This window comes from Callorhinchus milii, unplaced genomic scaffold (assembly GCF_018977255.1).
Source record: "Callorhinchus milii isolate IMCB2004 unplaced genomic scaffold, IMCB_Cmil_1.0 Scaffold22, whole genome shotgun sequence".
Classification (NCBI taxonomy): Eukaryota; Metazoa; Chordata; class Chondrichthyes; order Chimaeriformes; family Callorhinchidae; genus Callorhinchus; species Callorhinchus milii.
This window is the reverse complement of record NW_024704763.1, coordinates 1,129,353-1,360,685: the sequence shown is the minus strand read 5'-3', so window position 1 is coordinate 1,360,685 and position 231,333 is coordinate 1,129,353. Positions and strand designations below refer to the sequence as shown.

Here is a 231,333-nt window from a genome sequence, read left to right as displayed (position 1 = left end):
TCCCTCAAAAAATAGTCATTCAATCCACGACTGTTTGTGGGACACTTCTGTGTGCAATTGGCTGCCATGTGTCATCCATAAACTACAGTCAATCTACTTTACAATATATTCTGTGAAATGCTTTGAAACATCTCACTGACATTATAAGGCACTATATCAACTGCAAGAATTATTATTATTGTTTTCACTGGAGAGAAGATTGAGGAAAGAGGGGCATGTAACCCTGCTCTTCACTTGTCGAGAGGCTTAGACAGTACAAGTGGCAGAAGGTCACTTGACACAAGACCATAAGAAGACAGTGAGATGATTCAAATTCATATTGAATAACCCTCGAGCACAAGTAGAGACGGGAGTAAAACACGGAAAGCATTTGTCACACGGAGAATAACACATCAAATTCCTAATACAAATTAAAATCAGGAAAAACAACGTACTTTGGAGGGTGTGTCAGCTAGTGTTGTCACAGAAGGAGTGAGATGACTATTCAATAAAAAGATAGGCTCTGTGGTTGCCATGGATAAGAAGATTATTCCAAATGGATATTTTACGTATCTCATTCATTGATGGCACTGGGTTGCTAGGGTAACAATTTTAAAGCGACTGATTTTCAACAGGTCATAGTTAAAGACAACAATGAATGTTAAGAGTGCTACGCAAATGTAATTTTGTTGTTGTTAACAGTGAACATCCTCAGCTATGGCTATAAACAGTACAACAGCAACCATTTGCATTTATATAGTAGTTAGAAAGTAGTCTATCTTCCCCTTTATGGATCAGCTGGTAATGGCATGGAATTGAAACTTACAGGGTAGGAAAATCCTAGGTTCAATTGTGTTCGGTTAGCTAATCTCAGGGACGATTGTGGTAGTACAGGGATATGACAACTGGTTTCAGTGAGGGAAAACGAGTTAGGGTTTCTGTACTTCATTATCAACAGTGGAAATAGGATGTTCAATACAGATAGAACCAGATTTGTCTTTTTTAGCCAATTAGCCCACTCAAATAGCCCGATGGGTGAATCAGTGCTTTAAAGAGAGGGGGAAAAACACTGATACAGCACCTAAAATGTTGAAACATCTCAAAGCATTTTACAGGTCATATGTAGTGACCATGTCTTTGCAAGCATATTAGAGGGAAGGCGAGAGGAAACAAAAGACCAGTAGAAACTTTAGCTTGTGCTATCTTGTGGTCATGGCTTTGGAGCGTAATAATCTTGTAAATAATATTTGCTTTTGATCCAGGACCTTTCACAAGAGGTGGACATCTCTAAGCGCTTTGCAGGACTTTGCTGTGAAGTGTAGTGACTGTGTATTTTATAGGTGAACACCTAACCCAGTGCATAAATCCTAATATTTCTTTGTAAGCTTATGAATTGTGCTGCCACCAGGATAGATTTTTCCTTGCCAGTTCAGGATGCTACCTGCCAAGTCAGGCCAAAGGGATCACCTTTGCATACCAAGTGATGATCCTGGAAGGCTTTTTTTTTCATCTCTCTTGAGCTTTTTCCTCTTCCTCTCCAAAAATTTTCCAGCTAATTTTTCCTTTCACTATTTTCCTTTCAACGCTATTTAAACTCAGAGTGGAGGGTTGCAGTTAGATTCACTCCTGTCCTTAGCCAATGCACACACACCCACACCTCAAATTTGCTAGATGAGGAGTGGGAGTCCTTGCTTTCCTAACCTCGAGCACACTGAGGCCAATGTTAGTCTCCCTACCAACTTCCTGTCTGACATTAATTAACTCAGCACAAACTGGGCATCAAACCTGGCACCTTGTTGATTGGTGTAAATCAGGAATTGTGATACACATTTAGAGAATGCTAAACACACGTCGGAAAGGAACTCAATTTTTAAAAGTTCCATTTAAAATAATTGATAACAATAAGCATAAAAATCCTTGCATTTGATATAGCGTCTTATCACATTCTCAAAACGTCTCAAAGCGCTTCACAGAATATACTGTAAAGTGAATTGTCTGCATATTTTGTGGGCAAAATCATATTATTCCCAATTCACGTGCACCTGTAAGTAGAATATTGTTTCGTGAATAACAGAAGAAGATTTTCATAAAGGTGACCACTATAATTCAGTCACAATGTGATATAGGTGACCATCTCTGGTGTAATAAAAACCCAACTGTTCAGTGTTATTGTTGAATGCTTGGTTGCTGATCGCAGGGGAGGATTGCGATGATTCTGAAACTCATTTTCAATGAAAATAACTAGGACACCTGGTAACCAATAACAACGCAATAATCATAGAAAGAGATGTGCTGATCAGTTCCTATTCAAGACTTGATGGAAGTCCAAATTCCTTAATCATAGAGATTGCATCTTTCGCCATGTTAAAATTAAATTAAGGCTGATTCAATAGGTAGCATACTCACCTCTGAATCAGAAGGTTCTGGGTTCAAGCCTCCTGACTTTGAACTTGTGTCGTCCAGGCTGACACTCCAGTGCAGTGGTGGGGGAGCACTGCATTGTCAGAGGGGTCATCCTTTGGATGAGATGTTAAACTGAGGTCCCAACTGTGCCTGTTGGGTGCATGTTAAAGACATCAGTACATCACTAGGTCATACACAACCAGAAGGTAAGAATCCCTGGCTGTGCTAAGTTAGCTGATCTCAGCCAGTGTAGCAGTTGGGGCTACAATTAGCCTCATTGCCTCTGGGTAAAGGAGAAGAGATTCAGCCGGGGTTCCTGCCCTAATCACTAACAGAGTGAGAACAAGATTGGTCTCAGCTCTGATCCTTCTTCCAATCAAACAGTTTTCTTGGCTCTCAATGCTCACACATTAATGATGGCCACTTGGAGCAATGTAACAGAGGCCAAACAGTGCTTGTGGAACCGTACTCCAGTCCAAGGAGAAAAAAAGGCTTTCAGAGGCTGACAATCCTCAGGCTTACAGTTGCAAGAGTCTTAAGATTCTGTGAATATTTTGTCTCAATTGCGAAATCCGGTATCTTGAAAAGAACTGTGTGACCAGTGACTTCCAAATCAAAACTGAATGCAAGACATTTCTCATTATCTTAAATTTTGAGACCACAACAACAAATTACATTTAGATAGAGTCTTTCATGTTGGGAGGACGTCCCAAGGCGCTGGGCATCCAGGAATTTGAACTCGAGCAGGGGGTTGGAGGGTTGAAGTGCATGGAGGGTAGGGGTAGGAGGGTGACCTAACGCACCCTCCTAGGTAAGGAAGGGGGCGAGGCAAAGGACTGTGGGATGGAATTCCAAAGGGTGGGGGCAGAGAGGCTGAAGGCCCAACCACCAATGGTGGGGCAGGCAGAGCAGACAATTGTCTGAAGGCTAAGACTGTGAGGAAATTTTGTTCCTCAGAACTTGAGGGGAGAAGATTGGCAGAACAAAAAGCTACTCACACGAGGTCACTCTGAATAAATCATCTGAAAGTGTTTATTGTTTGACATTCAGGAAACTGAGTTTGTGTTTCTTTCTTCCCGCCCCCCACACACACACACAAAGATAACACAGCTGATGGCTTTGACCATCTCAATATCTTATTTTGTGAGTATCAGTTTCATGTTGTGTCTGAACCAGATTGCTGAAAGAGTTGCAGAAATGTGACACCGTAACGAGCCAGTTGGAATAATGTTTGTGTCTCAGGTCAGCAACTTGTGCATGTTTCTTTCCATGTGTGTCTCTGTTTCCAAAGGAGAGAACGTCAGGTTTTTTTGGGCTGTTTGAAGAATGCCAGATATCTATTTGCCAGGTGTCGTTACCATGAGGAACATTTAATGAGACAGTCAACCAATCCCTCTCCTCAGGCTCTGTCCCACTCCCCCTCAAAACCGCTGTCATCACTCCCCTCCGCAAAAAAACACAATACTTCAAGATCCTCACGCTCGTCTACTAATCCCTTCCTGCCCTGGCACCTTCCTACCTTTCCAACCTGCTTCCTCCCCATTCCACCATCTACCGCTTTCGCTAAGCTGGCTCAGGCCTCCTACTTGTCCCTCGTCCTCTCCGTTCTACCATTGGTGGCCACAATTTCAGCCACTACCTTTCCAAAACTTTGGAACTCTTTCCCTCAATCCCGTCGCCTTGTCTCGCCTTGAATTAAAGCAAAATAATTCAAGGTTTTTGGAGCATCACAAAGCGCAATGTAGAGTCAGCAGCGTCATGTACTGTAATGTCAAGTGCATGAGAGAGGATGGGATCCTTGGAATAATAAAGAATGAAAGAATACTGAGAGGATCAAATCGATGGATGTTTATAGAGATGAATGCAGTCAATGGTGCTCACCGACAATAGGAAGCTTATAACGGACAATCAATTACACTTTGCTACTTACCCCTCGCTTCTAATAAATCAATGTGATTTTAGGTGAGTCAATGTGGGATGCGTCTGAATAGAATCATAAACTAGGCTTTTCATTTGTTTCTAGTATCATTGCTCGCACGTCACCCATTGGAATTGGGTGACGCTCTCTCTATTCCAGCAAGGCGTTCTTATTAAGCGCTTCGAGATGCTGCCCCGCATGAAGGTGCTATATAAATGCAAGTAGTTGTTATTCTGCACTTAAACACCAAAACACAGCCTCTTCTCTACTACCTCCTCTCCTGTGTCACTTTTCTGTTTCCAACAGCAGCTGTTATTACCTCCTTGGAGAGATGGACAGTTCCAATTTTAATCTTAATTGTCAGTATCGTTTGGAAAGGAGAGGCTAGCAGGGTTTTCACTGTGTGTGACCAATGCTATAGCTAACCTCCACATTCCTCATTCTAACAATGAGTCCCCTTGAGGGCGGACAATTTTTTTTCCCAGAACTAATGTCTTTCACTCGATGAACCAAAATTTTTTCCCTTGCCGCCCCCAAAAAATACCCAGAATGTTTACTATCAAAATGATAATCTTTTTAAACAAGGCTAAGAAAAGTGTTGACTCCCAACTATTAAAATGAAGTTCTACGTCAATACATTGACATAGCTGTGCGTGCAGAGCCACAACTAAGAGATACTCAGAAGGCGCCCAGGCCAGTTAGCTTATGTAACAAGTGAGACATGGGTCACGTACTTAAAAGCTTATACAAATATTAACCTTTGAGAGGATTACAGGTCAGGAAAGCTTAGGATCCAATTCCTGAGCAAGCTATCTATCTCAGCTGGGATGCCATTGGGAATGTCAGAATGGCCTTAATGTCATTAGGTTAAGGAGAAAGAAGGAGAAATTTAGACAGGGTTCACACATCTGATCATTTTCCAGTAGCTCAGTGGTTAGAGCGCTCCCCTCGCAAGCCAGAGGAACAGGGTTTGATTCCCAGGCCGGCAAAACCTTAGGCAAGTTTCCTTACTGCTACTCTGTTTACCTAGCAGTAAATAGGAACACCGTTGTTAGTCGATTGGCAGATCGCTTTTCCAGAGGGAACAACCCCTTACAAAAAAATAATAATTTGGTAATTCAATCCATGACTGTTTGTGGGACGCTGCTGTATGCAATTGGCTGTCGCGTTTCACCCACAAAATACAGTCAATTCACTTTACAGTATATCCTGTGTTGCGCTTTGAGACGTCTCAAAGACGTGATAAGGCGCTGTATCAAATGCAAGGATTATTATTATACTTCCAAGAAGTTTAGATGGAACCTGCAGAGTTAGTTTAAATTGAGGTAAATGCCAAAATAGCTCAATAGGTTGGGCAGGTTGAGGCATGTGGTGATGACCTCTACACAAAAGCAAATGACCTACAATTGAAAGCTATCGAGCGAGTTACAGCCCAAACCAAGTGACTTTGCTGAGTTGTGGAGGCATGGGGGTGGGAGGAATGGTTGACTTAAAGAGGAGAGGAGAAGACAGGAATTTAAGCACTACATTGATATAATTTGCGGGACTGATTCACAACACAGTCGGGAATGTGACAAAGCTACCTCGTATTTACTCAGAGATAAGGATAATGAACAATTCTGAGACAGCGATAGAGTGTAACTCAGACACATCCAGTGCTTTGGGACATCCTCCTGGCGTGAAAGGCGCTATACAAATGTAATTTGTTGTGGTTGTTGTAGACATTGACCTAAATTTACTCTGAGACAACACACACAGAAATATTCACTGTTATCTTCCGTTCCATTACGCATAGGTTTTAAGAGAGCATTTGAGAGCATTTTCCTCCCTCTTTGCTATTTTCCCCTCAGTTTCACAGCAATACAGTGTTCCTGACTGTTAAGCCTACAATGCTAACATTTTAATAAATTACTTCACCTTTTAAGCTTAACAAGAATCCTGGATTCTAGCCCAGTCAGATGCAGATAGACACATACTCCTGATCCAAACATAGCTCTGAGCCAACACTAGAATTCCAATGTCTCAATTCACTTCCTACTCATTCTGATTACATAAGGCTCTTGATCCAAACATAACATTTTGAGATCGAATTCCAAGTATAGAATTTCTCCTTCAATTATTCATATTTCATCGCTTGATATAGTGTCCACCCATCACACACAAATATTCATGTGTCAGTGATGATTTCTCCTGTTGTTTAACACAATGAATGGATAACATGTTTGGTTGAGATTATGCTGTCGGAGGAACAAACAACTAGGCTGAGGAGCTAACACGGCGTAAATTAATCTCACGTGCACTCTGTGGCAAGCTGTTGACTTGTAAGAACTGCAGAAATCTGGGCATCCAAATTGAGGCTGAATTTTAAGAATTTTCCACCATTCTACAATGATCTTAATGTTTTTTTAAAAAAACACAAAAGAGTCTTACAGGCCAAGTCTGAGTGGAATTCCAGGCCTGAGATTCTGGGCACAATGAGGCAATTTAGGAAAATAATTACCCAGAACTTTTCTTCAGAAGATGAGATGGTTGAGATGTTGTACAAGAGGGTAGATAGTACATAGTGACATTTGTTCACTCAAATGCTGCTTCTGTTCTTGACTTCCCATTACCAACAATTGGGTAACATTTCCGTTCAGGTTCATCGCCTTGAGTGATAATAATGATGATATTAGTAATAATGATAATTATAATAATACTTGCGTTTGATTCAGTGCCTTATCACATCAATGAGATGTCTCAAAGCACTTCACAGAACATACTGTAAAGTGGATTAACTGTGTATTTTTTGAGCAATGTTACCCACTAATGGGATTTCCCATGATAGTCATGATTCCCACGGGCTTTTTTTTTACCCAAATAGCTGCAGTCCAAGGCTACAGAGCCAAGCTATTCCACCACAGACAATCTCCCTGTGATGCCTTGTGATACTCACTCCTATCCACCTTCCCTCACTGGGCACAAGTCCTACTCATCCTCATTCAGCAGTATTCATTCCAATAGCACCCAACCCTTCGCGTGGGTAATTCCAATTAGGTACAGGAGTGCCCAAGGCCTGAGAATACAAAGAAAAAGCATGCAAATTCAAGGTTGGTGACTAGGTGTTTGGCATCCTGCCAAGTGCCACCCTCCAGGTTTGCCTGCTTGTTTGCAGAGCTTTCAAATAGCTAACACTAGTGATGCATTACAAACCTAATTGGATGTGAACAGCACAATAGTGGCCCACGTTCCGAGTCTGCTCATTTACACACGAGCAAGTGCACTGTAAACACCAGCCTTGATACAGCGCATTCTCCTGAACGCTTTGAAGCAATGGAATGCAATAACAGAGAGATAAACCTCTGTACTCTCCCTTTAGCTCCTTCCTTCCGCCACTCAGTGATATTGCATTCATTGTAATAATCATAATCATAATCCTTGCATTTGATACGGTACCTACAACGTCTTAAAGTGCTTCATAAGTAACTGCTGTCAATTGTGGTGACTGTATTTATTGACAAGCCTACAGGCCAACATATCCTCAGCATGAAGGAGCCGTTATTTGTCAGCGGATTTGCTAGCATTCAGCACCATGGGGGCGAGATCGGCGGAAACACTATTTCAGCGAGCGAGTGGGAACAGGCTCCCTTGGGAGACGGTGGAAGCAGAAAGTGTTGTTTGTTTCAAGAACAAATGGGATAGATTTCTATCAGGAAATAATATCTTGGGATATAGTATATAGTTTGGAACACAACATATCAAGTGACTGCCAGGATGGTAGAAGGCAAATTGGATGGACCTTGGTCTTCTTTCGCCCAGTAAATTCTTATATTCTTAAGGAGGGAGAATTAATATTTTTCGAAGAGTCCTTTGTGACTCTCCAAGCCCCGACAATGAGAGGCGCTCTGTTCCTCCCTGTGCACAGTTTACAAGCCTCAACTTCAGTCGTTGTCACTTTATAGTCAAACTGAAGTATTCCCGGATGTCGAACAATCTCTGGGAATTTTCCATTAGGCTGATGAGTGGGAGGATTTATTAGTACATTCCTGTTTCAGTGTTTACTCTGATACACTGTTAAATTAAAGTTGATTGAATATCAAGCACTTTGATTCCATGACCTATTCAGAGCGCAACACAGAATTGGGTTGGAGTTGACTCATAGCTCCACTCCCCTGCAGGAGATACACCCCACTTCCCAGCCCGGCGAATTCCTATGTCTCCTCCTAACTCAGGAGTTTATTACTGGTTTTATTGCCAGCGTTGCTATTCATCATCTGCCATTTCAGCATTTGCCAAGTCAAGCCGACTAGATTAATGTTTAGCTAACTATTACCACTCCGCGCGCTCCTGGACTCCACACTGCTTGTCTGCCTCTACCCTCTCAGTACCTGCAGATGGGCCTGTGCCTGAAATTGCTGGCAACTGTGGAGTCCTGTAACATAGTGGTTAGAGCACTGACCTCACAGGTGAGCGGACCCAGGTTCAATTCCCAGGCGAGGCAGAACCTTACTCCAAGTTTCCTTACTCCACAGACCTCTGTTTTCTTAGCTGTAAGTCAGAACGCAGTTGTTAGTCGATTAGCGGATCACTTTCCGGTGGTAATAATCCATCAAAAAAAAATTGGTCATTCACTCAATCCACAACAGTTCGCAGGACACTGCTGTGTGTAATTGGCTGCTGTATTTTGCCCACAAAATACACAGTCACTACACTTTACACTATATTCTGGGAAGTGCTTTGAGACACTTCAATGATGTGATAAGTCACTGTATCAAGTGCTAGGATTATAATAATAATCCTTGCATTTGATGTAGCGCTTTTCACGTCTTCTCGACATCTCAAAGTGCTTCACAGAATATACTGTAAAGTGAATTGAAAGTGAATTAAAGTATATTTGTGGGCGAAACGCGGCAGCAATTGCGCACAGTAGCGTCCCACAAACAGTCGTGGATTGAAATAACCAATTTATTATTGTTTTGTTTTTTGGAGGGATTATTATTAGGCTCTGTGTGGAGTAAGGAAACTTGCCCAAGGTTTCGCCCTCTGCCTGGAATTGAACTCAGGTCTCTCACTTGCGAGGCGAGTGCTCTAACCACTGAGCTACAGGACTCCACAATTATTATTATTATTAATTATAACTTGAAATCTATATTGCTCTTCATATAGTGCAACATCTCAGAACATTTTAATCAATTGACTGGTTTAGTATCTGCCCCTCACCAGATATTTTGCCCTCAAATCAACAGTCAAATAAACTGGACTTGACAGAAAAACTCAGTGGAGCTTTGTATGATGTTATATGGCCCTGTATCAAATGCAACCATTATAATTATTGTTAGCATTATTATTATTTTGATAAGAATACTTTTATTTGATTTAGTGCCTTATCACATCATTGAGACTTCTCAAAGAACTTCATAGGATATATTGCAATGTAAATATACCAATCTCTTCAATGAGATAAAACAAAAGAACACACCATTTTTACAGGGCCTATATTTAGAAGAGATCAATAAATCTCTGGCCTGTTATCCTGAGGGTCTGCGTAAATAAATACTTCAATCAGCTAAAGCTGCGCATCAAAGCCAGTGGTTTGCCTAGTGGCTGGGAACGAGATTATTTCAGGTGTCCCATTGGGAAGTCGGGAGGTGAGTCATAGAAGAGTTTCAAAAGAAACTCTAGAGGTTGAATTACACCATCTTCCACCTCACTCAAACCCAAATATTGCTCTAGGAACCAGCAGTGTTGGTATTGGTCTATTTTAGCTGCCAACTTTCTCCTTAAGAAAATATTTTCGCTCTTCAGTTTATGAACAAAAAAAATGTTGGAATCTGTCTTAGTGACATTGGCAGCTGCCTCCACCCGGAGTCCAGGAACAGAGAAATATTACACCACTTGAAAAGGAGCTCTGTGCCTTATTTATTTCTTTTAAAATTCCTCCAGAGATATTTTTAAAAAGGTACTCTCCTCCCCCCCACCCCCTCCCCCACCATCATCACCACCATATTGAGTCAAACACTGCTCAGAAAGTCGATCTACTCAAGGCACAGGTTGGCGCAACACTTGTGTTGTGCCACGAGATGGCATCAGTTGGTTATCAAATGTAAAACCTTTCAGGTCACAGTGAAGGTTTAAAGATCCCACAAAAAAACTAATGGAAAAGAGAAGGGATTTTCTGTCTCTCTCTCCCGGTGTCCTGGTCGACAATCACCCCCCACCCCACCACCGCTAAACATTGGTCACTTACTTTATGGCTATTTGTGGGATGTTGCTGTGCTCAAATTGGTTATCCCAAATATTCCCTTCAAATAAAAATAAATAATAATTTGGTCACTTGTTCCATGTCTGATTGTGGGACACTGTTGTGTACAATTGGCTGCCGCGTTTCTCCCAAAAAATGCAGTCAATTCACTTTACAATATATTCTGTGAAGCGCTTTGAGACGTTTTGAAAACGTGATAAGGCGCTGTTTCAAACGCAAGGACTATTATTATTATTATCCCTCCCTCACCTCTCTACCTCTCTTGCTAGAATGTCTGAATATTGCTGAACCCCTCGTACACCATTAATGACAGCATCACTTCCTCCAGCCCCAAAGCCGAATCCAGGAGCCACACTCCACCACGGAGTGCTCAGAGGCAGGAATGATTCCCGGTTTCCCACTGTTCCCGTTTCATAGAGCGCACAGGTTTCCAGGTGGCAGATTTTGATTAATGGATATTTCAGACAGTGTGACTGTGACGGATGAGTCACGCAGCCAGTAGACATCTTTGACACATCGTCACCGAGTGACGCTTCATCTTGTTTCATGAATAAATTCACACGGTTACAAAAGGAAACTGACTGGAGTGAGTTAACAGGCAGATTGCAGAGGTTTCAATGCGGTGCTGGAGGGAGTTGCATTGTCTGCTTTCTCAGATAATGTGGATGTCAAAGATGCCGTGGCGCTATTCAAAAAAGAGGGAGTTTCCCACCTGACGACCTGGCCGATAGTCCCCCCGGATAATACTGGTTATTCACGTTATGGCTGCTTGTGGGGCGTGGCTGTGGGCAAAATGACTGCCCACAAGAAACACAAGTCACAAGTCACTTCACTTCACAGTCACTAAACAGTGACATTCAACGTTCCAAAGTGATGTATCAAACACAAGGATTATTATTAATTTTGGCTTAAATTGTCTTGCAAATAAATCGTCTCCCTCCAATTTATGTAAGTGATTTACAGCGAGATTACCTTGTAATTCAGATTGCTACCTGAAGCCACTTACCATTCTGTTTAATTACCAGCCACACGCTGTATCTAGGAGAGCTGCTAAACCAATCCATTTTTATGCTAATCTGTGCCGTAAATGTGGGAAATAAGTTTAAGAGTTATAGATCCCAGCGTCGCAGGCCAAGTGTTTCTATTTCTGAGCAAGGCTAGTTGATGTAAATTTATGAATGTTATAAATTGCACTGCTAAAAATACCACAGGTGTCATGCCACTGGTTTATGATAATAATAATAATCCTTGCATTTGATATAGTACCTTTAGTATAGTATCACGTTATTGAGTGGTCTCAAAGCGCTTCACAGAATATACTATGAATTGACTGTGTATTTGGTGGGAGGATCACGACAGCCAATTGCGCACAGCAGGGTTCCATGAACAGTCGTGGATTGAGTGACCAAATTATTATTATTTTTTATGAGGTTATTACCCCCGAAAAGCAATTTTACTAAACCATCTCAAATCACTTTACTCCCAGTTCTTAACCAGATGGACTCAGCTTCAAACCACTGTTTTGATGGGATTTGCTGTGCGCTAATCACCAGTTTCTATTTGTTGGGGGGTCAGACGGGTGTCTCGGCCTGGTTTGGATATTCCTAGGCACGGAGTGATGGGCTTCCCAGGGCTCAGACACCTGGTTTACCCTCAAAAAATTGGGTAACGGCTGAAGGCTTCCACTTCCTGCACTGGCCACCGGGTGGTGGTATTGGACTGGAGGATTCTTCTCTCACTGAGTCTATTGAAAGATAATAATAAATAATAATAATCCTTGCATTTGATACAGGACTTTGTCTTTAACCTTCCTGTCAGGCTGCACAATGAACTTTTGCACTAATTAACCAGTTAAATATTTACCTATTGCTGGAAGGTATGGGAGGGTGGGGGTTAACATTTGAACTTCAGAGGAAGTATATACAATTATTGTTATATAACATTTTAAATGGGATTCAGAAAGAAAACCCAGAAAAGTACTTTTGAAATCACCCAGACAGTATACAACAACTGCTCAGCATGTTTATAACCTGCAAGTTAACTATACATATATATGTATATAAAAAAACTCATTAACAACTATAATAATAATCCTTGCATTTGATATAGCGCCTCAGCACGTCTTGGAGACGTCTCAAAGCGATTCACATAATATAGTGTACAGTGAATTGACTGTATATTTTGTGGGTGAAACTATATCTCATATACCTATATAAGTATATCTATATTAACTATACCTCAGCAGTCTGTGACTGTAGTAGTCTTGTGTTCCGCAGCCTCAATGAAATCTCCCCCAGTCAAGGTCAGCCAAGAAGCAATGGACTATGAGGACTGTAAGGGTTAATTCTATTCTCTTTGAGGTTGTTACTCTTGCTGCCCACAGAGTGGCCATAAATCAGAGAGAGAGACGTTTGTAAAATTACTGGAACTCTCGGTTAAGGGCTGTGGACGAGGGCAAGTGGGAAAAGAGCAAAGGAGCCAGTTCTGGGGATGAGACGTTTGCTCCCAGTCAATACAAATAGATAACGCTTTGTGTTCCGAGAGGAACGGGGTGAACACACAGCCTCACTCACACCAGACAGCAGTGAGCTCTGCCACACTCACACTGTGAGCTAAAGCGGTCCAATCTTTAGGCTCTCAATACCTCAACTAATATTGGAAACTATTCAGGGCTTGAGTTTGCTTCAAAGAATATAACAGCCCAATTATAGTGCAACTGACGTCCTCACTCAGATCAGCATAGTCTCAAGATCCTCCTCTTCGACCACACCCTTGGCCACTCTCCTACCTCCATCCTCCCTACCCTTCACACCTCCTGATCCCCAACCCCCTGCTTGGATCCAAATCCCTGACTGTCCAGCACCTTGGGATGTCCTCCTGACATGAAAGGTGCTGTGTAAATGTCACTCGTTGTAGTTGTGTTAGAGGCCATCTCCTACACGGCTGTTGGTGAGACGAATTGTGTGCGCAAATCGGCTGCTGCATTTGGCTTCCAATACACAGTCACCACACTTGACAGCAATTCTTGTGAAGCACTGCAAGACATTTCAACATTATAGGCCCCATGTCAAATGCAAGGATTATTATTCCTATTAATAATAACTCAATGAGCCAGCAAGGAATCTTCTCTTACAATTGCAAATCCTGTGGCAGGCCCAGGAACATGGCGTAACATCTCTTTGCAACTCTGCCCGATCGCAAGAAGCGCAGACGCGCTCTGCCTGTCATTACACAGTAATTGGGACTCAAGGTTTATTCATTTCATTGATCGGTTTATTTCAGCTGTGGAACAAGAGCTCAGCAAAGACAGTCAGTCTGGGCGATGGGTGATTCGGGTTGTGCGGCAAGTTGAAATTCCAGAGATACTGGCCTGATGCTCGGTGTAATAAATATTACATATCTTACACTAATTGTTCTTGTGCTCGCTCTGAACTATTGCTGCAAATTGCATCGTCTTGATATTTTTTTACTTGACCCGTTGGGTCAAGTGCCTTTAGAAATGCTTATAAAATTAATGACATTTAACAATTAATGACATTGCTCGAGAGCTTAAGGGTACCAGGTTTGATCCCCGGGTCTGTGCTGAGCCAGCTGATCTCAGTTGGGGCTGAAACTGTCCTAAACGCTTGGGATGGTCAGGGGGTGGGGGTGGGGGGTGGAAACAGTAGGTACAAAAAAAAGGCTTAAACTCCTGCTTCGGAGATTCTAGACTTTACAGTATATTCTGTGAAGCGCTTTGAAACGTCTCAAAGACGTGATAAGATGCTGTATCAAATGCAAGGATTATTATTATTATGATTATTATTATTATAGTGTCAACCTCCAAATAACATCTTGTCTTAAAATTCTACATCTTGGTGGGATTGCAGAAAAGTCAATTCCAACACTGGTCTTTTTGATGAAGTGTGGAAACCCGTCTTGCAAACAAACCGGTTTGTGAGTTGACGGTTCATTGAAGGTTTTCCCACAAATCTGTCCAATCTTAAATTTTGAGGCAAAAAAGTCTGACTGGCTGAGACTAGGGGGAATTTCAGGACCTTTGGATTGCTCGTACATGAGCAATAGTCATCTAGGCAAGGTTTTGTCCACCAACAATGTGGTAAAGTCAGAGATTGTGTGGTCCACATTGACACTGTGCTGGGGATCTTCACTGAACTGCTTATCAGAGCCAGATTAACCAATAAACCAGGTGTGAGGGGCCCCGGATATGATTGACACTTAAACCTCTTGGCTCTGCCTCTCTATCTAGTTCTCAAAGATGAATCTTATCAAAAACTCACTCAGATCTGCAATGATCCAGGATAGAGTTCAGTCTTAGATCACATCCCTGATTCCCTTAATCTGGCCCTAATTGGTCAGTGTCTGTTATTTTGTGACAGTGGATGTTCAGATGCTTCTAACTCAACAGAGCGTGTGACCACGCGGGCAGAAAATAAATATAATTATTTCTTTGGAAAAAAACAGAGCAAAATTCTTGTTAAAATGTCAATCGGTGTTTTACTGGCTCGTTCAATAGCAGCTTGTGTTCAATCAAATTCCACTCTGTGTCCAGATTAGTTTTTTTCTAAAGGGAAGGGAGGTGGGGGGTGGTAGGGAGTGATCAATACACTGGCTGCTTTATTCCACGTCGCCACAGAATCTCCTGACTACAAACCATTGCTGAGCCAAGTGCTGATACATCCAAGTCCTGGACCTTCAGACTTAGCAGCCTTCCCCGGCCCCCCCCCACCCACCCTCACATACACATAATACTTAAACATGGCTGAACTCCAGCCCCCGCCATCTGATGGGTTATTAACCTAAGTGCCGTTTCATTTTCCAAGCTCCACTGACAAGAGTCCTTGAGCGAGAGCAAGTGTGTACATCAACGTCCCATTTTCTCCGGCCTCTCACGGGCACTGACTCAGGAATCAATCCTCTTGTGGGAAATACTGTCCCTTCACCTCTGGGGCCCTGGGTTTCAATGCAGCCTGAACTAAACAGATCTGAATAGCTCAGCTCAGAGCTGCCTCTCTAACATTGTTTGGAAAATCCTATGTGAAATGGGGTGAATCTCAAACTAGTTCCGCAAAGCCATTAAACCAAAGGACAAACAATTGCCTCTCCAGTCACAATTTACAACCATCACACAGAGACATCTTTTTTTTATATATAAAAATAGATCAACAACTGTTTGTGGGACTCTGCTGTGCGCAATTGGCTATCATGTTTCACCCCAAAAATATACAGGCAATTCACTTTACTATATATTCTGTGAAGCGCTTTGAGACGTCTCAATGATGTGCAAAGGTGCTATATCAAATGCAATGAATATTATTATTATTATAATTTCCTGGTTATTCATCACTGGTTACTGCCCTTTGCCTTGGCACAGCAACACAAACAGTGGACGGCTTACATGAGAACTCTGAATCTCTGGTACTAACCCATCCTGCCTGGGTCTCTTCCCATTTCTGGGTCACACAGTTGCAGTTTAAGCCCTGTGTCGGGGATTTGAGCTGCAGGCTGACATTTACAGTAGAGCGCTGGGAGGAGCTCTACACTATAGTAGATCCTGTGCTTTGAAGAAGACATTATACCGAGGTCTCGTTTGCCTGTCCAGGTGGACATTAAAGATCCTGTGGCATTAATGGGGGAAAAAAAGGAGAAGGGAGCTTCTCCTGGTGTCCTGGCCAAAAATAACCTAATTTAGAGTTCTTTGTGGGTCCTTGTTGATGCAGACTAGTTTGTTAGTTGCATTTCCCTACAGTTCCAGTCCCTTCTGAAAGGTTTACAATGTTTTGATGGGATAAGGTGCTGTAAAAATGGACATTTTTATTCAAATCTCTAAACTTTTTGTTATTTTAGCTCTGGATGGGATGTCTGAATGAATTTGTTGTCGTCGTCGTTCTTAGCAATCCCCCGGATAAAATCCGCAACTGTTTGTGGGACGCTGCTGTGCGCAAACTGTCTGCCGCGTTTCACCCACAAAATACACAAACACTCCACTTTACATTGTATCCTATGAAGTGCTTTGAGACATCTCAACGATGTGATAAGTCTCTTTATGAAATGCTAGGATGATGATTATTATTATTATTGGATCCATGGGGTGGGGAAAGAGAGAGGAGAAGGGGAAGAGAGAGGGGGTGGGTGGGGGTGAGACAGAGAGTGTGGGGGTGGGCGAAGAGAGGAGATTCAAATCAGTAATTCCTTGAAGTGGAGTTCTCTATTCCTTAGAGTGAGAAGATAGTTCAGGGATCTAGGATTTGTCCAGGATTTGTCAACTAAACTGACATGTTTAGTTGTTTCCCTCTGCCTTTACCTGATCTTCTCCTGAAAGTCTGTCTGATTGTGTGTACAGAGGAGTGAGATCATTTCTGTGTGAATGTTAAGTCTCACGTTGCCACAAATGTAACGTGACTGAAATCGATATTTTTAAAAAAAATACAGAGAAAACGATTGGTAATAAAAAGACAAATAATCAATATTCCAGATAAAGAAGAGAGAAACATCCCGGGCTGAAGGATGGCTCGATAATTATTTTACAATAGTATTGGGATCCGGTTTTTCATTGCTTGAAACTGACCACATCTGCGGTCCATAATAGCCTCAATACTCTTTAGTTTTCTATCAACTCTTCCAATACAGTCTCCTCTCCCTCAGTCTCTTTACATTTCAGTTTAGCACATTTCTACCTCTTTTACCGATATTTCGTTTGGCGTTATCCTCCGAAATGTCCGGGTGATCCTTTGCAAAAAGATTATTACTGAAGTTGCAATTTAAGGATTATTGGTATTATTCTTTAAATGCAAGTATTGTTAGCAATGGAAGGATTAATAGTATTAAAATGTTTAATATTGAGAGAGAGAGAGACCAGACGAGGCTGAAATGAGAAGAATTCACTGTTGTCAGTCTGACTTTTCATTCTCTCCTCGTGTTTGTTAATATCCCAGCTCCCTTTTCCCAAGGAAATTCCTGGCTGTTACTTCATCTCCTATTGATTTCGACATCCTATCTCTCTCTCTCTCCCCCCCTCCCAAATCCATCCCCATCCAACCCAACCTCAGTCACTCGATACCTAGAAAAAAAAGGGGCAAAACATCGAAGAAAATCATTAAACAGGTAATTAATAACAGAGGCATCTGCAGCTGCAAATATCGTAACCGTTATCCCATTTTCATTGCAAAAAACCCAACTCTGGAAAGATTTTCTTCGCTTCTTTTTTGGGTGGTGGGGGGGGGGGGGGGGTGAGAAAAATCCAGCAATAAAGAATAAAACTACATACCAACAACGGTGGGTTAGATTAGTCAGCGAATGTCCCTCCAGTGCCACAATCCACACATTTGTTTAATTTAACACAATTAGCAAACCTCGTGCAAATAAATTACACAAATAACTGACGACCCCCCACCCGATCCACACACACTTCCCCTAATTAAACCCATTATCGGAGGGAGGAGGAGGGGGGGGTTATTCTTAAATGTTTGCAGTAATGGTGATTACACTTAATAAAGCAATATCAAGTCAGTCTGGGCAAATTAATGGGATTGTAATAACAAATAATAATTATTATTATTATTATGGGATTATACTTGTTATAGAGCGGTTCACCTGTTCTCTCTCTCTGTCTCATTCAATCCAGATTTATTTGACCTCGTGTTTCCCAACTGGATCCCAAGACCCAGAGTCCGAGATCAGAGCCACGGAATGTTTAGAAACCATCTCTGTGCTTCGGATGGGACGATGGCGGTGGTTTTGGTGTTGTGTAAGAGAGGGAACCAATCTGTACCTCATTCTAATTCTCAGTAAAATCACCATTTCATTGAGAAGCAGCGTTAGTTTTTTTTTTTGGGGGGGGGGGGCGATAAAAATAAGGTTGGCATCAGTGAACAATTAATTATTCCCCAATTTTCTCTTCCTCGAATTCCATTGCTTGTTCCATCCACAACCCAACTTACATCACCACCTCCCAGCCATGTCCTGGTGACCAATACATACACTCTCCAGCAGGGGGCAGGAAAGGGGCGGATGCACCCCTGGCTGTGTCTCTCTCTGTAGCCCAGTGACACTGATAGGGCAATTATCATGATCTCACCGCACTGTCTGTTCAGTCTTGCGAAGACCAGTTGTGCGAGAAGGAGCCCCTCCTGGTCTCTATAACTGATGGCCTTCACCAGGTTTATGTTGGGTTATTATTAACTGCCCCCTCACTTTGTCTCATATTTCTTAATACCCCTAAACTGGTGCCTCCAGTGACATAGAATCTATAGCACCCAACTGGACTATTGGGACCAATGTCCTTACCAGCGCTTATAATGCCCATCACACCACTTACACCCATCTTCCATAAGTGTTTCACCCACAAGATACACAGCCAACCCAAGTTACGGTGTATTCTGTGAAGAGTATTGAGCTATTTCACCGACTGATAAGACCCTATATCAAATGCCAGGATTATTAATATCATTAAGTGGGCATTGCGAAGGACATCTTAAACACTGATGTTTTCTGCTTCAACCACAGCTTCTTTGGGAGCGAGTTAACAGCAATCAAAGACCCAATTGTCTTCGAATCCACATCGAAACGTGTCACTGTGATTTAAATCACCCTCCACCCACCCTCTCCCCCCAAACCAGTGAATTCTCCCCCAAGTCAATAAAACGGTTTAAGGCCGATTTTATTTTAAGAACAAAAAATTCACTGAACATTGTTTTTCCAAACGGAACCTTTATACACTGAATCGCCCTTTAAAGTGCTTTTTTTTTAAATAACATCGATAATATACAAAGGTATTTTGTTTTTTTGTTTTTAGTTTCTTAGATTCGGATGAGAAAAAAAGGCAAATAAATAAATTGAAATAAATAAAAAACCCAATAAATTACAACCATTTAAATACTCCACGAAAGAACCAAAAAAGAGAGAAAAAATTCACATTACATGAAGATAAATTGCACATAGCCACTTACTTAATCTTATGGACAATATTTTTTTAAATAAGTGGACATTAAATTCAGACAGGTAGATCCGTAATACTGAAACTCAAGTCAGCGATTTTATCTTTGTTTTTCCCATATAGAAAATCCGGTGATTAGTCCATCCAATGGATATTCACAACCTCCATGTGTTGGTGAGGGCACATTTGACCCATTGCATGTGGTCAATTCGCTCGCTGCTATCTGTGTCTCTCCAGCTTGGGTGTTGGCTGATGTGTGTAGGCGAGGTGTTTGTATTTACAGTTCTGTAGTTTGTCTGTCTGTCCGTCTGTCTGTCCGTCTGTCTGTCCGTCAGTCTGGCCCCTGTCTGGCTCTGGTCACTGAGGCAGGAGAGGTGGCTTGAAGGAACAGTTGCCAGTGCAGTGGCGAGGAGTCAACATCTTACACGAGAAATGGTGTAGAGCATCGTGTGCTTCTGAGGTGCAAAACACACACAGGGGACAATTACACAACTTGCTTGTTCATCTGTCCCCAACACTAGCGCCCATTCCCTCCTCCTCTCTCCCTCCCTCGTGACTCACCCATTACTCTAATAAAGCTATTATTAGTATTAGTATTATTAACTGATTAATCTAGTCCTCCTCCTCTCACTCACTCGCTCATTGACACCAATAAAGCTATTATTATTATTATTAATACAGATATTACTTGCGGGTTTTATGCCTCTACGTTCAATCAATCGATAAGTTGAATTTTTCATCGTTTTAAAATCTGCCCCATGACTGCCCTTTATATCATATATATATCTATTTTTGTTTTTTTATATATAAATATACACCCAGTTCCTTTCTCATCTTTAAATGACTCGTTCTATCACACACAGAGTCACCTACATCTCAAGATTGCAATTAATTAATTAACTGGATCCAGGATTTCAATTACTTTTTGTTGGCTTCAACCTTAGTCCATTTAACTTACCTTAATTTAACGCCCCCCCTCCGCCCCCTTTTCTCTCAAATTAACACGGTGTCTTTTCTCCCCAAACACTCAATCTATATTTTTCCTGTTCCTTCAAGTCTGATCTGACTTGAAGTCACTTCTTTGTAACAGCCTGAGCTTTAATCTATGTCCACGTTCGCTATGAAGAGTTAAACTGCATCCCTCTCTCTCACCCACCCACCCCCTTTCCCCCCTCAAAATAGATTATTATAACGGGAATAAACTGTACCTTTTAACTTCTGTTGGATGGCGTAACGCGCCTTTCTCTCTTGGTCCAACTCGTTGCATAATGTGTCTGTCCAATAAAAACATACCCAAATCGTTAAGTGTGGCTGTTAGTAGTCAGGACATCTTAGCAGCAAAAAGTTGGTGAACTTTAATATTTTAACAAAAATACATCTGTAAAAGTCTCTCACCTCCCAACCCCAAACACAAGTCAGCTCTGGGTGGGCAGATCAAATAAGGTCCTTATAATAAAACAAATGATTAGACTATTATTTAGGCTCAAGGTTCTGTGCTTGTGCAAGCTACAAATTGTGCTGAATTTCCAGTTGAAAATTAAAGCAAAGTTAAGCACTACTTCGCAGGTAATTTTACGCCTCGATTTTTAATTTAGACAACACGGAATTGCAGTGGTGGGGAGAGAGAGAGAGAGAGCGGTTCAATCAACTCTCTGTAATGATGCCTTCAAGCCGTTTTGTACATGGGATTGAGAGGCGAAAGCTAATCAGCCCCTCGTCTGCCCAGAGAGAGATACACACACTCACACACACACAGACCAAGGCAGGGGTTTGCAATAACAAAAAGGTCAGCGCGATTACAAGGGGAAATATTAAACAAATAATTTAACTGTAAGTTGCTTAATGCTTGGTTGAGGCACTCAATGAAGGGTGTTCAGATCAGGCCAGTAAACAGGAACATGTGATTTCATTTTTTTTACCTCTAACGATTTGGAGTTGTTGAACCATTTCTTCTCTGTAAGCCAATTCCCTCTTCATTTGATCCTGAAAACTGTCTGCAATAAGAAGTAGGACAGATTTCCTAGTGAATATTTATTGACACATTTTCCCTACTTTCATCCAGAATAGACTCGATGGGCCGAATGGCCTCCTTCTGTGCTTGTCATTTCTCTATGATCCTATTCTAATAGATTTTTTTTTAAACATACAGTTTTTAAAAAAAGGTTTCCTCTTAACCTTGACTGTTAGATTTAATCTCAATTAATGAAAACATCCCTCTCCCTCTCTCTCTCTCTTGCTCCCTCTCTCTCTCATGACTTGTAATTCCGTTTTCTTTTCCCTTTTTTCAAAGATAGCGGTTAATTGCTTTTTTAAGTATTAAAAGTTAATATAAAAATTAATTTATAAACCCTGAATTGGATTAGTAAAGCGGAAGTGTATGAGCACATTTTTAAAAATGTAATTGTGGCCAATTACAAAAAGACTTTTTCATACTAAGTTACAAATAAATATAACTATGGTCATCTATACATATAAATAAATATAAATAACCTATAAATAAATATGGTAATTGTAAAATTGTGCTAATTTGGTAAGTGTACATTAAAAGTGCAACAGATTTAATCTGGTGTAGCATTGGTTGTACCAATGACTGGGCTGTTCCTAATGCAAATCTTCCTGAAAGTCTTCAAGCATAAAATATACCAGAATCGGGGTGGCTAGAACCTACCTTTCAGACTTTGAAATTCCCTCTCCAGTTTCTTCCTCAGGTCCATTTGTTCCAGAAGTAATTTTTGTAATTCTTCTGAAATGGGAATGTGGGAGCGACAAAGAGGGGGAGAGAGAAATGGTGGGTGTTATATACAGTATATATAGTGATTAGGTTAACACTGAGACAAACCCTAACCCATACGTTGAATGGATTATAATCAAATTATATATTTTAATAATTATAATAACAATCTTTGCATTTGATACAGCGCCTTATGACATCTTCAAGACGTCTCAAAGGGCTTCACAGAATATACTGTAAAGTAAATTGACTGTATATTTTGTGGGCGAGTGTGTACACGTGTTTAGTTTGGTAATTGGGGTCCTGACTTTTTTTTAATATCACTCTCTTAAATTTTGTATAATTTTAAAGCCCATTTTAGATGCAGGGAAGCGACGATCACATTCAAGTGACGTGTGTTCTTCGCAATGGTCCTGTTCATTGTCTGGTATACTGTATATTATATATTTATTACATATATAATTAAGGCAACTTCAGTAGTTTATTCAACTATAATGCATACTGCAGTCTCATTAGCTTCCCGACCTCCCCACAGCGCGTCTCCTCACTCCACCAATAGCGCACATCTCTCTCTCTCTCTCTCTCTCTCTCCCACATGTTCGCTATTGACAGCGAATGCGCTGCACACAATTATACAACCTTAGGGATCTGCGATTCCCCGGTGGCGCTTAAGTAAACGCCAGTTTGTAATTATATACAACAGACCCGAGGTGTTCCAGGCAAATAATAATAATAATAAAAAAGCAACCTCGATTCACAAAATCCCAACTCGACAAGTCACCCAATGGACATTGATTTATAAAGCAAAACTCCCACTGTACTATATCGCCAAGTCTCTCTCTCTCACACAAAATATTTTTACACTTGACCTGGATGTTTGGAGTGTTAAACGTGCTCACCGGGTTAGCAATAATAATAACAATGCTTGTATTTGATATTATTCAATATTATTTAAAATATTATTAAATGCAAGTATTATGATTATTGTTATTATCATCATCTAGTTTATTTGCAATTCTAACCAAACCAGACAATTGGGATTTTCATCCAGAAACAAACCCGTTGCCATAATCACACACTGACCTGTGAATGTGGGCACTTTAGTAAGTACAGCATTCCCTCATGTAAATGACTGCTTGTTATTTCTGATCTGAAATGTAGGTTACCATTTCTTATCGCTCCCTCGATAATAGTTATGTAAGTGTTTTTGGTTTTCTGGGTTTAAAAGTTATCTAAAAATATATTTAATAAAAAAATAAAAACAACTCAAATAATTTTACCTTTTAATTAATTAATTCGTTCAATTTCAATTCAACTTAATCCGAATTGACATCTTTTTGGGGGGAAGGTGGTGGGAGACGCCTCTCTCCATCACTTTGTGCCTGGATACATTAACGACTATATCATGTAGTATTATCCGTGTTATATATTATTTTACTTTAAATAAATACACTCGCGCCTCTTGGATTCTGCTAAACAGCGTTTGGAGAGATCTGTGACTCAATTAATCAATATTTTTTTAAAAAAAGCTTAAAACAGCGTCTGCACCGGTGATGAGAAACCGTTTTCAAATCCATCTTCAGTCACTTACGCAGTTGTGTTTGTTCAACAAAAAAAAATCAAGAAAAATGAACGATTTACGAATAATTGCTTCAAGTAAAAAAAACATACAACTAAATTAGCCATGCAAAATTGCAAAAAAAAACTATCCTAGGAATTCTAATTGTGCACAAAATACAGTCAATTTACTTTGCAGTGTATTTTGTGAAGCGCTTTGAGACATCTCGGAGATGCGATAAGGCACTATACCAAATGCAAGGATTATTATTAATATTATAAATATCAGGCAGACACTGGCACTCCCAAGTCTCCCATGTTGCTGGGTTCCATTGCTGAGATGATAAATGAACACCATACAGTCATATATAAATACATATAGATATATATATACACACATACACACCTTTTGTCATGTTCTCTATGTCTTTTTCCACCAGTTGGGTCCTGGGGGTATCCAGTCTTAGAACATCTTCACCTACGGGAAGAGCACAGCAATATAATAATAATAATCCTTGCAATTAATACAGCACTTAATCACGTCTTCGAGACGTCTCAAAGCGCAACACAGAATATACTGTAAAGTGAATTGACTGTGTATTTTGTGGGCGAAACGCAGCAGCCAATTGCGCACAGCAGCGGCCCCGCAAACAGTCGTGGATTGAGTGAACAATTTTTTTAATTTATTTTTTATTTTCGATGGATTAAATATAAATGGATCACTTATTATTCCGTAGGTCGGGTATATAAACAGTTGAATCAAGAGTATGACAACTCTATCATAAAAATCACACACACACACACACACACGTGGCGGATCAGAAAGTCTGTGAGAGCTAATTCCTCAAGACGGGAGGGGGATATGTATCGTTGGGATAGACCTTACTGTTAGTGCTGTCATGACTTGGCTTAGCTGGCACCTGACCTGCCCAGAACACACTAAATAAAATAAGTTCGGAAAAATACTGTCTGTAAAGTTTATGATCGAGAGCGTCAGATATAGCAAGTGGCAAGTTACGGCTTTTAAAAAAAGAATTGTGTGAAATAAATGTTTGTTGGAGTGTTGTGCAACACTGCCCGCAGCTTCTCAGAGAAAACTGATGTAGAAAATAAAAATAAAAATGGACATTTAGTCATCGTCAACCGTTTGAAGGTGGTGGAAAATGGTACATGCAATGCAAAGGCTCAGACACACACACACACACATATATATATACACACACACAGACATAAACACAAACACACACACATATATATAATCCTTACCCATTTGAGATGCATGTATATATATTAATAATAATAATTCTTGCATTTGATATAGCATATATGTGTATATATATATGAAACGAGTAAGGATTAAACATATATCTAAAATCCTATACATATATTATATATGTGCACATGTGTAAGGATTATGTGTGTATATGTGGATCATCCAGTGATGGCTGTATTGTAATGATACTGATGGTTGGTTGGGGTTGGGCTCAGACCCTCACCACGCTCAGTGCTTCCCGAGCCCTCCTGCCCCGGGTTGCTCTGCTCCTGATAGGATTTCCTGGTTTCCAAATCTTCCGCCGCCGCCACCACCACCGGATTGTCATCTTTACCTAAATCTGAAATACAATAAATACAGGAAACCCGCGTTTGAGAAGAAGCGAAATAAAGAGTGGCCCCAACTCACTCCCCTCTAATAGTACGGGGAAGATGCATGTGTATTATATACAAATGATATATATTCTTACCCATTTGATATATACAAACACATTACACACACACATGTAGATATATATATATATATTATATTTCTATACGTGTGTGTGTGTGTGTATATAAGTCACATTAGCGGTTGGGGGAATTGTCCTGATCTGTCAAAGCAGCTCGTTTATAAAACTATTTATAAAAAATCTCAGGTCACCTCAACCAACACAGACACAAACAACATTCAAAACATCCAGGTGAAGTCGCTCAACCGCAAAGGGTAATTCCCTGAAACCTCTCTTCCGCACAATAAATGGTGGCAATTGTTCGTCAGCTTTATCAAGTCCAAATTGTTTCGTGACTATTAATTGCAACCAGCTCTAAATCCGTTGGCATATCTTTATTTTAAAAGCAAAGTTTCCCTTATTTCTCAAATTATTTCCTGGCAGCGTTGTTACTCTCCACCTGAAACACACTCTTTCCTTCTCAAGTTTGGAACTCTATTAAAACAGTGATCATTTTCTCCCCCTCCCCTTCTCCCCCTCCCCTCACACACACACACACACAAAGGGGGTTCATCTACCAACACCCAGAAAAGTTCCCTGTCTTGTGTAAAAATTAGACGAGCTATGCTTTGGGGTAGGATAGCCAGATGTTAGTTACCGTTTGTATCTGTGTCACACAGGTAAGTGGGAGCCAGAATCAGAGTAGAAGGAGTTTTCAATGTGTGTAGATGCCCTTCATTCTCATGTGAAAATACCTGCAGGTAAATAAATAACGAGAGGGAAATGAGATGGCTTTTTAAAATCATTTATTATTAACATTATTATTATTATTATTATATTATTCAGATTAATAATGCTGACATTTGATATAGCGATTTTTTTCACAGCGGTTGGGACGTCTCAAAGCGCTTCACAAGATTTTCCTGTCAAGTGTAGTGACTGTATTTCGTAAAGGGGGGGGGAAGGGAGGCAGCAGTCACTCATAAGGTAGCCATCGGGAATTAACAATTTTATCGCGGGGGGGGGGGGGGGGGGGGGGGGGCTGGATCCCGGATCCCGAGAGAAACTCCCTTCTCTTTAATGTTTAATATCCACTTGAACTCATAGAGTTTCACCTCTTCTGATTCTGGAAGGGTCGACACCTTGGACGATGCAGTAAACCCCCCCCACACACACACACACCACTGCACGAGAGTGTCAGCCTGGACTATATAAGATCAAAGTCCCAACATGGGGGGGTGGGGGGGGGTTGAACCCACATAACCTTCTGCCTCAAAAGGCGGAGAGAGAGTGCTACCAATTGGAGACAGGCTGACAATTTTACCCAACGATAACCCTTAAGACACGTCAACAAGAGATGACCCCCCCCCCCCCCCACCACCACCACCTCCCACCACCCAAACAAAAAACATCCACAGCGACCCAATCCCAACCCTCTTTAATTTATTTGCAATACAAACATGTCATGTCCAGGAGAGGCAATGAGGGTTTTCTTTTAAACTGAAAATAAATTGACAAATGTTTTTGACCCAGTAACAAGGAGTGGGTGTGTGGGTGTGTGTGTGTTTTACACCAGCACTGACCTGAAGTCCCCAGCCGCTATTAAAAATCTATTTGCGCCCCTCGGATTTAATAAATGCAATTATGGGCATTTGAAGGAAAAAAAAATCACTCAAATTAAAAAAAAAGAGAGCAAGGCAGACATCACAAGAGCACAGAGCCGCTCACTCACTCACTCACTCACTCGCTCACTCACCCTCTCACCCCCACACGCTCTCTCTTTCTCTCTCTCTCTGTCTCTCACACATTTTCTCTCTCACACTCTCTGTCTCATTCTATCTCTCTCTCTCTCGCACACACACGCACACACAGTTTCTCTCTCTCTCACTCACTCTCTCAGTTACATTTCAGCTGCGTTCAAGGAGCGCTCCCCTACAATTTAGTTAATTACACGGATTTCAATGCGCCTTTGGGTGATTTTTTTTTGTGGAATTGTTCACTTTGTTGCTCGTAAAATGCGCCATGTGATAAACTCCTCTCTCCGCATTCTGGGCTCAGCCGTTTCTCTTTCCCCCCTTTTAAAATAATTAAAACAAAACAACCACAATATAATTTTTCAATGCAAATAAGAAGTATTCAGCATCCCTCCCTCCCTCCCCCCCCCTCCCTCCCCCCCCCCTCCCTCCCCCCCCCCCCCCCCCTCCCTCCCTCCGTCCCCCCTCCTCTCTCTTTCTCCCAACCAAATAAATATTGGGCGGTAATTTCGTTTCGGAACGGGTTTAGAAATTGGTCCACAGTCTATTCACTTTACAGTATATTCTGTGAAGCGTTTTGAGACGTCTCGAAGACGCGATAAGGCGCCATATCATCAAATGCCAGAATTATTATGATTGTTATTATTGATGGATGGATCTACCTCATGGCTTTTGCTTTCCTCTAAAGCCTTCTCGCTCTCCCTCACATCGCCCACCGCCTTCTCGACATATGTTGCTGCTCTTGGGGTGTCGGCCCGGTTTGTGGGTGACTCGTGTGTGGGTTCCGGATTAACGGGGGGATCTTGATGTGGGGTTTCGGGCTCTTGAAGGTTCTCAACGGCCTGTGGAGAAGCCTCATCTTCTGGGCATCTGTTGGATTCCACGTCCACCTCAGGCTCTTCCCCATCGCTCTCCGCCTCGGGAGACACGGACCTAAAACTGGAACTCTCGCTCATAAAATCAGGGGACACATACCCGGGCCTCGCCCCATTATACACCTCTCGGTTGCCGTACAGTTTAGCGATGCTCTCGGCATCTTTGACCACAGGTCGGAAGGCCGAGATGTAGTTGAGCTTGCGAGGAGTCAAGGATATGCCCTCGATGGACCTGGCCTCATCTCCAGACCTGTCCTCCTCGTTTCTGGAGTGAGTACTCGAGCATCTCTCACTGTCCACCAAGCTATCTTTGGGTGTGTTGGTGCTCCGGTCACTTTGCTCTGAGACATCCATCTCACTCTGCCTGGCGTTCAGGGCTTCACCCACTTTGGCTTGGGTCGCCTGTGGGTAGGGAGGCACCGGCAGGTTGCCCGCCGTTGGCCAGAACATTGGGAAGGATGGATAGACCGCGTCCTTGCCTCCCGGCCAGAACACGCCAGGCAGGTTCCCCTGTTTCTGTTCCACCACTGAGTTGTTGTCATCCTTCTTCTGACACAGCCCGAAGGCCGGGAATCCGTAGGGATGTGGGAATATGGGGGGAGGGATCTTCTGGAGCATCCCAAAGCCCTTACTGGGCACCGGGATGACCGGATAGCTCCTCAAACCGGCGCCCAAGTTCAAGCTGCGACCTTCCTCCTCGCAGCGGAGGGCTTTGTGAGGGATATCTGGGTTCCTGTGAGGGATGTTGCTGGTTCCTTGGGGTTTCAGGTTAGAGGAGTCCCTGGAGCTGTGGTGGTGGTGGTGGTGAGGGAGAGTCCTTTTGCGGCTCCCCCCATTGAACATGGCCTTCACATCTTCCCAAGCATGAGCCAAATAGTCACTGGGACTCTTGTCAGACAGCTTGAGGTGTCTTCGCCAGGAATTGAAGTTAGCCGCGTCTGGTTGGGTATACTTAGCCTCGGCGACTCTGTGAGAATGGAAGATGAATTTATTGGGAGAAAAATACATATTACAATAGGTACATTTGATGCACTTGGCTCGAGAGCTGTTGTACCTGGCGGGGATGAAGTTGCCACGGCAACCCCAGGCGCACTCGTGGGACACATCGAATGCAAAATTCTCGGGCAGTTTGGGGGGCGAGTGCTCGCCCAGAAATGACTTGCAAAGCCTCTCGGCTTCCCGCTTGGTGATCATGCCACATCTTCGGGAGGAGATAGGCATGGCTCCCGCCCTGCGTAAGATCTCCAGTTGGACCGGGGTGCACTGCACACAGGTGATGCCTAAGGCTACCCTCCTGTTGTGGATCTCGTTGTAGCTGTAGTGTTTGAGCAGGGTGTTGGATATCTGAGCCAGGCACAGTCTCTCTTGGCCGTCTATCACTAAGGAGACAATGGGCAGCCCGTACAGGATGGCTTCGCCCACCGTGTTGGGTTTGAGGTTGCTAGAGCCGGGGGCCAAGTGGTGTTGGTGTTGTTGTTGTTGTGGTGGTTGGCTGTAAGGTTGGAGTTCTTGCTTGGAATTTGTGGAGGACACCGCGTCGTTCACTACTCCCAGCTGACTGGAAATTTTCTCCATTCCGAGTCTTTGATGCAAGTCTTTAAGGGAGAGTGAGGGGGGGGGGGGTGGGGGTGGGGGTGGGGGGAGGAGGGAGGGAAATATATAGAGAGATTTTTTTGAATGCATTACAATATTTGCAGAAAGAAATTATTTTGACAACTATTTTTCTTCCCCCCACCCTCCCCCAAAAACGTCTTTGGTCAATAGAAAGTATGGGGGGGGGGGGGAGAGAAATACATATAGCGGGAGCTTTTTTTTTAATGCATTACAATATCTGCAGCAAAAATTACTTGGTGAACTTTTTTTTGCAAAATAAAAAGTCTTTGATCAATGGAAAGCAGGGAGGGGGAATATAGACAGAGCGTTTCTTTAAAAAAATTGTAAATGCATTAAAATATTTGCAGAAAGAGATGACTTTGAAAACTATTTTTTGGCAATTAAATGAGGAAAAGGCAAGACAACGCACAGAAATCAACTGCAAAATGATTAACGAATAATGCCATGTTTTCTTAGTTTATTAGTAAAAATGATAATAAATAGTAATCCTTGCATTTGATATGATATTCACCGCGTTAACAGCGTGAATCCGGTAATTAACACAGCGAATCGGGCCCTTTTGCGGAAATAGAGACAGACAGAGAGAGAGAGAGAGAGAGAGAGAGAGAGAGGCGGAAAAAAAGAGACTTTTGCAATTTTGCAACGGATTAGAGAAAGAAACGCGATTTTATTTTAAACTGGGTATTAATTTTTTTAAAACCGAAAAAATACATATATTTACCCAATTACCCAATTCCTCTCGTTCCCCCAACAACCAAAATGAAACACGTCGTGTTTTACCTTTTATCAGCTGACTTTGGATACTCTAGTTTTAAATTTACAATATTTCCACACAAACACAAACACACACACACAAAATAAATAACAATCGTTGTTTTTTTCCTTGAAAAAGCAAGTGGAGTTTTTTTTTAAAAAAAACCAAATGACACCTTTTCCCCCTCTTTATTATCTATCTCCTGTTACAGCTCAATTCAAGCTAAAACACACACAGACTGGGGATTTGGAATGATTGTATTTAATGCAAACACTTTCCCCTCAATTTAGCAAGGAACCGTCCCATTTTTGCATTGATTTATCGCCATTAATAACAAAAATTAAAAAAAATTAAGTTGTAATTTAAATGTAGATTTCAGAGTCGCAGTCAGGTGAAGGATTTCTCCTCTGTCCCAGCGCTTTGGGCTGAGGATATCACAGTCCTACTTACCTGTATGGTTTGGTTTCAGAGCGCGAGAAGACCTTGTTTTCTGATCCAAGTTCTAGTCTACGTTAAAAGGGAGGAAATAAGAAAAGAGGGTGGATTTTAGGCTCAGATGCCTTTCATCGCAATTGTAACAATCAAAATCGCAGTTTTAACTTCAATTAATTTCAACTCAGAACATTTTCATCTTAAACTGCAATCCTTACCCCGATTCGCTAAATGTATTTAATGCAAACACACACACACACCCAGAGAGGAGAGACAGGGAGTGTGCGTGAAGCATTCACTGATGTTACTGTAAGGATTATTACGATCAATTAGTAATTTACATTTCAGTGCTGTTTGTTAAAAATCAGAATTTAATCCAAACAGAGAGAGAGAGAGAGAGGGAGAGAGGGAAGGAGAGGAGAGAGAAAGAGAGAGGAGAGAGATAAAGTATTCACCGATGTTACTATCAGGTTTTTTATAGCCAATTAGTATTTAACACCTCACCGCTAGTTTTTATATATATATATCAGATAAATTAATCGGTTTAAAAAATCTGAAATTTATGAAAGCTGTTTATAACCTTTTTCAAATTTAAGGATTTTTTTAAAAAAAGTACGGTATGTATATACACATATATATTTAATAAAATAAAATACGTTTACGCCTCTACCTCTAAACGGCACAGAGGTAATATCCGCACTGATACCTATCCTGACGGGGATTAGCGGGAAGGTTATTTGAGTAAACAGTAAATAGGTAAATAATTAACTCGTAAACAGCACAAGAATACTGGGAAGCGGCGGAATGAGTTTATCGAAGCATCAGAGAGATTTAAATATAATTACACTAAATATCACAGTAAGGCACGATATCAGAATGGTAATACAAGTGCAGTACAGTGTCCCATACTTAAACTCAGGCGAAACACGTTAGCACCTGAGAGAGAGAGAGAGAGAGAGAGAGAGAGAGAGAGAGAGAGAGAGGAGAGAGAGACAGAGAGTGCTAACGAGAGAGAAAGAGAGAGAGAAGGTAATATATAAACGTACCTTTTTTTTAAATAAAATGATTTTAAAAAATCAGCCAACAACGTTCACCAAACAAAGTTGAGGCGAGAACTGAAATAATTTTCCTCCGATCAATTTTTTTATATAATATATATATATATTATATATATATATAAAAACCCTATTCCGCCGAGTTGCAAATTGTAATTCTATCTCGTCCTTTGAAAAGCTTCCCCCCTTGTATTATTTTGGGGAGGGATGGAGTGAAGGAGGGAGGGAGGGAAGGAGGGGTTTGGTTTGGTGGGGGTGGGTGGAGGATGGAGAGAGAGAGAGGGGGTGGGTGGGTGGGTGGGGGGTTGGGGGAGGGGAGAGGTTAAGAGGGGTAAAACACACAGAGAGACAGAAATATGGAGGGAATAATTTTAGGGTCGTTGTGTGGAAGCCATACCCCAAGACTGACGCCTGCTCCTGGTGTGGAGATGGACTGACCACATGGCGGGAGCCTGGCACCTTACTTCCCAGCTGATCCTTACTTGAATACGTTCACATCGATCGGGTGACAGCTAAAATAAAAGGAGAGACACACCCACTTAGCACAAGCCATATTTACATTAACTGTTTGCCTACGGGACGCTCTCTCACGTCAATCACTGTGTTTCTCTCCCCCCCCCCACTCCCCTCCCCTCCCTCTGGAGTCAAATCCAAAACGTTTCTCTTTTTTTCGTCCAAGTTGTATCTCGAGAAAAAAAAACAGAGAGAGAGAGAGTGTGTGTGTGTGTGTGTGTTTGTGAGGGGCGAAGGGAGAGAGAGAGAGAGAGAGAATTGTGTAAGAGAGAGACTGTCACTGAAGGTAAGCCGAATTGCTCTGCGTTTGTCATCATTACCAATCTTCCTGCACCATCAAAACGGTTCAGGTCACACTCTTCTTGTATCCATTTCGTTGAATTACCGGGAGACATAGAGATATACTACATAGAGAGAAATACACACACACACATACATATATATAATCTCTCTCTCTCTATATATCGCATATAGTATGTGTGTATATATATATATATATATAGAGAGAGAGAGAGAGAGAAAGTGGGGTTAAACTAAAACAAAATAACACCGAGGGGGAAACCCCCATTTATTTCACGGCTGTTTATTTTGCTTCACACACACTCACACACTCACAAGTTACAAGTTTAAAATGTTTCTGAATGGAGTTGTCAATCATTTTGAAATGCAAGATACTGGCGTTGAGGGGACACTGGACCAGTCAATGCCAAACACACAACAACAACACCGTTTATTTCCTTTTAACCTTTTAATGTAACTGCACTGAATGGAGAGGGACAGAGAGAGAGAAAGAGAGAAAGGCAGGTGAGAGGGGGGCAGAAAGAGAAGGAAATGGAGAGAAAGAGGTAGGGGGAGAGACAGAGGGAAGGGGAGAGACAGAGGGATGGGGAGAGACAGAGGGATGGGGAGAGACAGAGGGAAGGGGAGAGACAGAGGGATGGGGAGAGACAGAGAGACTTCAGTATGTATTAGGCTCTCAGACTATCGTGCATTCGTGAGGACATTAATATCAATTGACTTATTTTAAACAGGAAAAGGCGCCATGAAATTCGGTAAAGTAAAGTAATTGCAAATACTGTATCAGTTATTAATGGCCGGGTGTATTATATTAGCAATAATAGCCATACCAGATTGCGGGGAGAAGATTTATTTATTGTTATATAAACACTTGGCGTTTAGGATGTGGCCTTGGGGCAACACTGAAGCCTCTCCTCATTGAATTGGGGGAAAGGAGAGGAGAGAGCCGCAGGGCTAACTTTTTAAAGGGATAGCGATCGTTCTGGTTGTGTGTCTGTCTGTCTGTGTGTCTGTCTGTCTGTCTGTCTGTCTGTCCACACACAGCAGCTTTTAGGGAAAGCAATGGGAAAACTACAATACAATAATCCCCGTTTGCATAACATTCCCTTCAATTACAATCTACTCCGACACAAATTACAGACTCCCCAAGGCAGCAGATAAACGCAGTCACATTAGAAAGACAATACCTTTTAAACAAATATATATATACACACACACAATATATATAGTCTTTATTAATAATATATAATATACTGTATATAAACAAAATAAATTCTATCTCTGAAATGTAAGTAAATACCACACAGAAGGTTATTATTATTTGTTTGGCTGTTTTTTTTGGTACGCTGCGATTTATTTCTTTTTAGAAACCTGCAATATATATATATATTATATAATTGCGATCCTTTTAAAATAACAGTTCTGTAGCGAGATCTCCATCTCTCTTTCCCTAACGTGTCTTTAGACGTGTGTATGTGAGTGTGTGTGAGTCTCTGTGTGTATATGTGTGTGTGCTCTGGGGCTGAGGCTGATTTTTTTCTGTGTACATAAACACTCTGATATATTTGCCCAATACTCTGTGGTAAGTGGTGTAACGCGATGCTGCCTCGATTAACTATTTATACTCTGATCAATAACTATCATTTAGCCCCTACCGGGCAAACACACGGCTGCGCTCAATTGTCAATATGACTCCATGTCCTAAACTGGGAATAAATACAAACCAGAAAACGACCAGAAAAATTGTCCTGGTTTGAAATTCCTCCCAACTTCAGGGACAATTGTGAGCGCCTTTTCCCCCCTATATAAAACAGTTAGGTTAATATGAAGTGGTGTAAATTAAGGCGTAGATCAATGCAGCCAGAATGCTATCTATTTATTTTTAAAACCAGCGAAAGATATTGGACATGGCCTGTTTCTTTTTGAATACTGGATTTCTTACTGTAGTTTACACATAAAAGTGCAGAGATACCTGACACACACACACACACAAACACACACTGAGGAGTGATATCGGTGTAAAGCACAAACATACTACATTAGGAGATAATTATGTGTGTGTGTGTGGGGTGGGGGGGGGGACATGTTGTGGGAAGAGAGAGAGAGAAACGCATGATATCAAATGACAAAAAATAAACAAGTCGAAATAGTCAAAATAGTTTTATCTTAAAAGACGGGGTAGGGGATCATTTTCCAGTGAGACCGAGTCTGGTGTAAGCGGTTCACTATGTGGACAGATCTAACCTACACTCCCAGTTTGATATTTTTAATGTAAACTCTCACTAGAATTGTATGTGTGAGTTTTTGTGTGTGTGTGTGTGTGTGTGAGTTTGTGTGTGTGTGTTTGCAAACACGAGGGCCGTTTTAATGGACACGTTAATTAAACTGTAATTAATCATTCTGTCTGGCTCCCAAATTTGAACAATTACACTTAATCAAATAGAAGTTAATAATAAGGTCCACCGGTACTCGCCCTCGAGCTATGACTTTTGTGTGAAGCAGACAACTGCAGAAAGCTTTGGCATCGCTAACACCACGACCCTGTACCACAGACACATGTGTTTCCAACAAGAAGAAGTAATATCCACAGAAACAAAACCTCAACCTAAACCCTTTACTTTATTTACTCACACACAGGACGTTTCACAATCACTGACACTCCAGTGATGACATGAAATGACTCTCTCATTTTTTTAAAAAAAACATTTTTTTTTATTAAAAACGATTAATTGTCATCAAACAAAACGGAAACAATTCGCAAACTGAAATTTAAAACGTTATTTTAAGCAGCGAATGTTTTTCTTCAAATGAAAAAAAACGACCGTCCGGTGTATAGAAACATATATATAATGTATATAATATATCTCCTTTCAGGAAGTAAAGGCTAAATTAATCGTGAGATTTATTGAGTTTTTAAAAAAGGGGCAATCGACCTAAATGTGATATTGCATTTCGTTTCAGCTTGTTACAAGGCGACGTATTCTCCCCCCACCCCCCCCCCCCCTCCCTCATAATTACAAGCACATACTGTAATTATTCCGTTCCTTTTAATTATTCAGAGGCCGGAGTGAGTGTATCATTGCGGCCAATTATTGCCAGACTCTGGTCATATGAGCTGCTGTGGTCTTAGAGATGATGAAGCCTTGAGTCTCTCTTGGTCTCTGATCAGCCTTAAAAACAGAGAGAGGGGGAGAGAGAGTAACAACACCTGGTTACCTCTCATTACACATCCCGCTGTAACTGTAGAAGATTTATTTATTTATTTGTTTGTTTGTGTTGTTCGTTCTGTGCACATTACGATCTCGGTACAATACCAGACTACAAAGCTAACGATTAAAGGTTTGGGTTGCAATGACGTTATATTAAGTGTATGTATATATGCGTATATATTGGTTTAAATGCAATATTAATAGCCGTGTCAAAAACTAACCAAACTTCGTCTGAATTTGGCGATGCAACTAAGCTGGAATCTGCGCGCCTTCTTTCCACCTGTGTAACAACACACTCACACATTGCCATCTCTCACTTTAGAGATTAATAAGAAAAACAATCTTAATTATCGCAGTTTTTTTATTTTAAAGTTTTCTTTAAATGAACGTTTATGTGCGCTGATCGCGTGGATACAGTTCAGAAAGGTTCTCCCAATCGCTAACTCTTTCATTTTTTTTGTCATAACACTTACACACACACACTACACACATACAGACACTACACACATACAGACACACACACACACAGACACTACACACATACAGATACTACACACATACAGACACACACACACTACACACATACAGACACAAACACACACAGACACTACACACATACAGACACTACACACACAGATACTACACACAGACACACACACACAGACACTACACACATACGGACATCACACACACAACATATGAAAGCATTAGAGACGTCGCTCTTGTACAAGACGCTGTTTTGTAAACAAAATAAAATACTGCATTGATAACTTTTAAATGCAAAGGGAACAGAAGTCCTTACCTCGAGGCCCTGTTGAATCCACCCCCTTAGCCCAGAACATCAGATAATAACGTGAACACACGCGCGGACTGTGAGGGCGAATGTAAGGACCCATCTGTCACTGACCTGATCTGATGGCGCTCAGTGAGTGTCGCTCCCTGTGTGGCCGCCTGGGCTCCTGTCAGCCTCACACCGCACTGCAAGTTAGTTCAGAGCGAGTACTGAAAACAACTTGTTTTGTTGCGAAACTGCGGCGATTGATGATGATGGGAAGGCCGAATGCATTCACTCTCAGACCTCATTTGGAGGTTTTTTTTGGCCAAGGCTGACATTAACGTGTCCTGTGCAACACACACACACACATACACACGTATATTTACTCACATATACATATAGATACACACACACCTATGTGCATATATACACATACACATATATTCACACATACATCTAGACACACATATATACACATATATACATACACACATATACATACACACACTACACACACATACATATATATTCATATACATGTAGACACACACGTACATACAAACATATATACATATAAGCACATATATACACATATACACACATATATTGCCCCGTTTAGAAGCGGGGAGAGAATATAGCGTTGCCTCTGCCCACAGACATCACATCCCAACCCGTGCGTTTTCGCCCCCTTTTCTTAAAAAGCGACCCCGAATCCCCAATGCCTCCCCCTCACTCGCCCCTTCTCTCTCTCTCCCTCTCTCTGTGTTGTTCACTCACTGAGCTCAGACGGCGATCAGGAGGAATCGTTCAGCATTAATCAATTGCCCATTAATCACCGTTAATTGCAAAATGTGCTCCCGTTTGTCGCGCCCATTGCATAACACTCAGTCACTCACACAGTCTAACAAGTGGATTAACACACACATACATACATACATACAGACATACATACACACACACACACACATATATATATATACACACACACGCGGGTGATTGCAGGGTTTTTAACAACCGCGTTCTCTCAGCCTCTTAGTTATTAAGTTAAAATTGACGCACACTCGGTTGCACACCTGCTCACTGTAAGTGTGACACAAGTTTATACTGGTCCAGTTCAAACACACACACAAACAAAGTCTGTGGCAGAGCTTTGAGATGGCTTTGGGGAGTCTGATGAGGCGCTATATTAAATGCAAGGATTATATTATTATTATATCTGTATTATTGACTCGTGCTGGCGAAAACACGCATTAACCAAAATGTTATTTAACCTGCCATGTATTCATTTATTTGTTTAGTTTGTTTGTTTGTTTGTTTAAGGATAACAATTCGTAAAATATCCCCTTTCTTTGCAAATGTCACTTTTTTTATTTTATAATTTAAAAAANTCTTCTCCTTCTGAATGAACCCAGAATTTCGCCCACAAGACATACAGTCAATTCACTTGACAGTAAATTCTGTGAAGCGCTTTGAGACGTCTCGAAGGACGTGATAAGGCTCTATGTCAAATGCAAGGATTATTATAATTATTATTATGGGGGGGGGGGGGGGGGGGAATCAGAGTGTGAGTGAGAGACGCCTCAGTGTCTATGAGAACATCAAAGTTCCAACGAGATCAGAAATCACAGCCACAAGATGTGTTTTAATGACTGATTGTAAGTCGCATAGAAATTGATTTTTCTGGGGGTAAACAGCACATTGTGGTGAACAGTAACAAACCACAATTGACTACTAATAGCGGATCTTAATGAAGATTCTTATAATTAGTTCAACTCAATGGATTGCATATCTGAAATCAGATGCCCATTAGATTTTCTGTACAGGGGTTGGGGGGGATTGGGGGGATTGGGGGGTGGGAATTGGGGGGTGGGGGCAGGTTATGCACCATTCCTTCCCATGTCTCTCCTACCCGCCAAAGAACACACCTTTATATCATTTATTTCACTATAAAAAAGTGGCCACTCAGTCCCCGCGGGGACACTGCTGTGCGCAATTGGCGGCCGCGTTTCGCCCACAAAATACAGTCAATTCACTTTACTGTATATTCTGTGAAGTGCATTGAAACGTCTCGAAGACGTAATACGGCGCTGTATCAAATGCAATTATTACTATTATATTATTATTATTATTATACTTGCACCATTTGAACTATGTATAAGTAAAATAACCTTTCCCGTGGTTTGTCCATTAAGAATCGTTCCCTTTTGCCAATCCATCTCATTCATTGACTTAACAAAATGTGTGTTAGCTGCAAGAGCATCCAAAAAAAAAGGTCAACTGGAAGGTTAACACCTGAAGCAGATGTAGGGTCACACCTGCCTTTAGCTGATCATCCTGTCAGTGCTGTGAGGTGATCAGACCAGAATGTATTTATGAAATAAAAGATACCAAATTGTATCTCGCCATGATAGAGAGTGAGCATATACTGTATATATGGGGGGAGATAGAGAAACTGTATATGTATATATATGTATACAAAAATATCAGAATAAAAGGGTGCAGTGTGCGCGTTCTGTAACCAACACCTTATGTCAGGGGTAGCGGCGCCGAGGTCAGGTATTTAAATCTTAGAATAAGTTTGGAGTGTGTCGGGTTGCACTCTCCACTCAATCCACCGTTACCCTTTTACCACCGCACTCCTGTCCCCCACCTCACAAATTCCTGCAAACACAAGTCAGGTCACTGCTGCAGTATCACACCACACAGCAGACAAACACACCTACAGTACACCCAAGACGTATTGTGGACACCTTTAAGGAGATCGACACTGGGGGATTGTATCTCGGGTGAGACTGGTATAAAAATCATCCTTTACCTCCACAAATGTCCCATGTCCCATACATTCAAACCCCACGAGGCTCGAGGCAGGTTCACTATCTCAAATCTTTTGTTATTTTTGCAAATCGCTGTGAATAAACATCTCTTAAGAGGCGATTCTAACCCGGGATTAAGATTTTGGTTACTTTTTGGGAAACTACGTTTCAGACCAGACTCCCTCTGTTTCCAGGTTGGATTGGATTTGAACCTGACATTGATGTCCTGCCACAGTTCCCATTCACTGTTTTTTTTCCAGCCTCTGCTTCTCACCTCCTTTTTTTCATTCCCAACCCACTGACATTAAAACATTTCCAGGAATGTGAACAAATGCGCACATTTTATCATATCGAATCGCTTTACAGCCGAGTCCCCGCGTAAAGGCGTCTATTCAGTTTTGCCTCTTTTCCACTTGTGCGTTACATAAAAAAAATTACTCCTTAATCCATTATTTCATCGTTTCTTACTATATATGTGGGAGGGGCAGTTGACTGCTCTTTCCCCACACTAAGACATCCTCACACGAAGTGACAATAAACACAAACTCCTTTGCATATATAACAAAAAAGCAGGTAAAAGAGGGGGGGGGGGGGGGGTCTCATAATACAGTATTGAAACAATATCATCTATGATTTAATAACACAACAGAAGCTTTCATTGCCCCCCCCCCCCCCCCCCCACCCCCACACACACACCAGCTTATTTGGCCCCAGATAAAGATATTAATAACATGCTGCACATGAACTATTGTCGTTACTGTCTGTCTGTGGGTTTGGGCGTTTTAATTACTCTCTCTCACACGCACACACCATATCTCTCTCACACACACATATCACTCTCTCACACACATTCCCTCTCTCATTGTCACACACATTCATACATATACAAATTCTTAAATTCTTTCACACAAACTTTCTCGCGTACCCACAAAGTCTGACACACACGAGCTCTATCCCACACACGCACACATACACAGGCAGACAGCCTCTCTCTCTCTCTCTCTCCCTCACACACACTGTAACTCAATTTCCAATGTTCTGGCGAATTTTAGGCTGATTTCACATGTTCGGAAACAACCAATGAGCTGTTGGTATTGGTGTTTTAAGAAAAAAATTAAGACATTTAAATGGTTATTAAGTGGATCCAGGAGTGAATTAAAACAATAACATGGTATGGGGGGGGGGGGGGGGGGGGGTCGTGTGATACCGTGTATATGTGATTGTAGAGGCTATAATGTGTGCAAGTTTAGAAGTGTGTGTGTGCAGGTATGAAGAGTGAGAGGAGTGTGTGTATACACAATATATACATATATATATATATCAATATAAACATACACACACACAATAAGTAAGTGTTTGTTTGTTTGTTTGTTTGTTTGTGTGTGCATCGTATGTAGTAAATATATGTTTATTTGCCTGTGTACACTGTAAACTGGTACATCTGTTTATTTGGGCGTGTGTGTGTGTCTTTATTTATCTCATATATTTCAGTTCAAAGTGAAGGAACGAGGTGGAGAGAGAGAGAGAGTCCTGTCTCCTATCAGGGATTAGCTGTGTGTGTGTGTGTGTGGGGGGGGGGCGATTAAAATCCACATTCACTTGAAACACTCATCCCCCCCCCCCCCCCCCACCAGCAATATTCAGCAGTTTACTTTGAGAACAGACGGGACGAATTATTTTCCGGTTAAAACTTACCAAGCCGTGTCATATAAAACCACAACCCCCCCCCCCCCCCCACCCCCCACCCCCCCCTCTCTCTCTCTCTCTCTCTCTCTCTCTCTCTCTCCTGGAGGGATGGGAGTTAGATTGCAACATAAATCACCCCGGTCTAATTCAGTGGAAGTTTAATAAACGCTACTATTGAAAATGAATGTTCTCCATTTAACAGTTGTATCAGGCACCAAATAAAAGCATGACCCCAATAAATTTAATTTTAGAGGCAGATCAATTCACGCCAAGTATCGATCACAAGTCCCACACATTAGGTTCAGCCCATTCTCTCTCTCTCTCTCTCTCTGTGTGTTCCATCCCCTACATTTCTCTATCCCCTCTCTCTCTCTCTCATTCTCTCTCTACTTCATCCCTATCTTTTTCTATCCCCTCTCTCTTTCTCTCTCCCCCCACCCCACCCTCCCCCACCCCCACTCTCTGTTCTATCCCATATATCTCTCACTCTCTTTCTCTGTTCCACCACCCAGTCTTCTCCCTACTCTCCCCTCTCTTTCCTCTCTCTCTCTCTCTCTCTCTCTTCCTTGCACTGAAGATAACATTTCCATTACATTCTGATTAAGGGAGAGATTGCTTGAAGGGAATGGGGAGTCCACTGAAAATTAAACGGTGACATTTTAATTACTGGCTATTGATAAAGGAATCTTTATAATGGCTGTTTACATGGCTGACACGGTTGAGATGACCCGAATCGCTAATCAAGTTGGATACGTTAGAAAAGGTTAAGGTCTGTAATAGAGAGTGCAGCCGCGTTATAACCGGATCGGGCAGTAGAAGGGCGTCTGGAGTCACTACTTTGTTGGGGCTGTTTTTGCAGTTGGTGTTTCAAAGGCTTCGTACTGAAATGTATGGAAGAAAGAAATGCACTCGCACACGTTTTCCGAGGGTACAGTCTCGTCTCACGCGCAAATAAACGCGTGTTGAGTACACAGCGCACAGAGAAATAGGCATTTTTTAAAAAAAAANTAGGATCAAATACTGTAATGCATTCGGTAACAAGGAGATAAGGTTCTGGACAAAGTAATGCATTATTTTCTGTTTTGTGCCGAGGCGCAGGCATGTGTGTGTGTGTGTGTGTGTGAGAGAGTTGTAATCTACAAGTTGTGTCTATATAAAACATATAGAAGGACAGAGGCACATAATAATAATAATTTAGGTTGTGAGTGAAATACTCCAACGTGAATATTAAATGTATATTTCTTACAATAAACATATAAAGTGATGGAGTGTGTATTATATATTTATAAATATATAAAGTGATGGAAACTGTGTGTGTGTAACTATGTTTAGAAACCATGTACTGTATATTGGATTGGCTGCGTTTTTCTCCCTCCCCCCAAAAAAAACTCTCACGGGATAGACCCCCCCTTCGTGTCGTGCTGTGATAAATAAAACCACGACTTTGTATAGGAACAGAGCTCTCTGGAAAGATCCCTCACGTTCCTGTCTTTTTGTGATTTTCTTTAATGAATAAAGAAAAAGGACAATTGTCCCTCTCAAAGTTATTTTTATTTCGGAATAAAACGTTTTAGATGAAATAACTTTTGGGGTAAACGCTTCTTGTGTGTCTGTGTGTGTGTCTGTGTGTGTCTGTGTGTGGGTCTGTGTGTGTGTGTGTAATGATCTGTTGTGTGTGTGTGGTGTGTGTTGCTGTGTGTGTAACGCTCTGCTGTGTGTGCGGTGAGTGTGTAAAACTCCCAAGTCTCTGGATGTACAGTACAATATACACAAATGCCCAATGCAGTCAGTGTTCAGGTCTATATCTCATTACTAAGACTCCGACTAAAGCGACCACAGCCCTCGGCAACAACAACAAAAAAACTGCCTTTTTGTTGAAATCAATCGCTCCGCTGTTCGGGTTAACAGGGCTTTGCTGCACTGGAATTTAAGCGATCGATAGACACAGGTTTATCGATTAAGTTAAACAGCGCCTCTTCAGGGCCAACATACCCCAGGAATGTGAGGCTGGAGAGAGAGAGAGGGGGTGATGGAGGCGACAGAAGGTCAAAAAGTGAACTCCCCTCCAAAAAAGCCTTTAGAGACAAACTCACATTGTTATTTTATGTAATTACACATTGCACACAGTTCCCGCCCTTTCAATAAACTACATTTAATTAGTTACTCTGGGGAGCGATTTGATTCACATGTTTATATACATGTGTGTATGTATGTGTGTGTGTGTGTATGCAATATTGTGTGTGTGTGCAATATTATGTCTGTGTATATTACATATTTTCTTTTGTTAAATATCTAAAATATTTGCAAAAATTTCAGTCTCGCCACAAATTAAAATTTCCTCTTAATCCTCAATACTACTACCACTGATAATAATCCTGGCATTTATCACGTCTTCGAGATGTCTCAAAGCGCTTCACGGGATATACTGCGAAGTGAATTGATTCGATTTTTTTTCGTTGCAGGAGTTCAGTCCAATTAAAGTAAAACATCAACAACACAGGTTTACTGTCTTCAATATAACCTGGACCCATCACCCCCCTCACACACACACACACACACACACACACACACATGTTAACCCAAAGTTTAGCCAATTACAGTTGGGAGTTGAAGTGGGAAATGAGATCAGCCTCTACTCAAAACCAACCAATGGCTCTCCCTCCCTCTCTGCTCCCTTTATACAGAGATGTGATTTCACTCCTCACTCACACCAGTGAGCATGGCTCCCATGTTGGTTCGGTCAATTTAACACTTCGCCTCTGCTAAACTCAATGCACAGAGATGGGGAGTGGAGACACACACACACACACACACACACAAAGCCTACCTGTAACTTTTCAACCTGATTTCTGCAAAGTCCAGCCAAGAAGTTGTCCTCTCTCTCAGCCTCAAGCCCAGATCAGAACAGTCAGCCTCGCCTCCACGTGTCTATTTAAAGGGCCGCACACCCAAGGCTGGGCTGTTTGCTTTGCTCTGAGAGGTGAAGTTCTTGTGATTATGTGAAATAAATCATAAATTGTGCGGCGAGTCACTGAGAGACAGAGACGAGAGAGAGCTTGGAGGGAACCGCAATGCATTTCTGTTACCTATCTAACCCTTTCTCTCTTACACAGTGATGGGAGGAAGTCTTGATTGTTAGATAGTTAGATATAAAGCATGCTATAATGTAGAGATGTTACCAGAAGAGATGTTATATTTACAGTAATGGCAGAGATCAATCTCAGGAGAGCGATTCCCACTGACTGCAGACTGGCAGGTTAATGAACAGCCTACACATTGCTGTCCAGAATGATAAGAATCGCTGTGTCAAAAGTGTAAACTGAGAAAAAACATATACATTTCTTGAATAAGTCCACACTGATAGAAGAGGTTTTAGCATTACTGAATACACTTTATACCAAATTGTGGAGATTGAAATGGCCTGGAATAAGGCCTCAGGAAGGCAACAATCAATTGGGATGTTTAAAGGGAGATAGATTGATTGATTGTGTGCAATTGGCTGTCGTGTTAGCCCACAAATATACAGTCAATTCACTTTACAGTGTGTTCTGTGAAGCGCTTTGGGACGTCCTCCCGACGTGAAAAGCGCTATATCAAATGCGAGGATTATTATTATTATTATTTATTATTTCTGTGAAGCACTTTGAGACGTCTCAACAATGTGAAAAGCCACTATATCAAGTGCAAAGATTATTATTAGATACATAGATAGCTAGCGAGATAACTAGTGAGACAGATAGAAAGATAAATAGAGAGATGAGAGATAGAGAGAGAGGGACTTGGTGGTGTGCAAAATGGATGCCGAGTTTGCCTGCAAAAAAAGTCACTACATTCGGAAATCATTATCAGTGAAGTGTTTTGGGGAATATTGGGACACAGCAAGATTGGAATAATAATGCAAATTAGAAAATAATAAAGGTGGGGGAGTGCGTAAGACAAACGTGTGAAAGAGTAAGTCGACGGCACTGTAAAATATTCTTGTCTAAAGTGGAGAGAGCAAGTTAACCACATTCAGTTACCCACTGCCTAATTACATTCTGCAATTAAAGATTGTGTAACCATTTGCGTGAGTGCCTTTGAGTACAGGGAAGCTTTCAATATTTACAGTGGAATTGTTTCCGTGGGATAATTATCATCTTACAGGAAAAGTTTGCGTTAATTGCAGTTCATATTTCCATAATGTAGAGCTCAGCAACCTTGAGCTCTCACTTATTAGCTAACGGCCTGAACTGATTGTAAATGTTTAATGGAAACAGATGCAATCGTAAAGTGTCCATCCATCCTCGCTGTTCATTAATAGCCGGTGTCACGAGCAAAGCAGACGAAGAAAGTCAGAAGATTTTCCAATTAGTTCTTAATAATTAATACTCTGACATGGCTGAAACTCGCATCTCCAGCCATCAGCAAAGGGAGGGAGAGCTGCCAATCTCCCGGCATGGATTCCACACGTCAACGTGCTCCACGGGCAGCTGGGCGATCACTTTCCTTTCGTCAATCGCGTCAATCACTTCCGTCATCGCTCTGCCTCCTCTGATCGCAGGTGCGGAGAGACTCGCTGATGACACAACTGTTCAGTGCTTGTCACAGTTTCCCTACCTTCAAGTGATTCTGCTCCTCCGCCATTTTATTGGTCAATGTCAACCAGTTGTAAACTATTATGTTAGAATGAATAATTTCACCAACAAAATACACTGTCGTTCCACTTCACAGTATATCCCATGAAGTGCTTTGAGACTTCTCGATGACCTGATGATGCTCTATGTCTCCTGACATGGCAGAAAGGCAGCAAATGATCACACCTGGTTAGTGATGGAGTGGGCTCAATGGGCCCACTGCCGCCTTCTGCTCCTACGCACACTTTACAGTAAAATCCTGTGAAGCGCTTTGAGATTGGGAACGGAGCCAGTGTTTAGGATGCGTATTGCAACTAGGAAGAACCAGGAGATTTAATAGAGGTGTTCAAAATTATGAGGGCTTTTGGTAGAATAAACAGGGAGAAACTGTTTCCTCTGGCGGGTGTATCAGTAACCAGAGGACACAGATTTAAGATAATTGGGAAAAGAACCAGAGGGGAGATGAGGAGAAATTGTTTTACCCAGAGAGTTGTTACAGTCTGGAACGCATTGCCTGAAAGGATGGTGGAAGCAGATTCGATAGTAGCTTTCAAAAGGGAATTGGACAGGGACTTAATAGGAAAAAAAATTGCAGGCCTATGGGGTAAGAGCGGGGGAGTGGGACTAGTTGGTAGCCCTTTCAAAGAGCCAGTGCAGGCACAATCGGCCAAATGGCCTCCTTCTGGGCTGTAAGATTCTATGATTCTAGTCCTGACAGAAATTATTAAAAGGCACAAGGTGGGAAAGGTAAATTACTATATCATGGGAAACTGACATCTGCTTATGTGAATTACGCCTTAACACAAGGGAATTTTTTTTTGAATGTAAGACCTTTCAGAGTGTAACACAATTCATAAACTGAACAGTATAAAACGAACCTTCTGTTAAAGGATCACATTGTACTCAGTCACAGAAGATGAGTGAAGGAGCGGTAACTTCCAAGCCCACAAAAGGAGCTATAAAAAGCCTGCTCTTGGACTGAGGCAAGCCTGCTACAAGGCACCGTGTCTGTCAGAATCTACAAGAAATGGTAAAATGATAAATATAAATGCCTAAAGAGCCTCTTTCCTTCAAGGAAATAAATTTGTCACACTTTAGTCTACTTCTGTGAGGCAATAGCTCAGCCATCTCATTCATCGTACTGTTAGCTGCTTGGAGGTTGTGACACATGTACGATTAAGACAAAGTTTAGTCTGTAACTTCCAGTCTGCAACCTTTGAGCTTCAAGTCATGACTGATAGTGTTTGCGATGTGATTTCAGCTGTTGTATCCCCGTGGCACAGCCACACGCACTGAATTCTAAAATGACCAGAAACCAGAGTAGCACATCTGTTTTAACAAGCAGCCATCACATTCTGTTGACTGACGCTCTCCCCCCATCTTCCTCGATTTTTCTTCCAAGACCAGATTGGAGTCCTGTAGCTCAGTTGTTAGAGTGCTCTCCTTGCAAGCTATCGGACCTGGGTTTGATTCCCGGGCAGGGCAAAACGTTGGGCAAGTTTCCTTACACCACACGTCTCTATTTACCTAGCAGTAAGTAAGAACTCAGTTGTTAGTCGATTGGCAGATCACTTTCCGGGGGTAATAATCCCTTAAAAAAATAAAATAATTTGGTCACTCAATCCATGACAGTTTGTGGGACACTGCTGTGCACAATTGACTGCCAGATTTCACCCACAAATACAATATATTCTGTGAAGCAGCCGCGTTTGAGACGTCTCGGAAGACGTGATAAGGCGCTGTATCAAATGCAAGGATTATTATATATTGGGAGGCTCTGGTGTTGTTACTGACAACACGGTGTCACTCCTTGGACTGCAGTGGCTTTGGCTGATGCTGTGCATGTGTGGACTAGTTGGTGAGGCTTATTTCTGTACACACCACCACCAACATTAACTTGCATTTATGTAGCGCCCCTCACACGGGGTAGTCTCCCAGAGCGCTTGACAGTGGCGGAGCACGATGCCAAGCCAGGGGGAGCTGACCGTAGGCACGGTCGAAGAGGAAAGTCTTCAGGCGAGACATCCTGCAGATGGGGAAGGAGGGGGCAAGGTGAAGGGATTCAAGGAATGTTCCAGAGTTTTGGGGTGTAGTGGCTGAAAGCGCAGCTGTTGAGGGTGGACTGGAGGGCACACACACACACACACACACACACAAAAGGACCATCTAAAGGTGCCTCCACCCCTGGGGTTACAATCTGGTAAGTATCATGGTCCTTCCAAGTACCCGGTAATGTCCACATTGAAGCACGGGCTGATTGATGGAGGAAGCGACTGTAGTGGTGACTAATAGAAACCTCGCACGTGTCTACGTCCGTGTGCACATGTGCGAGAGCGAGCGAGACAGCAAAGTAACCAACAGCTCTCAGCTGGTGCAGCTTCTTCACAAAACAAAGGATTTGTGGCTTTAATATCCGCTGGCCTCCACCAGTAAAGCCACGGCTGAGAAAGGAGTCACCATAGATTTGACAAGAAACACTGGCTTCCAAAGAACTCCAACCTGTGATTGCATTTGCTCAGTCTGTGCCACCAAACCCCATTATTATTGTCCTTGGGATAAAACAAACAAGTATAATTTTGCTAAAGAGAATTACTTTCCAATGGGTCAAACACTTGGGACATTCAGACAGTAACAGTGGTACAGTAGGAGGTGACTAGCTCTCTAAGTACAGAGTAATTTTTTTTTGAAGAGGGGGTTAGAAATATAGTCAGGAACAAGTGCAATTAAAATAGATCAATGGAATAAATATTAAAGTCATATTTATGAGCACCTTGGAACCCATCCAATGTGTTGGCAAAATCTGATCAAGTTCACATATTACAATGGAAATGAATGGGTGAGAAATTCTGATTATAACTCAGAGAACGAGTGCTTTAAAGAGAATTTACTGCATACATTACTGCGATTCCGATATGTTTAATTAAATCTGAAATAATGGAGCTTTCCTCCCAGATAAGCAGATAATGCGACTTAAAACACAGACAATGTTGTGGGTGGTTGATGTGCCAGTGTGGTCATTCAGAAGGAAAATGTAATGAGTGTAAAGTGCTTTGTGAACACTTCATCTCACTCATCGCACAGTTCGGAGTGATTTGCATTTTGATTTATTCTTGAGGAATAAATAAGAAGTTTAACTTGTACCCTACCCCAACAGAGGCAATTAAAAGGCAACGAGGGGCTATTAAAAATAGAGGAGGAGGGAAGGGGGGGGGGGTGGGATGAACAAAAGACACAGATTAATGAAACACATCGCAACAAATTGCCGCAAAAAAAATTCCATTCATCACTAACAAGTCAAACAAGAAGCGGTGATTTTGCTCAGCGATCAACACGCAGCTCAAACGAGACCATGAAATTGGGATCTCAAAAAAAAACAGCAACACGTCATTTCAATACAGTATTTAAAAACTGCATTGAATTACTAATTTAACAAGTGGGAGGATGAAAGAACGACTTAACATTAAACTTGCTTTGCTATTCACATCCCTAGTAGAAAACCCTTTGGACCTATCGTGCTAAGTAGTGCACTATCTTTAATTATTTATTGACTCCAGTGCAGTGCGTGTATAAACACTTACACCGCCACGTACCGTTTTATGAGTTCTCGAATTATCGACTGTCACAGTGAAGTTTTACCTTTAAAATGTGAATCTTCAATCTGTCAACAGGACTTGATTTGTTTTCTGTGGGGGCGGGGGGATAAAGGAGAGGAGTTGAGCTACATTAAACACCAGTGTGAAGTATTTTCAGTCAATTTGATACTAAACTCAGGTTGGGATGTTACTCCAACAGATTTTGGTTTCAGTGGAAAATGTGCTCTCATCACAGAAATGTAGACATTTCTAAATTGTTTGATTCAGATTGCTGGTTACCCGCACTGACAATCAAAGGGTTTACTTTAAAACTAACCTCTAGAGGTGTGAGCCAGAGTAACGGAGCCAACCTAACGCTCCACCCAATTAATGGATATGTTTCCAATGGTGAAGAGAGTGCGACCTCAAGCTGGAGGACAAGCTAAACTGTGTAGCCTGCAAACCTGGGTGCTGGGCAGGGAAACACAGGACACTGCTCTGCTCAATTGGCTGCCGGGTTTCGCACACAAAATACACAGTCAATCCACTTTACAATATATTCCGTGAAGCACTTTGAGACGTCTCTAGGACATGATAAGACGCTTTATCAAATGCAAGGATTACTATATATATATATATATATATATTACAACAGATTATAACCCCAAATAAACCGGTCGAAGGTTTAAAGTGGAGAGTTGCAACCCGAATGAAGTTGACTGGGGGATTACGTGTTGCTTTTTCTTTTTAAAAGAAAACTTTTTGTTTTGTGTTTCGGCCAAAAAAACAAAATTCGCTCCCTTTGCAAGCGGTGATTTATTCTGCAATTTATTCTCAAATATAAAGTGTACAAGTTTAACATTCAGAGCGTGGCGCGGCAAGCCAAGCCCTGGACAGACTGCATAAAGGTTTTTTATTAATAAAAAGGGATCAGTCATCATGGTGAAGGCTAAATGAATACAAGGCACATCAGTAAACAATGCAACATCTTTCTTTGGAACCGGACTCAACCTGTGGGGGTGGGCAACCTCATACAGTTTGCTGATATTTTAAGCTTAAAATACTTTAAAAGCAAAATATGTAACATTTTCCAAGAACTCTCTCAAGACTTTTTCTTCTCTGCACCAAGTCACTCCGCTGCTGCAGGACAGTGCCTTAAGTACACTTAAGACCCTCCTCTTCGGTCACCCTCCTAGCCCTACCCTTCCTGCCCTCCACCCCTCCTGATCCCAACCCCCAGCTCGGGTCCAAATCCCTGATGGTCCAGCACCTCGGTACATCCTCCTGACGTGAACGGTGCTGTGTAAATGTCTTTTGTTGTTGTTGCTCTTGTTCACTGTGAAGCGGAGCGAGAACAGCGCATTGGAGCAGCCAGTGACTGGGAGAATGTCCAGAAACACACAGAGGGTCCCAGGGGAATGGGAGAGGGCTCCATTCCAGGTACCAGCTACCTCGGCCTAAGGAAGGCAATGGTTTCAGTTTACCTATAAGATTTGACAGCTTTTAGCTCTGAACTGCCTGGAACATCAAGCGGACTCTCTGTGGACTTGCGCTAGTTCACGAGATTCCAATCTGCACCCAATGGTTTTTAGCTGCAAATCCCCTCCCCCCACCGCCCCCATTCTCCTCCAAAATCCCCTTCCCTAATACTCGACATAGAACTTGCAATAACACTGTAAACCACTATTAGCTTTAGCACTCAGCGGCCCCGCCACTCCGAACTGTCGCCTGTGAGAAGAAAACAAGGAGCAGAGGAGGCAGGCGAGGAGAGCCTGAAAGTTATCATGGGGAGTGGGACAAGGTGGGGTAAGAGCGGGGGGAGTGGGACGAGGTGTGGTAAGAACGGGAGAGTGGGACTAGTTGGGGTAAGAGCGGGGGAGTGGGGACTAGTTGGGGTAAGAGCAGGGGAGTGGGAGTAGTTGGGGTAAGAGCGGGGGAGTGGGACTAGTAAAAATTTTGTGACAAAATTATATTTTTAATAAACTATCCACGGGGAGATTAAAAAAAAATTCTTGTTTTGTTGCGCTGAAAAATACAAAACATTAAAATGAAATAAGCTGCACCAAACCTTCCTATTGCTTTCAAACAGTGGAGAGCGGGTCCTGTTCTCTGTACTTACCTCCCAGTCACTGTTTGACTGGGCAGCTGCTAACACCAGGGCTAACAAGAGCTAGAAAGAGCATCAATTTCACAAAGACAACTGGCACCCGCTAAGAGCGTGATGAATTAATTGTGAAACTCTTTGGCTTCATTGCCCAGGACAGTGACGGCCCCTGTTATCTGTCCCTTCTTGTGAATCGTCTTTAGGTCCAAGTCATGATGGCCGTTCATGGGACCAACAGCAACAGACGCTATCGGCCTACAGCAACTCGGCGACAATGAACCTGGTTAAACTGAAAACTGTTCATTCAGTTGAGAATGTCGACTCGGGAAACGGGCCTTTCTCTGTCGGCAGTCACTATGTCCCGGCTGGTCACTGGACCCCCTGTTGAGAACGTCTCTCTTCGAGCATCCGACAAACCCACATAGAGACAACCTCTGCGTTCCTGTCGTTGTACTGCATGACGAAGGGATGAACCTGGAGACAGAGAGAGAGAGAGAGAGAGAAAATCAGGACTAAAACAGAAAACAGAACAGAACCAATATTGTTCTGTAAGTTTTGGAGTCCTGTAGCGTAGTGGTTAGATCGCTTGCCTCACAAGCGAGAGGATCCGGGTTCGATTAAGCGGGGCAAAACCTTAGGCAAGTTTCCTTATTCCACACACACGCCTCTGCTTACCTAGCAGTATGTAGGAATACAGTTGTTATTGGCGGATCGCATTACGGGGGTAATAATCCCTAAAAAAAATCACTCAATCCACGACTGTTTGTGAGACGCTGCTATGCACAATTGGCTGCAGCGTTTCGCCCACATAGGAAAATGAGTGATTTCCCTACACTTACATATCTAAGACCCACAATGTTGAAAGCAGAACCAATCGTCCACGAAAAGACCCAGAAACTTATCCTTTCAAGCCCCCCACCAGCCTGGGTACAAGGTAGCCCTGTGTTTCAGCAACCTAGACACTGCCCTTCAACTCTAGAATTTAAAGCCAGGCTGAATATTCAATAAAGGACACATACACTCAACTGATCCTTATGAGGGATTCCGACTGTCTGCCTCAAATCCTGGGGGAAGTGGGACTGGAGGAAAAAGCTGTTCCTAATTTGCTGCTTATGAGAGGTCTCAGCTGAAGAGTGTTGGAAAATGAGCCCCAGTTGCTGCAGTGAAGGTTGACTACCTGACCCTGGAACCTTTAATACTGAAAACAAAATGAATACACTTCATTCTCTCCAGCACAGCAGCACATGACCCAAGGAGCGAAAGGGGGGAAAACACTTAGATATGCACTGGATCCGAATGAGCAAGAGAACCTGCCCTTTTTATTAAATGTTAGTTTACCGCACACGCTTACAAGTGCGTGTGCCTTGTTCAGTGGTTTGTGATGAGCTGCCAACGTCCTCGACAAGAGAAAATAATAAAACACACTGCGCCGTTAAAGGTCACAAACCGAGCAGTAAAAAAAAGTTGCTCCACATGTCAGGACTCAAAGAGGAATGGAAATTGAAAAACTTTTTTTTCTCTCTCTCCTGAAATAAGAAACTTTAATTTTTAGTTGACAGGTTGAACTGCCGATGCCCTCCTCTCTGTCTACGATTTATTCCTCACACCAGCCACAGATAAACACAAACAGGAGTCCTGTAGCTTAGCGGTTAGAGCACTCGCCTTGCAAGCAAGGTACCTGGGTACGATTCCCGGCAGAGCGAAATGTTGGACAAGTTTCCTTACTCCACACACACGCCTCTGTTTACCAAGCATAAGGGGTTGTTAGCCGAGATTGTGAATAATTTTTCCGGGAGTAATAAGCCCTTCAAAATAAATAAATAATTTAGTCACTCAATCCACGACTGTTTGTGGGACACTGCTGTGCCACATTTCGCTGCCAAAATATAAAGTCAATTCACTTTACAGTATAGTCCGTGAAGCGCTTTGAGACATCTCGAAGATGTGATAAGACGTTGTATCAAATGCAAGGATTATTATTATTATTAATAATGACCCACTTGTCTCACCTTCCTCTTTCTCTCCCCACACCCACACAGACCTGAACTCACACTCTCTCTCTTGCAAATAACTCCGGGCACATAGGAAACCACCTCGCCATGGGTGCTCTGCGCCAAAGCAGCGACCAGGCAGACTGTGTGCACTGTACACATAACCAGGTCACCGGCAGAGCCTGGGCACTGCGGCTGGAACTGACATCCCACCTTCCAGCCGCCTCATTTTAAACCCGACACAAATCACATCAAAACAGCTTGCGGCAATTCACAGAGCCGTAACTTACACAGGCAAGCGCTGAGGGCGATCCGAGATATTTGATGCGCGCACACATATTCGTACGCACACACGCTCACAACACATACACTTGTGCACATATTCTGCAATCCCATGTACAGCCGGGAACAGTGTGGGGGTGGGGCCGGGGGAGGGGGTCGTTGTCTGTCAGGAAGGAGCTCTTTCAAGCCTCACTAGCAAATATCTGGGGAAAAAAAATCAGGCAAATTCTAGCAGGCGATTTTCTGACACTGTGTGGACCTCTGCGGGCGGCAGGGAGAAGGGGTCAGCAAGTGGAGGCCAGGGCAATGGGCTGGAAAGCGCTGTGCACAGCCAGTGTCAGCCAGCCTAATTTTCTGTGTCAACTTTGAAAATTAGGTAAATGGTGACAAACCGGCCTCTTAAAATCAACTTGTCACTTCTCATTTTCTTGAGAAAGGGGGTAATCCTCCGGCTACCAGCAGCCAGCAGTGATTTCTAATAGAGGTTAACCCGCAAGGCTAACAGCAGAGAACACACATACAAACAGTCTTACACGAACGGGAAGGCACAACATCTGGTCTATTGAACACACACACACAGGTTGCATACAAAAGATCTCTGATATAGATCGACATTGGGAACCTATGCATATTTTATATTTGTTTGACTTATTTTCCTGTTTTACTCTTTATTGTGTGTGATGCGCATTTGGCTGCCTACAGAGCACAGAGATCTGCTCTCCTTGAGAACTCTGGCTCTCACTTTTAATCCCCGAAAGTGTCAAATAATAATAATAATAATAATCCTGGCATTTGATATCGCGCCTGATCACGTCTTCAAGATGTCTCAAAGCGCTTCACAGGATACACTGCAAAGTGAATTGACTGTATATTTTGTGGGCGAAACACGGCAGCCAATTGCGCACAGCAGCGTCCCACAAACAGTCATGGACTGAGTGACCAAATTTTTTTTTTTTAAGGGATTATTACCCCTGGAAAAGCAATCTAACAACCGGGTTCCTACTGACCGCTAGGCAAACAGAGGCTTGTGGAATAAGGAAACTTTGCCCAATGTTTCGCCCTGCCCATGAATCGAACCCATGTCCTTTCACTTGCGAGGCGAGTGCTCTAACCACTAAGCTACAGGACTCCACTTAATAACAAAAATAATAATAACAAGGCTCTTTGCAGGCAGAAATATACGGGTCAGAGCAAGGTTATAATCCAGATTTTTTTTGTGGTAAAAAGCATCGATCCACATTACGTTCCGTGGAATGAATGATCCAATATTTCTCATGAAATTTCACAGTGACCTCCAGTTCCTACAGCCTCTATAAATCCCTCAAACACTGTGCTTCACTGTAACAAATATCCCACCAATATCAGGGAGGAAATATACCTACCACCAACCTCTCCTTCCCATTCCCTGAGCCAGATCAATAAATAGTCCTTGCATTTGAACCATCACCTACTACGTTGCCTAAATATCAAAGCGCTTCACAGGGAATCGCTGTCAAATGTAGTGACTGTGTCCCCAGGCAAACGCAGACTCCAATTTGCTCACAGCGAGCTCGCACAAACAGCCACAAAGTGAATGAACGGCCAACGTTATTGTAACAGGTTGTGATGATGATAATAATAATTCTTGCATTTGATCCAGCGCCTTATCAAGTCTTTGAGACGTCTCAAAGCGCTTCACAAAATATACTGTGAAGTGTAGTGACTATATTTTGTGGGCGAAACGCGGCAGCCAATTGTGCACAACAGTGTGCCACAAATGGTCATGGATTGAGTGCCCAAATTATTATTATGTGTTAGAAAATTTTATTTTATTTTTTGGAAGGGATTATTACCCCTGGAAAAGCAATCTGCCAATCGACTAACAACCGGGTTCCTACTTACTGCCATGTAAACAGAGGAGCGTGGAGTAAGAAAACTTTGCCTAAGGTTTCGCACTGCCCGGGAATCGAGCCAAGATATCCTTGCTTGCGAGGCGAGCTCTCTAACCAATATGCTATAGGCCTTCAGTGTTATTGTAAGAGGTTTTCAGTGACCGACATATATTCTGCTCAATACTTTATGCACATCTGATAAAACGGGGTTTATTTGGTAAAATAATTCTCACTATAAAAGGATTTTTTCTTAAGTACAGTATTTAAAGCACTGATCATCAGCGTGTGTTATCAGAGTGCTACGTGATCGAATGCACCGAGACCTTGGACCCACTGCGGAAAGCCTTCACACGCATAAGTGTAATGAACCTAGGATCCCAAAACATTATACTGTACATTAACCTATCATTAATGGCACATTAGGGCTGAGGGCATAGCACGCTCTCTGGTCAGAGCTTCATCAGGACAGCACTGAATCTTGGGAGTCTGTTGAGACACTTAAAGGAACTTGAGAGAGAGAGAGAGAGAGAGAGATAGGGAGCTGATGAAAAATAAGCAGTAATGTGCTTCAAATTTGAAAGGATTCATGCTATTTGTACCACAATTCTGCAAATGAAATTAGATCCCCTCTCACAGGATCGCCCGATTGGTGAAGTTTCTTACTTGGAACGTTGCACACCTCTGAAGACTTATGGAATGATAGAAATTACAGCACAGGATGCCATTCAGCCCATCAAGCCTATGCCATTGCCAGTTCCCTGTCCTAATACCAATCCCCTGCAAAAAAAATTGGGTCAATCTATCCACGACTGTTTGTGGGACACTGCTGAACACAATCGGCTGCTGTGTTTTGCACACAAAATACACAGTCAATTCCTGATGTATGGCGTGAACCCACAACCCTCTGACACAGAGACTCCAGCGTTTGGTCCTGGGTACTGGCTTTCAGAATGTGCCCTGTGTGACTGTAATATTTATGTAGTGTGGTTGTGTCACTCTCAAAGAATTAAATCGAAAACTGTGTCCTGGATGAGGAGGAATAATTTGCATCACCTTGAAAGGTGGAGGGAGGGAGGGAAGGAGGAAAGGAGGGAGGTAGCACGGAAGTAAGATACCACACTCAGAGGGCTCTTCATTCAGTCCTGCCCGATAATCAGTAACCACAATAATTACAACAGAGGCACAAAGCAAACAAGCGCACACTGCGGTCAGGGGAAGGCAACGTGGGGATCAATAGTGTTCTAACAATCGTGTTGTTACTATCCACTGAGATTCCTATTGTTTTACTGCGGCATATCATATTTCACATCCCCCGGGGAAGGCACAGGCACAAGAAGGGAGCTCGTCAGTCTGTTAGCCTGTGACTAAACTTAACAAGGGGGTAACCTCTGGGAGAAGGGGAAGGAGTAAGTGGGGGGGGGTGGAGGGTGGTCACAATAAACCCTCCGCACCCTTCATCAGACCCGCAGTGCTGTCACTGTGGCGATTCACATCCCTAATGACTGTGTTCCCCAAATTTCACTCAACAAATTAATTTTTTACTTTGGTTTCTTGTTTTTATTTTCTCTCATCACTGAAAATGAACTGGTTAAACAGGAGATAGTAAAGCCAGAGGTCACACAGGTCCCAGAGGGCAAGACCATCGCTCAGATTTTCCCATGCTTACCTCTTAATAATAATAATAATCCTTGTATTTGATGCAGCGCCTTATCACGTTGTTGAGACGTCTCAAAGCGCTTCACAGGATACACTGTAAACCGGAGTGACTGTGTATTTAATGCAGACAGTCACTCGCATTAAAGGGCCTTTCAATCATTTCCCAACAACTCGCGAAGCATTTTACTGTAGTTTCCGGGGACTTCAGAAAAGTTTCAGGCGTTGTGTTCAACTTTCTCGCTGACAAAAACCCTCAGTAAAAAGTTGCCCTTCACCTTCCAAATGACAAATCTCTGAGTTATATAAAAAAATGGAAGCACCACCCCCCACACAAACTCCACCCCGCCCTCCCACCCCCTGCCCCCAGTCAGCAGTCTCTTTAGACCAACACTTACAACTAAAAGCTTAAATAAAAGTGATAAATAACACTATTAAGCTTAGTTTTAGGTCATTATCCAGTTTAATTTAATATTTAAATCAATGTTCTCATTTCATTTAGTATACCCCATTGCATACAATAAGCATTAAAGTACTTCAATACCAAGATATTCTCAAGTATAACAATGGAATTAGCTGGCTAGGGGATATCGTAGCTATTCTTAATTGGTCGTGGCTAGTAATAGTTTTCTACTCTAAAATTAATATATGCAATTTTAAATAACTCTACTTATGATTAATAAGCTTGAAAATTAAAAAGAGTAAAGCAATTACATAGTGCTTTTGGTCAAGACCTCATTAGGGGGGAGAGAGGAAGGATAGAGCGGTACTCTGCATAACAGACAAATTTCAGGTTACTTTTGCCGGAGACAAATGCGTTCTCCCAAAATTGCAGGCGACACTTCAAGAATAGGTCATTGTTAAGGAGAAGCCAGCTCGCATTTGCATGTAAATTATTTTATCCCAATGGTGGTTAAGGGTCGAAGGGAATGAAAACAGGGTGGCTGCTATGAAATCAGCCTTCCTCTCATCTGGTCTGCCTTCAGTCAACACTCACACAGTAAACACTAAACTCCTATAGACTCTCGGATCATTTTTTTGTTAAATAAAAAAATGTGCTAAACAGGTTTATTGGTTCAAGTACATCACAAATTAAGTAGCTTGTTAATTAATCCCCTCTTCAATACTGGGAGAGAAACGCGTGTACTAGCAGTTCATTGACACAGGCATGTATGTGAATGAAAGACAGATTTCACAGTTGGGCTAATCCTTTTTTATTGATTATGTGCTTAAGATTCGGTGCACCAGCACTTTGAAAGCTGAGCTGCAGCCCGGCCCGCGAGCGCATTAGCACATTTATGAAGTCTGCCTTGCAGAGGAGAAATTAATGTTAGCGACTGCTGCACTGCAATCTGCCTGGGTATAAGTTGATTGAAATGAATTGAAATTCTTGTCAAACTCATTTGAACACGGGAGCGCTGCACGGACAATTAGCTCCTCCGTGTGAAGACTGTACAAACACCGGCCTGGCCGCTGCTTTAAGACACTTCACCTACTGTGTTGAGTGGGAAAATCACCAAGAGCAGTTTCTCGATGAGATATTTAACTTTCCCCGTTACCACAGGGCTCTGGTTAGCAAAAAAAAACCCAGATAAGAATCGATCCCTCGCTTCCTCGCCGATCAATTACTAAAATGATTCAAGCATCTGTTTGGGGAAGAAATTGTTTAGCTCCCCCACCCTTTCGCCTCCCCCCCACCCACCCATGTACTTGTTTAGCTCTCACTCCCCCTAAGGCTATCATTGCCAGATTACTTATATTTTACACTCCATTCACATCCAAAGCTCCGAATTCGCAACAGTTTTTTTTATTTGGTTTATGGGGTGGGGAGAGAATAATAATAATCCTTGCATTTGATATTTGGTCTTATCGAGGCATTGATGCAAGGATTATTATTAATATTATTATCGTCTCCGAGTCCCAAAGAGGTACGGGGTCCTTTGAGCAACCAGGTGCATATCAGACCATCAGGAACGCTGCTCTGTCTACTCTGCCGTGGTTAAGCATCGCTAGCACTTTTCTGCTTTATAAAATTTTGCAGGATTCCCAGGATTTAAATTTAAAGTTTTATTTCCCATAAACGATTTGCCGCTATAGTGTCACTGCACAACTGAGCCGCTGTTTGGTACAAACACACGATCACCTTGAAATGTCACACAGCACTGCGTACAATGTATTACTCTGCAGTCAGTCACTGCTTAGTAGTTAAAGGTGGGAGTTAATGTAAAACGGCAGCATTCAGCATCCGGCAGGGAGATCGAAGACCCATTAATCGGTGGTGTTTTTTTTGGTGAATTTGGTCAAGGAGGGGTGCGGGAATATCGACCGAGACACCGGGAAGACTCCTTATACTGCTCCCAAACAGTGGAGAAAGATCTTTAACATCGAACCTGGGCCGCCCTGACAGGACGCTAAGTTACACGGATCATTTCATAGCCTCGCTCTCTCTCTCTTTCTCAGGAGCTTAATAACACATCGACGCTCCAAAGGGCAAAAACATGATAAATTCACGGCTCGTTATTAAAAAGAGCGCGTCGATATTAACTTAATTTTCATTACTTTGTCTATTTATTTAGAACAAGCATATTAATATGTATTATTAGTAAATTACATTTGCAGTGCTGGGTGCTGACATTTACATACAGATAGAGCGGGTATGTGCTGTTAATATGATGGCAATGAGTATTCCGCAGCAGCACAAATGGTACCAAACAGAATGGGAATTGAATGGGCCTGAGATAATCAAGTGGCTCTGCTGAAGTATTAACCGACACATTGATCCAAACACAAGATGTACTTTGTGACCTAATTCTGCTCTATGCATAGATTCCATTAAATGGCAGCCCAGCCTTCGAGAGCGGCTGGAAAATACAATTAAAGCACCTCGGAGTGCTTTCAGCATCAGGCTGAATATTTATACGAGTGGCACCTCTCTGATCAAAAGATAATTTAACTTGTTTCAGGCGCTCTATCTCCTCTCGCACCCAAACGGAACGGTCCTTATAAATACCAATGTAATTCGATTGTGGTTAAATGAAGGGAAGAGCGAAAGTTTAACCAGGTTCAGACTCATTTCAGGAACCTTGAGCAGTGTTATTGAATAAAGGAGCCACGAGACTCCTTGTTAGGATTCTTACCCCACGCCGTGCTCTAACACTCAAGCTCAAAGTCCCAATTGGGTTACGTTGGTCACAAGTGCCTGAAACACAATGAGGAGCGATTTCCAATGGGACCGCTTCACAGGGAAACTGTAACTGTGTCACGCTGACCCACAGGAACTCTGCTCCGACCAATCTGCCCTCAGCTCCTGCTCTTATCCAACACCCAGCCACACATTCCATTCCAGCAGGTGGATTGGATAGCAAACAGGAGCAGGTACTGCACCCTCTCCTGCCTGGCCGAGGGCAGGGGAAGTGCCCCTAAGGCTGAGAATGACAATCTCAGCACAGACCAGGGACTGCACCGGGGACTGTGCTGCACTTCTTTCAAGAGTTGTTTTATGACAATTCAGTGGAACAATCTGGGTTTTCTGTGGCCCCCAAGTGGATCTCCCGCTCACAACGGCATAAGGGAGGATTAGACAAGTGAAGGCGGCGATTGTTTCAATGTCTGGTCGGTCTGTGAGGTTCCCTCAATGTCACATTTTTATGATAATAAAGTGATTCACAAAACGAGGCTGAGTTTCACCCGGCAGCCTGGCCGGGCAGGGAATCAGCCAGTGTTTCTCTTTCCTGAACAGCTCTTTACTGGAGAAATGTAATTGACAAATGCAAATGCAAGGCTACCCACCTAAAACAGTCAGAGGCACCTAGATTTGACCCTCGCCAACTATATGACCCGAAAAGATGTCAACTTTAGGGGCGGGGAAAAAAAAATGAAGTAAATGAAACAGCAGCTTTGGAGGAGCCTCAATAGGGAAGTAACAACAGGAGCTAAGTGAAGAGGAGCGTGGAATAATTATTATTTACTACTTCTGCTGGATGCCGGAGATATTAACAGCTTGTTCATTGTCAAATCAACAAACAGCACTGAATAAATGACCTATTGGGAATTATTCCCATGCCTCATTCCTTCCCCCTCACTGCCTGTCATTTACAATCAGTGACGAGAGCCTCAAAGCTGACAGCAGCTCATGGAAAGCCCATGGGCACCCTGCCTCCTTGGAATAGACCCAGGCCCCATCTCCTAACAAACGTAGTGAAAAAAAATCTTCCTCCGAATCACCTTCTATTCCAAAACGCTTCTCCTGTTAAGGTGACAAATTCCTGAATTCCTGTTTGTACCACACTTCTTCATCGCATGAATAATAATAATAATCCTGGCATTTGATCGAGCGCCTTATCACGTCATTGAGACATCTCAAAGCGCTTCACAAAATAAAATGAATTGACTCTATATTGATTGTGGGGGTAACACAGCAGCCAATTGCGCACAGCAGTCGTGGATTGTGTGACCATATTATTATTATTATTTTTGAAGAGACTTTAACCCCCAGAAAGCCATCTGCTAATCGTCTAACAACCGGGTTTTTACTTACTGCGAGGTAAATAGAAGCGTGTGGAATAAGGAAACTTGTCTATTTTTTCTCTCTGCTCAGGACTCGAACCAGGGTGCATTCGCTTGCGAGGCGAGTGCTCTAACCAATACGCTACAGGACTCCATTGTAGCATCAAGCTGTTTTGTAAATGAATCTCTACGTTTTAGGCTTAACCACCTTTCCTGGTACCTGCTCCAGCGATTAATTACTCCCTAGAAAACAAACTACTTCCTGGTGTCTGTCCTCAGATCATTCCTTCACAATCCCGAACCTGTCCTGTTTCCTTGCTGTGTGTGAAACCATCGCTCTGGGTTTGCTATCTCAATCCCGTACGGTAGGAGGATGTAATCTGTAAATCCATTAATAAAAAAACCCTTGGAAATAAAAACAGCAGAACTTACCATGAGTTCTTCAGGAGCAGGTCTTTCATTGGGTAGCTTTCTCATGCTGTGGGAAGCAAACACAATACACTGCAATAAATTAAGGATAACTCACAGTTTGGGACTGTGAGGATGAATCTGTTTACAACGACATCTTGGACATTCTGTTGCACGTTTTTATGCACTTTGGTCATTTGGGTCACCAATAAGTAACCCCAGGTCAGGTACATCACAGGGAGCGTGTGAGAGTAACTCCCGTCTGTTCAACCCCAACCTTATAGGATCCTGTAAACAGCGTAAATTTCCCACACCAGCTAATCGCTGTGGCCACGGTATTTGACTCATAACTGTTCCTAACAAGAACAACAACAAATTGCATTTATATAGCGCCTTTCACGTCAGGAGGACGTCCCAGGGGGCTGTTCCTAACCCAGGAGCGGTCAGTATTGAATGCTAAAAGGTGTTTCATTTCCCTGAGATAATACCTTACATTGAAGGGAACAACATTGACTTTTGTCTAAATTCTACTGGTCTCTGTAGGTTACGCCTCTTGTGTTTGTTTAATCCATTGGTTACCATGGCCTATTATAAGGCCCTGACCACTGAGACCAGCTAACTTGGCACAGCCCAGGTATTCAACCCAAATCCATTGGCCCATTACTGATGCATTTAACGACTGAGCCACAAGGGGTGCTATAGAGATGAAACTTAATAAAAACTCCGGGACAGTCCACAAAAACATAACTGTGGAAAAAGAGAACAGAATAGAAAGGGAATAAAAGCATAAACCCACAAAGCCCGTCTCTGCTCGGAGTGCACTCCCGAGTAAAGGAGCAATTTTAATGCTGTACTGCATCACTTTTTGGACACCGTACAAGATCCTACAGCAGCCCTGGGAGGGTTAGAGAGAATGTAATGCCTAATTTGCAATCCTCAAATTCCCCATGAGAAATGCTTTCGAACCTCTTAAAATCAAAACACGCAAAAAAGGCTTAACGAACATTTCAAAACCGGCTCGGAACACAGGTCGTAATAGTTTTTTTTTAAAAATCGTTCTTGTTTCTTGCCCCCACCCCCCACCCCATCCAATTTTTCTTTTGGTTCGATTCATCATACAAAAGATTGTGCGTTTGGGAGACACACACACACACAGACACACTCGCAATGATGACAGCTGTGATATCACTATTACTACCATCTGCTTTAATTACATTTATATCATGTACTTGAAATTTACGAGGAGGAAGGGACGTGTAAAGAAGCAGGAGTAACTAGGTTTGTTTTTCAATACTGTATTTAATTTTTTTTAAAAAAGTCTCTGGTTAGAGTAAGATCTGTACAATTTTAACCAGAAAAAAATGTACACACTTTGATTTTTTTTTACTAAATTACAAATTAATTTGAGATTTTTTTTAACCTTTTAAGTGTATATAAAAAAAATGTTGATTTGCTAAACTCTTGTCGCCCAGCCCGGTTGGAAAGCATGTGTTATTTCGAGTGCTGTGTTGTTGCCATTCGAGGCAATACATTCCCATAACATCTTGTGCTAATATAGGATGACACTCGAAAAATTAACAAGAGTCTTGTACTAAACAAGAGGCATAGTTATAAACCATTAACTAGCACTGAGGACAATTTGCTGTCTCCATAAACAAACATATGCACCTCTGGAATAAGGCACCCATTAGCAAGCAATTCAAGCTGTCTAAAGACTTGTTTGGTATCATTCCTAATCTGTGATTCCAAACTAGCTGCTTCTCCAGGGAAAACAAAGCTATTACGCACCATCATTTAGGTTTCAGCTTGACATCTGTGAACATTTCACACCAGTTACCCCTCCTTCCCCTTTGTAAAACTTTTATGTGACATCTGATCATTTCGGAGTTCCGTCCCCGATTACCCCCGTCTAAGTGTGACCTTCTGTGTAAATAACATTCACAGAATTTAAACAACAGTATTTTTTCTCCCTCCCCCCCCACCTCTCTCTGCTACCCATCTGCCCACAGGCTCTGGAGTCCCTCCCTGTCTATGGGAAGATGTAGAGAGAAGCCATAAGGTCTCCTGCAGTCTGAACGCTAATGGAATGTATCATTTACACTGAGGGAAATGGCATGTTTGCAAAGTGAGCTTACCATTGAGTGATGAAGTGTACAAATGGTTCAGAGAATTTCCCAACTGGAAGAACTGGTGGATCCTGGGAAGGCACAAGACAAAGAATAGGATGAGAGGGGAGAAGGCGAGAGACCGAGAAAGAGTGTCTGCGTGTGCGCGTCTCTGTGTGTGCGTCTGTGTGTAAAAAAAACACACAGGAAAAAATAAACCATTATTACAAAGCAATGATTATTCTAATTCCTACAAGATTCCTCGCACAATAAATGAAGCAACTGTGTGCCAGACTCTTTGACCCCCCCCAACCCCTCAATGGATATGGATAGAGCAAAATGCGGCTGATTTTTAACCTTAAAATCTCTTCACTTTGGTCATTCACATCAAGAGAAAATAATTACTCATTTGAAAAAAGCTACTTTGCTACATTTCAATAATTATAATAATCCTTACTTTTGATACAGCGCCTTATCACATCTTCGAGACGTCTCAAAGCACTTCACAGAATATACTGTAAAGTGAATTGACTGTCTATTTTGTGGGCGAAACATGTGTGTGTGTGTGTAAAAAAAATACAGGGAAAAACTACTCTGTCTGTATCATTAACTAAGTGCATGTGACTTAGAAATGGCTTGTGGATGTTCAATCTCAGGGGTCAAGTTGTCTTTAAAAACACATTGTAAATACAATTACATTCCAACATTTAAAAAAAACACGAATGATTGTGAATCTGAAAGTAACAAAACATGTCTGTCGGGAGGAAAGTTTGCAAGTCTTCTGATCGCAAGTTTCAAATTTTAAACCCTCTCCCAGAACTGATGATAATCATTAGCGCACAAAAAAAGTTATCGTTCAGAAGACATGCGGGAACAATCCCATATAAAAATAATCAGCTAGCCGGAGCGCAGGAGGTTTTTACTAACTGCATAAATCCCAGTAAAACCATAAAAAAAATTATGATTACAATTATAAGCACAGTTATTCCTGCAGCCAATTTAAAGGCGGTGGCGGGTTGATTGAGCCCACAGTAGAACAAAATCCTCTCATGCAATCCTTTTGCAATTTCAACTCCCCACCCCCCACCCCCCACCTCCCCCCGACTCGTCCCCACCACACAGAAAAAAAACCCTCAAAAACTGCCGAATTATGCACAAAAAATCCTTAAAATGAAGATTGTGGGAGTTTAATGGCACCCTCATCAAATGTACAAAGTGCTGCAAAGTGTAGAATAGAACAGGAGGCTGGGAGACTGCATTTTCATCTATTCTCATTTTCCATTAAAAATACCTTTTGGCTGCATTCTCCGTGACATCCCTGTTAAAACTACCCGGCAAAGTATGATACATGCACCTATTTAAATTAACAAAGAGATGACTTATTTTAATCTCTCAGTGCTTTGGACTGCTTCAGCTATTTGGATGAGCAATATATCATTATATACAACCTTTCAATGCTTGAGGCTAAACTCGATGTGTGCAGCATTTGGTAACAGACAAACAATTTCTCTACTATATAACTGTGTCAGGCGCACGGATGTATTCATTATGGAAAAAAAACACAAGGAAGAGGGGGGGTGGCGGCGGTGGGGGGGTGTGGGGGGGCACTGCCAGAGAGAGAGAGAGAGAGGGAGAGAGAGAAAGAAAAAGAAAGAAGCTTTGATGTGATACAGGAGGGGAAAGGGAAAAAAAATCAGATGAAAGGCACCTAAGCAATTTGTGTGCTTCATTATCAATGGTGGCAAACAGATACAATCAGAGCTTCAAATGTGATTAGTAAATATACATGTAATTGCTGTAGCCAATTACAACTTCAAATTATCAGAAAAATGAGATCAGTAATTACAAGGGAGAAAATTAAGTAGATCTCTCATCTGAGCTCCGTCTCCTATTTATACAACAGGAGGCTGCTAGCAAAATACAATTGAAACGACAAAAGTAAATTAAAGGGGAGAGTGAGCGAGCGAGGTAGAGATTGCCAATGAATAAAATGCGCTGGCAGCAGAGATGGTCCCCAGCCTTTAACTCTGTGTAGATGCAGTTATATAAGGTACTAGACTGCCCTGGGATTTATGACAAGAGGTCCACTTAAAGCACGACTGGGGTCATGCAGCCTCCTCTCCCCCCTGACTCGCCCCCCTGCCCCCCCCCCACCACCCGGACAGCCAATGTTCTTGTAAATGTATTTAAGATCATCTCTCTAAGAGCTGCACCTTTTACAGTTCCCACAGATTTTAGTTATGGATTTTTTTCACACACATATATATAAATATGTTTCACCCACAAAATACAGTCACTACTCGTTACACTTTATTCTGTGAAGCGCTTTGAGATGTCTCGAAGACGTGATAAGGCGCTGTATCAAATGCATATCCCACTATGGAATATCAGGTGGATTTACAATCCCACCTTTTTTTAATATTTTTTATATACACAAACGTGCAATCTTTTTTCTCCATTAGTTCCACACTGCAAAGCTCAGATGATCGTGTTTATTCACCCGGCATCACTGCGTGTTTGAGAGGAAAGGAAGAAAAATGATATCCGTTACCGTGAAGTGAGTTAGCAAAACTAAAACAGGAAGAGAGGCAAGGGCAGTGAGGAGGGTGGAGAGAGGAGAGGGGGTAAAAGAGAGAGCTTTTAAACTATGGGTTAAAGTTCAATCAGGATGTGCGATAGTGGACTGTTTGCTCTCGTAGGTGGCGATGCACTAGGGGTAGGAATTTCCTAAAGGGAGTCGGTAGTGGGACAAGAACCGAGAAAGGGAATGTTGTAAAATATAGAACAGATTTGGGGACCAGGCGGGAAAATGGACCTCCCTCTCGCAGAGCCAGCACAGGAGCGCTGGACCAAATGGTGGTCCTCCAAGCGGTACATTTCTAATGTTCTATTTGTAAAAAGCAACGGCATTCACACATCGTCTGCACAATGTGCGCAAAAGCCTTAATGTGCAACCCGTTTCCCTTCTCTTCTCTGCCAAATACTTGGGTCATCTTAAACCTTGGGTGGGAAGTGAATACTGCACATACAGTGTGCTGCCTGGGTGCCAAGAAGGGCAATGGAATGAAAGGGGGGGGGGTGCGAGAAGGAGAGAGAGAGAGAAGGGGGGAGAGAAAGAAACATGCTCGTGAGTGATGCCTTTGCCATCTGAGTAATGAACAGTTCAGGGAGGGCAAGCCATTACAACTGAAAGAGTTTAATTATTAATTACCCACAATCTATGAGCTAAAGGACAAGTTCAGTATGTTTAGTGTGTGGTAACACCAACTGGACACTCTCTGGACATTTCGTTATTAGCACATGTCAGCAAAGTGCTCAGGCATAAAGAAAAAGCCACAGAAGGCAGTAAAGACTGAATGTGTGTTATTAAAGAGAGCAACGGAAAATAGGTGAGGGGGAGGGAGGGGGAGAGGGGGTTTGAAATCTCCCTGATGATCTGGCAAAGGCTGTGTGCAAATTTTTGTGTTTTTTTTCACACAGTGTAATCAATATTCTAGAGCCTCGGGCAGGTAGAGTTGCTGTTTGTGAAAAATCTGGATAAAAATAATCAAACAATTCAGAATCTGGTCGTAAGGTGGTAAAGAAGGATTCTTCGTGATGGGAGGGAGAGGGAGGGTGGGGGGGGGGAGAGGGAGGGTGGGGGGGGGGGGGGAGAGGGTGGGTGGGGGCGGGGAGAGTGAGAGGAGTGTGATACAGAAACACAACACATTTATCTTTTAACTTTGTGAGTAAGTTCAACCTTACAGGAGCAAACAGCGAAATTCATTATTGCGAGCTATTTCTTAATACAAGACGCCAGCTCGAGCACAGAGCAGCTCTGTCACTGTTTGGGGCCTATCTCCACTCTCTTGTCAATTATAAGCTGAGGGAGCACAGCAGTGCTCTCATATTGCTGAAATAACTAAGGCAAGACAGCATGAAACGGTCACAATAACCATCATACCAAAGGGACTCGATTCAAACCCCCCTCCCCATGAAATTAGTCAACGCTTCTCTATTTTTCCCTTCGCTCCCAAGCCTTTTTATTGCTTTCGTAAAATACCAAGCCAAATAATCAACCATGACCACTGACATCCTGTAGATTGAGTTTTTGCAGCCATTAAATGAGCTGGGCCTCGTGGGAAGGCGCTTGCTCAGGTTAGTGTAAAGGTAATTATTCACCAATTCATGCTGTACCTCGACCCAGTCACTGTATCTTGCCTGAATGCCGTTCGCGGATGAGGTCAGCCTCAAGCCGGTGCTCGGTAGCAAACTAACTAAGCCAAGAATCTGCTACCGGGAAAACCAGCTCCATTAACAAATATAATAATAATAATCCTTGGATTTGATACAGCGCCTTATCATGCCTTTGCGATGTCTCAAAGCGCTTCACAGGATACACTGTAAAGTGAATTGACTGTGTATTTTGTGGGTGAAACACGGCAGCCAATTGCCCACAAACAGCCGTGGATTGAGTGACCAAATTATTATAAAAATATAGAAAAGTATTATATATATATAATATAAATAAAACTTTCCAGGCCATTAAGAATGACTTTGGGATAGAAAGCACATAAGGGAGTGAGTGACTCACCTCATCAACGATGCACTGTAATAACTGGAGTGGCTGTAATGGCAAAGGGAAGGTATTAACGCATATCCTGTGTGATACAGTAGAGTGAGAAAATCATTAATGCAGCAAAATGTTGCAAGATTAATCAACAGCACAAAAGTCTTATAAAAACATCGACACCCTCGATGTTCTATTATTTCTAATGGTAGCTAATCTACTACAGGCACTTTAGTGCTTGTTGTTAGAAAATGCAATTTGCTAAGTTTAAAGTAAAGCGTTCAAGCGTGCAGAAGTCAGCCAGCAGGAAGGGAAAAAAAAGTGAATTTTTTTTTCTCTCTCTTCCCCTCTCCCCAAACTCATAAAAGCTTACCATTAAAGATCCCTGGTTTTTCTGAATCTGAAAAGGCAATATGTAATTAGCATGTCATAATCAAAATGGCTCACTTGGACACATTATGATCACGGAGAGAAAATGATTGCATAGCTGGTGGCAATTTGTGGGCATGTGTTAACACCATTTACATAATGAAAATACACAAATGTTAATAGCTATCTTCTCATTTATAGGCAAAAGTCAGCATAATGTTAATTTTGCAGAACACTTTTTAGTATCCTCTAGGTTATACAAGTGGAGGGGGAGGGGGGTGTGGGGGAAAAGCACAGTTAGTACATTGCAGTTTACATTTCCCATATAAATAACGCTATCTGGCCACTGTGCAAATCTAACATTAAATGCTGCCGTTTATTGCACGGCGTTCAAATCCTCTGCCTTTTAAAAATAAGAACTAGCTCAATTCATGAGATTGCGAGTTAATAGACCAATGGCAAAATTGGCTAACAATTCCTTCGCCCTCCCTCGCTGGAGTCATGTGATCCAAACCAACATTTAAAAAATTTTTTTTTTTTGGGGGGGGGGGGGGGGAATACCCTCCTTAATCTTTCCTCTGTGAATCTGCCAAAAGATCTCACAATGTCAATCGGCAAATGGTTCTTCCACCTCCCGCACCCACCAGCACTCCAGCCTCGATGGCTCAGTGAGTTCTACAGCGAGTAGCTGAACCATATAGATGAGGAAGATTGTCGGTTTGATCCTCACTTTGCGCTCAGTTAGCTCAGCCTACCCAGTGAGCAGTTGGGATACTTCAACTAGCTTCAATGCTCTTTGAATTTTTTTGGGGGGGCAGAAGTGGGTTTGGGAGGGAGGGAAAAATAAGCCGGATTCCTTCTCTTGATTCCTTCCCAGCACTTTGGGGCGTCCTCTCAACTTGAAAGGCACTGTACAAATGTCATTTATTGTTGTTGCTGTTGATTGCTCGCACAGGTCCCCCTGTGAGAAGTGCACATGTGGGGGCTGAAGGCCAGATGACATGACTGTGGCTTTACCACACCCAACCCAAAATTAAACTAGAGCTGTATTGTACATTGTATTGTGGCCTGAGCTCACTAGGAACTGGTTTGAGGCTGACCAAACTCATCTCACATAGACATCTTAAGAGCCATTTATATCACTTCCTATGAGCTTCGCACAAGATGAAAACTCTGCAAAGTCACAGTCGGTGAGACACTGGACCCAACTAAATTCATTCTGACAAGGTTTCCTTGTATATCTGTGTGTATATGTATTTGTGTCATTTGTACATGAGTTATGTGCTTGTTAATAGATTAGTATATCCTTGCACACGTATCTGTGTGTGTGTGTTTGCTTCCATCTGTGGATATACTGTATATGTGAGCGTGTGTGTATATTGGGTGAAGACTCTGCGATGGTCAAACATTTTGCCAGCGCTATGTGAATGCTTAGAAATAAACGCCTCAGCACTGATGGGACCCTACCCCCGGGGGAAAAAAAGAAAGGATGCAAAGGAGCTTCGGGGTGGGGTGGGATGAAGAGGCAACTCAAGAGAAGAACATCTGGCAAGCAAAAAATAAAGTGAGAAGGTCCACTTAAGTTTATCCTGATCCCAGCCCAACCCCAGAAGTATAGCATTAATTAGAAAGTCTGACAAATTGTGAGATGAGTGATGGAATTATTTTCTATTACATTATGCAGTATCACAATGCACAGTCTCTGTGTTTCAATGGAATTTGACAATACAGCACAAGTGTAATTGATTCATTCTATCAATTAAATACAGCTACCGTGGCTTGCTTATTTTCTCTCCCTCCTTTACAAGTACCGGAGAGACTTGCAAGTCGGATATATAATCTATCAGCTCTTACACCCTCGGATAAATTACCCGTAAGATTGAATTAGGTTTTGAATTTTCATTAACAATTCTTGGAAAAAAAACAGAATTAAACCAGTTCAATAGGGCTTTGTGCTGCTTGCCACGTACACTTTGCAACACTTATCGAGAGTTACATTTAAAGTTAAGCTACGTATTTCATTTAAAGATGTTTTACTTGTTAATATTGATCCGCGCGGGGCCTTCTGTGCAATTCTAAAGGGTTGTTACCAGCCTACAGCCCAATGCTTCCATTACACACAAACCTCCAGCTCGGCAAGACAATATAAACGGCACAAAGTGACTGTAAAAAAAAATCTTTGGCTCTAAACTATAACCCTTCTCTCCATGCTGACTGCATTTCCCATTAAGTCTTTGCTTTCTCCTTAAGCCCTCTCCACCCTAAGACCAGAAACGTACCCCCAAATTAATTAGGAGTGTGTGTGTGTGGGAGGGGTGGGGGGGGGGGGCAGACAGACCCACAGGAGATCAGTTCTATTCCAGAGGTGCACTCGACAATCACACACACACACTCACACAGACTTAAATATACAGTCAGGAAGACTGTACACATATACTAAGTTCAACACAGAACAAAGTGGGAACTGAACCTGTGACCTTCTGGTCTGTATGGCTTTGTATTGCACCAGATAGTGTGTGGCTTTACCCACCAGGCCATCAATGGGGAGGGGGGCACATTTAATTCATCCTTGACTACTTTTCATTTTCATTCCACGTTGTAAAATCTCTCCCTCCCTCCCCCACTCCCTCCCCCTCCCTCGCTCGCTCTGTGACCTAGTCCATGTTAAACACCTTCCCCTTGAGTGAGCACAATCTGCTGCAGTCACAAACAGATGTGAAGCAGAGACGGAGAACTGCCGGACGGCCCTGGATTCGGCCACGGGAGGACGGAGGCGAGAGGTGGAGGGAACACGCGGCCGAGAGAGGCAACAGAGGAATGGGTGTCGAGCTGGAGCCAAAGACTGTAATCAGGAAAACCTACCACTTCATTCTGAACTTCCCCGGGTCTCAGCACCTGTCAGTTTAAATGCAAAGAGGGTTATCAGAACACAAATACCGTTCTGTGTAAAGGGTAAGCAGTCAGGTTTAGTTTGAGAGACTCACAAAACGGCTAAACGGGATTTGTGAAACAGACGGAGTGGTTTCGCTCCCTGGCCTTTATTTCCATCTCTCGCCGGTTTCTGATACCACAATTTGCCGTTTTGCTTATCCGGCAAATTAAAGGCAGCTTTCGGGAAGTCGGAATTAGCAAATATCGCACAGTATCAAACATATCTCACACTCAGCAGTTTGTTAGAAATGTATTGACATGCCAGTCTGCAAAAAACAAAGTTGACATTTTATTTCGAGTGCAGGGAGTGCATTTCTACATTATTTCAGTAGCCGCTGTAATCTCGTCTGACTGGTGGTTTCTGATATCACGTGCAGGGAGGAAAATATGAAAAATTTGATATAGCATCTTATCAGGCTGAAACATCTCAGCGTTTCACATGCAATTACTGTCAGTTGTAGGCAGTTATTTGTAAGCAAAATCGAAAGTCATATATGCCAGCAAGTTCCACAAACAGCTGTGAGGTGAGTGACCAATTAATCTGGGGGATTGTTGGCCAAGACACCAGGAGAGAGAAACTCCCTTCTCTTTTCCAATAGTGTCATGGGATCTTTAATGTCCACCTAAACAGGCAAAACTAAAACTGGAAAAACACCACCGATACTTCAAACCACCCTCAGCGTATCATGTTAACTCCAGTTCTCGATTTACCGGCAGGAATAATCCTTTTCAAGGTATCTGCGGAAACCTTTTAACGTTTAGAAGACCTCAACTAATTCCTCTCTGAACCCTCTCTGTTCCAGTGAAAACTGGAATTTGTTACAGCCTGTCCTTGTCCAGTGATTATAACACCTCATCCCTTCTATCACTTGTGTGAACAAATGCACACTGTAACCTTCTGAACATCTCTCATGTCCTTTCTGCAATGGGGAACACTCAGACCTGCACACTCAGTGCTCCAACTCCAATTGTGGAGTCCTGTAGCTTAGTGGTGAGAGCACTCGCCTCGCAAGCGAGAGGACCTGGGTTCGATTCCCGGGCAGGACAAAACCTTAGGCAAGTTTCCTTACCCCACACACCTCTGTTTATCTAGCAGTAAGTAGGAACCCGACTGTTGATCGGATTGCTATTCCGAGGGGTAATCATCCCTTCAAAAAACAAATGAATAAATAAATGAAATAATAATTGTTTGGTCACTCAATCCATGACCATTTGTGGGACACTGCTGTGTGCAATTGGCTGCCGCATTTGGTTCACAAAATACACAGTCAATCCACTTTACAGTGTATTCTGTGAAGCGCTTTGAGACGTCTCGAAGACGTGCTAAGGCGCTGTACCAAATGCAAGGATTATTATTATAACTACAGATTTCACTCTTGCTTTTTTTTTGCACTTCACTATATACAAACCGCGGAATCTCATTTGCTTTTTTTCTACGTCGCTCCACCCCCCGATGTCGCTGTCTGTCTGTTCGTCCCCGCAGCATTATCAAATGCACAATCAGACAAGCAAAATGAGTTCAACTACCTGCAATATAAAGGAACCCAGCTATAGCTTACATCTCTCACTTTCCACTCAGGAATTATGACTTGCCTTACAGCTCTTTTCTGAGAGATTTACCAGTGACCCAGGTCACATCTACCTCCATCAGTTGACAAATTTTTATCTCTAAATTTTTAGCACATCATGAGCTCTCGCTGCTTTGTGGGCCATTGTCTAGTTGTTCGCTTACTCTACTGCTCGGATTATTTGGATGACGAAGCTATTCATTGGGTTTACGTGCACAAGGTTTTATACTACAGGATGGGAAAGTATAAAGCCAGGCTGCTTAACTCTTCCCACTCGAGGCACACAAGAAAATATTATAATAATAATGATCCTTGCATTTGATATAGCGCCGTATCACATTGAGTGAAAGAGCCAAAGACCCCCTGAATAATAAACTGAGTCAATCAAGTCTAGGGTTAATACGAAACGGCATGTTGAAAAAATATATATAAAATGACAATCCACACCAATTTCTACATCACAAGTAATAGGAAGTTGGGGGGAGATAGTACCCTGGGCAAAACTGAAGGCCCCAGAACCTTTGATACTCTGACCAAATGGATTTGCACAGAAACAGGAACAGGATTAGGTCATATCCATGTGTGAGCAAAAATGCACTTGTGCTGTTAAATGGTCAAAGCATTACTGCAATAACGCTGGCATATGGCAGAACAGCACTCAACACACTCACACTGGCTGCTCGCTACACTACAACAGATGGGGGCGCAGGGAATCCCCCCAGTTACGCTGTATTGGGACAAAAGTATGTGTAGACCTGCGCAATCAGCTGCCACGTTACATCCACAAAATACAGAGTCAATTCACTTTGCAGTGTATTCTGTGAAGCACTTTGAGACATCTCAACGACATGATAAGGCGCTATATTAAATGCAAGGAATATTATTATTATTATTATTATTAAGACTTTTTCTTTAAAAACAAGAAAGCTTTTTACTGAGAGGAATCTTGCGGGTGACGACTAAACACTTCTCTTGCTGGGTGCAAGCCATTGTGTGCTGAAAGCTTTATTACTTTTGAGTTTGAAATATGTAGGAAAGAAATTGGATCAAAGATGCCTACTATTGGCACTATTTGAAAAGAGAAGGGAGATTCTCTCTCCCACTGTCCTGGCCAATTATTATTATTAGCTTCTGAGGTAGCCCCACACACTGTTTCACTGAGCGCAGTTCCATTAATTAATCAAATTATTTTGCTGGTTTACGTTCTATTGGATATCACACAAATTGAAATGGTTTTGTCATGCGTGCTGGGCACTAAAACAAAAAGCGCCCCTGGGAATTCACAAACATACTGTATCCACAAAGTCATTTGCTTTAATTTTGGGAGATCAAATAATTTTTGAAATCGTCAAATGAGAATGCGATGTGCTTCTGAGTTGACTGTAAGGGCAGAGATTTTGCTCACATTTGAGACAAAAAGTTAAGTTTTTTTTTCCCCATAATTCTGCAAATGGTTCGGGGGAATAATAATTTGGTCACTCAGTCCACGGCTGTTTGTGGGGACACTGCTGTGCACAATTGGCTGCCGCGTTTCACCCGCAAAATACATGGTCAATTCACTTTACATTATATCCTGTGAAGCGCTTTGAGATGACTTGAAGACCTGATACGGCGCTGTAGCAAATACGAGGATTATTATTATTATTGCTAACATTTTCAGACGAATGGTGCTATAGGCTAAGATCTGGTGGAATTTCAGGCCTCTGAACTGCCATGTTTCAGGGGCTGCTCTGGGGTTTAAATAGAGTCTGACAGCAAGTAAGTAAACGTATTGAGACTGGCTGGTGTATACGCTACTTTAATCCTCAAACACATTCACCCTTTTAATAGGGAGAGCCAGAGATATCCAGCGATCAATAGAGAAACTAATCAAATCACAGGTTTGGATCACTTTTGTGCACCGGGAGAGCAAAGTTAGATGTCTTTTAACTCACTCAACCCAAGATTAGATTTTAATCTCAAACTCCCTTGCGTGTTTTATTTTACTCGTAACTAGGGAATACAGCCTTGATCTGCAGAGACACTCAGAGAATTCCGAATTACGGCTTTTAAGTGAGCTTTATTTGGTTGCTCTTCGGACCTGCCTTATAAAGGGGACTTGCAGTATTTGAGTGTAAAAGTAACAGACTCCAGTATAAACCAGCACCTTTGATTTGCCACAGAGCGGAGATAAACATTTTGAATTAAAATAAATTGGAGAGATTTTGCACACTTGTAATTCCCAGCTTGTAATTCACGGGAAAAGCTGTGTGCAATCTGCTGCTGCGTTTCGCCCACCGAAATATACAGTCAATCCACATTACAGTATATTCTGTGAAGCGCTTTGTGGCATCTGAAGACATGATAAGGCACTATATCAAACGCAAGGATTATTATCATTATTATTTATAGGATATTGCGGCTTCAATCCATTACAACAGGAGCATACACGTCAATGCCAGGAAAGCTTGTGGTGCGTTTGATTAAGAAAGAATCTGCTGGGTTTGCGATACATTGATGGTAGCAATTCAGTGTTTAAATAACATCACATCAAAATAAACTGAAGTTGGGAGGGTGGCAGCAGTGGTGTTGAGGGGGGATGCGGGGAGGGAGGAAGAGGAGTGAGGAAGGAGAGAGAAAGATTCTAATTGAATCTAAAATCCTAAGCAAAAATTCCTCCCAGAGCAAATGTTTAAATAAGCCTTTGTTTAATAATTCTCGACACTCCTAATTTCCAGAGCATTTTTTTTATATTATTATTAATTTAGAAGCGCATCTTCCAAGTCAAACAGCATTTAAATTCCTTGATGAGATGCCCGTGTTCTGAGCGCGAATGTTCAGGGCAAGCGGTGTCAATAATATGGATTATATGCAGAGAAAATATGGAGCGCACCGCTGGAGGGGGAGGCCTGGATTGACTCCAATTAGTATTTGACACCTATTCAGCGAACTTTTACTTTTCATTGAATCCGATATTGAATAAAAAATTAAAACAACAAACGGCAAAGATTTTTTCTCTCACATTTTTTAAAAAAAGACAGAAGCGTTGGGAATAATCTCCCAGAGGCAAATATCACATCGCCAACATAAATTCACGTTAATCTTTTATTTTCTTCCAACCCCCCACTGTCCGCCTCCCACCTCTCTTTTTCGAAAGGGGGAGAGAGAGAGAGAGAGAGAGACAGAGGGAGAGAAAGAAAATAAAAAAAAACAATTTTGTCTTTCATTGTATTCAAAGCGGGAGTAGTTGCTTAAAATAACTTGAGATTGAACGCTGGCTATCAATCAAAGCAGCATCTGTTAGCGCTTGTATAAACAGAAGACCAAATAAGATGTCTTCAAGGATTTTTCAGTGTGAACCGTAAAAAACTTCATTAACTTCTGACAAAGAATGCAAATTAATCACAACATGGGGTGAAATGAAATTAAAGTCTCTTTTCTAATCAATGACAAGGCAGGATGAAATATTCACAGCCTCTTAATGTGAGAGGGATGGGTCTCGCCAGCCAAAATGTAAGGTTTGAGTACAGTTCCACCTATGGTGATGATGTGGGCCCCCCCAAAGCAATCTGCTTACAAGGAGTACATACATAGCACTGATACACAAACACACTAATCATCCAAATCTCAGGTGCATCCAATTTGTTATTCACACACTCGGTGCCAACGCAGAAAAGAGAGAGAGAGAGAGAGCAAGAGAGAGAGAGAGAGAGAGCGCCTGGTGCAGACAGATGCACCAGAAACCTTAAATGACAGCTCTGGCCTCCGGAAGTGCAATCACTACAGCAAAATCTAGTACAGCCTCCAGGTGAAATGTCTGGAACTCCATATGGAGCAGGGAAAATTAACAACAAGATGAAAATCACTACTGCAGCGGGGAGTCTGAATTTAAAAAAAAATGAAATTTAAAGATGAAGAGAGAAGTAATAAATTAATGGGGTGTGAAAACATTCAAAGCTTTACAATACCAGCGGCACTATTTGCACAGAAGTTATTTTTTACTTTGGGTCATTTCAATGTAATTTATTAGCCCGGACTGGTTTCACAGTTTGGAGATGTCAGTTGTTTTACCTTTCCTCTCCCCGTTCCCTCCACCCCCATCACTATTTTGCAAGGGGTAAATAGGGTAGAGTTGTGTGTGTATGTGTGTGTGTCAGTGTGGGGGAAAGAACTCAATTTTTTAAATGCATTCGAAAATCCTGCAAATCAAATGTGTAATATTCAGTAGTTGTCTTGCTTAACACACACTCACTGAGAGACAGCTTCTACGCTATATGCATGGAACAGTGTGTGTGTGTGGGGTGTGTGTGTGAGAGAGAGGAGGGGGGGGGGGGGGGAGAAAGAATCCTACAACCAAACACACAAACACAACACACAGCACTGCTTGGCAACGGCTGAGTTTAAAAGGAATTGAGGACGGATGAGTATAAAAATATCAGTGAGAAGGAGCAAATCCCATCTGATTATTCAATAACCAGGTTTACCACACATATGCATAATCTAACCATGCATACATTTGTGTGTGTAATACAAATCTTATTTGCATAATAATAAGTTAATGGATGCTCAAAGAGTCCAGGCTAGGAGCACTTTTGAATCAGTTGAGCCCGAGGCTGTTCAGTCTATTCGGCCCATGTTTGGGGCGAGAGAGTGAGCGAGAATGAATGAGACCGAGAGAGTGAATGATGAGACAGAATTAAAGATTGAGAACAAGGGCGAGAGGAAAAGAAAAGAGATATGAGAGAAAAAAAGAAAGAAGCTGGGATGAGAAAGCACGAGAAAGAGGTGAGAGGATGAGAACAAGAGAAAGAGTCAGAAGGCAAGAGAGAACGAGAGAAAGAATACGAGAAAGAGAGAACGAGAGCAAGAAAGAAAGATATATATATATATGGAGAGAGAGAGACAGAAAAAGAGAGAAAGAGGGGAAGCGAAGGAATGAAGGAGCAGGAGAGAAAATGAATGAGCGAGAGAGAGAGAGAGAATGAGGGAAAGAGAAAGAAAAAAGAAAAAGTACTTCCAAAGCACTAGAAATATAACATATTTCAACGTAACAGCTACGATTTAGTTGTAACGTGGCACAAACTGCTCCCTGGCACCTTCATACATAGGGATGAATGTCATGGTGGCAAAAGCCAGTAATGAACAATCTTACCTGAGGATATGGAAATCTCCCAAGTGCAAGCTGTAAAAGGAAATAATATTTGTCTAGTTATGGATTTGCATGTGAGGCACAGGCTCAACGTGAGACAAGAGCGAGGATTCAGTCAACACAACCCTGTCAAACAAACACCACCCACATATTTTTTAAACTTCTAAAATTCATTACTTCGAACAAAAAAATGTTTTTAAAAAAAGGGTCGTTTAAACACAGGTCCAATAATGGATTTTTTTTTAAATCATAGATTCCGACACTGAGCTATTTAAAGAGAGAGAAAGAGACACAGAATAGGGTGTAATCTTCCAAGGAATAGCCTGCAGATATTTCACTGTACCAAATGTATTTCAGATTTAATGAAGCTCTAATGTCCTTCTTAATTCTCCCTGTTTTGGTATCACCAGGGGTTGAAGGAGCCTCTATCTCCAGAAGGATGCAGGGCTGATGAAAATTATCAACCACCGTTCCGCTTGTGAGTCCAAATCACAGCTTTCAGACACATGAATACATTTTTCTGCCGTCTTACACGAGCAAGAGTGCGAGTTTTTATCGGTTTCAATATAAGTAGGCAGAGGGGTTGCTAGAGGTTCTCATTAAGCTCCCGACGCCACACACCATTTCCTGGGCTGCTACGGCAATAACTGGAGTGCATTATTGGGATAATGTAGATCACCTCCGGAAAATAAAACACATTGTTGCTGAATGCTTTAAGATCATTACTGTATATAAGCAATAAGAATGAGCGAGTGGGCATGCCACGGCTGACTACCCCATGTTAAGATTAAACAATTTAGCCGCTAATGAGCACGTTTGGTCATTACTATTGAACAGTCCTGGGGAAGTCAAACCAATAAATTACTGGGCGAATATTATAATCAGAAGATACAGACAACCCTTTTCTGGTAATTTTATGCTCTTGACAGCAGTTTGTGTGTGGGAACACCAAAAAATGTCCAATAATATACTGTCGTTGACAACCACTTGGTCAAACAGTCTCTGTAGTGAACACAGACTGCACAGAGCTGTCACACAGAAGGAAAGACTGGCTGGTTTTGTGTACAAGGAAGAACAAACCTGGATTTTATAACCTTATCACAGCAAAATTGCTTTAATTCCTGTCAAGTGTAGTGAGTGTTTTTGCCGACAATAGCCGTGAGGTGAATCTACCGACTCTATTTTTGAATAATGTCACGGGATCTTTCAAGCCTCTTGAAGAATGGTTGGAACTAGGTTTAATTTCTCAACTAAAGGACAGCACCTTCCACAATGCAGTGGAGGGCTGGAGTGTCATGTCAGCCTAGACTGTGATCTCAAGTCCCAACGTGGGGCTTGAACCCACAACCTTTTGACCCAGAGGCGAGAGCGCTGCCAACTGAGCCAGGCTCACACGACAGCAGATGGATTACATTGTGTGTACCTGAGCCTTTTACAAATTACTCCTACGACACACAGTCACTACACTTTAAATCCTGTGCTTTGAGGCATCATCTCGACGTGCATTTATACAGCGTCCTTCAGCGCTGAACATTACTGTGCAGTATAGTGACTGTTTTTGGCAGAACAATAGCAAAGCTACACACCGCCTTCTGAATGTAAACCGTCCAGCCATGTTTGAGGGGTTTAAGTGTGCACAATGGCTGGGTCTGACCACACCGAGGCTTAGTGTAGTATTTAAACTGACCATTCAGAGGGCTCTGTCAAAACCCACACATCATATTTAATACTTCCAAGCGCCGGGATCTGATTTATTACTAATCCCAAATCAATTCTCCTGTATTCCAACAGAGCGGTAAAATCCAAATGGATTTCAAAGCCTTCCTTTCTCTGAAATGGAAACAAGATGCCATAGAGGTTAACGTGACAAGACAAGAGAAAGGTCATGGCACCGGGGCTGAAAAGTACAGTGTTGGCTGCAAGTGGCGCTTCTATTAAACGGACAGGATTTACAGGAGAGGACAAGAGGCATTACACATTAATTTAATCTCCAGCAGCCACTTCACAGCTGCACTCCGAAACGCTCTGTCCGAGGGCTTAAGAGCAAAGCCTTGAAAGGCCGTTGAGTTTGACGGCTTCAATTTTTAATGTATAACAGCCATTAGCGGGTAACCTGTGGAATCTTCGCCCCCCCTGTGAAATCAGCACAAAATGATGAAGTGACACATTTGCTTCATGTCTAGAAGCGAGGAGCGAGGAGGGTGGGGGGGGGGGGGGAGGAAAGAGCGGGGGAGGGAAGGTGGGGGGGGGGTCACTAATACCCACATCCCCGGCAGGTAGAAATGTACCCTTAATCACCTCAGAGACAGCCTTTGTGCAATCAGTCTGCTTTCACCACTAAAGCGACCTCTCTGCAGAGAAAGGCACTGCGCTCCCTTCCACAAGCTCACAGATATTGCAGCAAATATCGTTTTTTTGTTAAAAAATATAGCAAGCATTCACACTTTGTTGGCGTGGTGGTGGGGTGGTGGGGGGAAGGGGGCTGGTGGATGGAAAAGGGGGAGAGAGAGAGAGAGAGAGAGAGAGCAACCCACGTCCCCTGTTGGCTGTCTGTATAAGCTGAGATTGCAGCAGAGTGCAGCAGAATGGGGGTCCCAACCTTTGTAAATTGTATGTATCTAAACGAACACTTACTGCTGTTCGCGAGCAGCTAAGCTCTAAGCCCCGACCAGTATAGGGTTATATCCCAGTGCGGCATGCAGATAAATCACTCCCGAATATTACTTCAGCAAACTTTAGCCACGACTGGAACATATGTGCTTCCAAGCCACTGAAGCAAGTGACCATAAAATACACTAATTACTGGAAGTTATGGTCAGTGAGTGATTGATAGCCCTCTGCAAGGCAACTTCCTCATTTCTGCTCCTATGACAGGGCTCATCCGGAGTCTGGCAATTATTAATTCATGACCCTCCCCTAAGGCACAAGTACCTTCACTCTTCTCATTCCCCCACTACCAATGTTACCACAAACTGCAATTAACCACAGAAGCGTCACTTCCATCAGTGCCTCCCGTGGCACCTGAGAAAGAAGGTGCCCCAACCGACACACGTCGGCAAATAAAATCCCTGCCAGTCCGAGACTTGCTGCCACGTTCATTTTTGCACCCCCACCCCCACCCCCCCTCCCCCCACACACACTTATTTTTCTTTTCTTCCTTTGGGTTAATTTTTGTTTAACCTTTCCGTACACACAGAGACTGGCACTTGCGAGCGCTGGGCTATTATTGTGTTTATCGCTGCCCCGAGTGCTAATGTAGATGGCCTGCAGACGAGCAGCTGCTGCAGTTACCCAGGCCGCGGCGATATATTACAGACATCTGCTACACTACGGCACTGTGCTGCCCGAGAGCCTTTCTTTTTAACCCTCTCTGCACGGCGAAGGCTTACTTACTCTTCGACTGATCAAAGATAATATTTCACCCTAAGAACGCAAGAATTTGCTGGCAATAGGAGACCAAGGTCCATCCATCCAGTTCGCCTTCCACCAGCCTGGTCATCGCCAGCGCATGTCGTGCTCCAAACTGTATACTGTATCCCCCAGATATTATTTCCTAACAGAAATCGATCTAATTTGTAAGGATTGCTGAGAACTGCAGAACATTTAAGCATATACCACTAACCATCTCAAGACACTTTACGAGCACGTGTAGTGACTGTAAAGTGTAGGCAAGCAAACACGCCAGTCACTTAGTGCACAGCCTGGATCCTGTTCACCAGGTGAACGAGCAAATTATCTGGAGGGTCGTTGCCAAGTCACCAGGATAAAACGTCCCTCTCGTCGCCAATTGTGTCATGGGATCTTTAATGTCTGCCCTTAAAAGGGGCGGCGGATTGGATCTGGGCTTAACGTCTCACTCGAAAGACGGCATCTCCGACAATGCATTGCTCCCCAGGATATCACTGGAGCATCAGCCTAGCCTGTGATCTCGAGTCTGACTCAGAGGCAGAAGAGCCACCTGGCCAGACTGACACAGTTAAGAGAGCAGAGAGGATTCCTGACGGGGGCTTTAGGAAAAGCGACTGAAGAATTCAGAGTTACCGCCGTCCTAATCAGCTAAACAAACAAGCCATTGCTTCCTCATTGTCAGCAGTAAACGTTAGTTAGCTTGTTATGAAGGAGTCAGATGAGGTGGTGGCTGGGTTGGGGGGGAGGGGAAGGGGGATGGGAGGCATCATTCGCTCCCGCAAAAGTTAATTTAACATTTCGAAAGCGTAACTGCAGCAGCAGAGACTATGCCACGCGTCAGCATCGCATCCACTGAGGGTTTGCAGGACAGCAGTGACGAGCGAGCGAGCCGGGTAGCAGAACTCAGAAACTTCAAATTCATTAAAAGTACTGTTACTGCTCATCGCCTTGAGGTTTAATCAACTCTGTCCCCTATTCCGGCACAGTACCTTTGTGTTTCTGCACTATATATAGCTGTAGCAAACCATAGCTGCTGATTAAAACCTACACTACCGAAAAACATCGTCTTTTAACTAAAAAATGCTCCTCATTCCTTAGAAGATTTTGTTTGCTTGAAAATGTGACGTGTGATATGATGAATACTGTCGCTCGGTACGAGCTGAAACCTAGAAAAAAACAGTGCAGAACATTACCGGAGGCCATGGTAATGCCATTGGAAATGTGATCAGTCAGATTTATTAAGCCGGGTCAATTTGGGGCGTATGTGTGTGTGTAGTGGGGTGGGGGGTGGGGGAGAGGAAGAGCGAGGGCTGATCTGTCTGGTTACAAGTCCCAGATGTTGATTACCCCTCTGGCTGAAGAAATACTTCCTGGCGTCTGCCTTGAACCCGCTCTTCACACCTCTGAACCCCGCCTCTTCGGCATTAGGCTCCACCTACCACTTGACAAGCACTCTGTGAACTGATCACACACAGAACTGATATGTTTAGCAGCTCTATAAACTTGTACTTCTGTCAGTTTTCCTGTACAATCAACTTTAGTGAACAGCCTTGTTTACCCAGGCTAATTGTCAAACCCTGACAGTAATCGGATGTTATTTAAAATGGGCCTCTTGCCAATTTGATATGGTAGTTAGGGTTCTTATTAAGTTTCAAAACGGAGAAGTAGTAACAGGAAAAAAGGCCACACAACAGTAGTATTTTCTCCTAGAAATCTGTGGATCGGGTTGTGTGTGATCGCATCGACTTGTGCGCTTGGACTAGAGGTGGGTACAGACATTCTCATGGCTGGGCATTGTAACCAAGTTTGCACGAACAGCCTTGTGTTGTCAACATTTTGGAGACTTTAAGGGCTGAATATTTTAGGTGCTGGAAATGCGATGACGTGGCTGGCTCTACATTTTAACCGAGCACTCGCCTTGCAAGCCAGAGGACCCGAGTTCGAATCCTGGGCAGTGCGAAACCTTAAGCAAATTTCCTTATTCCGCACACCTGTTTACTTAGCAGAAACATGTTAGTAAATTAGCCGATTGCTTTCCGGGGGTAATAATCCCATCCAAAAAAATAATAATATTAAAAGCGCGACCAAGTTAGAGGGGGAATGCCTTCTGCCCAAGGTTGAATATTGGGGGAATTATTATGTTATGTTTCATTTTCAGCTCACGCTGGTTTTAAGAGGATGGAAACTAACCTGCTTTGAGATGGCCAGAGTTATTGGAAATTTGTACAAATCAAATGGACAAAAACAAACTGCCCACAAAAAAAATATAAACATTGCAGGACAAATGTGCTCATTGACTCGCTCGCTAACTGTAACCCCTGAGGCGGATGTTTCTGATGCTCCGAGGGAAAGCAAACGCCAATAAAACCCTTCAAATCATTGAAAGGAGAATCATCACCCTGTGCAGTTCAGGGAATAACTTTTAAGCTTTGCTTGTAATTATGCAAAGCACTTAAAGCATTTAGCCTGCTGCTAATATGTTACGTCTCTCCTCTGACTCCTGTCGCCATCAGAAAAACACACAAACACATCGCTCTGCACTTCAAGTGATCAGCAGGAATGATTACAATTGCAGAATCATAGAAATTTACAGCTCACTCCCCCACTGGAGCTCTCTACTCTAACCCCATTCCCCTGCTCTCCCCCCATTGTGTCCGTGCTGGTGCTCGCTCCCCACTGGAGCTCTTTATTCTAATCCCATTCCCCTGCTCTTTCCTTTTGCCCTTTCAAGTTATTTTTCCTGACGTACTTATCCAATTCCTTGTTAACCGCTGTTATTGGAGTCGGCTTTGACAACTATGTGAGATTCCACATTCTAACAACCATTGATGTAGAGGAAGATCTTCTAACCTGCCTTTTTACCTCATCTCCTGCAGAATACACAAAACCCAGAGAAACAGTCACAGGCAACAACAACAACTTATATTTATATAGCGCCCTTCATGCAGGGCAGCATCTCAGAGCGCTTAACAGTGATGGAGCCCGACTTCATCAGATTTCCACAGGTTTCAAAATAAAAACTAAAAGCCTTGTGGACATTTAGACTCTCTCCAAGTCCAGAGTTACATTTACAGCACAAATTAAATGGCAAAGTTGGAATTCCATAGTGTCAGGAGAGCGCTTAATAACATTGATACAAAGCCTGCTGTATGAACCAATCTACCTGCTTGGTTCTTTTTATAGAGAGAAGAATATAAACTATCAGCGCCAGTGTGACATGTGTTCAGCTGCCCACTTGGACTGTTATAGTAGCTGAGGCGGTGAATTAACATTAACGCGTTGTGTCTATTATCTCGACTTCAATAGCAAGTCTTAGTTTGACGACAGTGACCTTGTCTGTCTGTTTTTGCCTGTTACTCACCTACCTCAAGACACATTGTGTTCCCCTGAAACCTTTGTCCTTGCCTGCTCCGCTCACGGAATCACTCAAACCGCTTGAAGGGGGGCCTCTGTGGGACGGCTGACATACCAATTAACTAAATACAACAAAAGGCAAATTGTTCCTCGCACCTTCCTCCCGAGACGTCGGCCACTGACAGAATTACAGGGTAGGGAGTGGACAGTGTGTGTGTATCTATGTGTGTGTGTATGTATCTTGTGTGTGTGTGTATGTATGTATGTGCGCCCGTGTGTGTATGTGTGTTGGTTGTGTAAAAGATTCCAAACATAAATGGCACAGAACTGATTCGCCAGAAACTGCTAACGTTTCACTTAAATCAAATGATTTTTTTAGGGGGATGGGGGAGAATAGCAACTAATCTTAATACTGCACATGTGTTGGGATTCTGTAGTGCTGGCCAGGAAAGCAAATGACAACATTTATACAAAGCCATCTTCAGCAGTGATATTAATAATAATCCTCAGATTTGATATTGAGGAGTTTATTATTCTGTTTAAACACCACTCTCTCTCATCCCTCCCCTCAAACAAATCTGGTGGGTGTGTTATTCTCCTGGGGCAGTTTCCTTTCCCTGTTTGTCTCCCTCCAAGTTGCAAATCCCAGACTAAGAGACGGTTGCCCTCTGTGCCCTCTCTGTGTCCCAGTGGCCTTGGCTGGCCGACTAGACGTGAAATGATCCCAGTCTGTGCTGAGCTAGACAATATCCACTGGGGGGTCCTAGAATTGGTTTGAGTGAGCGCCCCGGGTTAAAGAGAAGGAACATCAGTCAGAGGTACAACACCGGCCAGGAAAGGGGACATTATAATAATAACAATCCTTGTATTTGATACAGCGCCTCATCACGTCTTCGAGACGTCTCAAAGCGCTTCACAGAATATATTGTAAATTGAATTGACTGTGTAATTTGTGGGTGAAACGTCACGGCAAATTGCTCACAGCAGTTTCCCCAAAACAGTCATGGAATGAATGACCAAATTACCTACTTACTGCTAGGTAATTCTCGTGTGGAATAAGGAAAGTTGCCCACGGTTTTTGCCATGCCTGGGTCTTCTCGTTTGCGAGTAGAATACGCTAACCACTACACTACGGGACTCCACGAGACATTCATACACAAGAAAACGGGACAGTGTGTCAGGTTGGGATCAAGCTCACATCAAGCTTTACCTCAAGCTCACATAAAGGCTAGTTGAGAGGCACTGGAGGGCAGACGACTGAAAATCACATTATCACATTCGTTTGAAAAGTTTTTGTGTAAAACCCAAGCAAAGCTTCTTCTTTCTCCTCAGCGAAGAACCGGACTTCTGGGTTTACAAGGAGATTCCGGTCTTCATTATAGATAGAAAGTGGATTTTGTTTGGGAGCAGTTAATGATAACTTGGCAATTTAATTCACTGGGTGCAGATGAAGTCCTGAATGTAACAAGACGGAAGATTGAGTAGTTTATGTTTGTCATTGAATCCAGACCTTAAATTATAGCATATTACTAACTGCCAGCCTTACATAGTCTCCAAAGAGATATACTGTACTCTGGTCTCAACTAGATGGAAAATAAATCTGAATGAAAGTAACACTGAAATTATCCCGATTGAAGGCTACACGAGGGCATTGTGATAACCACTGAACAGTAACTCCCAGGCTGGATTAAACACATTCCACAATCAGTGGGCAAAATTACAGTGTTTCAGAGCACAATATACAAGTCTAGAGTAAACACCCACATACACCCCAACAACAACTTGCAGTTATATAGCGCCTTTCACAGCGGGTAGCGTCTCTGAGCATTTAAAAGTACAGTTCAAGCTGGTGCACAAGTCCAGGCATTTGCTGTAACAAATCCACGTTTTAAAAAATAATAATTTGGTCACTCAATTCCACGACAGTTTGTGGGACGCTGCTGTGTGCAATTGGCTGCTGCGTTCTGCCCCCAAATATACAGTCAATTCACTTTACAGTACATCCTGTGAAGCGCTTTGAGACATCTGATAAAGCGCTATATCAAATGCGAGGATTGTTATTATTATTAACAATTACTGCAAAGCATTTGTGGCAAAGTGAGACAGGCGTCACACGAAACCCACCATCGTGCCTTTGCTGTGCCACCAGAACAATGCAATGAATAAAACTCTGCTCCTTTCCACATCTCACTGCAAAGCGAGAGAGCGCGGGGGGGGGGTGGTGGGGGGGGAGAGAGAGAGAGAGAGAGAGAGCGCCCGAGGGAGAGAGAGAGAGAGAGAGAGTGCTCGTGCGAGGGGGAGAGAGAAAGAGAGAGAGAGCTGCCGAGCGGGTAAAGTGAATCCCTGTTTATACCAGTAAGACACCATGCCTAGATAGCAAACCACTCACTCCAGTGCTTCCTCTTTGAGCACATATGTAGAAATTATAAATCGTTATTAGGGGGCTTGCCTTAGGACCATAAACAGGCACTTAACATTAATTAGTATTTTAAATAAATGCTTCCTTTAACGTGATTTATGAAGACAGGAAGAATGCTGCAAAGAGACACGGAAGGTGAACTGCTGGCTATTTCTCGGCAAGCAAGTGTAATCAATCTATTAGTCTGACGGATTCATTGTAATTGCCTAATTTAATTTCAGAAGAATATGAACTCAGTCACCGACCGACAGCCTGAAATGCCGCAGCAACAGAGCAATGGATATAAAGCTGAGATGAGATGTTCTGTCGCTTTTTATGGAGTCCGATCAGGGGATGTAAATGACTAATAATCATCATTTCGTGCCCAATGGTGATGGCAGAATTGCTGTGTGCAGCGCACAGCCCAGGCGCACAGGCAGCAGCGGAGGGTTCTATTAACTCATGGCTTCACTGACCTCTAACAAACCCAAATAATGCAAACAACTGCCCTTAATATCTCCGCACGCCTTGCCGACCGAGGTTGACTGTTCCAAATCACTGGGAAATACCCACGCTGCGTTACACTAGCATGTGGGTATATTTGCCACCTCTCTGTCGGGAGCTCTGAGGGGTAAAGCAATGTACTACACCTTCTGTTATTCAAACTGAGAAACCCCAGCACCGCCCTCTGGCCTTCCAGGCTACAGAACAAGACACAATGCCACAGTCTGAGGAAGCACGATTCCACTGCAGTTAACTCCACAAATTGGTACTAATGGTAAATATCGCTTTGTATGTTCTACGGACAAGGTTCCAGCCTGGAATTTACTGTAACGTACATGACCTGGGCTCAGGTGGTGCTGAGCCACTCTCTGCTGTCCATATACATTGGTACATCACAGCATCATGGACTGGGCTTCCATCTACACTCTCAGGTAGAGAGCTTCTAATCTCAGGTGGATGGTTAAGGGGAGGGAGGGGGGAAGACAAGAGAAAGGCTGGGGCAGAGGCGAGGGTGTAGGAAAGGCAGAGGGACTCTCACTCTTTGCTACACTCTTGAATCTCAAAGTGTCAATGGCAGAGCAACTCAACGTGAGGGCTGGGAGGTGATTTTGTTGAAGGATGAAAGTGTTGAGAGTGGGAAAGATGCCGTTACACTAAGTAAGTGTGTGAAAAATGGACAGGCGTATTCAGGGAGATTCAACTTGTTCTTAAAGCTGAGAGAGACAGACAGACCCACCTAACATCCACCTACCTCCATGAACGAAATGCCAAAACTCCAGACGTCTGAATGTATTCCGTACTGTTCACCTGATATCCTTTCGGGCTGGGAAGAGGAAAGAACCGGTATAATAATAATAATAATAATAATAATCCTTGCCTTTAATGTAGCGCCTTATCAGGTCTTTGAGACGTCTCAAAGCGCTTCACAGGATATCCTGTAAGTGAATTGACTGTATAATTTGTGAGTGAACAATTTGATGGGTTTAGCTGCTCCTCAATGCAAAACATTTACAATTCATAATAATAATAATAATTCTTCACAGAATTACAGGATATGCTATAAAGTGAATTGACTGGATTTTTGTGGGAATTTTTTAAAAAACATTCTGGTAAAGGGAACATCAGCGAGAAAAATCAAAAAGTTTCTCTTCTAAGAAAGATGATGAAACCAGCTTTAATTATAGGTTCTCTCATTACAGCACTTTCCAAACCCAATTTACATTAACCTTCAGGTTCTATGATTAAATACAGCAGTTTTGCCCATTCAATTACACCAGGATAATTGGCTATAATCAACATTAATGAAGGTCAAAAGGGGAGCCCAACAAGTTATAAAACTGCACCTTCAATTCTTTGGGAGCATTGGAGAAAAAAGCACCCAGTGATCAACTGGTGAGTGGATGGGAACAGGAGAGGAGAGGCCTGAAATCAACACAGCTATAGGAAAAACTATTTAAGTTTGAAATAAAAAAAAACTCCTTAAGAGGCCTCGAATTCTGTCTGGTTGTAGCTTTAACACCATTGGGACGTTGCCGTGTGCAATTGGCTGCCGCGTTTCGCTGGCAAAATCCAGTCAATCCACTTTACAGTGTATCCTGTGAAGCGCTTTTGATACGTCTCAACAACTTGATTAGGCGTTATATCAAACGCAAGAATTATTATTATTGTCTTTCAGTTTGAGATGCGCAGAAATTTGGAAAGTTCTTAAACTTGATCTCGCTCCCTTTTATACTTATTCTCTTCAAACACTTATCCAGTTCCTTTTAAACATTACTATCTTAGTATCGATAGTGACTTTTGCTCAGCATCTTATCACAACGAAAACGTTTCAAAGTGCTTCACCCAACCAGACCCTTTAAAGTGTAGTGACTTGTTGTGCAAGTAAAACCCGACAGCTAATCTGCTCCAGCGAGGTTCCCCACCCACGGCAATGAGATGACGGGCCAATTAATCTAGATTTGACGAACACTGGCAAGCACACTGGGAGAATTCCCCGTTCTTCTTCAGAAATACTGCCGTGGGATCTTTAACGGCCACCTGAACAGCCAGATGGGACCTCAATTTAACGTCTCAGCCAAAGGACGGCACCTCCAGCAGTGAAGCGCTCTCTCGATACTGCCCCACAGAGCAGCAGCGAGCGAACCCGACCCTAAGACTAGTCGGTGTGAATGCTTTGCTGTCAGTCAAAACTACAGAGACGTTTCTCAGCTGTGTAACCTGGCTGTAATTACTATAATGCGATCAGACTGGGTGAGAAATACTACTTCCTTCATTCAAGGAGAATTCTTTGATCAGGGAAAAAGGCGGGCAAGTGTGATACAAAGCAGTCGATAATTTTCTCTCTGGCGTTTCAGCCGCCCTGAATTGATTTGAAAATAATTATACCAAATAAGCAGCTCTTACACTCAGGCGAAGCCGCGACACTCCACAGCGATCCCCAGGTAAACCGCAATTTACTTAATGGAAAGGGGATGTTTTAAAGCTGGACTTTCGCACTCTTCACTCAAAGTGAAAATAAATGCATTAAATTAACAGTGCCACAAAGCCGATCATATAAATAGCCTCGTGTGTGTGTTTGATGTGAGCTTTACTGATTTGCCCAGCTGAGCCCTCCCTGATATTCTTTGCCCTCACCCAATAACCCGAGCAAAGATTAAATTGGGGACATGACAATTTTCTTAGCACTACCACAAATTGATAGAGTCAGGAAATATCGCTTCTAATGAACAAACCTTGCGTTTTAAAGGTTCGGTTTTCGGGCTAATTAAACTTTCTGAAAGATTTGGTGCCATTTAACTATTAATTGCAGACTTGGGGGTCAGGTAGACCAGCGATGCTGCACATGAACAGGGCCTTCTCATGTTTGTAGAATCAAACAATTTTTCAGCACAGAACAAGGCTGTTCAGTCCACTGTACAAACAGTCGCATTGACTACCACTACAGGCATTATACCAAATTCGGATTCCTGGTTGCTGTGTTATTCCTTGCCCTCTCTCTGTACACCAGCCCCACTTACACTTGTCAAAAGTACCTGCGTTCGGAAGCTGTAGTGTTCCCTTCCTTCAATATCCCTGAAACGTCCGACAGAACCCCGCAACACAAAGCAGGACCTTATTCTCTACTGGAACTTAAGCAGCTATTTAATTCAGATGGTAATGCTTTTGAGATGTAGAATTCTTTTAAACATTATCGTGACCTACTTACTGACAAACCTGGCTTTTAAATCCCCCTGAATTCCCAGGTGGATGGTGAGCGGATTTTGATGCGTGAAATGTACCCGAAACCGACACTGCATTAAAGACCACACCCCCACCCGTCCCCCGCCCCATGGAAACAAAGCTCGGAGGCACAGTAAAACCAGGTGAGTGCACAACCCAGGTCTGCGCACGGCCTCACACGGTATTTATCAGGTGAGAAGAGGTGGTTTTCAACGCATGTGTGGGACGATAGTACAAACAGCACCAAAAGCAAAAAGGGGAATGAATGTGATTGCCGGCAGAGGTCCAAACTTGTCCAACGACACCCCAGTGATATTAAAGTGGGCGCCATTTAACCATACTTGTGGCATCTGTGGCAACTGTACTCACCGCCATGTAGGCATTGGTTCCCACATAAGTCTTGGCGATCGAATTCACCAGCTACAAGGAAGAACCAAAAGACAGGTGGATTCTTTTGTTTAGTGAGTGTGTCAATGGATGTCTAACACTCGGCTTCTCAGACTCAACAGAGATGGGGAGAAGGGAGGACGGCGAAATGGGAAGAAAGGGTAACTCACTTCCCCCCACCCCTCCCCACACACACACACTCAAAAAAAGCAAATTAGAGTCCTCAAAGTGAGTTTGCCTACATGAGAAAGGAGGGAGTAGAGGGACATTGGAGAGGGGATTAGGAGGGGTGAAGGCTGGTATGAAGTGTGGACTAGTTGGGCCGAATGGCCTGTTTCCATACTGTGATGGACTCTCTATGTGATTCCAGAAAATATCTGACTGGCTGAATGCAGAAAAATCTTCGGTCACGGGGGACAAGCGCACTGTCGTGAGCTCTCTGCTTAAAACAGCGACAAAAGGAAAGAGCACAAAAACTGTGCCGGGAGAATAGACATTGACAACTTTTAATATACCGTTGACCTTCTATTTCTCCAAACTCTTTTGACGGAGAAACAGGCCGATTGGAATTCAAATCAACACCAAAGCAAACTCACAGGTCACCCCCGCAGGTCTCTCCAGGGCCAAAAAAAAAATGGAAATTAATTAAATTTTTGAACATCGCCTTCTAAATGCCCGTCACTATTGTTGATCTGCACATTAATTTCTATTGCAGGCCCTGCCCAGCTCCCCAGACACGCCACGCGTTCTGCCCTCCCTTTTGTTCTGGGCCCAAACAATTTCATATCCAACATGCATAGCAATGAACTCGCTCTATTTTCTTGAATAGTAATTACAATATCAGCAATTTTTTAGCTGCCGTTAAACAATGGACGATTGGGATTGTGATGAAACAAAATCGCTGAGAGATTAAATGTGAATATAAAAGGCCTTTCCCTGACCAGGTGTGGGGGCTGCGGAGAGAGAGAGTGCTCGTCCAGAGTGCCTTTGATGGTTTAAATAAAGACCCCACCCCCCACCACACCCCTCCCTCCCACTCCGTCCCCATCATACCTGGGTGCTGACTCCGAAGTCACACAGCTTGACCTGTCCCCGAGTGTTCACCAGCATATTAGAAGGTTTGACATCTGCAAGGGAACCAAAGTGGGGCATAGAAACAAACCCTTTAAAAGCACCTCTGAAATTAATGATTCTGTAATTACAGCTGGATTTCAGCAACGCAGAGGATCAAAGCCACACAAAAGCATCTAGATTAGTACAGCAAGCCTTGCACCTGGTGCCCCAGCCTTTACAATGGAGCAGGATTGCCTGTGCACAAAAAACATATCGAAACGGCAAGGAGAGAGGGGGGAAGGTTACGGATATGGAATAATTCTCATTATAGCTCAGATGCTCTTAATGTTTTCCGGGCAAAAAGGCGAGAAGAAGAAGACGCCATTTAACAGCCTCGCAGAAGTTTGGAAGATAATGCTTTTTTTAAAAAAATCATTTAACTTATTAGTTAAAACAACTCGACAGGTTCTGTTGATAACTGAGTCTGCTGTCAACTCTCTCTCTTCCTTCTCCCCCACCCACCCTCACCCCACCACAAGGCGTTGGCTCAACTACCCCACAGCGCAAACAAGAGATACAAACAACCAGTCTCCAGAATTTCACAACAGTGCGTCACAGTCAATCACTCTTTTAAATAATAATAATAATCCTTGCATTTGATACAGGGCCTTATCACGTCTTCGGGACGTCTCAAAGCACTTCACAGAATATACTGTAGAGTGAATTGTCTGTATATTTGTGAGAGAAACGCGGCAGCCAATTGCGCACAGCAGCGTCCCACAAACAGTCATGGATTGAGTGGCCACATTTTAAAAAAAATGAGCTCTGGAACCGTGTTCACTTCAAATGTTCTTTGGCTGATGAGTTACAATGCACAAACATACACGTGCACGCACACTTACACGTAAGCACACACCACACGCGCGCACACACATACTACACACACCACACACACGCGCGCACACACACACCACACACACACACGTACTACACACACACCACATACACACACACGCACAGAGTCATTAACTTCAGTTTCCTCTGTTTGAACCCTGCATGTTAATTCATCCTTTCACACTGTGAGTCTCGGGGATGAATCCCCGATGGTGGAAACAGCGTTTAGTGTTACAACAAAAAGTATTCAAACAAGAGAAAGACAGAAATAAACAAAAGAATATTCAAGTTAATGATCACTCTTTGTGACAGGTTTTCACTAAACGTTACTGTTGTGGAGAAAATAACTTTCCCTTCGCATTTATTTCAGTTTATAATGAAAAGCGCACAATCTAACTACCCAGAGGTTTAATGGGAATTAATTTAAATGATCAGTTGATTCTCTTCCCCTCCCTGGTTCAAATCAATTCTTCCTGGACCTTTGTTAAGTGTTTTGTTGCAAAGAAAAAAAAGTCACCGATTTGAAATATAATAATAATAATCATCCTTGCATTTGATAGAACGCCTTATCAGGTCTTCGAGATGTCTCAAAGCACTTCACAGAATATACTGTATAAAGGGAATATACCTCAAAGTGCAAATATCACCATCAAACAGCCAGCAAAACAATAATAATAATAATAATCCTTGCATTTGATATAGCGCTTTTCACGTCGGGAGGACGTCCCAAAGCGCTTAAACAAGAAAGAATAAAGCACGAGCGAGACTGGGTATGCAAGCGAGCACACACAGACCAAGAGGGAACCTCAGTACCTGTGAGGACAGTTTATATGACAGATGCCAAAGATAGTTATGCACTCCAGCAATCGATTTTAACTTGGTCACCGGTACGGGAATTTTGAATTGGCAATATTATGGGTTAATAAAGGGCGTGTGTATGAGATTGTCTCGGCCGTTTTGCCTGCTTACACCTCATTTAAACCCAAGCAGTCAGTGGATGAGTGGTGAAGAAGATTTGCAACAAACCATCAGGCCACTGCTCTCAGATCGAAAAGCTTTGGGCCTCGTTAACCTTTGCCAGCAGCTAGTTTTGGTGAGTCAACAGCAACTCAGCCGGCTTGCCTGGCTCTCCGGTCAGCTTCACATTCTGTTAACCACATTTATCCTTTCACAGATTCAAATGGTCTCAACCCTCGTCCAACTACAAGCCCTTCAAGCTCACACACAGTGACTCCGCGTGACTATCCCAGGCTCTGTGGGCAAGTGACACTCGCAGGCACTGCGTATGGTCCATCTTATCCATGCCTTTAAGGACAAGATACAGACACCAATTGGTTACAGTGCGCTGGGACCCTCCGCAGGTAAGCACCCGAGCTGCTCAATCAGAGAAATGGAGAACCCAACGCAAGAGCTTTTATTTATTCATCACCTAAAGACGACACCGCTGTGGTTTAGAAAGCTTGTATATATATATATATAACTGGCGCCAGTTAATGGGGATGTGGCTAACGTGGAGATGTGGATCAATATTGATGGGCTTGGCTTAATGGGGAGGATCTGATAAATGAGAGAAATTTATTTCCACAAAGAGTCCCAATTAACAGGCATTTCCTACACAACCAGAGACTGAGATGAAGTTAACTCAGCAACAAGTAACCTTGATCTTAACCAACACTGGATGCTATGATAACTCCTGAATACACACTTGAACCAACACAGTAATGGATGTGATCTAGACTTGACCCCGGTGATGAAAGTCCGTCTTGTTATTCAACTATTTCAAGCAAAAAATAAGCATTCTGTGGAAATTTGATGAAAAAAAAACATCACGTACCACGATGCAAGATCTTCAGGCTCCACAGGTAAGTCAGGCCTTTCACCACCTGCAGGGTGAAGAGTCACAGAGAATTAAAGATGTTCTTTTGTAATGATTAAAAAAGTTAATAACAGACGATGTCCCATAGCTGTTAACTATCCCACTTCCAGAATCAACCAAGTCCTGGATGAGTTTTGATATCAAGTGGCTCCTGCATTTTGCCCACAAAATATACGGTCAATTCACTTTACAGTATATTCTGTGAAGGGCTTTGAGACGTCTCGAAGACGTGATAAAGCGCTGTATCAAATGCAAGGATTATTATGTCAGGAGACCAGATGGAAGGCAGAGCAAGCTCTATGTCGGTGCTCCTGTCATTGGAAGGCACGTTGTAAAATATGTTTCTTAAAAAAAAAATCGCTTTGTAATTAGACAATTTATCAGCTGACTTTGCTAACAGGCTGAAGGCTGAGGGTGGAAAATCTGATGGACTCGGAGCAGATGAGGTCCAGTTTGGTGTCAGTGCATTAATAACAGAAATCCACACTCAACATGCTAGATCTGAGTCAGTGCTCTGAAACTCAGGAGACTTGTGGAGTATTTTTCTCTCTCTCTCTCCCTGCGACAGAAAAGCTGGCATAATCTAAATGGCTGACTGTATTTTGATTAAGTCACTCGCCTGCTGAATAAACAGGAACTGCATACAGCTAACACAGCAAACCTTGAGTCCGCATTCCTGTAGGTTAAACAAGTTTGGCCCTCGCACAATCTGCTCCATGACACTTTACTAGCGGCTGAGCACAGGCACACAGAGCTCACAAAACACACAATCAATACACTTTACAGTATATTCCGTGAAGCGCTTTGAGACGTCTCAACGGCGTGATAAGGAGCTATATCAAATGCAAAGATTATTATTAATATGATTTAACAATAACTATGTCAGGTCCTGTCCGGTCTACTGACATACGAAAGAAGCAATCTCCCCCGCCCACCCCATGTAATTTCCAATATCAATTAATAGATTGACATCAACATTCATCCAGTCTGAGTATTAATATAACTGTAAGAATAACGACCTTGATTTACCACATTTGTAGAAATATTAACTGCAACGTATAAGAGTATTAACCTGTACACATGAAAACATTAAACAGTTTTATAGGCCTATTCACTGTCTTGCTTAGAAATATTAATCGGAGCTTATAGGAATATTAACCTTTACGCATAGGTCATTAACCTGCATTTATAGGAGCATTAACCTGTATATATGGTATTAATCGGATTTTCTGAGGGTATTAGCAACGCGCTATGACACAAAGATCCTCAGCACATTGAAACCTATCAAAGCACTTCACGGATAATTATTGGCTGGTGTAGTGACTACTTTTGGAATAAAAAGCAGCAGCCATTTGTGTACAGCAAAGTCCAGGGTGCAATAAACAGATATGAGATGAAGGACTTCTGCTTGCGGGAGAAAATGGGTGCAGGACAACTCAGCTGGTCACTAGATAGAGAGAGAGAGAATGACAGGTACAGAGACACAGAGAGAGAGAGAAAGACAGTTACGGTGGCAGAGAGAGAGAGAGAGAGAGAGTGTGCATCCGATGTCCACTATTCCACATTAGAACAATGGGCCAAATGTTAATTAGTCAGGTTCCATTGACATAGATGCCAAGCTCCTGTGCCTTGAAGCACTGTTTTAGTATTCTATTCAGCTGTGCGAAGCCAGCACATTTTTAAAAGCTCAATTAAATGGATTTCCGCCACACATTAGCACTGGCGGGCCAGAATTCCACAGGGTGTGAGCTGCGGGGATGGGCTACAGCAGCAGCACAAACTCTGCACCCAATTTCTCGCACGTACAGAAGTCAAAGCGCGCATCTCTTACACCCAAGTTTTTAAAACGAGTTCATCAAAAAATGAGGCACTTTACTCCGGCACGAGAAAACAACTGACTTGCGTTCAGTGCCCTGTGCCACGTCAAAACTTCCCCAAAGTGCTGACAGTATTTATAGACAAGTGTAATGACTGTATTTATCGCAAACGTGGTAGCCAGCGAGGACCCAAAAACTGGCCTCACGGATGATTGACATATTTTTGCGGACAGTTGTTGGTCAGGACATCAGAAGGAACTTCACTTTCCATTTTGAAGTGTCTTTAGATCTTAGACATTCGGCCACATTGAAGCCGACAGGATCTTGAATGTAAAGTCTGGCTTGTGAGATGGGGTCCGTCAGTGAGACCCGCTCCCAGTGCCCGGCTGGAACATCAGTGTAGACTGCAAACTCGCAACCCGAGGTGAAGCCCAAATCCGCATACTCTATAATAATAGTCCTTGCATTTGACATAGTGCCTCATCACGTCGTTTGGATGTCTCAAAGCTCTGGCTTGAATTGAAGGTACACCTAAACCGACCAGCCTGGGACATTGGCGGAGCAGGGCACTGAGTTCTCCAAAGGCAGAGTTGGTCTGGACGATGCTGAAACAGTAAAGGGCGTTCTTCTCAACTCTCCCCTGCTTTTTGTGGTGCACACCAAAGAGATGGGACACACAGCAAACCACGTCCACTGTTTGTGCTAAAGAAAAACGCGGCAATCTAATGCAAATAGGATTTCGCCCGGTCTTATCCCTGGCATCTATTAAGATGTTTCTCAAGCAGATCATGGCGGCTCAGCCTAGTGATGGAAGTGCATTCTTAGAAAAGAAAATCAGACTCGCCGGTGCTGGAGGCTGTGCGAGGTAAAGGGAATGTGCACGCAAATGAAAAATATGAAATCAGGACCAAAGGTTTGTATGCATGAGACCTCATGGAAACCTCCGGAGATCAAATAAGAGAAAGTTCTCACGAAACTATACCATCAATGTGCTCTGTGAACAATGGAGACGTTTATGTACGAGTTGAGAATTATTTAGCCACAGGGCCTCGGGAACACACTGCTCAACGCTCTCCATCTCCAATTCCCATTCAATACCCCAGTGTGGAGCTCACACATAACCCTCTTCTTTCCCCAATTCCCCAAAATCTTCGCCAAGCTTGCCTCCGTCTCTCTACAAGACAATTTATTACAATTCATTTGGGGGGGAAAAAAAATCATACGAATATAGAACAGGCCTTTCAACCCCTCGAGCCTGTTCTGCCATTCTACTAGATCATGGCTGATCTGTACCTCAACTCCAAATACCCACCTTTGCCCTGTATCCCTTGATACCCTGACCTAATAAAAATCTATCCACCTTAGTCACTCAAAATCAATCAAGATAGCCAAGGAGAATGGTGTCTTGACCGATTCAGTTTGACAAAAAGCAGAGCTGGATAACAGCAGAGGAGCGGGCCCTGTCACTAGATTATATTCAACATATTAATGTGCTGACTGGAGCACACGCAAGCTACAGTCTTAGTGGCGTGTACACAACCACCCGTGTGAATGAGTCGTTGAAAGGACAAGTAACTTAATATAACCAGGGATCTTGGTAAGAAATTCTCCCTCAAAACTCACAATACTGTCCTTATTATGAGTTTTGTTCAGACAAAGTACCGGGATGAGCCCGGCTGCAACATCTTATTTTCCTCGTGTGTTGTGTAGATATATATATATATACATAAAGGGCCAATCAGTCCCTCCTGAAAAGCCGACCTTCCAACCAGTGCTGTAATCACCAGCAGCGACTGAGCCCAGGAACAGACAGGGAGCCGGGGAGGAATAACACTAAACAGTCGGTTTCGTTTTGTGAAAGCTCCTCAGCCAAAGAGCTTCTAACCACCTCAGTCGGTGCTCGGCTGCTTGTAGCCCAGCAGCAGAAATCCACAACGGAGAACAGTCAACGTGAGGCTTCAACCAACAAACAATAGGAAGACAAGAACGAGATGTAGAGAATCCGAGACGGCGGGGCCTGAGAAACGACATAATTGCCCATCCTCAGCTCGTGGCATTCATTACTTGAAACCAAAAATTGCCTCGATGAAAGAACTTTTGTTTTCCTGCTCTGGGAGTCAATACTTGTATTTAAATCGTCCCATTTTGGGCTGTGTAAATATATAAGAACTCACAAAATTATACATTAAGTTACTGCTGTAACAAGCAGCACATCACCACCAATTGACTGACAAAAGCCAATATTGCACAAGGAAGCTTTCATTGCTCCGGGCAGTTTCTGAAGATAATTACAGGACTTTGTGAAAATGAGGGTCTGTGAATTAGAATGAACTGAGACTAAATAGCTGTCGATGTTCGATCACTTGGATTTAAATTAATTGTCACTACAAGGGATAATGAATGTCAGAATAAGAACAACGCCCAACATGGGGAGAAACGCGACATATGATTAAATGCTGTAGATTGCAGGGAGATTTCTCCGCTCTCCTCCTGTAAACGAGAAGCAATAAAGACACTTACAGTGAATAAAAACACAATGCAATGCAATTTATATTTATACTAAACCTTTCACGTCAGGAGGACGTCTCAAAGCACTTTATGCTTCTGGCTGAGCACCTGAGCTATGGGGGGGGGAGGGGGAGGAGGAGAGGGAGGAGTGGGGTGGGGAAAGGTGTCCAAAAGCTCTGACAAAGAGGCAAATCTTGGGAACTCAAAGAGAATTCATCAACTGGAGCTAACTTAATATTTCAGAATATATTCTTATTTAACTAGTGGAGTTTGGCTGTGTGTGTGTGTGTGTGTGTGTGTGTGTGTGTGGGAGGGGGGGGGGGAAGAGGGAGGGAGAAAACCATCCTTCAAAACATTCCACTCTTGACTTTTCTAATGTGGTCTAAACGCTGTAAAAGTGAGAAAGAAATGATGGAAGACGTGTTCCTGGCACCCTGTTTGGAGTGTGTGTGGTGGGGTGGGTGAGGGGGAAAGCACAAAGCACAAAGTATTTTACAGGTCATGGAATCCGTCTCAAACACAGATGCTAACGATATCATAAGACGGGCCCAGCCGACATAATCATCCTTCTAATTTGAGATCGTTCCTTAAACACAAGCCCTTGTCGGTCTGAATTGGAGGTCACTGGTAGGACTATCAGCCCATGTTGCCTCGAGTGGCTCATGTTCACCTCCGAAATGTCGTATCCCTTTCAATGATCCACTGCGAGAGGATTGTTTGTTTTTGGTGTATTTCATAATACAGACCGCCCAGCAATCACAGTGCCAGCCAGCCAGCCAGCAGACGGAGATGGAAGATGAGGAGGGGAGTAAGGAGATACGAGGGGATACGGTTTCAATAATAATGGAAAGCGAAAGAATCCAAATTTAGAAGCTCTGGAAAAAAAGGACAATTTTGTGCGTGTGTATTGATGGTTAGAGTGTGATAATTTGTATGTAAGTGTGTGTGAGAAAGAGAGAAAACACGATAGAGAGAGTTTGAGAACTTATAGCCGGGGTAATGCAGAACTACATGATCTGGACTCTGGAACTCTATGGCTCTGGAACTCTATCCCCCAGTGCCTTCGCCGCTTCCTCCCTCTCCTCCTTCAAGGCCGGTCTCAAAACCTTTCTCTTTGACCGAGCCTTCAGCTCCCCTCTCGACTCTCTTCCCCCTCCTCGCTCCCTCCCTTCCCTCCCCTCACTCTGACCATTTCCCCCCTCCTCTCTCCCTCCCCTCACCCTGACCATTTCCCCCCTGCTCGGGTCATGACCCAACTGTGCAGCGCCTTGGGACGTCCTCCTGACGTGAAAGGCGCTTTATAAATGGAATCTTGTTGTTGTTGTTGTTGTTGCTACTGCACGAGTGATGCACTTGATCTGTTCTATTTCTGGGTTCGGGAGTAATGTCAATCCTCCGCCATTCTCTACCTTTGTGAAATTCGATTGTTTACAGATTTGTGATAATAATATAATAAACCTTGCATTTGAATCATCACGTCGTTAAGTTGTCTCAAAGCGCTTCACAGAAAATATTGTAAAGTGAATTGACTGTATTTTGTGGGCGAAACACACGCAGCCAATTGCACATAGGAGCGTCCTACAAATAGTCGGGAACTGAGTGACCCAATTTTTTTGGAGGGGAAGGATTATTATCCCCAGAAAGTGATCGACCAATCGACTTAACAACTGGGTTCCTACTTACTACTAGGTAAACAACGCCGTGTGGAGTAAGGAAACCTGCCTGAGATTTTGCCCCTCTCTCCCAGGAATCAAACCCAAGTCCTCTCACTTGAGAGGCGAGTGCTAACCACTACACTATAGGACTACATATAGGATAACAAGAACAGGCCAGGACACGCACAGTTCCCAATGAGAGGTGGGAACCTGATTCTCGTCTTCCAGTGATGGCACACCGTGGCCAGTGGCCGATCGATAGCCAGTAGTGACTGAGAATGGGGCTGCCTCGGGGTAGCGAGGGGAAGTGGCAGAGTGTGGAATCACCGACATGAACATGTGCCCTGCCTCTCCACGATGCCACCACCCCCCAGGGCTGACTTTGCTTTGTATCTCAGCCAATGAAAGGGGAAGTCAGCCTGTTTAGCCTGCGATAATGAACAGTGCTCACCTCCCCCGCTGTTATACTCCTCTCAGCAAACAAAGGGTTCAGATGGTCATCACGAAAGGCCTTCAAAACAAACTCCCACATTAGGGTGTCCCCAACCAACCCAAAAATTATAGAAGTGTTACATCTAATTATTCTAAAAAGACCTACCTGTAATCTTTAGCCAGCTAACCGTGGCTACAATTCCAAAGAGCCCTCAGGCAATGGAAGTATGCAAATTGCAATTTATGTCTGGCACTGATATCTCATCTCTGATACCCAAATATATATATATGTGTAGACACACATTTATAATAGCTTTACAATAGCTGATACCCTTGCATTTTCGAATTGATTCTACACATCAGAATGTAAATTTCCCCCAAATATTATCCTGGGGAATTTTAAAAAAATTATTTAAAACACACACGCGCACACACACACTCACACATACACACACACTTACCGCAACAGAGATTCTCCCCAGTACATGCTCAGGGATCCTACTGTAAACATCCAAAGAGCCTCCTGCAGATTGCAATAGAGCAGGATAAGAAACACAAGCGGCTATTAAGTAAAATAAAGATTATTGTCATGATTAAGTATTGAGCTGCTGAATAAATTACTATTCTTCCGAGTCTTACCAGCCTGGATGATATATTAGAGAATCTTAATTGGTTCAAGGTCAAGTACAACATTCAGTTGCTTGTGGTACTTAACATACCTTTAGAATCATTACAATAAAATGCTGGAATACACAGGGCAATTTAACTTTAAACACCAGATTACAATAATAATAATTCTTGCATCTGATATGATGTCCGTAATATTTTTAACAAAAGTAAACAGATTCACAAAACATGGCTTAATTACTGACTATTTTATGTGACAATGAAAATGCAGACTAGTCTGCCATTATCCTCTGAATGAAGTTACTGTCCACAATTTTTTGGGAAAGATTACTTAACCTGATTGGGGGGACTGGGGAGAAAATCAGTTAGGATTCCAGCTTCTTATCCCTAGTCAGTGGTCACTCCTACAGAGTGCACATGTGAAGACGATTTGAGAACCAAGTGGCCAGTATAGTTCATCCTGGTTTTAAATCAGACATTGGGAATCTACAGGAATTGGGGAAAGCGGGGGCGGAAGAAGAAACAGGGAAGGGGATAGACTGGCTAGGGTTACAGGAAGATTGCTCTTCCAGTTTGGCACATGGCCCGTTAACCTGACAAAGCTCCAAATGACATCCAGCCCAGTTGGAATCTGTCTATACACTGGAGTGCTTTTCAACCATTAGCATCTCTTCTAACTTGCCAGACCAAGGAGGCACGAACTGATTCAAGGACAATCACAATATGTTGACGAAGGGCATAGATCTTTAGCCCTCGATATTTCCTGTCTAGTTTTGCGTTACAATGCAACAAAATCCACACGGCCCTAAAGTAATCTGCCTCTATTCAATGCACCAAGACCTCGTAACGTACTGTTGAAGTTCCTACAAATCCTCTAAGCTTTCCTCCAAATTGAAACGTGCCATATCTGGCACTTTAAATCACGTCTCGGCTAATAGTTCAAGTGCCTTCAAATCTAGCTGTATTCAGTGATAACTGCGGGGATGTTTGCTGCACTTTTAAGCGTACATGTTCCTTCTGATAAAGCAAAAGATTTTACAATACAATTTCTCAGGTTACTTTCGAAGCATTGTAAACCGAGATGGGTCTGATTTCAGTTCAATTCAAGTTTATGTAACCTGGCAAGATCGCACGCATTGTAAAAATAGCCAGGTATTTAACATGACTTAACAATCGGCCTACATTAAAGAACACACACACACACACCGCTAATCCACCCATCATTTAATTTTTTTTAACTCTAAGGTCAAAAATATCAATGAAACTCACCGTCCATGAATTCAGTACAAATTGATATTCGGTTTTCCACAAAAAACGCACCGTAAAATCCTATTATATATGACGAATCACACTGGAAGCATTTTGAGAGAGAGAGAAAAAACACATCATTTTTAAAATTTAAACAATTTGAGCAAAGTTAAAGTTAGCAGCCAGATGTTGGAAATGTAATAATGATATTAATAATAGTATTAATAGTAATGGTATTCATAATAACGATAATATTAATAATCCTTGCATTTGATACAGCGCCTTTTCGCGTCATTGAGACGTCTCAAAGCGCTTCACAGAATATACTGTAAAGTGGAGTGACTGTGTACCTTGTGGGTGAAACTAAATAAAAATAAAACAAAAAATATTTACCTTGTAAAGAATTTCCAGCTCGGACATAATTTGTTTTTGAAGCTCCAGTGTAATGTCTAAGGGAATAACCTGCAATATACAGTTAGATATTCAGTTAGACTTTTACCCAAATACAGCGCAACTTTTTTTCCGATATACAATTCCGATATACAATTAAAGAGACACGGAGGGGGGAAAAAACATTTTTATAGGAACTCCCCATGGAACTCTGCGAGCAATTACTATCAAGTGTAGTGCCTGTATTTGTGTGCCAACGACGCAAGCAATTTACATACATCAGTTTCCTGCACCAAGTGAAAGTTGATTAGTCTCACCAATGACTGAAACAAGGGAGTTGTTTTAAAGCTGTAATGCAGAAGTGGCCTTTTAGAACCCTTTTAAAGTTAGTTATATATATCTGCCCTCAAAATATACAGTCAATTCACTTCAGAATATATTCTGTGAAGTGCTTTGAGACATCGCAATGACCTGATGTGCAGCTGTATCAAATGCAATGATTATTATTATAATTATTATTCTGCCAACCACCCCACATATACTGGGATCAGGGTGGTGGCCAATATGAAGGTTGGTGTAATGTCTGCCCAAAGCGGATTTTGACACAACCATTTGAACGTGGGGTGATGGGGAGGGGGAACCTAAAGCGGTTTAAGCTTCACTGGGGCATTTCTGGGAGCGCAATGTCCCTCGGTGTGCAGTCCTCCATTACACAATTCTGCCTTCCTGCCCCCGGATTCTGCAAAGCTTTACGTCGCAATGCAGAATTCAGCCACTGAGCGCACCTCGACAACTGAATTTGCCTCAGAAATAGACAGCTTTTTAAAAGAATATATATATATGTAGAGAAAAATATAGTTTATATTAAAACAATGAGTAGCAGCCAGTGCAATTAAGGCAGTAATTCAATCTGCGGGTCGCTGCTGATCTTAATAAACCGCTTATGTTACATGCTCACAGGAGCGGGCTGATTGAGTTACAGCCGTGTAACATTGTCAGCCATCTATTTTCCTACAGAGAGTTTTTACTTTGCACTTTGCATTGTTATTTAGAAGAGATGTCCATACCAGCTCCCCCACCCCCACTCTTCCCTTATGCAACCTGGCTCAGTTGGTGCCACTCTCACCTCCTCTGAGTCAGAAGGGTATGAGTTCCAGACCCATATTAGGACTTTGAACTCGCGTAGTATCGGCTGACGTTAACCAAGATAATAATAACAATAATAATCCTTCCATTTGATACAGCCCCTTATCACGTCTTCGAGACGTCTCAAAGGTGCTTCACAGAATATACTGCAAAGTGTAGTGGGACTGTGTGTTTTGTGGGCGAAACATCCGGTCTGCTTGTTCAGGTGAACATTAAAGATGCACTCCTCGAAAAGAGAAGGGAGTTTCTTTCTCCCAGCGCTGGCTCCGCCACTGATGGTGAGATATATTTACTCAGTGGTTTTGCTACATTTTCCTACTGATATTGCAAATGGTAGTCACTTGCTATAGACTCTCAAGCTGATCAGTCCGGGGATCACAAGGCAGACAACTTTCCCACGACAAGACTAGGTTTGGGAGAGATCACAGGGTAGTAAAAAAAACACACACACACACAAGCAAAGCTCAACAGAGTGAACCTCAATATGGTTAACGTGGTCATAAATTATTGAGAGTGGAACGAAAAGGAGAGGCGAATAAGTGATATTAATACAGAGAAACAAACAGGGGAAGAAAACTGATCGAGACTTTTGGGTTTGGGTCAAAGTAAATTCGAGATTGCCATAGGAAGGAAGGTGGCAATGAGAGAAAATTCAAAGGTAGGTGTACTGAGAGAGACAAGTGGAAGGTAACATTGGCTGTTTTGGGAAGAGATAAGAGAGGGCAGTCAATCATATAAATTTGAGGGAAGATTTTATCTAAATAATGGGGACATTTTGATATTGATAAAGAAATGTCATCATTGGCCAGTATCATTACCATTGCAATGGAGTCCTGTAGCTCAGCGGTTAGAGCACTCGCCTCGCAAGCGAGAGATCTGGGTTCAATTCCCAGGCAGGGCGAAATGTTGAGCTAGTTTCCTTACTGCACACGCCTCGGTTTACCTGGCAGTAAGTAGGAACCCAGTTGTTGGTCAGTTGTCGAATCGCTTTTATGGGGGTAATAATTCCTTCAAAAGAAAATAATAATAATTTGGTCACTTCAATCCACGACTGTCTGAGGGACACTTCTGTGTGCAGTCTGCTGCCATGTTTCGCCCACAAAATATACACTTTACAATATATTCTGTGAAGCGCTTTGAGACATCCCGTATATGTGATAAGGCGCTATATCAAATGCAAGGATTATTATTATTATTATATTATAATATTTACAGTCAAAGTGAGACAGAGCCAAGATTAGAAGAGGGAAGATGAACCAGACAGTTTGGATTTAATTACAGAGGAGTAATATTTACAGTGGTGAGTATGTGGGAGATTGTAAAGGCAGATTTTGTCCACAAATTTAAAAGGAAATTACAACAACAACAAATGACATTTGTATAGCGCCTTTCACATCGGGAGGACGTACGTCCCAAGGCACTGAAATTAGACCAAGATTTGGGGAAGAAATCAAAGGGAGATGAGGAAAAATCACGTGGTTCAGCAATATGGACCATTAAATGGTATTCCCTATTCCTGCATGTTCCTAGGTTCCCATCAAACAGGAGACACAGCCAGGCTTGGGAACAGAGAAAGGGCAAACAGCACAGAATGGGGCTCGGGCCTTCACTCTCCTATAGCCAGGGATGTATTCAATACGGTGTGCAAAGCCATTTTTTTTTAGCCTTGCTGTAGGCTGATTTACAAAAAGCTGCTCTAAATTGACTTGTAACTGTAATATCCTGCTGCCAGGAAAAATTTAAAACGGGTACTCGGAAATCAATAGTCATTCGGCAACGCAATTCACTCAGGGTGTCCCAGTGCGTGAAAAAAAAGCCTGGAATAATTCACTTCCACACATCCTAGTGTTCCTCAATTAATAGGAATAACGTTTAAGGCTGAGAGTGGAGTGAGTACCTGAGTAAATTTGTTCAGATCACCAATACACCTCCAGGACAAATAAGGATGAGTTGTCAAGTTAAATACAAGCAGTCAACTGACTGAATTATAATTTACTCTTTGTGCTCAACTTAAATTAGTGCCAAGCTATTAAAACATACAGTATAAATAAGGCAATTCATCACTGGCTGACATGGATGACTTTGTCTATTTGCAGGAGCTGCAGACATTTCACTTAAGGGAAGCAGTGCAGAATCACAGGTCATATTAAGCTACGAATCCAGTTTAATTTACTTATATAATCCCTCGCTGACACAATTGTCTTTTTATGTACTTTCAGCCTCTTGGATGCACAATTGGTACACAAATGATTAATCAAATTAAGCATCTGAAATTCTGGGCCATGCCCCGAAGCCATCAAGGCCACTTATAAAAGAACAGTAAGCACCGTGCTCACACTTTCTCCTCCGTTTGGCCTTTATGTTTTACAGAAAGAATATTTCTACACAAGGAGTTTAGAGGGTGGGGGGAGGGTTCAATGTTGTTTTCACAGAATAGGAAAAAAAATAGTGGTGCTTGTACTTTCTTTTAAAAACAAATTAAAGGAACGTTTGAGGAACAATGATTATAATAATCCTTGCATTTGCTATAGTGTCTTATCACAACTTTGAGACGTCTCAAAGTGCTTCACAGAATTTCTTGTAAAGTGGATTGATCGTGTGTTTTGTGGGTGAAATTCAGCAGTCGATGGCACACAGCAGTGTCCCACAAACAGTCATGGATTGAGTGACCAAATTATTATTTCTTGGAGGGATTATTACGCTGGGGAAAGTGATTAATCCCAGAATTTCTTTTTTTAAAACCACAAAGCAAATGAATCGGATAAATCTGGCGTCCTGTACTGCGTACCCCATCCCAGGAAGCTCAGGGGGAACCTGCAGATTGCAGAGGAACACAAAGCTCTCTGGCAAAGACAATTTTTCTGGTCTGTTCCTCGTTGTAAGATTCCGGCACCTTGTCTCTCCTCCCCTGAAAGAGTTACTGCATGCTCGGAGGACGCTACTTGACCCCACTGACCGTTACACGAGCAGTCTCGACAGTAAGTGTCATCGGGATGTTTCACAGCTGAATCCCATCCCGTCCTCAGGAACAGGAGCTCTGTCTGATTTCCCCCTCCCTAACCCAAGGGGTGCTGAGTCCATCTCTAGCCCTGACTGATGAACCCAGTTAACTCAGCCAGCACCTGTCTTGTCCAATTTGCACATAGAGCATAAAACAAAAGACGCAAAGCATATTTTTCAAATCCGGGAGCGATAATTATAATTAATAGTTTACAACTTCTTTGACTCAGCGGCAATTCAGTCACATGCACACATTTGCTGCAATTGGTGAACAGCAAACGTCCCTTAAAATGTGTACAAATCTGTAGCCATAAAACCCTTGCAATAAAAGTAAAGTGACAAACGCCAATATAACCGGAACACATCTGTTGCAGGAATAATTGTCAGGAAAAACAATAACATTACCTTAACTGCTAGGATCTTCCCACTTGGGGTGTGGTGTGCTCTGCGTAGAGATGAAACAAAAAAACTTAATTAGTCTAAAAGTCAAGTAGGCAGCACACAGGAAGAAGGCACAAATACTAAAACAGGTAGTGTTGCTGGGTTTCTAATGCGTTTGAAAGTTAAGCATTTTCAAGAAAAAATTCAGTTCCACAACAACAGCGAAGGATGCAAAAGGACTATAGAGGCCCCAGATTTCACCTCGCCTTAGCGTGCGAGATGGTTTTGTCTTAAAATATAAGATGGTACAGACTTGTGGAAAATTCTTCAATCCAGTTTTAATTTGGAAACCGGGCCTGAAAAACAAGTTCCTCATTAAATCCGAATTTAAGAATTTTCCGCAATTCCGCATCACGTTACATTTTAAGACAAAGATCTCTTACAGGCTGAGATGAGATGGAATTTCAGACAGCAGAATTCTTAAATAAAGCCATGAATTTTAATTTTTTTTCCTCTTTTGTAAGCTCACACTCGCTTCAAACTCGAGTACAGTCAACTGACGACCCCTCTTTACCTGCAAAGCTCTCAATGTGAAGATTAGGAATGGAACACTTTCCACTCTCAGTTGTTAACGTGAAGCATAAGCACAGAAAACGTCAGGGAGAGAAGGGAAGGCCATTGAGCACACTCAAGTGCATCATCAGAGATCAGGTCTTCAAATTTACCATGTTCGGTGAGCAGTGCAGCCTAGCTCTCCACAGAACGCCTGAAACCTGACTTAATGTCAATGAAGCCACCTTTCCCTTTGTGTGACATTCCTATCTCCTTGTGTCCTGTCACGGAGAATCCCAACTCCAATGATTGCTCTCCTACCCATTTGGGCCTGGATTAAGACAGTCCCTGTCTCTCGCTTACAGCCAGAAAAGAGACAATCTGGTTATCCTAAGACGTGAAAGATCAATGGGAATATCCCCCCCGCCCCCATCAAACACACACACACTGCACTACCCAGCACAAACCCCCCTAAAACCACTTGCCCATCTCACGTAAGGCTAAACACAGGATAAACATTTCCCCAATTAAAAGCACAGTATGCCAGCATTGCCATTTCTACTCACTCCTATTAGAATAACATTGACCGAGGCGTTTTATATCATAACCCATTTACACAATTCCCAACACACCAAAGCACTTCCTATTTCCCTAATAGAGCCCTTTTGAGGTCATAAATGTTTCTCGACTCCTATTTATACTGGGACCTACAGCTGTTCTGCTTTAAATTGCTGCGGGTGCCAGCCAGATTAACTTTAAAGGGTCACAACGCAAAATATGCTGACAATAATGCATTCTGGAGCACGGATACTATTCCTGCCACAGATCCACTTGTCGGTTTACACTGGGGATCCCCACATTAAACCAGCACTGAGTTTAAAGGTACGAGGAGGCGAATAACACCAGATTTGTACCGGCACAGTTTAATTCCGATTAAATAAAAGGAAACAGGATTTATACTTGGGATGAAATCTCCAGTGTAAATCGTACTCCAGGTTAAGGCACCTTAAAGTGCCCCCAATTTAGCATATAAAAGCTTTAGACCCATGGCCCTGACTTGAAATTCCCTCTCAGCTCTGCAAAGATATTAGCTTTAAATAGCTCTGACCATTAAATTGAATAATTTAATCTTTGTTAATGTCTTCTGAAATACTTTTACAGCTTTCTCTTTATCCTGTAACCCCCTTAACAGCGCCTCCGAATTGACTTTCTTTTAATTGTGTTCCTGTTCCACTTTCCACTGAGCTGAAATATTCCTTGCATTTGTTTCCGGCCTTTGTCACATCAAAATGTTTCAAAGCCGTTCAGACTTTTCCTGTAAAGTGTAATGACTGTATTAGTAGGCGAACGAGGCAACCAATATTCACACATTAGCAAGCCATGAAGTGAATGACCAACTGGCACAATAAATAAATCCCACTCCAATGGAAGTAAAAAATACATGCCATGAAATTTGGCACACTGCTTGCCCAAATACATAGTGCCTGGGTTTGCAGGTTTGGACACCAATTACTTGTGAAGCTCTTTGAGACATTTTGATGTTATAGGCGTTCGCCTATGTTGCTCCCTGTTTTAGTTAGTGCCTCGGGACATCCTCCCGATGTAAAAGAGGCTCGAGTACCGTACATAAGTGTAAATTTGTATTGTATTGTATGGTGTTGGTTGTGGTACTCAAGTTCGGATGCTAGAGGCTGCTAGTGAGGAACATCTACAGTGCTCCTGCCCCTAGAGGCAGAAATCAATTGACTAATTTTCCATGTCCATCAAACTGGAAAAGGATGGATTGTGAGGGTCAGACATCTCAGCTAAACTGGAACAAAATGGTTGTGTATCTCAGAATGCCAGAATTATTAAATCTGGCCTTAACGCGTCTGAGATTTCAGGGCAAGTTTCAATAAACAATGAGGAAAAAAATCCTAAAACATTGTGAAAAACTTGATTTGCTATGTATGTGAGAGGCTGAGTACAGAGAATCGTCTGTATTTTATGGAACACAGAATTTAAAAATAGCAAACAAATACATCAATAACAGTAAACTCCTGATAACTCAACCTTGGCTTAATTTGTCACTACCACTTAAGTCATCATGCTGACAATATCCCGGTCAAATTTATTTGTGTATTTATACATTTGCCTAGCTCTGGATAACTCATCACTGAAGCCCTTTTCCCTGGAGTGACGAGTTATCAGGAGTTTACCGCATCTCAAAGCACTTCAGGTAACAAGTTACCTTGCGGCGTAGTGATTGTTGCTGCGCATTTGGACGAGGGAGAAAGACTGGACAGAACACGGGAAGAAGATTCCCTTGTTCTTCAAAATGGGACATTCACCAGAAAAGTTAAACATCTCAACCACAAAATGTCACCTCCAGAATAGGATACAATTAAACCTTCCTGGTTGGTTGTGTAAAATGGTTTTCTGATGGGTTGGGTAAAAAATTCACGGAAAGCTTTATTTCAGCAACTGTCTTGAGCGTCAATGTTCAATGACTACTAGATTAAACAAGGCAACCATCCTACTCTGTAAGTAAGGATAAGTCTACATTAAGTAAGAAGCCAACAGATGACGAGAAGATAAGTAAATGCTCTGAACTTGTATACCTCCAAGTCTGCCAGTTTTAAATGCTCTTCTACTGAGGATCGCAACAGGTTAATTAGCCTGTCAGTTACCTGACAAGAAAAGGATGTATTTGAAGGACGAGGGTTTACAGTTACCAACTGAATTAAAAAGGAAGGCTTGATGATTTAATTATGATGCACGTTAATTCATCCATGGAGGGCAGGTTTGAATTTCAGGCAAGGGCACACCAGTCTGGCTTCTCTTTACAAAGCACCGTCTCCGTGTTTACCGCTCCAGTTTAGCAATTAATTATCATTGAGATTTGCGTCACAATCGGGAGCTGGGTAAGGAAGGGGGAGAGACGCAGAGCTCTGCTCCTCGGCTTTCCGAGTGGAAGGTTAGCGCTGGATAAAGATCATTTGTTTGTGGCAGACAGCCCTTGGTCCTCTCAACTACCTGTGCCATCAACACGTTTCAGCAAATTAGCTGTAAAGTGATTAATGGACTTTTTGAGTCGAGGTACAGTTACACTCAGATACAATCCTACACCAGCACAGTGTTTAATTAACAACTAGCAGCTCCAAGTAGGAAACAGTGCCCATTCTAATTATCTCTTTAATGATCACCTCATTCTTATCTACCTAACAAAAAAATGCCCAAGTTACCTGGATCTTACTTACCTCGCAATTGTGCATAATGAAACCCGAACCAGACGGGTTTCATTTGTTCTCTTTCAAGCCAGCTATCGGCTGATAATAAATTCATGTGTACATACTCAAAAGACTTCCGATGTACTTTGTTTCAAACCCTATTCAACATTTGATGAATTTTTGGAGTTCAAATTGCCTCCATCCATATCTCCTTACACTCGAGATGATCCATATAACAGGAGATCTTACCCCTTTAGCGTATCTACATAGGATTTATGTCAACCCTAATGATGATAAATTCTCACGAGGTCCCCTTTAACAAACTCCAGCCTGCTTCCAGGATTCTGCACCGCACAATAACTCAGAAGAGGCAATGCTCCAGTTTCTAAGTTTTTAAATTTCAATCCAATTTCTTCAAGCTAGCACTGTGGTAACAAAAATTAAGAATGCTATTCATTTGCCTAGAAACCACAGTTATCACACTTGATAGCAATTCCCTGCCAAGCGCTTTGAGACATTTTGACACTACAGTGCTGTATCAAATGCGAAGATTATCATTATGATTATTAATCTTAGACCCCCTCAAAATTAAGTTGAGTTTTTTTAATAAAAAAACTGTGCATAAACTTTTTGAATGTTTTGTTCACATCAGCGCAAATGTGAATATAATAATAATCCTGGCATTTGATACAGTGGCTTATCACTTCTTCGAGACGTCTCAAAGCCCTTCACAGGATATACTGTAAAGTGAATTGACTGTATATTTTGTGGGCAAAGCGCATCAGCTAATTGTGCACAGCAGTATCCCACAAACAGTCGTGGATTGAGTGACCAAATTATTATTATTTATTTTCGAAGGAATTATTACGCCCGCAGAAGCGATCCACCAATCGACTAACAACGGGTTCCTACTTACAGAGGCATGTGGAGTAAGGAAACTTGCCTCAGGTATCCCCCTGGCAGGGAATCGACCCCGGGTTGTCTCGCTTGCGAGGCCAGTGCTCTATCGAACGGCAGCCTTGGGAGAGGAATAGCTTCCCCACTCCTGTTATTGCGTGTCAGCATTAAACAAGCCAGAGCTCCCCCGATGGGAGGCGCTGCCTGCACGAGGACCGAGCCAAACACATACGCTGATCAAAAAGTCACGGGTTCAATTTCTGGGCTGTGCCAATGCCGTTGATCTCACTTGGGACAGCATTAGGGCATTATAATTGACTCCTGTGCCTTGGGCTACGGGAGGGCAGCGAAAATATCAGCCAGTGTTTGACCTCCTGTAAAGCATTCACACGGTGGGTTTAGGGTTGGTTGGGTGGTGGCCTCACAGTCTAGGCTGATACTCCAGAGCAGCCCTGGGAGGAGTGCTGCATTGTCAGAGGTGTCGCCATTTGGGTGAGACATTAAACCAAGTCACTATATTGGAAGCAGAGGAGGGAAGGGAGTTTTCTCAGTGTCCTGCACAACATTCCACCTCATCCAAAGTCACCCCAATTTATCCACCGCACTCAGGGCACTTGGCTGGCTCAGATAAGCTGCCATATTAACTTACACTCAGCACATGAAGTGCTTTTGAGTCACTGACGATGTGGAAAATGATGAGAAAACCTGCACGGTGCTGCTGGCTAGCTGAAAAGGGAAGGCCTGCACTATAAAACCGAAACTCAGAATAATTACAAGGTAGTAACATGAGAGCAGTTTAATACCACTTGCTTGTCTTGTAGGCAATTGTGCGATGCCAGCAAGATGCCTGCAGAACGTTCCTCTGCCACAGGCGATCGGTCTCTATGTCTCTACGTAAAAGCAGCGAAGGTTAAAGGGTCTGCATTTCCAGGCCGTGGAGCGGTGCGGGAGGGACAATAATAATAGCTCAGTAAACAACCCAGGTATCCATGCTGTCTCGGCCAACAACTGCCCTCAGCGTGATTTTAAAAAGATAAAAAGCAACGCTGCCAACTCTGACTGCCATGTCCCGGGTCGAGCAATTCAATTTACAGTGAAGAGTTAGCAATCACAGTGCAGGTTTATCAAAAGCTAATTACGCTGTGGGTTTGAGCGAAGCTCCGTGGCCCAATGGACGGAGGTTGTAAACTGCTGTCATTCCAGCCTTGCAAAATGCCACTGGTGAGAGAGTCAGCCTTGGAAAGGGATACCAGATGGATAATTAAATGTAGAAACGACTGTGTATAATTACCACTCATGAATAATTAATCACATTGTTTTAGCTCATTAGTTATGCATATAACCCTTTACCTGTGTACGGTATTAAATACAGAGTGAGGGGCAGCAGAGAGAGATGACAGGCCTGTGACCTGATCCACTACACTCAAGCTACAGTGGCACCGCGAATCTCACTTCAGTAGTTTATGATGAACTTCCAATCACTCCTATTTCTTTTATGTGCCCACTGGAGTCTTTTACTCCCTTGACATGACAATCAACGGCTAAGAGTCTGAAAGTGTGGCCAGTGGTTGTTTGACTGGGCCCCGCAAACTAGATCATTCAGAGTGTCAGAGAACGTGACCTGACCTGGTCCACCACAAGCCAGGGGCTCAATGGCCTCAGCAGTAAGTATCACACCACAATGAGGAAATAAAGTCAAGTGAAAATACCAAACAGCAAGATATTGGAATATGTGAGTCCAAACGCACTCTCTTACAGAGTAAATGGAGCAGCCCAGCCACCCATCCAGCCTGCTTTGCCAGGCTATTAGATCATGGCAGATCTTTTAATGCCATTGACTGTGTAGTTTGTGGGCGAAATGCGGTAGCCAATTGCGCACAGCAATGTCCCACAAACAGAAGTGGATTGAGTGATCACATATTTTTTTGAGGGATTATTACTCGGTTGTTAGTCAATCCACCAATCCACCAATCGACCACCAACCAGGTTCCTACTTACTGCTGGGTAACCAGAGGCGCGTGGAGTAAGGAAACAGGCCTCAGGTTTCGCCCTGCCCGGGATTCAAACCAGGGACCCCTCGCTTGCAAATTATGGAAAACGGAATTAAAACAATAAAATAAATAAATGAAAGAGTAAAATTAAATAAAGATAACTGGTGCAATAGCAGAGAATGAGTTCAAGACTACCATGTGTTCTGGGGCCAAGATACCGCAGCAGGTTTGCTCTCCTGATTCAAGATATCATCTCCAGCTTTCATTAGATGACAGCCTTGTATCTAACTCGCAACTAACAATGCTCCTCCATGTACTTCACTGCCAGAAAAAGAGTCATTATTCGTAAAAGATTCACCTCTCACATTTTATATGAGGTAAGAGACACAGCAGCGTTGGGTCTGTGCTGAGACGAAACAAAGAACGTGAGCGAGAAACAGATAAGCGAGAGGAAAAGCAACACAGACGAAGTGACATAACTGTCGCTATTATAAATGGTCTCGACACAACTGCCTCTTTGCCCGACTGAAAGGGTCCCCTTCATTGACTGACAATAGTTCAATGTCTCTTTATCGTAAGGACATCTTTTCAAGTACACACACACAAACACACACACAACTAGCCATCACGCAATAAGTAAATGTTGATTTTCTCATGTCTACTAGGAAGCCAGCTAACCCTTCTCGACCAAAACTATTGTTGAAACCCAGAAAAACAGACTGTAAGCAGTGTAGCTTCACCTTTCTGTGTGAAGGCAAATGGATTTTACATGTTATAATCTGGCATTCAATTAACCATTAATTTTGTGTTAATTGAACAGTTTTATCAATAATGTCAAACTGCCTCAAAACACTTCACATGGAAGTGCTGTCAAGTTTCGTGACTGTGTATTTGAAGCAAACAAGGCGACCAATTTGCACACAGCATGGACCCACAAACACCGATAACACAACAACGCGTATTTATACAGCACCCTCACACAGGGTAGCATCCCAGAGCGCTGCATGCAAAAGGCCGATTTATCTGGAGAATCTTGGCCAGGACACAGGAAGAAACACCCTTCCCTTTTCTTGAGCTTCTCCCAAACCGCTGGCTAACAATCTTCCAGATAAATTGGTCTCATGGCTGTTTGTTTGTGAGGACTTGCTGTGCGCAAATTGGCTGTCGAGTTTGCCTTACAAAAGCAGTCAGCGGGCTTGGTAGCAATTGCCTTGAAACATTTTGACCTGAAGAAGCACAATAAAAAAGCAGTTTCTTTTTTTCCATCATCCTGCAGAAAAAAAGGAAATATGTACATCTTGCTTTGGGTATTGGGAACACGCTCCAATCAGGCTGCATGGTAATAATAATAAAATAATAATCCTTGCATTTGATATAGCATCTTATCACGTTGTTGAGATGCCTAAACGTGCTTCGCTTTGGTAACAAACACAGAGGAGCCTTGTAAAAATATTTTGCTTTAATCCCACTTAACATCCCCTCAACTCAGAGCCTTGAAGCTAGTTCCCTTAATCAGAAGAATTAATTTCTCTGTCTCTTCATTTACACAGGGACTCTGTCTTCAATGCAAACAGGAAAATTGGATAATTTGTTGTTTAAATATTTAAAGAAGAAAAATGTTAAGCTTGGATACCCTGGCAAACTGCCCAAACATGTCTAAACAAACAGGGAAAAAAAACCCACTGTAAATAACGTTGCTTTTAAACATCAGCTAAATGCACACTTCAATACTGCTTTTACAAAGTCTTCTGCAAAATTACTGTAACTAACAAGCAGAAATTTATCAGCTTCAGCTAAAATCAATTGCTTAAATCAATTCGAACATTGCTGGTGTGTAAGAGGCCCACTGGCAATTTAGGTAAATTACACCATGTTAATGCTTTCGCGTTAATTGAACAGTTTTATCAAGCAGACTCTGAACGCTGTCCACACAGTTTACATGGAATCTGTCGAAATCTAAACATAAACACATGCTACGTCCGTCCGGATGAAAAGCTTTTGTTTAAACGGCAGTCGCTTGAACCTCCGCAGCTCAAGGAAATGCCTTGAAAAGACATCACACTCTATACGTCGGCCCATAACAACAACAACTTTATTCCCCCCCCCCATTTATACAGCTCTCCTCATGCAGAACAGCTTCCCAGAGCGCTTGACAGTGGTGAAGCACAACGCCGAGCCGGGGGGAGGTGGCCGTAGGCACGGTCGAAGAGGAAGGTCTTCAGGCACGACCGGAAGACGGGGAAGGAGGGGGCAAGACAGAGAGATAGAGACCAAATGTCTCCCGAATAGACAGAATACATAAATACAAGACTCCCGCTTTGGCTTGTACTTGTAATAAAACTCTGCACGAAACGTGGGGGGAGGGTGGAATAAAAAAAATCTAAATCGAGAAATGCTCCTTTGTTTTTTTTTAAGATGCCCACATTTAGGGGTCTCAAATCCGAAGCGATTTTACTCCCGGGAAAGCAATCCGCCAATCGACTTGTTGCAGAGCAAACCATTTTAAGCTTGGCTCAGTTTCTGTCTCTCTCCTTCTCTCCTCCTCCTCTTTATCTGAAATGGAGGAAACCTTCAGGGAAATAACCCAGTCCACCTGATACTAAAGTACTTTGGAACAACTAGGCTGGGGACGAAGGCTGCTGTGTGGCTCCCAAGCTGTGGATGTGAAAAATAATCAAAAATACATTTTTTTTAATACTTTCTCATGCGGCTGCATGACGCAAAACTGGGTGATGGGGTCTGGGTGGTGTGTGCAGCGATGCTATGCTGTTCCTTTAGTTTTGGTATGTAGGTGTGAGTCAGTCCCTTAGAGAGAAACGATGGAGCCTCTCATCACTAGCAGCAGCTAAAGGTCTGAAGAGAAATTAGTTTGTGGTATTCCTAATTGAGTTGCCAGCGTGAAACTTGTCTTTCCACCTATCGAAGTGAAATTGATGAGTTCGGGCTGGATTCAGGACAGACAGCACGGGGAATAGAAAGGGTCAGGCCTGTGCTGAAAAGCTTTCCATCAACGCTCGGGCTGCAGATACAAGGCGACCTGTATCTTGTAACCCACGTCCTATCCAATTCCTGAAGCCACAAAAGCCACCAAAAATAAATATGGAAACTTTTCGCTTGCGATAAAAAAACCCAACAAGCCACAAGATCCAACCTACAAGCCCTTGAGCTGCACAGTAAAGGCAACACCCCTTCCGAGCCAGAGAACACAGGCTCTGTAAGAATTAATGACAATATTACAGCGCACACATGTAAATTATCACTTAATGACCCGTGCCAGGCAAAGTGCGCCAGAGTGATTTAAACCCGTCAGGAACAACACAACACCGCACTCAGCCGCACCTCACTGAAGGCATTTGTTTGCTCATGAAAGTGACCATGATAACTTATATGCACCAGTGGACCTCACGAGTTATGGATGTTTCACGTTTGCGATAGAAACAGTATGTTAAGGGCAACAAGAATAAAATAAAGCCAATAATAATCCCATCCAACTTGTTCCACATTCAACCGCCTGGTACTGTATGCAGCAGATCACACAGAACTGAGGTGAAATACTTTGATATTATTCTTATGTGTGTGTGTGTCAGACTGACTCATTCTCGCCTGAGTCAGAAGGTTGTGGGTTCAAGCCCCAGGTCGGGAGTTTGAGCTCACAGTCCTGGCTGATACTCAAATCCATGCAGTGCTGGTGGGGGGAGAGGGGCTGCATGGTGGGAGGTGCCATCAGACATTAAACTGATGTCCTATCAGCCTGTCCAGGTGAACGTTAAAGATCCCATGGTGCTTTTCTAGCAGTAGGGAGGTTTTTTTGGTATCTTGGCCAACAATCCCCCAAATAAAATTGTCCAGTCACTTTGTAGCTCTTTGTGGGACTTTGCCGTGTTGTGTGCCAACTGTTCACCTACAACCTACACGCTCTAATTTGACAGTAAATGCTGTGAAGCGCTTTGAGACATCCTCCTGACGTGAAAGGGACTCATGTATCGTAAACGCGAGGATTACTGATGGAGGCACTTAAGATTGTCCAATGGGTGTGGGGGGGGTGTCTTTCTGATACTCTGCATGGAGCCACCTGCCTCCAGTCTGCATTGCTCCACAGCAGAGCGGCTGAGATCAGCAACTCCACCACGTGGGGAGAGGCACATAGTGAGATTACAGCTGGCGTGGGCAGACCGGAACAACAGCCGAGCCTGCTGTTGTGTCGTGCACTGTCTCAGGCCTGTTGTGTCCCTCCCTCTCTGTTTTTAAGGAGACCAGTGATATCACTGGAGATCCAAATAATCACTTAAACCAACAAATCCCCCACTGTAACACGCAGCCCCTTTGCAAACCAATCTTTGAACTGCAATGTGCATTTATTTGCATAACAACTGCTAATGTGCACATCATACTCAAGGGCATGTTTATAGTCAAGACAACAAAGCAATTAAAACTACCTCGGCCCAGATTACACTCAGAATGCAATGCACTCGGAAAGCACTTAATATTCAGGTTATTAACTAAAAGGAAGATTTGTTCTAAATTCTAAATAGGCCTCCAATGGATGTTTGTGCAACAGAGACTGGAAGCATCACACACCTGCCCCATTATCCAGGCACACAAGCAGACATGCACTCAGCCTGGCACAGTGATGGATTTCAGCTCGTGACTCCGCTCAACAACGACAACAGCAACAAAATTATATTTATATAGGGCCTCAAGATAATAATAATCCCTGCATTTGATACAGCACCTTATCACGTCTTCGAGACGTCTCAAAGCGCTTCACAGGATATACTGTAAAGTGAACTGACTGTATATTTTGTGAACGAAACGTGGCAGCCAATTGCGCACAGCAGCGTCCCAAAACAGTATATCCTGTGAAGCCCTTCGATACTTCTCAACGATATGATAAGGCGCTATGTCAAATGCAAGGATTATTATTAAATGACTGAAGTTAAATTCGCATAATGCTACAAAGTTTGCTCTTGCTTTGGGTAGCATGAACTCCCCCTCTCCTCTTCTCCCCCCTGCTCCCTTCACCCCACACCCAAACTTGGGTCAAAAACACATGAGAGCTTGTAAGTGATTTGAGCAATTGGGAGTCTGAAGCGATGAGGAGACAGTGTGAGGAGTGGCGATTATTTTTTGCAAGGAAAGAGAAAACAAAGTAATTCGATCCCTGCAATAAAATTTAAGTGCTTGTAAAAAATAAATAAATGGGAGTTGATATATAAAAGTTAGATGTGCAATCCAGAGCAGACAGCCTCCCTTTAAGCCAAGGTTAGCGCAAGCAGTGATCAATACCTCAATCTCAATAAACTATTTCAATAATAGTTGATTCAGGTGGAAACAGGAGTTGAAATTTCTGTTCGGCGACCTGTGTCACCTTGTCATGTTTGCTGAAAACTGATAATACATCATAGCTGTAATGGAAATGACTGAGTGTGAAGTGTACATAGAAAGGCACCCGTGGAATCGCTTTCATTCCTCAACATCAAATCAATATGATATGCATGCCTTCAGCCAAACCTGCGTGATGGATGCAGGGCGACATTAAAAAACCCTTTACCAACACACTCCGTGGTAATAGGCAGAACAGATACTCACTTGTACACAGTTCCCCCATTGCCGTGACCGAGGATGTCTCGATACTGAATGTCCTGTTCGTTCATCTGAAACGAGAGAAGGGGAATGGGGGGGGTTGGGTTGGGTAAAAGGAGGGAGGGAGGCAGAGGGAGATTTGAAAGTCAGTAATGTCAGACAGTGTATAGAAATGTCAAGGAAAAGTAACTCAAGGCCATAAACAACAAGCATTCAGGTCATTTCAAGTTCAGCAGCAAGTGGGAAAAGATCAATACAACATTTGCTGTTCAATTTATAAAAGACAATACCAAGGGACAAAGTGATGGAAAGTTTAATGACAATTTGTTTGCCTGGGTCATTTCATTAATGTTTGATAAAAGATGTCAAAACGCAATGATATAACATGGCTTAGATGGGTCAGTGTGAGGAAACTAAATTGAGGGGAGGGAGGAAAGGGGAGAGAGGGAGGGGAGAACGGAGTTGGGGGGGAAGGAAAGGGGGGGAATGAGGGAGGGGATGTGTGTGCATCACTCATACCCCGAGGCCAATACAAAGTCAAAATGAGAATTGGGTAAAAACAATGCCATTCTGCCTCAAAACTGAAACAATTTAATTTAACTGAGAATGGCTTCCGTACTCATTACAAACAAGTAGGAACGCAGCCATCCCTCAAAGTGCACGTCAGTCCTGTCAGACTCTGTCACGTTCAATGCCAGTCACGCAGAAACAAGAGACAGGTGCAGCACAAGTGGTAATGTCAAAGACTTTGATCGTTGCAGCAACTTCGGAATAGAGCTGAGAAATAATCTCTACCCGCGGTTTGACATCCAGTAAAAATAATAGTTAAGACGTTTAATATGAAACGGTGGGGGGCGGGGGAATCTCTCCCCCTAATCTCTGCCTCTTTTTCTCAGCCTCACTCGCTCCACTTCACTTCACTCCTGTCTTGACAGTGATGTGGCGCAACACTGAGGAGTCAATTGATGGGTCTATAGGAGACAATGGGAGTTTGGATGCACACTGATCGCTGGGTCCTTTCCGCTAAATCTGTGCAATGGCAAATCCCATTAGAAAGACTTAAAAGAAACAGGTGGCATTTTTAGCGCTCAGTCTGTACTGGAGCCCAAATATACACAACATTGTTTTTAATACACCTCACCACGCTGCCTGTCATCGCAGGTCTCTCTCCCACTCTCCCAGCACTGGGAGGTCGCTCAATCTCGGAGCTTTTCATGGGCTATTATTCCTGCCGCGCACGGTTTGCAGCTATTCGACGGAAGCGAGTTTAAGGCGTTCAATCCATTTGCCACTGGGATGTTTAAGCAGCCTGGTCCCCGCACTGCGAGTGCATTAAACCCCCAGGCAATGCACAGAAGAGGCAATATTTGCAACAAATTGCCAGCATCATGTATAACCCTCCTGGTGCAGACACAAACTCCCGATTAGGTTTCTGAACGTTCAAGCAATCACTTTCACCAGATTTTATCAGAAGTGCAAACCCCTCTAATAATAATAATCATCATCCTTGCACTTGTTACAGCGCCTAATCACATCTTCGAGACTTCTCAAAGCGCTTCACAGAATATGCTGTAAAGCAAATTGACTGTATATTTCGTGGGTGAAACGCACCATATTTTTTGAATATGTTGTGGGTGAAAGCTTGTGCATAATATAAACGGGAATGGCAAAACACTTTGCGATTTCAACTTCATTTTTTTAGAAAGGAAACATCTTTAGATTTACGACTTCCAGATCAAATTACTCGGAACGCCAATTACTGCAAACTCTTAATCTGATTTACAAAAATAAAAAAAAATTGGACCGTGATTCTGAAGTGATCTTTTGTTAGGAGATGCATGTGGAACAAACGGTCCCTGATAAAACTGCAACCTCTTTATTCACTGCAGTAACCATTTCACCCGAGTATTAATGTTATCAATTCAAGCGATTTAGCAAACGCCGCTTTATACAGTAGCCGTAATCCAAAAACTCTATGTGGTCAAATGCTTCTTATGAACCCGTGACACTTTATCAATACTCAATCAATGGCCGGCATTACTCGTGAGTGACAGATATGAAATAAATATTTATATCACATAACCTATGTCAATGAAACACAGCAGAAAGCTATTTTCAACCTGTCGATAGCTGATTTTCCCAATGACAAGCGGGAGGATCATAATTTTAACTTTTTTTTTAACACCTAATATGAAGTCAATATTGAACTGTCAGTGGTAATTTTGTTAAACTACCAGGTAGCACATTTTTAATGCTTGGTTATATTATGTCCTGAATTGATTCCGTGGCAAACAAACAAGATTGGAGCATTGCCACTACTATCAAATGTCAAGGGGACATCCCTCCATTAGGCCACTCTGTTACAGGTGATATCAAGGGACAAGCGTAAAGAGCTGGCTGGTAATTGTCTGCTTGACACACACCACTTGAACAACTTGATTCATGAAATGCCAGCAAGGCTTAGCCTGTTCCCTTCACACAGAATGAATACACATCCAAGATGATTAACTTTTTATCCTAAAAAGTGTGAAGGGGATGTGAACAGCAGTTAGAAAATCAATAAGCATCTTTCATTTGCCGTGACACAGATGTCTCAGTCAATAGAACCTAATAAGGAAGCCTGATCACACTGGACAGCAAGCCCCCCCACCCCACACACACACACCACTCCGGGAAGCTCTTTAAAAGATGTTGTCGTCCTCACTCGGACACTTTAAGCACTGTTCTAATATATTTACAGTGGCCACTGGAATTACACACGCAAAAAAATAAGTGTTAACAATTTGTCATTAGATTGCACCAAATCTAGGGTATTCTAACCCTCCTGAACAGCGACTCTACTGACCCCGGTTGAAACAGCACAGAGAAACTAAAAAGACCAATTGTCTCGGAGAATCTCTCACCAAGACAGCAGGACGAGAGGGCACGGGTTCAGGGTTGCACAGGGGCAATTTCAGGACAGACGTTTACACAGAAGAGAATCGACAGATGGGAATAGTTTACCACAGAAAGGGTGCTTGCAGGCAGGGCAACTAACGTTTAACACAACAGCTTGCTGTGTAATGGGAAGACGGTGGGATGGGTATTCTGGAAGAATGAGATTTAATGGGCCGATGGATTAGGCCCTTTGCATCCGTACCTCTCTCTCTCTCTCTCTCTCTCTCTCGAGCTTGTGATAAATCAGCACAGCATCTCTGTGGCCAGCAGACACAGTGTGCTCCATGTCGGCAGTGAAGCGACAATGGGCTGAAGCTAAACCCGCGACCAACATGTACAGTGAGCGTCAGATGAGAAAGGTTTCAAATCGAGAAGGCCCGAAAGCAAAACGCCAATTGGATCTGAAGAGGAAATTGTGGTGAGCGGAATGCTGTAACCTAATCACAAGATGGGTCTGCAGCAAGAAGGCCCTTCGGGCTATCTGATCTCATCCCTCCAGAACACCCATCTTACCATGTCCCCCATCAAGCTGCTTTTCAAATGAGTCTCATGTCCTGGTTTCTACCACCTCGCCTGGCAACTCTGTTCGTAACCGAGAAATCAGGTGGTAAAGAAACCCTTGCCCTCCCGTATACGTGATTGGCAGTGACTTAAAGGACCGGGGTTGGATGTGAGATGGAATTCTGTGTGAGCATCGATTTTCTAGGGTTGTGAGGATGACTATGTTTTAGCTGGACCACACCGATCTGTTCAGAAAGAGCTGAAACCATGTTTAAAAAAGGAAATGGAAACATGTCGCTCTGCGAATTATTAGTTTTTCACTAATTACAAAAAGTTTTACACAAATAAAATAATGTGAATAGTGATGTTGCTTCAATTGCTTTTAAAATCAACATTTGTCTGAGCACCGAAATAATAATTATAATAATCCCTGCGTTTGATACAGCATCTTATCACATCTTCGAGTCTCAAAGCCTTTCACAGGATATTGTGTAACGTGAATTGACTGTACATTTTGTAGGCAAAACGTACCAGCCAATTGCGCACAGAAATCCGTAGGCAGGATTCTGTAGTCACAGTGCTCAAGCCCTATACAGTTCTGTGTAGCGTATAAACTCACACAATGATTTTTTAGGAACAATGAAAGACGACCCTATGTGCTTATTGACACGAAGAGGAGTTTCCAAAAGGTCACGAGAGTTTGTCATGCAATAATACAATTTGGTTCTGACACTATGCAGAGCCCGTCTGTGTACAGTACAGCACAGGCAGGAAACCATGAAATGGTGGGATATCAATCACAGTAACTACACCCTCAAACATGTCCACACAACTCACATTCACTGCAGTGTTCACGTGGGCAACAAGGGGAGAGAGAGAGAGGTTTTTCTCATGTCTGGTAATGGTTGACACTGTGTCGTACAGACAAACACCATTAAAGTTTCTTTTAAACCCGACAAGGTCAAGGCAGGTCAGAGGTTTTCAGCCGGAGTGACCACTGCTCAACACAACAGTGTAGAGGTAAGTGACTCCCATTGAAAACTGCTGGGATGGTATCCATCTGTCCAGGATTCCATCAGCGATTACTACTGAGCCATCCATTGGGGGCTGAACCTTCAACCATTCTTGCCTGCTCTCTGCAGCTTTTCTACCCAAATCTCTTTGCCTTGTTTCCTCTCTGCTCAGTGCTCTCCATTGTATTTAGTGAACGCTTCCAGAGAGTGGGAGATGCGAGTTGGTGTATATCAGCCCCGTTGGTCTAGTACACCAGCAGCCGACATTTTTGGTCGGCTAACAAAATAAACTGTCTTGATCGAATATTTCTTGATTTATGCCATGAATCAATCAAGAAAAAACAGGAAACAAAACATTGATTTCAAGCAGACTCATCTAGACTAGTGCGAACATTTGGTGGGCCACATTCGGCCCAGGGGCCACGAGTGGGCCACCACTGGTCTAGTGTGTACAGCCTCGGCTCACGATCTCCTCAACAGCCTGACTGAGAGGGAGACTTTGCCATGGTTGGAAATGTAGGCATTAATCTACACTGCACCGCTCCATGGCACAGCACATTGGCACTCAGTCATGCTGTGCCACTGCATCACCCAGCTCCGAGAGCAAGTGCTATTCAGCACTTAATTAGCCGAGGTGTTCTACCCAATCTGACCGGTAGGCATGAACTCGTGACAGGATCTCCCTCTCTAATCCCTCACTTTGCTGAACGCTAATAAGTTAAGACTGTAATTTGAATGTGAAGGCAGCACCAAGAGCGCTCACCAGCAAGCTCGATTCAGGAATACAAGACTGAGAGCAAATTAAGGTGCTCAGCCATCAATCTCGTGTCTCGCGTGTTAATCAGCACCAGCACAGTGCCTGAAGATCCCAACAAACAAAGCGAAAAACAGATTAAAAAGAACCAGACCTCCGAAACGCATGCAGAACAAGTAAAGGGGGAAAGATTCCTGCTGCTTTCATTATGATATTTTTTTAAATATAACAAAAGACCAATTTTCAGGAAAGATTTGCAGGTTATTCCTGAATTTATTACTACACTTAAGACTGGTGATGATTAAATACTGCTAGCATAGCAGTGGTGTTTTACCATAAACAACGGGAATGTTATTTTCAATATCTTTGAAAAATGTAGCCTACTTTGCACATGGGAATTCCCAGTAAAAGTACGATGATATAACCCCCCCCAGTATCTGAACACAATTCATTGCCCAGTAATCGTATTGATGCTGCATTATAGCCTTTTAATGATTTTCAAACCCGTTATTATCTGAACAATGACTGTCGACACCACTGATGAGATAAGTGCTTCAAATGCGATTTTTATTTTCTCGCAGTTTACCACCACAGTTGGACTGATCTCTTGGTGAGAGAGATTTTATGGCACCTCCAGCCGCTGTGTATTGTACCTCAACTGGCACCTGCACAACCCGGAGTGCGATCCACAAGCGACATTTATTATTAGCAAAGACTCTGATGGATCAAGGCTGTGGGGGGATACAGCTCAATGGTGCACCTCAGAGGCGCATCAACAAGAACAACTTGCATTTATATTGCGCTCCTCACGCAGGCTAGCGTCCCAGAGCGCTTGTTCCAGTGTCTCGACTTTAATAATCTTTAATTGTTGAATTTGATACAGGCCTTCAGCCTCTTCATCCTCACAGGTATCTGCTACAGGGTGTAGTGACTGTGTATTTTAGGCAAATCCAGAAGCTATATTGCATCCCACAAAGGGTTATGAAGTGAATGATCAATTTATCTGGGGGATTGATGGCCAGGAGGTATTAAGCACTTGATGTGTTTCCGCAGGCGTCAAGACTAGTGACTGACCCCCCCCCAAAAAAAAGAGTCAGAGGGGTGGAAAGTCATACACAGCATCGCAGCCATTTCACTGGGGCCACATCACCCACCTGTCCATTTGCCAGGATTTTCTTCAGCTCAGCAGAGGATTTCTTCAAGCTAATAGCGATTAAAAGAGACAAGAGTATTAAAGTCATGCGCGCGCAAACACAAACATCAAGACAAATTTGATACAGACAGTAAATGAGGAGGGCAGAAAACATACCCACTGGAAAATAAAATAGTAAAAAAAATTGAATTACTTTGTCATTATGCTAATTAACTGTACAATTAATTCAGCTACACCAAAGAAAAGTCTTTACAACCTCTGTTAGTAATGATACGCAAATTACAGTGAGCTTCAGTACAGCAGGAAAAACCACAATCGCTTCAGTTGTATCATACCCCGAAAGTGGAGGAAACTAGATTCAGTCTGTTATACAAATGTAATGTGTTGTTGTTGCTTTGGATGCTCTTAAGCTCCGTGATGGGTCTACACGTGTATCAGACACTTGGCTAATCCCCCCAAAAAGTGGAGGAGAAATCAAACGCCTTTGGGGACAGGGCCCAAAGTTTTTACTTGGTTTTAGCCTTTTGGTTTTCAAGACCATGGGCTTGAAGCTAAAGATCATGCAATTTTTTTGGGGGTGGCAAATTCAGGTTGAATTTTGGAATGTGCCACAATTCTGCAGGTGTGAGAGGTGATGACTATGGTTTTAGCCCTGGGTGCCTGGCCGTGGGGGAGGTGGGGACGGGGAGAGAGGGAAGAGAATAAATAAATAAATAAATAAATGTAAAATTGGGCATTAAATATGAACCATGATCGTACCGGTTGTACAGCAAAACTGTCAAGCTACTCCATTCGCGCAGCAGTTAAAACCACAGACAACCCTAGCCTCACAAACAATAAGAGTTCAGAAACATGGCGACTTTAAAACATTTGACGGACACCCGGCCGCGAGCCGATCGAACCGACGGTAAATATTAATTTCAACATCATTTGCTTTTTATAATTATCTTCTGATTCTTTTTTGTCAAGAATTCCCAGAAGAAAGCCTTGTAAAATTATAGAGTATAGCAGTTCTGAATCCAGTACCATCAGTTTATCATGCAGCAACATATCTCATAAGCCATGTCTCTGTCTGCTCTTGACTCTTACCTATTGTTCGGCAGTCCTTCTGTGACTGCTGGGCAGCTATTATTAGAGGACCCTGCCCGTGTATCTACCTGCAGGCGGATAAGGAGTTTTTATCAGTCATTCACGGGCTGAGGACAGCAGTCTAATTAACCTGTAATTTACCACAGATTTCTCATTTCCCTCTGAAGGTTAATTGGCTTGTTGCTGGGCTTACGGATGCTTGCGTGCTCTCTACTTGCACATGACGTTAGCATACTAACTCGCACAGAGAGAGAGAGAGAGAGAGAGAGAGAGAGAAAGAGACGGATCTTCTGACGAAAAGGCAATATTTAAGATGAATACTGGTTAACATTACTTTGCAGGACTCTTCGGCGTGCAAATGACCCACTTAAACCAACATTCTGCTCAAAACACCCCGCATTCTTCTCTCATTACATTTTTTCCCCCTTTGATACGCCATCCCTTCCTACTGTGCCCGAAATTCCACACAGCCTTAGCCGGTCTAATACGTAAGATGGAGATGTCTGGTTTGCGACTGGACTGGAAGCACTTCACAGACTATATTGTAAAGTGTAGTGACTGTGTATTTTGTGGGCGAAACGTGGCAGCCAATTAGACACAGCAGTGTCCCACAAACAGCTGTGGATTGAGTGACCACATTTCCCCCCACCCCCTGCCTTCTCAGCTCCACCGGAAAAAAAAAGCCATAAAAAAAAGTATTATTTTAATTTTAACCCACTTTCAATTATTTTTCTTTAGGAATTTAATCAGTAAAATGGAATGCATTAATACTGTTCTCTCTCCCTCCCTCCCTTTCCCCTCACATCCCATCACTTCCAGAGAATCACACAGGCAACAAGTAACAATAATGTTTACTTGGGAAAGATTTCGCCTGAAAGCTCAAAATGCTTTCATTTATTTTGCGAGCACGGACGATATGTAATGAGCGTTAAATTTCTTAATCATATCGCTTTCGATCCCTCATTAAAAGCTACATTACCAACACTTAACCACCTTTTAATGCAAAAAAATTAAAAGCGCTAACCTACTTGGTGCTCTAATGGATTGAATGGAAAGGAAATGCCACCAGAAACTCGCAGCTGTGTGATTAAATCAAGGCAAATATTCCCCACTTTGTATAACAAGAGACCCCCTGCTTGTCAGAGTTTGAAGAGCCAAGGTTTCAGATGACATTTCAATAACTGGAACACAGAATTACGAATCCGTTCCTAACTTTACTGAAACAATTATTGAAATTATTACCTTCAGGCCATGTATGTTCCTTCTCCCAGGTGACTTGCAGGCTGAAACAGTAATTGACTAAATTGCTGAACACATCGGGGCCATTTACAAATTTGTTAAAAATGAATCATTTGAAAGAAATGAGATTGACACCAAAATTAGCAGCTGAAAATGATGGAAAAGGGGGCAGCTAATGCCAGCACTGGGGATTTTTAAAATGTGATTCCTTTTCAACGTTTCGGAAAGGAACAAATGGTTTTAATGCTGGGGGTCGGCTAAAAGGATACACAAAAAAAACATAATAATTTAAAGCCGGGGTTTAACTACAAATGCCACCGGAATGACTGTGTGCTTTCACTTCAACTCTGCATTTTGTTAACCCTTGCTGTTTCTGTACAGGAAACAAGCTGGTGAACAGCACCCCTTTTTAGCACCATTCCATAGGGTAGTGCATTGTGCAGTAATAATAATAATCATTGCATTTGTTACAGCGCCTTATCACATCTTCGTGACGTCTCAAAGCGCTTCACAGAATATACTGTAGAGTGAATTGACTGTGTAATTTGTGGGCGAAACGTGGCTGTAAAGTCATTGTTGGGTGGGGGGGGAATAAAGTAATAAAACTCACAATTAATTTTAAAATGAAGCAAGCAGCACAGACACGAAGGCCTCCTCCTACTACACGGAAATGTTCTATGTTTCTCCGACTACTTAAAACAACAGCATTCAAAGCAAAGCAAACGGGGATGTAGAATATACAGTAACTCGGGTGAAAATCCGTCTCTCAAAGTTTCACCTTATGATTTAACTGAGAAGGCTTTAGTGGAAGCTGTTTTATTTTTCTACCGAAAATTTTTTGGGGGGGCAACCAAAATGCGGATAAATTGGATCTATTCAATGCTTTGATGGCTTGATCTCATTTCAGAAATACAATGCCACAAATGGCATGTTAAAGGGCCTGTCAATCCTGATTGATAATCTCAGTCAGACAGATTCGATTCTTACTGCCCCCCCTCAATCCCAAATGAACAGGTGCTCGGCTCCTGGGACAATATGGGCAGAGCCCAGAATGCCACAAAGCTCTTTCTGAATGTAAATTAACAAATTTTCCCAACCGTCGATATTTAATTTCTTTACTTTTTTTTATTGAAAAGTGCAATCCCAAATCCCCTCTACAATTCCAATTCCAACCCAGTTTTGTGTAGTAATAATAATAATAATTCTTCCATTTGATACAGAGCCTTCTCACGTCGTTGAGACAATACAGTAAGATGATCCAAAAGTCAGCCATTTTTACATACAACCTGACTTTCTGAGTAAATGTTCACTGAATGGGTTGAGAGTTAACAGCCCCCCCACCCCACCTACCATGTTAAAATGTACATAATATATATATTTCAATTCACTTTGCATTGAAATCTGTGGAGCGCTTTGAGACATCTCAACGACGTGATCAGGCGCTACATCAATGTAAGGTTCATTATTATTATTATTGTGATTAGATATCGCAGCTCACTATGTGTGTGCATACAAATTCACACACACACAAGCGCAGTTAAGCCTTCCTCCCACCGTTGGAACATGTAGAAGCACTACGGATACAAAGTCAAATCGCTTACCTCGTGGGTATATCTGCAGAGGTTCAATCACCTCCCCATTAACTTGCTGTTCTGTCACTGTAGTATAATACTGGAAAAGAACACACGCAGTATATTCAGTCCCACATGTCAACGTCAGATTATCATCTCCTCTCAAAGAAACTAGGAACCGTGCCAGTTTAAAAAGCTGAGGCACCCACAACAAACAACATTAAATCTCTTCCTCTAAACTGGCCATTCTGCACGCTTTAGTTTATCAGCAAAATAAACAGTTAAGATCTGTTGATGTCAGTCAGCTTTGGTCACTGCAACTATAAACTTGGGCCATTCTTCCCTGCTAAATAATCATAATTTGGTCACTCGATGCACGAATGTTGGTGGGACGCTGCTGTGCGCAATTGGTTGCTGTGTTTCGCCTGCAAAAATATACAGTCACTTCACTTTACAGCATGTTCTGTGAGGCTCTTTGAGACATCTCGGAGACATGATAAGGCACTGCATCAAATGCAAGGATTATTACTAACATAAAATGATGAAGCGGAGAACGAGCCCTTGCAGGTTCCCAGCCCACAACCCTCGGTACCTTGCCCAAAGGTCAAATGGGGAACCCAAGATGTCAGCCCAAAAGTGAGTGATTTCAGGAGGGAGGGAGGGAGGAGGTAGTGGGCTGAGGGGGAGAGAAGAGATAAAGAGGTATGGGAATGAGGCGTGGGTGAAGAGAGAGAGAGAGAAAGAGATAGAAGCGATGTGGGAGAGAGGGGTGGAAGGTGGGAGAAGACAGAAGGGGAGAAAGAGAGAGAGAGAGAGAGAGAGAGAGGTAATGGGAGGAAATGGAAGAATGGAATATTGGGAGATGATGAAGATGAAACAATAAAATTTGTGTTCAACAGCTCCTGTTTGAACAGCATGAAAATAATTTCAGTCCTGAACATTTCAAGCTGTGAAAGTCAGAATTGAATTCAGTGAATAATGGAATAAATATTGGATACCTGGGAGTGATTAAACAGTACTAATCTAACTGGAGAGACCCAGAGAGTTGGCAAAAACAGAGTAATGGAAACCTCGGCGTAAAAGGCAAGATGTAAACTAATCTCGGAGCGCAAATCACAGCAAAAACCACAGGAACTGTTTTAAACTGTAACATTAAAACCAAGGCTCGAGTGATATTGATAATAGATGGTATGTGTTCTGAAAGTCCTATGGCCGTGACTCAATTCAGTAGCTGATAGCCGGACCTCAGTTAGGCCCCCCCGTTCCTGCAAGCGCTCTGGGAAGCTACCCTGCGTGAGGGGCACTGTTTAAATGCAAGTTGTTGTCGTTGTTGAAACTGAGCCATACAGCAAGATCACAGGGTTGATGTCCGAGCGGGCCTGAGTTAGCTGGTCATGGTCGGGACAGCAATGGATGTAACATTAGCCACGAGAGGTGAGAAGATGGCTAGCACTCCCGACTGCTATCCTGATGGAAAGTGCGTACAGTGATGTCGGGCAAGGATTTGATGCCCAAACCCTTTGTTGAAGCGCCTGCTCACTCTCGCTGTACACACTGTCATATTGAGAATGGCCATTCGGCAAGATATCAGAGGTAATGTGGTGACAACCGATCCAAGCCTCAGCTTGGAGCCAGGCGAGGAGAGTGCAGAGGGGGAAAATGGGAGAGAAGGACCAATAAACAATCTAACGTTGGTTTCCAGAGAATCTCCATCGCCAGTGTATGGCTGTCAGTGAATCACGAAACGTTCATCAACATCTGTAAGAGCACAAGTTACAGTTGGGGAAAGTACATTCAGCACAGTCACCAGCTGTACGTGGCAACACAAACACAGCTTTGCTATTCCCTTTTAGACATTGCAAAGCTTTAGACAATCGCTGGGTAACTTTATTATAAATGGAAGACATTTTGAAATTGCCATCGCATTTCTTATAACAACATGTGTTTACATAGCGCTCCTCAGGCAGGGTACCATCCCAGAGCACTTGACAGTGGGGGCGGGGGGAGCCAATTATTTATGGATACCTGAGAAAATAGTAAATCGACAAACTGTTACTCCTGAGGAGTAGTGGTTAACAGGACTATTCAATTGTAACTAAACATAAGCACAGAATGCAGTTAACATTGTGTAAATAGCTGCTCTCTTTCCCAGTTGGCTCTCTTGACATATTTGGTGGTTTATTTTGGAGTCAGCAGAGGCTGAGTGTGGATTCTGTTCCAGGCCAACAACTTGGTGACAAACACCCAACTCTGGCAGAGCGCAGTGCAGAGAGCTTACTTCCAAAAACTTTTATTACCCTTACAAAAANTAATTGGCCCTGTCTGTTACTCAACCCAACAGGACACGGGCAGTTTAATGGTAACAGTCCATATGGATCGACCTTTTAGAAGTCTTAATAAATGTTAACAAGTAGTCTAGAAAAACAGTTCAAAACTGAGCCTTGCCTAGAATACAATGACATTTCTAAACACAGTAATTTCCAGAGAAAATATGACGCCACTGGCTATTTTGAGCTCGATCCGTGTATTTTTAATAGGAAATTTGCCAGTTATTGATCCGCAGCTTGTACTGTCTGCCTAAGGCAGCTATTCGGCTTGCAAGCAACTTTCCAATCAGTGGCTGTCAAAAATTCACAAGATTTACAGGCGCCATTTGCTCTCTTTTTTTTTATTCGCTTAACGTCACCAAATAACAATATTTATGTAAGTCACTAAACAGGAAGAGCATCGTTTAACTGGCCTCTCCGCGTGGGTGGTACAGGGCACCTTGTCTGAAAGAGAAGGGCACTTTGCCAGCGCCGATCACAAACTCGGCTCCAGTCAATTCACACTCCCTCCAATGCCTTCTTATTGCAATCCACGACTGTTTGTGGGGACGCTGCTGTGCGCAATTGGCTGCCGCGTTTCGCCCACAAAATACACAGTCAATTCACTTTACAGTCTGTTCTGTGAAGCGCTTTGAGACGTATTCCCAGTGTGAAAGGCTCTCTATCAAATGCAAGGATTATTGTTATAATTGTCCTAAAAAGTTAAATATTCACCGTTTGCAACGATGCCCAGTAGCAAATTACACCGAACTCCCCCACCCCCCCTCACCCTGCATATCCGCACATGTCACATGTCCCAGATTGGACTTTATTCAGAAAAGTCTTTATTCCTACGAATAAAAAACGTTTGACTTTCAAAGCGGCAACTGCTCTCAAAAACGATCTCCGCAGGTTACTTAACTCTTTCAATGCTAATAATAATAATAATAATCTATTCTGCCTTCCAAGGCAGAAGGACATCTCAAACGCTTCATAGGATTTACTGTAAAGTGTAAAGATTGTGTATTTTGTAGGTGAACGTGGCAGCCAATTTGTACACAGTAACAATCCACAAACAGCCATGAACCAAATGACCAATATTATCTGGGGGATTGTTGACCAGACACCTGGAGAGATAAACTCCCTTCTCTTTTCAAATAGTGCTTACATAGCACAGATGGGACTTCCCGGTTTAATTTATTTGTTTTCTTTCTAGGTCAGGAACAAGACAAGTTAGACACAACACTGATGCTGGGTGTGTCTCTTTCTCTCTCCTGTGGTGGAAAGAAATTTCTGCGGACCGCTAAATGTGGGGACTCTTCAGCAAGTGGTCGGACACCCTGTGGGACCACCATAAAGTGCTGTGGACCTCCAGGCTAACTCTCAATGCACTTGCAGATCACAAGAGAGGTTTGGGTGAAAAAGGGCCTTCGGTCCATTTGATCTCATCTCACCCCACCATCTCTCCCTTGTAACGTCAAACTGAATTGTCTCCAGCGTCCTGGCCTCAGCCACCTTTCCTGGTCACCCATTGCATTGCAGACACTGATTATGTTCTGGATAAAGAAGTACAGTACTTCAAGTGTTCTGCCCCCCCCCCCACACACACACACACTGTGAGGCAGGGGTGGATGGATCACTGGTAGTGATCAGGGAGGTGCAAACACATGGAATTAAGAGTCAATCCCGAGTACAAAAGTGCCCAATTAAGACAAAGGCTCTGACCGGCGTTGTGACAGCAAAGTTCTATTACATTTTTAAATCGTTTTATGATCTTGAGAACTTCAAATTGTTTCAATTTCCACTCAGCGCACGAGTCCCGTACGTTTTAATAATGTTGCTCTTTTTTACCCATCTACTAGATTGCCTGGGATAACATTAACATCACATTACAATAGAAGATCATTTACTCATGCAAATTGCTGGCGCCCTGCTGTTAAAACCAACTTTGCCAAATCTTCCTTCACTTTTACTGCTTTTCAATTATGGAAACTTAACTCCAATCAACATAAAATTATCTTCAAAATGTTTGAGAAAAAAAACTTTCAAAAGCTTTTTTTTGAAAAAAAAACACGCGCACAAAAACACAACAGTAACACTGCTCTCGGTTTCTGTGTGAATTTGGTCCTATTGGCGGTAACTCTATCGACGATTTATATTGGGCTATGTTTCTGCCAAAACCGGGACAGACCCTCGAGGGCAATCAGTGACTGTGGCTCTCAGTGTCAATAAAGTCAAAATAAAGTTCTTCTGTAGGAATGTCAACTTCTGGTGTTTGTGTGTGTGTGTGGGTCTGTCTGTCTGTGTGTGTGTGCGGGTCTGTGTGGGTGTGTGGGTGTGTGGGTCTATCTGTCTGTGTGGGTCTGTCTGTCTGTGTGTGTGGGTCTGTCTGTCTGTGTGTGTGTGTGGGGGTCTGTCTGTCTGTGTGTCTGTCTGTGTGCATGGAGGGAACAAACGCTATTTATTTATTTATTTATTTATTTCCCAGTCAGTGAAGATGCAGAATAATTAAACAGCGTTGACCTACCCCAGGCACAACACGGTAGATGGTGCATGGGGTGGGGTTGAATCTTCCAGAGGCTTCAACCCAAAGAGCACCAGAGAAACCTCTGCACCAGCCAGACCCAGCCAGGCGACAGAAACACAGAGACGCAATGTTCAAAAGAAAAAGTCACAGGTCAGGAAGAAGGGAACAAATGAAAATTTATTGAAAGCCGTGAGATATTTTCATTATTGTACAAAATCCATTCCGAACAGTTATCCACAGTCTAATTATATTGACGCCATCAGTCATCAGTGTTGTTTCTGGCCTTGCCGGTCCCATTACAGCTTACTTTCTCAATGCTCTAAGGCTTTGTACAGATCACTCTCCGAGGGGAACAGCAATTGCACTTGAATCTGATCATGGTCGGCCCTGCACTGTACAGATTGATTCATTTTATAGTCGGCTGGGCTATTGATTATTGCTGCAATTACCTGACTAACCAAATATAAAAGCTGGAGAGGATCCCTATGCATCAGCACAGGGTTAACACACCCCCTTTCATAAGTGGTCCCTTGTGTAATACTGCTCTGACACTTCCTCGACAGAAATCCTCATTTGGTCCACAACAGTATTAGGGCTATTTTTAATAAAAAAGAGTTTTTTTTTGATGTATGTAATATATAAACACTTTAAAGGGAATCTGTTGGAAAGAAAATGGCAAAGTCACCTTTTGCTACAGAGAAGTTAAAGGGAAGCAAAGAGCTCAGAGGATTAGTAATAATAATAATCCCTGCAGTTGATATAGCGCCTCATTGAGACTTTCAAAGCGCTTCACACAATATGCTGTAAAGTGAAGTGACTGTGAATTTTGTGGGCGAAATTGGATTGGGAGGAGGTGCAGCATGAGTTCAAAGTGAAGATTGGGCACAGGTGTGTGAGGTGCGGGGAGGGAGATAAACACTGTCTGGCTCTCACATGCTCCCAGGCTGTTCTCTTCCTATCCCCACTCAATGCCGTGCAGTGACTCTGTTCTGTGCCCGTGGTAGCATAGAACTGTGTGACAATCGAGCCGGCTGAGCCTCACTGTCCCATTGTCAGCACACGCGACGTGGTGAGAACATGACACGATCTCCCCCAGAAGGGACATAGAGACTGAATGAATCCAATGGGACACGTACATATTAATGTACATATGTTCTTATTAACATCTTGGGCTACAGTGTATAGTTTGGGACATGGCATGTGCATGCAACTGACTGCCAGGATGGTGGAAGACAAACTGGATGGACCTTGGTCTTCTTTCATCCAATGTTCCTATGTACACTCCCAAGAGTACAACAGGGAATGGAGGAAAGGCATGGACCTCCGACAACAACAACAACACTTACCACGTACAAGTACAGGGTCAGTCCTAGTTATAGAGGAAACCAGAGCGTTGAGGGGTAACCAGACCAGGGAAAGTGAGACAGTCACACCAAGCGTGCACAAAGGTATTATTCCTAAAACATTCACAGCACAGAACCACTGTTCTATCTGCCCTAAGGCAGACTCTAGACTCATACTCCTGCTCTCTCCTGTACCCTCAAGTATTTATCCAATTCTCTTTTAAATACAATTCACAGATTCTGCTTCAAAAGCCATTTGTAGTCAGGTCACCTTATGATGAACGCAAACTTTGACAAGGGGAGAGTGTGCGGGGGGAGGGGGCGAAAGAACACAATACTGGGGTGGCTGACTCACAGATACATTTAGATTTCTGCAGCAGGTGCTCTCTTAAATGCAAACACTTTAAGGCAAGCGAAACATTCCCTTTATCCAGCCATTTATCCCAGAAAAAGAAACGCAGTGAATATCCAGGGAGTGAATACATAGTGCCTGGGGAAATGTTCCCCTTTAAATGAGTGTTCCCATTAAGAGGGTGCGCCATTAACTGGCTTGTACTAGATATTAATCAAAAGACAATGCAGCAGAAAAATGTGACGGATGGACTGTAAAGTCATTAAGGGTGCCATGTACAAGAGCTGAAAAATACTATAAGATTTTGATGCTCATTATCTATCCCTCCTGCCTCCCTCCTGCCTCCAGTTTCAGTCCCTGCCCAGCACGCTCTCAGGTGACACTTACTTACTGGCTCAACGGCCACTTAGAAATGGGATTGTTCCATGTTTAAGGTTTGGCTTCCATTGCTGTAATTATGTTTAGTCAGAGAGAAAGTCTCCCAACAGCATCGAGAAAAGTCTGGCAACACGGCACGGAAGGAAATCACAGCTTTAACTTTCTCTCACTTGAAACAAATGGGAATAAGTATTACCCCCACTCACACTCACACACAGTTCCAATACCAGGTTTTTCTCTTTGAGTTACACCTTTCTTTACGCCTAGGTTTGTCCTCACCTGTTCGGAAGGCTCCACTGGCAACCTCTGGTCTCTTACTGAGTAACTAGTAGCGTGTGTTAATCCAGGCAGTGAGTGTCGATGCGCTATTCAACTTCAACGGACATCACAACCGAGTTCATCTTCATCCACAACTGAGCACTTTACAGCGACTGCTGCCCTGGCTGAGATCAGCCCGGCACAGACTGGGATCCCAACTAACAACCTTCCCGTCTGCGTGGCTTTACACTGGCTTTCCCCACTCGGCCACGGACTGCTTTCCTCATTGATGATGACACGCTCAGCTTTGCGTTACCGTAAGACTGTGCGTTACCGGGGACGAGGGCACAGTGTGAGACCTGATCACCAGGACTGGTTGTTAGAGTAGCTCATTGTGAAAGAGGTATTAGAATCCCAATATTTCACTAAAATACAGTAATCCTTGCCTTTGATACAGCTTTTTTTTACGTCAGGAGGACTTCTCAATTGGCTGCCACTTTCACCCACAAAATACACCATCAATTCACTTTACAGTGAACTCTGTGAAGCGTTTTGAAACGTCTCAATGACGTATTGAATGCAAGGATTATTATTATCCAGGATAAGTTTCCCACAGACTTACAATGAACGCTTCGTTGCTGAAGATGTAAGACAGGCAAAATAACCCAACACACATCCGGGGTAATTGGACTGAGCACAGTTGGAGAGTAACTGTTTGAGCAGCCACTATTTGCTGAGCTAACCTGTGTAACAGTACAGCTTAATCCCTCCCTCCCCAGGAGCAAAGCCACTTGTACAAATAAAAACAAAGCATATCTCAGCCAGTGCAAATATTTCTTCTTTAGCACCTGCGTGGAGCGTCCACTATCAGCATGCTCCCATCAGAGAAATAATGAGTTCCAGTATCCTATGAGGAATACAAGCTATTAAAATAATTCATAATGCGTTTATCACAGGGCTGGAACGCTGACTGTCCGTCAGGTGCCCTGGGAATATCCGGGGATGGAAATGAGGAACAAAGACCTACAAATAAGCAGGATGAGAATCAGCTGATCCAAGATCACGGCACCCATCACGGGCTCCATTCGCACAACTGCTGGATGCCATTTATTAAACAGCCGTTACAACAACGATTTGCATTCACACAGCGCCCCCTCACGCAGGGCAGCGTCCCAGAGCGCTTGACAGAGGTGGAGCACGATGCCGAGCTGGGGGGAAGGGGAGGTGACCATAGGCAAGGTCAAAGAGGAAGGTCTTCAGGCGCGACCTGAAGATGGGGAAGGAAGGGGGAAAACGGAAGGATTGAGGGAAGGTGTTCCAGAGTTGCTGGGCGTAGAGGCTGAAAGTGCACCTGCCAATGGTGGAACGGAGAATACAAGGGACAAGCAGGGTGATAGGGTTTTCTTCATTCAAACCCATGTCCTAAGGTGCTAAGTGGGTTTGGGGGACTCAGATACAGTGGGGAAAGAGCAGGGCAATGGAACTGCACAGCTTCAGACACAATGGTTCAGATTATCCTGTGCTGCAAACTCTCTGTGTTCAAAGTTCATTTGGAAACTTGTGATTTTAGTAGTGAGCCTGTACAATACAAAACACCTTTATACTGCCCAGCGCCTTTCGCTTTGGAAGGAGACGTCTCAAAGCGTTTAACACTGCTAGCCGGGCATCCGAGAGCCGAAAAGGGGAAAGATGGAGAGGCGAAAGGCGAAATGTATTCAAAGAGATGTGCCTTGAGACAATCCTTCACAGAGCACGTGAAACAATCTCACAAACCGAACAAATTCATGACCAGCTGCCAGTGGTGTAAAGGACATATGAAGGGAAATGACCAACCATCTCTCAGAGGAGCCTGACGTCTGTTAACAAACACGATCCTACACTGGGCTTTCGGGGGTTAAAAGTGCCACTTGCAGAAAGCGTTATTTAAAAAAGCCCCGGGGCTCATTTTTAATGAGCTGTAACTATTAAGTAATGCATAAAGGATACTAAAATTTATGGTGCATACAGCTATTATATAATGGAAAAAATCATTAAAATCTATTTTTCTTAATGTTCATGATGATCTGATCAGTAACTATGGAACTACTTTAAGAAGTCTCAAATCAACTTTGTCTCATTTCAGTCTTCAAAGTGGTCTTAAAACTCTGTTGTGTTAGAATAATCATCATAATCGTTGCATTTGATATGGCGCCTAATCACGTCTTCAAGACGTCTCAAAGCGCTTCATAGAATAGACTGTAAAGTGAATTGACTGTACATTTTGTGGGAGAAATGCGGCAGCCAATTGCGCACAGCAGTGTCCCACAAACAGTCATGGATTGAGTGACCATAATATTATTATTATTTATAATAAAAATACCATTTGCACCAGGCTAGCTTCCTGGGCCCATCATTTGTAAACTGATAATCAGCACCATTCTCGGTCTATTCCCTATTAACAGAACAGATATCTTTTCGTTTCCCGAGTAACAGGATTTTATAAAAAATAATCCGTACCGATACACTCACAACTCGAGTGTTTGCAGACCGAGCAAAAATAAAACATAAATAGGGAAAATTGTCTCAAAGTTGCCCAAGTCAGTCACATCAAACATTACATCAATCTGGAGAGAGAAAAAAACACCACTTGCTTTTTGATCCAAATGTAAAACATGTGACATAAAGAACGATCTCTTCTATTCAGGTGCATTGACATAAAATTGTGGGCTGTACTCTGGTATTTTGCACAAGTGGCTTTTTTCACTCACTCACGCACTCACTCACGCTGTGCATTCTGCACAATTCTGTAAAAGGTTCAGTGAAATACACCTACGTATGACAGCATCGCCTTCATTTCCTCATCGCTCCGCACCGTGATACGATCCCCATCCTCGTCTTCATCTAGAAAATCCCACAAAAAGGGAGAGGGCACTTTAATACGGCCACTGCCAAAGCCATGAGAGGGCACAGAGAAGCTAACGTGTTGCACACGACTTCAGCAATCCTAGAGGTCATGACAATGATGATGATAATAATAATAATCCTTTGCATTTGGTACAGTGCCTTATCACATCGAAAGGACGTCTCAAAGCGCTTGTGAAATAGAGTCGCTGTGTATTTGTAGGCAAACACGGCAGCACAATTGCGCACATCAATGTCCCACAAACTGTCATGAACGTTGCTGTATGAGTGCATTGGAACGCACCTCCATCTCTAAATACTGAGTGTGTGTGTGTGCGTGTAAGTTGGAGGGGAAGAAGGGAACCGTTCATTCAGCTATTATGGTTTATTTTCTTAAAAGACTCTTATCAACAGCCTTCCCAGCATGTATAATAGAGAATAGAACAGCACTGTGTTATTCCTAGAGGTTGGTAAGAATTCTGGGCTCAGACACCGTTCACGCTTTCTGTCTGTGGTTTATGAAGTCTCCCGACTTCCTTGGTCTGTCACTGCCTGAAAACACACGCAGAAATAAGTTACGTTGAAGCTCTATCACGTTTTCTAAGTTATATGCTTTACGGCACAAAAACAAATTTAATCCTTCAATGAAGATCATCATACAACAAAACTGACTGGTAACTGCCCAGGTTGGAGGAGCAGAAGGTGCAGCACAAGATTTGTAACCATAATAATAATAATAATGTTTGCGTTTGATATAGCACCTTGACGTCCTGGAGACGTCTCAAAGCGCTTCAGAGGATATACTGTAAAGTGAATTTTGTGGGCGAAATCGTGACTTAGACATGCCAATTACCCTCCCTCCCCACACACACACAAACACACACACACATTTACACTGATCAATTTTTTCAGTGAAAATATCACGAAATCTCTCCTCTTAATTCCCCGTTGCCCCCCCTCCCCCCCACCCTCGGCCCCCCACGAAACACACAATACACAATCGCAAGTGTTGCAAGAACGCTTTCGATAAATTGCAGAAACCGATGCTAAGCCCGAGGTAAAGAGGCCGTTTACTTACACTCGAAAGCTGTCGTTGTCGTGTCAGGCAGCACCTGGCCAATGACATCCTATAAGCAAGAAACACAATAATAATAATAATAATAATAATCCTTGCATTTGATATAGCGCTTTTCACGTCGGGAGGACGTCCCAAAGCGCTTCACAGAACACACTGTAAAGTGAATTGACTGTATATTTGTGGGCGAACGCGGCAGCCAATTGCGCACAGCAATGTCCCACAAAGTGTCGTAGATTGAAAATGACCAATTTATTATTGGTTTTGGTTTTGGAGGATTATTATTAGGCTCTGTGTGGAGTAAGGAAACTTGCCCAAGGTTTGGCCCTCTGCCTGGAATTGAACTCAGGTCTCTCACTTGCAAAGCGAGTGCTCTAACCACTGAGCTACAGGACTCTAAGCCTTCATTCCAAACCCTCGGTCAACAACAACGCAACAACAACTTGCATTTATAGAGCGTCCGTCTCTCACCCAAGCTAGCGTCCCAGAGCGCTCAGTGACGTTAGGTTGGAGGTGGTGAGGAACAACAACAACAACAACATTACATTTCTATAACGCCCTTCACGTCGAGGGAGGAACGAGCCCAAGTTGGAGAAGCAGAGCGCGTAGAAGGTTTGCAACCATAATTCTTGCATCTGAGCTAACTATAGCTGTACTATTTATCCTGACTATTTATACTTCTTTTCAAAAAAAATTTTCACTGAAAATAAAGTTAGGGCCTTTCTCGCTGGGGACGAGCCGATCCGAGGGCAGACCCGATGGGAGTCGGTTAATTTTTTCTTTCGAAAAGAGTTATTAAAAGGATGTGTTTGTGGGGCTGCGCTCGCGTGTCGGTGCCTCCAAAGCGAGAAGGGCGGAAAGCAATACAAGCAACAAGACGGAAAAGAGAGGGGTACGGGAGAGAGGAATGGAGGCCCGCGTCACCGTGTCACCCTGTTACCCCCACCCTCTCTGTCCTCCACCCCCTCCCGATCCCAACCACGAGCTCCACTCCAAATCCCTGACGGTCCAGCGCTCTGGCACGTCCTCCCGACGTGAAAGCCGCCGTGTAAACGTCATTTGTCGTTGTCGTTGTTGTATAAACACCGGCCCGACAGTGATTGGGTTGCGGGGAGGGGTGGGGGTGGTGGGGGGTGGTGGGGGGGGGATGGAGTTTGGTCATTGATGCTCACAACCAAAACACACAGTCACTACACTTGACTGCCAACCCCGTGAAGCGGCTTTGACGTGAAAGGCGCTGTGTGTCAGATACCAGGATTCACAACAACAACAACAACAGCAGCAACAACAGTCCTGGGGTCTGACCCCGAGCCTCGTCACGTCGTCTCGGAGCCCTTCACGGGACACGCCGTCAAAGTGTAGTGACTGTGCGTCCGTCCTGTGGACGAAACCCGGCGGCCAATGGCGCTCAGCGACGCCCCCACAAACAGCCGCTTAAACTATGATGGGGTCAGCGGGGGAGGGGGTGAAGGGGGGGAGGGGACAGGTTAAGGGTTCAGCCCCTTTCCCCAAGCCCAGCCCCCCCCCCCCCCCCGGGGCCTGACTCACCAGCACGTCCCTGAAGAGCAGCTGGGAGGCGGGGGGAATGCTCCAGTCCACGTCGCCGCCCTCGGGGCCTCTGATGCGGATGACGAGCTGCTGCCGACTCTCCATGTCAGGCAGTGGGCGCATGGCCGACCCGCGGCCGCATCCTCACCCCCCGGGGCCCTGTCCCTCACCCCCCAGGTCCCTGTCCCTCACCCCCCGGGGCCCTCTCCGGGGCCCTCCCCCTCACCCCCCGGGGCCCTCCCCCTCACCCCCCGGGTCCCTGTCCCTCACCCCCCGGGTCTCTGTCCCTCACCCCCCGGGTCTCTCTGTCCCTCACCCCCCGGGTCTCTCTGTCCCTCACCCCCCGGGTCTCTCTGTCCCTCACCCCCCGGGTCTCTCTGTCCCTCACCCCCCGGGTCTCTCTGTCCCTCACCCCCCGGGTCTCTCTGCCCCTCACCCCCCGGGTCTCTCTGTCCCTCCCTCCCAGGCCCCGCTCTCCGGCCGCCACAGGAAGCCGTGTGTCCGCCGCCCCGCTCCGGGCTGCCGCCCGGAACATAAAAACCCGGCCCCGGAGGCCCAGGCCGCCCGGACACGTGATGGTGTTACTCCAACCGCCATCTTTGTTTGGTTGGTGGGGGGAGGAGAGAGGAGAGGGGGGGAAGGGAGGAGAGAGGGGAGGAGGGGAGAAAGAGAGAGAGGGACAACGTGGAGAGAGGGGGGTGACCAGGGTGGGGGGGAGGAGAGGAGGGGGTGAGGGAGAGAGGGGGGAGAGGAGAGGGGGGGAGGGGGAAGGCAGGAGGGGGTGGAGGGAGGGAGGCAGGAGGGAGGGAGGGAGAGAGGGGAGTGAGGAGAGGGGGGGAGGGGGGGAAGGCAGGAGGGGGGGGGAGGGAGGGAGGGGGGGGGGAGGAGGGGGAGGGGAACGGTGGGAGAGGGGGGGGTGGGGGGCACAGACGGACCTCGGTTTGGGGCGGCGGTGCCCGACCCTTTCTTGGTCGGTGGGCGAATCAGATTTAAATATTCTTTGACTCGGATCGAGAATCCCAAATCAGGAATTATTCAGTGAATAATAATAGTAACAATTTTTAAAAAAAAGACCGAAACAGTTTTAACTCTGAATTACACAGACTCTCCGAGACCGGCGCGACACTTCCGGCCAACGTTTCAGCCAAACGACGGCACCTCCGACAATGCAGCGTCCCCCCCCCCACCACCACCACCACCGCCACACTCCCCCCAAACTGTGCTGGAGCCGCAGCCCAGACTGTGAGCTCAAAGCCCCCAATGTGGAACTTGAACCCACGACCTCCTTACTCAATGGCCAGAGAGCGCTACTGACCGATCCGGGCTGACCCCCAGTGACTAAAGACACCCATATTGGCCCCACACTGCCCATTGCAGCGCCGGGTAGTAAACCGCACAAAAAGGAGTAAAGCCAATATGATGTTAAACACACTTCAAACTCCAGTCTAAGGGTCGAGAGAACGGGGGAAGCTTCCTCACCATTGTGAGTCGGGAATGTCACCGACTTTACACACCCGGCAGCTAACAAGCTGGGAATGTGGGTGTGTGGAGCTTTCCTGTTACCACTGATCTGTCCGGAAGCTTCCCAGATGCTTCAGGAGCCTTGTGTTTTCAGCGCGAGAAACGGCCCTGCGCGTCTGGGCAGCTGGAGAACTCCCCATCAAAAAAAACAACTCGATCCCCCCCCAAAAAAAACCTTTTGACAACGTGCGTAAGAAAGCGAAGACACAAAACACAGCAAAATAAAGATTGAAAGGAAAAATATTCTCGATCACCGTTATTCACAGTGCCCGTGCAGAGTCACATTTTATTGAGGCTGATTGTGTGTTATGCAGGAGAGCGTCTCAAAAGCTGCTCACTGGGCACCTGAACAGGGCCGGGAGGGGCCGGGAAAGATGACCGAAAGTGCGGTCAAAGAGGAAGGTCTCAAATTTAAAACGGTTAGCAAAAGCTCGAGCAAATTGCTCTCTGCCATCTGAAGCATTTTGCCCTAACTCGCTACTGAGACACGTCGGGCACACAGTGCCCACCGCACACTGCTGCTGTCTGCGAGATGGGTCGGCATTAAAAATGTGAACTGACAAAACACAAGAGGTTAGTCCGATGCACTAAACAAAATTGGTTTGGCCTTTGCTAATGATTGTACTTGAACGTCGATGCTTCAGGGGTTATATAATTGTTTCTGCCACCCTATAAATTTCTGAGTAACAATAAAATTAATGTGATTTTTCTTACTAAATAATTCACGGTTTACAATGAATAAGTGGCCTCATGAATCACTAATCACCGAATGAGTACTTATCCCGGGATGTATTTTATTTCTGTCACTTTTAAATAGAACATTTGTAATTTTAATTATGTAGTTTTTCAGTAAATGATTAAAACAAAAAAAATTTACTCAGTGCAAAATATATATAATTTAACTAATCATTTTAACTCTTTGATGTTTCACAGAGAGGCTTTTTTTTGTTTTTCCTTCCTTGATTTTTTTTAATATAAAACTGTTTATAACAAAGTACCGTAGTGCACGTAAAACTACAGTCCTTCCCAATGTTCCATTAATACTTTGCCTGTGGCTCTTCTAAACCTGGCCGTCCATAGGGGTCTACAGTATATCTTAACGGGATTCTTTCATAATTGTTCGGGTAATTGGAAGCCTGTGGAGTGTAGGACGAGGGGGAGAGTGAGGGACATGAGGACTTGGGTCCTGGGGAAGGAAGGAGTTAGGAGGAGGAGACGGGCAATGAGTTTTGATTTCATGGTTGCAGGGAGGAAGAGGAGTGTTAAGCTGTTCGTTTAATTATCCTTATTATTGTAACTGGGACTTGGGGATGCCTCTTGTGCAAGAGATCTAAAATATAAAGCAGAAATATAGTGATTAAGGTCTCAGTTTCTATCGATTGTCCAGCTTAAGTAATTTTTCATGACTTATATAAGATCTAATCAGTAATAGTATTTAAAGATCCCCGCTTGGCACAAGTCATTAGCATGTAATTGAACTCAGAAGAAAGAGTGTAAAACCTATGTTGATTACCACCTTATCTTTGAAAGGCAATTTAGACTTTTAATCAGAGCGATGTCTGATTGTGTAGCTGGTATTGGACATTGATCTTTTGGCAAAGTGCAGTTACATTTTCCGCTAATTTACAGATACGTGATTTGAGCGCCAATACCCAATACCATTGACCCGGACAATGTGTAATACTAAGCAGCTCTTTAGTTTAGGGCCCTTCTGGTGCCGGAGAGTGTGCAGGATAAGGACTGTACCTGAACACCCAGTTTCACCACATCCATAATTCACGACTGCTTATTTGATCACAATCAAATAATAATCCTTGCATTTAATGCAGCGCCTCATCACGTCATTGAGACATCTCAAAGCACTTCACAGAATCTATTCTATAGTGAAATGACTGTATATTTTGTGGGCGAAACGCAGCACCAATCGTGGACAGCAGCGTCCCACAAACAATCGTGGATTGAGTGAACGAATTATCTGAGTGAACGAACAAGTATTTCGGAGCGATTATTATCCCTGGAAAGCGATCCGCCAATAGTCCAACAACCGGGTTCCTACATCCTGCTAGGTAAACAGACGTGTGGAGTAAGGAAGTTTGGTCAAGAATTCACCACGGTCAGGAATCGGGTCTTCTCGCTTGCCAGGCGAGTGCACTAACCACTATGCTACAGGACTCCTCTGAAGAACCCCCTGAATTTTCATCCACAGGCAAGGAATGAGAGGTGGTAAACGAGCAGAGACAGTTCGACTCCATCTGCAGACTTCCTCTTCCATCAGGGCTGCCCGTCCTCAATTATAACCTACTGTACAACCTTGCGTCCATTATTCTTTTAATTAATCTCCTTTCTCTCAGAATTAGGTTGCTTCTTAATATTAATCCATCTGGTAACTGTGCATAAATCTGCTGCAATGCGGCCATCGTTGGGAATGAATTAGTATTACAAAAAATATTACAAAAAACTTGTGATTATAGGGACAATTTATTATTAATTCTAATTGTTTAGGTAGGATTACGATGGTGCTTTTTTTTTTATAAAAGCATCGTTTAATGCCTTTTTGAACGATTGTGAACTGAAGGACAATATAAAAGTGTCAGAATTTTTTACATTATAGAAAAAATATGATATTGAGCTGGAGAATACGCTCTTTCCTTAATGGAAATTCATTAAAGATTAACAGCTCAGTGATTTCTGGGCTGCCATTGTGGGTGTTGAGCCAGTGTTCTCGTCTGATGCAAACCTACACACAGGGCCAAGCGAGCTCTCAACCTCTAGAAATGGCCGTAGCAACATTGGAACATGAGTAGGCCACTGACATGTCAGCAAGCAACTGGATGGAGCTTGGTCTTCTTTCGCCTCAATAAGTACAACCTTTTGTGAGGTCAACTGTATCGCCAAACTGTCCCAGCTCTGCACGAACTGCCACATCTCTCTCTCCACCCTTCTCCAATCTTACATTGGAAGCTAGCAATCTCGTCTGCAATTAACTTCCAGGGCCACCTGAGATCACACCGTTCACATTAAAGCGATCCTCTTCATCATTGCCACTCTCTTCTTACTGTTCAGCAGTAGATGGGAAGTGAGCTTTAATGACGGGGGCTCTCAATACTAATCCCCTGAATGATATGATTATATTGCAACCCTTTGACCTCCATCAGCCACCAGTCCATCCTTCACGGTGATCAAGAGCAGTGGAGCGCGGGGTCTATTGACTTCCGTGTAATACAAGAAATTATTCCAGTTGCTTAATTGTTAGACAGTGAAAGTGTTAAGACAAGAAATCACGCCTGGTTTTAGTGCTGTAAGCAGCAGAGAATCGCTTCAATCAATACGGTCGTTTGTCAGGGTCTCTCAGAGGAGGCAGCCCAGCCATGTGTGGGCAGGAGCCCCATTGTCTTGTCTTTATCGAACAACAGGTAAGCAAAGTCAGCAGTACACATTAACAGAAATCAAAGGAGCGAGCTGACTGGAGGCTGGGCCCCACTCAAAGGGTATGTTTACTGGCTGGTAATTAAAAAACATTTTATCAGCTTGTGCTGAGACCGGGAGCCCTCAGTGAGAGAGTGGACCTGACAGGCTGGTGCCAATGGGTGAGCAGTATTTTATCTTAAACTTCTGATCGTTTACATCTAATTGTAATGGCTCGAACTGTCCACAAAGTGCCATTAATTAAACCAGAGCTATATCTGCATGGCAAACCTTTCGTCCCACAAACAATGTCAGGTCTGGGCTCTTCACAGGAAACATCTGGGAACATTTGGCTGATTACAAATACGTCGGGATGATATTCGGAAAAATAGGATATTGTGTGACTTTGGGCTGGTGCTGCATCTCAATCAAAGTGTTCATGGTGAATTTACTCTCTGAACGAAACTCTTTCCTGTCTCATCCCTCATTTAGATTTGCTCCCAAAATGTTTCAGAATCCCTTCAGAAATAAATAACAATTTGGTGACTCAATCAACGACGGTTTGTGGGATACTGCTGTGTGCAATTGGCTGACACATTTCGCCCACCAAATACAGTCAATTCACTTTACGATATATTCTGTGAAGTGCTTTGAGACATCTCAATGACAGTGGTAAAGCGCTTTATCAAATGCAAGTATTATTGTTTTCTGAAACGAAGAGCCACAGCAACCAGAATGTCCACAAGTGCCTTTTTATCCGGTACACACACATACACACACTTCGCTTAGATCAGAACCATAAAATATTTTAATATTTATCACCTGTTTTTCACAGACCCGGCACAATCAACGAGCACCACTAACCTGCCATGAAAAGCCCACAACATGAAACGTGACACAGAATATTTCAGCTGCACGGCTTACAGCTAAATCCATACCGTTTGTTCTTTACAAAATGTTTAACCGGGTCAATTTTGCAGTATTTGCTAACAGATTTCTTAACTGAGTAACCAGCAGTCTGTGTCGCGGGCTTCCAGGAGCATTGGCGCCAACTCCCATCTGTTTTCTTAACTAGGAAATCTGTTAAGAAATGTTGCACAATTGATCCCTTTCTATCTCAACGAGGCTCTGTGAGCTTGTGCAAGGTGGACACAAACCCATGTCTGATTGGTACTTCAGTGGACCGCTCCTTCGTCCTCCTGGTAGAGGAAGTAGATGTTTATGGGGCCGGACGACGTGTGGACAACCTCAGTCACTTGGATCAGACACCAGGCGCCGATCCCATAGGCCAAGCAGGGGATACCTAAACCATCCGAGGAAGAGAAATAGAGAAAATATATCAAATGCGAGGCTCGTCCTCGTGTCTTGGAAATACTGAGTTTACGTTCTCAATGTCTTTTGAATCTTAACACGAATCTCAAGAGCTTCCAGCCCTCCCTGAACTGAACTGACCGAGGTTAACGACCTTCAGGGCTGTGAAGAAACGGTTCTCCAGGCGCAGGTCCTGGCGGGGGGCTCGCGAGCAGTGGTACTTGATGAAGGGGAAGCAGCCCGTCCTGAGGATGTGGTAATTCGTGCCTCCCACGTCCCAGTTGAAATGCGAGAGTCCAAACTGGTCGTTCTCCACGGCGCTGTACTTCACAAAGTAGGAGGTCCAGCAGGGCCGGCTCCGCTGCTGCAGGTGGCGGCTCAGCACCTCGGAGGCTTTGGGTTTGGCCACGCGCCGGCCGAACGGGCGGAGGATTAGGTTCAGCAGTGAGCGGTGAATCCTCTCCATCAGCACCGCCATCGCTGGAGACACAACCAGGTCACTCCGAGCCCACCTGAGCATGGACCAAGAGCAACGTGTCAAAAGAGAAAAGTGTGTGTCTCTGTGGGTGGGGGAGGGGGGAGACGGTGTGTCTCTGAGTGGGGGTGGGGTGAGACAGTGTGTCTCTGTGGGTGGGTGGGGGGGGGAGAGATGGTGTGTCTCTGTGGGTGGGGGAGGGGGGTGAGACGATGTGTCTCTGTGGGTGGGGGAGGGCGGAGACGGTGTGTCTCTGTGGGTGGGGGAGACGCTGTGTCTCTGTGGGTGTGGGGGGGGGAGACGGTGTGTCTCTGTGGTGGGGGGCGGGGGGGGGGGAGACGGTGTGTCTCTGTGGGTGGGGGAGGGGGGAGACGCTGTGTCTCTGTGGGTGTGGGGGGGGGAGACGGTGTGTCTCTGTGGGTGTGGGGGGGGAGACGGTGTGTCTCTGTGGGGGGGGGGGGGGAGACGGTGTGTCTCTGTGGTGTGTGGGGGGGGGGGAGACGGTGTGTCTCTGTGGGTGGGTGAGGGGGGACGGTGTGTCTCTATGTGGGGGGGGGGGGTGGGGGAGACGGGACATCCAACGGACAATTCTCTGGAGAGTCAGTTCACACAGGACTGGGCTGAGTGGCCGCTTTCTGTGCTGCAGAGGCTGATCCCCCCCTCCCCAGCCCAGTGACACTGAGGGTCAACCCCCCTCCTCAGCCCCAGTGACACTGGGGGTCAATCCCCCTCCTCACACTCTGGGGGTCAATCCCCCTCCTCACACTGAGGGTCAATCCCCCTCCTCACACTCTGGGGGTCAATCCCCCTCCTCACACTGGGGGTCAATCCCCCTCCTCACACTGGGGGTCAATCCCCCTCCTCACACTCTGGGGGTCAATCCCCCTCCTCACACTGGGGGTCAATCCCCCTCCTCACACTGGGGGTCAATCCCCCTCCTCAGCCCCAGTGACACTGGGGGTCAACTCGCCGCCGCTGACACCATGACACCCACTTCCTGTCCGCCGCCCCCTCGGTCCCACCGGCCTCACGGGCTCCCGACGGCGGTTCCGCCTGGACTTTTGGTTCCCCCCCAAACTGACCCTGACCCCAACTACACCATCTCCCCCCCCACCCCCCCCTCCCCCTCCCCCCCCAGCGCCCCTCCCCCTCAGAATTCACTGCTTTACAAACCTTTAAATGTGCTGTTTATATATATATATATATATACACACACAAAAAAGGGGTTTATTGACATTTTAAATGCCAAAGTATTAACGTCCACCTGACGTGTCGGACAGATGGTCAAGTGTCTCTGGAGCGTCGACAACAACAACAACTTGCGTTTATATCGCTCCCTCCGCCCCGGACGGCCTCGCGGAGCGCCTGAGTCTCTGAGCACGAGAATCAATGCTGCTGCCGATGTCGCTTTGCGGCGCGTTTTATTTTACGAGCGTCAGCGGCAACCGTGTGCTCAGTAAATGGCCCGATCAATCATCATCATCATCATCAACATCATCATCATCGTCAACACAATAATAATAATAATAATAATCATTGCATTTGATATGGCGCCTTATCACATCATCAAGCCGCTTCAGAGCGCTTCATGGGAAATTGTCTTTATGTATATATATGTGTATATATATGAAGTGGTTTTGACTGTGTATAATGCTACGGGAAAATGGTGCCTTTATCAAGTGAACCACCCAGTAATTTGCTGGCGAAAGGGTATGGCTCACTGTACATTCATTCATATTGTCAATTAATCCACTACACGGTGATCGCTCTACGCATCTGTCTCTCCCAACCACGTCTTTTGAGCACCCACCAGAGGCAGGTATTTTATACCGGGTTTGCCCTCCTTCAGTAACATCACAGGTCAGGAAGGCAATCCTCTGGGCTGGGGTTTGATGATGTGACATCTGCACAATAAACTGGGGGTAATTGATCCCGAGGATGCTGATGACCAGTAGTATTGATAGGAATAATAACAAGGGACAAGGGAAAATCCATCCCAGCAGTAAATCTACAGATTTACATATGTATATTCGCCCACAAATATAGGGTCAATTGACTTTACAGTATATTCTGTGAAGTTCTTTGAGATGTCTAGAAGAGGTGAAAAGCACTATATCAAATGCAAGGATTATTATTACGTTTATATAGCCTGTACAGCACAGAAACAGGCCATTCATCTCAACCAGTCCATGATGGTGTCTATACTCCCCACAAGTCTCCAACCGCTCCTTTCTCCCTCCCACATCCTTCTATTCCCCTCTCCCTCACGTGTATATCTAGCCTGCTCTTCAACGCATCTATAGTATTGAATTCAACCACCATTACTTTAGAATATTAAATGGAGTGGGTGAGAAGATGATTAAGAATGTTTTTTTATGTGAAAAGTAAACTGAGCCGACTCCTTTTAATTCGAGCCTGTACAGTCAACAGGCAGGGGAGAGAGAGCTTTGTCCAATTAGTCTGGGATGGATTCAAACCCAGATCCCAGAGACGGAAGGATGGCATGCCAACACACGGCGTCACTAAGTCCCCTCTTGCTGTCCCAGTGAAACTGCTTCCCAGGCTCTTGTTGACTGGCTTTACCTTGTCTAAAGGGCAGTGGTTCAACTTTGGCCCTGATTTTCAGTGTCAGTGACACTGGCTCTTACACGCCTTGCACACAGATACACAGGAAAGAATTACGAGCTAGGAATACAGAGAAAGATACATAGTTATTGATCTCATCAGTAACGTTGAGGTCAGGTTAACACAGTACGGGACAGACGTTGAGTGGTGGAAAGGAAGGTGGATGGTTAGAGATACCACAGTCTGGGTAGCATCAGCTGTTGTTTCTGTCTAAGTTATAATTACATGAATAATAGCAAGGTACAGAAGAAGGGAGGTATTGTACAATATGGTAATAAGCTGGCTAGTTCTAAGGATTGCAAAAGGGTCATAGTCAGAATATTTTAATCAGATAAATAATTAATGTTTTGTGGAAGTGATCTATTGTGAGCTATGTTAATAAGGCAGATGGCACATATTTAGATCAATCTGGCCCTGAATGAACCTTCTTGATATTGCTACTGTTGTTTATACATCTGAGATGGTGAGTTGGTGGGTAAGGTTCCTCCAGGTTAATGGAAGGGGGAACACTTTCAAAGCACGTTCTTCCCCTCCAGGCCTTTCTCAGATTTTCCATGCAGATGGATTTTCTGGTCCAGGCAGAAACCATACTATAATAATATAATAATCCTTGCATTTGATATAGCGCTTTTTCACGTCTTCTCGACGTCTCAAAGCGCTTCATAGAATATACTGTAAAGTGAATTTACTGTATATTTGTGGGCGAATACTAGCTTTTTACAGCGCTATCAGGTAAAGGAAAGAGCCAGCACAAACACATTAGGCTGAATGACCGTCTGCTGTGGTGAGGGTCTATGAATCACCATGGCAAGCATTATTTGGATGAACTAGCCTGTTTCTGTGCAGTATTGTTCACACTATGTAACATGGCCCATGTTTGACCAAGAGGGTGGAATCTTCCCTCCACACCTCTGTCCCTCCTGCTCTGGAATTGGCCACTAGTCGGTGTGTGAGAGCAGCTTTGGAAGACACCTGTGAAAGGAGATTCCTATTGCTTTGTAGCTACGATATAATGGCCCAATGCATGGTGCTACCAAAGTCACACTTGATAAAAAAAATGCTTGGTTCAATCTGTGATGCCTCCTCCCACAGGACCCATCAAAGAGGTTATGTAGAGAAGTGCTGAGTGGCCAGGCAGTCAGCCAACCGCTCCCTCCCTTGGCTGACTTGGGGCTGCCATCAATTCTTTAATGGTTCCCATCTCAAAGCTGCCAATCATTTCTGTATTGTGTCCAGGAGTTGTGTATTTATGCAACCTGTTTTACTTTGATATTTCACAGCCTCGTTCATCATTGCGTTCATTTACTATCCCAGGATGATTGTACTTGGACTGTGCTGAGACAAACACTTGGCGAAACGGACAGCAGTAAATAATGGTCAAAAATATCACAACCTTGGTCAGCAAGCAGCCTAGTTTATTCTGTGCGCTCTTTGGACTCATTGAGACGATCTATCGAACACTGATTGTCAAAGACAACCATCCTTTTGTGACTGAGCTCCCAGGGTCCACTCCATTTTCAATGGAATGTTAAACTAAGGGCAATTGTGTATAGGCCTTAGTATAGAGTAATATAAGGAACTGGGTTGAAAATGGGCCAACTTGATAGCGCCCAAAACCCCTGTCAGCCAAGACTCTCACTCCATCAGCCTCGGCTCCATCCAAGCCCAGATCGCAGTGATGACAGTACTAGCTGTTTATTTAGGTAAAAGATGAAAGTGGGGGCCGCCCGCCCAAGACAAGCCTGTATTGTAGTAATCTAGCGAGAGGAAAACAGCGCATGCTCTAAGAACGGGGACCGAATATCCGAATCCTCAATGATCTGTCTGGGATCTATTGCAATTCTGACATGAGTAAGAGGCAGATCAGACAGACCTCTCCGTGTAAACACTGCAACAAGTTTAAGTATTTTGGGCTGGAGTAAACACTGAGTTAAACAGGAGGCACGGCTGGAGGCTGGCACCCTGCACCATAAAACTGAAGTTGGGAATGAAGTACTTTGTTGGAATGCCTTGCGAGATTTTACACTGTGTCCACGTGAGGGTCTTTGGGAGCCTGTCCGGATCTCTCCTCTTGTGCTCTGGTCTTGTTCTCCACTGTAATTCCAAGGATTTCTTCAATGTCTTTGATTGCTGTCTGGAAATTGAATGGGAGCATTATGTTCTGTGTAACGTTGTGAGTCCGCTTGGCTAACTCAGGCCCCTCCCTGCCCTCTCTCTCTCTCAGTGGCCAAGTCTGGGCTGATTTACCCCCCGACACCCCCACTCCCCCACCTTCCCCGCCCATGGCTGCACAATAGTCTAGGGTTAATAACAGCCGCAAAAACATCAACTCAAAACAGGAGGCTTTGATGCTTCAAAACCAAGATGGCTACCAAGGAAGGGCAAAGGTCTTCATTTCAATACTGATTTACACCAGTCCATTCATTCCTGCTGTAAGGACAACTCCAGGCTATTAGCAATCTTTAATCTACATTATATTAATATGTGAATTCATTCAGTGTCCCAGAGCTTTCTGCAAGGCTCTCAGCTGTCTAAAATATGGCTCCATATCCCTTAGTTCCTGGGGTACCTGGGAGCCCTGAAGACTCTGATCTGTAGACTACAGTAATATTTCCGATGCTTAATATCTGGAGGATAGTTGCAATGACTGACAAACAATGGGGCTCCCACCCTCAGCTCCGGTGCCCAGCTATAGAATTGTCAGACGATTAGGGGTGTCCTCCCGGTGTGAAAGCTGCTGTGGTGCAAGTGTACACTGTACTGTAATTGTATTGACAACACGGGCGGTGATGTGCGGAAGCTATGGCAACCGCGATTGAACTTTCAGAGCAAAGTCAAGGTGGGTGGAGGAGGTGCCGTGCGTTGCTTTATAATAATAATAATAAACCTTACATTTGATATAGCACCTTATCACGTTTTCAAGACGCCTCAAAGTACTTCACAGGATATATAACAACTTGCATTTACGCCCTTCACGTGGGATAGAGTCCCTGAGCACTTTATGCTGCAAAGTGAATTGCCTGTATATTTTTGAAGGAAAAACGCGGCAGCTTATTGCACCACAGCAGTGTCCCACAAACAGTTGTGGATTGAGTGACCAAATTATTATATTTGAAGGAATTATTACCCTTGGAAAAGCGATCCGTCAATTGATTAACAACCAGGTTCCTGCTTACTGCTAGGTAAACAGAGGCGTGTGGAATAACGTTTCGCCCTGTCCGGGAATCGAACCTCTCCTCTCGCTTATGAGGCAAGTGCTCTAACCACTAAGCTACAGGACAATAGAGTCGGCAAGACGTGTTCAGTCTGAACGCCGAGCTGGTGAGGAGCGCTGGTCACTTTTATAATCGTCCACGAAATCGCCACAAAAACAAACAAACGATGCTGCCGATGTTAATACAGTACCCGGCAGGAAATTAACAACCAACGTTGGTTAATTAACGTCTCACCTTAAAATTGTTTTTGCCTTGCATACTAGGTGCTGATATTTCCTGATGAATGACAGAGAGATTACGAGCAAAGGTCACCAGAGCCCCGTGGAGCTCCTCGCCAATTGTTCTGTTAATGATATACAAACAAATGAGTTTACTAATGATTCGCTTTACATGCTTAAAAACAATCACAGTCTCATTTCGGAGAAGTGCTGATGGAATTTAATGAGCGTTCTTCTGCTCCTCTCGGGAGGATAAATCTCCTGGGAAATATGAACGATGAGCCACTATATCTTTACACATCAACCGGAGGATTTCGTGCAATAAATATGTTTTATTAATCAATATCCCGCCGAAAACAGTAGCAGCTTAACACTGAATTGCGTCACGCCATCGGATCTGTACAGTTGACAAAACTGTTCACAGTGAGCTTATAGGAGTGTGGTTACCTCTCTGTATGAGCTACAGTACAGCATAGCCCAAGTCTGTTACCACACCCTGGTACAGCCTGGCTTTGCTTCCAGCGCTGGTGTCTCACGGACCAGGGCTAATGCAGGTCACTCGTGTCTAGCGCCAAGTAACAACAACAACAACAACTTGCATTGATATAGCGCCCCTCACGCAGTGTAGTGGCTCAGAGTAGTCGGCTGCCTGAGCTAAACAATGACCGACTTCCAGATCGTCAGCTGATGTCACTTCCTGTGACCTTCCTTCACGAGTGTGATGTCGCAGGCGTTTCCTGCGCTGAGTCAGGGAGGGAGATCCACAGTGACCCGAGCACGGCCACTGAGGTGGCAACATGGACGACCACGTGATAACAAGGTTCTCTCCCGTACACCTGTGTGACACTGAACCTTCTGCAGCCCAAGTCCTCGTCAACTCGGGGTCAACCCCTTTAAACTCTCCCTCCTTCGCCCTTGCCTGGTCATCCACATCATCGCTGTGAAGCACTCCCACCCCTCTGCAGCTCAGTGCGAGTCTCAGCGCTCCGAGGCACCACCCACTGCCCCACGGGATGGGCGATTATATAAATACAAGATGTTGTTGTTGTTGTTGAACAGCATAAACGTTCTACTGGACAATAGAGGCTGCGTCCCGAGCGAGCTCCCAGCGGTGACAGACTCACATCATCCCCAGGTGTTCTCTCTTGTGACTTTCATGGAATGTGAAGAACGTTCCCTGTCTGGCCTGTCGGAATACAAGGCAAGATGTTTGATACCCTGAGTGATATGTTGCGAGCATTTCCTGGCAGGTGCAGCACAATGAGTCTTCCCCGACCACTCCTCCTCCTCCAGATGTGAACGTTTGTAGCTGTGATGTGGGTGGGGGGGCTTCTGCAATGAGGCTCTGCTATTGTTGGGATGAAAACCAATGGAAGGCACAGATGGTGGGAGGAAGAGGGGACTCTTGTCAAACACCAGCCTGGGGGATGGTTGTGGAGCCAGGCCAGGCAGAGGGCTGGATGTTCCTCCGTTCATTCTCTTGGCTCAGAGACAACATGTGGTCGAAGGAAGGGAGTGGGGGAAGTTTGAACATTCAATGATAAGTGCCTTGTTCCCTGTGAACATCACTCGGTCAACTCTGTTCTTTTGTGTATTCTGTTGTGTCAGAGTCACAGGATATCAGTGACACAACAACAACAACAGATTATATTTATACAGAGCCTTTCACGTTAGAAGGACGACCTAAAGCACTGGACAAGTTAAGGGTTTGCACCCAAGCTGGGGGTTGGAATCAAGAGGGGTGGAGGATAGCGGCGGTGTGGCCGAGACAACGGTGAAAGAGGAAGGTCTTGAGACGGGCCTCGAAGGAGTAAAATAAAAGATAAAAAAGAATTGACAGAAACTATATAAAAAAANCACAAACATTTCAAATCTATGAATACTATTTCGAGATTCAAGTGATGTTTAACTTTCACCAACTGGGTTTCTGATGTGACCTGAACGCAGCGTCTCTGACAGCCTGTAACTTGTTCACGTACAGTCTACTGGATATTCTTTCCGCTTGTAATACTATGACGGTTTGTCAGTGTGTACAGGTTTATGTCACTGAGTTACTTTTAGCCGCTCCATGACCTTGCCAACAGGGCCGTGCAGCAACTGAGGCCTCCTCAGTTAAACTGAAACATCCTGTGCAAATCTTTATAAATAAGTAAGTAAGCCAGTTAATTGATCGCAGCTTGAATAAAGAGGGTTACATTATAAGAGGGAGTCTGAGGGGCTGCACTGCCCAATTTTACTAACTGGATTATGGCCGGCTCACATTACATACCCCGGTAATACAGTTCACTTTATCCGCTCACGGGTTTGGCTTTGAGATGACCATTTTAATTCAAGCGCACACCCACACGCACACGCCTCTGACAGACAGACAGCAGGTCCGAAATTTTACCTGGTCTCAGCCTGTCACATAGCTTTATCTTCAAGTTTAAGATTATAGTAATAATAATAATAATGATAATAATTCACCCATAAAATACAATCAATCCAATTTACTGTTCATCCTGTGAAGCGCTTTGAGACGTCTCAATGACGTGATAAGGTACTATATTTCCTTTCCTTTCTTTTTCTCTCTCTCTTTGGTCCGCCTTTGGTCACCTTCCTCCCCCTCTCCCTGGCTCAGCCCCGGGATCCGTTACTGTGAAGCGCTCTTAGACGCGGTCCGGCGTGGAGGGCGCTATATAAATCCAAGTTGTTGTTGCTATATCAAATGCAATAATATCAGTATTATTAATAATGATCCTTGATTTAGTGCCTTTCACATTGGGAGGATGTCTGAAAGCGCTTCACATGATTTACTGGAAAGTGTAGTGACTGTGTGTCTTGTAAGGGAACGTGGCAGCCAATTTGTGCACAGCAATGTCCCCACAAACAGCTGTGCAGTAAGTGACCAATGTTATCTCAGGCACTGCTGTGGAGCAATAATTTTTAAGATATTTTAATTCAGTATTAATTTGGAAGCTTTCTTTGAAGAAGTGCAGAAAAAACAACCCCCCCCACAAAAAATAATCATCCGCTTGTGGGTTTAACAAAATATTTGATAGAGTAGAGGAGACGTGGGCTGTTATGTGCATGGAGAGGTTTAATAAGATTTCCACGTGTGTCTAATATAACATGTATCTCATTAATCCCCATCCACTACCTTCTCCACAGTCTGCTCGGGACAGTCTGGGATTCATGAGTGATTTGTTTAATAGAATAAAACCACAGTTATAATGAGTTAAGCAAGGAACTCCGAGAGGTTCACTATTGAGCAACATTCTGACACGGTGGTGGGAGCGGGGGGAGAGAGAGAGAGAGAGAAAAAGAGGGGAGAGAAAGAGATTAAGAGGAGGTGGAGAGAGAGAAAGAGAAAAAGAGAGATAAGCAGAGAGAGAGGAGTGAGAGAGAGAGCAGAGAGAGAGAGAGAGACTTGCCTACCTTCACATCATAGCCAATTCCATGAGCCTTGCACATCTGGAGGAACACATTGTAGTGGACCACGGACAGACTGCTGTGTTCCAACTGTGTGCTTAGCACTGCGAAACGCCTGGTGACGGGAAGTTGCTGAAAGGCAAATCACAATCCAGTCTAGGATAGTTATACACCCGGCCATGGCCTTATTAAACTTAAACCAGGAATTCAGGTAACCGCATCTGCCCAGCCCAGTGACTGGCTTCCTACAATCCAACTGGTTGAGACCCAAGTCAATCCCCTTGTACCAGCTTCAGGGAAAAGCAGAGAAAACTTCACCAGTCAGACCCACAAACAGGTGTGCGAAATATACAAAACACAGTCACTAGACTTTACAGTATATTCTGTGAAGTGTTTGAGACGCCTCAATGACATGATTAGTTGCTGTAACAAATGCAAGGATTATCGTTATTAGAACCTGGGTGGAATCTGAAATCATTGCCTGTGTATACATCCTCTCGACGTGCAGGGCGCTGCACAAATGTTGTTGTTGTATAATAATAATAATCCTTGCATTTATACAGTGCCTTATCACGTCCTCGAGACATCTCAAAGCGCTTCACAGAATATACAGTAAAGTGAATTGACTCTATATTTTGTGGGCGAAACACAGCAGACAATTGTGCACAGCAGCGTCCCACAAACAGTCATAGATTGAGTGACCAATTTACTATCATTATTTTTCTGGAAAAGCGATCCACCAATCGACTAACAACCGGGTTCCTACTTACTGCTGGTAAACAGAGGCATGTGGTGTAAGGAAACTTGCACAAAGTTTCGCCCTGCCTGGGAATCAAACCCAGGTCTCTCGCTTGCGGGCCGAGTGCTCTAACCACCGAGCTACAGAACTCCATTGTATATAATGGAAGGGAGAGAAGGAATGAAAGGGAGACTTGAGGAGAGCTGAAACCACTGGAGAGAGGGAGAAACTTTTAAATAAATAAATAAGTAAATAAATAAATGCTGGCTGAGCATTTTGAGCAGACGGAAAGGAGCATATTTCACACCAGTATAAAATGGTAAATCGCAGGTGTTAGCGAGCATGATGATAGATACAGTGCTTGAGAGACGGACGGGGAATGATGCACTCATTTATACAGTAATTTATGAGATCCCCTGAAGGAGGGTAAGGCGGCTGAGAACAGACTCTATCCATTCTTTCCATTAAACAGTATCAGTGGTTACAGTGCGGTTCCAGAAGGGTTAATCCTGTGTTTGACTCTCGTTCACTTGTGAAATATTTAAACTACTTTCTGCAATCTGCCATCTGAAAGCCCTGAGTTTTTTTTAAAAGACAGTGAAAGCTACTCGCGATTCATATACTCACACGGCGCTTTTTAATAACAATAAAAATTAATAATATAAAAATCCAGGGGATGTCAGGATCCTCCTCCACAGAGATCCCCCCGCCCCCCATCTCCCTCGCTCTCCTCCCTTCCAGCACCAAAACAGATTTAAATATTTTTTTTACAAAGTTAATTCTGTTCAGCATTAATAATAATAATAGTAATAATCCTTGCATTTGATATAACGCCTTAACACATTTTAGAGACGTCTCAAAGCGCATTCATAGAACACACTGTAAAGTGAATTGACTATATTTTGTGGGCAAAACCCGGCAGCCAATTGTGCACAGCAGCGTCCCACAAACAGTCGTGGATTGAGTAACCCAATTTTTTTTGGGGGTGTGGGGGAAGGATTATTACCTCCAAAGCTATCCGCTAATCAACTAACAACTGGGTTCCTACTTACTGCTAGATAAACAGGTGTACGGAGTAAGGAAACAACAATGATTAAATTTGTATAGTGCTTTTCACGTCGGGAAACACTTCATAATTAAAAGTTTCTGAAAATGTGGCGGCCGTCAATCGGACAGGGACTCAGTCGCCTGGAAGCCGGGAGGGACAGGAGCTTCCTACTCGGCGTGAATTGTCTCATTGAAAATTAATCATGTTTATAATATTCATAGAGTTACTAACACTCATTGATCATATCATTAACTGTAAAGGAGAGACTTACGGAATCTGCTGTACGCACGATGGCAACTGCAACTAAATTAATGTTTGACAGAATAATACAAGCAGCAGTTTAACAACCGTAAACTTGAATATCATTGCAATAATAGAGTACTATTGTTTAACATTTGGCAGAAGTTGATGAGGTGCTCATTATAACAATGATGTATGCATATGCATGCATAATAAATTGCGTTATGAATTATTTATGTGTTGATTATTTGGTTCCATTTATGTAGAACTGTAATGTATTGCAAATAATAATAATAAGGCCTGGGTTTTATGGATATAGTCATCTCTTTCTTGGGGGATGGCTTTTGGGTGTGAATGTCTGTTTTAATAATAATAATAATTTTTTGCTTTCAGGCAATTTCATTCCAATAAGGTTTTGCAATGGAATAATTTCTCACGCAAGTGTTAATTAATTGCTATATTCTGTTTTTAACCCCGCTGACATCCAAAAGTATGTAAGGGCTCAGTAATGACTTCTAATTAATTTCTGATTCTAATGAGAAGCACGGTTATGAAATTATTTTATGGTTGAGGTGGCTCAAGATTCTAATTTGATTGCTACCACACAGTCTACACTTACTATTTGTTCCACCTTCTCCTCCTCTCCCATGTGTCTCTGCGTCTTCGTCTCGTGGAACGCTGGGGGCACGTGAAGCATGTTGGCTTTGAGGTCCAGACTCCCATCCGTGATGTACAGCATCAGCTGGGTCATGGCCAGGTGGTCACTGTAACACAGGTCCAAGTCGGTGGCCCAGACCTGGGGAGACAAGTCACTCAATGAGACTCAGGCCAACAGCTACCAATACCCTACTCTACTTTGGTTAATAACATTCTTAGCATTTCATATCACGCTTCATCACTTTCTGGGAAAGATTCCCAAAGAAATCCAGTGAGCTACTTTGAAATAAGGTGACTCCATGTAGACAAACATGGAGATTCATCTGGCCAGAAATCTCGTTCAATGAGGGAATCCCTTATCTGTGTTTTTTTGGGTGTTGGGGTTATAATAATAATAATCATAATAACACTTAGGGAAGAGGGTCCGTATGATGGAGTTATTGAGTATAAAGGAGCAGAGTAGGTAAGGAGCTGTTTAATCAGGATTAATAATAATTTATATGTTGGTGAATGCAGTGTTCACAAGCCTTATGCTGGACTAGAGGCTGACAGAATGTGTCCCATAAGTGGTAGATTATATAGAACAGGATCCTGATGAAGTAGTTAATTTTGGGATAATTGAGACTCTTAAAAGAGCTGGATCAATATGTGCTGAGCAAGGGGATCAAGGGTTAGAGGCTAGTGACAGCTCCGTGTGATTACCGTGGAGTTGCAATGAGAATGGAAGAATTTAGGGGATCGATGTGAAGGAAGTGGAGGGGGTCGGGGGAAGAGAGAAAGAGTCATTAATAGAGCAGCACTGTTTGAGTTGTGGGACTGGGCGGCCAGGCCTGGTGAGCTGAGTGGCCTTGTCTTGGTTTAGGTTCTCAGTGTTGGGGTTCTCTACGCACTTTCAGCCATTTACAGTCTCCTGTATTCTTATCTCAACAAAGGTTAGTGCACAGCTCTCCGTACTCTCTGGTCTGTGGTAAAGTTTTTAGTTTCTCAGCAGATTCCCCCCGAAAATATCAGAATGCGCAATCAGGCCATGCGGAGGCCATTTTTATCATTTGGGGCATTTGCTTCCTCAATAAGTACCTCTGTTCTCAGGAAGGCATCTGAGACGTGCAAATGGGAGCCAGGTTTATGCCACACTGGCTCACCAGGCCCCAGACACGATGTACTGCTGGAGCGATGCAGGGAGGGGGGAGTAGGAGGAGGGAAAGGGGAACCTGAGGGGAATCATGCTGTTAATGTTCACCCACAAAATACACACTTTACAATATATTGAAGCGCTTTGTGACGTCTCAACGACGTGATAAGGCGTGATATCAAATGCAAGGATTATTAATATTATTAAGTAACCCCTAATAACCCCCCCACCCCCAAAAAAAGTCACAATGATATCGCTGTGGCGTCCACATGTTCTGCTTCAACCTTTGAGCCTCAAACAGAAGCTGAACGAACCCACAGCAGAGCGACTCCTACTGAGCACAGGATAGATGCTGTTGGTTTGAGCAGCCAGAGAGCCAGTCGTGGCTGATGTCAGTGAGCGAGGAATGGTTAATGACATAATTATAAGGATATTAAGAGGTCAGAGAAACAAGACCATCTGTTATAACAGGACTAATTTCCAAGCAATATTTTAGCAACCCTGCCCTCCCCCACCCCCACCTCTCTGCCTCCTTCCCCCATCCCCTCTAAAGTGAGAAATAAATTATAATTGATATTGTCCTGAAAAAATAGTCCTGTTAGACTCAGCGCTGCCATTTTTCAACTTAAGTGTTCGATGCCAGAAACAAGATGCAAATTCATTACTAAAGCCCTTTCTTTCAGTTAGCAACTGCAAGGGCTCACCTCCCAGCTCAGCCTGAAACAGAGAGCGTTGTGTGTGTGGGATGGCGGAGTGTCGGGCTAGCACACATAAAATACACTTGCTGGGATCAAAGTGTCACCAATGTCTCAACACATTCATTTCCACTTATTCAGTCAAAACAGTTCAAAGCAAGCCCCAATATTGTCTCATTTCCGTCAATAATCTTGATTTCCACCCCCCCACCCAAGATAAGGGTCAAAAGAATGTGTCACGTACAGTGGGTTATTTTATGCCACACAAACACTTTAATCCTCATTACACTAATGTTATTTTCAGGGTATTTATACAAGTTTAATTTACTGCTTTTCTGTAAGAAGAGAAGCCAATGAACCATATTTAGTTATTTGAAAGCAATTTCAATGGGGAAGAAGTTTACTTTACTTCTTAAGGCCTCCCCTCCGAGGCCTTTCATCTCCTTTTTCTAAGACTTGGGGGCAAAGCTTCTTAAAACGTCAAAGAAACAGTCATTGATCTGAGCAGCAGGACAGTAGGGCACAGGCTCGCTGGTGTGAAGGGCAATGTCACACACATACATCACTGAGTACTTCTTTACACAGAGAGGACTCAGTGACAGAAACACGGTTACCCGGTAGGGTAGTTGAGGCCGGATATTGGACTCATTTCAGAAACAGCCTGCCGTTATGATGGGAAGTGAGTGGGCAGGTATTCTAGAAGATGGACTGAAGGGACTTCTTCAACCAAATCACGTGAGTGCTGGCCATAGCAAATACCAAAACCATTTACTTGCACACAGTATAATTATAACAAGACGGTTCAAGCATGCGATCTGAACCACCGCAATACACAGAATCTGCTCTGCACACAATTGTAGTGGGTGGTGTTAACAGTATCAATGCTTTCTGTCCAGCTACCCCCCCACCCACACTGCCCTCACTCGCCCCCATGTGCTCCTCCCCTCGCCCCCCCCACCCACACTGCCCTCACTCGCCCCCATGTGCTCCTCCCCTCGCCCCCCCCCCACCCACACTGCCCTCACTCCCCCACATGCTCCCCCCTCGCCCCCCCACCCACACTGCCCTCACTCACCCCCACATGCTCTCCCCCTCGCCCCCCCCACAACACTGCCCTCAACCCCCCACATGCTCCCCCCCTCGCCTCCCCCACTCACATTGCCCTCAACCCCCACATGCTCCCCCCCTCGCCTCCCCAAACCCACACTGCCCTCAACCCCCCACATGCTCCTCCCCTCGCCCCCCTCATCCCTGCCTGTTGCGCTGGGCAGCATCTATCCAACAAGCAATTTACTAAACTCTGCAGACTGACTGTCCAGGATGGAGCTGAGCTGAACAGTCCAGGATCATTGTTCGGTGCAACAAAAAGAGATTGAAATGTGATCCTGAATCATACCTGTTTGTATTGTCTATGTTTTCATTAAAGCTGCAATCTAGCAGCTGAGGCTCCATTGCTCCAGCGTGCGCCACAGAGCTCTGAGGGCAAACATATGTGACCTGCCTCCTCCTTAAAGAGAGCTCGCATTTAGCAACAGGTAGAGATTTAAATGGATATGGGTCTACAAATGCATCTGTTCAAAGCAAAGAGGGCTTCTGTTCACGTTCAATGTTATGCGGCGGATTATGGCGAGTGTTCGCGGTTGGATTCAATGATTGGTTTGTTTCTCTCATCTCCTTTTCGTGGCTATTTGAGAAAGACCATTAAAACAAAAAGGCACCCAGCTGAATGTTAAAGTCCTGGCTGTTTTTGACTCCTCTGATCTGCTGAGATTGGCCAGACTTTAGGAACATGGAGACATATGTCGATTCACCGCTGGTCAGGGAATCAGTAACAAGCGGCGTAAGCTGAGGATTGTCACGGGAAGAGTTAGAGCGGATGTTTAGGAAATGTTTACACGCAGAGGGTTATTAAAACACCACCGCAAGTGGCGATTGATGCCACGACCAGAACAACATTGCAAAAGGAATTGGAAAAGTATTGAAGGGAAACGGTATGAAACGCAGTGAGGAACGATCAGGCAATTGGGATGAGAATAGATGGCTCCAGTGGAGGATCTGGGCTGGATAAGCCTAATGGCCTTCTGTTATGTATTTTCTAGGATTTGGAGTCTAATAATAAAATAATAATGGTCTTAATCACATCCCAACATCTCAAAGAGCTTCAAGGGGCTTCTGTACAGAGTAGTGAGTGACTGGGTATTTTGTTGGCGGATGAAGCAGACAATTTGCACACAGCAACGTCTAGACAATAGGTATGAAGTGAATGACAATTTTGTGTTGTGTAATATTTCTTTTGAGCGTTGGTAAGCAAATAAACCTAATCCCTGAATTCTTATTCCAAAAATCTCCACAATGCACCAGGTTCAAATTGATATACAGGAGCCTGCAGAGAGCAGGAGAGAGAGCAGGAGAGGTCAAGTGACATGGCGGCACTTCACAAGGAAATCTTACTGAGGATTCCAACAGAGCCTGCCAGACAGTCCTCAATGAGAAAGACAACCACGACAACTTGCACTTATACATCGCCTTTCACGCAGGGAGGTGTCACGGAGCGTTGATTAGACATTTACAGGATGTGCAGAAGGCCATTCAGCCCTTTGACTTGAGAAATTACAGGATTTTCTCCAGGAGATTGACTCTGAGAGCATCGATGATAAAATGTAAAGACACAATGCAGACGAGTACTCCAAGTACACAAACTACTCTCCTTGTCTAAAGGTCACAAGAGGTTCTGCTCAGCTCTCTCTTGGTAATCGAAAGGCTACCTATGGACTCTCAGTGTCCAAATCAGAGACAACAACAACATGCAATTATATAGGGCCCTTCATGTAGGGAATGTCTCGGAGCGCTTCACAATGACGGGATTGGACTCTGAGCAGGGAGAGCAGGGTGGGGGCCATAGGCATGTTTGAAGAGGGAAGATTAAGGGAACTTCCCAATGGTCCAGTCTGACCCTGGACTGGTTCCCCTGCAGGGACTCCTGCTGGGGAAGGTGGGTGTTGGTGAGAGCAGGACCAGGGCTCTGTGATTCCACACCCCCCAACTCCCACTCAACGACGATAATAATAATAATGATAATAATAATAATAATAATGCTTGCATTTTATATAGCTCCTTATCAAGTCAGGAGATCAGTGGCCGGGGGGAGAAATTAAACTGATATTTATTAGTAACATGCAAGCCATTGGCTATCCTGGTCCCTGTCTTTACGCCAGGCTGTGCTGTGAGCAGCTTTCACACCGTTAGTTAGTTCTACTGAGCCTAAAGGCAGGAATGAGCGCGAGCTTTACCATATAAAAAAACACACACACCGGGTAAAAAGAACCATAAAGAGATTTTTTCCCGCACTTCGGATCTGTGCGGGAACTGAGCAAACACCTCACTCTGCAAACCCAACACAAAGGCTGTGGCGTGAAAGGGCTCATGAAGGCTGCCACCTACTGGTGACTGTGCAGAACATCGGAGCCCCAGCCCCACCGTGGCCTCGCGCTGCAGTACGGCTAAAGCAGAACTGTGCCGCATCGTACCTGAAGCACACAGAACCACTGAGGGCCAACAGGAGGAAACTGCCAATTATTTATAAACAGGAGAAAACAACAGATGCTCTGCAGGGGGTGGGGGTGGGGGCGCTGGGGAACCATGCGCGTTTTAGCGGTGTGGGTTTTGACCACGTTGTCTGACGTCCGTCCGACGTGAGAGACGCTATATAAATGTAATTCGTGGAGGTTGTTAAATGGATAAGCAAGGGACTCCCATTCTTCTCTGCAGTTTGGGGAGGGAGAGAGAGAGAGAGAGAGAGTGTGACGGAGCAGGGGACCGAGGAAGGGAGGGAGGTGGAAGAAAAATAATTTTATTCAGTTTAACTGGGTCTGAATCAAAAAAGCCACGAGAGTAATCACAGACTTATTAAACTGAATCAAAGTTATGGCAGTAAAATATACTTAGAGAGAAGGGGAGGGAGGGGAAGGCGGTGGGGGGGGGCGGACTAATAAAACATAAGTTAAATTAATTAAAATAACTGGCCTGATGTGGTATTAAGGTATATCCCTGGGTGTCAAAGCTAACCCTTTAGCCTACAATTAGTCTGTTGACCTGAAAAGACGCATTAGCTCATTCACTACTTTTTATAGCCGATGTGTCACGAAGAAGCACATTATATTTTTTGTAATCTCTTTTTCATCATTACCCAGGGAGCTGCGATCTTTATTAGTCAGCCTGATATACGGACCGCAATTTATGTCCATCTCACCTGCTGCTGCATTGTAAATGGGTGGATGAAGGTCACTAGGTCAACTGAGAAGTAGCCCATTACTCCTCGGGATTTACAGGCCCGTGCGATCTCCACACACATGGAGTGTAAATTGCCTGGATTCACGGAGCACTGAGGCACGGAGGCCCCCCAGCACTGCAGGGGGCTGGTGGCGTGGATCTGGTCCCCGCATGACACCATCGAGATCTCGCCCGTGGGTTCGATCAGCATGTCCACCGTCAGGTTGGTCACACTCTGTGAAGGGGCGAAGGCTTCGATCACCCCGCCTGAAGAGAGGAAGCGGAAAGGAAATCAGTACCGACGGACGGACAGAGCAGGGCGGCCGCTGAGCCAACAACAACTTGTATTTATATCGCACCGCGTCCCAGAGCCCTTCACAGTCTATGGTGTAAAGTGGATTGACTGTGTATTTTATGGGTGAAACCCAGAGCCAATGGCACACAGCATTTGGAATGGAACGAATAGGATACAGGATGAACAAAGAGTAACAAAGGGGTGAGAGAGAAGCTGTCCCAGTCCCCTCTAGCTCCCGTCACCCATTACTTTCTACTCTGAGTCACCCTCTCACTCTTCACTGAAACCACACGGTTTTATTATGTCAGATCTGACTTTTTGTGGACTCAGTAGTACAAGTTATTTTCCAGAGCAGGTGGATTTCACTGGGTTGCGAACAGCATCCAAACCACGTTGTGTACTTAACTCTACATAATCCTGAGCAAAGCATTTGAATATCGCTATTAGGAGATGTACTTTCTTTAGGTTTTTAAGCTGCAATATTGCCATTTTAATAGTTGTTAAAACCGACTCTCGGGAGCATGATTGTGAATAGAAATTGCACAGTATTACAATTGAGTTGCTGACTGAGATCAAATTCTGATGAAATTCCATAGCCATCACGGGAAGATGCAGTAAATCTGCGCTGGAGAATAGATTACCAGTTTTTAATGTAGTTTTCATCTCTGCGTGCTATCATTTACAAAGAAAATGAAAAGCAACCAAGCAGAGAGACATCCACAATTCACGTTACACCATACTTGCTCCGAGCTGAATTAAAGAGTTCCAAACACGGAAAAAAAAATATTGGCCAATGTAACAATACGGAAACATTTCCTATAATAATGAGCAAACAATTCAGATTTGACTTTTATGTGTTTTTTTTCTCCAGACCTTTGTCCTCTTAATTTTTCAAAAGCCTGCACACAGCGGCTAGAATGACATTACCACATGTTTATAATAACAATAATCCTTGTTTTTGATATAGCACCTTATCATGTCTTCGAAACGTCTCAAAGCGCTTCACAGGATACACTTGTGAAGGTGATTTGTTGAATAGAGCAAATAAATACTTCCAGTACTTTTCACGTCCTGTGTCGTTCGTGCAGGTGAATGATAAATGGTATCATAATAATTCGTACACTTGGTATAGCGCCTCTCACATCAGGAGGATGTCTCAAAGCGCCTCACAAAATACAACAACTTGCTTTTACTCAGCGCTCTTCACACAGGATAGTGTCTCGGAGCGCAGCACAAATGGTAAGGGGGGGAAGGGAGAGGTGACCTTAGGCGTGCTCGAAGAGGTAAGATGCACTGCAAAGTGTAGTGATTGTATTTTGTGGGTGAAACGCAGAGGCAGACAATTTGCTCACAGCAATTTCCCACAAACAGCCATGGAGTGAGTGGCCAATTTTATTCAGAGGGAATTGTTGGCCAGGACACCAGAAAAAAAGAAACTCGCTTCTCTGTGTAAAATAGAACATAGAGCAGCAACCTCACAACAAGTCCATAAAAACTTTCCATCACTATGCGTTGCCAAACTCTCAGAGCTGTGCGAGCGAGTGCAAGCTCAAAGCATATTATTCTAGTGATGAATTCTCCGGCGTGTGTGTTTTTCTGTCTCTCTCTCTCTCTCTCTCTCCCTCTCCTCAGTGCGATGCGTTTCAGGCATAAAATATGATGGCAACTCCCCCTCGAGGTAATCACTGCAGTTTGAAAAGGAGGAGAAACTAGGGTACAATACTGATCTCTCGTGTCTAGAGAATTCCAATACTTGTTTGAATCGCTGAGATCTGACAATCCTTTGTGAAATTACGGCTCTGGAACGCTCATCATTTGTGAAATTAAAAAGCCACATCCAATCTTCAATAGGTAAGTGTAATTGAACACGGAACAAAAAATTCATCTTTAGTCGAAACCCCAGTGGCTGAAATCTTACAAGGAAACTTAAAAATGGATCATGAATTAAAACCTCAAGGTCCCTTACATTGAAATAATAATGCCTAAATGACAGTATTTTAGTTTTGTTCCGAATGTGAGTTCTGGACATCACTTAAGGTTCCATTTTCTCCAGTCCCACCTGCACTTCCTAGTGTGCAGATGTCAGTTGATTAACTTAGAGCTAAACTAAACAAGCGAGGTCACCAGCGGCCAGAAGCTCCCACCCAGTCTCAGGCCCCAACAACATTTGGTCTTAAAGACCGAGAAAATGCGGGTAAAATAGCGCAAAGAATTATTTGAAAATTCCTAAATCCAGTCTGAATTTGGAAGCTGGTTTTACGCAGGAAAGGAACTGGCTTCAGAATCAAAACTGGGTTCAATTACTTTTAGAAACGTGGATTAATGTTAAATTTTTTAGACTTCTGAATATCCTTTTTAAAAAAAACACATGGAGCTTCCTATGTGGAGCTCAAAATATATCAATCCTTTGCAAAACACACAGTCTTTACACTTCACCATAAATCCTGTGAAGCCCTAAGCAACGTCCTCCCGAAGTGAAAGGCAACGTATCAAATGCAAGGATTATTATTAATATTATTGCTATTATATCATAATAAAAACATTTCCATGATAAGAAAGGCATCTTACCCTGACCAAGGAAAACATCCAGAAATTTTTCCCAGGTTGGGAATAATTCCTTATTAACCATCCGTGAGTGCAGCGTCAATATTTCTGGCAATTCCTCGATGACTTTCAGATAAATAGGCTCCTGTGGAACAAAACAGACTAACGATAGCAGTGCTAAACTGGTCAATCAGGCAAAGTTGGTTTGTGGGACCTTTTGCTTTGCACAAAACGCCTGCTACGTTTGCCTAGAATAAACGGTCACTATACTTGACAGCAATTACCTGTGAGCTGCTTTGAGATGTTTCAACATTGTCATTGAATCCAAGGATAATAAGAAGAAATAATAATCCCTCCAAAACCAAGAACAATAATAAATTGGTCATTTTCAATCCACGACTGTTTGTGGGACATTGCTGTGCGCAATTGGCTGCCGCGTTCGCCCACAAATATACAGTCAATTCACTTTACAGTGTGTTCTGTGAAGCGCTTTGGGACGTCCTCCCGACATGAAAAGCGCTATATCAAATGCAAGGATTAAAATATTATTAAAATTAAGAATCAAAAATTTGGAGTATTTGGAGTTGAGTTACACGTCAGCCATGATCTAACACAATGATGGAACAGCTCGTGGGAATGAATGGTCTACTCCTGTTCCTGCGTCTTGTTTCATGGCACATCGTGTGCTGTGCATTCCATTTACACAGATCATTCCTGATCTGAGGCCATTTTGAAAGTGCTTCACTTTGAAGAGGAGGAAACGGCCCGAGAACACAAATGCCCCGTTCACTCGGGACCTTTACCATGCATCAAGCAACAGAGAGGGGAGGCTGTTCGTACCGGAGCTGAGGTTCAGCCCCACAAGTGACCGTCAAAACCCCTCAAAATATAGTCTCAGCACGAGCAATTGACATCACTTTAAAACAAACTAAGACTTTGTGATTAGCTTTAAAGTCCTTCATTCCTGTCTCTTTCTTGTGGATTGATTTGAGTGTTTTAAACAGTGAGAGCTGGTGATTTCGAGGCAATGGCTCGCAGGCTTTACTGAGCGAGACATTGCGAGAGAGATGAATGAACTCAGATGCTTGAAGCTGGATTAATCGTGTACTGTACTGATATGGCTTCAGCTCCCTCACACCCCCCCTCTCCTACAAGGTCATCTATGCACATGAGGAACAAGATCCCAAAGCAGAAACCAACGGCTGGTAACTTCTCTGGTAAGGGCAGAGAATTCACAACACCAACATCAAAATGACATTTATACAGCGTCTTTCAAGTCGGAAGGACGTCCCAAGGAGCTGTTTGCACCCGAGCTGGGGGTTGGGATCAAGAGGGGTGGAGGGGGGGGGGTGGGGTGTAGGGGGGGGAGCGGGGTGGGAGGGTGGCTGAAGGCACAGTCAAAGAGGAAAGTCTTGAGACAACCATTTAGTCCGTTAAGCACCTCCACAGAACATCACCATCAAAGGCCCTATCCCACACGCCGGTCTCCAGAGGTAACATGCAAACCCTTCCCCGCTCACTCCCCCCACTCTCAGAGAGCAGGTGATGGACATAACTTCCCCCCCTCCACGCCACCCACCTCCTTCTCTGTTTCACCTTCACTGATTACCCCTGGATCGGTTTTACTGGCTCACTATCCACGGGGATGCTAATTCCTACGCTCAGTGGAACCACACCATATCTCACGCCATCGAGAAGTGTCCGATCATTAATGTTGGCAGCACTGAGCGGAGACGCCGAACAAACAATCCGGTATAAAAACCCATCTGCATGTTGCCCTGTGTTTCCCTCTGCAAATGCTTCATATATTTATTTTTTTTTCGATTTTTTTTTGGCTTCACCGTTAATGAAAATGTTTTGTAAAATATTTGTTGCATGCACTGAACCCATCGGAGACAATTTCCTCTCGTATCTAATGACCCATCACGCTTATGTGAAATGCAATTCGATGTGGCTTCAGCATGCATTAAGTGGAATTGAGAGCAGCGCACAGCTCTCTGTGTCCACACGGTATTATCTGTTCACTCTTCCTTGAGAGCCTGCGTCTCTCTCTCATTATCCAGACCTCAGCCTCAGTTCCGCAGAAAGGCTTAGGTCTGTTTAAACTGAAGTGCCTTTTTACATAATAGGGCCACATATGTTAGGCTAGAACACATCAGCAGAAAATAGCTCTTTAAATGTCTGGCATAAGACCCAGACGCTTTTCCATCTTCCAGTCTCTTCTGTTCAGCTACATTTCTTTCTTAAATACCACATGGGGTCCATTTTCAAGCTTTTCTTTGGATTAATTACCCTTCCTCAAGCAGAGACCAATTACAGTCAATAATTAAAGTTATACGCATAGAGTTTACCAACCCAGAATGCAAAGTCTGTGCCAGGGCACACTTTATATATGATATATTGTAAAATAATCATAAATAATAATCCTTGCATTTGATATAGCGCCTTATCATGTCTTCGAAATGTCTCAAAGTGTATTATAGCACTTTGAGTGAATTGATTGCATATTTTGTGGGCAAATTTATTATTAAGTTAAAATTATTGTATGCGCATAACGCGCAATCTTTTACTTTACAAGAGAGCACAACAGTACAAGCGCCACCCAACGGCTATAAAACTAGCAGGTTTAAAAGGTGCAGTTAACTGGCAACTCTTATGGTCAAACACCATATAGTCTACAGTTTAAAATCCTCATCCTAACTTTTAAGGTCCTCATGGCCTTGCTGCCTTCAGCCACACCCCACCCCGCTTGCCCTCCACCCCTCTTGATTCCAACCCCCAGCTCGGGTGCAAACCCTTAACTGACCAGCGCCTTGGGACGTCCTACTGATGTGAAAGGCGCTGTGTGAATGTAACTTGTTGTTGTCTGACACTGCGCAAGCTCCAGTAACCCTGTCCCCATTACAACAACCCAGAATTAAACAACAAAGGGCTACACCAAGTCTAGTGCACACACTGTTGATACACTCTGTCAGTGTCCCGGTCACACATTCCCAGTATAGTGCAGAGTGAGCTTTTATCAAGTGGAGATTGGCTCAGTTTCACCTTACAGCCTGCCTTAGTCCACAAGAGGATCTGATTGCTTCTCATTACCAGTCCTTTGCTGCTGCGGTTGCTGGACTTCATGTTTAAGGGTAGAATGAGCTTCTCTTGTTCCACACGGATTGCAGACCTTCAAGGTTTGCGTTTCCACTGTACAGTATTGTCTTCCAATTGCTATACAATGCCCACTGCTTCCGTACTCCCCAGATGGTGGGAGCGCAGTTTGGATCCTCCTCACTCTTGCCTTTCCAATAGACTTGGCACCACTTCAGACTGCTCTCTCTCTCTCTCTCTCTTCAATCCAACCAGTAATTAACACTGTTTATGACAACAATTGCAACCCTAATCTCACCAGAGTAATTGCACCGAGGCCGGTAGATGAAGAGGAGTGCGCAGTTCCAGATTGTGAATCACTCACATTTTGGAATGTTAAAGATTCCCAAAACAGCACAGCTTGGTCGACCTGGTTTACAAAAGTTCTTGTGACAAACTGCAGGCAAAGGGACAAAACCGTGTGCTCACCTAAGCTTCGGGAATTTGACGGGATACAAATTATTAATAATGAATCCATATATTTAATATAGTGGCTTTTTAAGTCAGGAGGACATCTCAATTCACTTCACAGGACATACTGTAAAGTGTAGTGACTGTGTATTTTGTAAGTGAATATTGTACATGAACTTGTGCGCAGCAACGTCCCACAAACAGCCATGAAGTGAATGACCAATGTTATCTGGGGGATTATCAGCCACACTGGGAGAGCAAAACTCCTTTCTCTTTCTGAATAGCACCACGGGATCTTTAACGTCCACCTGAACAGGCAGATGGGACCTCAGCTTAACGTCTCATTTGCAGAACGGCACTTCCGACAATGCAGGAGTGGAGATCCAAGTCCCGAGCTTCTTCACCCACAACCTCTGTCTTGGAGGTGAGAGCGCCACCGACCGAGCCAGGCTGACACCTGCTGTGACAATCGCATTGCAAGACGGTATATTTCAAACTCTTTCTCCGACTATCATTTGAGTCAGTAAAAAAGCCGGCACTCAAAGAGCATTAGTCTGAAGGGCACCCGCCTGCGACCATGTCTTGTCTGCATCCGAACCATTGTTCTTCCTCCGAGTCGCAGCTAGGTGAAGTGTTATTTTTATTTACAATTTTACGCTGGGGTTTTTAGTCAGCATGACTCACGTAAGGCCGCACTTTCCTGGCAAACATTGCTGTCTGTAGGAGCAATGTGTGGCAGGGCTGGGCTTTGTGTGTGAGTGGGGGTGTTTGTATATAAAATAAAATAAAATGTCTACACAGACGCTGGAGGAGAGCGCGAGGCTTTTTACTGCTTTCTCTCTAAATAAAGCATATTTCAGAATGTGCCTCCTGCTGGGAAGGACCCCCATTGCTCCACCATATTGAAGAGCGAGCTGATGAGATTTCACAGGCCGTCTTACAAGACGTGGCCCGACTGCACACCCAGAGAGCTTTTCTTTGGGAAAAGGATTTATTAAAAAAAATTAAGAACAAAGCCAAATAAAAAAAATCAATTTGTCCCTCTCCAAAAAAAATGAATGATGTGAACTCTCATCAGATTAAAATGAAACAGCGATTTGCAACTAAGGTATTGTGATATCTCTCTCTCTCTCTCTCTCTCCCAAAAAACAGTCACTATACTTTACAGTAAAACCTGCAAAGCATATTGGGACGTCCTCCCGACGTGTAAGATGCTTTACCAATTCAAGGATTATTATTATTTTAAAAAATTTATAGAGAAAATTACAGCGTTTGCTCGCATTCTGCTATGAGCACTGTGACCTCTAAGGCTTGGAGTGTCTGAGTTTGACCTGAATGTCTCAACAGTGGTTGGAGGGACAAGAGGAATTTGGGTTTAGGAATGTACAGGAGAGGAAACAACCATCGACTTACCCTCAGGCTGATCCTAAATCCAATACAATAATGTAATATAATAAAGGAACAAATAAACCGGCACTGTGTTTAGCTCACTCGCACCCCACAATTAAATCTCATCGTCAAACGACAATTGAACACTCTCTAGACATTGGTGGCACAGTTTGCCTCCGTTGCCTGCTTGTGTTGTCTATTGCACATATTAAATCGCTCTGCATGTGTGTGTGTGTGTGTCTGTAAAGTTGTTCGATCTGAACTATCTGCACACTTTTCACCCCCTCGGACACTGATAAGCCACAGAGCCCCGGTGTGCCGCAGTCCCGGGTTTGCTGACCGGATTCCCCACAGTGTTGGGATGATGTGGTCGTGTAGTAGTTAAGGCGCTCGTCTCACACAGTTGCAGGTTTGAGCCTCCGGGGCTCTCTGATAATTGAATTCACCAGGGAAACAGATGATCAGTTTTATCAGTTCTCAGCTTGGCTGCTTAGTGGGGGGCACCCTGTGGAGCCAGAAAGTCCTGGGGGAAAAGGGGATGGGGGAGGGGAGGAGGGGGAAACAGATTGTTTTTCTCACTGTAAAGCAGATATGCCTCCTGCTTGTGTGTCACGGCACACCACCGCCATCTTGGGGGCCTTTGTCTCTTTGTTGGCCCCGACCTTGGGGCTTGAACCCCCACAACCTTCTGACTCAGAGGCGAGAGTGCGAGTGACTGGCACACTGTGGGGGACGGAGATCGTCCGAGGGAATGGAGAGATGGCTGGGAGCTCACGGTTAGTGGCGTTGTGCTCACAGACACGGGAAACGGTGAGTATTTCTCACAATGTGTCACAATCGATCCTAAGTAAATATCTTTAGCCTCTCCAATAAAAGCAGCGTTGCTGAGGTGTCTTAATTTGTGCCTGACAGATATTCTGTGTCTCATTTGTTTCTATAATAATAATCCTGGCATTTGTTATAGAGCCTTATCACATCGTTGAGACAGACGTCTCAAAGCGCTTCGCAGAAAGTGGATTGACTATGTATTTGCATTTGACATAGGGCCTTCCACATCTGGAAGACCTCTCAAAGCGCTTCACAGCGATTTACTGTACGGTGTGGTGACCGCATTTCCGTAGGGAAAAGGCAGCAGGCAATTTGTGCAGACTCATACACACCTGAACCCATCTAGTTTTCCACTGTATGGGACCCAACAGTTGATATTGCTTCAGCACCAAGCTGTAACAATTCAGGTGGGGCAGGACGTCACAGTAGGCAGTGCCTCGCCCCCCAAACTCCAAGTCCATCTTGAAGAGCCACCGCTTGATCTCCAGGTTGTCAATAACCAGCTGGGTCAGCACCTCGTACATCTGAAACAAGAACAGAGACAAAATAATAATAATAATAATAATCCTGGCATTTGATATATAGTTTCGCCAACACATGTACACTCAATTCACTTTACAGTATATTCTGTGAAGCGCTTTGAGATGTCTAGAAGACATGATAAGCGCTGTATCAAATGCGAGGATTATTATATTATTATCTCGTCTTCAAGACGTCTCAAAGCGCTTCACAGAATATACTGTAAAGTGGAATGAATGTAAATGGGCTTCCCTCACTGAGTTTCAATGTAAAGATTAACAGAAATCACAGTTGCCAAGCGGAGGAATATTTTTACCTTTTCTAGGTTTAAACATCTGCATTGATACTTGTGAAAGATCTGCCTCATCCGAGTCCCAGGAGCTGCACAGAGCAGCACCTTTCTGAAGCAGACATCCTTCCGTGGTTCGTTGAAGAAACAAATTGCATTCACTAATGGATCTCGGCATGTACCCAACATGTGTGAATATTTGAGATTTCTGTAAACCTTTTGCTTTTGTAGCTCGAGAGAAGCTATTTGTCACATTTGCCCACAGAATATTTGCCCACAGAATGAGACATCTCGAAAATGGGATAAGGCGCAATATCAAATGCAAGGATTATTATTATTATTATTTGAACAAAAATGCAGAGGGTCAATTCACTGTCTGTATTGTTGCGACATCTCAAATCGCTTCATGGGATTATACCATAAAGTGAATTGACAGTGTTTACAAGTGCTGCGGATCTCTCCTGGATCACAGAGGTCTTGGGTATCAGGGCTCCATTGCTGAACGAGTTTCTGTACTGAGCCAGTGATTGGGCACGGAGAGTGAGACCGATCGACTATCCTGCCCCGGTCAGTTTCCGTGGGAAGACACTGCGGCAACGAAGCAACCTGAGCACGGGCTGACATCCTGCCGCCTAAATACATCGCGACAGATTTATAATAGCTCATTACAAACAACAATAATACAGTCTGCACAGGACAGCTCAAGGCAGGAAATGGCATTTTATAAATGCCATTCTACTTAAACTCCAAGCAATTCATGCATTAAAAATAAAATCAATTGGAACCAGCACAGTTATCATAAGTGCATAAACGTGAAAAAGACCAGGGAGAAGTATAGGCTTTGAGACATAACGTGCTGTCACACAGATTAATGCGGTATTACTTTTATCAATCGTTTGCAACTGAGATAGACTCGATCACTCAATACAGCACCACAATGCTTGGCAGCACAGCACAGGCTCAATCTCCATCAATGCCAATGTCACGTGTCATGCAATGTACAAAATAATAATAATAAGCCTTGCATTTGGTACAGCGTCTTTCATATCAGGAGGACGTCTTGAAGTGCGGCACATGTGAAGTTTAATGACTGAGTGTTTTTGTAGGCGCAACGCGGCAGCCAATTGCGCACAGCAGTGTCCCACAAACCGTTGTGGATTGAGTGACCACATTATATATTTATTTATAGGGATTATTTGCTACCAGAAAGCGATTCGCCAATCAACAAACAACCAGGTTGCTACTTACTGCACGGTAAACAGAGGCGTGTGGAGTAAGGAAACTTGCCTAAGAATAGAGGATATAATAAGAGAGATGGGAGAGTTGTATCACTAGTCTCTGTACCTATTATTCTTGGCTTAATCAATCTGATGTACCTGCTGGAGGTTGTAGATATCATACTCCCCGGGTGGTGTGGGCACAGAGGCACTGGCAAAGATCCTTTTGCTGCCTGATTTGGAGCTGTAGAGATGGACCACGTCCGGGTCGGGGCCCAGGATAGGAACGTTTAACATATCAGCCACAGCTAAATCATCCTTGTGGAGGAATCCACCCACGATGTAGGCTTCCTTTCCTCGGATTAGATTTTTTATCCGTTTTATTGTCTGGGGACTGTACTTCAGATGAGTGGCCAGACACATGTGGTGGGTCTGTGAATAACAAACATTATTCTTGTTAGATGTGTCCTTTTCCTGCTCCCAAGGCCTAATTTATTATGTCGTACACAACAAATACATTATTAATAGTAGACTAGGTTATGACCCGAGCTATAGTTTAGCAGTTTAAATTGATAAAAGCCACCAGCGTGAGACTCACAACAGCTTCGTAATGTTTCACATTTTTAGTGGATCTTAAATGGGTTCCCTGGGAATTCAACTAATTACTACACATCTGTATTTATTTGATCCACGTGGAATTATCCTTCTGTCACACAGAAAGGCGCTGGCAGCTTTCGATAACAGTGATTTATCTCAGAAGACAGTGGTGGCATAGTTTAACACAAAAAAGTGTGTGGAAAATCAATAGAAATAACTAACAAAAAAAATGCATCACCTGCTACACCACGATAAAAAAACAATACAGACATGTAGACACACACGCACGTGGGTATATAATCCTTGCGTTTAATAAAGCGCTTTCCATGTCTTCTAGACGTCTCAAAGCGCCTCACAGAGTATACTGTAAAGTGAATTGACTGTATATTTGTGGGCGAAATCCGGCAGCCAATTACGCACAGCAGTGTCCCACAAACCAAATTATTAATATTGACCAACAATTGGATTCTTACTTACTGCTAGGTAAACAGAGACATGTGGAGTAAGGAAACCTACCCAACATTTCGCCCTGCGGAATTGAGCCCAGGTCTCTCGCTTGAGAGGCGAGTGCTCTAACCACTGAGCTACAGGACTCTAATATACAATATACACACGCATATACAGACACAAACACGCACACACAAACCCTTCTTTCCTACCCATCCATCTATTAGGTGCAGTGTGTGGGGGGGCGCGGAGGGAGGAAAGAGTTTCTCCCGGTGTTCTGACCAACAATCCTCCTGATAAATTGTTCATTCACTTCACAGCTAGTTGTGGACCCTGCAAATTGTACACAAATTGATTGCCATGTTTGTCTAAAAAAAANTCACTACACTTGACATTCATCACCTGTGAAGCACTTTTACATATTGGAACCTAATAAAACGATATAAAACCACTGTTTCTTTAAAATTCCTGAGGAATACCAGCTTTCAAATTAAGACGGGAAATTTAAGAAATTCCATAGCTCTGCGCAATCTTACGTATTTTAGTACAAAACGGTCTTTACAAGAGACTTGGTGGAATTTGACACCTCAGGTGCACATGTTAAGAGTAACAATCCTTGCATTTGATATAGCGCCTAATCAGGTCATTGAGACGTCTCAAAACGCTTCACAGAAACATGTTATGCTTACTGTACAGTGTTGTGATTGTGTTTTTTAGCCGAACATGTGCCCTATACGAACAGTAAGACATCAATACAAGGACACGGCGTCCCTCTGTCAGAGACGGATGCAGGAGAGGTGGAAACTGTGCAGGTGCAACACACACACACACACACAAGTTTGGAAAGGAAATAAATCAGCCTCCAAGATTCTAACCCCAAAAGAGGAGCAGCCACAACTGATTGTTTTAATGAACATTAACAGATTGTAAGCAACTGGCGTTGGAATTCAAGCCAAGAAGAGCTCCCTCCCCTTTCGAGAATGACTCAATCACCTGGCTACAGTGAGATGAGAGAAAGACAGCAGGTAATTTGATCTTTGACAGCGAGAGCCACACACAAAAAAACATTGATATAAGTTTCCACAATTGAGGTTAACCACGGTGTTTGCAGACAGTGTGACTGGAGATTTCCTCCTGTGCGTGCGGAGAACCCGTTATCTTCTCTGGGATTTGATGGTCTTGGGGTCGCTCATGCATCCCACAAATTGGATTTTTTGCTTTATTCCAGTCATTGTGCTGGACTGGGAGAGATTCCACACAACACAGATATGAGGAATAAAGCAGGGAGCCAATGCACCATGCATAATCCTAAACACTACCAGGAAATCTCAAAATAAATCAACCTTTTCACACACACACACCAACAACAACTTGTTTTTATATAGAGTAGCGTCCCTCACACAGGGTAGCTTCCCAGAGCACTACACACACACACAAACTATGTATTTGTAATGCACTGCCCCAGAACGATGCAGATACGCAATCAAATGAGAAGGTAAGATAATTGGCTCAGTGAGAAACACACTAAAACATTTAGTAACTATTTCATCATTAAGAAGATATTTCTCGTTCGGGTGATATTACAATGGAGCGGGATGGGATGGTCAGAGCACACAGGCTGGATGTCCCCTCCTGTTCCCTCCGCCCCACCATCGGTGACCCAGCCTTCACTTACTACGTTTGTAACCTCTGAAACTCCCTCCCTCTACCCCGCTGTCTCATTCCCTCTCCACCAGTCTTTTAATCCCACTTTAAAACCTACCTCTTCAACCATGCCATCCCCCACCTCCCCCCTCAGGTCAGTGTCCGATCCTCTTATTGTGAAGCACTCCGAGACAGTACCCTACATAAAGGGCACTATATAAAAGCAGCTTGAAGTTGCAGTGCCTGACAAAACAATCGTGCTTTCATCTGATATAACTCCTGTAACCTTGAAACATCTCAAAGGTTTTCACAGTTAATTGCTGTCAACTGTAATGACTGTGCAGTCACAGGCAAACAAATTTACCCACAGCAAGGCCCCACAAATAGGCAGGAGGTGAATGCCCAATTAATCTGGAAGAATGTAACCGAGGACATTGGGGAAAAACCTTCCCTTCTCACATAGGGTCATGAGATCTTTAACGTCCACTAGAACAGGCAGACGGGGAGAGACCTTAGTTTAATACTTCATGTGAAGGACAGCATTGCCAGCTCATCACCAGAGTAGCGGCAGCTTGGATTGTAAGCTTGAGTTCCCGAAGTGGGACCCAATTTCACCATCTTCTGACTCAACAACAACAACTTGCATTCACATAGCCCCCCTCACGCAGGGTAACGTCCCAGAGCGCTTGACAGTGGCGGAACAGGACACCGAGTGGGGGGGAGGTGACCGTAGGCACGATGAAAGATGGGGAAGGAGGGAGCAAGGTGGAGGGTTAGAGGGAGAGCAATCCAGAGTTTCGAGGGGTAGAGGCTGAAAGCGCAGCCACCGATGGTGGCATTGAGAGGCATGAGGGACAAGCAGGAGTCCCAGGTGGGAAGGCTACCAACTAAGTCAGTAATGCACTCGGGGTAAGTGAAAGAGTGGGCAAATGACACATTGTGTTAGAGTGCGAGAACGTTCTGATTTCTTCTCTCATTTGACAAAGCTCACTGTTCAGCAAAGAGAGACGTACAGGAAAAGTATGGATGCCCTCAGGGGTGACCACGTTAAACCGGTGCTCCATGTTGCTGACTCTCTCTGGTTTGGCAAACTTGAGAGCTTCATGGAGGTCAAACAGTTTGCTGTAATACTGGTAAATGTCGTCGTCCAGAGTGACCGGGCTGACATAGATAACGTCCACTTTGTCATCTGGGGAGGGAGGGAAGAGGGAAAAGAGAAGTCAAATAAGCCACAAATTGCTGTTTGGGAACAACCCAACAAAGCATTCCAATTCCATTTCAAGATTCATTAAAACATTTCACCTTGAGTACCACCATTCACTGAAATAGCCACATTACCAACTGGAGCAGAGTTATTAGTGGATAGAGAGAAAGGAAGGGATTCAAACTGCTTTCAGCTAACTCTACGATTCAAATTAATCCTTCACGCAAAACCCCTTCCTCAGTCAGGGGTGAAGAATTCCATGGGTTTGGAAAGCGATCGAACTTGGGGGAAAAAAAGATTCAAAGGATCGTCCTTTTAGAAAAACTTTTTCCTCATGGAAAAGGTCATCGCAAGAGAGGACAAATATCCTTTGGCCATTTGCTCTCACTCTTCTGAAATCCCAACCCTATGTCTTACTGCACCAAGCGTCTTAATAGAGTCTCAGATGCCTGGCATCATCCACCCTAACTCCTTATGTAATGAAAGTACTTTCTAGTGTTTGTCCTACAGTCTAATACAATGTTACGTAAACAAAACATGTCAAGGGTCAAAGAGAGAGAGAAAGAGAGACCGTTCCATGATCCTACAACACTGAGTGTAGTCATTCACACAACCTTTGATAGACCACCAACATACGTGATTTAACAGGACACTTTTAAGGAGATCGATGCAAAGTCACAACATGAACACAAAGTCTAATTAACACTTTATGAAACAAAAAACATTGCGATTGACCCACTAAGATCATTCTGTCATTTCCAATACGTACAGATTTAAAACCTTACTCCTTGGGCTGCTGAATAATTCGAATTATGAGCGCAGCAGGTTATTAAACACTGGATCAATATTCAATTAGCACAGCAGACCACTAAAATACCTATAATAGGACACACCACTTACACATAGCTGCCTATAATTACAGCACAGATAATACACCTAACAAGTCATATTTAAATACATTGCTTGCATTTCCCCCAATAAAAGCCCACTTGATTTACTCAGAGCAATTCTGTGTAGGAATAATACTGGATCAATCCTCGTACAATATCCTAATAATACCTGGTAAATGAGATTCGAATAATTGCTCTTTATTCAATTTTCAAGGCACTAGATCCCTAACACAGTTACAAATAAGAACACAAGAACTTGCTAAGTGAAAGAAAACTAAGGTCCATCCCGTTTGCCTTCCACCACCCTGGCAGTCACATACACATGTCATCTCCCAAACTATATATTTTATCCCAAGATATTATTTCCTAACAGAAATCTATCTAATTTCTTCTTGAAAGGATTGACACTTTCTGCTTCCACCATCTCCCTAGCAAGCCTGTTCCGTATATTTACTACTCGGTCATTGAAATAGTGTTTCCGCAGATTTGTTCTGAATTTACCCCCGTAAATCGCAGACGGTGTCCTCTGGTTCTACTGTTCAGCACAAGATAAAACAGCTTATTACTGTCTTCATTATCTAGTCTGTTTAGAATCCTAAAGACTAAAGACCGTAATCATATCGCACCCCCCCCTCCCCCAACCTTCAGAGAATATACTGTAAAGTGGAGTAACTGTGTATTTTGTGGGCGAAACATGGCAGCCAGTTTGTGCACAGCAGTGTCTCACAAACAGTCATGGAGTGAGGGACCAATTTGTGGGACGTTGCTGTGCGTAAATTGGCTGCCACGTTCAAAGAGAGTATTAGAATGTTGGAATAATCCACCGAGCTGAGGAAAGTGAGGCAGAAACACTAGGATTTATTGGAAATACAATCAGACTATAGGGAGAGTTAATATACTGAGCGGGTGACCATCTGTAGGTGTGTGGCCCATTCTCAGCCACCGAATCTCTCTTATGATTATATAGCCTCATCTCATCTATGGTATTAGCATGCTGCTGCGCAGGGTAGCATAAACGTGAACAGGGGTAAAGAGCTTTGGCTTAGAAGTGAACTCATCTATTCAAACGCACACATTACAGGCTGATTGAGATGGTTTCTCTGTGGTCTGACTGTCTGCCCATTCTCACACAGAGCTGTATTACTGTCACAGTAAGTACCGCTTCCCAGAGAGATTTTCTCTTTCGGAAGGTCTATACACAAAGCGAATAGGACATGGGATTCAATAAAATATAGATTTTCATGCAATTGATGCTTTTCTGCATCTCTCTGTGAGACACAGGAGGGGTTCCTCCCAGACACTATTTGTGTTCAGTATTGTCACAACAGCAGGTCTCGAGAAAAAAGCAAACTTGGCAAACGGATACTTACCTGCTGACATAAAACAAACAGCGCTCAAAGCAAAAGGAAAAAAGGAGCAAGAGTGATTAGCTGGTCACAGGGGCTGGGAGGATAGTATTTGTAAAGTTACCATATTAATAATAATTATTAATAATAATAATCCTTCCATTTGATATAATGCCTTATCAAATTATTGAGGCGCTTCACAGAATATACTGTAAAGTGGATTGACTGTGTATTTTGTGGACGAAATGTGGCAGCCAATTGTGCACAGCAGTGTCCCACAAACAATCATGGATTGAATAATCAAATTATTATCATTATTTTAATATTTTTTCTTCAAAGGGATTATTACCCCTGGAAAGCGATCTGTCAATCGACTAACAACCGGGTTCTTATTCACTCCTAGGTAAACAGAGACGTGTGGAATAAAGAAACTTGCCTGTTAAATAAGATTAAATAAGATTAAAAAGGGTCCATGGAGAGAGGAGGGAATTGGCACAGAAAGTTTGTTACAAGCACAGAACGGCCTCCTTCTGTGCTGTAAACTTTCTGCGTGCACAGGCAATTAATCAAACAATTTTTGCATGTATTGGACATCTCTAGCACTCACCCCTAATCTCACACAGCCGGCCCATCTGTAAATTCTGCTGGATCCCCAAATCAGGTACTTGCGATCTCAACTGCTGCGAATATCCTGTGGTAAGACAGAATGACCGAAAACAGGTGCTGAAGATTATAATAATAATAATAATAATGATAATAATAATAATAATCCTTGCATCTGATATAACGCCTCATCACTTCGTTGAGAAGTCTCAAAGCGCTTCACAGGATATATGTTGTTTGAATCCAACACCTCATTCTGAACCCACTTTGGGCCATTTACAGCCCTCTATCATTTGCAATTAATAGAAGTAATTAAATTGTTGCTTTTGCGCTAATTTACTCGAAGCTGCAGATTATTTAAACACAAACCCCACCATTCAGCCTCTTAATTATTTAGCGTTGCACAGCGCTCCTTTTGTCAGCAGCAGAACCCCTCGCCTTAAGTGCAGATAAAGCTTCCCATCTGACAGTAATTAGGACTAAATAATTCCACACAATGTAGCTTATCATTTTGACTGCACATTTGATTAAACCCAACATATAGTGCGGTTCCCGCTTTATTGATTTAACACTGCAGTGAGGCGAGCGCCTGAGAATCTCATATCATTAAAGAAGGTGGAGGGGAAGATTATCTGCTATTCCGGGCTCAGCCTTCAGTTCATTTCATATAAATGAAAGTGAATTACAGCAAATCACCTCTCATCCGAATAGGGGCCGTGTAATGACTTTATTTGCTTAATCCTGGAATTAAATGCTGTTTTGAGCAGGCCTTGTGTTATTGCTCTCATCATCTGAAGAACATCTTCCTACTGAGACCAATTTGAGCAAAACAAGGGGCTTCCTGAACTCAATCAAGGACCTGTAATGTGGTGGATAATAGAGGTTGTAGATGAATCTGCAGGCAAAAGTGCAATACCTAATGATGGGATGTGGATAATAGTTCTCCTGGAGGCCTTGATGTGATTCCAGTGAGTTACCAGATGCTAAGAATTCAAGGAGAGCATTGATCAGTGACAGAAGCTGTAATAGATTCATCAACTTAAAACTTCAGCTGCTCTGCTTTAGTCAGTTAGACCAAGCCAGGCATAAATTATATTAATTAATTTAATTACATACTTAAAACATCTTCCCCCAATTAATTTAATTAGCGCTACATGATGCGCTCGTGTTCCAGGCACAGAGAGAGGGAGAGAGAGAGAGAGAGGAGAGAGAGAGAGAGAGAGACGGGAGGCTGCTCTCTTAATTAATGCAATATGAATTAAAAAGAAACTAAACACGAGCGAAGTAAGCACTAATTAACACTGTGTCTGCAAAAGTAAATACACTACAATAAAGTACTGAGCGTGTGTGTGGCGCTGGCAGGGGCTGCTTCGCAAACTAACCCAAAGTGTGGCCACAACAAAAACTTTTGAAACTGAGTTCTCTCTCTCTTCACTCACACTCTCCCTCTCCCTGCCAAGCTAAGCTCGTTGGTAGGGACAGCGGAATAAGGTGAAGACTGAGTGTGTGCCAGACTCTCTACAGTCCTGTTGATGGCTGCAATTCTCCCTTGATGATGGATGAAATATGATTCTCAAGACGAGAAGAGAGAGAAAGAGGGGTGGGGGGGAAAGATGATGTGTGAAAAAAAACTATATCAAGGCAGTGTGTGGGGAACAGGTTTGCAGGAGCGCTCAGCCAGAGATACTTGGAGAGTGAGGAGTGGAAGGAACAGCTGGTAACTACACACACCTTAGCCCTAGTGCGGAAATTCACCAGGTGTCTCTGACGTGACTGCTTTAGGATATTCTTCACCCGCTTCAGTTGGCAGTGCAGGATCCAGGAGATGGCGATGATGCTTGCTGCCCACTTTAGGCGCCTGTACTTAAAGTACACGATCCTGTCCCGGTATCTCCTCCAGAGACTCTGGATCTTAATGGCTGCCATTTGTTGCCCATCTGGCCCCTTGTATTTCTGGCCAGGGCGCCTGATGATGTCCTCCACCAGGGCCTTGTTCTTCAGCACGGCAAGGAAATACTCCCACGTTGGGTTCCGGACGAACTCGAAGTCTGACGCCAACTCTGCCACCTTCTTGCCCTCCACGATAGCCACCGGCACATTGTACTCTCGCAGTTTCTTGTTCAGTTGTTCCAGGAAGTAGAGGATGCGGCCCCACGACAGGTGGTAATGTTCTCTGAAGGCCTGGTAACTGGGAGCTGTGCAAGCGATGTTCCCGTTGAAGATGGTGAAATAATAAGTGGAGGATATTTCCTGAACGTCTCCCGGCTCTGGGGAAGGCTGTGAACAGCAGATATTACAGTAAATTACATCTCTCGGCCTGCACCTTGTCACAATACAGATTACCATTATTATCATATACTGTAAACCTGCTGTGTTTAATTGATCAGTGTTTTATAGAATGGTTCTGTATTGATTAATCCAATTCATTTATCACAATGAAGCCTACTCACTGGCGCTAATACCAGGTAATGGCTACACTTTTGTAGTAGACGTCACTAACGCTTGATTTTGTTACTCTTGCACCACTTTTAGTTTTCCTAGTTAGCACCTGAGGATTCTATAACTATTGGATGAATCACATGGCTCAGGCATGACTTCAAGCCCAGTAACCTTAGCTACTGTCTTAGAAGACTGTGAGTTAATTCCACAACAGGACTTGAGCTCAAGGCTAAAGCTCCAGTGAAATATTGGGTCCTGCAGAGTTGTTGGAGACATTACACTGAGATCTTTCCCCCTTTCCCCGATCTCTCCATTTCTTCCAATTCTATTCATCTGCCCGTATGAGCTTCTGATTCTAGTCTATCGCTTGCTTCTCAATCCCACTTGGAAAAAGAGGCAACGTGACAAATGGAATAAGGTGCCTGAATTGGCTGTGCTAATTAAAAGCACCAAACAATATAATATAACATCTAATAATGCTCTTTTGCACCACATAACAAAGCAGACAGTTCTAGTCATGAGATGTGTCTTGCAGCAAAAATCTTGGGTGTAAGATGTGCAAGAGAGTGGCTTTCCCAGTAACCACACACTGCCTTTTTATCCAACATGATATTAACAATAATCCTTGCATTTGATATAGCGTCTTATCACAATGTTAAGTCATCTCCAAGTTCTTCACAGAATGTACTGTAAAGTGGATTGACTGTGTATTGAGCAGGCAAAATGTAATGCAGTAGAACACCAAATATATCCGTTGGCCGAGCCGCACGGCAGAAAACACACACACTTTCAGCTCTGTGCAATGATCCAAGCCAGCAAAATTCACCACACAATGGAGGCAATGTTGACTTTGATTCTGTAGCTTGCCATTGCAGCTGGCACCTCTACCACAGTCACAATCTGTGCAAGGACGAGGAAGATGTGAGCTCAAGTTTTTTCCATTTGGAAAGAAGCTTCACACATCATTCCAGCACTTGGATAGCCTGGGGCTGCCAAGCTGTGCATTGCATGCCCTGACAGTAAATGATTGGAAATTCAGGTGTTTGCTTACAAGAAAATCCAGTTTGCAATGTGTACCTGTGACTTGGAACTCTGATGTTGCACCATATCTTTAATGAAGTCTTGCAATGGACCCTTGGACGAGCTGGTCGGCGGAGGAGCGATCATTCCTGTTTGCAAAGCTGCTTTGGCTGCTGTGATCATGGCCGATCTCTGGGGCATGTGCAGGGAGCTTTTTCTGATGATTAGTTCCACCACTTTAGAGGAATTCTCACCTGAAATTACATGATCAGTTTGGGATGAAGAAGGGTCTTCAGCCCGTCCAATCTCATCCCTCCAGAACACCACCGCCTTCCTGACGTCCACACGCACACAATAACAACAACTTGCACTTATATAAGCACCCTCCACACAGGGTAGCGTTTGAGCAGAGTGTTTGTGGAGGGTGGTAAACGTGGCTGATATTCCGCTCCGTAGCCTGGGAGGGACACTGAAGCCCATTGTAGGGTGACTGTTTTATTCCTGGCTAAGATGGTAACTTGTCACATTCTGACCAGTGTGGCTTTAGTGCTCTTTTACCCACCAAGCTGTCTGGTGGGAAATGAAAGTCAGGATAAGTACGATGTTGTAACTGAGTGGAGTTAGTTCCGAACACAACAAAATTATCCTATCGTTAAAGTCAGCTTTACTTTTTGGCTCGGGAGCTGGCTTCCTGTGCTTCTCTTGGATGTCGTGCAGAGGCATGGCCTGGGGTAGCAGGGGAGGCGGGTGTAGAGTCAGCTCAGCCGCAGGGGGAATCAAACCTCGTTCCTGCAAGCTCAGAATCCCTAAAATCACCAAATAAAAGAACATAATTTGTCAGTACTTAACGCAAGTGTAAGTGTCACTCTCTGAAACCCCACACCCGAGTCCCTCCAACTCACTCACTTGCTTCCTGCTTTCAGGCATGTCTCAAAATGAACCTCTTTGACTGCGCTTTTGGTTACCTTTCACTTCCCAGCTCTCACCCCAAGCGAAGCATTGTGAGGCGCCTTGAGATGTCCTCCCAACATGAAAGGCGCTATATAAATGTTAATTGAGTGAATGACTCACTCCTTATCTGAAATAAAGTTGGGAGTCTTTCTCCTGTTATTTATGTTATGTGGAAAGACTGTGTGTTTTGTGAGTGAAACGCGGCAGGCAATTGCGCACAGGTTAAAGGAGATGTGGCAACCAATGATCTTGTGGAAGTCCAGATCACTTTTGCGGGGGTAATAATCCCTTCAAAAATAAAAATAAATAATAATTTGTGCACTCAATCCACGAATGTTTGTGGGACACTGCTGTGCGCAATCAGCTGCTGCGTTTCACCCACAAAATATTCAGTCAATTCACTTTACAGGTCATTCTATGAAGCACTTTGAGATGTCTTGAAGACGTGATAAGTGGTATATCAAATGCAAGGATTCTTATCAAAACTTGTTGGAATTGTTTAAGAGCCCAAGCATACACAATGGTGTATATGTATATACCAAGGCCATACCGTGGGGAAGAGCAAGACTTGTGTTTAGAGTGAAACCTTGACCGAGATTGCAAACCACGGGAATCATATAGATTTGGCTATTGATTTACTTTATAAAAAATATTACGGTGAGGCACACAGAGAGGTTACATTTGTCACACACAAAAAAAAAACCCTGACAGTCCCCAGAAATAAGTGAGACTTGACAGGCCTGTCAGGTCCAATGTCTTTCTTTGGCATGAAACCCAAGAAACAAACGGTAAGAACAAGTGCAAGAGAGAATTCCAGTGGCAGGATGTCGATACGTAAGATATATGCCTCCTTCACACAGCCTTTCAATTTATTTGAGGGATCTCAGTGAGGGGAAATGGACTTTTAGTGCTTGGTGTCAGCATCAGGACACTTGCAGTTTACGTATAGTAAGGTGAATTCAAAGCAATATCCATCTGGTCTGCCCAACAGTCATAAGGTCACTAGACTAAGGATATAATTGGCTTTCACGCTTTACAATGTCAGGTTCAATGTATTATTATAAATATTAATAACATTCCTTGAATTTGATAAAGTGCCTTGTCATGTCGCTGAGACGTCTCAAAGCGCTTCACAAGAATTACGGTAAAGTGTACTGACCTAATGGAGAATCACCCCTAGCGTCCCTTCATGTTGACCTGTGATACAATGCCTTACTATTTGGTGAACCTATGAGTTTGTGGAGCGATTGTTCTCTTGTGTGTTTATAATGCAGAGATATGTAGGTGCTTTCTCCCAGGAAACCGAGTGGGTGTGAGTGAAGCTTGACCAGTCTCGGCTAATTGGGAAGATGCGACAGCAAAGAAATACTTCCCTCTGCAAGTTCATTGTGCAGAACAGATTGTGGTCTTCCACAAGATTGCTAACCTTTTTTTGCATCTCTCTCAGATATAGGTGGTGGTAGAAGGGATGGATTCCTACGATGGGTAATTGGCAAAGTGGCAAGTGGCTCAACTGTAGAACCTTTGATTGGCTTCAGAAAGTGTGTCTGTTGGGGTGAGAAAAAGAAAAAATAATGTTCCATTAATATTAAAAGAAGAGTTTGCCAACATGTTATAAGATAGACGATGGCTGTGAGCACTCCAATATCAGGCAATAATATTAATAATCCTTACATTTGATACAGAAGCCTATCATTCTATCAAAGTCTATGCTTTGTAGGATATACTATCAAGTGAAATGACTGTGTATTTATGGTTGAACACAGCATCTATTCAATTGCGCACAGCAGTGTCCCACAAACAGCCATGGAGTGAGTGACCAATTTTATTTGAGGGATTATCGGTCAGGACACCAGGAGAGAGAAACTCTCTTCTCTTTTTGAACAGTGCCATGGGATCTTTAACATCCACCTGAACAGGAAGATGGGACTGTGGTTTGAGTCTCACCTCCGACAATGCAGAGCTCCTGGTCACATGCCAGGTATTGCTATTGTCAACAGTACTGACCACTGGTACACTTTAATGGTGCACCTAGTTACTATTGTTATCTCCCGGCACTTCAACACAGAGGAGGCATAATTAAGGCCAGACAGGGCCGAGCAAAGTGTTGCTGTTTACACACAAGTTTTGAAGAATGTGCTTTCTCCCCCCACCCCCCCTCTCTCTCTCTCTCTCTCTCAATCATGCAGCACATGAAACAAAGTGAAAAGAGAGAGAGAGTGCGGGCGGGGGGAGTGGGAAGCATATAAAAAGAGATGTGTGTTGGCTGATACTGACAGAATGTCAGTTTCAGGCAGAAGTCCAGCTTGTAGCAGTCGGAAAGTATGGACGAATCTTATTGTAATTCATAGCCGGACCTCTGCCGTGCCTACAGACAGCTGTAAACCAGTAGTCCATAGCATCCCAATCAGGCACCATGTTACCAAAGAACACTGAGACACACTGGAAGACCATTACTGCATCCATGCAGCACGCTTCTCCTGCACCCTGTGTGGCTGAATGACAGACTGTCTCCTATTCCAGATGACAAACACTGGATAACAACTTAAACAAATGGTGACCTTTAGAAAAGATTAATTTGTTTACCAACAAATGTTCTTCTGTCAGAAGAGATGGGGTGACCTTCACTATGCAAGCGCTGGGTTGAAAGGATACTGATTGTAGTCATCTGTTCTTTAGCTCAAGCCTGGCAATTATCTTCCACTTTACTGACAGTGACACTGTATTAATTTAGTGTGTTTCTTGTAAGACTTTTATGAATGCAACAAGCAATCTTTGAATTACTGCAGTGTAACCGAAATCTAATGGGTTAGACGCATGCCAAATTGCATTCAAAGAGGTACAATGTATTAATACTACCACAGTTTTCGCACTAAAATGTGTGGGGGGCTAAAAGTAATGTGACTTATACACAATGGGTAGTATTAAATACCAAGAGATCCACTTTCCTGCAATCTGGCAATGTGCTAAATCTGTTAATTGCTAATTTTGTTCTAAAGCGCAATTGTCACCTCTGAATGTTAAACGCACTCTCGTCTGTCTGACTGTGAGCATCTAAATGTAAATTGCAGACATATTCAAGGGGAGAAATGGGATAAGTATCAAATCATTGGGTAATGTCTGTTTATAGGCAAGTCAAATGAAGTGCGAGTGCTGAAATGTGACAGTAACAAACAGCACTACAAGCCAGGGTTTTAATGCCAGCCGTAATAACATTGGCGCATTATCATAACATAAAGGACTCTTAAATGAGTATCAGATTGCAATCATCTTTCGTTTTAATTTCCTAAAAGTTTTTATATGTTATTTTCTCCTCCCCTTTTCACTTCACAAACAGGAGGGTGACAATCAGATAGAGCGTGCAGGAGGCAAGAGGCAAATTGCACACAAACCAATAAAAAAAGCCACAATTTCCCTCTATATCAGCTAAGTACGTTCAAAGAACTTTTATATGGTATATTGTTTAACAGCACGTGAATGCGCAGGTTCTAAGCAGATTGGAATAGCCGCTTCACAATAAGCTCACTGCTAATATATTCTGCTCACACACACAAACTGACCTGGTCTAGAATGGAACAACTATGATGGGTACAAAAGATAAGGAGCCCTAACCTTGAGCAAAAAACAAACCCCATCTAGAACACAAAGGATTTTACCAGCTCCTAAGGATAGAATGTCCTTCAGCGTTCGAGCCTGTGCCTAACAAAGTCATGGTTCAGAAGCAAATACTGGAGCAATCACATTCCACCAGAAGTTATAACATCTGCTATTTGTGTATTAAAATTCTTCCAAAAGCAACCTGCTTTCCTTTGCCAAGGTGTGTAACCCTTCGCTAGCTTGCTGAAGGACATTCTGTCCTGATGAGTTGGTGAAATCATTTGTGCTGTGGATTGGGTCTGCATTTGCTCAAGGTTACGTCTCCCTGTCTTCTGCATCCATCCTCGCCTACAAACACAGTCACTACACTTTACAGTCACACCCACAAAGTGCTTTGCGATGTCCTCCCGATGTGAAAGGTACTACATCAAATGTAAGAATTGTTATAATTTATTATTGTAGAACCTTAAGGCGATGGGAGCAATTTATACCGATAGATAATTGGCTTTACAAACTATTTCTCTATGATGAATGATTGTGCCCGGAGGTTAGCTCTGCATCCTTGTTTTGAGAAGTGTGAAACATGAATACTATTGTTAGCTTGGAATTTGCTACAGTAAAAGATCTCGGTTTGTTTGTTCGTTTGACAGGAGCTTGCTACACAAGAGCCAGACCTGACTTAAATTACACAGATAGGGGTCAATTCTGGGGTACTTAATGGGGAAGCTTCTGATACCTATTCGGTGCCGAGCTCCTTCGAGTTGGAGCCATATGACATGATGATAATTCCAGTCATCGGGCAGAGTCCTCAATCAGATTTCTTAATTAAGAAATTTGTTAAGAAGCACTGCAAAATTGACTCCATAGACGGTGTACTCTCCTCTCCGGAGTCAATGTACATCCAGTGTTGCTATGGCTCCTTAGTCCCCCTGTGGCCTCATCTGTCATCATTGCTCCTAAAGAAGGTACTAATCAGTCACTCACCACATTGCTGGTTCTGGGACGAGGCTGGGGCGCATTAGCTATAGTCATCACAGCCTGATGTGATAAAGTAAACTGGATCACGGTAAGTTTACAGCACAATAAGTGTCCATTTGACCCACTGGGTCCCAATTCCCCTTGCTCTCTCTCCCCTTTCCCTTTAATATTCCTTCACATTAAGTATTTATCTAATGCCCAAAATGTAAGTACAGTATTATTATTTATCCCCAGTCAAAGAGTCTGTGTTTCAGCATTGAAATAATTCATATGAAAATAATTATCATGACATGAAACTGCTTTTCGGTACTCCACACAGATTATGACCAAATTAATAAATCATTTTACAACACGGTCTGTGATGAGGCTACTCACAGAGTAGTGCAACAGTGAATGGCTGAGGCTAACCTTCAGGCGTATCTTTTCGACAGCGCCTATGGTCCCCTCCCCTCCACCTTCTCCCTTGCTTGGTGTCCAACCCCGGCACTGTGCAGTGCTTTGAGACACTATCCTGTGTGAAGGGGCGCTGTATCAATGTAAGTTGATGTTGTTCTTAATTGGAAGTAGTACAAATGAGCTCAAGGTGGTATTTTATATAATGGAAGGCAGGGCTCTTGATTCCAAACCAAAAGTCGGCCAGTTGGAACAATGTTCCTGATTGCGTTGAGTAGCTTCAATGTGGATTATAACACGTGAGGAAAAACTACACTTGCTTAGGCCACAGTGAAACAATGCAATTTTATTGACTATCTATGGTGTTAACGAAAGTCTGTTTCTTTCTATTTTTAGCAGTTGATCTATTTAGTCTATTTAAAAGCCACAGCATCACGTTGGATAGGACGCACCACATTCATCAGTGAGACACAGTCCGGTACGTGGTTTCTACCTCTATCTCTTCATCCACACTGCCACTGGCCTCACGTCTCCTCACCGCTGGCTGCCTAAGGTGTGTCGAAGGAATTGTCCACTTGACGTTTCCACCTCAGGTGGAAGACACGCTCTCGACGGCAGCCCTCTCGTTCATGTTCAGAAACAGGGTTCATCTCGACGTTAGGAGTATCCCCGGCATCTCAGAGAATATCCCTTCCCTCACCCCGCGTACACTGATGAGACTCCCTCCCCGGTTACCTGTGCGCCAGGTTAATTGTTGAATCAAACCATTTTAGAACGCTTCCAGGATTACAAGCAAGGTTACCGCAAATGGGCCCTAGACAGACATGCTACACCATGCAGTGACAACTTCCCTGCACATTCCACATTCTCTCTGGTTAGGAATACACTGCGCCTACGATCACCTCCCTCTCCCGCTTCTCTCTTGCTTGGCATCCAACTCAGCCACCGTGAAAGTGCTCCGCGACGCTTTGCTGCATGAAGGGCGCTATATAACTGCAAGTTGTTGTTGTAATAAAGTCCGGAACTTACTGATTCTGGCTTTAACGATTTGATCTGAGGAAGCTGGATCCCGTAGGCCTGATTCAGAAGAGATCTGTGAGCGGCGTTCGAGGGGTCGTTCAAGATCTTCATATTCATGGCCAGTTTGTGCTGGAAAAAGACAAGAAACTTATTAGAATATATTTATGGAGGAATCAAGGCTTCTGTGGACCTCAAAGTAGTACAATGGAATCTTGGAGGATTAAAGCGTTACACTGTCACCTCCACATTTCCCTCTGTCATGTTTGGCTCATTAGCCTGCAGTCACACAGAGCATTTCACGTCAGAAGGACGTCTCAAAGCACCAGGCAACGCTGGCAGGATGCCAGAGCTGGTTGGGAACCATGGGGGTGGGAAGGGGCAATTGTGGTCAATGAGGTTTGATTTGAGACGTGCCTTGAAGGAGGGGAGGGACGAAGTGAGCGAGTCCAGGATGAAGTTTCAGCGATGACCTAGGCTAAGCTTTAGAGCCACACTATGCATGGAAAGTGTGATCTGGCTTTGAGTGGGTGACGCCCTATATCTGTTACCAGTGAGAGAAATGAAAGAGGGGAAATGGAAATCCGCAGCCTAGACTATCCCATCCTCTCAGAAGGAGACTGCAAAGTATACTGCAAAGGGTTGAACTGAACTTGTTAATACAGGAATATAACATCCCTGTATTAACAAGAATGAAATAAATGAACTCCACACATACACAAAGCCCTTAAAGTCAAATCAGTGTGTACTCACAATTTTTATGTCTACAACAAAATCTGGCAATATATCACACCCAGCCTTTATCTTAGAGAATATATAAGGAATCAAACTGTGCTCCACATGACTGCACAGACCTGTATTTACAGTACAATAAGGTAACATGATTATATTTTCATGCCGACCTTGCTTCAGATATGCTGTTATAAAATAAACCTATAGCTCAGAGGCAAAAAAAAATTGTGGCTCATTTTCCATTTCTGCTTAAATGATGTAATTTCTTGCTGGTAAAACAACCTAAAGCCTTTCAGAGGCTGTGAGCACTAACATATGCTAATAAGCTATAAATGACTGATTCACATGGCGAATTCCATGTTTCTTATTGCATTTTCAAACACGTAAGGAGCTAAAGTTGCAAAACAATATGCAGATGTGCAGCTTTAATGTTTACTTCGGGTTAGGCAAAATCAATTGCTTTAATATGAATTCCGTTCATCCAAGTTCATCGAGAAAAAAAATCCCCATAAAAGATTCGGCTTGTGAATCGGAGCAATTGATCTTATCGCCTTTGTTTGTACAGCAGACGTTTTCAGAATAGCTGAATGTATTAATGTAAATATCTGTAGCCCACACTAAAAAAATAGGAGTGGCTTTGACTCCTACAGAATGATCTAAGTGGTGATAGTCGGTTGCTGAGTACCAGTTGCACTGGAGTTCCTAATACACACGTTATCCAAACTATTGCTCGGACTGAAGACTCTAAGCTGTGTTCATTCCCCAAACCACAAATAGGAGATAAAGGATTCTCCATCAGTGATTGTTTGCTATCATTCTCCTTTGTGGCATCACATTTGCCTAGAAACATGGTCAGTCACTCCACTTGACAGCAATCACCAGAGACGGGCTTCGATGGTATAAAGCGCTGTATCAAGAATTATTATCAACCGATCTATGGCTGAAGGAGAATGATTTGGAATATTTTCTTTGAGGATCTGGGCAGTGACCTTATTCCAGCCTGGACCTCAGCTTGTTCCTGTGGGGAAGAAAGTATTGATGACTCAGAAAAAGGAATGACAGAAAGATTAAGCAGAGAGAAAGAAATGATGGCAGACTTAAACAGCAAAGAGAGACAAGCAATGGGTTTATACTAGAATTAAAGTGGAGTTTGAGCATTCTTGTCACGCAGACGGTTATTAGATTAGAACTGGGAACTCTTTGCCGCAGCTGGCCATTTGGAGTCGAGACCATAACAACATTTTAAAGGAAATTGGACAAATATTTGAAGAGGAACAATATAAATGGGTATGGGGAAAGGGCACAGAATTGGCCTGAGAGCAGAAACCTCCATTGGAGGAGCGAGCGCCATCATAGGAACGAATGACCTCCTGTGCTGTAGTTTCTATGTTTCTATTAATTTGCGCACATCCACATCCCACAAACAGCTATGAAGTAAACAACCAATTTTATCTGGAGGATTGTTGGCCAGGACACCGGGATAGAGAAAGAGAAACTCCCTTCTCTTTGTGCTTACACATGCTTTACACGCTATGCATAATAGACCCCATTTGCCAGACGTATACTATTCGTGAGCACTATTAACAGTTACTGCGATTGATTGACTGAATCAATTGGAACTAGAGAAGAAATTGTTACGTTGACACTGAAAAAATAGTGTATTTGAAACATCTATATGAATAAAACACCATTTATTTTCAGTGTAATGGAGTCTGAAGTGAAGAGTAAGCAGCTAACCTGTGCTCCAGGTGATATGTGTTGAGGTATTTGCCCCAGGGTAACAGGCTGAGACTTTCTGTCACTCAGAGTTGGATGAGTCACTGGAGTCCTGGGTAATTTATTGGCATTGCTTTGAGAGTCACTGGATCAAAAAGAAATTTTGTTAGAGAGAGGTTTATTGTTTGAGGCCAAGCAAATTGTGGAGAGGCACATTATATATACAAAGGAGGAAAGGCAGACAGGTAGGAAAGCAGGTGGGCGGACAGGCAGGCACGTAAGCAGGCAAGTGGACCGAGAGAGTAAGTGGATGTTAAAGATGCCGTGATGCTATTGGAAATGAGAAATTATGCTATGAGAAGGGAGTTTGTCCTGTTGATCTAGCTAACAATCCTCTGGCTAAATGACTCATTCACCTCACATCTGTGTGTAGGGCCTTGCTGACATAAGATGTGTATGCCTACAAATACGGTCACTACACTTGACCATAATTACCTGTGAAGCACATCGAGGCGTTTCATTGTGACGGCACTATAAAAAACTCAAGCTCTTTCTTTCTTTACATTCTGCATCGTGCTGCATTACTGCTCACCACCAGCCTGGAGCACGGCAACAAGGGGAGCAAAAAAACATGTTCCTTGCGAAAAATATCAACGAAATACTATAAATAATCATAAAAGTCAGGCCGTAATTCAATCTCTGGGTTCGGCTGATGTTCATAAATTTCGCCCGCAATTTTACGAGACCAACAGAATTGCTTGCTTGAATAGGTACCTTGTAATATAGGGTCACCAACTATTACCCTATATTACTGATAAGTATAATGGCTTACTCTACTGCTAGAGGATATTGTGGTGCTCACTAACCTTTACAATGCTTCACATGAGCATTCTACAAGGCAAATGCTGCTCAAACAAGCTGACAGTTACATCTAAAGTATCGTTTAAGTTACTGAATAATAGCAGCAAGATAGGTTAGGATCAAGAGCATGCAATAAAGTGTTTTACTTACTATCCTGCACTGTGAGCAGCAGGCGCGGTTGACTTTGTCACTGAGGGAAGAGTCAATACTTCCCTGTTGAGTGCTTTCAAATACTGCTCTGCGTGGTTCTGTAATAAAATGTGATTTTGTTCAGGATGCAGTAATTCTTTTTCGGGGGGGAAAGGAATCCGGAGAAAAATTACTGTTTAATAAAAGTAACAGCAAGGAAAAATTCTAGAAATCTTATAACAAACTGTTTGTTAGAAACCATCACACGCTTGACTGTCGCGGGTTGATTGATAACTCTAGCCTGTCAAGTGGAGATGTCATTATAAAGATGTAATGAAAGCTGTTTAGTTTAGCAATCGGATGTTATAGACAGCTCTCTTCCACCACCGCAGCCACATTAATGGACATCCGCAGGTTGTAGTGCAAAAGTCAAAAAGATGAACAGAATTGTGCTTGCAAAAATTGCCAACAGAAATTCACCCCAACCAAAGTGAATCAAAGGCAAATGACAATCGACTGAACTCAGCAAAAGAAGTTTAATTAAAGCAGAGTATATTTTGTGAAAAAGCTTTATCTGCTCAAACATGCCTGAGCTTGACCCATGACCGGCCTCATAACTCGTCAGCAATAACAGAAATTGTCTGCGACCTGAATACTTTAAGGACATTGTATGAGACCTTGAGATTAAAAATGAGCCTTTTACTCACTCTGTACTGTCTCTAATTGTTTCCACTGATAGATATCACACTCTCAATAACATGAAAGCCATGCTAATAGCAGCTAAACTCAGTGCCAAAATGATATTGATTCAAAGACAGTGAGAGGCTATTGTAATGGCCTCATTGTAAAATAATAGCACTACATGATTTGAAAGAAGGGATCAGGAAATTATTTTGTAAAAATGGGAATCAAAATGATAGGGCTATTGAAATCATTATATAGTCTTCAGAAATTCAGGCACGATATTAGTACCTATGGAATTACTGGATAAATCACAGATAATCACCAGGGGCTATTTGGTACATTCACCTCACACCAGGCGCGAAGAAAGTAGTGAGTCTGATTTATCTGGGATCCAAGCTTTCTGGTTTTTGTATAAAAAAACCTTTCAAAGCACATTCTCTTTTGCTAGTTTGTGATGCGGTCCAGTTGCTTGTTCGCCCACAAAACACACAGCCAATGTATATTTATAATAATACTAATAATCCTTGCATTTGATATAGCACTTTTCACTTCTTCTAGTTGTCTTAAAAGTAAATTCTATGAAGCACTTTGAGACGTATCGAAGATGTGATAAGGCACTGGATTATTGTATTATTATTATTATTTTTAAATATCTCAATTTACACTAACCCGCAGGCCAATTTCAGTCCTCTGAATGGCTGTTTCCAGCAACTGAATGTCCACTGTTTCTCCATTTTCCTGTGATTCGGTGAATTTATTCTTTAAGCGATGAAGATCGTGTTGAACCTAAAAGGTGTGCAAAGAGGCAATTACGTGTTAGTGACCGACCACTAGAAGCCATAAACATCTTCACTAAGAGCTTGTTTGTTGTTGTGTGACAGCAACTAAATTGTACTCAAACACCCCCAGGGAGCTTACTAAGTGTCTTCCTAAAAATGGTTCCTACAGTCAAATGATGTTAAATGTTGTTCCACCTGCCTGTGAATGTTCAAGATCACACAGCAGCACTATTTGAAAAGATAGAGGGTTTTCTCCAGGTGTCCTGGCCAACAATCCTCCACATAAATCGGTCATTCACTTGAAGGCTGTTTGTGGGACCCATGCTGTATGCAAATTGCCCAACGGGTCCACCTACTAATACTCAGTCACTACACTTAATAGCAAATATACAAGACACTATAACCAAATGCCAGGGTTATTTAAGTGCACATGTGGGCGAGAGGGTCTGGATTGGAGCCCCGTGAGTGCTGGCCAACTGCGGTCGGGCAGTCTGTGGGCACTGACTGGCCGAGGTTTCGGACGTGACCGATGGCCACTTGGTGGGGGAGGAAGAAGGCGACCCTTCAGCAATGAGTCGTTGGACGGAATGGGGATGGGGATGTTGAGTGGCGATGACACTTCTCTGTCGCTGGTCAGCCGGCTAAAGCAGTTCAATGAAATATATATATATATAGTACATACACACACACACACATATATATATATATATTGCTCTTTACCTTAATCAGTATGTCGGCTATGTTGCTGTCAGGTTTACTGAGGAGCTCTGCCATGTCTCAGTGACCAGCACAGGTCCCTCGCCCCGCATTGTCCTCCAGGAGCCAGAAAGATGCCCTGGCAACGCCACGCGGCCTCCACCACTCGGTTGTTAGGGGGGAGAGAGAGAGAGAGAGAGAGGAGGGGAGATAGGGGGTGGGGTGAAGAAGAAAGAAAAGGGGGAGACATTCCAGCGCCGACATTAAATAAAAGTTTAGTTTTTAATCGGTTGTGTGTACCGGCTCCCCCCCCGGGTCGGGAGTAATAGGGAACAAGGGAAGCATGAACCCCCCCTCCCTGTCAGATGGTACAGGCTGACCTCTCGCCAGTGGCCCCAGTGACCGGAGGCCGGACACCACCCGCTGGGGGTTTATACCCGGGGGTGGGGGGGTATATGGGGGTGTGGGGGGGTATATGGGGGTGGGGGGGGGTGCAGGCTGGCGTTTGAATGGGGTTGAGTGGTGCTGTGGAAGCTGTTTGGTGCTGGTTGCTAGGGGGGGGAGTGGCTTGGGCGGGAGCTAGGCCGCGGTTGCTAGGGACAGGGGTCAGAGGTGACGGGGAGATGGCGGCTCCCAGCGCGCTCGTCGTCAGTTGCTGCCCGGACTTCGAGGAGCGCCGGCTGGTGGCAGGTGGGTGGTAGGAGAGCAGCGGCGGGGAGGGGGGAGGTGGGGGGCGGGGGGCGCGGTCGGTGTCTCCGAGGCCTCCTCCCGGTGTACCGGGCCCTGTCCCCGCCCCCCCCAGCGCTGATCAGGGCCTAACCCGCACCGCGCTCCAGTGGCCGCTCCATCCCCATCGCCGGGAATTCACAGCCGTCCCTCTCACCACTCGTTATAGCCCTCCGCCCCCCACCACCCCCCCCGCCCCCTCCCCGCTGATCCCCACCGCGTTTATCTTTCTCTTAAATCTCGCCTCGGGGTCATTGTAACGGCTGTGTTTAATATATATATTTAATATTATAATAATGTATAATATAATGATGTATTATATATAATATAATAATGTATGATATAATAATGTATTATATATAGTATTATAATAATGTATAATATAATAATGTATTATATAGAATATTATAATGATGTATAATATAATAATGTATTATATATTATAATAATGTATTATATAGAATATAATAATGTATAATGTAATAATGTAATTTATGATATTATAATAATGTATAATATGATAATGTATTTAGTATATAATATTATAATGATAATGTATTTAATATATATATTTAATATAATAATGTATTCAATATATATTTAATATAATTATATATTTAATAATCTTACAATAATGCATTTAATATATAATTTAATAATAATGTATTCAGTATATGTTGTAATAATGTATTATATAGTTAATAATATAATGATGTGTTTAATATATATTTAATAATAATATAATAATGTATTTAATATTTCGTTCTACAAAATATACAGTCAGTTCACTTTACAGTACATTCCTGTAGTCGTCTCAAAGACGTGATAAGGCGCTGTATCAAATGCAAGGATTATTATTATTTTATTAACCTATATATTTAATTTTGATATGCTCTCCTGATCCCAACCCCCAGCTCGGGTCTAAATCCCTGACTGTCCAGCACCTTGGGATGTCCTCCTGACATGAAAGTTGCAATACACGTGTAATTTGTTGTTGTTGTTGTATTTTGTCTAATTTGTTTGTAATTGTATTATTATTGTGTGCCTGTGTTTGCGCAATGTCTATAGAATCAGAAATTACAGCACAAAACGACACCAGGAGCTCACCCCCTTTGAGTTGTCTTCAATGGAAAGCTATATGATTTTAGTTGGTAAGACTCCAGCAGTGACCCCAGCGCACAGTCTGGGGTCCCCAAGCCTTGGCTCTTGCCAATACTTGTGCCAATTCTTGTGCATAATACTCTCTGGAATTAGGTAATTAGGGAGAGAGTGTGCATTACATTCCAGACAAGGGGATATTTCTATGTGTAGGTGACGTTTGAAAGGAACTCTCATCTGGATTGGACACTCTTAAGCATGGTGATGGGTGTCTGTATGTGTCAGACACCTGGCTGACCAAAAAATGTCAAATCAACGGGTAAAAAGACAGGTTGGGTAGTTCTAGCTGGGTCAAGCAGCAGGAAACTACTCTTTAATCCTGTTTCTCTGCTTTTTCCTGGTATTTGTTTTTAAAAACTCATATTTATCCCTATTCAATACAGTTACAGATGCTGCTTCGACAGCCATTCAGCATTATAACTACAGTATTTATTTTTAAAGATACTCTTATCTGCCATTCTGTTCTTGGGATTCTGTGCTCTTATTCAGTGGATTTGGAAAGCTCAGTTCTTCTGGTTACAATCTGAGTCTCTTATACGGTAATGTAGTGCATCCACTGGTATGGAAGTATCTGCACACAAGCAATACCTCTTTATTGTTCTGATAAATTCCAGCAGGTGGCTGTGGAGTCCACTGAATTTTTATTCTTCCTTTTTAATCCAGTCTTTCACTGCACTCGTAGGTGGGTGGTGGGTGGGTAACCTTAGCAGTGACATTCTGTAACGAGATTTGCTTAGATCCAGAAATTCTACAAAAGCATATAAAAGTATACTTTGATTCTTTTGAAAGCAGCAAACAAAAATCCTTTGACATGTGCCTTGATCTATACCCTTTCTATTTTAAAGATGACACCAGTTTTCTGGGTGTAGTTTTAAGTTTTAATTGTGTTGAATTGACTTAAGCCACATGTGGATGGACAAGCAAAGTGAGGATAGAGGTGTGGTTGCACAGATTAATTCACAAGCATTAATTTCCTTGGTTGGTTTGAGTCATGAACCAAAAGCAACCAAGTTCTATAAATACAGTGTGTAGCTGTTTTCCTCCTTGTCATCATTAACTAGAAGAATCATTGATGTACTGTAGCATTTAACCACATCAACAGAACCTATCTAACACTTTTATTAGATAAGTTCTGGTAATAAATACACATGATTGGGTTGCAGGGATGTGTCGACTGTAACATTAAGCAACTCTTAATTCTACAAAATGCACACACTGCACTTTAAGTAAATCCTGTGAAGTGCTTTGAGATGTCCTCTTAATATGAAAGGTATTATAACAAGTGTAAGGATTATTTTATTATATTCTGACACCTATATGGAGTGCTTTGCCCTAGTGCTTTAAGACCTTTTTTACCAAGTCTTTTTAAAAAAGAAATCTTAAGCAAGCTGGACTTGCTTTGAATCTAACTACAGATTGTTGAGAAACGGGAGCTGCTGCCACCATGTAGGGGATTTTTTTTTAAACTTTTGAATGTTGTTCCCTACCACCTGCGCTGCCTCTTTCACCATCTGCCACCATCTGCTGGAGCTGAATTTATTTTTGCTACTGGAAAGGATCTTGCTTCTTAGACTGTACAGGAACCTACATAATACTGCCTCTTGTGTTTGCACATTGCAATTGATCAGATTTAACGCCCTCCCACCCCTCCCACCCCTTCCCCCAACATCTACACCACCTCCCGAACAGAAACAGCAATAATATGCTGTCGTTAAGACTTTAGGAAGATATCCCACATGTAGCCCTTTGAAATCCTTCTGTGCAAAGTGTCCAACCGCAATATTAGTACAATAACCATTTTCAGTTAAGTTTATAGTTCCCCTCTTCCTCTGCCCCCTGTATTTTGCTAGCCACAGTATTTTCTGTTTAGTCTACTTTATCTATTGTCTTTTCTCCCTTTCCTTGTGCATATGCAACATTTCTTCCAAGATTTGGCAAGCACCTGTCTCTTGGGTTCCCACTAGTAATGCTGTGTAAGGTGCTATTTGGAGGAACAAATGTGTTGTTCAAGTTTGTTTAGTTAGTTATGAAAGACATGAAGGAGTGGGGGAGAGAGAGAAAGGCTGCGAACTGAGGCATTTTGGGTGAAGTTGTACCAACAAAAGTGAAGTGAAGGAGGAAAAAAATAACAGTTTTACTGCCCTTATGTTAACTTCTCAAAGCAGTTCACATATAATAACAGAACAAGGCCTGGTGCAAGGCACTAACCCACAGGTTTCTGACCCCATGGGGAGGGAGCAACACAGTATTACAATACAGTAGATTAGAGGTCAAAGCTGTCCCAAAGCCTTGTGCAAATGGTTTGCACCAGCACCTTGGTTGTTATTGTTGTTTGTTTGTTTGTTTCTGTTGTTTGTTTTGTTAATGCTGTCAAATAGTCCAGAATTTAGATAAATACATGAAAAAGATAATGAAGGCAATGGAGTTAGAGTAGAGCAGCTCTGGGGCTACCACTGGCACAGACACACGGGGTAAACGGACTCCACTGCTGCGAACATTTTGCATTTATTGAATGCTGTTGACCACTGCTGTCACTTTTGTATGTGTAACTGTAACATTCACCACTTTTTTTCTGCTTAGAAATTATTGGAGCAGGTGACCTTCCTGAACACACAGGTCCAAGGAACGCTGTGCAAACCTATCCATGGACTATCGATAACAAATACTACACAGCTACTGTTCAGCTGTGTGTGGTGCCCAACAAATCGCTGCTCACAAAGGAGATTGCAGAGTCAGTTGAAGCCTTCCTGGTTTACTTTGACAGCAGCACAGTAAGCAAACCTTTGTGTTTATTACATTAGTTTTGTTGTGTGCCGAGTACTTTACAGGGATCAGCGACAGTGGTCAGTAGACTGAGCAAGCAATTCCCCAGTTTTCATTTCAATTCAATTGCCCATTTTTTTCCACTAGACCATTTTTAAAAAAATAATTATGGAAGGAGAGATGGAAAGACAACACTGAGACCGAATGAAGTAATACTCAATTGTATTCTTGGACAAAGAGGAAATTGACCATGTGAAATAATTCGAGCCTTGCCTCAATTTTTAGATGAAGATTGTAAATGCTATTTAGGGTTTTGAGGCAGTTTTTACAAAGTGGGTTTGATATGGGAACCTGTACTCTAGAAACCATGTATTTGTGCTGTCTAAGAAGAGGGTGTTAAATGAATGCTTCACTACCCTCTTTATATCGACAGTGATAGCAGAGCTCCGAGGCTTAGGATAGCACGTGACAAAATGTACGTGGAATGCATTGGCTGCGTATCTATTGCAACCTCTGAACACTGGCTACTATCTCAGGCTGACCTATCCCTGTTCAATGGCTTCCTGGAATGAGATGATGAACTTTAGTGGCAGTTGTGGCCGAAGTGAAGGCAGCTTGTGCCTTTACACACAAGGACCTGGATCAAGTCTAACCTAACTTTATATTATTTGATGCCAGGTGAGAGGGAGCACCTCCCTTTCTCTAAATTGGGGCAATGCCATGCTTTGCCTCTCATGGAAGCACCATGACTGTGCTCGCCCATCTCCCTTTTTGGATCGCTTTGATTGTACCTGTTGGTGTTAGACAGTCTTGCAATGACTTTAACTTATCAATTGTGCAAATGTATCTGACGAAAGGTCATTGTACCTGAAACGTTAACTCATTTTCCTCTCTCCGTGTGCGCTGCCTGATCTTCCCAGTGACTCTTGCGTTTATACCAGATTTCCAGCGTCTGTGCAAATGTATCTGCTTCTTGGTGTGAAACTTGAATATTTATCATTAAATATTTATCATTCGCCCACAAATATACAGTCAATTCATTTTGCAGCATATTCCGTGAAGTGCTTTGAGACATCTAGAAGATGTGAAAAGCTCTATATCAAATGCAAGGATTATTATTATTATTAAACGTTTGCCTTTTCAGAAATCTGGTCTGGTTGAGGTGTCCACATGGCTTCCTCTCACACAAGAATGGTCCCCAGAAGTTCTGATCTTGGTGTGTGACCGGATCTCCGATGATGGTAAAGTATATAGTCACTAAAACCCACTGTTGAAAATCTGATTTTTCTGGTTAAAGTTAATTTGTGACCAACCCTGTTCTCAGCCCACCAACTGACAAGTGATATTTGACATTGAGGTTTATTTGCAATAGCCAATCTGATTACCATGTTCCAGGAAAAGTTTCAGAAATTGGTGTTTCCAAGGGGATGGGAATCTAAGCTGCACGACTTTTTGGCTGGTACCGGTACAAGTGTATGCTTGCAAGTTGAAAGCATTTTCTTTAGTCTGTAGATTTGCTTCCCTTTTTTTAAATTATAGAACACGGGGCTGGCCCTTGTCGTTGATATGTCGTTTTAAACTGTTCTTTTGTAGAGTTTCTTGAGCCGGCGAGCTGTTATTGGGAGGTGTGAGGAGCAAGCGTGCGGTTCTGTTGCCTACCTATGCAGTTCTGTTGATTGGCCTGCAGAAGGCACGAGTCTGCACCCAATGTGTTAGAAATATCAGATTCAGCAGTCTGTTCAGCACCACACTCTGACAGCATTTCACTTATTTTATCTCCAAAACCATATCCCTCTACTTTTTTACCAAATCATGACCTACAGCACATCAGCAGCTCTGTCTACAGGCGCCAACCATTAAAACAAAAAGTTCAACCAAACTGTAGTGTTCTTCACATCCACTAGTCTCCCTGTGACTCACGCAGCAGACGTTTTGCATCCAATCCACTTCTGTTTCATCTTGCATTCCGTGCTGTTGATTAATGTTCCTCCTCTTGGTTTTTCTCAATCTAAAGCGAATGAGGATCCCTCATGAGGGGCATTTTGCGATTGAGGCACGCTGGAGTGCAATGCCCTTGTATCTCCTCACAGCCAACTGAAATAGCAATACAAGCGATCCCTGCAGGAAAATTCATGCAGGGAGGGAAAGGTGTAAGGAGAGAATGAGAATGGAAATTAGACATTGGGTAGTGGGAAGGGTCCATGGTATTTTGACATGCACAGAGAGGTGGTGTGCAGTGTTTTCATCTCTCTATTTCGTGCTAAATCCATCACTGGCTTGTCTGTTCCTTCTTCAGAACTTTTAATCTTTTGTGCACATGTTTCAACTTGTCGTTGTTCCAGGAATTCAGTGATTTACAAGGCAGAGTTACTGCCAGAGTAAGAGTTTTGAGGAGTTCAGCTCTTTAGAACTGAGTTTTCTTTGTATCTTTCAAATATAGATGTGGCCCAATGTCCACTTTCACTAAATTCCAACCATTGCATCTGCAATGGTCTCTGGACAAGTCTTGTTATATATTTGTATAGAGTAGGAGTGCACATCTTATTTAGACTTCATAAATAAAATCCATTGAAATTGGACCAGTGCAAAAATAAACCCTTCAAGAGCTCTCTGTGCTTTTGACTTCTCCAGCTGGTTATACTATAAAAGCATTACCAACATTACAAATTAAAACTATTTTTATCACATTTGAAATGTAATATCTTGTGATGCTAGTGTGTGAAGCTTACATTTAGATCTTGACGTGTTGCCATGCAGATGGCTGGGCAGAGAACTTCACAGTAGTTGGCAATGTACCCCCTTTGTCTATGGTCACCTCTCCCCCTCCCCTTCCCCCTCCTCTCCCCAGCTCAGTGGCGGACCCCACTATTAAAGCTCTTGGAGACATTATCCTACGAGAAAAGTTCCATGTTTACACAAGTAAAAAGGATAACCCCAACCCTGTGTTTATTCTTACTTAAAAGTCTCCTGTTCGATTATGTTTTGGGGGAAACATCATGAATGTTCCTTCTTTCCCTTTCCAGGGGTGAGCAGATTAGCTGCCCAGGAATGGTGTATTAAACACGGGTTTGAGTTGGTGGAGCTCAACCCAGAGGAGGCGCCAGATGAAGAAGGTCTGTGTGTGTATTTTTGTATTAAACATTGTGTAGATGAACCAAATCATGGAACTAGCAATATCTGGATGACCCATTACTGCACTATAATGTCAGTCTAGACTAAGACCCAAAATCGCATGTAAACAAACCCATGACCTCCTGATTAAAGGTGTGAGTGTTATCACCTGAGCCAAACTGACTCACTAAATCCCCCCCGCTACACAAAACCTCCATCAGGAAGCATTGCAGCCACAAGATCTGTCCAATGTCCTGAACATGTGATCAGTTATACAGCGACATTTGCAAAGGCCGGAAGTGTGTGTAGGACACATAGGAATTGACACATAGGAATTGAATTGTTCAATCATAGAAAGTTACAGCATCAAGTCTGCACATCCCATCTAAACCTAATACACTGACTCCTGCTCGCTCCCCAGACTCCTTTGTATTCTTCAACCCAATAGTTTGTGCCAGAAGTTTCCACTATTGATCAGTTTCAAGGCTACAATCTGAATATCCTTCAATACTGTTCCATTACATTGTACACCCTTATTTTCCCATAATCCTGTACTTGTTCAACAGAGATTGTGACCTTAAATGTGACCTTTGTACCATTTGTGCAGATGACTTTCCAGAGTCTACCGGAGTGAAGAGAATTGTCCAAGCCTTGAATGCCAATGTGTGGTCCAATGTGGAGATGAAAGCAGGTATGATAAAGAGTTAGGTTGAACTATTGGGATAACTGGGCCTGAGTAAGGTACTCGACTTGTTAGACTTGGTATTGAAAGTTGAACTACATACAATATTACAAGAGCTAACCCAATGGTTTAATTCATAGCCACAGCATAGGCTGGACCTGAGCTGGTCAGAATAAATAGGTCCCAGGTTCATTTCTGGTTCTGTGCTGAGTTAGCTGATCTCATCTGGGCAGATGCAGTAGAGAACCCGATTGTTCCCTTTGTGGACGTGAAAACAATGCAGATACCAGGTCATCACACAAAATATAGTTTACAGTGCTAACCACGCACTTCCTGTACCAAGCCTTCTGTTGTCACTATAGTACAATGCCCGCCTGCCAGCCCTTTTCTCATCAATATTTTACTCTAAACATTCAAACCTGTCAGTCCTGCAATAACAGTAATTCTACTTTTTTTCTTATCTGTCACAATGACTCAATGATTAGAGCTATAACTGTTTTGCAGATTGTACAGTATTATTGCTGATCAGAATAACATACAAACTTATCTTCATTTCATAGATTCATAGAATGTTACGACACAGAAGGAGCAAGTCACTTTCACTAACCCCAATCACCAGCTTTCTCCCCATAACCCTGCAAACCCGTCTTCCCCAGATACCTATCCAGTTCTCTCTTAAAAGATGTTATTGAATCGGACTTCACTACCCTTTCAGGCAGATCATTCCAATGCCAATCATTCATGCCATTTACTGTAATCAGTCAAATTAATGAGAGCCAATCCAGTGAGTCCTGGGGCCCAGATACTGTCTAATCTTCGATCAAAATGGTTTCCTATGTTGTGCTCTAATTGCATTCTGGAATTTCAGTTTGCTACAGTTGTGTACGTCTCCATCTGCATTGTGTGGAGAGTGATCACTATTACAGAAGGATACTTGGCTGTGAAATACAATGTCAAATGGAAATTCCTGAAGACCATGGATTTGTGAAGTGTAACCGCTTTAGTTCTCCCGTCCCTTAGTCCCTTCGCCTTGCTCCCTGTAACATTTACCCTCTGGTGTTTTGTGGCTCCTGACCTAATAGAGGAAATCATTACTCTACAATGTCCTTTGCATGTTACTCCTAAAGAGCCATGTGTTGCTGGCTGAAGCTTTGAACATTTGTATGTGAAGCATTTGAGTATCCATGAAAATGGTTCCTGTCTCTTTTTAATCTGTTTCGCTGAGCCCCAAGCACGTATAGTTATGTATATGAAGATGTACCATCTTCACTTCGTTTCACAATAGTTCTCATGACTAGCTCCTCTTTCTCAAACCCCTCCACAAGCAAACGTTGAATAGCCATGCGAGCCACCAGTTCAGGCTTTTTTGACTTATTTAACAAGTCGTTGCTCCTTGTGTTTTGACTTGCTTCATTTTGTATCTACTTGTGAAAGGACAGAGCAGTAAATATTTACAACTGTTGCTATAACCTTAAAAGCCACAGTTGTGTAGCTTTTAATAGTGTGCATCTGCGGTGTATATTTGGGGAAGTTCAATAAACAGACTTAACTTGTAATTGCAGCAGAGTACGCTTTCTATTCTCAGACACGATGCACGGCTTTGGGATCCTCAGCAGTTTAGCGGGGACACGTGAGCGTTGTGCAACAGAAACCGAGACACAGGTGAGTGTGAGTGATTCATCGTTCGCCTGACTTAAAATAAAATAGAAAACCTGGAAGACATTTCTAAACAACAGTGGAAACCGTGTTTAGAATATAGTTCACCTGAGTCCAAACGTGAAGCTGCCTTAGTTAGGGAAGGGTTTGATTGATTGATTCATTTACTTCTTGACAGATCTCAGCCACAATATCATGGTGTCGTTCATAAAGTCATTCATAAAATTGACCTTTTAACTCCAAGGGACGGGGGAGGCAGAATGAACAATAGCCTATTCCTTTGGTATTTGCTGGTCCAGCCATCACCACCCTGCTTTTCCAGGACATGGTGACAGAAAGGCTGAGACTATTTCTGTGCTTTTTTTCCTTCCCCCACACACACCCTCCTCCCCATTTACCCCCTTTGCCCCATATCTCTTGATACCCTTTGTTAGATCAGTGTATCAAGGGACATGGAGCAAAGGTGGGTAAATGGAGTTGAGGTACAGATCAGCCATGATCTAATAGAGGGGCTGAATGGCCTATTCATATTCCTAAGTTCCGCGCGCCCCCCTGAAGCCTTGTTAAGCAGCTGATAGGTCTTGTATTTACAAGACACAGGACTGCTGCTAGCCCATGCCACATAACTGGCAAAACCCCAGGTTAAGCCGAGTGAAGGGAAATTGCGTGTTGTTTGCTGTGCAAAGGCGGCTTCCGAGTTTTTAACAGAAGAATGTCTAAAGTATGCACCTGCCGCCGTGGTGTTGTTGCAGTGCCAGAGTATTACTGAGCCCAACAACGAGGCCCTTTCAGATGACAGTAAGCTGGAGGCAGCCAGAAACAACACTCCTCAGACAGACGGTGCCATAGGTACGGAAATCCAAATTCTTTTTCATCCAGTTTTGCTCCTTTCTCTCTCTCTCTCTCTTCTAATACTCAGCTTCCCATTTCTACCCTTATTTAGCAGATCCAATGTTGCATTGGGATATCCAAGAGCTGGCCAACCTGACCACAGGCGAAGCAGACTGCGAGAATTTTGAACGTTTGTTTGAGAAGTTGCAGGAAATGAAAGGCAAGTCCTCTGGCACTGTCCAAAGGCCATGGAAATTCATCTTGATCGTAGAACTTTGACAACAAAGAAATGGGCCATTTGGCCCATCTCTGTTTGCGCTGGTGTTTGCTTACACTTGAGCCAATCTAAGCCCATTCTCCTGCTCGCTCCACACAACCATTAAATGCTACCCTGTGTGAGGGATGCTATATAACTGCAAGTTGTTGTTGTTCAAGTTTCTCTCTCTTCAAGACTATCTGATTTCCTCTTAAAATAGCTGCACTTTGTTTCCACTATAGATTGTGGCACAGTGCACCACATTCCAGCCACCCTTTGTGATTATTTTATCTTAAATTTGTGCTGCCTTATCTCAGTCGTGCATCACTCAGTCCAGTCAGCCTGGGTACGGTCTGTGTACTGCAGCTTGACTGAACTGTAACCTGCAACAACACTGAGCAGAGATTTCACCACAAAGAAAAAATATTTTTGATTTGAGTTGCTTAAGAATAGCTGATCAATAGACATCTAATTCTCAAGGAATTAATGGTCTAGCGACCTGCCCAGTTCGTTGTGTAACCCGAGTTGTGTTTTGTTTACATTGGCAGATAGAGCAGCGTCATTACCTCACGAGCAAAGGAAACTGCACGCAGAGAAGGTAAGCATGTGCAGACTCTGAGCCAAATGCCAGCAAATTCACCTTTCCTTGTATCCAGGAATTATCATCCTTGGGCATCCATTATCCTCCAGCTCAAAAAACGAAGTTCCACAGCGTATCGTCTGTTGCAGTGTTAATATTTAAATACATCAGGTAGCGTGTGTTCTCAGCTGACTCTCCCCTCTGCCCTACTTCATAGTTCACATGTGGATATGTAGGAGTAGATTGGCTACAAGTGTCCCAAACAATTCTACTCTTTGCTTGAAGGCAGGAATGTAGAATGGGCTAGCGGGGATCTGCTTGGACACGTTTTCTGTGCAAGGGTTTAGTGAATTATATTTGCTTTCAAGCCCAGATGGTCCAAGTCAACCATTCAGCCAAGATGTTTGAGTTGTTTATTGTAGTGATCACTCTTGTTTACTCTGTGTGTGGGTGTGGAAGTGGGGGGTGCTGCATGCTTTTCTTCCCAGCCTTGTCTGATCTTGCATCCTGTTTACACTTGAAGATGAGCAGCAATTGTACACTCATGATAGGAACTGGTTCCCTTCACGTATCTCTTCTTACTTGACTTGACAGGTTGCTAAGGCTTTCTGGATGGCCATTGGCGGAGACCGCGAGGAGATCGAGGACTTGTCTGGTGAAGAGAGTGACTAAGAGCTCAGTCATGAGTCTCTTTTTCCCTTTGCAAGCTTTGTTTTGTTTGCACCGTTCTGCTTCTGTTGTCTGTGTCTCTAGACATTTTACTCCCAGGATTGCCCGAGTCAGAGATCGTATTAGGCAGTGGAGAGGCAGGTCTATGCTGAGTCAACTGAATGAACAGATAAACGTGGGTCCTCATTGACATCCTCCCCGTCTGAGCACTCATGATTTTTAGATGACAAATCTGAGCTAATCTATACTCCCTCGTATATCCTGAGCATTATATATATAAACTGATTGGAAATTTATAGTACAGAAGAAGGCCATTTGGCCCATCGTGTCTAATATCGTAAGCTTTTGGTGTATCCATTATGTCTCTCCCTTCTTTCAATATGATTGATCTCTTCCAGAGAACTTTGCACTACTCTTGTTTATCATATAGTTTCTACATGTATATTCTTTGGAAGGTCTATGATGTATAGGTGTGTAGTAGAGTAAAACAGTACCGCTCAATAACGAATGCAGGGAAAACAGTCTTTTCAAATGAATGCATTTTGAGTTGCGTAGAAAACCTCCTATTAACTCTCTGTGTATGTAATGGTCTGTGCCTGACCATGCCTATAAAGTACAAAAGGGTTTATAACTGCTTGAAAAAATGGACATATAACAACTGAGGAATGTGGCAGGATTGCAGGGTAAACCAATGGGTAATTAATTGCATGCAGGAAAGACGATAAGTGTTAATGTTCACCGGGGTAATGGTCACAAAAAGATTTTGTTAATCTGCTGCGTGTAACTGTGAATATTGCTTTAACATTGGTGCACCTCTGTGTATTCCTGTGAGGGGGAAACTAGCAGTGCTGGAGGATGTAGAAAGCTATTTCACATGGTGCAGTAATCATTTTCAATGAAGTAAGAAACATGAGCCTCTTCCGAACAAAAAACCTTTTTTCGTGAATAAGTAATTCATTTTACAGACGCCTCTTAAAACAACTTGCACGCAAATCAGTTATAATTTTACAAGACTCTGGTTAACTGGAATGTGATCTGATTAAAGCTAATCTTTATCGTACGGTATAAAAACAATTCTAAAAAACATATCTGTCCAGCTTCTATTTACTTTCGCGCTGCTTGAAGGCTGTCAGAGCTAATCCAGTCCACCAATGCTTGCTATGACGGCATCCTGTTAAAATACTGACTGATGAATCATGCATATTTGATCCTGAAGGTTTCTGCTTGTGGTGTCTGTGTGAATGTGGCTTTGTTTTCTTTGGTAGTTTTTTTGTTCAACAAAAGGTTCCCAGTCACACAAAGCAGTGGTGTGGTGGAACATTTGTGGTGCGCATTTGTGGTGTAGAATGGGGTGAGATCAGAACCAAGTGCGGCGGAGCTCAAGGTGATTTAACATTCAATGGCTTCCTTATTCTGCAACCCGAACAATGTCTGGAAAGCTTCGATGAGACCCTTTTTATTAACTGAAACGAGTCAGGTTAAACTGGACTGAATGAAGCGTGATGATGAGTCAAACTGGGTTCGATCATGGTCTGTGACCTGCTCCACACCTTCGCACAGTGGAGGAGGTTCAGAGGGTGGAATAAAGTTGGTTTCTAGACTAAAGACAGGAATAGAATAGGTTTGTATATTATTTCATTCCTCCAGACCATCCGACCCTAGTAGATTCCTCCATTCCCACACTTTCCTCCTGTGTGCAGGTCCTACATAAAATACCCCTGATACCTTGATAATGAAGATCGAAGCACAGTGTATCCTGGTCTGTATGGCTCAGCTACTCACTCAGTGGATAAACTCACTGACACAGGCAGCTGATCACATCTGTTTGCACTCCTGAGGTACAGTTGTTTACAGTCAGATTCCCTAGCTGAGAACCTGCAGGGGTGAAGGGTTCACTCTTCACTTTTTCAGCATCTATCTAAGGGATGATATCACAGACGGATGAATTAGATGCCCAGATGTGTGTCGCTGCAAGACTGCTCGGAGAACAATCTCTTCGTTGAAGCCGGATCGCAATGAAAGGAGGTGTGCAACAGAAGATCCATCTCTGAGCGAACCTGTGATTTACTAATGCTTCTGTGAGTATCACAAGCCAGGCCCCAGTGTGAGCTGTACTAACTACTCCCACTCTTCTAAATAAAAAACAGTTGATCAGTTGGCTGCTAAAATGCTTAAAATTGGAACGAGCTTCAGAACCAAACCATTAGCACACATTGTAAATTACCCTCTGCTCACTAGTACCTTTCCAGCTGAATGGAAATTAGCCGAAGCTGTCCCTGTTCATAAATCCAGCCTTGCTGGCAACGTAAAAGCTACGACCGAGGAGGATTCTTCCCCCAGTACTGCTGAAGGGACCTGTTCTAATGACGTAAAACAAAATTGATAATAATAATAATTCTTGCATTTGATATTAGCACTTTTCAGGTCTTCTAGATGTCTCAATGCCATTCGCTCTGAATTATTTTAACTCTACAGTTTTCTGATCATGGTTTGCAAGTACTATTGGCTGACTGGAGTGAAGAGGGGGTAGAGGGTGAGAAGGAGAAAGGGTAAATATAGGAAACTATCCTAGAATTCACTGTCTGCTTTCCTCTAACGTGTGTTGGCTGGTGTGTGGTTTTATCCATGAGTTTTGAATGGGGCTGATACTGTAATTACACTTTATGCAGTGAGTGTGTCAGCCTTGCCCTCCCTCCTATATGTGAGGTTTTTTTTAATTGGAATGTGTGTGTGCATTGAGACCTTCTGGTCACAGAGCTGGGCAGGTTCTGGCATGGGGCAGATGGCATTAACTGTGCTGGTGAGGGAACAAGGAAGCTGGGAATACTTGCTGCCATGCAGAGAGCTGTAGGTACACCTCAACAGTGATCACCTACCTGCGTGATCGTTAAATACCTGGACCGAAGGCCGGCTCCATCAGAAAGGGTGAGTCAAAGTGTTGGGAGCTTAAATGAGGCTTGACTAGGACTGGAGAGCAGCATGTTGAGGGAGCCATGATTGTGCAGCACAGAGCTAACTCACTGCACAAGCCACATCCAAGCCTGGTTGGAAGGAGAAAGAACTTATTTATTTAAACTCAAATCAAATGCATAGTTCTCCCAGCATGGGTTGAGAAAGATATAACTTGCATTATATAGCGACCCTCACATGCACAGGGTAGAGTCCCAGAGGATGGGAAATGTCTCTCCTCCTCACAATACTTATAAAAAAGGACATGTGTTTAAAAGTACCTTTTACAGGGCTTATTGATAAAGAAGTTACAAGGTGCAATGCGAGACAGTGAATCCACTCACCACAGCTCGTGTGTCCTTGTGTCAGGGGCACTAGCAATGACACCAGTGGAACTCATCATTTAGTAGTGGTCAACAAGGTTATGGTACTTGGCCAGTGAGGGACTGAACTGTAACAGACATTTGCTTCCTCCAATGTCTTGTCTAAGTGGTTGTTATTCAGTGGGTACTGTTTTAACTTGAACTTGATTTCCTCTCATCACCACTAAGTATTTTGTTTTTTTACCTAATCAAGGGCTAATGAGCTTAACACAGACTAGGAATCAAAGATGGGCCCATCCCACTTCTGTACTACTCAGCTACTCACTGGATAAACACCAACAGCTTGCATTTATATAATGCTCTTCATGTAGGGTAGCGTCTCAGAGCACTTAAAACTCACTGAGCCAAGTTTCCACAGAGATGAAAATAAACTTTCCAAAGCTTCCCAAGCCCTTAATTAAACAGAAACCTCAACGGTTTACCTGAAGCCCTGTAATATCTGTGACAAGGTGAAATGGTTGGCGGAAAGAATGATAAAATGCAATTTTAATAACTGAAACATTTACAAGAAGGGAAGAAACATTACAAGGGGGAAGGAATATTTGAGCCTTTTAGGAACATTTACAATGTAGAAAAAAAACACAAAAAGCATAAAGTACAAGCAAGCACCCTTCGTAAAGTAAAAGTTATACAGTTCTTTGTCTGTCAGAACAAAGTAGCTTAATGTAACACGGAGGGGGAGAGGGGGATGTAAGGCATGGCAGTGGTGGGTGGGAGATGGACTAAACTCATTGTCAAGTTAATAGAAACTGTAATCTCAAATTATATTAAAAAATAAACAACTTGCATTTATATAGCACTCCTCACCCAGGCGAGCGTCCCAGAGCGCTCAACAGAATTACACAACGGAATATCAAAACAACTACTTTTGGCTGCGCGGGAATCTTCAGTCAGAATGGTTGCCATTGGCTTCTGAACTTTTGAGAAAAGTGGCCATTTGATGGGTTGATGATTTGAGCTCGCGGCTGTCCATTCACTCTGCTGTCCCTGTGGCAGTGAGGAGCCAAACAAAGGACGCCCAAACACAGAGATGACTTTTAAATATGTTTTCCTTCCTATGTTAAACATCTCACTTACTCTCTCTCGCTCTCAATTCATTGGCATGAATTGAAAGACAAAATACCACAAACAGCTGAGTCTTAGAAAAAAGTGTGTGGTTTCCTTCCATTGATTTCTCTTGCGTTACTGACCAGCTGTCATATTTGACCATATTCTTTGATTAACCCAACTGAATTGCGTTCAGAACAGTCAGTGCTGGGGAGAAATTTTCTCACAGCGTAAATAAAAGGTCTTTGCCTAACCAATGTGCCTGACCAGTGCCGCCTCGGAACATTGGCAAATCTCCAGGAGCTGGCATTGGCACATCGGCCCACCAATGCCACGTTTCTGCTCACTCTGGGATAATGATCATCTGCCTTGCGAGACTCCATTCCCCACTCTACTCCAATTATTCCTTTCCAAGGCCTGGAATTCCACCCAGTCTTAGCCCACCAGGCCATTTTGTCTTCAAGTTTAAGATCGGGCAGTCACACAAAACTCTTCAGTCTTGATGCAGCTTTCATCGGTTCTTTAAAAAGCAGCGGCTTCCAAATCGAGCCTGAATCTACAATTTTCTTTCACAATTCTGCCCACTAATAAATTTTAAGCCAAAGTGGTCTCATGGGCCAAGATGGGGTTCAATTTGCAGGCCTCTCTGTTCCTCGTTAGAGCTCCCCATGGGATTGCATTGCATGTACTGTGCAGTGGTGGTGTGTGTGTTTTGGGAGCGGGTGCGGGAGGAGGGGGGGAATGTGTAGTGCAAACACCTTAGAAGGATGGACATGCAAGGCAATGCAGGAGTGGCACCCAGGTCTCAGCTGACTACAGCCCTGAGGTTTCCTGTGTTGCGTGAATCAGATCATTACTGAGTTCCAGTAGGAAGTTGCTCCTTGATACATTAACCCGAGCCAGAAATCAAGACTCACAGAGTTCGAACAGCAAGTTAATCCAGTATTGTCCCCAGCAGCATTTTAAATGCACCTCAAAACTGATCCACACAAGCCAAGGCGTTTGATGCAGTGCGGCTGAGAGAGATGGAGTGTCCGCCTGTTTGGGGTGGGGTGTAGGTGGGTGGGAAAGGAAGCAAATTACACTAGTTTAACTCCATCTAGGCTTACGCAACACAGCCAGTTTTTTTTAATACAATTTTAAAATAAATAAATTTCCAGCGGCCACTGGTCTGAAGAATGACGTTGGCGAGGCCGTTCGTGTGTGGAGGGAGCCCTGAGTATCGCGCACGGGATTCCTATTTGTTTATTTATTGTTTATTAAAAACACAAAATTACCATTGTGGGCATGCAGTAAAAATCGAGGCCATGTTATCCCAGCCAACATGAGCTAGGATCAGGCCTCGCAACTAGAGCCAAGTTTTCTGTGTATATTTACTGTATTTAATGTGAAAATAAATGTTCATTTTGAATTGGGGCCTTACTACATGCCCAGCCCCCCCCCAATGTAAACAGTGTCAGACTCTGAGCCGCGTGCTGACATCTCCCCAGTATCTATTGGGGGAAGTGTGGGGGGGAAGGCAGGTGGAATGTTTGTGATACAAACTGAGTTTCAGGCACGAACAGGCTGTAAAGAAACCGGTCATTCCTGAGGGCATTTCTTTTATAAGGACTCACTCACTGGCCACTTTGCGATAACTGAAGTGGACCTCAAACCGGCTCACGGCAACTGCTCTCAACGACGATAACAAATTACATTTGTATAGCGCCTTTCACGACAGGAGGACGTCCCAAGACACTGCTGCCACTCCATCTACTTCTGGAACTGGTTCAGTGTGGGGGAAGACAGATAGAGCGTCTGGCTCTTTTCAGTGCCTGTGTGGGGGGCTGTAGGGGAGAGGAAGGAACAGTACCGGGCACCAGCCAACACTCCCTGCGGGGGCAGGGGAGGCGGAGGGGGGCAGGTTCAGGAGCATAGGAACAAGTGTAGGCCATTCAGCCCCTCAAGCCTGTATGGCCCTGCTACTAGATCATGGCTGAGCATCGTAGGGGCTGGATAGAGGGCACGGTTGCTCACTGCACAGTCCGTCCTTAATCAAGAATAAACAATCAACCTCAAGGGTTCCTACAGTACAGCCCGGCCATTTGGTGCTTGAACACTGGTTGCCATCGATGGCATCTGACTCCTAAAAACAATACTCCACCTCAGTCCTGTACTCTCTCTCTCTCTCCCACCCCACCCCCCCACTACCCATCCCCATTTTGTTAAAAAAAAGACAAATGAAAGTGACGGGAATTTCCCAACAACAACATCGCCACCGAAAAGTGCTTAAAAGTTTCCATCGAGAAGTGGCGAAGGTGTGACACCATATTCCGGGGGGGGAAGAGGAGTGGGGGGGGGGGGGGTTGCTGCCTCTTGTGGTGTGCACATGTGGTTCTTTCTCTGCTTTTTTTCCTTTTATCCTCTTGTATAAATTAACGGCTACAGCTGGGTCGATGGAAGCTCGGCAGGAGTTTTCCTCCTCTCCCCCACTTCTCTCTCTCTCTCTCTTTCTCCCGACTGAGATGAAGTGTTCCTTAAGACATGCTGGAGCAGCGTATGGCAGGAGATCCCATCTGGGTCAGGACTTTGTCCAACCACTGCAGGGGCCCATTCAGGTGGAGCTCGATCCAGCAGGGGGTACTAGTCACGGTCTGTCGCCTGCGTGGGACAGAAAGAAGAGGTACGGACGGGGTTAAATGTTACTCACATCACCAACCGAGGTGGGGGGGAAGAAATACGCAACGACTTTTACGCAACGTGTTTTGTACGTGTGGAGACCCGCAGAGTAGTGGTTAGTGTGCTCGCCCGGCGAGCAAGCGGACCCGGGTTCAATTCAATTCACCCGGGGTGGGGTGAAACCCGCCCACAAGCCTCTGTTTATCCAGCAGTAAGTAGGAACCTGGTTGTTGGCGGATCGCTTTCCGGGGGTAATAATGACTCCCAAAAAAAATAATAACTGGTAACTCAATCCACAACTGCTTGTGGGACACTGCTGTGCGCAACTACACATTACAATATATTCTGTGAGGCGCTTTGAGACGTCTCAACGACCTGATAAGGCGCTATGTCAAATGCAAGGATTATTATATTATTATAATAATACAACATGTAAAATAAACTTTGGGGTGGGGGGGGGGGGGGGAGAGAGGCAGAGTGATTGAAGCAGGGAGTTCCAGAGGCTAGGGGCACCGCCATCCCCTTCCTTCTCGGTCACACTAACTTCAACACTGCCCGGCGAGCAGTCTGTGTGCTGTTAGCATCTGGAAACGATTATGTAACTGGCTGTGAGCCAGCTGTGGACTGGTATATGAATGTGGTGCAGAGAGAGGGGTGGGGGGGGGAAGAAAGAGAAACAGCATAGTCTCTAAACATCTGCAGGATGTAGAGGGCGGTTTGGGAGTGGGGGGGGAGGGAAGTCACCAGATCGGACACGCAGTCTCTCCTGGCTCCCGATGGTGAGTGTGAGAATCTCACATTACACACAGCTAATTCGGAGCCATTAACTGGCAACACGTCATCTACCAGAAAAGCTCCCCTCTTCCCAGAAGCTGCTTACTTCTGCCCAATGTCTTGGCCAGGAGCCAAAGCCAGCGCTGGAGAGGCCGTGAAGTGGATGGGGGGGGGGGGGGGGGGGGGAGAGTGCGCCGGGTCCTGCCAAACTACGGCCCCCTTTACAGCCATCTTGTCAATGCATTTTTCCATTAAAGAAAAATCAGAAATTCTCCTGTATAGAGGACAGTTCCCCTCCCCCTCCCCTCTCCCATTCCCACTGTATTGCTATACAGAGGACAGATGCCCTCCCAACACAAAAACACGAGGAGGCTGTTCAGCCCTGTGTGCCTGTTCCCCAGCGCCCCCCACCTATCCCCCTCTCTCTCATGCAGAGCCCCCCCCCCCCCCCACCCCCACTGTTTAGCTGTAGACTGTAAGCTCCTGTATGGTACCTGTACTCCGCTCCCCAGCCCTTGACGAAGCTCATGCGGATGGTACACATCCTGGTCAGTTGATACACAGCCTCGAAGCCCTGGTTCACAGACTGTGACAGGAGGGCGGCAAACTCCTGGTTATTAAAGATCTTCAGATTGCAGCCTGCTCGGGGAACAAGCAAAGCGTTAGCGGAAACCCGCCAACCATCCTCTCCTGATCGCTATCCACTGAACACATCTCTTCCCCCCACCCACCACCACCACCACCACACACCACTGTATAATGCTTTGGCTCGACTGGCTCTGACCTCCTGCACGTCTATCCCTCGTGCCCTCCGTTCCACCATGGGCGGCCGCACCTTTCGCCACAGCGCCTCGAATGTCCGGAACCCTCTTCCTCCATCCCTCCCTCCGCCTTGCCTTGCCCATTCCTTCCCTCATCTTCAGGTCGCGCCTGAGGACCTTCCCCTTCGACCGTGCGTGCTTGCGGTCTCCTCCCCCCCCCCCCACTCCCTCCCCGCCCGGCTGGGCGTGGCGCTCCACCACTGAAGAGCACTCGTCCCAAGACCCTCCTCTTCGGTCTCGCCCCACCCGCTGCGGACACAGCAGTCACCTGGAGGGATCTTGCAGACAGTGGCCGGGTGCCAACCGTAACGCTGGTTGCAGTTCGGACTCTGGACAAAGATGGCACTGTCGCTGAGACACTCGGCAAACACCTCACCTCCAATATAGTAGAGCCTCACTCCTCTACCTGTAACATACAGGGGGGGCCGAGCGGGGGGTCAGTACTCATTAAAAGACCACCCTCCCCACCACCACCCTTTACACAGCACTGCACTAGGGCGACATTTACGGAAGACCTTGATGCCCATTCCATCAGGGACTACATTAAGAGCAGATTCACACAGTGAACCCACCCTCACCAGGAATTGGGTTCAGTCTCCGCCCAAACCAAGAAGCCGTAAAATATGTTCCCAGTTGAAGTGGATCTGTTCTCTGGTGTCAACCCAGAAACGAGCTCACGCAATACACACACACAGTTATTTTTGATCGACATACAGGGTGGTCCTTTTTCAACAACAACAACTTGCACTTATATAGCGCCCTCCACGCAGGACATCACCACAGAGCGTTTCACCTTATATTCCTCACTGTGTCAGGAGCCCAATGTCCCGTCCGCAGCCTGTTGCCGTGGTGATTATACAGTCAATTCACTTTACGGTGTATCCTGTGAAGCGCTTTGGAAGACGTCTGGAAGACGTGATGAGGCGCTGTGTCAAATGCCAGGGATATTATTTTATTATTATTATTATTATTACCGATGTGCCGTCGTGTCAGCTCCACGGCGGAGTTGCGGTTGACGTTGGACAGCAGCCCCAGGCAGAAGCGCTCGGAGTTGGAGGGGTCGGTGAAGCCGTCCACGGTGAGGGAGGGCTGCGAGGCGTGGAAGGTCTCACCCACCCGCTGGTTCAGCTCGTAGTACGCGATCGAGCACCAGAAGGCGGGCTCACAGTAGGTGACGGGCTGGAGGTCTGCGGTGGGGAACCAGGAGAGAGGCGTGAGCCGGCATGTGGAGTAACAACTTGCATTTATTATAGCACCCGTGTAGGGTATTAAGCTTAACGCTTCATACTGGCGTGATGGTTCATCACGGAATCATCACGCCAGTGTGTTTTACAAAAATGTACAACCAATTCTAATAGGGTTTCTGTGCTGGTGCTCACTCCGCTCCCCCCCCCCCCCCCGGAGCACTCTACTCTAACCCCATTCCCTGCTCTCTCCCCATCGTGTCTGTGCTGGTGCTCGCTCCCCCCCACCCCACTGGAGCTCTCTACTCTAACCCCTTTTCCTGCTCTCTCTCTCGCCCATCGTGTCTGTGCTGGTGCTCGCTCCCCCCCACCCCACTGGAGCTCTCTACTCTAACCCCTTTTCCTGCTCTCTCTCTCGCCCCATCGTGTCTGTGCTGGTGCTCGCTCCCCCCTACCCCACTGGAGCTCTCTACTCTCATTCCATTGACAGCTTCTCTCACTGGGCACTGTAACTCAGACTATCAGTGTTGTGCTTTGGTAAAACTCAACCTCTTGTTCCCCTGCGGGACAGCGTGCAGGGCAGTGAGTCACTGCAGGCAAAACAACATGAACTTAGGCTCAGAGCCAACAAACTCCCTAACCTTGGGGTGAACTTCGCCCTTGGCGATGGCTCACATCATTTGGAAATCACTGAGCAAATCATAAATCTGAGTCAGTTATCTCTAATATCCCCCCTCCCCCCCCCCACCCCGTTCTCCCTCCCCCAGCCCAGCACGCTGGGAAATGTCTTCAAAGTACATCTCAGGAAACACTTCCCTTCTACCCTCTCCGCCCACCGCTGACCCAGGAGTTTATCCTGTGGATCGCTGAGTCACGGACACAGGAAGATCCCAAGTTTGATTTCCCCTGCTACCCCCCCCCCACCCCCGATTAGTGCTGAGTTAGTCCACTGGCTGCCCCTCCCCTCACCTGGATCAGTGCCCACTGTGCACCCACAAACCCCATTCCCGGCTGTCTCCCCATGGTGACTGTGCTGGTGCTCGATCCCCCACTGGAGCTCTCTACTCTAACCCCATCCCTTGCTCTCTCCCCACACCCTTCACTATTATTCTCCACAGTAGGCTATGGATTCCAGAGCTGCTTGTGACCAGCCAGGGAATAACCATTTCCCTGATGAACCAAGGTCTCTGCTTTGAGTCTCAGATCTCACACCCCTGACACACAGACACTTACCCAAGTTACTGTGAGTGGGCGACAAGGGGTTCGGAGATAGGTCGGCAGCGGAGCCTGAACGAGACGGGAAACAGCAGTAAGAAAAACGTTCACAAAGTCCCTGGACAACCTCTCTTGATCCTCGCTAACCCTCGCTTCCCATAGTCTGTCTGATGCCCACAGTGTTGAGTGTGTTCAGTTAGAGAAGCTACTGTGAGACTGTGGGTACAATTGGGTTTCTGACCATTTCTCACTATAAACCCTCCAGGCACCTGCCCCTAACCCTAATGACATGGCATGGAAACGAGCCATTCAACAAGCTAGTCTGTGCCAGCGTTTACACTACACACAATCCAAATCTCCCTCTCCTCTTCATTTCTCGATGCACCCAACATGTTTCCTCTTTCACATTAATGTTTCTTCCTTCAACCCACAGCTTCCGGCAGCGAGTTCTGCATTCTCACTGTCCTGTGTGAAGAAGTTCCTCCTAAACCCCCTGTGAGATCTGCTGCTAGTTTATCATTTATAATCCCTTCGTTTCAGATTCCCCAAACAGTGAACACAGCCTCCCAAACCTCCCACCTCACCAATTCCTTTCACAATCTTAAGCCAGGTCCTCCTCTCTACTATCTTCATTTCCAGAGAGTAAAGCTGCCCTGTCTAGGCTTACCTGCTGCCGTCTCTCCCCCCCTCACACTCCCCTCCCCCCGCGGGAACATGGCTGCTTTTACCTGTGTCCATGCTGTGGTTCATCTGGTGGTCGCTGGTCTCGCCATCTTCACTGATGTAACCGGGCGGTGGGGTTTCTGACAACAATAAATACAAATGATATTTACACGGCGGCTTTCACATCGGGGGGGACGTCCCCAGGCGCTGAATGCTCAAGGATTTTCACCCGAGCTGGGGGGTTGGGATCAGGACGGGTGGCTCCTGGCTGCCGTGCTGTACAAAATCCACAGTCACTACCTGGGATGTAGTTGCTCTGGGGTTCGATGCCGGCCGGGAAGTTTGTGTTCTCCGGGATGGAATGTGTGTAGTCATCGAGAGGCGGGAATTCGGACGGGATTTCTGTGTGTCTGGGTACGAGGACCGGCGGCAGGACTGCAGGAGGAAAACAAACACTAAAGCTTTAAACAATAAGACTTTTTAAGCTTAGAATAACAACCGCCGCCCCCCCACCCCACCCCCTCCACCAGCAGGAGCTGAGGGGGATGATTCCCAGCCTCCAGAGTGTGTGTGGGGGGAGGGGGGAGTGTCTGTGTTTGTGGGGGGGGGGGCAAAAGAATAGATTATCAATTCTCTTGACGTCCAGCCTCGATCATGCCCCCACCCCCCCCGCCCCACACCCCTGGAGTGTTGGTTTAGCATCTGCTCCCCACCCCTGCCCACAGCCTCTCCGGCAGCCGCTGTGTGTGTGCACTCACCGGGGGTCTCCACTCGCTGGTAGTGATAGGGGTTCACGCACACCTCGTCCTTCTTCATGTGGAAGGCGAACTGGCACATCTCCACGGCCTGCAGCTCGTGGTGGCTGTGCAGGTCTGGCCACCGCCACAGACGGCAGTAAATAACGTGGGGGAGACCCTTCCTGTGGGACACCTGCAACCGGCCATCCAGGGACCTATGGGGGAGAGAGAGACACACAGTCAGTCTCACACACACAGTCACACACACACAGTCACACACACACACACACACACACATAAACACATACAAATGCATTATATATTTGGTTCCGACCCTCACAGACAATAACTCCCTGTTGCCCAGGTTAACCCTCAGCCTCTCCACTCCAGTGAGAGAACCCCAACTTGTTACGTCTCAAGACCAATGGAAGCTTGCGGCACTAGGGCCATGGGAATGCCCAGTGATATCCTGCGTTTGTTGGCAGGTACAGAGAGAATCTGTCTCAGGTCAGGCAGAGAGACATCAGAGCATCAGAACGCCTTGACCCTGGGCAGGGGATGGCAGGAGGCCAAGTGGGGTCTCCAGGCTCCGGCTCAGACAGCAACCATCAGCCGAACGGCCGTGAGCGGGGAGAGCGGCCACTATCTCCTCTACAGAGCTATTTATAAAGTGTTTAGACAGCAGCCCCGACCTTAAAATAGACACTTCTCTTTGAAAGAAAACACACACATGCAAGTACACTCACACACACATACGTACACTCACACACACCCGTGCACACGTGCGCTCACACACGTGCACTCACACACACACATGTGCACTCACACACACACGCACATACACACAGAAAGATAAAAGATTCACCCAACTGGCCAGCCCCTCCTCACATGGGCCCCTGCGTGGACTCCCTTGATCTTCCCTTCCTCCTACACCCCACAACACTCCTCACCTCCCTTGCTCTTCCCTTCCCTGTTTGCAGAACGCTCCTGCGTGTAAATTGGCCGCCAGCTTCACCTTGCAAGATACTTCACTTTACAGTAATTGCTGTGAGGCGCTTGGAGATGTCTCGGTGACGTGAATCAAATGCTCAATCAAATGCAGATTATTATTGTTATTGTAATGCTGCGCTCAGGCCTGTTACTTGTCGTGGCTGTGTTTGAAGGGGAGCGAATGCTATCTCACACCCGGTATCCTGCGACTCTTATTTGAGCCGAGTGTTTGTCTGAGTGTTGGCCTGGCTCAATGGGTCACACTCTTGCCTCTGGGACAGAGGTGGTTGGTTTGAGTTCCCAATCTGTTAAAGATCCCGTGACACTATATGCTGTTAAAGAGAAGGGCTTTTCCCCTGGTGTCCCCCATCAACCATCCAAATAATTTGCTCATTCAATTCACGGGCTCCTTGTGGGAATCTTACTCGGCACCAAGAAGTTGCCTGCAAACACACAGTCACTACACTTAATTATCTGTGATGCACTTTGCGATTTTCCGTGGTTATGGGCACTTACTATTATTGAAGGGAACAGCATGTATCTTCTTTTCACTAACAACTGGGTTTGTGTTTTGTGGATCTTCACTGCAATAGCCAACATCTGATCAGGGTTTCTGTAAATGATTTGTATTCTGCCTTTCGCTCCCACACCCCCACACACTCCACATCCAGCCACAACATGCTTTTATGTTTACTCAGAGAGAGAGAGAGAAAGAGAGACGGACAAAACAAAAAGAGAGGCGTAGAGCAAGAGAAAGGAAGAGAACAACAAAACAACAAAATTACATTTATGGAGCGCCTTTCACGTCAGGAGAACGTCCCAAAGCGCTGACTGGAGAGGACATGCAAATGGAGAGAAAGGGAGAGGAAGAGAGAGGAAACTCCTGGATTTCAATCCCAAATTCCCGGACTTTTGACAATTTAGTTTCCGGAGAGCACGGGGACTGGATCTCGCTTCACTCCATCTATATTTCCGTTTTTAAAAGAGACAGAGAGAGAGAAAGATACATCCTAAGGCAATCTCTCCTCACGGCTCTGTCCTCTATTCTCTATCAATCCTCCTCTGCGCCCCCTTTAATTCACAACTAAAAAATCAACCCCCTACCACCACCTTGTTTGAAAATTGCCAACGTCCCGCAGGTTTACAGAGTTAAGATTTCGACCTTCGAAGTGTAAAAGGACAACTATCCCCGGCTGCACAAAGCTAGCTTTCTGTTGAGAAGGAGATAGATTGGAAGGTTCGTGCTTTGAGTTTTGGGAGCCTGGCGAGATATGTATCATCGACAGATCCCAAACGATGATACTCGCGGCACCAACATTAACATACACCCCCTCGGGCATCCCCAGCTCCACAAGCCTGGGCCGCGTGTGACTCATAAGAACACAAGAGACAGGAGGAGAGCTTTCGCCCATCTGGCCTGTTCATAATTTATATTATAAATTTATAATAATAATCCTTACATTTGACCCAGCGCCTAATCACGTCTTCAGGACGTCTCAAAGCGCTTCACAGAACATACTGTAGAGTGGAGTGACTGTGTATTTTGTGAGCGAAACCCGGCAGCCAATTGCACACAGCAGCGTCCCACAAACAGTCGTGGACTGAGTAACCAAATTATTATTGTTTTTTTAAGGGATTATTACCCCCGGAAAGCGATCCGCCAATCAACTAACAACCGGATTCCTACTGACTGCTGGTAAACAGAAGCATGTGTGTGGAGTAACAAAACTTGCCTAAGGTTTGCCCCCCCCCCCCCCACACAGCACTGTGCTGCACTGGAGCATCAGCCTCGACTGAAAGACTTGAACCCCAGCCTTCTGACCCAGAAGCGAGAGCGTGAGCGGCTGAGTGAGACTGACACGCTGCAATTAATCAACGTGCCCGGCCAAAAACAATAAGCTGAGACTAATATTTCTGACAGCTTGGCCTGGACACAAGGCACAGGCTCTCTGGTGAGAGCACGTGAGTTCACCACATCTGGTGTGATTTGTCTCTCAAAGGGCTTCACTTTCCCCAATGCACGAGCTCACTGCTCACACACTGTCTATGTATAGTGTTACACCATTAAAGGCCGTCTCTCTCACACATACACACAACCATATACACTCTCGCTCACACAGACTCTCGCACACACACACACACACACAACCTATCTCACACATACATTCTCTCACATACTTATACACACATACACTCACACACACACACTCACTGATGACACACTTCAGTCTCACAGGAGGAGGTGCTATTTTGGGGTACCTAAACAGGGAGTAGGGAGCTCACAGCTATTTGCGGAGCAGTAGGTAATGGACAAATTTTACGTTTCCTGAAGCTTAGTTGACAGCATTGGTCACAGACAAGCCTCGCGATCACCCTGACCATTCCCCCCCTGCTCGGGTCCCAACCCAACTGTCCAGTGCCTTGGGACGACCTCTCGACGTGAAAGGCGCTCTATAAATGAAATCTTGTTGTTGTTGTTCGAAATGCTTCTAACCCACAGCTAGTGTGGCACTGAGCAAGGCAGGGCCTGGCAGGGCTGGCTTCAGATACTAGTGTGAGTGTCTGCAAGTGAGTGTGTGCCCTACCATTGGTGGCTCAGTCCACACTCTCAGAAGCTCCTTCCCTCCCCACCACCAAGGTCCTGTCTGTGCCCTGTTCAGGTGGCCATTAACTCGCAAAGAGAAGGGAGCTTCCCTCCCAACCCCCCTCCCAGCGAACATTGGTCAGTGGCTTCTCAGCTGTTTGTGGGATGTGGCTATGGGCAAAATGCAGCTTTACTGCACTTTACATTGAAGTGCTTAGAAACGTCTATAAGATGCTAT

General features: G+C 43.7%; 6 protein-coding genes across 13 annotated transcripts; 1 reads left to right on the top strand and 5 right to left on the bottom strand.

Moving 5' to 3' along the window:
• Positions 1–19,792: 19,792 nt before the first annotated feature.
• On the bottom strand, positions 19,793–30,966 carry skor1b (SKI family transcriptional corepressor 1b). 3 transcript variants are annotated; one of them, XM_007910034.2, is made up of 10 exons: positions 30,915–30,966; positions 27,884–29,691; positions 26,126–26,222; positions 25,261–25,377; positions 24,171–24,242; positions 22,145–22,219; positions 21,396–21,470; positions 20,872–20,922; positions 20,685–20,750; positions 19,793–19,931 (listed from the first exon to the last, which is right to left on the bottom strand). In XM_007910034.2, exons 2-10 carry the CDS (start codon positions 29,669–29,671, stop codon positions 19,834–19,836), a joined length of 2,439 nt encoding a protein of 812 aa, XP_007908225.2. In that variant the 5' UTR covers positions 29,672–29,691; positions 30,915–30,966; the 3' UTR covers positions 19,793–19,833. The 3 variants fall into 3 exon arrangements, with proteins under 3 accessions (XP_007908225.2, XP_042198982.1, XP_042198983.1); XM_042343048.1 differs by having other exon boundaries at positions 22,145–22,216; XM_042343049.1 differs by lacking the exon at positions 20,872–20,922.
• Positions 30,967–50,226: 19,260 nt separating this feature from the next.
• On the bottom strand, positions 50,227–144,538 carry map2k5 (mitogen-activated protein kinase kinase 5). 2 transcript variants are annotated; one of them, XM_042342960.1, is made up of 24 exons: positions 144,348–144,538; positions 142,803–142,851; positions 141,657–141,724; positions 131,711–131,780; positions 130,113–130,153; positions 128,871–128,938; positions 127,783–127,831; positions 121,430–121,494; positions 109,216–109,255; positions 104,668–104,736; positions 104,296–104,377; positions 102,861–102,922; positions 102,419–102,478; positions 95,946–95,994; positions 93,218–93,291; positions 92,147–92,197; positions 89,310–89,381; positions 78,898–78,927; positions 72,130–72,162; positions 69,272–69,298; positions 68,923–68,955; positions 64,380–64,441; positions 62,269–62,314; positions 50,227–52,007 (listed from the first exon to the last, which is right to left on the bottom strand). In XM_042342960.1, exons 1-24 carry the CDS (start codon positions 144,468–144,470, stop codon positions 51,903–51,905), a joined length of 1,428 nt encoding a protein of 475 aa, XP_042198894.1. In that variant the 5' UTR covers positions 144,471–144,538; the 3' UTR covers positions 50,227–51,902. The 2 variants fall into 2 exon arrangements, with proteins under 2 accessions (XP_042198894.1, XP_007908219.1); XM_007910028.2 differs by lacking the exon at positions 102,419–102,478.
• A 5,520-nt stretch (positions 144,539–150,058) lies between these two features.
• Positions 150,059–155,693, bottom strand: cunh15orf61 (chromosome unknown C15orf61 homolog). 5 transcript variants are annotated; one of them, XM_042343064.1, is made up of 3 exons: positions 155,681–155,693; positions 150,726–151,096; positions 150,059–150,576 (listed from the first exon to the last, which is right to left on the bottom strand). In XM_042343064.1, exons 2-3 carry the CDS (start codon positions 151,060–151,062, stop codon positions 150,449–150,451), a joined length of 465 nt encoding a protein of 154 aa, XP_042198998.1. In that variant the 5' UTR covers positions 151,063–151,096; positions 155,681–155,693; the 3' UTR covers positions 150,059–150,448. The 5 variants fall into 5 exon arrangements, with proteins under 5 accessions (XP_042198998.1, XP_042198995.1, XP_042198996.1 ...); XM_042343061.1 differs by lacking the exon at positions 155,681–155,693 and adding an exon at positions 152,054–152,084; XM_042343062.1 differs by lacking the exon at positions 155,681–155,693 and adding an exon at positions 151,926–151,945.
• Positions 155,694–157,158: 1,465 nt separating this feature from the next.
• Positions 157,159–202,784, bottom strand: iqch (IQ motif containing H). The gene is given in 19 exon segments (XM_042343065.1): positions 157,159–157,242; positions 160,535–160,660; positions 163,175–163,351; positions 169,289–169,575; positions 172,172–172,292; positions 178,243–178,434; positions 180,095–180,367; positions 183,637–183,812; positions 186,671–186,754; positions 187,583–187,649; positions 188,398–188,943; positions 190,183–190,379; positions 190,794–190,931; positions 192,503–192,623; positions 197,074–197,193; positions 199,531–199,654; positions 200,521–200,618; positions 201,853–201,969; positions 202,683–202,784. Coding segments are annotated over 19 exon segments (3,102 nt in total). The 5' UTR covers positions 202,737–202,784.
• A 436-nt stretch (positions 202,785–203,220) lies between these two features.
• Positions 203,221–216,176, top strand: aagab (alpha and gamma adaptin binding protein). The gene is made up of 10 exons (XM_042343122.1): positions 203,221–203,348; positions 207,123–207,313; positions 208,450–208,546; positions 210,329–210,418; positions 211,024–211,107; positions 212,684–212,760; positions 213,507–213,603; positions 213,698–213,805; positions 214,390–214,439; positions 215,016–216,176. The coding sequence occupies exons 1-10, from the start codon at positions 203,282–203,284 to the stop codon at positions 215,091–215,093; spliced, it is 939 nt and encodes a 312-aa protein (XP_042199056.1). The 5' UTR covers positions 203,221–203,281; the 3' UTR covers positions 215,094–216,176.
• Positions 216,177–221,965: 5,789 nt separating this feature from the next.
• smad3b (SMAD family member 3b) lies at positions 221,966–227,736 on the bottom strand (the record flags this gene model as incomplete). The annotated part of the gene is given in 8 exon segments (XM_042343121.1): positions 221,966–222,109; positions 223,396–223,540; positions 223,991–224,128; positions 224,697–224,909; positions 226,140–226,193; positions 226,850–226,924; positions 227,085–227,219; positions 227,543–227,736. Coding segments are annotated over 8 exon segments (1,078 nt in total), but the record flags the coding sequence as incomplete, so codon positions are not given.
• Positions 227,737–231,333: the final 3,597 nt, after the last annotated feature.

Coding starts and splice junctions, on each gene's coding strand:
- map2k5 (XM_042342960.1), bottom strand. CDS start 144,470: ATGCGCCCACTGCCTGACATGGAGAGTCGGCAGCAGCTCGTCATCCGC. Junction 128,939..130,112: donor GGAACATACATGGCCTGAAG/GTAATAATTTCA, acceptor ATCCGCCTGCAG/GTAGATACACGGGCAGGGTC. Junction 109,256..121,429: donor AATGGGGGAACTGTGTACAA/GTGAGTATCTGT, acceptor ATCTCTACGCAG/AGCACACCACACCCCAAGTG.
- skor1b (XM_007910034.2), bottom strand. CDS start 29,671: ATGGAGAAAATTTCCAGTCAGCTGGGAGTAGTGAACGACGCGGTGTCC. Junction 24,243..25,260: donor CTCGGGAAGCACTGAGCGTG/GTGAGGGTCTGA, acceptor CTCTTCCCGTAG/GTGAAGATGTTCTAAGACTG. Junction 20,751..20,871: donor CTTGTGTTTGGGGTTGGGAG/GTGAGAGACTTT, acceptor TTTATTGGACAG/ACACATTATGCAACGAGTTG.
- aagab (XM_042343122.1), top strand. CDS start 203,282: ATGGCGGCTCCCAGCGCGCTCGTCGTCAGTTGCTGCCCGGACTTCGAG. Junction 203,349..207,122: donor GGAGCGCCGGCTGGTGGCAG/GTGGGTGGTAGG, acceptor TTTTCTGCTTAG/AAATTATTGGAGCAGGTGAC. Junction 208,547..210,328: donor TGACCGGATCTCCGATGATG/GTAAAGTATATA, acceptor TTCCCTTTCCAG/GGGTGAGCAGATTAGCTGCC.
- cunh15orf61 (XM_007910029.2), bottom strand. CDS start 151,104: ATGCTCAGGTGGGCTCGGAGTGACCTGGTTGTGTCTCCAGCGATGGCG. Junction 150,577..150,725: donor CCTGAAGGTCGTTAACCTCG/GTCAGTTCAGTT, acceptor CGGATGGTTTAG/GTATCCCCTGCTTGGCCTAT.